Source organism: Melitaea cinxia, chromosome 12, assembly GCF_905220565.1.
Source record: "Melitaea cinxia chromosome 12, ilMelCinx1.1, whole genome shotgun sequence".
NCBI lineage: Eukaryota > Metazoa > Arthropoda > Insecta > Lepidoptera > Nymphalidae > Melitaea > Melitaea cinxia.
In genome coordinates this window covers 16,090,899-16,307,570 of record NC_059405.1, presented here as the reverse complement: position 1 = coordinate 16,307,570, position 216,672 = coordinate 16,090,899, and the positions used below count along the sequence as shown (strand labels likewise).

At 35.5% G+C, this 216,672-nt stretch overlaps 3 protein-coding genes across 4 annotated transcripts; 2 read left to right on the top strand and 1 right to left on the bottom strand.

Moving 5' to 3' along the window:
* Nucleotides 1-1,725: 1,725 nt before the first annotated feature.
* Nucleotides 1,726-191,476, bottom strand: LOC123658761 (liprin-alpha-1). The gene is made up of 26 exons (XM_045594097.1): nt 190,950-191,476; nt 33,638-33,739; nt 31,764-31,928; nt 29,931-30,005; nt 28,885-28,992; nt 26,451-26,519; nt 23,115-23,282; nt 22,292-22,411; nt 21,644-21,769; nt 20,340-20,536; nt 19,485-19,641; nt 17,017-17,142; nt 16,267-16,347; nt 14,759-14,914; nt 13,903-14,061; nt 13,298-13,396; nt 11,608-11,762; nt 10,987-11,031; nt 9,159-9,354; nt 8,598-8,710; nt 7,614-7,816; nt 6,601-6,759; nt 4,731-4,845; nt 3,947-4,103; nt 2,580-2,696; nt 1,726-1,821 (listed from the first exon to the last, which is right to left on the bottom strand). The coding sequence occupies exons 1-26, from the start codon at nt 191,196-191,198 to the stop codon at nt 1,726-1,728; spliced, it is 3,513 nt and encodes a 1,170-aa protein (XP_045450053.1). The 5' UTR covers nt 191,199-191,476.
* Nucleotides 191,477-196,075: 4,599 nt separating this feature from the next.
* LOC123658310 (transmembrane protein 183) lies at nt 196,076-198,158 on the top strand. Its single transcript, XM_045593748.1, has 3 exons — nt 196,076-196,356; nt 196,555-197,240; nt 197,800-198,158. Exons 1-3 carry the CDS (start codon nt 196,317-196,319, stop codon nt 198,112-198,114), a joined length of 1,041 nt encoding a protein of 346 aa, XP_045449704.1. The 5' UTR covers nt 196,076-196,316; the 3' UTR covers nt 198,115-198,158.
* Nucleotides 198,159-204,679: 6,521 nt separating this feature from the next.
* Nucleotides 204,680-211,461, top strand: LOC123658153. Of its 2 annotated transcripts, XM_045593594.1 has the most exons (6): nt 204,680-204,816; nt 207,292-207,351; nt 207,947-208,021; nt 209,476-209,709; nt 211,206-211,337; nt 211,381-211,461. In XM_045593594.1, exons 1-6 carry the CDS (start codon nt 204,778-204,780, stop codon nt 211,399-211,401), a joined length of 561 nt encoding a protein of 186 aa, XP_045449550.1. In that variant the 5' UTR covers nt 204,680-204,777; the 3' UTR covers nt 211,402-211,461. The 2 variants fall into 2 exon arrangements, with proteins under 2 accessions (XP_045449550.1, XP_045449549.1); XM_045593593.1 differs by having other exon boundaries at nt 204,684-204,816; nt 211,206-211,461.
* Nucleotides 211,462-216,672: the final 5,211 nt, after the last annotated feature.

Sequence of the window (216,672 nt, the reverse complement as noted above, 5' to 3'; positions counted from 1 at the left end):
AGTGGGGGATGGCGGTCGGCCTGTCGACTTGGAATACCGTAAAAATTGTTACCACAGGTAAAAAATGAAACATTTGCTATAACTGTCACTTTGACATTGACAGGAGTGTGACGTTTAATGATTATTGTCAGTTTAGAAGTGGTATCGCCGACGAGCCGCCGCCCCACCACTGCGCACTGCAGACTACATCCAACACCACTTGTAAACGCTTAACAAAATATACCATAGCTACGATCCATGTCGCTACAAGGTACTTAATAAAATATAAGATTATAAAACGATGTCGTAACACTGTACACGAGACTAGTATACGTGTGCCGTCTGTAACGCTAGCTCACGCCGTACACGGGTCTACACTAAGCGAACGCTTAACTATACAATGAACACAAAAATACTGTCGCCTCAGAGCGGTGTAATAGAAGTGACATTAATCGTGACACAAAGTCTTACATTAAGAAATACGATACTCCACTATAATAAAATCGGAAGTCATTTATATACTTATGTCACTTCCACGACACCCAGCTCCGACTAACATACAATTTAATATTTTTAAATAAGCATATCAACGGTAATATGAAAACGTTTTAAAGTTTCTCAGTTAAAAGGATGTCTAGTAAGTACATTAGAACGTTATTGAGTAACAGAGAGGCACACGTTATATGTAAAGCTATATGTACACTGACCTCGGCGAGGCACTTGGTAGACTTACTCCGAACTACTGACTCTATGACAGTGCATACCGTTTAAAAATACTCATACACCAACATTATACCAAAGCAATAAGGTTTTAGAAATTACAAAAGAAACGAGAAAATTTGGAATATTTTTGACTTAATCAGATCTTTTTTTTTTCACATGGTAATGTTCGCACGACATACACCGCAGAGCCTTGTCTTGGTTTTATTATCGATAGTAATAAATATAATGTGGAATACGCGTTAAGTACATTGTAAAACTACCCTCGGAGCACTTCCATCAATTAAATATATTGTAATATAAAGCGTTACGCTACAACGATTTTATTAAATAGTTATTATACACAGACGATAGTTTATTGTATTAACAAATTTTTCTCTTAAAAAATCTGGCAACACCTTAGCTTCGAAGAAAATCCTGCTTCGTTTTAATAATTAAAATTTGACTAGATAATGGAAAATGTAAATATGATTACTTTATTGTCCTGCGAGACCGAATTTTTTATAAGATTGTCTATTCGTTGCGTCTAAGTGTGTTGCCATATTACAAAAGGACAACCTGACGACAATATATCAAACTTCATACATTTGGAGACTTAGCATACATTGCAGCACAACTTCCGATCTGGCGATCGTACACAAACCTACATTAAATAAATTATAATTACAATAATAAATAAACCAATATATTTACAATTCACTGGTCACTGGTGAGCTCCCATTATTGTTTATAATTTGTAAAAATATTTAAAAGATAAAATTGTAACAGTAAATCTTAAAGAATTTAAAATCTGATATCCATTTTCTCGAGTCTTCTTTACTGATGCTTGAAGACTATAATAAAATAACAAATCCCACTCTTTATCCGTTCGATCGATCCAAGCGTGTCTTAAATCTGCAAACTGAACCCAGGCCTCGCCCCCCGTCACGAGCCGTCACGAGCCCCGGGGGACGTGGGGGGTGTTGGGGGTGTTGGGGGTGTTGGGGGTGTTGGGGGTGTTGGGGGCGCCTAGTTGATGGTGTGGTGTCAGGAAGGCGGCGCGTGGTCGTGCGGGGGGCGCGCCTTTCTTTCCGTTCCCGTCGCTAGGAGATTGTTGAATTCCACTTCGAGTATTTGCCGCGCCTGGAAAATACATATACATTATATTGTTTTAAATTTCCATGGTTGTTAACATTATTTGAATTCGTTTCTTCGGGATTTACACCATGTACCTGCGTGCATGCAGTTCTTCCGTGACCATGGCGCATGCAACTGCGCCGAAATATCGGAGCCTCAAATATAAAAAGGTACATGGTGTAAATCCCGAAGAAACGAATTCAAATAATACATATACATTTTATAGACCCTTGAAAAGTTTACTGTTCCAGAAGTTAAGAACATATAATGGAAAACCACTAAAAAGATTTTATTTTTACTGTTTCAGTACTTAATAAGACCTGATGGAAAATTACTATTTGGATAGCTTTCTGATGCGCCCTTTACGGGACTGTATCTTTAAAACCGTAATTGGACAAAAATATAATATTTTTTAAAGTGTAGTGTTCTACTTTGGCTGCTTTAACGACAATTTATAATACCCCCCTTATAAAAAAATTTTTTTTTTCAGCTCCTTAAGCTCCATTTTAAAACAAACGCCATTTTTTGTGACATTTAATGTGTTCATTTAGCTTTAATTGCCCTGGTTAAAATTTGCAAGACGTGAGACCCATTTTTTTATGTGTTCCTAAATTATTTTTTTGCCAGAATTTAATAGTTTTGTTATATCAAGTGGTATCACCTCAAATTTACTCTCAAATTTATTATTTAGTGTCCAGGTGTAGGTGTCCAGGTGTAGGTGTTCATGTGTATGTGTAGGTGTGTAGGTGTAAGCGTCTAGTCACCTGTGTGTTCTGCGTGGGGATCTGCAGCGCCAGCGCCATGCTGTTGGCGTCGAAGTTGTCGTCCAGCGCTATGAGGGCCCCGTGCACGCCGCTCTCCGACAGGTTGTTGGCGTACTCCTGGAACGAGCGAGAGAAAATACACATCACAGTAGGTTTAAATTTCGCGCACACGCTCACACGCTCAGACGCGCACACGCTCACACGCGCACACGCGCACACGCTCACACGAGCACACGCTCAGACGCGCATACGCTCACACGCTCACACGCTCAGACGCGCACACGCTCACACGCGCACACGCTCACACGCGCACACGCTCAGACGCGCACACGCTCACACGCGCACACGCTCACACGCGCACACGCTCACACGCTGACACGCGCACACGCTCACACGAGCACACGCTCACACAAGCACACGCTCAGACGCGCACACGCTCACACGCGCACACGCTCACACGCGCACACGCTCACACGCGCACACGCTCACACGCGCACACGCTCACACGCTCACACGCGCACACGCTCACACGCTCACACGCGCACACGCTCACACGCGCACACGCTCACACGAGCACACGCTCAGACGCGCACACGCTCACACGCGCACACGCTCACACGAGCACACGCTCAGACGCGCACACGCTCACACGCTCAGACGCGCACACGCTCACACGCTCACACGCGCACACGCTCACACGCGCACACGCTCAGACGCGCACACGCGCACACGCTCACACGCTGACACGCGCACACGCTCACACGCGCACACGCTCACACGAGCACACGCTCAGACGCGCACACGCTCACACGCGCACACGCTCACACGCGCACACGCTCACACGCTCACACGCTGACACGCGCACACGCTCACACGCGCACACGCTCACACGCGCACACGCTCACACGAGCACACGCTCAGACGCGCACACGCTCACACGCGCACACGCTCACACGCTCAGACGCGCACACGCTCAGACGCGCACACGCTCACACGCTCACACGCGCACACGCTCAGACGCGCACACGCTCACACGCGCACACGCTCACACGCGCACACGCTCACACGCGCACACGCTCACACGCGCACACGCTCACACGCGCAGACGCTCACACGCGCACACGCGCACACGCTCACACGCGCACACGCTCACACGCGCCCACGCGCACACGCTCAGACGCGCACACGCGCACACGCTCACACGCTCACACGCGCACACGCTCACACGCGCACACGCTCATACGCTCACACGCGCACACGCGCACACGCTCACACGCGCACACGCTCACACGCTCACACGCTTACACGCTCACACGCGCACACGCTCAAACGCCAACACGTGCACACACGCACACACACTCGCTCACCTTGAGGTTGATGGCCAGCAGCCAGCGCTGCAGTCGCTCGTTGGTCCACACGAGCACGTCTCGCACGGTGTGTTCGGAGGCGCGGCGTCGTTCTTCCAACGCTCTGACGGAATATCCGACGCGCTTCAGACACGCCACGCCGAAGTGAAGGGACGTTCTGTGTACAGTTATGTTCGTCGATGAGTCTTTGACGTCCAGTCAAGATTATTTTCATTTGGGTTAAGTTAGTCATTAAAAGCGAGTTGGCAAGAAAAAAGTTCAATATAAGTAAAGAAGAAAGCGCAAAGGAGGACTGTATGAGCATTCACAGTTCTGCACCACCAGACGCAATGTATTCTAGCGACTTCTTCGTTTGTCTATCATGATGTGGATCTAAGAATAATGCTCTTCTCGGCGTAAGATCACCATTCTACTATCTTGGAACCCAAACCATTGGTTCTTCGAACAAAGTGCCCAGCAGCGGTAAATAGCAGTAGGAAAACTGTCCCGCTCACACTATTCTTTGTTGTTTCCCTAGTCTGGTGCCATATGCCGTTTTCTTGCAATCACTTGAATCGATTAGGTATACTCGTATATAGCTATCATGATATCAACATAGATAAAAAAAAATTCTTAAAGCCCACAAATGCCAATACAGACAATACATTTCACTCCTCGGTCGTCTGTAAAATTTGCTACTATGAGCGGATGTTGTCTTGAGTTATAAAGCCTTCTTAGGATCGGGATTAAAGGCAAAAACATTTTTTTAGACTATCCCAGCTAAAATTTTTCAAAAGTAACGAACCTGTGAAAACTGTCGACCATCTTTAACTGAGTCCGTAGATCTCTTTTCGTGAGATGCTCCAACATCCGCGCGTCGACCAGACACTCCATAAAAGTAGTTCTGTACTGAGGTAAACCTGAAAATTTATCATTTATTTTAATTTTTAAATATATATTTATACTCACTCATCCTTAAGTTGAATTTTATTGTTTTAGACTTATCCAAATTGGATTACATTTTTTTAAACCCAATTTTTTCCAATTCTTTCAAATGTTGAAATAAACTTATACATTTTCATAAAAAGTTTATTGGAACATCTTATTTTACTTGTCCAATATCTTTCTTATGAACGAATAGTTATTGTCTACATTGAATAGTATTGGATACATTTCAGAACTACCCTACATTATCAACAAAAATAAATATTGGATAAAAAAATTATAGGAAGACATTAATAATGAATGAATGGGATAAAAATTATCAAGGTTAATACTATTTGTGTCAATATACTGATAATGCCATTTGGTAGCTAAAGGCAACACTCGTGGCTTAATAATAATAATAATATTCTTTATTGCATACCATTAAAAGATACAAACAAAAGTAGTATAATTTGAGGAAGATGTACAAAGGCGGTCTTATCGCTAAAAGAGCGATTTCTTCCAGACAACCTTTGGGTATAGGACAGCGCATAGAAAAGCGGCTAGGAAGTGTACAAATAATTGTTATAGAAATTAGAATACATCACAATAGATTATAAAATTATACATACATATATACATACATACATATGCTTACACATCATCATCATCATTACGGCCTATACAGTCCACTGCTGGACATAGGCCTCCACAAGTTTACGCCAAAAATAACGTGAACTCATGTGTTTTGCCCATAGTCACCACGCTGGGCAGGCGGGTTGGTGACCGCAGTACTGGCTTTGTCGCACCGAAGACGCTGCTGCCCGTCTTCGGCCTGTGTATTTCAAAGCCAGCAGTTGGATGGTTATCCCGCCATCGGTCGGCTTCTTAAGTTCCAAGGTGGTTGTGGAATCTTGTTATCCCTTAGTCGCCTCTTACGACACCCACGGGAAGAGAGGGGGTGGCTAAATTCTTTAGTGCCGTAGCCACACAGCACGTGAAAAGCAGCAAGCAAAAATAAATATTGATTAAAAAAATTATAGGAAGCCATTAATCTAATGAATGAATGGGATAAAAATTATCAAGGTTAATACTATTTGTGTCAATATATTGATAATGCAATTTTTGCAGCCAAAGGCAACACTTGTGGCTTAATAATAATAATATTCTTTATTGCACACCATTAAAAGATACAAACAAAAGTAGTATAATTTGAGGAAGATGTACAAAGGCGGTCTCATCGCTAAAAGAGCGATTTCTTCCAGACAACCTTTGGGTATAGGACAGCGTATAGAAAAGCGGCTAGGAAGTGTACAAATAATTGTTATAGAAATTAGAACACATCACAATCTTAATATATATAAATCTCGTGTCACAATGTTTGTCCTCAATGGACTCCTAAACTACTTAAGCGATTTTAATCAAATTTGAACACCGTGTGCAGTTTGATCCAACTTAAAAGATAGGCTATATTTTATTTTGATATATTATGTTATTATTATATTTCAGAAAAGAATAAGGTGATACGAAGTTCGCCAGGTCAGCTAGTAGATTATAAAATTATACATACATATATACATACATACATATGCTTACACACATACATTCACATATACACATATACTTAGGGCTTAATTCAACCTTCTTTAACTGGAAGGGAGACCCCGGCCCAGCAGTAGCAAGCACTCGGAAGCTGTGACCCCTCCCACGAGAAGAGAGCCCCGGGGCCAGTGACCAGTGACCAGACTCACCCAGCGAGGGCAGCCACACGTTGCCGATCCACTCGTGGTTCATGTCCCCGAAGGCCAGCGCCGCGCAGGCGGTGCCCCGGGGCGCGGACGGAGACGTCAGGGACACCATCTCTTGTATGGCCAGCCGGAGCTTCAACCGGTGCAGGGGATTGCTGATGCCTGGAATTGTATACATTTCAATTTACCGTCTTAGTGACTGTTCAATTGAATAAGGTTGATATTTGCTTGCGGCGATTGGTTTTAAGAAAACGACGTGTAGTTTGAATGCAAGTTTATTTGCGACTGATTTGACCATCATTCATCATAGTGGACTGTACAAATGCACGTATAGATAGTTTCTCTATAAACATGTCTATAGGTATACAACACAAAATTTTAATCTGTTTGGACAGTGACTGACTTCTAAAGTTACAAGACGGAAGGTATCCTATGGAATCATGTTTTTGAATTGTGGAATAGAATAGGATATTTTAAGTTATTGTACTTGTGACTGACTTTAAAAGTTATGAGACGAAAGATATCCTAGTGAAATGCATTCTGACACTGAAATTTTGCATTTTACATCTTAATATATATAATACTTCTGTACGTGTGTTTATCACCTAACTTCTCCTAAGCGGCTGCTCAAATTCTGTTAAAATTTCGTGTGTTCGTGGGTTCATGAGTAATTTCATAATACAATTGGGCTCGGTAGATGGCGCTGTCGTTGCTATGTCAGCAATCAAATTCGGTGATAGCTATTCCGGGCAGGACTACGTCTGCCGGCTCTGCTAGTATAAAATAAAATTAAAGTGATGTACAAATGATGTCTTTATCATTCTTAAGTGCAGTGAATATCAGTCATTATGCAGTTACAATGTTTAGATGCGTCACGTATCTGTGGTCCACGTTTCTGAAATCTACTTGGACATGTGTTACATACTCACAAGTCTCTGTGTCAAGTATGCGTGCGTGTGTGCGTGTGTGTGTGTGTGTGTGTGTGTGTATCTGCATATTTATTTTTTTCCACTCACCAATCTCCCGCTGGATCTCCTGGTCGGACAGCGCGGACATGATCGCCCCGGACTTAACGTTGGCCCGGCAGGCGGCCACGTACCAGGCCGGCATGCCCACCCACAGTTCCAGCCACGCCACGACGGTGGGCCCGTTCCACAGCGCGAAGGGCGTGCCGGCGCGCATGGCCTCGCCCAGCAGCTCGTGGCGGTAGTCACGCTCCCTGCCACAGCGTGTTAAATTATAGCCTATTTATATCTTCATTATAACATAGTCTTTAAAAAAAGAGATATTAATTCAAGATTCTCATCTAGACACTAGTCTTGTTTTTAAGTAATTGCAAAAAAGAACTAAGTTTGTTAATTTATCAGTTTTTAGGTACATATTGGTGTTAGCTTTGGTAATTGAAAAGGTTTTTTTTTTTTTCAAAAAAGGCAAGTCGGTTGTTGTCGCTCAAAGATGACCGAAGAGCGCACAATAGGTCTGTAGCGGTAGTCCGCGATAGGTACGGCGATGCACAGTGATGGCCGTCGGTCTGCAGTAGCGTGCAGGCAGTAGTGCGCGCTAGTCCGCCGTGGTGCGCTGTAGTGTGTTAACACTCACTTTTTTTTCGGAACGAGCATGCCGCTGGCCACGGGATGAGTTTGGTTGGGTTTAAGAGGCGGGGTACTGAGATCCAAGTGAGTCATTTAAGAGGACTCGTATAAGTGGAAATTCGTTCTAAGGTCTCCTAGCGAGATCGCACCTCGGCTGCCGTACGGGTTAGATACAAACATACACTTGGTCATGGTGCTCAGTGGTGCGCGGTAGTGTGCGGTAGTGGTGCAAGCTAGTTAGCAGTGGTGCGCGGTGGTGCGCGGTGGTGCGCGGTGGTGCGCCGTGGTGCACCACACTCACTTGGTCTTGGTGTTCAGTGGCGCGCGGTAGTGTACGGTAGTGGTGCTAGCTAGTTAGCAGTGGTGCGCGGTGGTGCGCGTTGGTGCGCCGTGGTGCGCCACACTCACTTGGTCTTGGTGCGCGCGTAGTCCTGGTGCGGCGGCGCGAGCGGCGCGTGCTGCTCGTCGTCCAGCGCCAGCGACGCCGACGACAGCGAGCGCGGGCTCGCGCCCTGCGGCAGCTGGGGCACGACACACTTGTTTAACACTTGGACGACGGCCAACGAACATACGGCCCGCCTGATGGCAGGCGGTTATTGTAGCCTATGGACGTTTGCAACATCAGAAGCATCGCAAGCGCGATGCGTCCAAGCACCAATTCCCCCTCCCCACTCCAGGAGCTCTGGCCACCTTACCTACAACGCTTGAGGTCAGTATTGTCTGTAATTTTGAAGGTCGGTATAAGTCGTCTTTACTAACAGGAGGGAATTTCAATCCAGTAAACATCCCAGGTTAAATTAACTTTCGAATTTATTCAGATTTTTTTTGTCAGCTATACCATATTTAGTTATGAAATATATTAGAAATTTATAGCCAAAACACTACACCTCAAATAAGCAGTAATCTCAACTTGAATATAGCCGTGGACGTCAACTAATCATGAAATCATCAAAAGTCAACCAAACTAACCGGCATGCCCGCCTTTTCCTTTTTGCTGAAGAATCTTCCAAGGGAACTTTTGATACCCCTCTTCTTCTGTTGGTGCATGGAAGCGATGGAGACCGCAGACGCTGCAGCTGCGACCCCCCGAGGTAGTCCAGGAGACGCTCCTCCCCACGCACCACTACTTGACGCCCCAACGGCTCCCAGGGACTCTTGACTTGAGCTGGTGGAAAGCACTACTTGTTACGAAATATACGTATGCGGGGTGAAAGATAAATCGATCTATGGTAGGTTGGAAAAGTCGCATTTTTGATTCTGTATAATAAAACCCGTGTAAAATGACAGTTTCCATAATGGCAACTATCGATCGTAGTTAATTAACGATCAAAGTCGAGCAAGGGGTCATTGAATGTGAAATTGTCATTTTGTGGAACTGGTTACTTCGATCCTGTCGTCACAAATCAGCACGTTTTTTTCAGGAAAACACCTTTTTATAAGCAATTCCACATTTAAGGACATTATATTAAACTTCATAATTTAACATAATTTTTCAGACCTAGTATATATTTAGGTTTTTCTTCTTTATCCAAATAAAACTGCACCACTATTTTAGATTAGCCAATGGATTAATAAAAGTGCTTATGTCATTTATGAAATGAAGTTCTCAGCGGAGTAGTGCAATCCACAAACTTTGATTGCCAATAGCTCCAGTTTTGTTATAACTTAGAAAACAATGAAAACAATATCCCACTCAAACTGGAAAAGCAAGTGATTTTATGATCCTCATCTACTGTAAACCTTTAAATACTTCTATTTAAAAATCTAGCGGTTCTACAAAATACTAATAATAGAAAAATATGGCCAAATACTAGATTTTAGATTTATCAAGAGCTTGAAATATTTAGCGTCGCTTTTCAAAGTAAATGTCATAATGGAATTACTATGGATGTTATAGAAATCAGAGCCACTACGGGGAACACACTGTATAAATAATAGAACGTACCGTTTACGCATTTTTAGTCCAAATAATATCCTTGGAAATATGAAAATACCATCCTTAATAATTCCATTCGTTTATTTTATCAATAACATTTATATCAAAATATACTTATTTACAAAAATATATATCGTTCAAATACATTAAATAACAAAATAACTTGAATTGGTGAATATGATTCAAAAAATATTGATCTATTACATTTATTGTTTTTTAAAAACTTTGTAATTACGTTATAATAATAAATAATTTGCCTATTTTTATTTGTAAAATATTTAAAGCTTGTTTGATAAATTTATACATTAAGGGCCTGCTCCACCAGTTAACGCTATTTGAAGGATGACGGTATCTAACAGATAAAAAAATTTGATATATTATTATTTTTTAACCATCAAATTCCACTATATTCACGAGATATTTCTATTCCTAAAATATGAAGCTGTAGTTTATTATAGGATAAAAGAGGACATACGGGTCGTAATGTCCTGTTAAACTGTTAAAGTCTAATCGTGACTTATTTGCAGGATAAATTTTATCTGGTAAACTGGTGAAACCGGCCCTAAATATTATAAATATTTTTGTAGATGTAAAAAAAACCCTTTTAAAATGTGTTGTAGTCTATAGAACTATACAATTCCTCACATATAACTCGCAGTACCATTCGGATGATGAAATAAATAATTATTAAGTATATTATACAATTTAGATTTCAAACAAAGTTTGTGTGGTGCGTAGTTGAACAAGTTATCAGAACAGTCACACCAGGTGTCTGATAAATAGTCTGACTGACTGCGTCTAGGTTCTGACGTAGGTTCAGATCGAATTAAGCTAGGGCTAAAATTAGGAACTGACGAACACCTGTGTATGGGGATCCTTGCGAGGCTTCCTGACATGATCGACGTCCTGAGCCGCGTGAAAATATTATATAAATAAAAATTATATTATTAATATCGATAAAATTATTATGTATGTGTGCATTTATATATTGTATAATTATGTATTTATATTATATTTTTATTATCTATATGTTTAGATTGTACACGCTAATTTTGCGACTGTTTTATAAGTTTCCTGTAGCAGGACTACTGGAAGAGATTCCATCATGGGGTAAGTAGTGCCTTTGTACCAGCATTGTTTATAAGAGCTATATCCTTTTGCTATCCTAGTTTACATAAATTGTTAAATAAATAAATAAATGAAATGTTTCCTTAGAGTTTTTACCATAAGACATAACACATTACTACAATTGACTAGACCGTTAACGCAGATTACAGAGAACCTGGCTTCTGCTCCTGCGTATGTAGGTTCGATTCCCGCCCTGAGTCTCGTTGTATATATTTATTATATTATGTATTATTTAAAAAATGCAGCTTTCAGTCGGCCGTTGCTTGTAACACATTCATTAAATTTACTATCTTAGGCACAGACGAGCTTAATTTATTAGAATAATTTCTAGAACATAAAATCGACAAAACTTACGAGTCGTAAGGCGTCTGGTAGTGGGTTCGAAGCCGGTCTCGCTCCGCGTGTATGGCGCGGGCGGCGCGCTCAAGCCTGAGGGCTCGCGCGCCGGCCACGCCCACCGGAGACTCCGCCCCCTCGGAAACCACGCCCACATCCTCGCATAGCTGTAGCTGGAAAACCAGCACGGTTACCGTTATGTGTCATAAATGATGCTGACGACCCGAGTGGCCTAACTAGCTCCAGTTTTTAACCCTATTTCTGTTTAACTTCAGTCGAATAAAAAGCTTATAATCTCGTTTGTAGTGTTTGATATTCGTTAACTAAATTGTTCATTGGTGATAAATATATTGGCGAAAATAAGTTTTTCACGTCTATATTCTCGGCTAAAACTGCAGCATGCATTTACGTCTTGTTTTGTACGGTTCTTCCTATTTCATTTACGTCTACTCTTTCACTATACAGATCCGTCATTATATTATTCATGCGATAATGTATTCATGTAGGGAAATCTACGTTTAATTTTCACAATCTACACTTTCAAGAGATAACAGGAAAAATTATATTGTAGTGCATAGAAAGGCCACTCCGATCCTTATAATCTGATAAGTGCGTGTCATATTACAAGCGATCAGCTAAGTACCAAGGTAATACTGATACGGAGCCATTTTTTTAAAGTTAAACGAAATGTGGGTACAAAACAAAAAAAGGGAATCTTCCACAAAGCTCAACGCGAAAGCAAACTGCGTTGCTGAAATATTCAACACTAATTTATATTCTAATGTTACAAAGCAAGTTCTGCGGTACAACGACATACATTACTTGTTTACTGAAAAATCTAAGCTACTCTTGATTTAACTTTCAGCTACAGGTAACTGCAACGACGACGCTAAGAGATATAACTTGGCTTTGCATTAAAGCGAAAGGAATACAATTGCAATATTTTCCGGGATTCGCAAAAAGGTTGAAAAGGCCGCAAAGGAAACAGCGGTATCGAATAAAATGGCAAAATTGAGCAATTGAAGTTTCGAGTGCAAGGGAAGTTGAGTTGCAAGAAGCTCGTATATCAGTGTCAAATGGAATGGGTATGGAAGAAGATTGTAGGGGGAAGTGGGAGTGCGAGTGGGGCAGTAGGAGCGTGGGTGGGATAGTAGGAGTGTGGGTGGGATAGTAGGAGTTGGTGGGATCGTAGAAGTGTGGGTGGGATAGTAGGAGTTGGTGGGTGGGATAATATGAGTGTGGGTGGGAAGTTCCAGGAATATAGAAGAGATATGCTTGGGAGTGAGTGGCAGAAAAATTCAAGAGTGCTCGTGGCAAGTGGCAGTTAAATAAGTGCTGGTACGAGTATATTTTTAGGCGACGACAAATACTTGACGGCTTTTGGTTGGTACATTTGTGGATGGTAATCAGTTGGAGGTACTGATATGGACTGTGAGGTAGTAGGAATGGAGGCAGTTTGTACACGGGACGGAGGGAAAAGAAGTTTCTGGAAGTGGTAGTGGAAGCGACAAGAATAAGTTGAGAAAAAAATTAAAGATTGTATAAAAAGTAGTAGGCAGTAAAAATACGTTTCGTAGGAGTAGGAAGTTGAATGTGGTTGTTGGATAAATGGATTGTCAATTGCCATCACTAGGAGTGGTGGTGGTTGCACTTTTGGTAACAGGGCTTAGCGGGTTGTTGGGTGGCAGGTGGCGGGCGTTCAGTGGGCGGTCAGTGGGGCCGGCGGACCGACCTGGCTGGAGGGCAGGCTCTCGGAGGCGGGCGCGGCGCGGTAGTGCGCATGCGCCGGAGACATGGAGGCCGGCGCCTGCCCCACACAACACTTCGATATATCTTGGAGTTTACGATTCTACGTCAAGTCGTACTCTCTTCGTGAAATGATTTATTACTATATTTCATTTGGGAATACATGAATGACAAATTAAATTTTTGTTTTGATAATAGTTACAAAATTATTTGTTAGATATTTCATCATTTTCGATCACTTTCCACAAAATTCAGATAAATCACGCTACCATCCTTTTATTTCAATTTACCATTTATTCCAAGTTACCATTAAACTTCCGACGATGTATGTGATAGTACTTGCTTGATAATGGCACCTTTTCTTTGGTTTGGTGTGCAAAGTTTGAAATCTTACACCATTCTTACTGCAGAAAACTTCGATTGTGTAGGTTGTGACATGATTACTTATTTTTATATAATGGTTTATTTTGTAGGCTACACATATTCTAAAATAGTTCTGTTTGAAATGACGTCAGAGTCCGGTAGTGGCGTGGTGTGGTAGTGGTGTAGTGTGGTGGTGGGACTCACCGTGTGGTACTTGTGGTGGTTGGGGCGTGACGGTGAAGCGGCGGGCGGCGGTGACTCCGCCCTCCGCGACACCACGTTCATGTGCTCGTAGCTGCCCACCTGCGGCCACATAGGTCTTGTAGGGATAGCATTGATTAGTGTTGAGTAGGAAATATCCTGCTCAAAATTTGGAGCAGCCCGACTGGAGAAGTGCTGTGTGGCTACGGCATTAAAGAATTTAGCCACCGCCTCTCTTCCCGTGGGTATCGTAAGAGGCGACTAAGGGATAACAGGGTTCCACAACCACCTTGGAACTTAAGAAACCGACCGATGGCGGGATAACCATCCAACTGCTGGCTTTGAAATACACAGGCCGAAGACGGGCAGCAGCGTCTTCGGTGCGACAAAGCCAGTATTGCGGTCACCAACCCGCCTGCCCAGCGTGGTGACTATGGGCAAAACACATGAGTTTACGCAATTTTTGGCACGAACTTGTGGAGGCATGTGTCCAGCAGTGGGCTGTATAGGCTGTAATGATAATGACGACTGGGGAAGCTCCTCAACTTTACGGAAGATCACAGCTCAATAGTACTGCTTTTGAACAGTGTTGTGTTCCTGTGGCGAGTAAGGATACCAGAGATCCTGGGAGGATGCTTCTGGTGTCGCTGTATCGCTTACCATCAGGTGAGCCGTACGCTTGTTTTTTGATCTAGTTGTATAAAATACTACAATTTCTTCTGCACAGGATTAAGGAGAGTTATTCAACACCATTAGTAAGAGAGTCCTCAATCACCACGAGGAAGTAAGCTTCGATAACGAACCTCATAAGACGCCGGCCTAGTCAGTGTGTTCCACCCGCAGCTGCAACAGCACTCACCCGCGACTCCAGCTCCTCGGCGCGCGCCTCGGTGCTCTGCTTCTCCTCCTGGATGAGGCGGATCTCCGTGTTGATGGCGTCCAGCTGCTCCTGCAGCATCAGCGCCAGCGCCGCCGCGTCCGTGTGCCCGCCCTCGCCGCCCTCGGGTTCCGAGTTCTGGCGGCCAGAGCGCACTACTCATACTAGGCTCCGGTGGAATCTCTCATTTACTACAACTTCGGGGAATCACGATCATATTACTGATCCATATTAATAAGATCCGGCTAATACGACTGTATATTGATCTACTAGCTGTGCCCCCACGGTTACATTGGCGTTAATTTGAGGAAAACTTGTACAAATATATTATATAACCTATCATATAGCCTTCCTCGGTAAATGGACTATCCAACAAAAAAATATGTTTTTCCATTCGAACCAATAGTTCCTGAGATTAGCACGTTAAAAAAAACAATCTCTTTAGCTCTAAAATATTAGTATAGATTCTGACCAAGCGTTCTCGTGACCATGACCACATTCCTTTACCGGTGAAGCTAAATGCGATTCTTGTCAGATAACTTCAACCACAGTATCATGTTTGTAATCGGCTGTGTGTAACTGTGTGTACACTCCTTATCTTCTTTTATTAAAATAATTTTGAAATTATCCTTTAAGTACTGAATTTTCCAATACTATACAAAAAACAAAAAAAGAAAAAAACTAAAAAATGCTTTTTACACTAAAATTGTGTAATGATTTATATGAGATCAATATAAACTAACAATTACATGTACAGTATGACACACAAAAGCAGAAAATGAATGGAATAATACACTCAACATGACAATCCTAAAGTTACTTTACTGAGCTGCATTTTAAAATTTTATAGTAAACTAACAAAACAAAAAAAAAAAAAAAAAAAAATGTACAATATTTATAAGTTCTTCAAATTGAGAATAAGAATCAATATTTTTTACTTCACTTAAATGTAGACGTTATTATAAATATTGATGTTAAAGTTACAAGAAAACCAATATTTTTGGTACATAGATCTCAGACTGCGGTGATAAAATATTTAGAAAAATAGACATAATAATTTTTCAAGTATCAAAGTGAGTCAGTTCCAACTATAATCATCAGGTAGTACAAATGTCTCGTGTGTCAGGGTATATGTAGTGGCTCTACTAACATTTAACTCAGGTAGTAACTTTTAACTCGTATAACTGAAGTAGGGCAGATCAGAAAACATCCTGCTCAAAATCTAGAGCAGACCGACTGGGGAAGTTGCTCGACCTTACAGAAGATCACAGCTTAAATAATACTGCTCCCAAGCGGTGTAGTGTTCCTGTGGCGAGTGAGGTGAAGAATTGGAGGGTAGGGTCGGCAATGCTTGCGATGCTTCTGGTGTTGCAGGCGTCTATAAGCTATGGTAGTCGCTTACCATCAGGTGAGCCGTACGTACATGATAAATTAATGATATGTCAATGTGTATGTAGTGGCTCTGCCATGTGTCTCTATGTGTCGCATACCTCCGCGTCGCTAGTTACGTCGAAGGGCGGCACGCTGGCCAGCACGTGGGCCTGCTGTAGTTTCTCCCACGACCCGTCCAGCTAGAAGATGTTCAACGCTAATGACTGACTCATGACTTACTATGGCTAGATGTGGATGACAAAAAATCTCAACATGGCTATGCGTGACTATTACAAGCTATTCGAAACGTAAAATGATTCTTATTCACCGAAATAGTTTGGCGATAATCCCGAATAAGATTCGAAAGAGAGAATGAACTCTACTAGAAACCAAATCGAACTCTATGATCGACATATTCAGTTTTATCAATCAACTTACCTTGTATTCGAAACTGATAATAAAATGAAGTAAAAGAATTTCCGTCTACGCATTTCTCACTAATGAGACACGTATATAAAAAGTTATCTCTTCAAATAAGTAGTCAATCAGTGGTCTTGACGGTACCATATCTCCCATTCCATCGAATCTCCCATTCGTATACCCTAAGGGAGTAACGTCTTTACAATCCCCTATCTCCCTCTACATTACCCCCTATCTCCCCCTACATTATCCCCTATCTCCCCCTACATTATCCCCTATCTCCTCCAACATTATCCCCTATCTCCCCCTACATTATCCCTTATCTCCCCCTACATTATCCCTTATCTCCCCCTACATTATCCCCTATCTCCCCCTACATTATCCCCTATCTCCCCCTACATTATCCCCTATCTCCCCCTACATCACCCCCAGGTCCCCCCCGCGCTCACCTTGGGCGGGAAGAGCTGGGCGGGCGCGAGCGGCGGCTGCGGCGCGGCGGGCGACAGCGAGCGCGTGAGCGCGTCCGTCTGCTGAATGTTGAACGCGATCTCCGCCTGCAGCATCTGGCGCTTCAGCTGGAAACGGGGCGGGTATTGCTTACGTGCGAACCGTACGTCGGGACTGTTGTGTTTCTTGTCACAAATAAAACAGCTGATGACTTCGGATACTTTTTATTGTAATAATAATAATAATAATAAATACTCTTTATTGTACACCACAAAGAAACATTACAAAAAAGTGATACATGAAAAGAAAGATGTACAAAGGCGGTCTTATCGCTAAGAGCGATTTCTTCCAGACAACCTTTGGGCATAGGACATAGCGACGAAAAAGAGAAGCGGGAGGGAAGTGTACAAACAGTTGATAAAGAATTGGCGTATAGTTAACAAGCAGTATGATATTAACAGAAGTAAATATACATATACACATACATATACACACAATATACATACACATACATATTATACAAATAAACATATACATATATACTACATAAACAAATACTACATGATATATATATTTATGAAGCTGATAATGATATTTATGAGGTATTTAGTGACAAAAAATGCGTCTTTAGATATTTTTTAAAACAAGCAAGAGATTGAGCTTTTCTTATAGAGAGAGGAAGAGAGTTCCAAAGTTGTACAGCTTTAACAGAAAAGGAGTTTGAATAAAAGGAAGTAGTATGAGAAGGAGTTTTGAGTGTTAAGGTTGAAGATGACCTGAGGGAACGTTCATGAGTGTCACAGAGAAACTCAAAGCGATTTTTTAGATAAAGCGGTGTATCTGGATGGAAAAGTACACAATATAGTAAAGAAAGGATGTGAGTATTCCTGCGAAAGCGGATAGGGAGCCACTTGAGTTGATTGCGAAAATCGGAGACATGGTCATATTTGCGAAGACCAAATATGAACCGTATGCAGAGATTCTGGAGGCGCTCAAGCTTATTTAACTGCTCCTCTTTAAGATCTAGGTAACAAATATCAGCATAGTCAAGAATCGGTAGTAGGAGTGACTGTGCTAACGCAATTTTGGTAGGGATAGGAAGAAAATATTGAAGCCGGCGGAGGGATCCGATAGCTGCGAATAATTTGCGACTTAACTCACTCAGTTGATGTGTCCACGAGAGGTGACTGTCAAAAATTATACCGAGATTTTTTACTTTATCGCTGTAATTAATAGCGGTGTTATTAAAAATGACGGGTGGTATAAGTGACCAGTCAATTCGAGACATTAGTTTTGAACTACCGATGATAATGACTTGACACTTGGAAGGATTGACGTTTAGACCGTATGATTTACTCCAACTATGAATGTTGTCCAAGTCATTATTCAACTCATTTATAGAGGTCGGTAAGTCCACTAATTTTGCATGAGAGTAAATTTGGAGATCGTCTGCATACAGGTGATAGGGAGAAGATATATGAGGACCGAGAGAGTTTATGAAGATCGAAAAAAGAAGAGGAGACAACACGCCACCTTGTGGAACGCCGGCAATTACGTTTAACCAGTCTGAAAATGAATTTTCGACACGCAGACGCTGCCGCCGTCCGCACAAGTAACTATGAAACCAGTCAATTGCCGATGGAGATATGCCAAGAGAACACAAGATAGCCAGTAGGATATCAAAATCGACAGTATTAAACGCATTGCTAAAGTCTAGCAGGGTCAATACCGTGAGATTCTGCCCGTCCATAGCTAATCGAATGTCGTCAGTGATTTTGACCAGAGCCGTAGCCGTACTATGACCTTTACGGAAACCGGACTGATAAGGGTTTAGGAGATTGTTTGAGTGCAGGAACAGTGAAAGCTGCTGATGGACAAGACGCTCTAAGACTTTGGACAAAAAAGGAAGGATTTTTGAATTTTTAGAATTTGTATTGTGGACGCGACATTTATTATTTTAAGTCTGACAGTTAAGTCGGAGAGGGACGCACGACAGTTGACAAGACATAGACTATAAATAATATTTTTATACTATGTAACAAGGACGGTCCTTCGGAATATATATTTAGATAGTTACCACGGCGTTTTGGATCTCAGGTGTAAGATCATTATTGGTATATCGATAAGTTTTTTTGATAATATCTTTGAATATTCGTATTAAAACTATTTTAACTAATCTAATATAATAAAGAGGGAATTATGTTGTATGTTTGTTTGTTTATAGTGGATAAAGTTAAAAACTACGAAATTGATTTTGAATTTTTCCACCAGGAGTTACACTCACGTTACATTAACGTTGTCACTTATTTCAAAGCGAGAAAACGTCAAAGCCAAAATCGTATAATCACAATGGGCGAAGTTACAAGAAAGCCAGTATTTTATACAGTAAAACCTTTGCGATTGTTCTGTATTTTAATGATACTCAAAATATTCTCTCTAAAATCGAAATTTGAGAATAAATTCAACATACCTGTTCAGTCTCCATTCTCCACTTGGCCAATTCCTTCAAGATCTCCGCCTTTTCGGACAGTAGCTCGTCCGCGTATTTTCTTGTTTTCTCCAATTCTTGCGTGAGAGCGTTCTTCTCGTCCAGAGAGTGCATCCTCTCTTTGAGATGAACTTGCAATCTGTAGATTTTAGGATTCTTTTAGAAGCATTTTTCAATTTCATAATTAATAGCTTAATTGGAATAAAAAAAAAAATATGAAAATAAAACTTTTGCCACCTAACTATTTTAGAGGATATATTTTAAACTATTACTATTTTTTTTTAATCTGGACTTACACTGATTCTATTAGTGATCAAAAAGCAAGAAATTTATTGTGAGACAGTGATTTCATTTTAAATATTTTGACATCATTGCAGAGAGACCCTCCGTACATTATTAAATAAAAGAAGTGTCCTAAATTCGAAAAAAAAAAAAAACAATAAAAAGTTGACCATCGTAAATATCTCAAATTATGTTAATACGAGTCAGACCAAAAAATTGAAATAATTTTTTAATAATTAATAGCAAAACAACAACAACAGAGGATTAATATTTTCCTCGGAAACAAATGAATTTTCACGGAAATATACAAAACGTTATAACGTTAAACACTTTGATAAAATCGGTTAGTAGTCCTTTATTACCACATCCACATCATCCACAGTTTAAGCACCATCATCTATTTAAAGTCAAACCACTATACAATGAGAATATTACCTAATAGTTACAAATCATGGTATTTATACCGCTAGAGTTTTTTAAATATGATGCCTGCTATTTAACCTTTGTTACTTGTGTGTATATTAAAGCATATAAATCATTCATTCATTCACTCACCTGTCGTTGGACTCGGACAGTAGTTTGTCGACAGTAGCCGACAGGCGCGTGTTGTGTTCCTCGTTCATCCGTAGCCTCTGGTTGAGACGGAGCAGTTCCGCGTTCTTCTCCTCAACACTGGCCTCGAGGCGCTGGATGCGGTCTTCGGCGGAACCGTGACGCTCTTGCGCCTGGGAACACGAGAAAAGTAGTTCAGACTACCGATCGGGTTGGAAAAAAAGTGGGAAAACACATTTAGAACATCGATCGAGAACAAAAAGTAGATTAGTCGTCCCGTGACCATGGTTGCTGTAAAGTATCCGAAACGTCGGGCATGTAAAAAACCTAATAAACCACGAGAATATCTAAAAAAGTTGTTTCTTTATAGTAAGTCTATTAAGAGTTACGATAGCTACGAATCGTGAGCCAAAAAGGAGTTAAAGTTGAAATACCCTTGAATCGAGTAACAAAAAGTTATTAAAGATACTCGAGACATGGAAAATAATGTATATACTACCCATCAAAAAGCAAAGTGTAATTTTTTAAGTTGTACTGCGGAGAAGAATCAATCGAGAACAAAAAGTTGTTATATTTGCAATAGCTTTGAATAAAATACCAAAAATTTATTAAAATTTCAATATTTTAGATACGGTGGCAAAATGTACCAGCTTACTACATAAAAACAATACAATAATCAAAGTTGACTCTAAAACTACCGTTCGAGAACCAAAAAGTTCTTAAAATACTCAGTTTCTATTATTTAGCACAAAATGCCTCAACCCAATTAAAAATACTACAGTAATTCAAAAAGTACTTAAAAATTATTCAAATTTTAGTTGTGTTAAAGAAATTGATCACAATACGGCATTCCAGCATTTTTGCAAGTGAATGCCACTATTGAGTTATATATAAATGTACACAAAATCCCCAAAACTTCTCAAACATTATATCATCTGATATCTCTACATAAAGTCGTCCGCAAACTACGTCATTTCCCCCGTCTCTACGTGAAGCACATGACAAATGAAAGTGAGTCTAAAATTACTAAGCTGGCGACCAAAACTGCTTTACTACAATTTTTTAGTAACCAATAAGAAAAATTAGAATATTAGATTCGAAAATCAAAGATTAATTTAAAATTTAAAGCCCGAATATTTGTGAAAATGTTAGCATACCAAAACTATTCCCAAATCCCAAAATTTTAGCCAACCCCAAGATTTGTCCAAAGACTAGCACAACATTTCATTCATAAAATTTGAAGCATTGCAGTTTCCCCTAATTTGGTAACCTACTGACCCACCCCCTATATTTCTCATATCGTGTACCTGACTGAGAGCCTCCATCCTCGCCTTGAGCTGCTCCTCCATTTCAGGCAGGGACGACATTTGCGCAAGTTTCTGCGACGATAATTCCAGTTTTTCCTCGATAGCGGCAATTTTCTCTTCTTGGAGCTGAAATGTCCAGAGTGTAATGACGGCGTGATGGTCAAATTATTATCGCGTCAATTCTCATGTACCATTACTTACTTAATGATTTTTTTTTTCTTTACCCGAATTTTCTTCAAAACATCCCATAGTTTCTATCCTCATGGTTTTTAGAAGATAAAATTGGGAAAATGTAAAATTTATCATAACTTTAGTTTAATACGATTTGCGACATAAGAATTGACTACAATGCCGATGGTTTGCGTCTATATACTCTAATTAGATACGAGTTGGACTATGTGACGTGTACTGTTTCATGAAACTGTTAAACAATATGAAATGACTTGTTAGGACCAAGACATCAATTATCAAATTTTTGAGAATTAGTTTCACACAAGTTAGAATTGAACTAGAATTGAGTTATTAGTTGCATTTTTAAGTATATGATTTGGAATTACAAGGGAAACAAAACATCACACGACACTAGAACCAAAATAAATGTGCGAAAGGCTTGATTTCGAGTACTACTGGAATATTCCAGTAACATACCTTCAATTGTGCCTGCTTGTGTTGTAGTTCTTGCTCCAACTTCTCATTGAGGTCGTGAAGAGACGTGGACTCTCGTTGGGCGTTCAGATATCGCTTTTCTAGAGTTGCTATTCTTTCCTCCTGTAAAAAATGGACATTTGATTACACCCCCAGATACTATTTAAAAAAAAAACTAACATATATTTACTTTATGTTGTTTAGGACAAATCATTCAAAAGGTTGCGATGATTTAAAAAGAATTATCCATCAATAAGAAATATCAAGTTGTATAAGGAAATGGTCTTCGGTGCGACAATGCCAGCTCTGCGGTCACAAACCCGTCTACCCAGCGTGATGACTATGGGCAAAACACATGTGTTCACGCCATTTTTGATGCAAACTTGTAGGGTTGTTGTCCAGCAGTGGACTGCGATAGACTAGTGATAAGGAAATGAGAACTTAATTTTTTTTTTTAAATTTTACCAAATAGCAAAGTGACTACAACATTTCCTTAATATGTTTGAAACAAAATAGAAAAATATTGATAAAAGCTCAAATAAAGCATTTAGTATATTTTTATTATAATCGTTACAAAAATAAAAACAAAATGTATATATATTGGTAGTGACTATGGGCAAAGCACATGAGTTCGCACCATTTTTGGTGCGAACTTGTGGAGGCCTATGTCCAGCAGTGGACTGCAATAGGCTGATGTGTGTGTGTGTATATATTACAAATAAAGATGATGTCTAAAGGCGCCCTTATCTCTACAAGAGCGATTTCTCGGACAACCTTTGAGAATAAGACACAGCATAAGTAAAAACCTATAATTATGTATGATCACCTGGTCCTCCTTTTGTGCCACGTTTTCTCTTAAATCTCGCTGTAACTTTGCACATTCTTCCTGCTTCTTCACCAGCTCCTTTTCTCCCTTCGAGAGTCTCTCTTCGAGTTCTGTCACCTTATTATTGAGCTCCGCGACTCGACGTTGCCACGAGCTTAATTCCGCTGACTGAGGATCAAAAGTACTCGTGATAAGACTGTTCAAGGCCAAAGCCAAAACCAAAGCTAAGACCAAGGTTCTGATGTCAAGATTAGGAGGAACGGGTGCGCGTGATGGGTTCTATTATACAGGGTTACAGGAAAAGTCGTGCTAGATCCGTTAAGGGCGTGAAGTACCCATCATTTCTGACTTATTTCACTATGAAATACCCTACCCTAAACTTAACCCTTTTCGAGATATTCGACTTTTAATTTTTTTATTGAAAATTGCCGATTTTTAGGCTACTAAATTTAATTTTGTTTATTTTGTGTGTCTTATTATTATTATTACTGTATTATTATCATGTTGTATGTCCCTGATCAAGTTGAGTAGCAGATCACCCAGCAAATGGCTCAAGTCTCCTCTCAAGAAGTTTTTCTAACTTTCCCCATTTAGATTGTCCGGGAGAAAGTAAGGTCCAATCAAATGATTGGAGATAATGCCCATCCACACATTCACGCTGGACATGTGGTTCCAACATGATGGCTGCCCTGCCCATTTCAGGAGAAGTGTCAGAGACTGTCTGGACACAAATTATCCAAACAAATGTATAGGACAAGGTGGGCCGTTGCCATGGCCAGCAAGAAGTCCGGACCTAACCCCCATGGATTTTCATATCTGGGGGCGCATGAAAAGTCTTGTCTACAGCGAGCCAAATCCAGTTTCGTCTGTGGAAGAATTAAGAGAAAGGATTGTGGATGCAGCAAATAAAATGAGGACAACATTGACCACTCGAGTAGTGAAGACTGGTCTCCGTAGAAGGATGCGACAATGTATTAGAAACAGAGGCGGCCATGTTGGAGATGAACTGTAGAGTAAGAAAAAGTTGTGTGAAAACCTGATTTAATAAATGACATTTCATGCTTACCTACTGTTTTATTTTACTATTTAGGGCTAAGTATTAATTTTCTTCTCCACTGTCGCCTATGAAACTAAGTTTTTTTCAATGCATTTAAATAAAACCCTAGATTGTTATACCTCGTTAGATAGCTGATGAAACGTAGATATTTTAAAACACATCTGCCGAACAACTGCCATAATATTTTTCTTAGATATCCCTTAGAGAAAAATAAACTTTATAATATATTTTTTTAATTTCTTAACTTTCACTTATCTACTACGGCCTTTTCAATTAACTTATGCACTATTTTAATGATTGACGTCGTAAAGCATCTTATTAGAGATGTTAAAATGCAGTAATAATAATAATAAGACACACAAAATAAACAAAATTAAATTTAGTAGCCTAAAAATCGGCAATTTTCAATAAAAAAATTAAAAGTCGAATATCTCGAAAAGGGTTAAGTTTAGGGTAGGGTATTTCATAGTGAAATAAGTCAGAAATGATGGGTACTTCACGCCCTTAACGGATCTAGCACGACTTTTCCTGTAACCCTGTATAAATGATCATCTGCTATTCTTTGTGGATATTTTCAATTCGAAAATCATTTTAAGGGTGTATAATTCAAAATAATTCTAAAGAGATAATATGAGTCATAAGTAGTCCACATATAGGTTATTCTAGGCCAATCCTGGCGTAAGTTTCAGATGATTTTCAAATTATTCTACAAATGATTTGATATGCTTGTTTAATGTCCTCAGACGCGGATAAATTGTCACTCATTTATTTTTGCACATTTGGACGAAAATATTTCTTTTTAAGGAATCTTAATTTTTGGTATCTATGTGTATATAGCTAAACAACAAATCTCACATTTAAATAATAAAAAAAATTGTTATGAAATACACTGTACGAAAGACAAGTATCACGGGAAAAAGGAACACGAATTGCCATTAATAAAATCCCGTATCCGCGCCTGAAATGGCTCGACGGTATAACTATAACTTATGAAAAAACTGTGTTACTATTGTCGATGTCTCCAAACGAAATAATGAGGCAAACGACTGCTAGAACTTGTTTTAAAATATACATTTTCATACGTAAGGGGCCATCCATAAATTACGTCACACGAATTTCACACGATTTTTTGACCCCTCCCCCGTCCTTGTCACAGATGGTCAAATTTCTGAGAGGGGTCCTACCTCGTGAGACGTCAAAATTTTGCAATTTTTAACTATAAATTGATATTTATTAAACTAAAACACAAGTTTCGACGTTACATTTATTTTCATTTAACTAACAATTGATATATTCTATTTTGAAATGTGAAGTCACAAAATTTTGCCCACGCGCTTGTCACGCAATGTCACACTTTGTCGCCCCACGTTCCGTCACATTACGTCACATGGTAGGGTGTGGCATAATTTGTGGATGGCCCGTAAACATGCATTTTCGATGTCTATGAAGCAGGCAACACTGAATTAAAATATCAAACAATAAAAACTATTTGTTAACAATAACATTTAAATGTTATAAGTACATGTCATATTTACGAGATTAGGCATCATGTATGTAGTTTCTACATGAATAAACTTATACATGTGATTGCTTTAGTATGTATTGTATAATTGTGTTTGTTTTGCACTGAAACATGCACATGCTTTCAAATAAATGTAATTTTAAAAATGCGGCAACACAAAAGCGTCTTGTTATATGTATGTATTTTATATTAGTGATATATTTCAACAACTTTCTGCATAATTGTAAACATGTTACCCGACTACTATAGCCAATAACGGTACTACATTTGTAAATTGTACTTCTTCGCACGGGTATTTAACAAAAATTAAAAAAAAAAAACCCGCATTTTTTTGTAAATATAATATAGCCTATGTCATCCGCAGATAGTGTAGCTTCCCAGTAGCGAGAGAATTTTTTAAATCGGTTCAGTAGTTTCGGAGCCTATTTAATGCACAAACAATCAAATCTTTCCTCTTTAAAGTATAGATTCAGAATTCTAAAGTGTTTTAGAATAGTCCTGTTACAATCAACGATTGTGAATATATTAAAATAAAATAAAAAATCACTTTATATCTTGTTTAGCAAAATTTTGATGTAGTCGGGCTTCAAATTGAAAATAAAAAATTAAAATATATTTTTTACTGTAATAATAATAAATAGCCAATAATCTTCCAGTTGACATAAGAAGCAGTTGCAATAATCACTGTTCAAATAAATGTTATTACGAAACGTCACTCGGTTATGGTTTTTTAATCTGTAACCAAGATGGCGCTGACCTGCTTGGCGATCGTGTTTTGGAGCTCAGTCAGTTTCTTGCCGTCCGTTTCGCCGTTAACACTACTTTCCTGCGACGATCATTAAATATATAAATCACTTTACGCCCTTCCGCTATAGGAATAGATACTATGAATATATATTAATTTCATATTTACTTCTTTAACCCTCCGTTGGTCGCGTGGGGTCTTTGAAAGCCCAGATGTTACAGAAATGTAAAATTTTAACATTTAAAACCATCTCAGCGATTCAATATTTTGGGTACCCTCCTAATTTGGATTATACTTGCTGCGTATACCCATTAACTTCAATTCGTGCGTAAGTGCCGTGAGATACAAACGTGTTTTGTGCGTACGGGCTTTGAAAGACCCCACGCGACTAACCGCGTAAGTAAAATTTAATTGATTTTTTTAGATTAGATTTTATTTGTAACATATTTTTATGTATTTTTTTGTTATTTTAAAATTTTATTAACTGGTAAAATGGACGAAGAATAACAACGTCATATATCAAGCTGGTTAGATGATGAAAATAACGATGTTTACGGTGGTAGTAATGATGAAGATGGTGAAGGCAGTATATATCCGGATAAAAGGAGTAAGCATAAAACTGATTCTGAGCAGAAATGTGAAGATGAATCTACAGAATAACATGAGGTATCTCCGGACAAACTGCTTGAGAATTGGGAATCTTTGCGTGAGCATCGTCAGGTTCTGGAATCGTTGGACGAACAGCATGTGTTTTTGTAATCGAATAAACAACACATAGATTTGAAAAGTTCGTATAGAGATGATAATGAAGAGCCATTGATAAATATATCGTCACAAAAGTTTTTCATCGTCAAAAAGAGGGAGAGAAATGGGACCTACGAAATAAGTTGCAAATTGATTGATAAATTGCAGTGACATAAAAAAATTTGAGGAAGACACCTTTGCATTCATCGTCCAAGATCAACAGATCGAAAATTCAAATCTGTTTGCCATTATTGTAAGGGTAACATATGCCTAACACGTATTAAAACGGTATATACCGACTGTGTCCAAAAAGATAATCGGTAAAAAAATGACTGACTTCAATTGGTAAAAGTTTATGTTTTTTTTTGTTGGTGTTTTCCAAATTTTACGTAACTGTCTTTGTTATTTTAGTGTTATTGTATATATATTTATTAAAAGGAGAAATTCTTGCATTTAGTTACATTAAAACATTTTTTTTGTGATTGTGATCTCAAGGAGAGAAATTTAGGTTCCTACTTTTAGATTGTAAGTTGAAGGCAGAAATAAAAGAATATTTTACGTAACTCGTTGTAGTTATATTGTAATTAGGTTAATTACCAATAATTTGCTAAGATAGTTAAGAAAATTTAATTAGATAGTTGTTTTTTAGGCTGTTTATTTTTGGGGTCTTGAGAGACCCCACGCGACCAACCGCGTAAACAAAAAGTGCGCGACCGACCGAGGGTTAAAACAATAAAATTAATTGCCTACTACCTTTTGCTTTGGCAATTCTTTCAAAGACCAAGTTCCAGAAAGGCAAACAATTAAAGGGCTATTTTCAGCCATCTTTCTGTAGATAATTACTGATTAAGTCTAAAAAACATGCATTAAAAGTATTACCAATTTGTAGGAAAAACTTCGCGAATTTCCCTGAACTTAAAACAATACAGTACAAGTACATTTTTAATAGAATATTTCTTAGATGAAAACTTATGGAAAAAGTGCTTGCCCCAAATACTACCTAATAGTCAGATAGTTGTAAGCGTGAAAATATTTTTATATAGCGCCCAAGCGGAAGGACGTTAAAACTTACATGCCAACTAACTTCTCGTTACGCTAGGCAGAATTCATTAGTATATTCGTTTTACCCAATCCTTTACCCCCACTTTCTTGTTACCGAATAACAATCAAAATAAAATATAACTAGGAGTTTTTGGACTGGAATTGAGTAAAACTTTATTAGTTCTAAACATGACAATTCTACACAATCATTCAAAGCTATGTAAAAGTGTTTCTGTATCATTTTGTCCATCTTCTTTTTTTTTGTGTGTGTGTTATATTTAGAAGTTTATTTGTTTATAAATTATCCTTTATACATTGTGTAATTCTAACTGTACCATGAAAACAACAAGAGTAGCCATTGTCGTGTGTTTTACTGCATTAAAGTAACAATATCTTTCATATGTCTGAATACTACATTATAAATATAAATTACAATTTTACAATTAGTCTGACAGGAACTCCAACAATCTCTGCCATATTCTATTTGAATGTGAAAATATTTCAAGTCTTTTTGTAATCGTATGTCGTAACAAACCCCTTGATCAAGTGTTAGGAATATCCAAACTTTGTGGAAAAATTCTATAGAATTGGGCATACGTCCAAAAACATAGTATTTTAAGGTGTAATATATCTCGCAGATGTTTTAAGAAATAATTAATACCTTAATTTGTTGTTGCTCGCCGTTCTGTTCCGGCGATCCACTCGTGGCCGTACCGTTCTCTTTCGGCTTCTCCCCCTCTTGCGTGCCAGACGCCTTGTATTGCTGTAACTGTGATTGAAATTCGTTAACTAGGTTATATGACTGAAATAAATATACTTTTTTTACTAATTAAAACATTATTTTGGTTTTTTTTTTATGTCACTAGGTCGGCAAACAAACTACGTACGGCTCACCTGATGGTAAGCGATTACCGTAGCTTATAGACACCTGCAACACCAGAAGCATCGCAAGCGCGTTGCCGACCCAATCCCCAATCCCCCCCAGGAGCTCTGGTCACCTTACTCACCGACAGGAACACAATACTGCTTGAAAACAGTATTATTTAGCTGTGATCTTCTGTAAGGTCAAGGTACTAACCCCAGTCGGGCTGCTCCCTATTTTGAGCAGGAAATTACTGCTGTGCCCTACCTCAGAGAGATGAGTGGATTTTAGATTTATCCACAATTATCGCATATATTTGAAAAATTTTATGGAATTCGATTAATCTTTGGAAATCAGCTTCTTTCACGTCTTTCAGCTTCTTTAACGTCGCTTGATACATTTTTATCTCAAATGTTTTCAAGAGTAAATTAGCTCTGCTTTCAGGTAACGAATTGATTTTAATTAAGTTTTAATAAATGATAAAAGTAGCTGTGTGGCTACGGCAGTAAAGAATATTAGCCACCCTCTCTCTTCCCGTGGCTGTTGTAAGAAGCGACTAAGGGATAACACAGTTCCGCTACCATATTGGAACTTAAAAAGCCGATCGATGTCAGGATAATCATCAAACTTCTGGCTTGAAATACACAGCAGCGTCTTCGGTGCGACAAAGCTAGCCCTGCGGTTACCAGCCCGCCTGCCCAGCGCGGTGACTGTGGGTAACACACTCGAGTTCACGCCATTTTTCGCGCGAACTTGTGGAGGCCTATGTCTAGCAGTGGACTGCGATAGGTTGAAGTGAAGTGCTAAAAACTATTATAGTATAGTAGTACAACAGTATAACTTACTTCTTCTTTGGTTAACGCTAATTCTTCTTCTAATGCTGTATTTCTTTCTAACGCAACTCGCAGTCTTTCCCGGACCTGAAAACCGGAAAATATATAAATATAGTTTATTGTAAAAATAATTTCGTATCATCGATAAAATAGTGATCGATAAAAAGAGATTCAATGCAAATAAACAGTAAAAACAACTATTTATAAGAAAAATTAAATCTATACGTAGTTTCATAGTAATTAATAATTTTATCAATTATTATCATACAATCACAGAGATACTATATAAATAAAAATATAATTGTTTGCTGGCAAACAAAAAAAAAACCGACTTCAATTACATCGACAAGTAATACAATGTAGGCAGACGAAAAAATAGTCAAGTAAATACGCATTATCAAAGATTACTCCAAAAGTTGTAATCAGATCTCTATAAAATTTAAATGTGACTACATGATAAACATCGGCTTTCGATTAAATTAAAAATCATCAAAATCGGTACACCCATAAAATAGTATATACATAATAGTTACGATTTCTTAGAAAAAATAAATTTATCTTAATGACCCAAATGAAGATCAAGATCTTTTAAAGATAAGAAAGCCTTAAGACTTTCATATGTTTTAGCCTTCAAGCATTCTCAAAAGCGTCTCAAAAACTGTCGACCAAGACTTGTACTTTAGTTTACAAGTATTTAAGATGAACGATTTGTAAGGAATGTCTTACAATGATCGTCTTAGGTTGAGATGAAATTACGGGTCGTCATTGAGGTTCCACTAACATAAAAATTTTTTTTTAATGTCACTAGGTCGGCAAACAAGCGTACGGCTCACCTGATGGTAAGCGATTCCCGTAGCTTATAGACACCTGCAACACCAGAAGCATCGCAAGCGCGTTGCCGACCCAATCCACAATCCCCCCAGGAGCTCTGGTCACCTTACTCACCAACAGGAACACAATACTGCTTGAAAACAGTATTATTTAGCTGTGATCTTCTGTAAGGTCGAGGTACTACCCCAGTCGGGCTGCTCCATTCTGGCACAAACCCTCAGATTAGAATATATACTAGTATGACCTGTATAAATATACATATATTCTTTGAGTGAAGGACCGAACATGCAACACGCGAGTCAGTAACTGACACTACTGCACTAACCTATCGTCGTGAGCACGTTTCAAGAAAGTTGGACAAATATATTCACCAACATGAGAGTAGTATGATAATTTAATGAAACAACTTTTTTCGGATTTTATCGCGGTTTATTATTAACTTTTGATTCCCGACGTTTCGGATACTTTACAGCAACCATGGTCACTGGAGGACGGTGAGTTAAAGTATCCGAAACGTCGGGAATCAAAAGTTAATAATAAACCGCGATAAAATCCGAAAAAAGTTGTTTCATTAAATGAGTAAAATTCGCGTAAACATTAGAAAACAGTAGTATGATAAGTTTTTTTCAATGACTCTTCTCAGGAAAAGAGGCTTAAATCAAAGTCAGGATTTTTTTTATACGACCAGGTCGGCAAACAAGTATACGGCTTGTCTGATCTGGTAAGATATGAACGTAGCCTATAGAGGCCTGTGACACCAGAAGCAGACCCTATCCTTGACTCTCCACAGGAGCTCTGGCTACCTTACTTACCACAGAAATACAAAAATGTCTGAGAGCAGTATTGCTTAGCTGTATGGTTAACGTATTTCCCCAGACGGGCTGCTCCAGATTTATAGCTAGGTATATCCAGCTTTGCCCATATTTTAATGGTAATTCATAACTCTTTCTTACGAAAAGAGGCCTAAGCCAAAGTTAGGAACATGCTCAGGTCGTTACAAAGACATGGACATACTTTCTCGTCGAGCGCCTTGTGGTGTTCGAAGAGACTCTTCAGCGCCTTCAACACCTCCACTTCCGAGGAGACACCAGACTGCGCGGCGGCTTGGCGCTTCACCACAGTCATGCGCAGCGAGCGCTCGTGGCGGGACACGAGACATTCTAGATGCTCTAAGAGTAACTGGAACAATAGTTTAAAACGTGAGGATTCTACAAATTTCTTTTTGCAATAAATGTGCTTTTTTTTTAAACATGATTTTGCTCAGTTATCGATTTAGCACTACTACACCGGACTTGCAGTTCATAAGTTTGACTAGCAAAAATTCTTTTAGCACGAAGTCGGCTTTTTGTACAATGTAATAATGTTTTATTGGACGAAGGCTCCTAAAGACTCGTTGTTTCAGCGAATTATAAAGGTGCATCTCAATAATTTTCGATTTTCTGGGCAATGGTATCAAAACGCCAAAACCGACAACAAATTAATTAAATGGTAATCGAAATGAAATCAAAATCGACCGTAACGATAGTTCAATTAGACGTACGTCCAGTTACAATTTTCCACTAAATCATTCTGGAAGTATATAAAATGATCCAGGCATAAAACGACCTAGTTAGGGAAAATGATAGCGCAATATTAATATCATTATTTCTTTCAGTAAACATGCCGCTTCCTCTGGGAGTCGAGAAGTTGCTCCTAATTCAAGGTATTACTTATATAAAAGAATATAAGAACAGCTCATTTGTCATGTATAGCATAGCAATATGTAATATTAGTAGGATTTTCATTTCATATAACGTATTTTAACTACAGGATTATTTTATAACATCTTTTAGAAAGTTTTATGCAGTAGATGTATGTAAAATACATCGTATATTGAAACAAAATAACACTGAAAATAGTAGTGAATTTGATTTTACACGGATCTTGAATTTTTTGTTATATCTATTTTATTTATATGTACTTAAATATATAATTAAACTATGCCACGCGACCGACTTAACTTTATATTGAGTAAAAATATCGCAAAATAGAGACCCAGTGTTAATCTGGATATCCAGCTGTTTATGTTTCAAGTTATAATGTAACTGTTTCAGTTATTATCGTGTGGAAAGTAACAAATGTCCATTCAATCTTTCGAATTTATAGTCTTAGTAGGATAAAATTAGTTGATATAGTGCAACGTCTACGTACAATGCAACCTATAGCTACACGTTACAAAACAAAACTGCGCTTTTGAAAATCAAAACAGCAACCGAACAAGTATGAAATTACCAACTTTTCAAAAGTGAAGACGCTTTTTGAATTATTAAAACGATTATCTTAAGGCGTAACAAGGAGAGACATCGTCACGTCTCTCTCTGTTGGAGGTGAATTATATACAATTGTCTCAGATGAGCTAGTAGACCCCCGACGGTGCACTCGTGTTAAATTCGACCGTATTTGTTGAGGATGATTAATTGGAGGAAGGAAAGAGGAAATAGGGCGGCATTGATGAAGTGTTTATTCAGATAGACACACATTATGGAGTACGGGTGAAGATAAACACAATAAATAAAGGATTAGTTGATTCGATGAATCTATTATCTTTGGCTCCACTTTATAGTTTAACTTATTAAACGCTAATAATACTTAAATATGTACTATAATCGACTACCGCTTTGATTTTGGTAAAATTACAGAGTTAAATGTATCTTATCTATTAATCCAGCTGAATACCGGAAGTAGGTGAGTTAACCAACACACAACACAGACACATCCATCTATTACCACAAATTTTTGTATTTACAATTTTTAATATGAAGGATGATTGTAACCGTATTTTTTATTATTATTATGAACTAAAACAATTTATTTAACGTAAGTTCTAAAACATTTTCTGGAAGACTCACCCTGGTATTGTTTCTCTCCGCTTTGAGCTCTGAAATCTCTTCTTCCCGTTCTAAGAGCTGTTCGCGTGCTTGGTTTAGCTCCTTCGTGAGTGTCGCGAATTCCTGTCGACAAAAAATGGATTTAAATCAATATATTCAATGTAATCTACCACATCGGATTTTGGTATTTCCGTCAATCCCCAAAATTTTCAACGACGTTCTTAAACGTTTAGTGCTCGAGACCTTTCACCTTAGGACAATAAGTCCTTGACCTGAAACGTTAAAATTGTGCTACAATCGATAAGCAATTCCGAAGAGCCTTTCGTCAGTGTCCAGACTTTCAGATAGCAACGCTTTCAATCGATTTCTTGAACTGAAGAATACTTGTAAATAATAGCGACGCTGAGTTCGCGTCAACACTAAGTTTCGCTATAAATTTTATTTAAGAACGCATTATCGTAACATAAAATATACAACAAGTTTAGACGCGTCACTATTCCATACAAAATATGTCCACAACTTTGAATATTCATACATGTTTAAGGACAATAATGAGCGAATGAAGGCAAGAAAGTGAAAAAAGTTATAGTAATAAAATTCAGACGATACGGTGATATTTGTTGGGGAATATAAAGTGAAGGCTGATATATAGAATATGATCAGCGAAGCGGGTAGAACAATAGACGTCAGGCGTGCAGACATCGCATCACGTTTATTGTTATCGCGCACGCAACTCGGGATAAGTTTGTGACGGAACAATGAACATGGGGTTTAATGGTAACCTACCAAAATTGAGAACGCGTCAAATATTCGCGGCCTTATTTGAAATTATCCTATGTGCTAAGTTATTTACGTATTACATAAATAAAGTAGTCCGAAGAGAATGAAACAAATATGGTCAAAAATCAGAATATTAAGTGTTTCAATTGAAAGGAAGCAATTTAGTCTGAATAGAGGTATAATCCCACTCTTTTTTGAAAGATGATTCAATGAGCTCGGAGTTTGGCACCGATTTTGTTCTCGTAATAAAATATTATAAAACCCACTCCAGTAAATATCAGAAATCAGATTAAATAATCGGGCAAACAAATTCGTTTTCGGGAATGAACGTTATTTTTGCAGAAACTTTTATTTCTTTCGAAAGTTGATACGTGAGTCGAATCGATAATTCGCTCGGCTTTCGGATAATATTCTCAAATAGAGACACGGTTTTTCGTTTTGAGAAGTTCGGTTTCGGACCTTTTTTCTCGGGCAAAAAAAATTAAGGATCCGTCTACACAAGATAGATCCGTCAGAAAAAACCTTTCAAAAATTACACGAGATACGTGAATACTTTACTTTTACTTTTTAGTATATTCCATTCAATTACGGAAAACGAAAATACTTTAACTTCAGCGGTAACATTTGAAATTTAGCAGAAGTGAATTCGTGAATAAAACAAAAGAAACAGAAGAGTGAATTTTACGCCAGTAAATTGTGCAACAAACAATAATTTTACTCTTAAATTATTACCCCCGGGGAGTCTGGGGAGGACGGCGGGCGGCTCCCCGGCGTTCCAAATGAGCTGTATTGACAACGTTACGAGTATCGCGTTGTTTACTGGCCTTATTACGTTCCGATGTTTGTTTATGATACCAGAACTTATGTTCCGTTATGGCGCTGTGGGACTAGATAATATACGATTGTATTTGAATCATAGCCTTTTTCTAGAGTTAGGACCGTCATTTTCTCATATCCTTCGCTTCATGAATTTTGTCGAGCGTGGATAGATTAACTGAAATTTTAAGGACTGACAAATTGAAATTAAAAGCAATATAAACTTATTTAGCTAGTGTGTATAGCTAAATAAGTTTACAAAAAGTACTAGTAAGCTATTGTTGCAAATAAATAACACATAAAATCAAAAAATAACAACTATCAAAAGAACACAACCAATGTGAAAGAATGATTTAAACAGAATCAAGAGATACATAGACAATTTATATCTGAAACTAAAACGCCAAAGCAGTACGCACGCGAGAAATTACCTACATGATTAAAGGCAATGACAAAGTAAGACGAATACGATCTTTTCACATATTATAGAAACAGAGTACAACAGATCCGTTAGATTTTAATGATGATTTGACAAACTATCATTAATAATAAATTTGTCACTTTAGTCCATTTGAAGAAACGAAAAGAATTGGAGCGATAGCTTTTTGCCTCATAGTGATTTTAAATGAAAAAAGTGGTATAAATTATACAAATATTAAAACAGATTCATAATTGAATCTACCCATTGGGGGTGGCACTGTTAGACCAAGTTACATAAATTATTCATTTTTGCCCTTATTTTTTAATAAATGAAAAAAAAAAAATTCGTAAGAAACAATGTTACGTACTTTTCGATGTACTTACTACCTTTTTAATTGGTGTAATTATAATGAGATTAAGTTTATGGTGACCAACTAAAAGATTTAAAGTACATTAAATATTTTCCAGAAAACGATCAGGTAAAAATATGACATTAACGCCAGAATATCTTCTCTCCTCCAGCGACACTAATTAGACGCGAACGATCCTGCATTCTAGCGCCATCTGCCTAAGAGCTCGCCTGTTGCGTCCCCGCATTTAGCGGATAATCATCTCATTCCGAAAGCACAAGTGAAATACCCCTAACATTTTTATAATAGACATTTTACAGGATGAAAACTTCGAAACCCAATAAAGTAACTGGTAATGAGAATAAGCACAAACATTATCCAGCACAAAACCCGCCTCGTTAATTGGACTAACGATTCCAAAACCTGACATTTTTTATATATGACCATTTTATTTCCCGCATCGAAATGGTATAATATCTATATTTGTGAAGTAGATTTATTACAAATAGTTACGATAATTTTCACTTTTTTGACAATGTAATTAGTGGTAATGTAACACTATTGGTTACGAATAGAATCAATTTCCGGATGATGCTTAAAAATTCCGCTATTTCTAACATTAGACATTTTTAGGATTAACGGAATTTTTGCATATCTTCAAGTACTAAATATTTCTTCTTTTTATATAAAATACATCAAGCATAGTTAAAAAACTTATTTTCAGGTTAATGGGCTATAGAAAATGCATATTGTTTGTGAATAACACTTAATATAAACCTGAAATAGCTAAGTATATCTAAAAAAACACAGCAATTACTCGAGCAAAGATTTCTAAAACCGTACTGCGGTTGACCCCGCCTTGACTTTGGTGAGTGGCATTCGAGGCTACCTACCTATTAGAGAAACAGGTGGTGCAAAGAATTCGTTTACTGAGAGCCGGTGTTTGCTCTGCTTTGATGCGAATGCAGCGAGATGTTGACGTGACCCGAGCCTCGGGCGGAGAGACGCCTTGAAATTATTGTTTCGGCTTCTGAATGTGACTAAGATATAGACTCGACAAACCTTCTCTAAATGAAGACGTCATTGATCTCTTTTCAGAGCGTAGAGGTCGAAATTTTCAGCACAGATTCTGACGATATTGAAAAGTATTGAAGCGTCTCTCGTTTTAATAAAAGTATACAAAATACACAACTTTGTAGTCCGAGGTCAGATCGATTTGGTTATTTGGTCTTATGTACGGATCGCTCTTATTGCTTTTGAAATAAATAGAATGTATAAAGGACAAAGGCAGATATATATTTATGTTAATAATATCTACATTATTAAATGCCTCGAACTTGGGTAATATTAAGATTAGTTATTTTTTCTGGCTGACGAGAAGCTTCGTTAGCCCTCAAATATACTTATCTGGTATTAGCGTCGTTAGTAATAAGGGTCGCGTGTGACAGTCTAATTAATTTATTGTGTTCATTGAGCGGGCTACATGTGGGCTATACTCGTATTTATACGACAAAAATTGAGGTTATTGATGTTTCCTCATTTTTTCAGCAAATATATATATTTAATATTATTCCCACTGAACAATTTATTTGTTGACGACATTAGCAATTTCTAACTGCAGTTATTGTATCATATCCCCAAAGGTTATCTGGAAGAAATAGTTCTTTTAGCGATAAAATAGCCTTTGCACATTTTTCTGTCTCTTTTTCTCACATATGTTTGTAATTTGGGATGCACTGTAGAACAAATACATACATACTTATAAATAATATTATAAATATTTTTTTACAATCATGAAAATTGGCAAATATGGTTTTAAATTGGCTTTGGCATTATATTGGCTATAAGATATTTTATACAGTAGTTACGTTAGGCGACTCCTGTAACGTACCTGTAGTAGCGCGGTGTGCACGCGACACGTACAGACGGCACCGTTCTTCCGCGTGCACGGCGCTCCGAGTAAAGCGCACGCGCCGCCGACGCGCTGCATCGCTCGCGAGCATCCCTCGCCGAAACAGCGCACTACCTCCCAACGACTTCTTCTATCCGCTTCATAATAAAAACTTTTTCATTCCAAAACTTAATTTTCATAATGACAAAAAATCAACGTCTGTCACTCTTGCTCCAAGACTCAACTACAAAATTGTAGTTAGTTGGCATCTCACGTCTTCACAATCATAACTATTTCATCCATAACTTATAATTCTCTTGATGGCCAATGTCATACAAGCTCTTGTTTTATCACTCAATTAGTTGAGTATACTCGCGTTCCACTTCACAATCACTGTTTCACTCAAATATTTAAAGGTATTTTTAAGGGCATCATGTTACTTGATCACAACATTTGCTTCTTCAAATTACTTTTCACTATTTATAGTTCTGGCCATATATCCATTTGGAAAGATAATTATGTTTGTGGTTTTTACACTGTCACATTCTTGTAATCAAGCTCGTTCAATATTATCAGATTTTGTAGGCCTTTATTCTAGTTAGTCTTTGTTTTGTCCATCAACACGAACCGTTATTCAAGTTTCTATTTTAAGAATTTAATTACACAAGGAAAGAACTAAAATGTATATGAAACGTGACAAGGTTCTGGCTCCTCGCCTGAATCCGTAACAAGAGTCTCTAATTGCTGTATGGAGTTAAGTTGTCGCTTTCTCTCGAGAAATGTAGAGAAAAAAAAAATTCTGAGATATTCGTAACCGTCGAAAGCGAGGTCCGTATAAACGAATGTTTCTGATATAGGGGCTAATCTTTTCGTCGGAAACGGTAAAAGTTAGTGAAACCTTAAGCATTAGTCGCGATAAGAGGTTAACGTGTCAGGACGGATAGCTCGGGACCGTTCTCAGTTCGGATGCGATCGATAGTCTTATCACTTTCCACGTGGTACTTGACGATGGGCAAAAGAAATTATTTCCTGCGAGCTTGCAATATTACTCATTATTTAATTATTAATTTAGTCTTTATTTTTTTTTTATAATTTTACAAAATAATTTAAAAGTTAGAATATATTCATCGAATATAAGTAATGTATATAAAAATCAGACAAAATACGGGATACTTAAAATTGAGTCATTTTTAAGGCATAGTTTAGTTCTTTTTTTAGTTTTAGTTTAAAAATTGAAATTTATCATACGGAATTCCATTAACATAGTAATTCAAAATCTTTTGCACAGTTACTGAAAGCATCCAAACCAATTTGTCATATGTACACAAGCATTCCATCGAAACACAGAAAAATCAACACATCCTAATCACAAGTCCATCAAGAGGACGGGAAATCGATCTAAGTTCACGAACACGAGGGTGTTCGGAGGTCGTAAACCACGCCAATTACAAGCTACCCTCAGAGGAGAGTGCCATAAGTGGCCTTTTATTACACTATCTCTTGGGTTACCAGCTTAGTACTGCGTTAAAATTCTAAATATAAAATAATATCTATACTAATATTATAAAACTGAAAAGTTTGTTTATTCGTTTAAACGCGCTAATCTTAGGAATTACGAGGTCGAGGTACTTCCCCAGTTGGGCTGCTCCAGATTTTGAGCAGGATATTCCCTGCTGTGCCTTATACCTCAATTAATTTTTTCCATAAATTTTCATTGGAGTAAAATTTAATTTAAGCCTTTGCTAAGCAAACAACCTTAATAACGTTTTTAAGAATCTTTTTTGTATTTTTTTTTTATTCAAAGTATTAGGTCTGTTAAGTAAAAATTTCCATTAAAAAGTTCGTGTATAAAAGTAATTATTAAATTAAAAAAATAAATTTCTCATATCCATAAATGTATCATTATTATTAGAACTAAATTAGGACGAACCCCTACGTTACGAGGCTCATGCCAGTAAAAGTAAAGTAAGTGAAGTTATCAAACCTATATTCTATTTTTTTGGAATAGTCTTAAATAGTAAACAAATATGGCGTACTTCCAAACACAGACAATAGAATAATACAGTAAGTAAAGTAAAGTGACACAAAGAGCAAATGAATGATTAATATTAATAAGCCATAGACGAATATAAAATTCATTTTATGTTCAAATATTTAACGCTAACATATTGCTAAAATTATTTCAAAACCTAATAATACATTGAATATTTTTGCTAAGAATTAGTAGAGGTACAGAATTACGAATAAAAAAAAAAAATAATATTAATCGAGCATCAAGCATAAAAGGCAACAAATTTATATTTCGTTTATGTGAAATGGTCGGTAAAAAAGACGTCAAAAATAAAATTTACAACAAAATAGGGCCGCCTGTGTCTAGAAAAACAATGTCGAGCCTATTAATATTATTGTCACATAATTTGTATTCACTATGAATAAAAAACCTTGCGTGGGCGGCACACTCTCTCAAACATCTAAAAAAAGGACTAATAACATTGTTCTCCGCGAAGCTCTCATTGGGTAATTCTAAGTCTCATCCTAAAGTCTCAAAAAAAAATTCCCGTGAACTACAGTAAACTTTTATGCCATTGCTATCTGGTATACACACTTTAATATTATATGGGATAGCGTTAAAAATGTTCAGGGTGAAATTTATATTCAGAAATATTCATAATATAAAATAAAACCTTTATAATGATCACTTTACCATAAAAGATTAACATTTGCAATAATTTGTAAGCATTTTTTTGCGCTCAACATAAAAAAAAGAAGAAAAAAAAAGAACAAAAAACAAATTGATAACAAATCGCTTTACTTTATAATTCGCAACATGGCCTATTTTATCGCTCATGCTGTTCATTCACTTATACCCATTTCCTCTAAAAATATTATGAACACGTCCCTATTTGCATTTTAAAAAAAGATATTGAAATGTCATATTCAAAAATATTAGTTATCTGTACCCTCAGAAATCGTATTTTAAGAGTTTTTATGTGTTTAAAATTTTTAGTGAGTTTTTAGTAAATGGAGTTTCACAAAAGTCCGTAAGCTAATGTGTTGTGAAAGTGAGTGATAAATGCGAAAAGAACGTGAATTACGATTGACAGGGGTTTGTTTACCAAATAAGACTCTTGCAGAGCAGCCCGACTGGGGTAGTACCTCGATCTTACAGAAGATCACAGCAAAATAATACTGTTTTCAAGCAGTATTTTGTTCCTGTTGGTGAGTAAGGTGACCAGAGCTCTGGGGGGATTGGGTCGGCAACGCGTTTGCGATGCTTTTGGTGTTGCAGGCGTCTATAAGCAACGGTAATCGCTTACCATCAGGTGAGCCGTACGCTTGTTTGCCGACCGAGTGACATAAAAAAAAGAATATACATTTAAAAATATAATATAAAATATTGTATCTCTTACATAGTGTCCAAGATAAAATACAAATTAGTGCAAGAGACTGTAACGTCCCTGCTGGTCATATGCTTCTTACTCCATGTAGAAGTGTTGGAACTAAATCCACCACGCTGTTTCATTGCTAGTTGGCGGATACATTCCCTACTATGAGTAACGATCGCTATCATGCGTCTATGATAACAACAGTGATCGCTCGCTTTACTTTCTTTTCGAGGCACTTTACGTTAATGCTATGTAAAAAGACAGTTTCGATCAAGATGAATGTCCAGAACAATCTATAGACACCTGGGGAAATGATAAAGAACATTAAATCGAATCGACTCGATCTGTTCGGATGCATCCGAGGCGGGGAGAGAGGGAGGGTGGCGAGTGATTCTGATTGAATCTTTTACTTTGTCGCATTCTCTTTGTACCGATTCCGTCACGTAATTGATATGTCATCAGTGGATTCCTTCAAATAGATTCCGATGTCATTCAAAGATAGTCTGGTTAATTTGATTTCTGTCACACTGAATAACTTAAATCTTGTAGTTTCAAATCGTAAACAATTGTGATTGATCCGTATTTCTGAAACTTTAAATTTTTGTAATATTTTGGTGGACTGTAAGGAAATATAGTAATCGGACTTATGAAAAGTTCAAATATCTTGTCTGTACTGTCCCTGAAACATACAGGTGGAACAGTCTTCATGAAACATGTAGTAGTTGTAACCACAAGCCTCAATACATTTTTTACTAGTGGGTGGCAAGTCAAATGAGTTTTTTTTAATGCAACTAGGTCGACAATCATGATACGGCTAACCTGTTGGTAAGCGATTACACCAAAATCATCACAAGCGCATTTACGAAATCATCTTACTCACCACAGGAACACAACACTGGTTAAAAGCAGTGTTATTACTGCTAATAGCTGTGATCTTCTGTAAGGTCAACCAGTCAGTTTTTTTTGCATGTGAATGGTATCATCGCTGTTATAATATTAGAGTTCAGTAACTATCAAAGAAGTTTATTTAACATTGTGTAAATTTATAAATATTTTTTCAGAACTAGGCACGCGCTGTTATTTGAACGTAAATCCGGATTAACCCCGATCATGTTTTCATCCTTTAGCAAACCGTTTGAATCACACTCCTATCGTCCTACTATTGGGAAAGTATTAAAAGCTATATAATTTAGGATTTAGTTTTTCAGGTACTGTGCTAGGTAATACTGTAGACCGTTACTGTGATCATAGAATGTCAGTATCATAGACTGTTACCGACTTTTAGTACGGATATATTTTGTAAAGATAATACTAATGGTAGTAAAATAATGTTTTTTATGTAACAGATTCGGGACAGAAATCGAGCTTACAAACTTAGAGCAGAAAACCAGGACTAGCAAAATCAACCGTCCAAACCACAGTTTAGTCTAACAAGCAAGTTGACACAAAATCTTAATGATAACAAACCTCAACAAAAAGTAATATCATCGCTGGTAACATTGCGTTTTTCTTGACAACATTTCATCTAGAGAGATCTGTTCGCGACAGTGACTGCTCTCAACAATTTTCTTGCTTCGTTACTAACAATGTCGTGCTCTCCGACCAATTTCCAACTGAAATTTTTTGTTTGGTAATTTTTTAGTACAGAAATAGTTAATCTCTTTGTAAAGATTTACGTTTTGCAACTGAGTTTAAAATCTAAGATATAAATATAAGATAAGACTGTAAATCCAAATTTGGATAGCGTTTTACATATGATCTTCTGCATATGGAATAAAAAATGTAGATTTATCCATTTCGCTGATATTCTGCGAGAAATTTCATTTAAGTATAGATCGATGTCTATATCTATTGTTCTTACAACCAGGATCTATGCCTTTATGTACTCTTCGAGGTACGGTGGGTCTACCACGAAGACGATCATTCAGACCTAAAACATTTTGTGCAAATATAACTATCTGCCTTAAACGGGATTCAGATTGTTGTTAAGACGTTTCAGCCTTTCCTATTCACGTCCAAAGCGAAAACGTTCAGTTAATTTAGAGCGATATTTTCACACCGTTCTCATAATTCCTCATCTCAAACAAAAGATGAGACGGAACGAAATTCGAATGGATATTATTCCGCTCATTATTCATTATTCAACGTCCCCATCTGTCCGTCTGACCGGGAAACTAACGGAAGCCTTGCTGATTTGAGAACAGCCGGATATTTGAATAATATCTAGGAGCATAGTTGTGCGTTCATTTTTAAGAATACGAATAGTTTGCTCTAGTTTTATATAAAATATAATAGATTTTGTATTTTGATGTATGTCTATGTTCTATGTTTGTGTATGTTTATGTGAGGATTTCGTCAATGTCATGCAATGAAAAATACAAGAATATCTATGTATTCGATGTTACAGCCTTTGGTTTTTGTCATAAATATTTTGGAAAAATTTCAAAGAACCAAAAGTATATCCAACCCATTTCTTGTTTTAATATGCACGAGACAGACGTTTATGTATCACTTATCCTCGTCGAAACCGGAACTAGATTAAAAAGGTCAAAAACAAACGAAAGAAAATATACCTTTAAAGTTTTCCATCAATCTGAAAAAAATTACGTTTAAAGAGACAATGAAATTAAAAAACTAGCGACCCCTCCCGGCTTCTCACGGGTTTAAACTATCAGTGTTCCTATATTATATTATGCATGTATTATACATATAAACCTTCCTCTTCAATCACTTTATCTATTAAAAAAAAACCGCATCAAAATCCGTTGTGTAGTTTTAAAGATTTAAGCATACATAGGGACAGCGAAAGCGACTTTGTTTTATACTATGTAGTGATTATTAAATTTCGAAAATAAATTTGGAATATTTCGTTATTGAATTATAACGAAATATGTAATATTTAATTAACATTACGAAAAATATAACAAGAATTAACAACGTCAAACTAATTAGAAGTTAAATTAGCGAAGCACCCAAATCACGCTGTATTAAATTTCCGATACAAATTTTCAATATTTTATCTCTATACCCTTAAATGGGACCTTTGTTCACATCACGTTCAAGTTCACGTTGTCACGCGGCATCGGTTTCTGTTTGTTACTAAACAAAAAAGAACACTAACTAAGAAGTCACAATTTAAACAATTAGAATGTATGTATGTATGAATTATTTGTATGATATTTATATATTATTTTAATAATTAGTTATTTGTTAATGTATTATATCAGTATGTAATTATTTTTAATGCATATTATTATGTATATGTGTGTACGTTTATGTATATGTGAATATAGTTTTTGGTGTATTGTATACGCTGTATATAGGAGTCTTATAAATATAATAATTATTGTTGTAAATTGCACCGTGTGCCTGTTATATGTTACAAATGTTTCCCTTATAGACGGGTTGTCTGTAAGAAATCACTATGAGTAATAAGACCGCCTTTGCACTTTATTCAGTGAGTTTTTTGTTCTCTTCTTTTTAATGTTCTTGTAAGTGTGCAGTAAAGTATAAATAAATAAATAAGAAATGTTTACTCTCTTAGATACATAAATTAAAATAAGTGAAATTGATGGTGTAATAAAAGTATGATAAATATATGATAGATCGGGTCATCATAGATATTTTTCTTTGAAAATTCGAATACGTCAAATTGACATACACAACAAAACCATTTCAAAACTCCTGCCCCATTTAAAACCATCAAGAGAAATGGCCGTGTATGCCACACCACTTAGATACGCACTTGACCCTAATTTCCGAAGTTGAGAGCCATCGTTGAAGGTACAGTACAAACATCGAGGTGCCGGCGATCTTTTAGGGATGTATCTAATTACATTTAAAAGCGTCCCACTTGAGGTAACACTCGAGATCACGCGTTTTATATCACGTAACGTACCGAGATGAAGATGAAATATCACGGAGCGTCGTAAAAACTTCAGCGTCTTTTATTTATAATTGGGTTAGTTAATGTACTAAGGGTCGTAACTTTAAGGTCGATGATAAAGTTTGAGGTGAAACAACCGGTGTGGTGTAGTGGGTGCTTGTTACGTGTAAGCTCCTTGACATCGGCGGTTTGCGGGCTCGATTCCGGCTCGGGATGGATATTTGTGTCTTGTACAAATATTTCTTTCCGGTTTGACTGTCTGTTCTTAAGCGTGCCTCGGCGAGCACGTTAAGCTGTCGGTCCTGGTTGTTATCATATATACCTAATAACAATGGAATGGAATATATCCAACCCACAGTGGAGTAACGTGGTGAATTTAGCTGCGATTCTTCTCTTACATAAGAAGGAGGCCTACGCTCACTAGTGGAAAGTTACAGGCTAAATCGTGATAAGGTTCGAGATGTTTATCTGACATATAACGTTATTGATAGATAAAAATTTTATGATTGTTAACAGAGAGAGAGATGAAGAAATACAAGGATATGAGGAAAATGAGTTATATAACAACAAAGCATATAAAACAACGTACTTCCGCATTGCGCCTAGACAAATAACTCGAGGACACCGGTGCAAAGCAGTAGAGGCAAATAGAACTATTTCTGCAAGTAACTTAGTCGCAGCGACGACTAAGTAGCTCCTAAGACTCGACGAGACGCAAATAAATAGTGTTCGGATTTAGAATGGGACTTAATAATGGGGACGAGAAAACGTAGGACTCTTCTATTGACTTAAGGCCGGTACCTACGAGTACGCTTCACCGGTCACAAAATTACCGTGTTTAAACGATTGATGAGCGTGAGAAAACGAGGCGTTTTTTGAATAAAAAATTACGGAATTTAGTAAACAGGGAAATACTGATTACTCGGAATCGCGTTAGTTAATCTTCATAATAGTTACAATTGTAAAAGTAACGAATATTAGTTGAAGCTTTTATATTTTTATCTTATTTAGAAATTTAACAAATATTATTTAATAAAGGAAAACGAAACAAACGATAAATCTGTGCCAACAGTGTTTATTAAAATATTTGCTAAGTCTGAAAGCCCGCAAACGTAATTTATACGACGCTGAGAAAAACACGTCAAAGAGATTTCGAAAGACTTGATTTATTTAATATTTAGGACAAGAAATATTAATCTATATATTAATAAGTGATACAAAAAAATTTTACCTCTTTTTACGACAATTGTGAGGACGGAGGAGTATGAAATTTCGCATACTTATAGTTTATATCGAGAAGGAGCGCAGAATGCTAATATTTTTTAAAAATTATGTATAATAAATAAAAAATTATGTGGTGTCATGGGACACCAGGTAGGAACGAAGTTCCTTCGGATAGTATAGAAGCAACACAATTTGAATTTTATATATATTTTCTAGTTCTTGATTTGTTTTTTAATTTTGTTGACTGGTTTTTAATTAATTACATAAAAGTATTTAGGAAATTTAGTATTTTAGAAAATAACAAATACCGTAAAATAAAATAAATCAAACAAAATAATAATAATAATAATTCAAACTATTACGTGAAATAAAAAAACATGTGTCTTTATTTATTTTTGTCGACATGTGTCTTTATTTGTTTATTTTAGTGTTACAGATGTCATATTATACAGTCATGTGACCGATATTACGTCACTTCTGTTATATATTTTTCTTACGGTTTTAGTATCACATTTTTTTCAGTTCGGTCGCCCAGCCAAATGTCAAGACTGCCGTAAGGAACTTCGTTCCAAAAATATATTAAAGCAATAAAATAAAAATTACACAGACTGCCATATATTTGACATACACACGCATAATATACTCTTTCGTTTAATGTTGAAACTTATAATTGAAATTAATTATGGTCGAATTTCGACCACTGGGCGACCACTAGTTAGTCATAACCACACAACAGCACCATCGCAATACAAACCTTACTTATCAGTCTATTATTTAATAGATTTAGTACCCGGATGACCGAGTTAGATTAGTAGGAGGGTTATGGGGGCTGATTAGTAGGGAATTTATCCGCCAACCCGCATTAGAGCAGCGTGGTGGATTAAGCTCTGATCCTTCTCTTACATGTGGAAAGAGGCCTATGGCTACGAGGCCATGGAGATATTACAGGCTAAAGGGTATGACCGAGTATAGCTTTTGGTTGGTTTTCTTTTTGGTAGATCGTGTATTTTGGAAATTTAATTTTTTTATACGCATTACTTACATACTGATGAAATATGAATAACATTTTTAGATCTTAACGATATAATAATAAAAAAATAAGAACTGGTTATTAATATAAAAAAATCACGAGTGCAATTTAAAAAAAAAAGAGAAAAAAAAACCGATGTGGATTCTAACCGTGTTCTTCTTGTTTTGGGCCCGTTCGATTTCCCACCTGAGCTATTATATAAGCTTATAGAGGTGGCGAAATTTACCTTCGTATTCTAATGATATTGTAGTCATTTTTTCAGTGCCAGAAAATACGGGTAAAACGACATTTAAAAAAAAAAAAATATATATATATATATATAAAATTGCTCGTTTAAAGATATTATACAATAAGAAGTTAAAGTTACGAAACGGAACCGACCTTAACATTACACCAAAATTAATATTTAAATAATCAAAAAACTTTTTCTAAAAGAAAATAATCTCTAAAGAATAAAGGAGTTAATTAATTAGAACCATTAATTTGCTTTTAGTTGTTTTTTTTTAATTCTTTTGTAGTATTTCCTGTTTTAACGTAATTTACTTGAGCGGATACCGTTCGTTTTTTTTTGATGAACCCTTTCGCTTTTATGTTGGTATTAGCGTTTTAAAAATTCAAACGTAGAGTTGCTGTAGGCAGTAAGTACAATTTAATTATTATTTATTGACAGTTAACATCTAAACTTTTTTCCTCTCTGAATCAAAAATATGAAATAGGAGTCAAAAGTCTATGTACTATTCAGTGGCTACTCGTAGACTAGTATCTAGATATAATGGAATATACATTATTTGGTGTAACTCAAATATTAAACTCATCAGATGGCACCCAAATTGAAACGGGATCACACGACAAGTACAAGCTTTTGAATAAAAAAAAAAATCATTCAAATCAGTACTTAGTAAAAGATAAAAAAGGTTAAAAAAAAGATAATGAAGGACCACCATTGATTGGACCACCCATTGATGCTAACTAAAAAAAAATCTAGAGTGTGTGCTTACGACCGCACGGCAGAAGTGAAAATTTCATTGTGAATAGGGACACGATATCGAATCCGATACTTTACTCATATCGCTACCTTTTGATTCGATACTAGTATTCAGAAATTCGATACTTCCTTTCGATACTTAGTACTAATATCAGTACTTAGCATCAAGTATCGATTCCATAAAAAGAAAAAATAAACGAGCAACTAACTCGTAAATACCAATTTAACATTTAAATTTTATCGAGATCTGATAACTACTTTTTGAGTAATCTTTGATAACGCGTAGTTATTTGACTAATTGTTCGTCGATCTACGTTGTATTACTTGTCGATGTAATTGAAGTCGGTTTTTTTCGTTTGTCTGCAAACACAATTAATATGTTTATCTCTTCTCCATAATGTGTTTAGTAGAAATAAAACCTTTTTTGTATCTAAGTTGTTTATTTTTATTTTCATTGTGGTCCATTAATGAATCACAACAGGTCTCATTCATGATCTGCGCGCCTCTGTTGTGGATGTGAATTAATTTAAAGTAATAAGGAAACTCAAAATTTATTCAATACTTACTCATATCGATACTTGAGTTTCGATGCTATTACTAATTTGATACTTTTGTTTCGATACCGATACTATATCGATATCGATACTTATGGTTGCGATATCGTGTCCCTAATTGTGAATTATACTAAACACAGCGACACAACAGCCAAGAGCCGCTGACTGTATCCTTCTCGCTCGGGTGCACTCGGCGGTCCCGAGTTCACCCGATCGGGCCTTTCACCTCAGAGCGTGACGGATCAGTCTAACTTACTACGAAAAAATATGTGTGCGGAGCGCCAAAAGAAGTTTTCACTTCAAAAACTTGAACGAAAGCGTTAAGCACGTTAAGTAAACTAGAATCATTATAAACGTGACTATATTTTTCATTCAATTCACCATTCCGACGCATCAGAGTGCATAGCTTAAAAAAAAAAACCCGGAACATGCACCGAGACCATTCATCGTTTCAATAACACGTAGTTTACGCAAATATTTGCTTAAAAAATTTTCATATAAAAATGATATACTGTTATTTGAGTTATTCGAAAGGATTTTAATATATACACATAACAAATCGACGAACATTTTTGCGATAGAATCTAAATTGGTTTACGATTTAATTTTTCATATTGAAATTAGGGTGTATTTATTTTTAAACGTTTCCGTCATTTAGAATTTAGGTTTAAAATCCACATCAGAAAGGAGGCTATTCAAGAAATTTCAATTGATTTTTTTTTTTTTTTTTTTTTTTTTGTAGTAATGACGTAGTTACGCTCAAGCTATTAATTTAGCAAAGAAAACCCTACGACGTGATTAATCATAACTAAGTGGTAAATTTCTCTAATAATTGGTATATAATTTCTTCCAGAAATACGTTAAAATAGAAATATTGCTAGAGCTTACGTATATGTGTAAAGAATAAAAAAAAAACTTATAGTTAAATGGGTAGATCTGGTAAAATAGGAACTGGAACTGGTGATATATAATCCATACAATTAAGTAAACCCTAAATCAAGTTATTCATAACCATTTTTTTTATGTCACTAGGTCGGAAAACAAGCGTACGGCTCACCTGATGGGTAAGCGATTACCGTAGCTTATAGACACCTGCAACACCAGAAGCATCGCAAGCGCGTTGCCGACCCAATCCCCAATCCCCCCAGGAGCCATTAAGTACCAAGTAGTCAATTTGTACCGCAAGGAATTAAGTTTGTTAGGTAACTAATATCAATATTTTTTTAATTTTTTTAATAATTAAACTGAATAATTTGTTTTGTTACCTTCTCTTATTTTCACGTTTATTTAATTTTTAACGGACGGATGGTCGTAATTGGCCTTTATGATTTTATTTCATTCTTGTTTTTTTTTATAACTTTTTCTATGCTGTGTATCATCCCTAATAAATAAATAAATATATAACAAGGGGTAACAATCTTGAAATCGCTTAGAGTGAGAATGACGTAAGTATCATTACAGCTAATTAAAAAAGGAAAAGTAGCGACCTAAGTTGACACAGAAACATCGGCTTGGATAGGCATTACTATGATTACTTGATTTTTCTAAGAACGTTTCTTTTGAGAGATACATTTTTCAAGAATAACTAAGTATTAGTCAACGCTGCAGGTTCATTATTTTTATTTTTATGTATATGAGTTTGACTTTTTTATTTTGTTATTGTTAACTGTCTGTTTTGCAGTTAGAGCTGTATATTACGAATAATTAAATACCTTATAACACACGGTCGTCTGTTCCTACGATAAGCGACTTAATGCTTGTGTTATAGGTAACAACTGACTGATATAGGTACAATGTTCATACTTATTTTATTTTGATAAATATACATAGAAATATTAAATATATAAATAAAAATATTAAATCCATACTCAGGCGGGAATCGAACCAACAATAACACAAGTCACTTCAAACTGCGCCAACGGGCTATAATAAATATTGCGGCATCGTTGGCATAACAAGCGCCATAGTTACAGATACACTAACTATTCATGAGAAGGACCGTAAGTATGCATCAGATTTCATCAGATTATACCTATATTAAAAATAACGACCCGGTAAGTATTTATATAATTGTGGCTTTATACAAATATATTATTAGCTATAAAGAATAAAAAAAACGAGTTGCTTTACACCACACGACTAAAGTAAAACTTTCTTTCTTCACTAACTTATATCTCCCTCTCAACTTCCGTTCACCTCGCCCGATCACACCTTTCGTAACGCGCTTGTCCCACATTCACCAGCTTACTCCCCAAGTCAAGCGTTTGTAAAGAAGTTTTACTTCGAAAATTCGAATTAATTTAATTTTGTTATGAATTATAACCGAGCAATTACGTTAGTTATGTCAATAGCTACGCGTACCTATGTGATATAGCAATAGGCCCCGGCAGGGAAGTGCAGCCGCGTGATCACTAACGATCCGCTGGCATGGTTAATTGCATGGAAAATTTTTGCACCACAACCCCATCGAGACGTTTCGTCAACGACACGTTTGATGAAAAAAAAATCATCTTCCGTTTCTCGTTACTTCACCTCACGTTCACGCGACGATTTAGCTATGAATGATAATTGTGTTTGCTCGCAAACGAAAAAAAAACCGACTTCAATTACATCGACAAGTAATACAACGTAGATCGACGAAAAAATAGTCAAGCAGCTACGCGTTATCAAAGATTACTCAAAAAGTAGTTATCAGATCTCGATAAAATTTATATGTGACCACATGATAAACATCAGCTTTCGATTAAATTAAAAATTATCAAAATCGGTACACCCAGTAAAAAGTTATTGCGGATTTTCGAGAGTTTCCCTCGATTTCTCTGGTATCCCATCATCAGATCCTGGTTTCCTTATCATGGTACCAAACTAGGGATATCCCCTTTCCAACAAAAAAAGAAATATTAAAATCGGTACACCCAGTAGAAAGTTATGTGGTATAATACAACGTAGGTCGACGAAAAAAGCGTTAAGTAAAAACGCATTATTAGATATAACTCGAAAAGTAGTTGTTAGATCTCAAATAAATTTAAATGGGACCAATTGGCACACACCACCTTTAGATTAAAACAAAATTTGTCGAAATCGGTCTACCCGGTCAAAAGTTCTGATGTAACATACATAAAAAAAAAAAAAAAAAATACAAACGAATTGAGAACCTCCTCCTTTTTTGGAAGTCGGTTAAAAATTATAGCATAATTGCGTTTCTCTATCATTCGTATATTATCGTTTGGAATTTTGTCGGGTGATAACATTTGTTTCTCAAAATCGGCTGAATTATTGTATACTAGCGCTGTGACACGCGGTTTTACTCGTATTTTTTTACCTCATAACTTTTTACAATGAAACAACTTTTTCAGATTTTACTTTACAGCAACCATGGTCACGGGAGGACATAACATTTTAGTGGACGTTCTTTTTTTATTCCGAAGCCCCTTGCTTGTCTCGTGGTCACATTTTGAGGATGTTTTTTTGTTAGTGGTGTGAATCGAAATCATTTTTTTTTGTTTTGAGGACAACAATTATATATTAAAATATTGTCTATGAATTTTGATATAAAATGTAGCCGACGAGTTTTTCTAGACCTACAAGTCGGTCCAAAAGTAATTATGTGGAAAGTAACGACTACTTAAAGCGATCCGTCTTAAAAATAATTGTGTTTGCTCGCAAACGAAAAAAAAACCGACTTCAATTACATCGACAAGTAATACAACGTAGATCGACGAAAAAATAGTCAAGCAACTACGCGTTATCAAAGATTACTCAAAAAGTAGTCATCAGATCTCGATAAAATTTATGTGTGACCACATGATAAACATCAGCTTTCGATTAAATTAAAAATTATCAAAATCGGTACACCCAGTAAAAAGTTATTGCGGATTTTCGAGAGTTTCCCTCGATTTCTCTGGGATCCCATCATCATATCCTGGTTTCCTTATCACGGTAACAAACTAAGAATATCCCCTTTCCAACAAAAGAAGAATTATCAAAATCGGTACATCCAGTAGAAAGTAATGCGGTATAATACAACGGAGGTCGACGAAAAAAGCGTCAAGTAAAAACGCATTATTAGATATAACTCGAAAAGTAGTTTTTAGATCTCAAATAAATTTAAATGGGACCAATTGGCACACACAACCTTTCGATTAAAACAAAATTTGTCGAAATCGGTCTACCCGGTCAAAAGTTCTGATGTAACATACATAAAAAAAAAAAAATACAGTCGAATTGAGAACCTCCTCCTTTTTTGGAAGTCGATTAAAAAATTATAATTTAAGTCGGATATTATTGAAAAAAAAAAAGTCGTGACAAAGGACACTTATGTAAACGGTTAAGATGTTAAGTGACTTCAAGTGTTTGCGGATTGTGGTTTTCTTGAAAGTGACTTTTTTCCAGCCTGTACACTGTTCCACAGTTTAAACCCTGATCCTGTGATGTGAAATACACAATCTACATAAGATAAAACAAGATAGAAAAAATATAGACAGTTAGTATCTTAAAATATATTTAAAAATCCATTTAAATAAGCTTTATAAGTCTTAATCAGTACTTCACGAATAAACTTATCACGGAAACGCTAAAACTAGTTCAACATCGGAACTAAAACGCCTGACACGAGATTTAGATTAGTCAAGTTAGACACAAATAACTGTGGGACAAATTTAAACTTCGTACATCTGAACACTAAAATGGATGGACGATTTGCCCCCGGTGGTGTTCTGGGGGTTATCGGATTTTCCACTGACACCGCTCTAAGCTAATTCGCCTCAGTCGCCGGAGCGTCTAGAGCTCCCGTGACCCGATTATGCTAGGACTCCTTTGACGTCGAAAATATTATTTAATAGCTACACATACTTTTCGGTTAGAATATTACAAAGACGTGTTTTAAATGTCTTCTAAATATATTCCTTGTTTATTGGATGAGGCTAAAGAGGGAACCTGTTTGCCCATTTACATAATGTAACAGAATATATATAAAGAATTTTAAAGTGCAACAGTATGTTCAGTTTTTTTTTCAAATATAATAGAGTATAAAGATTATAATTTTATCATCCTTCGTCTAGTTGTGGGTTGTTTACAAGTCGTTGTACTTCAGTTCCGTTAATTATGTATTAAGCTTCTCACTCTCTTCCCGTGGTTATCGTAAGAGGCGACTAAGGGATAACACAGTTCCACTACCACCTTGGAAATTACAAAGCCGACCGATGACGGGATAACCATCCAACTGGCTTTGAAGTACACAGGCCATAGACGGGCAGCAGCGTCTTCGGTGCGACAAAGCCAGCCCTGTGATCACAAACCCGCCTGTCCAGCGTGGTGACTATGGGCGACGCATACGAGTTCACGCCATTTTTGGCGCAAACTTGCGGGGGCCTATGTCATGTGTACTGTGGATATTTTTTTGCTTGATTTCTTTAGAAAAGCGTGACACGCAAAACTGGATGTCGAGAACCGCTGATTTGCGTAACGTTCGGTAGTTGACTGTCAACAGCGCTTGCGGTGAGCTGATTTGCGGTCACAACTCCAACTTCACGCTGTCAAGTTTCTTGTGATTAATTTTATGTTGAATCCTTTGACGTCGACACAACCAACATGTTATTTGACGAAACTTTGGGAAAGTTTCAACTATAGGTAATCTACTCTTGAGGTGCTTCAACACAAAAAATATAATTATTTATTGTGTTTATATTACATGTGTTGAATTTTTAACAGACACATATAATACAAAGATGCCTGTCAAATTTCGAAAACTTCCTTTTGTTTCAGAAAGCTTGACAATTGATTTCTCAATTATTTTTGTTATAAAGTTGAAATTCACCAAAAGAAAAATTCACATTCATTCAAACTCTAATTTATGTAACGTAAACAGCGTAAAAATTATAAACGCAGGGAAAATCGAGTTGAACACACGATGCTGGAGCTATTAATTATTTTTTCGTCAAGTCTTTTGTTGCTTAAGTTTTAAGAGATTCAATATAATGTTCAAAGTCTTAACACGAATACATATGAACAAAATTTTTAACTACGCTGTAAATTTTTCGGTCAGGGTACTTGTACATAATTGTACATGTACCCTGATTAATAACATACGAGAACCTTTGACGTACGAAATTACTTATTCAATAACTTCCCAAAGCGCCTTTGAGCTCACGAGGCTTTATAAAAAAAAGTATTACAAATATTTTCCTATCATCTTCAACGTAGTAATAAGTTTGAAATTGAAAATTAATTTGTAACAAAATTTTGCAATATTTAAACCGGAAGTGTAAGATCGAAGACCGTTAACAGTTTAAAATGTTATCAAAACGGAAGAGCTAAGTTGAAATTTTGTAAAGAACTGGATCGAAGACAGTGATCGCGAAACGTGGCGGATTGGGATATTCAAAACCTCCCCTTTGTAATAATGTGAATGAGAACTTAGGAAATATAGTACTGAGTCTGACACATACTCAAGAGGAAGACTAAGGCTTAAGCTATTCCGTCTTCCTGAACCGTTGGTGTTTCCTTCATCGTGGGTGGTTATAACGGTTATAGGGTAGTAAGAGGGTTGGTTGTTTAATTAATAATTCTGTAATGTAATCATTTTCTTATTAATTTAGTAGCTACACAATAACAAAATATATTTTCCTTTGGGTTATTTTTAATTCAATGTGTTTTAAGTTATAATACTATATAGCGATCAAAACCCCTGCGGGAGCCTTCAGCTGCTTTAATTGGAGGGTCTCGGATCTGCAGGCAACGGGATCCCTTAAGCGACAGACTGGCCTCGGCAAAAAGGCTAGACTCTCCAGGGGGACTGTCCGGCTCACCTCTGAACAGTCCCGACAACGCCGTGTCTAGCAGGACCAGGTTCCCATCTCGGTCCGACGCATTAAGTAGCGCCTTTTACGCACCCCCGTTCGTCGATGCGGAGGGAGGTCTTATCGGCGTCCTCCTTTCTTATCCGCTCGTCATTCTTCTTCTGGGACATTACTGTCCCGCAGAAGGAGCCCATCGTCTTAATCCACCACGCTGCTCCAATGCGGATTGGCAGATAACACTACTTAAGCTCATACAAATATATAATTAAACATGTAAATTATACATTGAAGCGAAAATTCAAATTTTAATACCACGAGTAAAATGCAGAAAGTACGGAAAAAAATTAACAACAAACTGTAATGTATGTAATCCATTAAGATATTCTCTGCGATAGTAATTATGATGTATTTTTTTTTATGAAATCATAACACGCTATTAATGTAACATCAATTCCTCTCATATTATTAAAATATACAATATCTATACGTACCTCGCAGTTTCACTTGTTTTCAGATGGCTACTGTTCAACTATTTTAAACTATAGTTAGTGTACCTAAGTTATGAGTCAAACGTTATTGTGGAATATATCTTTGTAATGGAAGAGAAATATAATGAGTCCAATAGATTCAAACACCTATCACCAACGACCAACCTACAGACCGCCATATTGATAGTGTAGGTTCAGATGGTTTGGGTAGTTGTCGGCGTATAAGTATTTTGAACGATTTTCTAAAGTACAATTAATTACTTGGTGTTAAGTAAAAGTAAATACTTATTAGTTTTTTAATACTTTGAATAACATTTAAGGAACATTTAGAGGACACCTTTGTAACTCGGGTGTTACCATGTATTATAGGTAATATTGATCTTAAATATCTATCATGTACATGCATTTTAAAGGCGACCTATTGATTTATTGTTGTGTCGTAAGAGGCGACTTAGGAATATCACAGTTCCACTAACAACTTGGAACTGACCGACCGATGGCGGGGTAACCATCCAACTGCTGGCTTTGAAATACACAGGTCGCAGACGGGCAGCAGCGTCTTCGGTGACCAACCCGCCTGCCCAGCGTGATGCCTATGGGTAACACACAGGAGTTTTCGCCATTTTTGGCGCGAACTTGTGGAGGCCTATGGACAGCAGTGGACTGCGATAGGCTGAACTGATTGATTTAATTTTAAAGCACATAATGGAGAAATTTTAGGATAGATTTCAAAGATTTCAGTATAGAGGCTTTAGACTTTATTTGAACGAAAGAAGCTAATTAAGCAGAAAACCCGTTGCGTCATATCTTTAAAATTTTATCAAAACTTACACGTATTTAAGTTTACGTGTTTATGTAACTCTTGCGGTAATTCAAAAAGCTCCGGCGCTTGAAAGCGCTTGTGGCGGAAACTGTGTGACTATCGCGGTATGTTTTGAGCTGTAAAGTGTAGCACTTCTATCTAATACGATTCAGAGGCCACGTGTCACTTTTACGAGCTTTTTTTTTGTGACACATTGATGAAACAGGAGATATTTATGCGGACCGCGCTCGTACAGGTTTTAATGTTACGTTTTTTTTATTAATTTTTTTCGCGGCACGTTTACTTCTAAATAAATAAAAAATTTGAAAATATTGCTCGTGTTTTTTTTTATTTTTTTTTTTATTACAATACAACAATTTTTTTGGCTTCGTTTAAATATTATAAGCCTAACTATAAAAAATAGTTTGTCCAAGACAAAGACATCAATAACATGTTCATTATTTTACAAAACAATGAAACGATAGTTGATAAGAAAGTATATTCGAATATTTCACCAAACTTGACCCTCAACCCCAAACTGTAACTAGATAAAATTGCTACATTGGTGTGAAGAGGGTGGAGAAGGCGGAAGGAACCTTGAACAGTGTATAAGTTGAGGGTTCACTCTTCGTCGAAGTAAAGGGAGCGTTTGATGTAATTTGTGTTACAACACCTTCCTTCTACCTATCTGAGCTACTGGCCGCACTGCCGGTATATTGGAACCGTTTCCTTGAATAGGGAGAGGGTGGCTAATTCGTTCATGCAAATATGTATCTCATTGTTATTGTATTAAAATACATACTCTTTTTTCATCTGTTCGTTTATTTGAACTATCGTATGTTCAACATAATCTAATTAAACAAGACGTTTTTAGAAATATATTTTAACGTTAAGTTCTTTATTTAAAAGTATGCAAATAATGCAAACTATGCTTTCATATAATTGTGTTTGCTCGCAAACAAAAAAAACCGACTTCAATTAAATCGACAAGCAATACAACGTAAGTAGACGAAAAAAATTAACAAACGCACTAGTCATCACTACGATTTTCGAGGGTTTACCTCGATTACTTTGGGATTCCATCATCAGATCAGAGTGATTTAGGGGTTAGTAAAATATATGCTACAACGATTGCGAGGTTATCTAGTATACTTATAATATCCTTAACTTCGTCTTACTTCAGATTATTTCTTTTAATCAGTAATAACTCTAAGAGTCATACGATGATTTAAGTTTTTGGACATGAAACATCAGGTAACAATAATAAAACACATCAAGAATATCACGAAATGTGGATACTAAAAGCCTTCTTTGCCTAAAACAGAATTACAATTTCATTTCGTCATTCCACTTCGGATCCACGGATGTAGCGAAAATATCACACGATCCGTCACGAGGATTTGTAATGAAATACGTTAGTTTCGATAAATTTTAAACGTGACACATATAACATTTTCCTAATAAAAACTCACTTTCATATAAATTTGGTCTGTATGTAGAAATTAGTGGCGACTGTCTATTGGCAACAGTCCCACTGCACTAATAAAAAAACTGATATACGTACATCATCCGGTCGTTACACAAGTATTAGCCTACCTTAAGTACACATGATCCCGCGTATCTCTAACATGTATTTTATTGTAATACATTATATTTTTATTTTATCATCTATGAAATGCATCTCATGCTGAATTTCCACTTATACAGAATTATCAACAAACAATTGCAACTTTTCTCAATTACAAAAAAATATCGATAGAACTTGAATGTACAATATAACACGACCCAAATTAATTAAAACGCTAAATATATTCTGTTATCCGATTTCACGTTTCGCCGGAATTTAATATCATTTCTAAAATTAGAAGCACTGTAAACAGTCCGTAAAAATTTCACAGTCGACTACAGTACTCTACCCGTAGTGAGAAGGAAATTTATCAGTAAATTAATGATAGACTGTGCTCCGCGGATTCATCCGCATTAATTTGAGAAAAAAGAACGTACTAAAACCTTATATAGCCTATTGCCTTCCTTGGTAAATGGACTATCAAAGACAAAGACAATTTTTCAATTTAAACCAATAGTTAATAATATTAACGCGTACAATCAAACAAACAAATCCTTTAGCTTGATAATATTAGTATGTTTAAATTGTATGCTATCCGCTAACCCGCAGTAGAGCAGCGTGGTGGATTAAGCTGCGATCCTTATCCGACATGGAGAAAGAGATCTATGCCCAGCAGTGGGATGTTACCGGCTGAATCGTAATCGTAAAGTGTGATTAGTTTTAAGCAGTATGCAGTATGCAGTAATTTATGGATTTTTAAAACAGTTAGTGAAAAGAAAAGTTTATATAGAAAGCGGTAATGGTACACAGCATTATTGTCACCTGTTTGACCATTTTCTTTCCCATAAAAATATGCACACATTATGGAGCTGCTATCTTCAAATCGATAAAAACCGGCCAAGTGAGAGTTGGACTATCACATTAAGCGTTCCCTACTGTACTGTTTAATTATGTATATTTGTAACGGTATTTATATAAAATAGTCAGGAAAATTCGATATTTGATGGGATATGTAGGGGATAGTAGTAATATTCGTTTCGTGAAAACTTTAGTTATCGACTATTTTCAGAAATATAACTTCCTGACAGACAGATTCTTTAGTATTTATAGATTATCTGCGACCTTTAAACTCGGAGCGAATCGCTAGTCTACACCCCCGCATTACTGGTGTAATTTCGAAGGCTTTGGTTACGTTCAAGAAAGGGTCGAGACGTACATCGTTAGAATTAAACGTGTGAAGTAAATTGCGCCTGTGATTGACTCGGGATCGGAATGCGCTCATTTGGTATTTGATATCCCGTGTAATTAGTTTCTACACGTGGGAAAATTACTGGAATTAATAGCCTACATGTCATAAAGTTTTGCGACTAGGATTCTCTTTTATTTACTTATAGTTTCTGATCGCATATCGGTAATTGGGAGATACACTACTTGTTTTTTTTTTAATAATTACTACTTCAGGTTTCATTATTTGCGAAGAGAAATTTGACAAACATAGCGATAGAAAGAAAAAATGTAAAAGTAACTTTTATTTATTGGATATCGCTACACTTCAGATCTTAATAATATTTGTTAAAAATGGTTATGTTCGAACTTGTTACCATTTTTTTTTTGAAATATCATATCAAAAATCGACCGTTCCAGCGGAGATCGAACCTGCATCTCCGACTGACCGTAAAATTGTACGGATTGTTCCCAAATGTTCTATTGTCACAGTAAATCCACCAAGGCTAAGACAAAGTAAAGGACTTTCTTAATTAAAGAATTTTTTGCAAGATTAACGATCGCCATCAGGTGCTTCTTACAAAATTTTAATCTGAAAGCAAACAAAAGTTAGAACAAAAAGACACACCCGCTTCAAGTGAGAATTAATCACACGACCGTTTTTTTCCAGACAGTTAGCGTTATAAATTATAACTTAATATCTTTGAAAATAAATGATGACTATTCAAGATTTACTGTATCCAAGTAGGTTTTAAGTCGGCTCCGGTTTTCATATACACCCGATAACGATCCTTGCTCAGATTGATATAAACACGCAGAGGAGCAGCGTGGTGGATTAAGCTCCGACTTTTATCCTAGGTAGAGAAAGACGCCTATGCCCAGCAGTGGGATATTACAGGCTGAATCGTGATCGAAGTAGGTTTTAAAATACCTATCGATTGTAATTATATTACCATAATGTATTATATTAATGTTAAGCTATAATCAAATTTAGACTGTGGATTCTACTGAGAAGACTAGGCAAGAGCCTCAATAGTAACCTACCTTCATCTAGAATCCGTCATTTACATAATAATTCTAAATTCAGTCAGATTTTAAATTTATTTATAAGGAACTGTATTATTGTTAATACGTTTAAAATAATTCGAAAGCTTCGTCAGTGATAGCGATTTGTCTACAAAAGAATTCCTTAAAAACGCGACACAAACGTCAGAAAACTGGAACGCAATAAACATTCGAATCAAAGAGATACGCCAAAGTTCTAACTTGTATGAAAATGTAAATCTGATTTGAAATAGTTCACACGTGATAGCGTATAAGTTCTGAAATAATCTCACGGTGGAATAGTTCTTATGACAAATTTAATAAGGTTGATTATGTGATTAATGCAATCTATGCAGGTGTGAATTCAGTGGTTTTCCGTGAACAAGGGACCCACCTGTAGGAGACGCAACATACGTTCGGGTCATTTACTAGACGAGTAGTAACGTTGAATGATGTACTACTAATGCAAGATCATGAACTTTTCATATGATTTTTTATGTTCAATGCTCTTACGTCTTACGGATATAATGAATTCACAATATTTATGCTTTGCATCGCGTTTCTGAATACGAAACTCACGAAAGACAGAGAAAACCATCTTTATTCTTTAAAATATCAGAAAAGTTAATGACAGCTTTGTTAAGCTTATTGTTTTCAAATGTTTACGCGAATTTCTCTCAATATAATGCAATAACTTTTTTTTCGGATTGTATCGCGGTTTATTAAGTTTTTTAGATGCCCGATGTTTCGAATACTTTACAGCAACCATGGTCACGGGATAGCTTAGATTTGTTAAGCATCATCTAATATGTACGATTTTTATTTTTGTGTTACCCACAATTAGGAATTCTAAACATTTTTGAATATCATATCAAAAATTGACCGCTCCAGCGGGATTCGAACCCGCGTCTTCGACATACCGTGTCGACGCTCTAGCCAATTAAGCTATGGAACGATATACTCGCCAGAGCGAAACTTTTGATATGATGATTTTTACTTTCGGTTTAAGCGAACCGTGGCGCCGTCTATAGTGAGTTCTTTACAGAGACTCGTAACTATTCAAAGTTTCATATTACAATGAAAATCTTTGACAGGAGACGACACCATGCTATTTTTAATATGTACGATTTTTATTTTTGTGTTACCCACAATTAGGAATTCTAAACATTTTTGAATATCATATCAAAAATTGACCGCTCCAGCGGGATTCGAACCCGCGTCTTCGACATACCGTGTCGACGCTCTAGCCAATTAAGCTATGGAACGATATACTCGCCAGAGCGAAACTTTTGATATGATGATTTTTACTTTCGGTTTAAGCGAACCGTGGCGCCGTCTATAGTGAGTTCTTTACAGAGACTCGTAACTATTCAAAGTTTCATATTACAATGAAAATCTTTGACAGGAGACGACACCATGCTATTTTTAATATGTACGATTTTTATTTTTGTGTTACCCACAATTAGGAATTCTAAACATTTTTGAATATCATATCAAAAATTGACCGCTCCAGCGGGATTCGAACCCGCGTCTTCGACATACCGTGTCGACGCTCTAGCCAATTAAGCTATGGAACGATATACTCGCCAGAGCGAAACGTTTGATATGATGATTTTTACTTTCGGTTTAAGCGAACCGTGGCGCCGTCTATAGTGAGTTCTTTACAGAGACTCGTAACTATTCAAAGTTTCATATTACAATGAAAATCTTTGACAGGAGACGACACCATGCTATTTTTAATATGTACGATTTTTATTTTTGTGTTACCCACAATTAGGAATTCTAAACATTTTTGAATATCATATCAAAAATTGACCGCTCCAGCGGGATTCGAACCCGCGTCTTCGACATACCGTGTCGACGCTCTAGCCAATTAAGCTATGGAACGATATACTCGCCAGAGCGAAACTTTTGATATGATGATTTTTACTTTCGGTTTAAGCGAACCGTGGCGCCGTCTATAGTGAGTTCTTTACAGAGACTCGTAACTATTCAAAGTTTCATATTACAATGAAAATCTTTGACAGGAGACGACACCATGCTATTTTTAATATGTACGATTTTTATTTTTGTGTTACCCACAATTAGGAATTCTAAACATTTTTGAATATCATATCAAAAATTGATTGATTGGTTCGCTTAAACCGAAAGTAAAAATCATCATATCAAAAGTTTCGCTCTGGCGAGTATATCGTTCCATAGCTTAATTGGCTAGAGCGTCGACACGGTATGTCGAAGACGCGGGTTCGAATCCCGCTGGAGCGGTCAATTTTTGATATGATATTCAAAAATGTTTAGAATTCCTAATTGTGGGTAACACAAAAATAAAAATCGTACATATTAAAAATAGCATGGTGTCGTCTCCTGTCAAAGATTTTCATTGTAATATGAAACTTTGAATAGTTACGAGTCTCTGTAAAGAACTCACTATAGACGGCGCCACGGTTCGCTTAAACCGAAAGTAAAAATCATCATATCAAAAGTTTCGCTCTGGCGAGTATATCGTTCCATCGCTTAATTGGCTAGAGCGTCGACACGGTATGTCGAAGACGCGGGTTCGAATCCCGCTGGAGCGGTCAATTTTTGATATGATATTCAAAAATGTTTAGAATTCCTAATTGTGGGTAACACAAAAATAAAAATCGTACATATTAAAAATAGCATGGTGTCGTCTCCTGTCAAAGATTTTCATTGTAATATGAAACTTTGAATAGTTACGAGTCTCTGTAAAGAACTCACTATAGACGGCGCCACGGTTCGCTTAAACCGAAAGTAAAAATCATCATATCAAAAGTTTCGCTCTGGCGAGTATATCGTTCCATAGCTTAATTGGCTAGAGCGTCGACACGGTATGTCGAAGACGCGGGTTCGAATCCCGCTGGAGCGGTCAATTTTTGATATGATATTCAAAAATGTTTAGAATTCCTAATTGTGGGTAACACAAAAATAAAAATCGTACATATTAAAAATAGCATGGTGTCGTCTCCTGTCAAAGATTTTCATTGTAATATGAAACTTTGAATAGTTACGAGTCTCTGTAAAGAACTCACTATAGACGGCGCCACGGTTCGCTTAAACCGAAAGTAAAAATCATCATATCAAAAGTTTCGCTCTGGCGAGTATATCGTTCCATAGCTTAATTGGCTAGAGCGTCGACACGGTATGTCGAAGACGCGGGTTCGAATCCCGCTGGAGCGGTCAATTTTTGATATGATATTCAAAAATGTTTAGAATTCCTAATTGTGGGTAACACAAAAATAAAAATCGTACATATTAAAAATAGCATGGTGTCGTCTCCTGTCAAAGATTTTCATTGTAATATGAAACTTTGAATAGTTACGAGTCTCTGTAAAGAACTCACTATAGACGGCGCCACGGTTCGCTTAAACCGAAAGTAAAAATCATCATATCAAAAGTTTCGCTCTGGCGAGTATATCGTTCCATAGCTTAATTGGCTAGAGCGTCGACACGGTATGTCGAAGACGCGGGTTCGAATCCCGCTGGAGCGGTCAATTTTTGATATGATATTCAAAAATGTTTAGAATTCCTAATTGTGGGTAACACAAAAATAAAAATCGTACATATTAAAAATAGCATGGTGTCGTCTCCTGTCAAAGATTTTCATTGTAATATGAAACTTTGAATAGTTACGAGTCTCTGTAAAGAACTCACTATAGACGGCGCCACGGTTCGCTTAAACCGAAAGTAAAAATCATCATATCAAAAGTTTCGCTCTGGCGAGTATATCGTTCCATAGCTTAATTGGCTAGAGCGTCGACACGGTATGTCGAAGACGCGGGTTCGAATCCCGCTGGAGCGGTCAATTTTTGATATGATATTCAAAAATGTTTAGAATTCCTAATTGTGGGTAACACAAAAATAAAAATCGTACATATTAAAAATAGCATGGTGTCGTCTCCTGTCAAAGATTTTCATTGTAATATGAAACTTTGAATAGTTACGAGTCTCTGTAAAGAACTCACTATAGACGGCGCCACGGTTCGCTTAAACCGAAAGTAAAAATCATCATATCAAAAGTTTCGCTCTGGCGAGTATATCGTTCCATAGCTTAATTGGCTAGAGCGTCGACACGGTATGTCGAAGACGCGGGTTCGAATCCCGCTGGAGCGGTCAATTTTTGATATGATATTCAAAAATGTTTAGAATTCCTAATTGTGGGTAACACAAAAATAAAAATCGTACATATTAAAAATAGCATGGTGTCGTCTCCTGTCAAAGATTTTCATTGTAATATGAAACTTTGAATAGTTACGAGTCTCTGTAAAGAACTCACTATAGACGGCGCCACGGTTCGCTTAAACCGAAAGTAAAAATCATCATATCAAAAGTTTCGCTCTGGCGAGTATATCGTTCCATAGCTTAATTGGCTAGAGCGTCGACACGGTATGTCGAAGACGCGGGTTCGAATCCCGCTGGAGCGGTCAATTTTTGATATGATATTCAAAAATGTTAAGCATCATCTACACAAAAAGTCAATAGCTTATAAAGAATACAATAATAATAATAGAACAAATCAAATGAATTACAATCGAGTGCAGTAACAGTAACCCAAAATCAGGACGTTGGATGTGATCCAGGAATGGATAATATATTCTGCACTAACGAACGTAGCCCGCGACTTGTGTAGCGACAGAACAATTTCAAAAACAATAGCTCCATTCATATAGAGAAATAAGCTCAAGGGCCGAGCCGAGCCTACATTTTACCGTACCTTTGTATTAAAAATATAAACCTCTTAATAAAAAAGGTTAATCTTTATCATTTAAATATTCTAATTTAATGCGTAATTCAACGGTGACGAAATATTCTGGAAGAATGGAATGGCGCAAGGTTGTGTCGGTCCATGAGGCATTATTTCCCTCGACGAAACCCACTAACACTAAGCAGTCTAATCGATCGTCAGTCATGGGTCACTTTGGAGCCGTCATATGTAAACATTGAAAGTTTTTGCAGTTTTTTTTTGTCTAAATCTTAGGGTAGCAAGCAAAAAGGGTAGTCCGACCGAAAGTCAGCAGTTACCATGGAATATGGATACATGCAACATTACATTTTATACGACTACAACAAAAACGCTTCTTGATATTTCTATACTTTGTCAGTAATGTAAACGTCGTGTCCATCTGTAATTGCGGGGACAGGAACAATTTAAAACATATATGAACGCGAGATAGTTTGCTGTATATCTTGCGTTAATGAGCCTTGAGTACAAGTATATTTATACTTGAACAGTATTATTTGGCTGTGATCTTCTGTAAAGTTGAGGTAATAATAATAATAATACGCTTTATTGTACACCAAAAACAAATAATACATAGCAATTAAAGAGAAAATTTTGACAATATATTCATTAGGTACAAAGAGCGGCCTTATCAGTCAAAAGCGATCTCTTCCAGGCAACCTTAGGGCAAAGGAAATGGTCTAACGTCAGCATAGGTGTACAAGTTACAACAAATTTATAATAAATATTCAAATAATTAAACATATAGGTACATACATACCGACATACATGAATACATACATACATGCTTGCAAATACATCAAAAGATAAAAAATTATATAAAAAGTAATATAAAAATAATTAAAATTATAACATAAAGAAAGCCTCAAGAGCTAGATACAAATGGACGACCAATTTGAATAAAATATATTTACACTTAATATTTTCTTTAGAGCAAGTCTGGGCTGAGATAAATCTGGATGTCACGATTGTGGCGCGGTGGTGGACTCTGCCCAGCACACCCTAGAGGTGTGCCCGAGATGGGTGGCGCTGCGTCGCGATCTGATGACAGTTCTCGGAGGGGACTTGTCACTGCCGAGCGTCATCACCGCGATGCTCGGTGACGACGAGTCCTGGAAGGCGATGGTCTTCTTCTGCGAGACAGTAATGTCACAGAAGGAGAACGACGAGCGGATGAGAGAGGGGGCCGCCGACGAGGCCTCCGTCCGCAGGCGACGAACGGGGGTGCGTAGGAGGCGCTACTTAATGCGCTTCCAGTAACGCCCCTGTGCCCGTGTCGGGCCGGGATGGGAACCCGGTCCTGCTAGACACGACGTCGTCGGGATTGTTCAGAGGTGAGCCGGACAATCCCCATGGAGGAGAAGTCTGGCCTTTTCGCCGAGGCCAGCCTGTCGCTGGAGGGATCCTGTTGCCTGCAGATCCGGGACCCTCCAATTAAAACGGCTGAAGGCTCCCGCAGGGGTTTTGGTCGGTAGTGCACCCCCAAGTGCTAAGCCGACATACGGTCTAGGACTGACTACCCGGGCATCCTGGACCCAACCATATATGTAACCCATAAATGGGTTACCCTGCGATAAAAAAAAAAAAAAAAAAAATGGGCTGAGATAAATGGATGATAAAAGCTGAATGCAACAAGAAGTAAACAAGGCAGCGGATAATCCCGGATACGTAAGCCATGGCTCGACGAAGTTTGAATCAATTAGAAAGGAAGGAAAAAGCAGATGAATAGCTTTAACTAGGGAGACGCTGCGAGCAACACTCTCGAGCTGCCCTCGCCGCAACTTTACTTAACTTATTACACTAAAACTTGTAAAGCAAAAATACCTTAAAACATAGAAAAATTTAAAGTTACAATGTTTACTACTTTGACTTAAAATTAGTATTATTATTTTTAAGTATTTTTATGCATAAATAAATAAATATTTTTTTTATATGACTAAGCCGACAACAAGCGTACGGCTCACTTGATAGCAAGCAGTTACCGTAGCCTACGGACGCCCGCAACAGAAGCATCATAAGCGCGTTGCCGACCTACCCCTGACCCTCTCCGCCCCGCTGGCCACTTTACTCGGCACGGGAACACAACAGCTAGAAAGCAGTATTATAAGTATATGTAACAACATCGCTATAAGTTAGTAAGTCATTAGATAACAATCCCAATCCGAGCCATTAGCGGACGGGCGTTCGATGCTCGTCGAGGTAAAACTACACGTTGAAACTTTGCCAATTTATTCGACGCTGGAAAAAATACTTATACTTCGACGTATTTTAAAAGTATTACTACGAGCTTTTAACCGTATTAATATTCTTTGAACATATCTTACTGAAAAGTTTCATCGCATACTATCGATTAAATGTTGATCGATGAAAAAGAAATGCGGAATTTTTTTGCCTATTCTCCTCAGCAGAATATACATTCCGAATCGGTGATAGTTACGAGCACATCTTTAACTACAGTTAATTTAGTAAAGAAAAAACTTAAATTTAATTTTTAAAAATCCGCTTTTGATTTAAATGGTTAATCAATGAAATTGTAATGTTTCCGTAATGCAATGTTTAATTGTAACATTTAAAAGATAAAAGTTTTATTGATAAACTGTAAAGACGGTTCTTTTTAAAACGCTGTAAAGTATATAAAGATTGTTATTTGCGAGGTGAAAAGGTAGGAACAGTGTCTTCCAGACGGCGGAGACGCTCTCCCCGGGGAGCATTGTTGCGCTCACGACGCCGCATTCAGGTGACACGGCGACTGAGTGTCAGGAAATATATTATTTGCCCTTACTTTAATATCGTTCTAGAATTTTATTTTACAGAATATTTTTTTAAAAAGATAACTATGAAAAATCTTTTGTAAATAAGAATTTATATTGAAGTTTTATTCTTTCTTAGTTTGAAATATGAGAAACTAAAAATTAATTAAGTTCAGTTTAAATTCATTCAAAACGTGTTTATTACTCTGCACAAATCTAAATGATAAAATGGTCTTTGACGCTATCTTGTTTATGAAACTAGAAACGTCACCTAAAGAAAATAAAATCTTTAAATTAAGTTACGGTGCAAATTACAAGCGTAGTACCAGGCTAGCATAAACGCCCGAGAGGTGTTGTGTCTCGACGCTTTCAACCGCTGAAATGCAGTCTGAATAACACCAACAGACCTGTCACGGCGACTCGACTAATTGGTTCCGTCCAGTGTCCGCAACTATGAAGCCGTGTTACGTTCCTAGATGCCGATCCTCATGAATAATCTAATTGCCAATTATGAATTGATTTGATTTCTTTGTCAAGCTATATAATAAGCATCTGTCGATTGAGCTGTCTATCTTATTAATGGGTATGCAGGATGTTCAGTCCATTAAATATCGAAAACACGTTTCAATTTCAGCGACATTGCAAATGGAATTATTAATTTAACCTTCTATTTACATATTATTATGAGAGTTATCAGTGACGACGCGTTGGCGCAACGGTCACAGTACTAGTTTGTGCCTGTTGCGTTGGCGGTGTTCGGTTGCGGGTTCGATTCCCGCACATGACAAACATTTGTTTTGGCCACACAGATGTTTGCCGATGTTTTGGTGTTTGTGCAGTCCTTGTAGGTCACCTCATCGTGCCTCGGAGGGTACGTTAAGCCGTCGGTCCCGGTTGTTATCATGTACACCTGATAGCGATCGTTACTCATAGTAGGGAATATATCCACCAACCCGCATTGGAGCAGCGTCGTAGATTAAGCTCTGATTCTTCTCCTACATGGGGAAAGAGGCCTATGCCCAGCAGTGGGAGATTACAAGCTGAAGCGTAATCGTTACTCATGAGCAGATGGAAAATTAGTTGAAAGTGTCCTATGTTCATCAGTGGACGAAAAAATAATAATCGTGATTGTATAAAAAATAATTACGATGCATTATCACGGATAGATCTAAAACAACTTAATGTATTTCGATGCATTTTTCACCATTTGATAGATTTATAATCCAGAGTAACGGTAGACTATCCCAATATTTTAGAAGAACAATACCTAATACAAGTGTACCAGACTACGTGACAATATTTATATCACTACTAGCTGACCCTGAAAACGTATTGCCACATATGTTATTAACCCCCTTGACCCCCCCCCCCCCCCGCCCTTATAAGTAAGGAGTATGAAAAATAGATGTTGGCCGATTCTCAGACCTACCCTGCTAGCCGTTTCGGAGGTGTATTGTAACTAAAATTGTGACACGAGAATTTTACATATAAGATATGATAGCAACAGAAAAAAAACAGCAGAAGGCCAAATTTGATAATCAACAATAGAATTCAATTCAAATTTAGAATAGCTTTTGCGAAAGCTCAGATTCTCCTTACCTCACAATGGATACTTTTGACGGTTGAATTTTGCCTCCCTAAATACTAAATGGCCGATTTAACAAATTACTTTCTCAACAAGAAAACTCAGACAAACACATTCAGTACAAGGTCACGGTAAAAAGGTCTTGACGGTATTAAGCGATTGCTATGCGAAATATAAATTCTCAAAGAAAGATGTCTCAGCGGTACGAAAGAATAATAAATAAAATCAAGTAAAAACGTTACTATCGGAGTTTCTTTCAGCGTCCGGTCTCGAGGCTAAGGATACTGGCTCGTCGATTTAAAAAAAAACAACAACTCGTAAATTAAAATACCTCTCTCGATGTTTTTGTTTTAATATAAAACAAAAAGACTGAAATGAATTCTTGTCAGTCTTTTGAAAAAGTATCTAGTGGTACTGGCGTAATGACTTGCTGACACTGTACATACTCATTATTGATACAAGATAATTGTGTTTGCAGACAAACGACGAAAAACCGACTTCTCTTATATTGACAAGTAATACAACGTAGGTAGATGAAAAATAGTCAAGTAAATACGCATTATCAAAGATTACTCCAAAAGTTGCAATCAGATCTCGATGAAATTTAAATGTGACCACATGATAAACATTGGCTTTCGATTAAATTAAATATCATTACAATCGGTACACCCAGTAAAAAGTTATGCGGATTTTCAAGAGTTACCCTCGATTTCTCTGGGATCCCATCATTAGATCCTGGTTTCCTTATCATGGTACCAAACTAGGGATATCTCCTTTCCAACAAAAAACAATTATCAAAATCGGTTCATAAACGATGGAGACATCCCCGAACATACATAAAAAAATGTAATCGAATTGAGTAACCTCCTCCTTTTTTTAAAGTCAGTTAAAAATAAGTTACAATGTAAGTTTCGAGTGTTTACATCACTAAACACATGCCTGTGGTGGAGTAATTAGCTATTTAGAAATAAATACCGCCAGCGCAACAGCCATGAGCTAGTGCTGTAAGCGTTGCGCCAACGCGTTGACACTATTATGTAATATTATTCGCCGTATCTTACCTCCGAGCTTGGTTTAGAACAAGGTGTGTACACAACGCGGGCCTCAACGTCTCGTATGTCATAAAGTGCAAGCTTTCAAAAGCATAGACCGATAATATTAATGAGTATAGGCATAAAGTGTAAGTTTTGAGCGACCTCTACAAAAGAACTTCGAATATTTCTTAAATTTTGACACAATCTGCAATGTTTATATTTACAAAAGTTTAATAATATTTTTTTTTTAATTTAAATTTTTAAGGGAATAATATTGCATAGAACACACAGAGACACGCATGCACTCAGGCATGCATGCACACAGATCAACAACGTTCACAAATATATAAATGCCCACAGCACGCAACATACATTTTTTTTTTTCACTTTTGTGATAAAATCAAAAATAACTTTATTCTAATAGGCTTCAAAAGCACTTTCGAATCGTCATTAGTAAAATTAAAATTGTAAAAGTGCGTATATTTTTAAAAGTGAAGCTACCATCGATTCGGAATGTAGATTCTGCAGAGAAGAATTGCGAAGGAACTCCGCGGTTACTCTTTTAAAAACAATGTATAAGCTGTGTGGCAACGGCACTAAAGAATTTAGCCACCCCCTCTCTTCCCGTGGGTGTCGTAAGAGGCGACTAAGGGATAACAAGGTTCCACAACCACCTTGGAACTTAAAAAGGCCGATGGCGGGATAACCATCCAACTACTGGCTTTGAAATACACAGGCCGAAGACGGGCAGCAGCGTCTTCGGTGCGACAAAGCCAGTCCTGCGGTCACCAACCCGCCTGCCCAGCGTGGTGACTATAGGCAACACACATGAGTTCACGCCATTTTGGCGCAAACTTGTAGAGGCCTATGTCCAGCAGTGGACTGTACTTGCCTGAAATGATGATGATGATGATGATGATGATGCTGATGAAAAATGTATATTGATATTGTCGATAGTGTGTTATTTTATCAAATGTGGTCTAATAAACAAAAAATACGGTAAAAATGTCCCTTCGACCATCAACTTCCAATTTGGACTAAACGTTAAAACGTGTCGGAACGTCAAAAATTCGAATATCGTGTACAAATTCAATTACATGCTTCTATTGCATATAATAACCGGCCGCTGAAACTACACTCAACTAATATTAATCATTCCTTTTGAAGCCTGACAACGTTGGAAATGTACTTGTGTTATTTAAATACGTTTTATTCACGTCTAATTTACGTTTATTGATGGCTGTTGTTTTCATAATTTTTGGAATTTTAGACAACGTTGTATGTACTGAAAATATTTTTACTTGAGTTTTTTTTTAAATTGAATAAGACACAGTGGGAAATATCTTACTTGAAATTTGGAGCGGCCCGACTGGGGAAGGACATCAACCTTACAGAAGATCACAGTTAAATGCTTTCAAGTAGTGATGTAGTAGTGTGTGTGCTGTGCAAGTAACTGAGGTAGGGTACATCAGGAAATTTCCTGCTCCAAATCTGGAGCAGCCCGACTGGGGAATTACCTCGTCCTTACAGAAGACCACAGCTAAATAATACTGTTTTTAAGCAGTCTTGTATTTTTGGTGAGTAGGGTGACTAGAGCTCGTGGGGGGAATTGAGGCTAGGGTCGGAAATGCGCTTGTGATGCTTCTGGTATTGCAGACGTCTTATAAGCTACGGGAATCACTTATGTAGGTAAGCGGTACGCTTGTTTGCCGACCTAGTTGTATGTATAAAAAAATCCTGTGATGAGTAAGGTAGCCCGAGTGCCTGAGAAAGATCCAGGATATGGTCGCCAACGCGCTTCCAATGCTGTTGATTGGCTGGCGTCCATAAGTATATCCGCTTACCACCAGACGGAGCATAACCTTGTTTATGCCACCTTAATAATTTAAAAAAAAAACTTACTAAAAATATTTTTATGTAATATTGTCACATTTTCAGCCAGTATACATATTTAAATAAACCATAAGTTATTTGTAAATAGTCTACAAACATTTGTTAATTAACTGGTTACCTAATACAAAAAAAAAATGTTTATTAAAGAATAGTAGATCCTAAGATAGGCTGTTCGAACAATTTCAAACAACTTTATTATACAAAAGCTTCAGTACAAATCAAGTTCACTCAGTTAATATAAAAATTTAATGAAGATTTATATTAGAAGTGACAAACTAAATCTCGAAGGAAATCATTTAAAATAATGCTCCGATCTACACATTGAAATTCAGACACGATTTTCACAATTAATAGCCAAGAATCGAGGATGGCACTTGATGAATGGTCACTGAGTCAATTGTAAATGTTTTTTTCTTTCATGCCGGTTCTTCTTAACATAACCTGCTATCTGACTCTTCGTTCAATAATCGTGGGGTGTTTTTTTGAAGTCATACTTCTTTTGGCGTGTTAGGGAAAAATGATTTGAGTACATTTTACGATGCGGGCGCTCACCGTTACAAATAGCCAACACCCTGAAGTTAGCTAGTCAACGAAGAAGAAGTTGGCAACGTGAAAGTTAGCTTTTTTTGTATCGCAGGGGAACCCATTTCCGGGTGATATCCAGGACGCCCAGGTATGCAGTCCTAGACCGTATCTCGGCCTAAGCACTTGGGGGTGCAATACCTACCAAACCCCTGCGGGATTTAGCTAGCCAATAAAGTATAACTTCTTACGTATGTACATTAGTACACCCACACACACACTTTTTTTAACAAACTTTAGTACGAGAAGAACAAAAGTGAGAAATGGTATGAATGAGTCAGTACGTAATCGCTGTCAGAGGACTAGTATAAAAAAAGTAACGCTATCTTGGTAAAAAGATTTTTAAAATCAATCCAGTAGTGAGTTTATCCTTTACAAACAAACAAAAATAAAATACTTGCTATTCATAATATTAGTATAGGTGTAATAACTACGTATATCGACAGATATTTCGAATATTTTAAACTAAAACATTAAAAAACTTAACTGTAACTTAATATTTCTAACTGCGAAAAGTATAGACGTGAAGAGTATGTACCTTTCTAGGTCAAGGAACGCGCATATATGTATAATATAATTGTGTTTGCTCGCAAACAAAAAAAAAATCAACTGCAATTACATCGACAAGTAATACAACGTAGGTAGACGAAAAAATAGTCAAGTAAATACGAGTTACTAGAGATAACACAAGAAGTAATCGGCAGATATCAATCAAAATTGGAACCCCATGACACCACCTTTCGATTAAAAAATGAATCATCGTAATCGGTCAACCCAGTAAATAGTTATGAGGTAACAAACGTAAAAAAATACAGTCGAATTGAGAACCTCCTCCTTTTTTGAAGTCGGTTAAAAATCCTAGAAACGATTTCACTATTGTTACTAAGTACGTTTAAATTTCATAGTGACGAGTTTGTAATGGGGAAAGCCTATTTCTCGGTACAAGATTATATGTATAAACTAGTGGACACCCAGTGCTCGGAATTAGACCATAATCTATAAATCTATTATCAATTTGACCACACACTTTAACAATAAACAAAAGAATGTATATGCTTGTGTGTGTCATAAACACGGTACTGTAATGCTTTTTTATTCATTTAATGTATTTCGTATGCATGATTTTAAAGAAATATTAGCATTCCGCACTCCTTCTCTATATAAACTATAAGTGTACGAAATTTCACACTCCTCCGCCCTCGCAATTTTCGTAAAAAGGGGTACAAAGTTTTTGCTTTACGTATTAATATATAAATGTGATTCGGGCTTTAGTAATACAGGCTTTCGCGCAGGACACGGGACTTAGTTCATATTTGTGGAGTATTATATTGATTGGTTTTGGGGGATCATTGTTGAATTTCTTGCAAATTACTTAGAAGAATCCGTAGTATCAGGTAATAATTTCACATCAACAAAACTACGGTACGGTGAGTATTCAAACGTAATCTTGTTTCAAAGTCTACATGAATTAAGTAAAATTTATTTGATAAGTCTGATCGTAATTATTGAGGTCTGTTAATAAAATTATGATTATCATTGCTTGGTTTCAAAATTGGTTTTTCCTTGTTTACTCTAATCCGTGCATATTTAAGAACATTCTTTTACTTTTCGTATCACCATATTTAATTCCTTAGAAAACCTTACTTTGATTGCACTAAACACAAGACCAATAACATTTCGAAGAGTATGCCACTCGGTTGCCTGTTGCTAATCCCTTTGCAATCAGAAGCGACGCCAAGAAACTTGACAAATAAATAATGCAAGTCTATAAATATAAATAACACATTCACATTAACACATTGATAAACATAATTAAAACCACGTTAAGACATATTTAACAAGAAAATAAACTATTAAAACCTCTTTGCTTAACCGTCACAAATAATTTCAGCAAGCGTGTCAGTCACTGGCCACGATTTAAAAGACAAAAAAACAAAAATATATTTTGTTGCTTTTCTTAGATATGTATCGCGTTAAAATTTGAAGTAGTGTAGTTTCGCGGCGATCGAGGCGGGCGGCCGGCCACCGCTTCCCGCCGTTCTGACGCCCCCGCCGCGTATCACGGGGATACGGAACGTACGACTTTCTGAATAAACGTATTCAAAATTTAAAACTTTCATCAATCTCAAATAAAAGAAATTAGATTACAAGGACATAATTTAGTAACTTCGAACGATATTTGGAAATGTTTTTACAGAAAATACCAAAACGTAAAACACGAATTTCCTGCATAAAAAAAAATCTAAAAATTTGTCAAAACATTATCAACGTTACGTAATTAATTACAAAACTATAAACATAAATATTTTACATATTATTCTAACATGTTTCGTCTATATAAATAAATAAAACTGGAATGTCTGTTTGTAATATTAAAATAACCGCTTTTTACTAAATGCATATGCGTCTTTTTGTTCCGGCTAATCTCTGAAGCGGCTGGACCGATTTTGACGGAACGTTCTCTGGCAGATACCTGGTAAGGAGTAAAGGCTACTTTTATTTTTGAATTTATTTATTTTATAACTTTGCGAACTGAAATATAGCTTCTTTGTTAAATTCCACGCAGACGAAGTCGCGGGCACTGCTAGTTATTAAATAAAATGTTTTTAATAAAATTTTTGTTAGGTTCTACCACGCAAAATAATAGTAAAATTTGATCCTGGCAACTTAATAGACATGTCAGTAACTTGATTACTTTCATAATGAAAAATTAGATTAGTGGATTGTGCCATAGTTTTTTTTTCCTTTCGCATCCGTATATTGGCTGCAAGGTTTTATCAATGAACCAAGTCCTCCAGCCAATAGTCGTTTGAAAGAAATAATTTGACACTATTATGTGATTGTGCTCTATTTTGAGACCCCGGCACAGTATTCACATCTAAAAGCCGTTGGGTTTGAAGCGTTTAGTTTCCTCAAATGGCTAATTCACTTGGATTCAATGATCACAATGACAACAATGACCACAATGACCACAACGATCACAATGACCAGCCTGTGATGGGCATAGGCTTCTTTCTCCAATCAAGGCGCTCTGAACAAATAATAAACGAGTTTTGATGGCTCTCGTATTCTACGTGACATGGATTCGATCATCCGTACTATTTTGGTACTATTGAACGAATCTGTTTTAAGTTTTTCATATTTTAAAAACACATAAACTTATTTATAACTAGCTGCCCGGACAGACTTCGTTCTGTCAAAAGTGTATAATAAAAATTTAATTTTTAATTTTTTTTTTTTTGTAATAAAATCTTCCGTGAGCCTTAAGGAACATACAAAAAAAATTAGCCGAATTAGTCGAGCCGTTTTCGAATTATGCGCTTAGCAACATTCATTTTTATTTATATAGAATATTAGAATTTAAGTACAGACCTTTTATGAAAGGGTATTTTGACATTACAATAAAATAGTCATTTGATATAAAATTATTTAGGAAGTACGTAAAGCATGCAAACAGATACCAGATTTCAACCCGGGCTGGCAGCAATGAGTTTTCAGGTGCCAAAATCTTTAAAACTGATTGTGTACTTGACGGCGCAGGAACACACAGTTCTCCGGAGGAATAGTCTGCAATGATGACCTTTGATCATTACCTGAAAATGAAGAAAACAAATATAAGTTAAATTTAAAATATATAAATAAAATATCAAAAAATAATTAGTTAAATTATATTCGACAGTTTAAATGCGAACAGAATAATATATCTAAATCTTAAACGAAGCGAAAGGTCGAAGTTAATGAGATCTAGGAATGTGTCCGACCAGCTCCGGTTATTATACGGCTGTGAGGAATTAAAGGCTTCGAACAGGGAAAGGGCGGGGGTGAGAGGGGGTAGCCTTTATACCTTAACTCCTCCTCAGACTTGGTATTTACGGCTTTATAAGCTAGCTGTTTGGGATTCTACGCTGGATAAGAAAGGTTACTGATTTTTAAGATAAAGCGATTGCTATCTTTACATTCTATCTACTTAGAGACAGACATCACAGACCCTAAAGATGCCGTTTTGATTTTCTTTTTGAAATGAACACTTCTTTTCGCCCACCGCCAGGTATTTTTTCGTAGGCAGTAAGTTAGACTGATCCGTCACGCTCTGAGGTGAAAGGCTAGATCGGGTCAACTCGGGCCCGCGGAGTGTATCCAAGCGAGAAAGATATAGTCGGCTGCTCTTCAAAAATAATAAATAAAAAAATTACGGCATAAATTTTATTTAATAAAAATCGAAAAATATAATTAAAAGCTTTTATATTATCAATATATATTTTACATTTATACACGTATATTAATACTATTTTGATTATTTATGTATGGATATTTGTACTTATATGTGTATTTGTATGAATTAATAAATCTATCATACACTATTTTTATTCATCCTTAAGAATGTACACTTCCTATCCGTCACTACTATATCATGTCCTGTGCCCAAAGGTTATCTGGAAGAAATCGCTCTTCAGCGATAAGATCGCCTTTGTACATCTTTTTTTTTTTTTGTAATTACTACTGTTTGTTTATATTTTGGTGTACAATAAAGAATATATTATTATTATTATTATTAAGCTCATTTTATTTTCTTTTTATCTGTTGTTATTATAACCATAGAAATAGATCTAGGATAAAACTCGAGGCTCTACCTGCCCTTTTCAAAGACTTTAATTGGCGATCAAGGGTTCAACATCCTTTCAGAATTGAAATTTGTATTTGTACAAATATTTCTTCTCTATATTCTTTCTCCCCATATCGCCTCGGAGAGCACGTTAAACAGTTGGTCCCGGTTATTATCATGAGCGTCTGATATATATCGATTATCAATAAATAGTAACAACTCATAGTAAGGAAGGAGCAAAGGAGCAGCGTGATGGATTAAGCACCAACCCTTCTCCTACGCGGAGAAAGAGTTCTAGGTCCAGCAGTGCGATGTTACAGGCTGAATTAAAACTTCGAACAACTTTACCTTATCAGTAGTAGGGATATAAACTAAAGAGCAAGGATATGTGTATCTAAATAGAAGTTGATAAGCAAACAGATGGAACGACGAGAGCCATTTACCTATACAAACCTCGTTTGTGACAGAGCTTTCAAACATAAATACAGGAAAATAGAATATTTATCTATCCAGAAATTCATAAAAAAAAATGTTTTTTTTTTATATAGCCTATATATTTAATTTCTATTTTGACTTCATAGTAAAATGTTAAAAAAAACCATATGTTACATTCCATTAAAGTCATTAAAGCCTTACATACTTTTATATTAAAAGCTTAATCCGCCTTGCAGCTCTACATCGAGGAGGAGCCAAACATACTTACACAGCATATAATTTTATAAAGCACATATGACTAACCCCGTTGGCGCAGTTTGTAGTGGCCCCGCTATCTGTTCCGCGGGTTGCGGGTTCGATTGCCGCCTTGAGTCTGGGTGTAATATTTGTATTTATATATGTATTGTTTCTCTATATATTTGTAATATATACGTTATAAGATATTTATTTATAATCTCTGCTGTGAGATGAAGGCTTTACGATGTTTTTGTTCACCGAATACGTGATCAATCTTAAATAAACTCAAGACTTGAAAATTCGATCGATCACGGATTAGAATTTTATCGTAGTCTGTAGTAACTAGCAGCTATATAGAGCTACTGTTGGTATCAAATAGAATAAAAAATATTTCAATATAAAATATTACATAGCCATTTCTTATTATAAACCCTTCCACGTCAAATTAACTATCCAACACAGAAAGAATATCTCAATTCGACCCAGTAGTTCCTGAAGATGGCGCGTTGAAATAAATTCTTCAGCTTTATAATATTTAATTTTTAAATAGCAATGAAACTAAACAAGACTATGACTTTTAATATAGACTTTTTTGTTAAAGGCCATTGTATAATCATTTGTAGTATGCATATTGTATATTACAAATAAGTATCTTAAACTGAGGTATTCTTAACTGAGGTATTCTTAACTGAGGTAGGGCACAGCAGGAATTTCCTGCTCAAAATATGGAGCAACCCGACTGGGGTAGTACCTCGACCTTACAGAAGACCACAGCTAAATAATACTGTTTTCAAGCAGTATTGTGTTCCTGTTGGTGAGTAAGGTGACCAGAGCTCCTGGGGGGGGGGGGATTGGAGATTGGGTCGGCAACGCGCTTGCGATGCTTCTGGTGTTGCAGGTGTCTATAAGCTACGGCAATCGCTTACCATCAGGTGAGCCGTACGCTTGTTTGCCGACCTAGTGACATAAAAAAAAAAAAATAACAGACACACACGGTCGTCTGTTGTTGTGGTAAGCAACTTAATGCTAGTGTTATAGGTAACAACCAATTGATATAGCTGCATATTTTTTTGATAACTAGACAGAAGTGTCGCGGTGTTTGTAATTAAACTCCTCCGAAACGGCTTGACCGATTCTCATGAAATTTTGTGTGCATATCGGGTAGGTCTGAGAACCGAACAACATCTATTTTTCATACCCCCTAAGTTATAAAGGGGGAGGGGGGGGGGATTAAGGGGGTTAATAAGATATATGGCGAAACAACGTTGGGGTCAGCTAGTGAATAAATAAATAAATACAAATATTACACCCAGAGTCCGGGGGAGGGGAGCTGTCTTTATAATGAGGATTGGCTGTTTAATGAGGGCAATGTAGAGTAAGATAGCCACGTAGTGGGTGCCTGTGCCCGTCACAAGTGTCAAATGTCATCCTAAGAGAAGGTTAATATACTATATTAAGCTTCCAAATACGTAAATTTATTACTATTTAAAAAATAATAGTAAATAAAATATAAAAATAATTCAAGAATTAGTTACGTAATAAACGTTAAGCTGCAGCTGAGCTAAATAGAATATTAATAGAATCAATGAACAATCTAATGAATGCCGGCGGGACGGCGAGAGCAAACGAAGGCGTCCCTACGTGCTGTTTAGTTAGCCTGCTGCTTGTTAGTTGCTATCTATAGACTATTTCTAATCTTATTCTATGGAGACGAAACTTGGTTCCAATCTTGCTCTATGGAGCCACAACTTGGTCTCTCGCAGACTGCAGGATCGCCGTAAGATCAACGCATTAGAGATGTGGTGCTGGAGACGCCTCCTAAAGATCTTGTGGACGACATTTCTCACCAACGTATCCAACCTCATAAAGCTTCGTATTAAAGACAGACACTATCATCAACTGTGCAACTACTAATACTAGAGTTCTTTGGACACATCTCTAGAACTGGAGAAACTCGTAGTTCAGGGCCAGGTGGCTGCTTCAAGGCCAGAGAGTACGCGATCAATCGCTAACCCGCTGGATAGACTTCATCACAAAGGCTACTGAGTCCACCATGGTCCAGTGTACGCGCAACGCCTCTAACCGACAAAAATGGAAGCTCACCGCGAGAAGAGCTATCTCGGAAATGTTATCGACCCACAGAACACCCCACCGTGTATCTCGTCAGCGCAACCACGACCACTCTGAGAAGAGTGTCCGACTAAGAAGAAGATCGACTATCGCCATGGTCCTACTTGTCGAACTACAGCAAGAATAGGATGTTTATATTATTATTATTTTTAATGTAAAGGTAAATGCGCGTTGCCGACTGTATATTCTATTTGAGAACCTTATTATTATGCTGTCATCTTCTGGAAAATTGAGTTATGAGTAAAGTCAAGCTACTTCAAATTTTGAGCATGATATTTCCTGGCATGTACATGTTGCATCAGGACGTTCTGCCAACGTTTTCTTAATAATTATTAAATGTTATTAATGGTTAGATAACGGATTTCACCAGCAATCACAATTACTTCCGTGCTCTCAATAGCAATGGGTTACCCCACAAACAACCAAAAAATTGATTTAATAATCTATACTAATATTAAAAAGCTGAAAAGTTTGTTTGTTAGTTTAAACACGCTAATGCAATCTACCGAGAAAGGCTATTTAGGTTATATTTTATCTCAAATAAACGCGTGTAAAACCGCGTGGCACAGCACAATTAAATAGTAAAGTTAAGAGATTACACAGAGTAATTGTTTTAAGCTTAATACCATACTAAAGTAATTAGAATATCCAATTTGCATTCGGGGCCAGTTCGTGGTTTTTCAATTACAACGTAATGAACTGAGAGGTACGCTCTATTATTAATAATCGGAAAGCGAATACAAAAACTTTGTATAGAAGAATAACGAAACTTAACTACCGGGTAATAAAATTAGGCGCCGAACAATTAATATTTCCAAATTTTCTTATCATTATAGTTTGGATTTTTATCTCAAATTTAATTATTGGCAGTTATTATAGTAAATCTTAGTTTTTTTTATATAAACTTGCATTGTTGTTTGCGCACTCTTCGCGTCACATTATTTCTAAACTACTTTTATCAAAGGTTATCATTATAGTTTGGATTTTTATCTCAAATTTAATTATTAGTAGTTTTTTTATAATAAATATTAGTTTTTTTTTAATATAAACTTGCATTGTTGTTTGCGCACTCTTCGCGTCACATTATTTCTAAACTACTTTTATCAAAGGTTATCATTATAGTTTGGATTTTTATCTCAAATTTAATTATTAGTACTTTTTTTATAATAAATATTAGTTTTTTTTTATATAAACTTGCATTGTTGTTTGCGCACTCTTCGCGTCACATTATTTCTAAACTACTTTTATCAAAGGTTGCCCGGAAGAGATCGCTATAAGCGATAAGGCCGCTTTTGCATACATGTTTGTTTTGTAGGTATCTAATATTTCTAAATTGTTTTTTCCTTTTGGTGTGCAATAATTTTTTAATAATAAATAAATAAATAATCGTTTTTGTTCTTAACCGACTTTAATTTTGTACAGACTAGAATAGCCAATGAAATACCAACGCATTATCGTAAAGAACGCAAAAACCACTCGTTAGATCTCGCTTAAATTTAAATGAGACCGCATGAGCATCAACAAGCACGATGAACTATCAAAATCGGTACACCAAGTAAAAACTTATAAGGCAAAATGAAAAGGAATCTAAAGCTTCTTCTTCTTCTTTTTTAAAGTCGGTTAAAATTAAAGCATTGACATTGTATTACGTTGTTGTTTTAAAATTTATCCCTAATAGGGAAAGGCAAAGGGCTATAATCCATATAGCCTAGTTTGAATTTGTAAGTTTCGTTCTGATATGTATATCAAAAGGCCGAAGCCAAGTCTGAAGTAACTTTATTTTTTTTCTGATTCGATGACTGGTAAAGAAGGCCGAAGCTAAGTCTGTAATTTCCATTTTATTACGCTTTCAAAATTATGTATACAGCCATACTTAAGAATTTACATCAATCAATTCTTTCGTCGACCAAAAAGGTTCTAACGCAATAACTTTCTGAAACATCGAATGAAATAAACAAATTGTTCAGAATTGCAATATTACCATAGACTTTACAGTGAATAGTCTACCTCGTAGATCAAGATCGGCCAAATCGTCGGCGCTGCAAATGGAAATCTACAATTGATGACAAATCGCTCGTGATCGATACAATCACAGAGGAGTGCACGTTTCAAGAGAAGCCGACAGCTTTACCATTCAATATAAGCCGGTTAAATTTTGTTACGAAATAGAGTAATGTTAAAAAATTGATTTAGCACTATTTTTGTTTATTCATAAGTCTGTACAGGAATTACAATTTTGGTAACAGAAAATAAACATAGGATAACAATTACTAGTAACAATAAATAGATAAGACTAAATATCTAAAGTATGTATACTTGGTTTGTAGTGGACTCGACTTGGGTAGTAATTTCAACACACAGAAAAAGTCGCGTGAAGCTACTTCATCTATTTTTTTTATTATTTACGCCTTTTTCTCTTTCTATCTTGGTGTCTATTAATGCAATAAAACTATTTTCTTATTAGTTTTACAGACTACAACACATTTAACTTAAAAGATTTCCTAAATATGAAATCCTTTTTTTTTATAATTTATAATTTAGACAACCGGCAACACTCATAGGAGAAAGTCTATATTTAAAGCAAGTATTTTTTTTTAAGTTATTTTGACTATGATAATGGTTCTTAATTTTTGTTTTTGATTATTTAGGTTATGTTGATAACGTGTCACTTTTTTAATATTGCAAATATACTAAAACAACTCATTATTAATGTATATTTAAAGTTGATTGCATCAAGTGACATGCATATTAGATATATTATTATTATATACTATTTAATTTTAAATTGTATATAAGTATATTATATGTGTGCTTTTAAAATAAATAAATGAAACCATTAGAAACACCTAGCTCAGCATAATACAATAACGAGGAAATACTAACATAATTTTATCACAATTATAACAGATAATTGTTGACATTATTTAACGATCGATCTCGGAACATGTGATTACACACACACGACTGCAATTACGAAGCAATAAAATATTAACAGCATACCCTTGTACAATTGCCGCAATAAAAAGATAAGCTGACATGATTCACTCAAACAAATTATATTAAAATGTATAAAATTAACCGGTTAAGTAAAAATCTCGTGCGAACATAGATCTTTCAAACTTCTAAAACACAATTTTTAATTTCACCTGGTAGCGTTTAAGACTATTTCCCAAGCTAATAAGTGTGGTTACTGATCTCCTATAAGTGGTGGTGCAATTTAATACAGCCTATAAACTGCCTCAATATATGGACTTTATAATTCAAATATATTTGTTTTAAGATTACCGCTTTTAAGTACATCAAGAAATTCTTTATCTTTATAGTTGTAGCTTTAAACATTTCATTAATTAATTTAGCCTTTAGCATCGCAATGGAGGTTGGAGCTTAATCCACCGCGCTGCTCCGAATCAAATGAATTTAATATAACCAAAACTACCTACGATATTAATTCTACCAAGCGCACAATCCAAGTCAAATCGTATAATTAAAGATGGCGGCACCGATAGCCGGGGCTTCGGAAGCGCGCGAAGTGTCCGCAAATTGACGGAATATTGGTTCTGACCAATCGAGTTACGAGTTCGGTTTCAGGGAACTTCAAGGTTTCTTACACATATTGGTAGATATTCGGCTGTTTGTACCTACTCAATATTCCTTTACTTTACTGTCACTGAAAATAAGTTTAAGAGTTTAGCAAACACTAAGTTCTGGTCAAGCTTTTAGTCCTAGCATACAGGAAAACTACTGGGAGGACTAAGGGATAACAAGGTTCCACTACCACCTTGGAACTTAAGAAGCCGACCGATGACGGGATAACCATCTTACCGCTGGCTTTGAAACACACAGGCCGAAGACGGGCAGCAGCGTCTTAGGTGCGACAAAGCCAGCACTGCGGTCACCAACCCGCCTGCCCAGCGTGATGACTATGGGCAACACACATGAGTTCACGCATTTTTGGCGCGAACTTGTGGAGGCCTATGTCCAGCAGTGGATTGAAATAGGCTGGAATAATGATGATGATACAGGAAAAAGTCTTTGAAGTCTACTGCGAACAGCATGTCGTTAACTAGTACGAAATGCATGACGTATAAAAAGGGCATGACCAACTAATCGCCAATGTTACATAATAATAGTAACAATGAGTTTAGCCATATGGATACAAGTTGTGTTCCAAGGCAATATTATAAAAAAAAAAAACAACTTTCCCTCGTAAATATCTAATTTCAACTACTTCTCGGTTCATTATTTTATTTTAAACATTTGTAGCCAACGACTTTAAAAATACTATTTTACGGTTTCGGCGTTTATAAAACTAACTGATGAAATTTAAATAACTAAAATGGTTAAAATTACCAAAATCACATATGACTGGTCAATGTCAATGACGTAAACCGGTAACAATACACGGAGATGTGAGGCGACACGCTTGATCGAAGACAATTAGTCAGCATCAAAAGCATCATCTATTACTATAACTACGTCGTCGCTGGAAATATTTCAATTTGATTAACGACTATTGTTTACAAATATCTTTAGGGCTTGTTATAGCGGCTTTTGATAAAGTTTGTATCGAGTGTAAGCTTCTAATAAGCGTTATCAGCAGGTCCTTAGGGGTAGTTTCATCTGAAGTGATAAACTACAACTACTGTAGGTACGGGTTTCGATAACAACCATCTGACATAGTGGACTTTTGGATACCGTTATCCACCAAATATACTTATCAGACCCAGTAAGTACAAGATTGTTATTTTCAAATTAAGGATATTTTGTAAGACAACAACAATCGCGAATCAAATTCAAACCTTAGTCTGCAAGAGATACCCGTTGTCGTAGGTGAGAACCAAATACGACGTCGGCTAGATGCGATAAATAAAAAAAATCGCAATTCGTTTATCCGTTGCTTTACAAAAACGTAAAATACGACTCGATGCGAAAATGTCAAAGTTTTTCGTCTTTAGTACGTTTTCAAATCAATTAACGTGTATTCGATGCACCATTCGTATTGTGTCAAATATATATATATATATATATATATATATATACTACTTATAAAGCTACTTATATTTTTTATTTGTTACAAATGTGGGAAACAAGTGCCCGGCCTGCATGATGGTAAGTGTATATATACCGTAGCTCTTGAGTACCAGCGCGTTGGCGACCCTATCCCTGCCCCTCCCTAGGAGCTCTGTCTACCTTACTCACCACAGAGACAACACATAAAAGCAGTATTATTTAGCTGTGAGCTGTAAGCTTGAGGTGCTTACCCAGTCAGGCTATTCAAGGATTTTAAACAAGACATTTCCTGCCGTGATCTAAATTCAATGATTGAGTATTCATTTGTATATGTATTTTAGTTTTAGTATATCCTTAGTCTCGCGTGCAAATCAAACGGTATCGTGCTCTGGTGTGTTATAACCATCGATCGACATGTCGTGCTGTGACAATAGCATCATGTTTATGTTACCATTACGTCCTCGTAAACCGTTCACACTGTGTTCGGCGATGGGCTACATCGATGAAATGCGATCATATTCTGTAAATAGTTTCTGGGGAACGATATCTAAAATATTTCGTTGAAATTGTAGACTTTATGAGTATTGTTAGTAGTGAATTATGTTATATGAATATAACATTGATGATTTTAGCCTGCATGAAATTTATTAAAAAAAAAAAACTTCAAATGGGTTCATTTGTTTATTATTTTTGACTTTTTCCGTGAACTCATTTTTATCAGACTATCTAAATAGTAGTCTCATATAAAGTACTGCATATTAAACATAAGTTTATATATACATATATGAATGTGTGACAGCGTATTTGCACACATGATTATCTACTGGCTAAACTTATTGATTTTTAAATAAAGTTTTTTGTTTTGTTTCGTAATGGTCACCCAGTGGTTGAAATTCGATCATAATTAATTTAAATTATAAGTTTAAACATAATTATATAATATATTAGTTATTAATAGTTTCAGTAAGGACAATATTATTAATCTATAGTCTATAATCTATTCTCAATTTGATTGACGCGTGTGTGTCAAATATATGGTAGTGTGTGTCATGTTTTTTATTTTATTTTATTGATTTTTATGCATAATTTACAAAAAAAATTGCATACTGCACTTCTTGTTTATATATATATATATATAATATATATATATATATATATATATATACATATATGTAGATATAAGTGTGCGAAATTCCATACTCCTCAGTTCGCGCAATTTTCTTAAAAAGGGCTACAAAGCTTTTCCTTCACGTATTAATATAGAGCTTTTCGTATTGTACTCAATTGATACCAATTTCGCTCTGTTCAATTTTACCGATAGTGTATCACACTTTGATAAACATATATGTATATTTTCATACATATTTCATAACATTAAGGATATTTTTTTTTCAAAAGAGAATTAATTAAAATAAAAACAAAAGGACCCAAGTTGTTTAGAAGCGTAAAATTAAAAAAGAACGCACCACGCTCACTAATAAGGCAGCCCTTAGAAAAGATTACGCATAAATCTATGGAAACGAAGTGGCTCCTGTTATCTACTGGTTTAATGCTTGAGTAATTTACTTTTACTTTTACCTTTAACGCGTAAATTATTTTCCATCTTTTTTTTTCTTAAATGGGTGTAGGCTTAAGTTGCTCCATATAATTGCAGCTATATGTTTTTATCACAGCTTTGTATGACGCACTTAGAGTCAAACGTTTCGCACATAAGCTGGAATAAATACCTACGCAAACAGACAATCACAATTAAATAAATACATAGCTATGCAACTTTAATAGTTGCCATCATATACACCGTATATGGTTACTTATGGCAGGCAATTATCCGCCAACCCGCAGTGGAGTAACGTGGTGGGCTACGTTTCAAAACTTCTCCGATACGAAGAAACCTGTACCCAATAGAAGGAAATTTGCAAACTCATTGATTTATATGTTGTTTGACGCTATAAATCCATACCCTACTTAAATTTTACTAAACAAAGAAACTCAAATAATGAATTTAACTCAGGTAGGGCATAGCAGGAAATTATTTGCTCAAAATATGGAGCAGCGCGACTGGTAGTACCTCGACCTTACTGAAGATAACAGCGGTGTTGTGTTGCTGTTGATGAGTAAGGTGACCAGAGCTCCCGGGGGGAATAGAGGATAGGGTCGGCAACGCACTTGCTATGTTTCTAGTATAGCAGACGTCTATAAGCTACGGTAATCGCTTACGATCAGGCGAATCGTACGCTTGTTTGCCGACCTAGTTATATAAAAAAAAAAAACCAGCCAAGTGCGAGTTGGACTCGCGCACGAAGGGTTCCGAACCATTAACTAGGCGAAATGATAAGTCAAATTTTTTTTGTTTATATATTTTTAAAAAGGGCAAAAAATTGCGTTTGTTGTATGGGGGTTGTAACCCCCCTTAAATATTAATTTCATTTTGTTTTGAGTATTTGTTGTTATTATTTGTTTATTCGAATCGATGTGTTGCTTTGAAGAGAATTTTTCACGAGTAAAATAAAATAACGTAAAACATTAAATAATAAAATGAACGAATATATAATAAAATTAGTTAAAAAGAGGAAGTGTTTAAATATGACGGCATTTATATTCGGCGGGATCATCGGAAGCGGACCCGTGGCGCTGACGTGACAGGTTCGTGAAATAATTGCAAAAGTACTTCGGAAAGTCAATTTGAATAAATTAACATTTCTATTGAAATTTCTTTTTTACGGTCGATAATTTCGTTTCTGCTGTTTAGGCAGCTGGTGGATGTCCGCCGCGTAGCGATTAAGGGTCCACTACACCCGTTTCTGATAAAGTTTCAGAGAGTTTCCTGACTTCTTTCTGACTGATATAATACTGTTTAAGAAGTGACATTTTCTGATATACCTATTTATTGATTCCACTTCAGCCTAATACAGTCCACTGCTGGACATAGGCCTCCAAAAGTCCGCGCCAAAAATGGCGTGAACTCATGTGTTTTGTCCATAGTCACCACGCTGCGCAGGCAGGCGGGTTTGGTGACCGCAGGGCTGGCTTTGTCGCACCGAAGACGCTGATTCATTTATTGATTAATGATTTATAAAATCATAAGTTGTGTTTTATCTTGTAAATAAATAACATAGAAATGGTAAGCTACCTTTTAATCACCACTCAGCAGGCAGTAAAACAAGCCAGCGTACACATACATGCACGCAAACAATCACGCGGAAACGCATACCACGAAACACAACTGTTTAGACCTTACAAATAACAAAAAACTAACTAATGCAAATCAGACCCTAGCCGAGATAACTCAAAAAAGAAAAGTTATTTAAGAAGGCTAGGAAAGCCCATTGAATCGATATTTAATAAATCATAATTACACTTGCTCTAATTATTGAACTGTAGTCAAAAGTTAAGCTGACACTGAACCGGAATGTCGATTCTGCAGAAAAAATTAGTAAGAAACTCCACAGATATTCCTTAAAAAAAAAAGTGCACCAACTCGTCAAATACACACCGTCACAAACATAAAGTGACATCGTGCCTCGGAGAGCACGTTAAGCCGTCGGTCCCGGTTGTTATCATGTACACCTGATAACGTAGTAGGGAATATATCCGCTAACCCGCATTGGAGCAGCGTGGTGGATTAAGCTCTGATCCTCCTCCTACATGGGGAAAGAGGCCTATGCCCCGTAGTGGGATATTACAGGCTGAAGCGTACAAACATAAAGACGAATTTCAAAACATACAAAGGCATTGTTTCGTCAATACTGATAAATTTGACGTGTGAACATATGCCCCAACTCCGTTCTCAATGGGCAGTAATTAATAGCAGGCGCGCCGCCAGCATGTGTGCGACCAATCTCCTTGCACTAATGGGGGGGGGGGGGAGCTATTAATTTCACGGGCCAAGACGGGCCGTGTCGCTCGTATTGTGATAACGTATTGATCTGCACTGTGAACTAAGCAGCGTTTTGCTGCTGTTTGATAGCACTATAGTCTATTGATTACGGTATATTGAAGGAGAAATGATAATTTTTAAACGACTTCCATAAATGGGGGAGGTTCTACATTCGATTGTATTTTTTTTAAATAATACAGTCAATAAGTTAGTTTGATGGTAGCACGGAGCGAACACTGTAATTTATTTGTAGAACGAGATAGTTTACCTAGTCTACCATTGTTGTTCTATTCCAGCATTGTTACAAGCGCTACAAACATTTTTTCAATAATTTATTAATTAAGAAAAACCTTATCTACGAATATTTAAAACTAAACCAAAATCAAAATTTCCTCGGTACATTTTAAATACCATTTCTTACAGACCATCAACGTGTCTCTATCATTTGATTCAGAACAAACAAAACACTAAACAATCATCTCTTAAATCGTATTAAAATATTTGATACACTTTTAAATTTAATTCGCTCGATTCATCGATGATTATTATTATCGGATCAGTCAACAAACACATTAACTACACACACACATATACACACAGTGTGATCCTCACTAACGAGGCGCTCCTCTGACCGCTCACAGTAGTTCTCAGTATTACACACAGGCTCTCATTCAACGCTGTTATGCTTTGTGATCGCTCCAGTTACCACATACAGACACTCCTATCTCTCCTTTCTCCAGACTCCAGTATATATTCATTATTGTTACTTAGGAACCAGAACCTATTTTAAGACAGCTTTCATGTAATTTAAGTGTAAAAATATTTATTGCAATGTAATTTCAACCGCTGTGGTGCAGTGGTAAAACACCTAAGGTTTGCGGTTTCAATTCCCGCTCGCGATGGATATTCCTACAAATATTTTTTCCGGTTTGGATGTCTGTCCTTATGGATCCTCAGAGAGAGCACGTTAAGCTAAGTCGGCCCAGTTATTATCATAAATAACATATAGCTATCTTTACACATAGTAGGACATATATTTGCCAACCCGCAGTGGAATAGCATGGTAAATTAAGCTACAATCCCTCTCCTATATAAAGAAAGAGGCTGTGCCCAGCAGTGGGATGCTACAGGTTGAATCGTGAAGTAATTTCAGTCATAACAAGAAGTTACAGTCATAAACATTATATCGTCTTTATAAAAATATTAGCATTACATTTTTAAAATATTTCTATAAGACCACCTAAATATTATACACGTTCAAACAACCTTAAGATACATATAAAAAGTAGTTTGTAGAATAGTCTTAAGTTTTCTCGATTTTCATTATTTCTTCACAATATATACACCTCCCTATATCTTCAGAATATACCTGGGACCGCTGGAGCGAACACCTTTAAAAGTAATAACTTCTTCACAAATGACGACACCGGTAAATATATATAAAAAAAACTGACAAACACATAATCTCTACCTTTTTCGTACCTACTCAGTTGAAAATACGGCGCAGTTAGACTCAGGGCCACATAAAAGCTTGTAAATAAATACACGACTCCTCTTTTTTTAGGGTTCCGTACCTAAAGGGTAAAAACGGGAACCTATTACTAAGACTTCCCTGTCTGTTTGATCGTTCGTTCGTTCGTTCGTTCGTTCGTTCGTTCGTTCGTTCGTTCGTCCATCCGTCCGTCCGTCTGTTTGTCATAAGGCTGTATCTCAAGAATTGCTATAGATAGTTGAAATTTTCACAAATTATGTATTTCTGTTGCCGCTATATCAACAAATACGAAAAACAAAATGAAATAAATATTTAAGGGTGGCTCCCATAAAAAAAACGCCATTTTTTTGCTCTTTTTAAAAATAAATAAACAAAAAATCAATTGTCTAAATACTTTACCTAGTCAATGATACGGAACCCTCCGTGCGCGAGTCCAACTCGCACTTGGCCGGTTTTTTAAATAACTAAATCGACAAACAAGCGTACGGCTCACCTGATGGTAAGCGATTACCCTAGCTTATAGACGGCTGTAACACTAGAAAGATCGCAAGCGCATCACCTATTCTCCCCTAGGAGCTCTGATTACTTTACTCACCAATAGGATAACAACACTGCTTTAAAACAGTATTATTTAGCTGTGATTTTAGTAAAGTCGAGATACTACCCCGCTCGGGCTGTTCCATATTTTGAGCAGGAAATTTCCTGCTGTGCCTTGCTTCAGTTAATTTAATGGGATTCAGAGATCTTCACGTAAATATACAAACGAGCAAATGACATTTTTACGTAAATACATTCTAGTTAGACAGAGAGGGGCGCCGTCTCGAAGTCGATATATCCATTATATACATCGCAATCAAGATGAGAGCTGTACTTAAGAAGCGCAAGCTGAACCTGTGGGGCTTACGACATAATTCTATCAAAAGAAAATCCGAGACAGGTGACTCTCCGAAATGTATCGACGCGCATAACTTGTAAAGGACTACATCTCATTGAATAATTCTTTTTTTTTTTTGATGTTTGTTGTTGTTGCAGCTAAACTGGCTCCACACGTATCGACTCGTCGTTCCTGTGGGCCTAGCCAGTGAGGTCGAGAGGGTGGCGCAGAAGTAAGGCAAATTAGAACACTATCTAAATCGTCTGCAATAGACGGACTAAGGCCAATGACTTGTTGTTGTTAAGATGAGTGTGCTTTAGACCACACTGACTGAAGTAAAACTTACGAAACGTAACTCTCTCTCTCTCTTTCTATCTTCACTAACTTATATCTCCCTCTCAACTTCCGTTCGACTCGCCCGATCGCACTTTTCGTAACGATCTCGTCACAAGCGGGCGTAAAGAAATTGCTCTTTAAAATTTAAAAGAAATCGATATGTTAACGAAAAAAAAGTGGATATTTAAAAAATCAATTAGATCTGTCTATTTAGCGTTAAAATCTAGTTTATCTAGAGCGATAACCCATCGCAAAACTTGACAGAGAATCAGAGTTATTAAAAATTCGAAATATTTTCGTCTTATTTTAAGTACAACGATTATTCTAGGGTAGTGGTATCAAGTTCGATTCAAGCTCGGAATCGACACTTCCTTTTTAACAAATATTAATTTCTAGTCTGGTCTTGTCACTTTACCTACGATTATTCGATGTGCACGTAAAGCTGTTGCTCCTAACTATGACTATCCCTTTTGAGAAATTAACCTGCATGCCACAGTGGAACTCGTCGTATCTCGAACACTTCTCAAAGCCAGAAAAGCGTCAGTAGAACCAAATAATAGTACACTTAGAGGCAGTTTCAGTCCAAACAATTATAATCTTCAGTTCAGTGATTGCAGTACTAAGCAGCTTTTTAACCGACTTAAAAAAGGAGGAGGTTATCAAGTCGATTGTATTTTATATGTGTTACATCAGAACTTTTACTGGGTGGACCGATGGGTGATGATTCTCTTTTTGGACGAAAGCTGGTGCTTGTCATGTGGTCCCATTTAAATGTGATCGATATATCATAAGTACTTTTTGTGTTATCTTTAATAACGCGTATTTACCTAAGTTGGTGACCGCAGGGCTGGCTTTGTCGCACCGAAGACGCTGCTGCCCGTCTTCGGCCTGTGTATTTCAAAGCCAGCAGTTGGATGGCTATCCCGCCATCGATCGGCTTTATAAGTTCCAAAGTAGTAGTGGAACTGTGCTATCCCTTAGTCGCCTCTTACGACACCCACGGGAAGAGAGGGGGTGGCTACATTCTTTAATACCGTAGCTACACAGTACAGTAGTGGTGACTATGGGCAAAACACCTGAGTTCACGTTATTTTTGGCGTAAACTTGTGGAGGACTATGTCCAGCAGTGGACTTTATAGGCTGTAATGTAATGATTTACTTGAGTATTTTTTCGTCTACCTACGTTGTATTAGTAAGTCGACGTAATTGAAGTCGTTTTTATTCATATACACATTCAATTCTACATTATGTGATTCGTTCTAAAAATAGAAAATAGAACTTATACATAAATCTCGTGTCACAATGTTTGTCCTCAATGGACTCCTAAACTACTTAACCGATTTTAATCAAATTTGAACACCGTGTGCAGTTTGATCCAACTTAAAAGATAGGCTATATTTTATTTTGATATATTATGTTATTATTCAGAAAAGAATAAGGTGATACGAAGTTCGCCAGGTCAGCTAGTAGAACTTATAAAAATATAATCGAATACTCCATAAAAACAATCGAGTACTAAATATTTGTAGAAACGTAAGTACTACATAAAAATTTCAGCGTTGACAAAATAACGGATGAAATTCTTACGAAACTTCACAGAAAACGTAGGTGTGTGTGCCTTGAATAGTTTACGAGGCTGTAATACTGTCAAATAAAAAAACTGCCGGTAGAACGACGCGTGTTGAGGCAGAGGGAACGGGGAGGCTAAGGTGTAACCCGAGTTTAATTGAAGGATAAACTTGGGTACTGAAGTTACAAAGCAATCCATGACGTCTTACGTTGATACCTAATTGTCTACTCTTAGAAGATACAAATTTACATTCGTGTTGTGATGAAGCCGTTTATTGAAAAGGTTCTTATTTGTGTCATACGCAAAACATCATCATTCGTCGGCTTTTTTAGTTCCAACGCCCAAATTTGTCAACCATTATTCTATAACAAATAAAAAAAATTATCCAAGAATAGGTACTGCCCTTAACTCTAGCTACACTTGGACCTTAGTAAATTAAAATTTACATTAATTTCTTCTCTCACTTCGTCTTCACAGCGATTTAGTATTTTAATTGCAAGACAGACAAACAGAAAAGCATAACTAATGAAGTTTCACATACAAGCCTACCGTAAACCGTGAAATTTAGCGAGACCATTCTTCGAGTCCGAAATCATTAACTTTCGACCTTCCTCGTAATTCGCCGCAGGATTTAGCAAGTCGGGGATATTAACTCATTAATTTTATTCTGGTCTGTGTTTTTATACTCAATATAATTTTATTTCATATTTCATTTAAGTTAATTTCGGTAGTAATGAAATGTTTTACGACTCAAGAAGATACAGTATGTGTAATTCTTAATAATGCAGCTGCAGAATTTTACTAAAATTATGTTCCATTTATGAATTTATCACAAGAACATCAAACAAAATACGCACAGTTTCGTACATATTTCGTTATGAGAACTCTAGATTATGAGATGGTAATGAAAACGTTTATACATATTTCACAATTTCGAGCGACGTTAAAGAGTTCATTCATTACGAACGGTGCGGTGAGCTGCGCTGCGGTCCATTCACTCGCTAATGTGCTTTTAAGAACAATGCCCCGTATAATGTATATTTTGGCGACTTGAATAATTTTTAAGTTAATAGGACTTCGGCCTGAAAGTGTAAAGCCGTGTTTGGAGTGAGCGCAGGCGCTATACACATATACACGTTTAAAACATTACGTATCCATCCCAAGCAAATCTTATGAAAAAATAAGGTGAAATCAATTTTGTTATTTGTAACTACTCACTAAACTAACAAATTGTAATATAATTTGACATAATCGTTCATTATTTGTATTGATGTCGATTATTTTAAAAAACATTTCTTTATGAGACCTTTTATAACTTGCATCTTGAACGGGGTTGGGGAACAGAGAGGGCGTTGTGTACTGACGCTTGTCCACAATTTCTAAAAGATGGCGTTAGAGTGGATATTAATGGTAAAAAAAATGATAAGGAACAATAATCACATTATAATTCAATTAATAAAACTCTCAGAAAGAATATTGACGATTTTTGAAGTTATACATCTTTTGGCGCGGTGTATGTATGAGGGTAAATTATTACATTTAATTATTTGGGGATTTTGTATCTATGATTTATTAAGTCATTATGGTAAATATCCGAAATTTGTTAACATGTAAGACTGCAGACAACAGCCGGTACATTTTAAGACTCGTTGAAAATTGTATTGCCTTAGACACGAAAAAACCACGGCGTAGATTCACCTGTGTATGTCCAAACGTAAAAGGAACATTAAACAATTCCGGTCATACACTAAGAAAATCATTAAATCTTAAGATTTACTGACAATGTTGAATTATACAAGACCTATTAGATCTTTTCGGGCTTTAGTAAATTAGAAGACATTTACAGTTTTATAAATTTGCATTTATATAATCGCTAAACGCGTATAGAAAAAACGCTTCGTCCGTACACGGCCTAACGCCTCAAACGTGAATGGGTCACAAAAGCCGAGCGAAACAAAAGGGTAGGCGATGTAGTCATTCCGCGAGGACTTCACCCCTGCACCTTTTAGGCCGTTTAGACGGTCTTTAGTGTTAAGATACGTTGCGGGTTGACGAACTTTCTCGAATAGTCGGAATCTCGCCTTATTAATTCGTTCTTAGAGATAAACAGTGCATGGAAATTTTGCGAGATTGATTTCTAATTCATTGGTGTTTCCAGTTGAAACGTTAGAAAAACTGTTATCAGTACAAAGTTTAGACTTTTTACTGTTATAGTCAGACATAATGTTACACGTAAAAATGTATTTGTACGTTTTTTTGTTAATTTTTACTTTTGTTTTATTTGTTCCAGCTTCTACCCGCGGTTTTGTTAGCATTGAATTTTTGTACTAAATAGTATCCTATGTTACTTCTAATATCTTCAAGAATATGAATACAAAGTTTCATGATGATCGGTTAAGTAGTTTTCGCGTGAAAGCGTAATAAACATAATTACATTCACATATATATTAGGGTAGTTAATAGATTTTTTATCGACGATTTCAATCATCTACATCACATAGCGATGACATCCTTCGATACAAAAGTGATGTCAATTCTTGTGAAGATAGCGTAAAAATAGATAAATAATCCTATTAAATGTTCGTCAAACAATTTTAACATATTGACGACCGATCGGTTCTTAGTTCACAAATAGCAACCAAAAATATAATAATAAAACGATAGCTTTAACATCACAACGCTAAACTATTTATTTTTGTTGACAGACAAAATTCTTCCGACACAAGTAGAAACATGCATATTTGGCCATCGCTTCTACCTGAGTTGAAAGCATGCGGTAAGAAACTTTTAGCTTTTATAAAATTACGATGGTCTGGCCATCGCGGGCTCTTGGGCTATAAGAGAAATCTTTTCTGAGCATAAGTATATTTATTTCAATGATTCGTGTCTGTATTATTTAATTACGTATATATCAAGTGATTTCAAAGCTTTCAGTAAAATAAACCGGACTTTTAAATAAAGGTGACATTTTCTGATTATTCTATAGATTTGTCGCCACACGTCGAATTCAACAAATCCGCTCATCTGCTAAACCTTTTCGTCTAGTCAACCGATTGACCCGGCGGGTCCCAATAAAATCACTTTACCCAAATCTCCGAATAGCTCTTACCCCGCAGACCCAAATACGAAAGATTGGCCCGAGTCCTCAATTTTGTCTTGGTTGGAATTTTATTGTTTGAGTCTTCGCAGATTTTCACGTTTCACACGAATCTCGTACTATTGACCACGCTAGAGAATTTACTTATTTAATACTTGACGTAACTAGCTATGAGTCATTTATGAGTAAAACATATATTTTCACAAATAAAAATATTCTTAGTATATTCAAAATGCAATCTTATCACTAAACAGCGATCAAAACGTAAATACAATAAAACATGTGTACATGAAGGTTGGAATGCACTCTATTATCGATAAAGATAATAAGACTAATTATATTTGCTTAAATTTTGTACAATAAGCGAGTTTGTGCATGGTAAATATAGTAAAATTCGAAACATGCATTTTTTACATACATAAATGTGTTGGCAAACAAGCTTACGGCTGACCGGACCTGGTAGCGATTACCGTAGCTTATAGGCGCAACACCAGACCCTCCTTAGAAACTCCGGCCACCTTACCACAGGAACACAACACTGCTTGAAAGCAGTTATTTTGCTGTGATCTTTGTTAATGTCGAGGTATTTCCCCAGTCGGGCTACTCTAGATTTTGAGCAGGCTTTTTCCCATTATGCCCTACCTCCGTAGAGAATATTATTATAGGTACGTATATAGCTATTATGTGGCATATAAGTAAGTAGGACCTGGGTGACCGAGCTTAGCTCGGTATTTTTAGTAAATCGTGTTTTTTGAAAATCATATTTAAATACGAATTACATATTGATAAAATATGAATAATATTTTTCGATTTTATTTTTTTTAGAAAAAAAAAAAGAAAAAAAACGATAATCGATCTGGATTACGTGAGGATTCGAACCATGATCTTTTCGGCCAAGCGCGATCGGCCGATTTCCCCTGAGCTATTACAACTTTATTGACAGATGCGAAATTTACCTTCTTATTCTAACGATATTGTAGCCATTTTTTCATTGCCTAAAAACAGGGATAAAACGACATTTTCTAAAAATGAATCCTAGCTAGATTTATTTATCTCCCCCGTAATCCCCTGTATACTAAATTTCATGAAAATCGTTGGAGCCGTTTCCGAGATTCAGATTATATATATATATATATATATATATATATATATATATATATATATATATATATACAAGAATTGCTCGTTTAATAGTATAAGATATACATGCAGTGATATTACGACAAGTAATATTTAGGCCGGGAACAAGCGAGAAGCCTAACTAATATTTCGTATAATGCTTAGAAATGTTATACATTATATGTGGTTTAATTTAATCCTGCACAAAATTGTTTGCACATTTGTATATGTATCATAAATGTATGTATTAAGTTCGTTTAATCCACTAAAACTTAAACCGCTAGTGTGAGCATGTTTTAAGGGATATTTACAAATCCACTTCCATTAGACTAGGATGTACATATGCAAATTTCACGATATAAGACGTTTCTGATATTTTACCTAGTTTGCTTTATAAACAAACAAAAACTATTCAACACTATTTATTTATTTCCATAAATATACTACCATTATAGGCTTATTACCTAATGCGATAGTACATATAATACTAAAATATTATAACCAAAAACAACCACTAACCATAACATATAATAAATAAAGCAGCTCTTGTGAATTTATTCAGAGTACAACAGATAGGTTCACCCGATCTGACAACTGATTCAGAAGGCGTGTGGCGCGAGTGAGCGGCGACTCCCGCGGCAAGTTAGTGCGCGTGCGGGGCTCCGCTAGCAGCTGCGGCCGCCGCCTCCTCTCCATGTAGCGGTCCGGCACATTGAAGGATATCCTTCCGAGCAACTCTGGCTTATTTAGCTTGCCCCTAATAAGATTTAACATCTAAACAGCTAGGGCCAATTGTCTTCTAACCCTGAGTTCGTTACATCCTTATATAACAATTATTAGTTTATTAAACAATATTTAATCTGATATTATTGCACGTGAACAACGTATGCATCGTTATCAAAGTGAAGAGTGCGTGAAAGAGTCGATCAAACACATCAGTAGCGTTTGAAACTTAAGGGTCATAGCTGTTTTTCTCTGAAATAATAACTATAAAGCTTAAATTTATAGCATAATAATAAAGTCACAAGCCATCGGGTAGTTATACGAGTTCTCGGTACGGCAAGTTGATGGATACGGAACACGAGACGACGCGCTCGCTAAAACAAACCGCCGAACGCGTCTCGATTACACGATCAATCACAGCATCCAAACATCAACTCATCTCAACTTTAACATTAATCGTTTATCATTTACCCTTAACATTGTTAACGTTTTTTTATACAACAAGCTCGGCAAACAAGCATACGGCTCACCTGATGGTAAGCGATTACCGTAGCTTATAGACGCCTGCAACACCAGAAGCATCGCAAGCGCGCTGCCGACCCAATCCCCAATCCCCCCAGGAGCTCTGGTCACCTTACTCACCAACAGGAACACAATACTGCTTGAAAACAGTATTATTTAGCTGTGATCTTCTGTAAGGTCGAGGTACTACCCCAGTCGGGCTGCTCCATATTTTTGAGCTGGAAATTCCTGCTGTGCCCTACCTCAGTTACCAAATTCGAAAATATTGAATTCTCAATGGAATTCCACATGCGGTTTCTTAAAATATTGCATGTTTCCTCGTCAATTAAAAATTAAAAGTCGGTCACAATATAAAACTACTAATAAAACAGAAGTAGGTACTGTTGTTTCTCAAATTACATTCTAATGGACCTGTTAACAAAAGGTCAACATCGAATCATTGCAATAATTCTATGTGACTGTGACCACTCAGGTATAATACGTATTTGGTGGTTAGCTGAGGGTTGTGGACAACCATGATATTTGTCACGAACTTGGATAGACGTATGTCTAGCAATGGATTGCGATAGTTGAGAAATGAAAATATAAAAAAGTAGAACAAACACCAGTCAAAAACCTCAAATCCAATTTTTGCTAAGTTTCAATTCAAGATAACGGAGATCCCATTACCGTACTCAAAGATACAAAAAATATGAGGATCGTATGGATGAGTGTAATAGATAATTATTAATTTTCCTACATATTTTCTTTATATAATATTATTTTTATAACGTTGTTTAATTTAATTATACTTAGTTTTTCTGGTGGCAACTCTTCTCTTGATTTATAATCTTTAAAACAGTGAAATGTAGATGATTTGACATTACGGCTTGGGCTATGTTATAAATATCGTATGTCGGTAGGCAAAGCTCTCTTTTCCCTGACGAGCCGCCGACCAGAACTAAGATAAGTACAATAAGGTATTTTATTACATTTCCAGTATGTAATTAGTTCTTCTGCTTATATTTATTTACCCTTGTAACCTATGCTATGTATTTCTTAATTCTTATAATGTTGAAATTCAAGTTATTAAGTTATATTCATATTATAACTATTTTTGTGAGTTTGTAACTGTGTAATAATGATGATATGACAATAATAATATAATTTAATGGTTACCATTTCCTTTGTCTTATTTACCTTATTCTTAAAAATATATTATACATAAAGTAATAATTAAGTATCATAAATGTGCTTCTTCTGACATTTAAGTAATGGAGGGTAATTGGACGCTATTTGATATATGATAATAATTATTTCAAATACAGTTCTTTTAATAAGTAATGATCATCAAAGACATAGTTCTTTTAATATTAAATTAATAGAGGGTAATTTGAAGCTTTGCAATATATAAAGTAATAATTGTTATAAACATAGTTCTTTTAATATTAAAGTAAACGACGGGTAGTAATAGCTTTTGCAAAACTTTCTCTTTTCCTTACTAATTATCTTTATAATCAGTAAAATTCTATCAAGTGCATATAGTATCTTTTCTCCTGTTCTAAAGTCGATTAAATTCAAATATATATATATATATATATATATATATATATATATATATATATATATATATATATATATATATATACAAAACACACACATTAAGAACAAGAATAATACATCTATCGTTCCTAATACGTACATATAACGCAGCTATCACAAAATAATGCGTCATTCTAAAGTAATCCATTAAGCACAGTTTCAGCTCAGCATCCTAGAATCTAGATCATGTAAACTGATAAAAGAGCTAGGAACTAGGCAGGACAAGGGGTCCTGCCGTCCCTGTTCATCTCACACGCCATCTTATTTTACGTTTCTTTCTAGGAAAAATCCTTGAATTATGCAAGTTTTTTTTTTTTTATTATTTAACGCGACCCATTTTTCATGTACGCGATAAAATGTAACGCGAGTGAACTTTTTAAACATATTTCATTTCCTCGTGTGAATTTATACTTTTTACTTTAAACAAATTATAATTATTCTATGCGCAGTTTGCAGTAAGCCTGCTTTTTAATCTAAGTGTTATGGGTTTGATTACCAGCCCGGTCCTGGATGTGATATTTATATGTATCTATATTTTTTGACAAAAAAAATTGTCAGCTATATCAGTCGCCTGTATGTAACAGCAGTTACATATAAAACAAATATTAAGTACCTTCTTCTATCCTAAGAACAGACGACCGTGTGTGTATGTTAGAAATATTTGTTTTATATTATATGAATAAAAGGCTAATATTTTTATCAATAAAATGAGTAAAATCTGACGATTAATCTGCCAATTCCTATATACACACTCTAGGTCACAAACTAATCTGAATGTAATCCAGTGATGACCGCGCTTATGCAAAACACAGAGTCGATTACAGGTCCTCCGACTGAATTAATTACCCGACAGCGCCGATAATACCTAATTATCATAACAGCGCTAACGATAACTTGATTGGATTTTAATTATAAATTATATTGATGATATTATAACGAAACAATTAGGATTATAACATCGAACGTAGCGACGGGGAAAAATTTATCTTATAACGATATGCGGTATTTTCTATTATTGTGTGTTATTTATATATATAAAAATGAATGTTGCTAAGCGCTAAAGTTTTTTTTTATGTTCCTGGCTCTCGGACGGTTTTTATAATTAAAAAAAAAAAAAAAAAAAAAAATATATATATATAAATTAACGTCAACACCTGGAAAACGTTACATTTATTCCGGTTTAGTCCGGGCAGCTAGTATTAAAATATAAAATAGTTGTTGAAAAGTCAATTCTATATATTAAATTTGTTTTTTAAACAACCCACTCACACTCAGAACATTCTGTCCATATTGATTAGTCCGTTGGCGCAGTTTGTAGCGGCCCTACTTTCTGATCCGCGGGTTGCGGGTTCGATTTCCGCCTGAATCTCGGTGTAATATTTGTATTTATATTATCTATAATATGTATCAAAAATAAAAATTAGCTATAACAGTCAGCTGTTACCCTATAAGACAAGCATTAAGTTTCTTACTATAGAAACAGACAACCGTGTGTGTATGTTATAAGATATTTATTCTAAAGTAGTATTGTGTTCTTGTGGCGATTAAGGTAGCCTACGATTCGCTGTCTAGGTGGCCTCCCGTTCATGGAGGGGTTTGTTAGTCGGCAACACTCGGATACTTTTGATGTTACAGGCGTTCATATGTATCCGCTTATAAACAGACGAACCGTACGCTTCTATGCCGCTGTGATGATTCGAAGAGTGAACACTTACAAAGGCAGAAGAATATTTTAAACATAATTAAATAGTTTCATCTCACGTTTCGACTCAAATCGTACTTATCACCTTTCAATGACTACCGAATTCCGCCCACGTACAGATTCAACAGTGACGATAGAGGGAGACCACTTAAAATTTAATAGCGTTCGAGACTGGCGTTTATTTTAAATGCTAATTAAAATGAATGTATAAGTAATTTATTTTATGTGAAGATTGTCAGTATGATAGACGAGAAAGGTGTGATTGGATGATATACAATTTCCTATACATATAACACAACTAATTTTAACCGTAACTTTGTAGTCTTATCAGACAAATTAAACCTGACAAAGCAAACAAACTATTAAGGCTTATAGTCCTATACATATTATATTCAGCGATATAAGGTCGGTCCAGAATTAGTCGAACACACACACGAAGGTGTTCTGTATGATGATTATCCCTATGATGCTAATCATACACACTAACTTAATCACCATCGCCATAAAAATATCATCACCACATTCATAATTACCATACTGTTAACTGTTGGACAACGGTCTCTCCAATTGTTCGCCCCTGAGTGCGATCTTCAATTTTTCAATAACCATACAACATATTTTTTTATTAATAGTGTTTGCTCGCAAACGAACTTCCGAACAAAAACTGACTTCAATTACAATATAGACGAAAAAATAGACAAGTAAACACGCACTATTAGAGAAAACGATGAAAAAGTGCTTGTTAAAGTTAAAAAGTTTAAAAGTGCTTTTCGGTCCACACAGTCGAATTAAAAACCACCTTCTTTTTTCAGTCAGTTAAAATTAAACGCCAAAAAAAAACGCGTTTTTATGCATAGAAACTTCACTTATTATAAACATTTTTATTATTATTTATCACTGCAGATACCACAGTGATAAAATATACTGTATAATTGTTACTAGGATTAAATCGATATTTAACTGAGGTAGGGCACAGAAAGATATATTCTCATTTTATATGCCCTGTCCTATACCCTAAGGTTGTCTGGAAGAAATCGCTCTTAGCGATAAGACCGCCTTTGTACATCTTACTTCGTATGTATCCCTTTTGTAACATTTCTTTGTAGTGTACAATAAAGAGTATTTATTATTATTATTATTATTATTATTATTATCCTGCTCTAAATCTGGAGCAGACTGACTGTGGGTATCTCGACATTAAAGAATATCATAGCTAAATAATGCTCTTTTCAAGCAGTGTTGTATTCCTGAGGTAAGTAAAGTGGCCAGAGCTCCTGCAGGGGATAGGGATGGGATTAGGTCGGCAACGCGCTTGCGATGTTTCTGGTGTTGTAGGCGTCTGTTAGCTACGGTAAGCCTTAGCCAGCTGAGCCATACGCTTGTTTACCGATCTAGTTGTATAAAAATATATATAATACGATCAAGCAAGCCCTTAAAAGATTTCTAAAACATCACTCTTTTCTATTCACGACGCAAAGCCACTGTAAAACGAAAAAAAGTCTTAATATTTTACATTAAAAGCTTTAGAGCGGCGGAACTCTAAAGTACAAAATCGAATTTAAACTGCAAATGCGGCGCCGCGAGTGTACACAAAAGCGACACTTCAAAAATGACCCGTGCTTGTTACTGTTTATAATTTTTCATAGATCGGTTAAATTATAAAATAACAATAGTTTTTATTGAGTTAAAAATCATTCTGCTACATGGAAGAAGAGGGCTGTGCCCAGCAGTGGGATGGTAAAGGCTGAATCGTGATTATTGTGTTAAATATGAAATATTTTTTGTCTAATTTTTTTTAATAGTTTTTAATAGTTTCTTGAAAAATATTATTTCTACTTTTACTTAGTGTGTCTTTTTCTTTAGTACAATTTAACTTTATTTATAAAATATAAAAGTTAAAATAATTGAGTAATTGAAAAAAAAAAAACATTACAAATGTACTAAGAGAAATTAAAGCTATAACCCATATTCTGGCAAAATAAATAAATAATAATTATTAATTATTATTATTATTATACTTTAACAGTATCTTCCTATTGGGCATTAAAGAAGTAAAACTACTTTGTCACAAAAAACAATAAAACTGCCGTAAGTAGATGCACACTACAATGGTTAACCAATTGTGTTCAATAATCTTGCCGTGTCTTAAATCACGTAAAACACAGTTATATTATTGATAAAAGAGTAACTGCGGAGTTTCTTGCCGATTCTTCTCTGCAGAATCAACAGTCCGGAATCGGTGGTAACTTCATTTTAAAAAATAATTATCATTTTAAAAATTTGACGCCGCGTTGGCGCAACGGTTAAAGCCATGGATTGTACCTGTTGCGCTGGCGGCTGCGGGTTCGATCCCCACAAATGACAAACATTTGTATTGGCCATACAGGTGTTTGCCGTGGTCTGGGTGTTTGTGCAGTCCTTGTGGGTCTCCCCACCGTGCCTCGGAGAGCACGTTAAGCCGTCGGTGCCGGTTGTTATCATGTACACCTGATAGCGATCGTTACTCATAGTAGGGATTATATCCGCCAACCCGCATTGGAGCAGCGTGGTGGATTAAGCTCTGATCTTTCTCCTACATGGGGAAAGAGGCCTATGCCTAGTAGTGAGATATTACAGGCTGAAGCGTTAAAAATTTTAATTTGTACAATGACGATTCCAAAGTGCTTTTGAAGCCTATTTGAAAAAAGTTACTTTTCATTCTGAATACAACGTCAACCTATTATCACATCCCATTACTTTCATCGCAGAATAATTTGAAAAGTAAACGATTCGAACAAAAAAATATATCCTTAAACTAACCGCTAAAATCCCACTAAGTCTAAAACGACTTCACCATTAACGAAACGAAATGAGGAAACCGCGCGTGCGTCACGAGAGATTTACTCTCGCGAATAAATTCCCTTCAAGCCCTCAAGGAACGCTGACCGAAGGACCGCCGGCCTGTAATAACTCAATATATCACCGAGACTTATGAATACCGCTTCTAAGAGACATGTTTATAACGCGTTAAACGATAATGGATGAAACTTATACCGTAATGATGGTGGAATCATTTTAGCCAACTTCAAAAAAAAAAGGAGGAGGACATAATCTTTTACTGGGTGTACCGATTTTGATGGCGCAATCTCTTTGTTTTTTCGATTATCTAAGTTGATAATATTCTCGTTTTATTACTTGTCAATGTAATTGTCAATTGAAGTCTGTTTTTTTTTGAAGTACACCCTACGCACGCACACCGTCACGCAAAAACCAACACCCTGAATTTAACAAGAAACAAGTCAACGAAGAAGAAGTTAGCAACATGAAGTTAGCTAGCCAATGAAGTATAACTTCTTACGTGCGTACTTAAGTACACAAACACACACATTTTACATACCAACACAATTATTTTGTTTACATACCAACACAATTATTAAGAGCCTTTTATGATAACTTCTTTGACTGTTGGTAATCAATCGTGAATGCTAGTAAATTCATTTTCAATAATGCATTTGTATTATTATTTTGTAAATATGCATTGTATGTCTACTGTATTGTGATAAATAAATTATATTAATTGTTATATATATAAAGAAATCGACTTCGTCTTATGAGTGAATCTACAACAGCATACGAAATTAATATAATTATATAAACATCAAATGTTTACCTAATTTCTAAAGACATGTATGTGGTTAAATTAATTCCATACAGTCTAATTCTGTATCGACTAGTTGTGCTATCTGTGGCTTAAGTAGAAATAAATTATCGTGGCAAGTAAGTGAGCTTAGAAGTTCTTAAGCTGATAGGGTTCAAAATCTAACTTAAGCTTGTAATTGTTTAAATTTGCGATTAAGTATTAACCTTTTCACATAATTTCACATATGCATGTAATATTTATACAAGAAATACATATTAAATATGTTCAAAATAAAAATGTAAAACAACAATTGACCCAGACAAAACCTCTTTCAAATTTAACCTTTTTTACCTTTTAAAAAAATAAAGAAAAAGAAGTTACATCAAAAACATTATCCACAGACGTATATAAACGCGAGCGTTAAAACAGAGTGCTTAAAATACTTACCGAGAATAACAGAACAAGACACGAATACAGTTAAGTCGAAATGTTTACCTGTAACAAAAATAATAAATAATTATACTTTAATGAAGTACCGACTAAATTAAAATACATAAAATTGAGTTATACAAATAAAAATGAAAAAAAAAACCAGTGTGCTTTAGACCACACGACTGAAGTAAAACTTCTTTATTTGCTCTTACAGTAATATACGAAACGTAATTCTCCTTCTCTATCTTCACTAACTTATCTAAGACACAGTGCAGGCCTATTGTGCAGAAGTTTTACTTCGTGTGGTCTCAAGCTCACTCGTTTTTTTTTCAGTTTTTTTTTTATATCACTAGGTCGGCAAACAAGCGTACGGCTCACCTGATGGTAAGCGATTACCGTAGCTTATAGACACCTGCAACACCTGAAGCATCGCAAGCGCGCTGCCGACCCAATCCCCAGTCCCCCCCAGGAGCTCTGGTCACCTTACTCACCAACAGGAACACAATACTGCTTGAAAACAATATTATTTAGCTGTGATCTTCTGTAAGGTCGAGGTACTACCCCAGTCGGGCTGCTCCATAATTTGAGCAGGAAATTCCTGCTGTGCCCTACCTCAGTATTATTAATTTGGCTTGTAAAATTTTCAGCTATACAAATAAAATTTTATTTAAAGTTTAAAACACAGCGAATTATATTTAATTTACGAGCTGAAATAAGTCAGAACATTAGTGTAGGGACGTGTGATGAAAATTTTATGTCACTGCAGTTGATTAACGTTGCTTGACCGGGCTTTAATGAGCGCCTAATTAAAACCAGAACGTGGTGGCACGGCACCTCAAAGGAGAACTTTTGAAGTGAAATTTATATTTTTAATTTTTTTTTATTGGTGTCATGGTGAAGTATCATCGGAAAGTCAACTTTCGAGTCATTTGGAAGGAATCAGGAGGAACTTTCAAGTCATTTTGGGTATTCTGTATGTTAAATTTATGGGTGGTTTTCAATATTAGCCAATACTATTAGTGCTGTAAACTTGACTTACGCTTCAGGGTTGTAATTACCATTCCAGTCCCGATTCTGCGTGTAACATTATAGCCTACCTTAGGAACAAACTATGTGCAATGAAAAAAAATTCAGTTTTTCCCTTTTTCTCTCGATATTACAAAACATATTAGTCCCATCAACGAAATATGTCACTAAACATTTCTCTAATATTGAACCTACCCCCTCGTACGTCACGCAGCGTCGATTTTTTTTGAACCTGCGAACGATTAATTAAAATGTCACAAAAGCTTGACCCTCCTCTATAAATCAAGTTAAAAGGTGTTTCTGTGAACTGTATAAATAAAATTTCGAACTTTTTTACGTTAGTGAAGTATGCCTTATGGCGAAATAAATGTTTGTACTAGTGACCATAAAGTTAAACAAATAACCAAAGGGTTTTAGTCGTTATAAACAATATGAGTATTTTATAGATAAATGCTACAACTAGTATAAAAAAGTTGTCTCCAAAACAGAAGAAAGAAGAAATTCCCAACACACAATATACAAACAACTTCCACTATAGTCCTTATTGCATAATAACAATTCAGATCCCAGATGCAGTGTATCGGTCCAAAATCGAAAAGTCCCGTAAAAGAATCCAAATTTAATTCTAACAAAATTTAGGCCGGGCTGTTGCGAATGGCCAGCTTACCGGAATACCCAAACATGTGGTGTTTATAAGCGAACTACGTATCAAATTGAGCTGGAGGAAGATCTGGTATTTTTTTTCAAATCTTCGCGTACACTGACTGCGTAAATTAGGCAACTTGATTCCTGTGTTTACTGTGACAATCGACAGCTATAGACATACTCGTTTGTATTTTTTACAAATACATAGTAAATATTAGATAAAGCAGCCGAACTTTGGGCGAGAATCGAAACCACAATCCTGGAATCAAAAGCAGAAAATTTTGACAGCTGCAAAAAAGGGCTAGCCAAAAAAAAAAAATATAAGAATATTTTTCTAGAATTCCGAGGATCAGCGTTTTGGTTAACTACGTATCGTCATTAGTAAGGGTGCCGCGAAAAAAGGGCGTGTTTTGTCGAAAAGTTAAGATTCTCTAAGACGAGATAAGAGATGAGTGCTCCCCACGCCTACCCTTAGGCGAGATAGATAATTTCTGAAAAAATAAATATATCCCTCATTTAGGGTTTTTTGATCGTTGATGTAAATTTGAACGTTTACGAATTTTCCTTGTGTTGTTTTTAATCAAAATTAAATTTTTTTTTTAAATGATAGGCTTGCGTTTGACCACAATTTCACATGATTATGATAAGTGAAAAGGCGATCTAGGGTGGAGCACGCTTACCTAGAAGTTACCTATTCACTCGCGACTTAAAGATCCCCAGGTTATAGTTTTTCGGATACACAGACACTGGTAGAGAATTCCATTTTTTGGACGTAGGCATTATGATGTACTAGCGAATCGCTGAGTACATAGCTCTACTTTCAGTTTTTGGCCATTTTATCATTCTGTAGTTACGTTTTGGCAAACACAATTACGTCTGTCGTTTTAAACAAATATAAATAATATTAACATTTTCTATTTGAAATATTTGCTCAATAGTAATTACTATTTTGTTAATAATTGGAAATTTTTGTGAAATTCCTATTTTTGACACAAACGAATCACGTATCATATTTTAATAAATTATTAAATGAGACTGACCTCGCAGAATAGTTATTGTAGTTACTAAATTTTATTTTCAATTGTTGAAATTTAAAACTTCACTATTTTATGATACAAAAAACTGCAATAAAAAGTCTCTAAAAAGTGTAATCTTTTGAGAATATGAAGTCAATTTCACATCGGTTAAATTAAAAATCAAGATCAAAGTCTTATTTGAAGTGCACTGCGACCCTTTGTCTCGAGATGAAAGTTAAAAAGTTAAAGTGATAAATATAAGAGTTTCGCCTAATTAAAAGTCTCATTATAAAAGGGTTAATGATTAAACTAAGATGATAACAAAAAAATTGTATCTTTAATTTTTTTATCGATAAAATTATTCTAGCAGAACAGTAGGCAAAACTGCAAATATTATGTCGACGCGACCAGAGCTGAGGTAGGGCACAGCAGGCATTTCTTCAAAATATGGAGCAGCCCGACTGGGGTAGTACCTCGACCTTACAGAAGATCACAGCTAAATAATACTGTTTTCAAGCAGTATTGTGTTCCTGTTGGTGAGTAAGGTGACCAGAGCTCCTGGGGGGATTGGGGATTGGGTCGGCAACGCGCTTGCGATGCTTCTGGTGTTGCAGGTGTCTATAAGCTACGGTAATCGCTTACCATTAGGTGAGCCGTACGCTTGTTTGCCGACCTAGTGACATAAAAAAAAGAGCACTGGCCTTTGGCTGTTCGGGTGCGATACCTCGCACACTTTACGGTGAACTTTGTGATTGTGTAGTGTGTGCGTTACTGGATCCTGAGAAAGGAGTAAATCCTACTGGAGGCCGTCGAGTATTAAGCGTTTATTTATTTATTTGTGAAGCCGCATGTGATAACTAATAGGCTAAAACAAAATCAAACGTTTTTTTCTCCTCCAAAGGAGACCAGTTTAAACTTTTAAAAATATATTTCCAGCTCGCTTGTTACATTGAGATTTGGCAGACAATCGATCATATCTCGTAATTTCTGCAATCTTAAATAAAAAAATTTGACTGATGTTATTACATTAACAAATTCTCATATACATATTACAAAATTTAAAGCGCTTTGACTTGCAAATGAATCTCAATAATTCATACAGACCGCAAGTGACAGCGAGCAACATGTACAACGTAACACGACATACAAGCGAACACCGAAAATAGGAGACAGCTGTGAAAATGCATCTCCGCTGTAACCGCCGCAGATGCAACGAAGTAGATTGGACCGACATACTTGTACAGTTAACCCGGCTAGCGCACAGTTGGGTCGATTTTGAAGAAGTGTTATTTAGCTGTGTTAGTCTTCTGTAAGGTCAAGATAAAACCCCAATCGGGCTGTTCCATATTTTGGGCAGGAAATTTCCTTAGGTAAATGTAAACGTACTTAGTAAAATTGCTCTGCGAGGTTGCCATACTTCTCAATGATTAAGCTAACAGTCCCTGCTCCTCGTTCCTTGTTATATTTTCTTAGATTTGTCATAAAAAAAATAATAACTAACTGTGTGTTTTTAAATGTTTTTTAACGATTATTCTGGTGTATGTTCGGTGATGGTTCGAGTAATCGCCTAAAACACCGACGGTGACCGGGATGGATATTTGTATTTGTACAAATATTTTTTTCCGGTTTGGATGTCTATTCTTGTGGGTTTCCCCGTCATGCCTCGGAGAGCACGTTAAACCGTCGGTTCCGGTTGTTATCATACATTTCTGATAGCGATAATTTCTTATAATATATTTATTTAATATTGAAATTAAGATGACTTCCAATTCCAATTTCTTTTTCTTTCTTTTCTTCCAATTTAACTGAGGTGGGGCACAGCAGGAATTTCCTGCTCAAAATATGGAGCAGCCCGACTGGGGTAGTACCTCGACCTTACAGAAGATCACAGCAAAATAATACTGTTTTCAAGCAGTATTGTGTTCCTGTTGGTGAGTAAGGTGACCAGAGCTCCTGGGGGGATTGGGGATTGGGTCGGTAACGCGCTTGCGATGCTTCTGGTGTTGCAGGTGTCTATAAGCTACGGTAATCGCTTACCATCAGGTGAGCCGTACGCTTGTTTGCCGACCTAGTGACATAAAAAAAAAAAAAAAAAAATATTCTCCTAGACCCAACCCTACTATTATTAGTGCTAGTTTTTTTACCGTACTGATACCCGGTTAAAAAAACATACGATAAACATATTCACTATTTAAAAAACTTCACGTCTTAATATTAACTACTTAAGACGTAAAAATCTTGAGATTCAGTCAAGATTGAAAGTATTGAGAAAAAAACCAAAGGAGCGAGAATGGCTTCTGTTGCAACAACAGAAGTCAAAAACATTATATTATAGTTGAAGTAACAGTAGTACGGAAACGAGGGAACCAAAATTAGTAACAAGAATACATTAAGTACACAACCAATACCTATGTATATAAAAACATTTAAGTACTCGATGAACTCATATTTGAACGATGTTTGTCTAGACTGTATTAGAACTGAGTCGGTTATAAGCCGTGTAATGAAATAAGTGGTGCTCTTTGAAGGCCCGCCCTGTCGCGTCGATTCTTCGAATATTTATTCTTTAAGTTTAAGTTTTAACATAATTAAAATCCATAAAGTCAATAATATTTTCTATCTAGTACTTGTATTAAATACTAGCTATTTCTTGCGGTTTCGCCTGCGTTAATTTGAGGGAAAAATAGCTTCCTTCGGTAAATGAGCTATCCGATACAAAAATAATTTTTCGATTCGAAACTATAGTGCCTGAGATTAGCGCGTTAAAACCAACCGATATACACTCTTAAGCTTTTATTATTGAAGTAAACATTCTTTACGCACGCTTGACTTGGAAAGTAAGATGGTGAATGCGTGATGGGAACGTTACGAAAATTGTGATTCAGCGAGACGAATGGAAGTTGAGAGAAGAATATAAGTTAGATAGAACTAAAGAAGTTTTATTTCATTCGTGTGGTCTAGAGCACACTCGTTTTTTTATCAGTATGGATACCAAAATATATCGCGCCTTGTCTGTATACGTCTCTGATATGTGTCCAAGTCTTGGTAATTTTCATCAGCTTTGCCGAAATCGAAAATCGATTTTACTATTTTCGTGCTTCAAAAATGCTATGTGATTACAGCAGTAAAGAATATAGCCACCCCCTTTCTTCCCATTGGTGTCGTAAGATGCGACTAAGGGATAACACAGTTCCACTACCACCTTGGAACTTAAAAAGGCCGATGGCGGGATAACCATCCAACTACTGGATGGATTTAAAATACACAGGCCGAAGACGGGCAGCAGCGTCATCGGTGCAGCAAAGCCAGCTCTGCGGTCACCAACCCGCGGTGCACCACAGCGTGGTGACTATGGGCAAAACACATGAGTTCACGCCACTTTTGGCGCGAACTTGTGGAGGCCTATGTTCATCAGTGGACGGCGATAGGCTGAAGTAAGTGCTCCAAAAATTTACTCCACGAAATTAACATCTGATCTACTACTGGAGTAATCTACCACTCTACCTTCGATCCTCAAACTCTACTTTAATTTACTTTATTTATAAAAGAGGCTTTGGTCGCTTAACGACTATGTCAACTCTATTGTTTTACATAACAAAATCACTCTCCTCTTGACCTAATCAATTTTGAAAACATACAATAAATACATTTTTATTAGTACTTTTGACGTAGGATTAGAAAGAATCGAAATGTAAATTCCCACTCAGTTAAAATTAACACCAATTTGTACTTCCAAATCTCTGCGTTTTGTTCCGACCCGACCCTCACATTACTTGGGACCAATATTATTTTGCTGTGACATTGTCAGGTCGAAGTTTGGAGTTCACGTTGTACCTTGTTCAAAAATCACATCAAAGAGTACACCGCGGATCGACTTCGTCCTTTTTTTCACACGTCGGTCGAATAAAAGGGTTCAGAACTATTAGACCCTTTACGTTCCAAAGTGCTAGGACGTAAAAAAATGTCAGACTAGTGGATTTTTTTTCTTTTACATTTTCAAAAGAGTTCAAAAGTTCTTTTTACCGTCAAAATTCGCGGGAGATAATTTATTTTTGTTGTCTACTAGGAACGATCATTTTTTTTTCTTGTAATAAACATGTATTGGTTCAGATTAAGCTATTTTTGTTGTTGTCTATTTAACTTTATTAAATGTACTGTGAAATTAAACCGATTTTATGTAATCATTTTTACTAGAAATAGGTAGGTACGTAACTCCAACCAAAAATATATTTTTTTTTCTATATTTTTAGATACGCAGATTATAATCGTTACGTAATGTTAATAATATTATTACTTATAAATATCCAATTCACCTAAATGTTAGTATGTATATATCTGAAATATTCTTATCTAGTGGACTAATACTTTTGTTTCAACTACACAATCTTATCGTTTCTTACGCTTCAGCCTGTAATACCCACTTTTGGGTAAAGGCGTCTTCCCCCATGTAGGAGAAGTATCAGAGCTTAATTCCCCACGTTGCTCCAATGCGGGTTGGCGGATATATTCCTTACTATGAGTAACGATCGCTATCAGGTGTACATGATAACAACCGGGACTGACGGCTTAACGTGCTCTCCTAGGCACGGTGGAGACCCACAAGAACTGCACAAACACCCAGTTCATGGCAAACATCTATGTATGTATGGCCAATACAAAGGTTTGTCATGTACGAAACCGCAACCGCCGTATCGTTTCTTACAAGAATGTATTTTTATAAAATATCTTTATAAAAAGGCATCAAAAGTTTTAAGTATGCGCAATAACAACTCGTAAGTAAGTTTAAATTCTCAGTGCAGTCGCTAGAAGTTACCTGCAGCGAGCTTAAAGATAAATAGCCCCGGTAATACATTCTTGAAATAACATTTGCATAGCATTTAATTTTAATATCATAATCTCAGCTACGTTACAGATGCGAGAAATTTTTATATATTTTTTACTATATCTTACAATATTTATGACTGGTTCTGTTTATATTTATGATAACTTTAAGATAATGTAATTTTTAATTATAGTTATTGAAATCGTCTGAGTTCAGAGTAATAGAGGATGGTAAAAAATGGTAATCATTTTTACGTTGTTAGTCAGTTTCCGTAATAAACTTATAAGGTTATCCTCCTACATATTATGTGTGCGTATATAAATATAAATATACTTTTATGATACATTTCTGCATTATTTTTATTGAGGTGAGGCACAGTGGGAAATTTCTTTTTCAAAATTTCGATCAGCCCGACCCAGGAAGCACTTTACAGAATATCAGAGCTAAATAGTTACCACTGCTGTTCTAATGCATCGGTTTACGAGAACGTAATGGTATCAGACATAACATAAACATTATGGAATTGTCACAGCACGACATGTCGATCGATGGTAATAACACGTCAGATCACAACACCGTTTCATTTGCACGCGAGAATAAGGATATCCTAAAATACGTTAACTGAAGTAGGGCATAGCAGGATATATCCTGCTCAAAATCTGGTGCAGCCGGACTGGAGAAGTACCGCGACCTTACAGAAGATCACAGCTAAATAACACTGCTCTTTAGTAGTTTTGTTGCTGTGGTGAGGAAGGTAGCCAGAGCTCCTGGTGAAGGTCGATGATAGGTAAGCAAGGATTAGCATTGCTTGTGTTGCTGGCATTTACAATCTACGATATCTACCTATTATAATGATAAAAGTAACCTAAACGATACATATACAGGCGATGCCAGAAGTGTATCTACACAGTATACGAAAATCTTCAGACAACTTTTAACTGAGGTAGGGCACAGCAGGAATTTCCTGCTCAAAATATGGAGCAGCCCGACTGGGGTAGTACCTCGACCTTACAGAAGATCACAGCTAAATAATACTGCTTTCAAGCAGTATTGTGTTTTTGTTGGTGAGTAAGGTGACCAGAGCTTCTTCTGGGGGGGATTGGGGATTGGGTCGGCAACGCGCTTGCGATGCTTCTGGTGTTGCATGCGTCTATAGGCTACGGTAATCTCTTACCATCAGGTGAGCCGTATGCTTGTTTGCCGACCTAGTACTATAATAATAAAAAGAAAAAAACAACTCAATATAGAACAAGCGATGTTATCGCTTCAGAGCGAATTTCTTCACACAACCAGTGATAAGGAGATTGCCAGCGGTAAAATGCAGTGGTGTGAAATTACTTAATACAAATACGCTTTATGTTGATAATAATAATAATAATAAATATTATGTTTATTGACAAATGATTTTAAAAAGTTAATTAATACGAGTACGTCTGTGTAGATGATCAAAAACTGGACGTAAGAAGAAAAAAATCTGTTATATAGATTTAGGGAGATGGAAAAATTAAATATTAATGAATATTAATCAATAATACGCGACGCCGCGTTGGCGCAACGGTTACAGCCATGGATTGTACCTGTTGCGCTGGCGGTTGCGGGTTCGATCCCCGCACATGACAAACTTTTGTATTGGCCATACAGGTGTTTGCCGTGGTCTGGGTGTTTGTGCAGTCCTTGTGGGTCTCCCCACCGTGCCTCGGTACAGGTTGAAGCGTAATCGTCTATGGAGATTAATTTTTCTACGGAGGAAAAGGCTGGCTTTATTTGACATGATAGTCCACACTGGGTTCGTTTCCAGTTCGTCACCAGTAAAGTTTATTTTACAATAAATTTCTATCCGACACTTGACGTACCTATAAAAAAAAAAGAAAAGTCAGAAAGTCAATGCGTGACAATGCACTATAATCTTGTTTAGATTTACGTTCTTACTGTGTTGTTGGTCCCACTGTATTCAAGTTTTGCTTGAGATTTTAAAATATCTCAGAAATAAGATGTAACAATGATTCTTATCTTAACGAAATATGTTTTTACTCTACGTGTCAGCTGGTGTTTCATCTCGCGTACGAGGCTTGAAGCTATCATTTTATAATGTTAATCGCACACAAAGGTTTTTTCGTAACAATAACTTCATAACGTAATGACGAGATTTTAAATGTATAGAACTAACACAAGTACGTGACTATTACCAAAAAAGGTTTTAAAAGTAAGCCCTTAACAATTGTTAACAATTTGTGAAATATCTTTAAAAAATATTGTTCTTTAATTATTTAGCTTTAATATAATAAAAGTTGCGTCTAGTTACACCCAAAATATAACTTTTTAATTATAATAACACAGTAAAAAAGTTTCAAATTCAAACAGAAAAAAAAGTAACTCAAATGTCAGCCAATCTGGCTATCTGCCTTCCCTATGATCATCATACAAATATATGTGGCCAACTGTGACTACTGGGTATTATCAATTGTAATGGATATGTCCAATCACGCTTACCTGCATGAACTGCCGCACACAGTCAGCGCCATGCTCCCGTAGGAACGTTTGAAGAGTTGCCACTCCACGGGCCGACAGGCGGTATCCGTTGCCATTCGAACTGGCAGCGAAGAAAACTCCTGGCGACGTTCCTTCCCCCATTTTTATACGTCAGTTAGAAATAATTTCGTTACACTTTAATAAAGTTCACAGAGCATTTAATATCGCGTGAAATGATATTGCTACATAAGAATTTTTCATTTAATTAGAATGTCTATTAGCATAGGTCTGAGCGTTAAAAATTGTAAGCGAGAAGTCGTGCGTACAACGTGACGTCTCGATTAACGCCATAATCTTATAATTAAGACCTTAATGTAGCTCTACCGTTAACCATAAGTATTAATTATTGAGCAAAAAACAAAGTACTTATTTCCATAATTTGTAAGAAAAAATTCACAGTAAATTATTTGTAAATCACAACACGGCACTCGTTTATCTTTATATAACAGACACAACCACCCAATTTTCTTTAATTGTTATGATTTATATCTATATCTATATTATATAAGGCAATAATTATTTATGAAAACTTGAAACTTTCAAAATAATAACATCGCTTAGACACACAAACAAATAAAACAAAACTTTCACCAACAATTTATTTATTTAATAAAGTCTGTTTATGGACGTTTTAATACTTTTTTTTAAATATTATAATTACAAAAGATTGACATCAGTCGAAATAACCCAATTATAACCTAAATAGTACACATAACTTATCGCGTAGCGGCCCCGTAGCGCTTCGTAGCGCTCAGCCGGCACTGACGGCGCGCGTGTAAACACTAGTAGCTACGGCGTAGAGTCGTTGTGCATGGCATCGGTGTTCGGTAGTTCGGATGTGACGTCATCGAAAGGATGTTTAAAATTTCAGTTCACATGAAAATTAACGAGGTTTCAATTCTGTTACATGTAGTTTAAACTGCTACGAATCTGTATTCTTGAAAAGTCAAATATATAAATTGAAGCTATCAACAGCTATTTTGAGACTTAGCTTAAGGGAACTTCCTGAATAATATATACATCAAATGAAAAAAGTAGACGAACGATTAAAAACACTTCTAACCTGATCCTACATGAATAAAAAAAAAAAACAGCTAAGTGAGCTGGACAGCGAGTCGGACTCGCGTACCGAGGGTTCCATACAAACAAAATTATTAAAAATATTTTTATTATATGATGTAACTCAAACTTTAGGCTTTTCGAGTGTCGAAAATTTGCAACATAAACGGCTGTATCTTTTGATTACGTATGCTTAGAAGTTCGATTTTTTCACAGGTTTAAGGGACAGTATTTGATATGAATTTCATGGCGATACCTCCACGCGTTCCAGAGAAAAAGGGTCTTGACAGACAGACGGACAACAAAGTGATCGTATAAGGGTTTCGGTACCGGAGTCCGTACCTCCGGTACCGGAGTACTTATCGAATTACATTTTGATATCACAAAATTTCTTATCCTTGTGTCACATACGACCTATTTTGTAATGGACACTAACGTCAATCCGAACATTAGTTCTAAAGTCAACAACAAACAACAACTTGACTTGTATTTAGTGCTCTTACAAGATAAACTCTTAAGTTAAAGATATCACTGGCAGAGCAGTCGTAAACAGCAACTATTTGAAGCGATAAAACAATGCAGACACTAAGCAATGCGCAGTGGAGAAAAATCTGCTTCAAATGTTATTTATTTAACTGCGTTCTAACCCAGTTTTGCTTGAGTATATTTTACTAATGAAAAAAAGTCACTTCGATTCAGCCTGCAACATCCCACAGCTGGGCATTTTTCTCGAAGTAGAAGGGTCGAAGCATAATCCAACGCGCTGCTCCACTGCGGGACGGCGGATAAAGCGCCACAGGTAAACTTAACTATGTAGATTCATAACGACCGTGTGACGCTATGATTATGAAAAAACACAAATATATGACACACTGTACAAGACTGTAGTACTTAGCGACCACGCTAGTTCACCCTGAGAACGTTCAGCTCCCTCTGGCGTCTCAATAAAACTACCAGTGTTTTGATGTGAGGAATTAAACTTTAATGAATGATTACCAATATTCCACTAACATAAACAATAATATTATAACTAACTAGGGAGGCCTATATCCAGCAGTGTTATGTATTAACAAGTTTGTAGATATTTATTAAATAAGGTTAAATGGTTAAAAACAAAAAATCCTTCGGCCTATTTATTTTTTATTTTAAACCTTATATTTTGTTATCTTAACACGACGATCTCTCCAGTACACTTCCAATTTTCATGACAAAAGAAAATTAGTACTTTTTGTGTAGAACAGACTAAATTTCTAGTGGCTAATTAGAAGCGATAACAAATTGAAAAATAATTTATTTATTAACTACAGTCCTGTTAATAAACCGAGTGAAAAATAAATTCAAAAGCTATACACTAGTATTATGAATTTGATATGAATGACGAGCGTTTATTGAAGTTATAATGATTTTCTAATGACCGGTATTCAGAAGTTCGAAGCAGTAATTAATCCCGAATTTTGTGTAAAATTAAAGAACCGTATCCGCCAGACGGCAATAGACAATATCGTAGATTAGGCGCTAAGCTTTATAGGAGATTTCATCGCAAGTTTAATACAGTTCCGACGACAAGCTTGATTTCAATCGTGTTTACGTTAATGACTTATGTCCCGCGTCAGTAAGTCATAGAGTAATGTTTAATTGCCTGTTATAATGTATAGCACATAAGGTCAGTTACACGTGTTATGGATAAAGTTTCTCCTGATACGTTTAGGAGGTTTTGACGAATAAACTATGAACAGAAGGTCGTAGAATAGGCCATTATCGCCTGTTTCAAATTCGATGGTTAAAAAAAATCTATACTAATATTATGAAGAATTTGTTTGTTTGTTTGTTTGCTTGAATGCGCTAATCTCAGAAAGTACTGGTCCGATTTGAAAAATTCTTTCAGCGTTAGATAGCCCATTTATCGACGAAGGCTATTCTTATTTTAAATACTCTCTTTTCTTAAATGAACGTGGGTGAAACTTATCTGATGAATCATTCACGTCATCCCATCAAATAGCGTTATAGTGGAACACGCCCATAGATTTGTAACTATTGTATAAACTTAAAACAGAACTATCGCATTTGACGATATTTTAAACATGCAGTAGCACTGTAAAATAAAATAAAAATAAAAACTTACGTCCTATCAAAAATATTTAATATGTTTTCGTGAACATTATTGTAGCTGTGTAAAACGGTTTAGCTTTTCAACAATATAACAAAAAATGAAAACCAAAAAAACTAAATCGAAAATTCCCACCATCCTCAAAACTCTATACAAAAAACAATAAACAAAGAGCGACAAATGAATTAAAAAACAAACAAAAAATACCTGATAAAAAATAAGATTGTTTTCATTGAGTTTCTTTTACGGGAGCGCGGTTCAATCGTTGCGTATCCCGAAAGGCCTTTCGAGATGAACCGAGATTAGGGCCGCCACCCCTGTCTTCTCACTTGTCCTACTCGGAAGGGCGCGCTAGAGCAGACCGCTAAGAAAAGGGACCCGAACGAAGTCCGGATTATCTTAACGTCAGGAAAAATCCCATGTGATATATGGATATACAATAAATTAAAACGAATCCTAGGCAAATTTTTTTTGGAATCTTCCAAGTAGGTAATATTGTAAAAAATTTAAATTTCACCTAAACGATTTTAGAAGTTTAGTCCGGCTTATGATGATGGCAGCCCTAGCCGAGACGTAAATGGGCCACTGGGAGACGGTCCTAATTACATTCGTGTCCCCCTATTGTTCAGACGAGAAAAACAAATAGCTATCGCGGACAAACGAAACCGGCTTTACAATGCAGAATCTTGTCAAGATCAGATCCGCGCGGTACAAAGAAAACGAGAGTTAGATTAAAAGAATCTTTCGCCGATTCTTTTCATGTCCAAAATTACGGGGTTCGTTAAAAACGAGGACATATAATTTCGTTCATTCTACAAAAAAAGTTGTTTGAAGACGACCTTTTAATACTTTTCTGATTATTTAGAGACTTGCTTTCATCTCCGACTTTAATATGCTTTGGATATAGCACTACCTCGTACTAATACTGATAATTAATTTTTCTTAGGACGACGCGTTATCTATCGTGGTAGCGGTTGCGGGTTCGATTCCCACACATGTCATACATTTGTTTAAGCCACATTTAACGTGATCTGGACTTTTGTGCTTGTGTATTGTTTTTATCTGGACTCCAACACCGGAATTAACTCTATAAGTATATAGTAGGGCCGTTGAGTGTGAGGCTGTTATTAATAATTGTTATTATTACTTTTATCAACTATTTCAAGTTCATCACACACATCTGACGAAATAAGAGTGAAAAAGAACAATTCTGAAAATTTCCCTACATTACTATAAAATACGAGTTCGTTCCTGATCGCATCAGATAACGCTGTAGACGTACTTGTATATATATATATTTGCGAAAATCTCAATCAAAGCAAACTAATGGCCGACTATAAAATTCATCCCTATTACCCATCAAATGTCTAGGGTCTCATTAATCTTAAGTGCTTAGGGCCCCGAGCAGATAAAAGATAGCCTTACAAGTATCGAATTATAAGCAAGTAACGCAACCGTTTCGGTCAATACTCAACGTTGATGATACAGGCTTGTTATAAGAAACAATATTAGCAACTAGAACATCGGTTACCTATTCCTTTTTCAATCTAGATTATTTTCAAAAACTATAAAGCTAGCAAACGTACGGTTCGTTTAATGCCCTCTGATATCGTAGCCTATGGACGACTGCAACACCAGGGGTATTACAAGCGTGTTGCCATAACTTTCTACGACCCTGCCCGGAAGCTCTGGTTACCGTATTCACTACTGCATAACACTTCAAGTAAGCTCTGTAATTTAGCTGTGATCTTCTGTACGATTGAGTTCTGTCCCCATATAATCATCATCATTTCAGCCTATAAGATTCGTCTGCTGGACATAGACCTCCACAAGTTCGAGCCAAAAATGGCGTGAACTCATGTGTTTTGCCCGTAGTCACCACGCTGGGCAGGCGGGTTGGTGACGCACCGAAGACGCTGCTGCCCGTCTTCGGCCTGTGTATTTCAAAGCCAGCAGTTGGATTGTTATCCCGCGATCGGTCGGCTTTTTAAGTTCAAAGGTGGTAGTGGAACTGTGTTATCCCTTAGTCGCCTCTTACGACACCCACGATGGCTACTACAAATTTGAATCAAGGTCAAATCATTAAATAAGATATTTACTGATGTTCCCTGCCTCAAAATATGTGACACAGATTTGTTGATATTTTAAACAAACAACATAGAAGTTACGTAAATGTGTCCTACTCCAAACAATATTTGTTGTAGATTTCGTTAAATCTTCCTCAACTTTACGCCAAGTGACCGTATAAAATCAACGTTGGCCCACTTGAAATATCAAATGTTCCCACTTAGAGACTATAAAGTTAGGTGAAATCAGGACAGGTTGGCAGCGCGGCGATTTGGCAAAGACTACACTTCGCTTTAAAATTCTCATTCAATTGCATTAAAATAGAGGAAATTTTTAAGCCTTTGCTATATATAACAATTATGTTTAAATATGAGCAGATTAACTTAAACCCTACTTAAAATGCTGGATTCCTTCTTGCTAAAAATACGTATTATAAATCTCAATAGGTGGTTAATTTTAATAAACTAATCTTAAAAAGACGAAAAAAAATATAATTTTATTATTTTACTAGCTTCGCCCGCGGACGATGTCGCGTATTAACAAAAAAACTTATTGTTCAGTTTGCAAAGTTATAAAAGAAATAAATTTCTAAAGTAAAAGTAGCCTAAGTTACTCCTTATTACATCAGCTATTTACCAGTGAAATTTCCGTCAAAATCGGTCCAGCCGTTTTAGAGATTAGTCGGAACAAACAGACAGATGGACAAAAATAGTAAAAAATGTTGTTTCGGTATATGTATCCATATGCATGTAGTAAAAAGCGGTTATTTTAATATTCGAAACAGACACTCCAATTTTATTTATTTGTATAGATATAGATATTGTTACTTTATAAATTAAAAAAATTGACATGACGTAATAAAATTGTTACGAATGTACATTTGAAGAAAACGATCGCCTCAAGACTAATTGACGAGATGAAACACAAGAAGACAGGTAACGAGAAAAAGCATATTTCGTTGAAATGTAAATCTGGTCTAAGATATTTCTTAAATCTTCAGATATTTATTTATTTTATGACTCTACAAACTGAAGAACTTTTTATTAAATTCTACGCGAACGAAGTCGCAGGCACAGTAGTAATCAATAAGTTTGTTACAATAATACACGGCCGTCTGGTCCTAAGGTTTGTAGGTTAGTGCATATGGGTTATGCATAAAATAAAATAAAAAATATTTAAACTTAAATTAAGAATTAATACATTATTATTATAAAATGTATGTAGGTATAGTTAAAGTCACAGCGTGACATTTCACACCCAATAAGGACACCAACATAAACAAAAAACAGTACCCTCTACTCACACACAAAAAAAAAAATCGAGCACGATGGCCAACAATAATAATTCAAATGCGAGAAAAAAAACTCACCGCAAAAATCGCTAAAGCACTAAAACATCTGGACGTAACTGCGCGGCCCAATTTACGAAACACTTCGCCGTTTATGTATGAATTTGTATCAATAACACGTAACTCGGCCCTCCGCGCCCGTAAAGCGGGCGAACGTCTCTTGTTTTCGTTATTTTTTCATATCGGGGAATTTATTTTTTTACCTTTTTATATTTTAAGTATTCGTACATTTTTAGTTGGTCGTGTTCAGTTCTACCTTTTCAAGGTTTGTGCAGATTATTCATATTTAAAATCTGACGTGTTCGACGTGTATGAAGTTGTGCGCGTGCCGGTTTTGCACCTAGTTAACTGGAGTCGCTAGTTCGGTTCCCGTTCGAAGTGGATATTTGCACTTTTTTAAATAATTATTTCCGGTCTGGGTTCTTGTGAGCTTCGTCTTGTCTTTATGGATGTTGCAAGGCGGAATCAAATGCTTGCACCAGCCTGTTAATGTCCCGATAGAGGCAAAAGCTTTTTCTTTGAAAACTAACCGAGCTTCTAGTACGACTAACTGCGGAGTTTCTTGTCGATTCTTCTTTGCAGAGTCATAATAAAATAAATTAAGAAAAAAAGTTGTTCATTGAATAATATTTCTGTAAGCAGTTTAAATCACGACCAAAGATTTTTCAATTTGAAAAATCAATAATACATAGAAAAAACCATATAATTTACACACAAAATCAAGTTTCTCGAAAAAGAAATTCTCTATGATTGGATCTTAGCCGAGGCCCGGCCCCCGTCAGCGGCGTTTGATGGAGCGCTTTATCCTTGAACGATATCCACGGAAATGATTGCGTAACCCGTATTCAACTTTTCGATTTTTTTTTTTGGTAATCGAATGAATTTATTGCAATTGGTGTAAAAGTTTTAACAGAAACCTGCCAATTGCGAGAGAGTTGAAAACAAAAGAAGATATTTGCAAATGTATACTTTCATTTTTTTTTTACTAAAACTGTCAAACATGTGTTGGCGATTGAAGGCTTTGCAAATAATACTCACGTATAAATCACCACTTTTTGTATTCTCTTTATTTATTCTCTAGATTGTCACATACGTCATATACATGATTAAATTAAAACAATATTTTTTTCTCAGCAGAAATAATCTTTCACTGCTTATTTCCTAAATTAAGCATCTTAATGCCTATTGCATGAAATAGCCGGACGAAAAACGAAGTTTACTTTGAGGTTGACAGCAGTGTAAAGCAATTCGGTCACGTTGACAAGACGTCGACGTGTCATACTACTGAGAAGAAGTTAGTGAAATTAGTGATAAACATTAAAATGAAGATTATGGCATTGCGATGTTAGTATCTTTGCTTGACTATTCCTTGTTCGCACTTTTATTTTATTTTGATAATAAAGTTCATTAACAAATGTTTCATTCACAATTCATAAATGAACACTTGATTACAAATGAACACAGCAAGCATTAGAACATCGACGTAGTTTGTATTTATGTATCCAGGTGCAGTAATATTAAAGTCTGCGACGAATACTTTGTTATAAACGTAAAATAGTGTCTGATTGACTTATCTTTATGTAAATTTTTCTGATTTTATTCTCATTTGATGTTTTCATAAATCCGTCTTGCACTTCGAGATAAAGCGAGTCGCGTTCGTTCACGAGAAGAAAACAAAGAAGTCGAATTTTACAAGCACAACGTTGCGATATCGTGTACTTCGTATGTTTCATTCAAAAAGTTATCGCTTTATTACAACAACAAACAAAAAAAACCATACGAATAGATGTACGTTTCATGATTACATGAAAAAAAAATTGGTTGCCTGCAAAGTTGTTTTACGGACGTTAGTTTAACGTGACAACGTCATAACAAAACATCTCGGACGCATAAGCCAATCGAGTGGAAGGGAGATAGTTGCGGCGCAAGCGTGCACATAACGGGACAATGAGTCATCCTTTTTCGTGCATGCAAACGGCGTTCATCGATTTATTGGACTTTATCATCATATTTAGCCATTTTTGCTGTCTGCATATACACGGTGCTCACTGAAAATCAGTGTTGGGGCAACGATCTCTCAACAATACTGAGTGAAGCGTCCGATTGGCGACGTCACAAATTCATTTATTTTATTTTATTTGGATATATTACAGCTTATTATAACGATAACTAATACAGAATATGAATAAAAAAAAGCTAATAACAAGCTACCACATATAGTATTTATGTTAATTTATGTTTTTGTGTAAAGTTTTTTGTAGTTTAGTATTAGGATTGAATTTTGTAAAATTTTATCTTACGTAAGCAGTGTTTTGTTACCAATAAAAAAAATATTTTTCTTTTTTTTTTTTATATATTGGCTATCTCATTTTAAGCGAACTTATATCTTATGAGAAATAAAATATTTAATTGGTTGTACCGAACGTATTTTTATTTATTACTTGCTGACTCTACATACGTGTCACGTCTTATGGGCTATTTAGTAGACTTAGAAAAAGAACGATGACATCAGTAGTCGTTCGAGTTGTGGTGTGACCAAGGGAAATTGTAATTCATTTTATACATATAAAAATCGGCTGCGTAAGTAGATATGTCTTAAAAGTGTTTACAATTATAATGATAAGGTAATTTATTTACTAAAGTTATTTTTGACATACTTACAATGTTGATAATATTTTTATTGTTGAGTGAATTTTTTTTTTTTTTATGTCACTAAGTCGGCAAACAAGCTTACGGCTCACCTGATGGTAAGCGATTACCGTAGCTTATAGACACCTGCAACACCAGAAGCATCGCAAACGCGTTGCCGACCCAATCCCCAATCCCCCCCAGGAGCTCTGGTCACCTTACTCACCAACAGGAACACAATACTGCTTGAAAACAGTATTATTTAGCTGTGATCTTCTGTAAGGTCGAGGTACTACCCCAGTCGGGCTGCTCCGTATTTTGAACAGGAAATTCCTGCTGTGCCCTACCTCAGTTAAAAGAATATGATGAATACCTGTAAACAAACAAATACATATTAGTTCTCGATTCATTAAATACTAGCTGTGCCCGCGACTTCTTCCGCGTGAAATTAAATATAATATTGTTCAGTTCGCAGAGTTACAAGATAAATCAATTTCTAAAATAAAAGTAACCTAAGTTAATTCTTATTAAATCAGCTATGTGCCGGTTAAAATCCCGTCAAAATCTGTATACTGTTTCAGAGATTAGCCGGAACAAACAGACAGAGAAAGATAGACAGCCAAAAAATGTAATTAATGTTATTTTGTTATATGTACCGTGTATACATTCATATGCATTAAGTAAAAAGCGGTTGTTTTAATATTACAAACAGACACTCCAATTTTATTTATTTATATAAATATCTAATTATTACAACACGTATTGAAGTAGACATTCCACGCGGATCAACTTGCTTTGACTATTATCAATGCTTGACAGATGCTTGTTATTACTATGTTCACAAATGTCATATCGTGATGTATTATTACAGCCTTTATGAATACATAAACTAGCTAATAACTATCACGTAACCACCCAAATCTGTTCATTTTGCCTGTTTGTTTTCACAACACTAGCGTAGCTAAAATAACAGTGAATATTTGACAAGTCCGTTGGCGCGGTTTGGAGTGGCTCCGCTTTCTGTTGTTATGGGTTAGATTCCCGCTTGAGTCTGGGTGTATTCTTTATATTTATTTATATTATGTATTATTTTGTGTGTAAAATTATGGAAAAAATAACTATATCAGTCGGCTTCTTACCTATAACACAAGCATTAACTTGCTTATCATAGGAACAGACGACCGTGTGTGTGAAAAAAAATTTGAATAGTATTTTTTCATTAATGTTCTTCACTGGTGCTATGATAGAACTGATTATTTCAGCAATGTCACATAGTTGAAGAATGGAGGAGGCACGAATGAGAGAGTTTGGTGCGGTCCAGATTACAACCTCAATAGAATTTTCAAGACGGTGAAAATAGTAGGAATGTTTTTACCTATATATATAATAATCGTAAGTATATATATAGTAGGTAGGGATTTTTTTTAACCCAGATATTATTCAGGTACTCTTTCTGTCACGTTGATTCAATAAAAGCAATATAAAGTTCAGAATGAAATGCATGTTGGGATTTTGTAAGTTTAAAACATGCACAACTATCGGTAAATATAAAATTGGTGCAAAAATCTTCTCATTCTAAATCTTTTTTTTTTACTTATCTCCTTTTTCTCAAACACCACAGATATATTATTGCACAAAAATGTGATTGAATTGTAAAATATGTTTTGAGCTTTTTAATCTTTCTGCATTTCCTTTTTAAATATCAGCTAATGTGTATGTGTATATTCTTACTTTACTTCTTGTATGTAATGTATGATATTATAAATATAATTTAATTAGCTTTTTATTGTCAAGAATCTGTATATTATCTACATTACTGCACTTTCTTAAATTGCTATATAACATTAGTTCTGACAGTCACATGTTTTTTTAAATCTTATTTTTTATAGAGGTTTTGTTCACAGGTTGAACATGTCACCCTCATTTTTACACACTAAATCAACGTCACAGGTTGGCTGGAAGAGATCTTTTCGAGAGATAAGTCCACCGTCGCTTACTAATAATAATAATTATTATTATTGCTAACTAAATTTGGCTACAAATAACTGTATAACAATTTTAAGAGCAGTAAAAAATATATACTACATCGATTAAATATAATTTAGTTAACTGAGGTGGGGCACAGCGGGAAATTCCCTGCTCAAAATGCCTCGACCTTACAGAAGATCTCAGCTAAATAATACTGTTTTCAAGCAGTGTTGTGTTTCTGTTGGTGAGTAAGGTGACCAGAGCTCCTGGGGGAATTGGGGATAGGGTGGACAACGCGCTTGCGATGCGTCTGGTGTTGCAGACGTCTATAAGCTACAGTAACCGATTACCATCAGGTGAGCCGTACGCTTGTTTACCGATCCTGTTGTATAAAAAATAGTTCATTATATTCATGTAAAAAAATATCACGTACGTGTAGCTATTTGTCTAACAATACCTTAAAAATCTTATGAAAAAAAATCTATTTTAACATGAAATAACTTAAGGATATCATTTACTCGTAACAAACAAAAGGGACAAATCATTTCGTCGTCTCTCCTCAGATCTAGAATTTCGCTGAAACATCAAGTAATTGTGTGAGCCGTCAGCTTACAAATCTCGTCTTTTAGTAGATATTTCACTGTCATCAAAAGAAATTAATCTTTTCAATTTGAGTATAATCTCTTTGACCTTTTTTGTTATATAAAGCTGGAGATCTTGTTTTTGTACGTAAGAAATTAACCATTTTTATCAAGAACTACAGATCTATATTTCTTAGATTGTATACGTAAATAACCAAAGATGATTGGTGTGTAATATGACTGCCCTGTGACTTGTCAATAAAATTTTAGAGACTGTCCTTATCACAGATGGACATATTTACGAAACTCGTGATATCACATAAATTACAATTTTATATTTTTAAATTCTTATTTATTAAATTAAAACATAAGTTTCGACATTACTTTTATTTCCATTTAATGAACCATTAGATGTATTATTTTTTTAAATGTGATGTCACAAAAATTGCGAACCCTGCCCACCCCTTGTCAAACCATGCCCACACTTCGTCGATATTCCTTTAAAAAATTGTTCTATTTCCGAACTTATATGGTATCGTAATTGACGGCAACTTTCTTGCTATTGACACTTATTTGGACTACAGCAAGACTATCGAAATAATGGTCACTTACTCGATACCCTGTCAAGGGACATCACTAGCCGCAATTATAATTGAATAGCGCGCGGGTGGCAGTTTATTTGATTGGTTACGAAATCGAGCGCGACCCTCGCACTTATTTAACAAAATCTAGTTCACTGTGATGTGTAGTCGAAACATTGAGAGTTAGGGTTCAATGACCTTGTGCTATTTATCAAATTGTATGACAGATGTCATCCTATATATTATTTGTTATTATGATGACCTGACTGACATATTTTATCGCGGTTTATTAGGTTTTTTACAGCTCCCGTGACCATGATTTCTGTAAAGTATCCAAACGTCGAGCATGTACAAACCCAATAAACCACGATAAAATCCGAAAAAAGTTGTTTCATTATAATGAGTGAATTTCGCGTAAACATTGAAATTTTATAGTTACATATTTTGTACAAACCAAGCAAACCAATGAAGCCATTTTAATTTCCCAAGTGGGTACTAAAAATCTATTCACTTGTAAAATTGATTAAAAAATCCACACTACATTTCTCACTAACGAATTATCGCTGTCCATCCAGTTACAAACACATCTCATAAGGCGTTAAGGTTATGATTTACTCATTCCGAGCAAAATTACGTCGATACGCAACAATACTCGCTCCTAATTGATTTATTGCAAGCGCTGCAGCGGCGATCGCGACACGTTGCAATGAAAACGGCAGATTTATCGCGTCGAATGCTACATGCGTTTATAATAAGGTTACTTTGTTGTTTTACAGCGCTTTTTATTAACAGCCTGTTACACTAATCTATCTTTGATTTAGAATTCTAGCGATGGATTTCAAAAAAAATTCATATGTATGTTATGTTAAATTATTTTGGTAGATCAGAGCCAAATAGAATATTGGAACAGGTCGACACTTTCAAAAGTCATTAAATTTCAATTAAATTCAGGAGACTGTGAATTTTCATTAATAGATTTCAGATAGTGAATTTCATAATTTCATTCAAATATTTTTTTTACTGTAGTATTTTTATATGTTGTAATTAATGAAAGGCTACATCGGGTTCTGAATTTAGATTATCCTGGGCCTTTGTATTTTAAAGCCTCATCGTCATTCATATTTATATATTCGTACTAGCTGACTCGGCAAACGTTGTCTTGCCGCTAAACGCTATTTAAAAATAGGGGTTGGTGGCAGAAGGGTGAAAATTTAGGGTTGTATGTATTTTTCAACGCAAAATCATAATAAAATAAAAAATAAATAATTTATCTAAAAATTAAAAAAATAGGTGGTAAAAATTAAACAAATATAGGTGGTAAAAATTAAACAAACATAGGTGGACTAACCTTAACCTTAAGGGGGATGAAAAATAGATGTTCGATTCTCAGACCTACCCGACATACACACAAAATTTTAATGAGAATCGGTCAAGCCGTTTCGGAGGAATTTAACTACAAACACCGCGACACGAGAATTTTATATATTAGATTTATGACATAATATCAGTTTATATAACAAATAGGTATAGTCCCTATTAATAGTCATTTGAAATGTCGCAACACTGTAACAACATCATAGCAATAACGATACTAATAGCGGTAGTGGGCAAATTTGTCGCTAAGCCGTACCAGTAGTGCGCGCCGCCCACTGATACGGATGTTGTAGGTTACGACCTTAATGCGATGCCGGTGATGAAATTGATCGTCCAGTTACGCTTTTAGCTATCTGTGCTTTCAAATTATATTCAACTCTAATTTAAGGAAGATATATTAATTGATGAAAGAAGTTGGAGTATTTATAAATCATAACTGTTGTAGATATTTCACTACAGGATATCACAACGGAACAAACTGTTTGTTACGCTAGCGGACAGATTTTCGTGAAGGTCGTAAGAATGTTTATCTTGGTGTGAGACTTTTTTTTTGCCTTTTGTACTTCGGACGCCGAAATAAGGTTTCACTTGTCTTTTAGCCATACTACTTGCTTGATGGACTTATTTTATTTATTACTAGCGACCGCTTCGGCTTCAAAAACTATCAGTGTTCCTCTACTATATTATGCATGTACTATACATATAAACCTTCCTCTGAAAACCTTTGCCTCTCGAAAACCACGTGTCACCTAAATCATAATAAAGGCTGGTTTAATAAAGCGAATGTCCGTAAAGTCCATAATTATGTTTAAAACAAATAACCGACCGACGTTCGAGCGAGCTGGTCGACGCTTTCGTATTGAATTTTCGCTCGAACGGTAATTGGTTTAAACACTTTATAGCGGCCATTATCGTAAATTCGGTCTAGGAACACTAAGATAGACCCGAAACCGCCACGCTCCGGATTGAACTGGATTTAAAGAGCAATTTAATGGTATGGTGAGCGTTTATCAAAGCGAGGAAGAGTAAGTGGATGTGGACAGTGAAACTTATGTGAATTAAACATGTACATTGTCTAGTTTTGTGTAATTGGGTACAATATAGAAGGAAGCAGTACTAAACTCACTGAAAATCAGCGCTAGCTAAGCCAGCAACACATTTGTGACTCATCTAGTGCTGCATATGCTTAATAAGATAAGAGATGTTTCGAGGTGATCATGTCAGACTAGAGGAATTCTGTACTCTTTAAAATTTTAGTAATTTTTATAAATTATGAAACAATTGTAGTGAACGAATACTTGTGTGTGTAAATATTTGTTACTTAGAGTATTCGTCCTTATGTATCACCACGTGTCTTGGCAAAATCCTGTTTAAGAAAAAGAAATACAAGATAAAATTGACTTTATATTGAAATAATATGACATCAACAATACTAATAATATATGACAATACAGTAGTTAATGTACGTCCGCGCCCGCCCACGTCCCACGCTCGAATGAACAGATGCTACTGAATTCTAAATTTAAACGAAATCGAAAATGAATGAACTCTAAATGCGTGTGCGCGAGTAAAAATAGTATCGTGACCGCCAGGCGTTCTGCCAGATAATAAAGGATGATTATGATATTTTTATACCTTTTACGAGTATTAATTCATTTTTAAATATTTTATTATTATAACTTAAAGTCTTATTTCATAGTTCTTGGGATGGAAATGAGCACCTTTATTTCTACTTTCTCTTCACAGTGACAAATGTAATCTTTTAAATCGAATGTGTAGTGTGTCTATTTGTGTTTACATACATATATCTACGCACGTAAACAGCGCACTAGAAACGAACTTTTCACTTCACTACCCACGTTGAGTCTAGATCACTAATTTTAACATCTTATGCAGTTGACTATGTTACTACTTCTTCTTTTATTTATCCCCCTTTTCGAGTATAATTTAATGTGGTAAAAAATCTTTTTGCAAGATTGTTTGGGCAAGATATTTCGTGCTTTACCATATTTCAGTTAGCAAGTAGTAGAGTTATCAGTCATGACATGTCCTGCTGTACTCTACCTCAGTAGTGGTGAAAATTCTATTAACGCCAGGCTGGGGGTTCGATTCTTGCATGTTGTTGACGTTTTTCGTATATTTATTTATTTTTAATTTTAAACTTATGTTACGGATAAAATATTAATAATTATATATTGAAAAACATTAAGGTATATTTTTATCCCTACTTTTTTTTGTAAATTTTTCTTAGACAGAATTTAGCTAGTCTGGAAAGTATTCCAAGTCAGTGATGTAATTGTAAACACAGGTTTATAGTAGTTACGTTAGCGATTGGAACGCGATGACGTAAAGCATATTTAGCTTTCTTATTATCTCAACGAATAATCTACTTTCATTATATTTCTACTATCTATGCATCTAATACTTATTTTATTAGTAATCTGCAATATATATGACGAAAACTATCGCTATCGCAAGTTTTCAAACTATGTTAAATAATAGCAGCTGAAACTGATATATTTTTTCTCCTGAACAATTTTTATCAATATTTAGATTTTTTTACGCAATGTTTTTATGGTCATTTTTAATATCATGAATTCCAAGTGATTATTTATTTTAAAGATGAAGAAACTCGCAAATATAATACTAAAGTAGACGTGGTGTTAGTAACAAACCTTTATCATCAACAATAAGTAAAATTATTAGACAAAAAAAAAACTATTAACAATATCGTAAACATAACGTCAATATTTTGAAGAAGATTCCCAACATTTTTTGGTGGAATGTGTTCGAAACGGAGAAAGGAAGTAACAAGAAAATTTAATTTACATTTTGTATGAATTGTTCAAAACATATTGGCGATTGCAATGTCGGAAGCAGGCAAGATATTTATCTTGCCTAATTTATAGTTTTAAATTAAAATAGAAATTAAGAATAGAATATATTGTTGAATTGTCGTTTATGATTAGCATATTACCGGACTTTCAGCCTTACTGTAAGAAGTCCCAAAAATAAGAAACATCATTATTTCAGTTTCATTCATCAACGTGGCTAAATTCAGTATAACAAAAGGCATGTCCTGTAAAAGAGACAATGCTACGTACGTCTCCGATTTTCAAACAAGTAGCGCCATCTGTGAGAGGGTGGTGGAATCTCTTAGTGAAATTATTTACGACTCTATCGCTACAGTTTCCCCTAAGTGTTTCCTGACCTTTCCGCTAGAGGCGACTCAATCATTTTTTTTTTATATTTAAATGTAATAAATAGTGTACCTAAATTAAATATCTCAATGAAAATTTATCTCAATATAAACCTATATTTAACTAAGTATAGACTGTTTTAGATATTAATATTTTTGCGAGTTTTATAATAAATAAATAACGTTTAATGGTTTATTTAATTAATAAATAATAATATTATAATTATAATAGCTAACATTTAAGTGTCATTAGAATAAAAGCTACGGACACAATTACAGAATAATATTTTTCCGTTTAAATTATTTCAACTCGGTGAATCGTAGCAGTTTTGTAGATGACAGATGGCAGCACTTTCGCCATTCTATTGAAAACGTTTTTAAGGGATGTATCAAAATTAAATAAATATTAAATTTGTTAAGATGTTTGCATCTCTTTTTAGAAAAAACCTCACAATTACTCCACATAAATTGTATACCCATCATTTTATAGACTGATAATAGCTTGCTCTATCGGCATCCACAACTAAAAATTATTATTGCTTTTCTTTGTAAATTGGCGGTCGGTAAATTTTTACTTGTTTTTTGCGAATTATTCGCATGAGTATTGTGGTTTATACTAATCTGATGATGAAGGCTGTGTGGCTACGGTATTAAAGAATATAGCCAACCCCTCTCTTTCCGTGGTTGTCATAAGAGGCGACTAAGGCATAACACAGGTCCACTACCACCTTGGAACTTAAAAAGCCGACCGATGGCGGGATAACCATCCAACTACTGGCTTTGAAATACACAGGCCGAAGACGGGCAGCAGCGTCTTAGGTGCGACAAAGCCAGCCCAGCGGTCACCAACCCGCCTCACCAGCGTGGTGACAATAAGCAACACACATGAGTTCGTGCCATTTTTTTTCGGCGCAAACATGTGGATGCCTATGTCCAGCAGTGGACTGCAAGATGGAGAAATTAATTTGCAGAAGAGTAACAGTAGTAATAAAACCTAGTCGAAATTAAGAAGCCTTCCTAAGTTAGTTAAAAATAAATCAAGTGTTTTATTAAAGGTAGGCTGCCGGTAAGCTCGAATAATTTCCCGAATTTACGATCTGTGCCGGTAGCCTCGACGTCAATAAATACCGACTAAGGCTCAAATTGGTCTCAAATACAAATTGCTTCGTACCATCAAAAACTACTTCATGCAATTTTTTTTTAATATCAAACAAAAAACCAAGTAAAATAACATTAATTTTTATAATTAATTTTCTAATAGCCATGTTATGTGAAGTTAATCGATGACTAAATATCCACTATCAGTAGATTACATTCTTACAGACACTAAAGAATTAGTATAAAAAAAAACACAGTTATTTACTAAATGGTACAGCTGTTTTCCTCTTCCTAGCAAACAATTTAATTAATTTGATTCCAAAGTTAATAAAAAAAAAATACTTTTTATCCTCGAAGGATAACCATTTTTTGTTCAAATTTTTGACGATGATTTGTCGCAGTGGTTACAAAATCTGGCTGTAGCGTTAGCGGTCGCGGATTCGATCATCTCACGATGACATCATGACCAAAATGTCATGTAACCAATTTACAGGTATTTGGCGTGCTCTGTAAGCGTAAGAGATTTAATTTTTTTAAACTTTACGAGTATTAAGATTTAGATCGCTAGGACTTTGCGTGTAAATTCCGTCGATACTCGATCTTGATCTAAGTCGAGACTACCTTCACAAGATACCTTTTATGATAATGAACCGTAATATCGAAACGGAGTACTTTATGTTAATACCTCATCTGAATTTAGGATTTACTTTGTTCTTCGTGAGATACTTTTCAAAATATATTTCTAGCAAGCGCTTTTATTTCCTTGCAATGGTATGGTGGTTGTATGTATACCTAGTGGTTACCATATCTGATGGTAGTTTAGGTTAGATTAGATAACCTATGGAACCTGTAATACCAGGAGAAACTTTTATAATCAGACCAGTAATTCTGGAAAGAATAACAAGTTAAGCAAACACGCAGACATAGGTACGTGAAAATAAACGAAATTATCACTTTAAACCGAAATAATAACTTAGGTTTATGAAAAATAGATGATGGCCGATTCTCAAACCTACCCGATATGCACACAAAATTTCATAAAAATCGGTTCAGCCATTTCGCAGGAGTAGCACTCTGACAGGAACTAACATTCTGACACGAGAATTTTATATATTAGAAGATTTAGTGAATTTCGACCGATTCAATTTTAAAATATAATTCAATCAGATTAAATTACAACTCCGTTCCGTTCAACCCTCTGATCCTTTAACGTCTGATCTTTTCTAGAAAAAATCAATTAAAATAATAAAAAAACAGGCTAAGTAAGAAAAATTCAAAGAAGAAAATGTAATTTACTTTCGTTAGTTTAAAAATATAAGGCGAAAATATAAAAGCGTAAAATAATTAAATAACGTAATAATTGTGTTTGCTCGCAAACGAAAAAAAATCGACTTCAATTACATCGACAAGTAATACAACGTAGATCGACGAAAAAATATTCAAGCAACTACGCGTTATCAAAGATTACTCAAAAAGTAGTTATCAGATCTCGATAAAATTTAAATGTGACCACATGACAAACATCAGCTTTCGATTAAATTAAAAATTATCAAAATCGGTACACCCAGTAAAAAGTTATTACGGATTTTCGAGAGTTTCCATCGATTTCTCTGGGATTCCATCATCAGATCCTGGTTTCCTTATCACGGTACCAAACTAGAGATATCCCCTTTCCAACAAAAAAAAGAATTATCAAAATCGGTACATCCAGTAGAAAGTTATGCGGTATAATACAACGTAGGTTGACGAAAAAAGCGTCAAGTAAAAACGCATTATTAGATATAACTCGAAAAGTTGTTGTTAGATCTCAAATAAATTTAAATGGGACCAATTGGCACACACCACCTTTCGATTAAAACAAAATTTGTCGAAATCGGTCTACCCGGTCAAAAGTTCTGATGTAAAACATACATAAAAAAAAAATAAAAAATACTGTCGAATTGAGAACCTCCTCCTTTTTTGGAAGTCGGTTAAAAACGTAAACGAAAGTAACGGGGTCAACTTCCTTGAGAAATTAAGCATTTCGCGACAAACACCGAGCACTAGACGCTTGAGTCGTTTCTCAAATAAAAAACTAACTTTAATTTATTCCAAACACAAAATTTTAATTTAGAACTATGACGTAGTAGCTGAGATTCTATATACGAGTATATATTTATGAAACTATACGAAAAACTTCAACAACAAGCAGATATCGAACCCTCGGCTGCTGGCGTTATTGAAATTATCATCACCAATACACCAGAACATTAAAACATCGCTGAGGTAGGGCACGGTAGGACATCCGGGGCGAGGTAGTGTATGCTAGCCCGACCCCATCTCGCCCCACTCATGCGGAAGTCTGCTCATACGTGGTGGTTTTTAGTCAGTAAGAGTCTGACACACTACTTCGGTGACCCGATCCCGCGCCGCAGGGTGTCTATGAGGATTTTCCTCACGTTAAAAAAAAGGTAACGGCTGGACATCCTTATCAAAATCTAGAGCAGCCCGATTGAGGAAGTAACTCAACCTTACAGAAGATCAGGGCTAAATAGCATTGCTTTCAAGCCTGCGATACTTCTGGTGTTGTTTGTGTCTATAAACTACGGTAACCGCTTACCATCAGGTGAGCCGTACACTTGTTTGCGGAGCTATTGTATAATAAAAAACCATGTAAAATAGTTTCGTACGTACATAATTCTGTTTTATTTAATTCTTACCAAACATGAATGTCTTGTAAATCTTGTAATAGAATATAAATTCAAGTCACACCAGTCTTAAATTAAAACTTAGAATAAAATGTAAGCTTTAATTTTATGCAAAACTAAAGATTCACGAGCTTTAAAGTAATATCTTCATCTTAAGTTATAGTAGTAATATACAATAAAATTAGGATTTTATTTTTCATATACTGCACAGATAATAAAAACAATTTAATCAACAATAAGAAACATTTTCGAAATGTTGTGTTAGAAACATTCTACAAAAATTGTTCTTTCTCTGTTCTTCATAAATGACAAATTTCTAAGGCATCAAATATTTAAGAAAGAACTAGTAAATTCACAACTCCCTCTCTTCAAAGTCAACTAAAAATCACAAAACACTCGACTATTTCACTTTCGCTACACACTAATTCGTACACCTTAAGCTATTAAAGCGCTAAATTCAAACACTAGTAACATGTCACCGGTAGCTGTCCAGCGCTTGATCGCGTCGAACGAGTCTTTACTTGTTTGCCTTGACAAGGTCAGACCGGACCGGTTCCCGCCACACTCGAAGTCCATTCATTGAATTCCTTCGTTTGTATTTGTGACAGCATTGAATTAATGTTTTAGTGTCGCGACCTGGATTTATTTTGATCGTATTTAACAGATTTGTCGTACAATAGATATCCTATCTATCGATTATTCCATAAATATTATATGTAACGGAGTTTCTTTTCATAATAATTTTGGGACATAAAAATAGCTACACTTGAAAGTTACTAATTCCGTCAGATGTCTGTCATAATGATATAACTTTAGAACGGTAATAAATGCCAAAAATGTTCATTTAAAATATATTATAACCGCTATAGCACCTAGCAAATAAATAAAAAACTCGACGGCTCAAGGTAGGATTTTCTCCTGTATCTGGGGAGCGGAAACACAATACAACGAACACAAACGCCCAGACCACGAAAAACATCGACACGGTCAATATAAATGTTTGTAATGAGCGGGGACGGAATCTAAGAATGCAAGCACAACAACCGTAACTGTGACCGCTGCGAAAACGCGCAGTTAAAAAAAGTATAAAAATAAACAAATATATATATCGAATGAATATGTCATTTAACACCATCAAGAAACGGCACCGCTGATAAACCAGGAACAAAGACTCGTGTTAAACAAAACAGAGAAGTTATTATAAGTCATAAACTTAAAATAAATTCCAACAACGGTCGTCGTAACTACCGTTTTAAAGAACAAACGACAAACTTTCGAAATGAAATCACAAGTCCTAACTACGATTCATAATTTAAAAACTCGACGTTTATTTTAAAACCAGCTGTTCACAGTTTCACCAGCAATAGATACACATTTATCAAATCATTTATTTATTTACTACCTGCCCGGACAGACTTTTTTCTGTCAAAAGTCGATAGTAAAAATTATTTTTTATTTTTTTTAGTATTAAAACCTTCCGTGGGCTTTAAAGAACATACAAAAAAAATTAATTAGCCGAATCGGTCGAGCCATTCTTGAGTTATGCGCTTAGCAACATTCATTTTTATTTATATAGATTAAAGATTAATAAACTACACGACGGACTCCAACTACAGATGGTATATCAAAACAAAATCTACATTAGATTTTTAATTATATCTCAAGAATCTCAACTGTGACTACCACATTCAATTTAGTGTAGAAGACATTGCGTGTCAGAATTAATATACATATCAACAAACACCAAAATTCTAAAAGCAATTGTTTTAGCTTTTATTACCCTCATAAATATCTTTTATGAATCATTTCTCCTACACTGTACAGTCTTCGAAAGGGTTATTAGTCGAATCGATTCAGCCTATAACATCCCACTGCTGGGCAAAGGCTTCCATGTAGGAGACGGCGAATCCAACACCATATGACCAATGGGCATAGGTAATTAAAAGATTCCTTCCCAAAGAGATTGCGATTAACAAAAACAAGACTAATCGCTTTACGAATTGCTGGCGTCTGGTTTAATCCCCCTAACAGAATTCATATCCGTCGCCTATTAAAATACGGAACCATTGAATCGGTACTTTTCGTTGGCGCAATTTGTAATCCTTAACGTGAAGTAAACATTTAAAACATCGTTAATAAGTTAACTTATCATGTTTGGCCATGTATCATTTTTTTTATACTGTGATGGTAAACCAGCGTATGCCGGTAAGCAGATACCGTGCCAGCAATAATAGGAGCATTGCAAACGCATTGCCAACTTTAACCCCTTACCATCCCCTGGTGCTCACAAGTGGAACACAACACTACTTGAGAATATTATTATCTAGCGTTAGAGTTGTATTTTTTAAATCTAAACCATAACTGAGGTAGAGCACAGCAGGACATTTCCTCCTTAAAATCAGGAGCAGCCCGACTGGGGTAATACTTCGAGCTTACAGAAGATCACAGCTAAATAATACTGCTTTCAAGCAGTGCTGTGTTGCTATGGTGAGTAAGATGACCAGAGCTTCTGGGAGGATTGGGTCGGCATCGCGCTTGCGATGCTTCCGGTGTTGCAAGCGTCTAATATTTGCCGACCTAGTTGTTGAAATTTGCCGAAATATCGTAAGTTTTAAAGTGACAATCACTGTACTTTCATTATACACTTCAAACACATTATACACACTAAAATTGAGTATCCAAACACGTGTCAAGATCCCGAGACTTATTGCGACAAAGCACTCAGTGTCGCATAGTTTTTTCAGTCAACGTGAACAGTCCAAAAATTATTGTCTGACATTTATTTTGCAACTTTTGTAGAACTCTTAAAGTGTTTATATTTCATAATATCTAACAACAATTTTAAACAAAAAAATATAGCTGAAAATATTTCTACAAGTTGAGGTCATTTGAAATGTCACTTTACAGTAACACTGTTGGGTGTGTTTATTTTGCTTATGTACAGAGCGTTTTAGAGAATGCTAGCCCTATGTGGTCACCTGAATACCGCATTTATCAGAACCGCCTAGAACATTAACAAAAAAAAAAAAACATTAAACATTTAAACTTTCGGTGTCGTTAAATTTGTGAGAATTATAAAGATGGTTGCGCGCAACATGAAATGCTTTCGTTAGAGCAGAGACGTATTCTTTTGGATATGGGTCTGCTCTACGACATAATAAATAGTAAGCTTGATTGCCCACACCTAGTATCTAAAATAGGTTTTTGAACTCCTAAATATTATACCCGTAACACATCTATGTTAGAAGTTCCTCAACATTATTCGAATTATTTGAAAAACTCGCTGTTACTGAGACTCCCTTATACGTGTATAACACATTATTTAAAAACGTCGACATCGTCACAAAGTCTAAAAGGATATTCAAAACCAATATAATAAAAATACTACGAGTATCTGAGTGATGAATCTGTATAATTATGTATGTGTTATGTGGTTATTTATATATGCCTCTTTTACTATGTTACTTATTGCATAGTGTTTGTTAACTGTGTCTTAACATCAAAATTCTCTTATAAGCATTTTTTGTGTATCGGAATGTACTGATTGTGACTGTTGTTTTCTTTTTCTTTTTTGTCAACGATATCTCCATACTATGAATTTTTTAAACATTTATGTTTTGTTGTTTGTTTGGAAAACCTGTTATTGGCTTTATTAATAATTGTATGCTTCATGATAACAATATTATGTATAAGCTGTTGGTTTTCTGAATAAATAAATAAATAAATAAAGACTTTTCACTTTTAAAAGCTAAGGGATAGTGGATAATACGCCACGCTCTTTCATTATTACATGGCGAATCGCAGTACAGTCTAAAATAAAATTCCCTAATGTTACGAGTAGTTATTCAAAATCATCAATAGGTCTGAACTGGAAATGGAACACGTGTAACAAGTCAAGAGGTCCGAGTTCTATTCAAGGAGAAGGTTTATAGATTTATTCCAACTTAATATTTAGGAATCTTATCGCGCTCTGCGGAAGTAAACAAATATTGAAAGGATCATTATTTCTTGAATTTTATTTGTTTATACAAAAAAAAACAATGATTAACTGAGATGGAAGTCCTTGGCATTAAGTTCGCCTTTTGTCCCAACTGTTTTACTTTAAACTTATCGTCAATCAAGTTTTTCGATAACTTGACATTTTAGGATACTAAAAAATATTAAATTTTAATTACCAACAAATTAAAATAAATATGAAGGAAACTGCGGAACATTAGGTACCCAAAAGAGCTGGCGTCAGTTGAATTTTACTCCTGCTATATTATTGAAGTAAAACTTCTTTTGAATCGTTGTGATTTGAAACTTGACGAAACGAAAATGCGTCAATGCGGAAGAAATATGAAGGAGAAAGTGAGATAGAATATACATTAGAGATCAAAGCGCGTAAGCGACGCTTACAACCTATTTCACGAGACCGTGGTCATCGTCGATAGAACAAATGACGGCCTACCTTCTTACCAGTTTTCAGAAGTTTCACTTCTGCCGTTTGTGAACCATCCATACACAGATACTTTTAATTTTTTATTCAGTAAATATGTAGGTAAATCGTTTCTTTTTAGATTTAATTTCAGACAATGATATAAATACACGTTAAAGGTAAACACGTGATGACCGAATTACCCACGTTTTTGTATATTATTATGATTACGACAATAATTGATATTAGTGAATAAATAATTTATCATCCATACGTATACAACATCACGACTTAAATCCACTTAAAATATATTTTTAGGAAACCGCCAATTCGACCAAATCACTACATTTATCTCACAAATTACTAACTGCTATACTACATCCTAATAGACTCCACTTCTGCTCCTCAAGAGTTTATTTTTAAATATAAAATTGACTGATGGCGTAGGCGTTCTGTTTTCAATCAGACTGTATCAATAAAATATATTTAGTATAGTTAAGTCTCTTTAATACAACTGAAGTTCTAATATTAGGAAACTGTAGTATTTTTCGTTCATATAGAAATGGCTGAAAACGGTTAATACGCAACTCTCATTTTGACGACGTAGTTGTTTTACAAATACAATCAGCATTCCTTTGAAATGTTGTTACTTACGTCGTTTTGACGTCTCACATCATTCACATCACGTCGCTATGAGTTTTATTATTGGAATTAACACGTGGTTCAATAAGTCCCGAGACTAAGTACTAAAAAAAGGTCTTTTTTATAAAATTAATTTTTATTCATCAACATAGTCTCCTCCAAGAGCGATACAGTTCTTCCAACGCTTTTCTATCTTTTCTATCCCATGTGTGTAGAACGATTTGTCTTTGGCTTCAAAATAAGCCTCCGTTGCTGCGATAACTTCACTACTTGAGTCAAATTTCTTACCCTGAAGCATTTTTTTGAGGTCTGCAAACAGCCAGTAATTGCTGGGGGCCAAGTCTGGCGAATAAGGGGGATGAGGAAGCAATTCGAAGCCCAATTCGTTAATTTTGGCCATCGTTCTCACGGACTTGTGACAAGGCGCGTTGTCCTGGTGAAACACCACTTTCTTTTTGTTCATGTGAGGCCGTTTATCCGCAATTTCGTACTTCAATCGCTCCAATAAGCACATGTAACAGTCACTATTTATATTTTGCCCCTTTTCAAGGTAGTCGATGAAAAGTATTCCATGCGCATCCCAAAATATAGACGCCATAACCTTACCGGCCGATTTCTGAGTCTTTGGACGCTTCGGGCGGCTTTCACCAGCCGCTCTCCACTCCGCTGCCTGCCGATTGGATTCCGGAGTGAAATGGTATATCCAGGTTTCATCCATTGTTACATACCGACGTAAAAAATCCTTTTTATTATGATTCATCAGCGCCAAACATCGCTCTGAATCATTGATACGTTGTTCCTTTTGATTAGTTGTAAGCAAACGCGGCACCCACTTAGAAAAAAGCTTTTTCATGGCCAAATTTTTATGTAAAATAGTGAACACTACCAGCTGAAATCTTCACTATCTCGGCTATCTCTCGCACTTTTACCTTCCGATCTTCTAATACGATTTTGAGGACTTGGTTAATATTTTGTTGAGTCACTGCTTCATTTGGACGACCTGAGCGTTCCCCATCATTGGTGTCCATGCGACCGCGTTTGAAGTCGGCATACCACCGACAAATGGTTGCTTTAGAGGGAGCTGATCCTGCATAACATTTTATAAGCCATTGCTGTGCTTCAACGGTATTTTTTTCCATTAAAAAACAATGTTTTATCAACACGCGAAACTCGTTTTTTTCCATTGTATCGAAATTACAACCGTAGCGTCACTTAAATGTTTCAAAATCAATAATTTTATTGTTCCATTTTTAAAAATTTGACACATTTTCTTGTATTGATAGCCAGTACTTTTTAAAAATCAAAAGAGTTTTTAATATATGCGCCATTTCCAGGTTAGTCTCGGGACTTATTGAACGATCTAGTAGATGCCATGGACACAGGGACTAATTAATTGATATAATCAATGTTTAAAATATACTTGTACTGAACCAAATCAGCCTTTAAAGCCTCCCACTTCTAGGGAAATAGTGTTTTTTATTCTTCCCTATTACGAATAATGATCGCTCTTGGGTATCTATGATAACCACTAACGATGACTTGACGTGCTGTCTAAGGAACAGGGAGACAAGGCTAGAAGAAGAATTTAACATAGAAATATAACCAGACTAATCCACTAATAACTAACCGCCGACCCGCAGTGTAGCAGCGTGGTGGTTTAAGCCCGATCATTCTCCTACATGGAAAAAGAGACCTATGCCCAGAAGCGGGATATCACAGGCATCGTTATAACATGGCTACAAGAAATATTTTTATACGCCACGCCACGGTTCGCTTAGACCGAATATAAAAATCATCATATCAAAAATTTCGATCTAGCGGGTACATCGTTCCATAGCTAATTGGCTAGAGCGCCGACATGGTCAGTCGGAGACGCGAGTTCGAACCCCGCTGGAGCGGTCAATTTTTGATATGATATTCAAAAATGTTTAGAATTCCTAATGTGTGGGTAGCACAAAAATAAAATCGTAGATATTAAAAAAATATTTGTTAAAGTAAACATAGCTAACCCGAGCTGGATTCGTACCCGAGAATGTCAGCGTTAAGGCAATTACTTTCACCGATACACCGAAACGGTTGACGTGACTTATCGTACAACAAATCAATTCGTCTCGACAACTCGTCGAACAGTCAATATTTACAGTCGGTTGAAAATTTATGAGTTTTCGACGAAACTAATTTATTTGCGCTAAACGATTAGTATCGAGCAAAGTCAAAATAAACATTCCTTACCTTATTCGAAACGTTTTAACGTACAAGTCACAGGAGAGCCACGTGTCACGGACCACAAAGGGTCAGCCCTGTGAATCTCTCATTAAAAACAAAACTCTCCTCCAGTTTTAATTAACTCCGCGAACAGCGCAATCGTCCGGAAAACGATTCTGTAACACTCGTCCACACTCGCTCGCTTCACTTATTTGTAAATAACTGACCGGCCGACTTTGTACGCCCACATTTTTTTTGGGAATTCATCGATTATATTACACAGTGTTGTCCTAACAATCAAACAAACAATAATTATGATTGTTCTTAAAATATTTCAATTACAATAAGGATAATTCAAGAACTACTTACTCGTCAGATGTCGCTAAAATTTAAATGTGACCTCATGACAAGCATAAGCATTCGATTATTATAATGATACGACTTTTTCGGATTTTTTACAGCAACCATGGTCGCTGTAAAGTATCCAAAACGTCGGGCATGTAAAAAACTTAATAAACCGTGATAAAATCCAAAAAAAGTTGTTAAATTATAATGAGTGAAATTCGCGTAAACATTCATCACTTCAGCCTATCGCAGTCCACTGCTGGACATAAGCATTCGAGTAAAAATAATCCTCAAAATTGTTACACCGAGTAAAAAGTTACGCGGTAACACACACGCACGCACGCACGCACGCACGCACGCACGCACGCACGCACGCACAAACACACACGCACATACACACGCACACACGCACACACGCACACACGCACACACTTGACACACGCACACACACACTCACACACGCACACACGCACACACACACGCACACACACACGCGCACACACACACACACACGCACACGCACACACGCACAAACACACGCACAAACACACGCACAAACACACGCACAAACACACGCACACACACACACACACACACACACACACACACACACACACAAAAATACAGTCGAATTGAGAACCTCCTTAGTTTTTGGAAGTCGTTTAAAAGTTATGTTTTTGATTCAATTTTATATACAGTGGTTTTGAAGTAACGCGCGTATATACATTTCGGCAGTTTATTTTTATTTATATAGATTCAACCCTTTTCTAAATAACGGAGTATTCGACAAACGTAAGGTTAAGGTTTATATTATGAACGTTTGGCCACTGTTGACGGGTTCTCCTAATATTTATTCAGCTTCTAGTCCCGCCCTAGTGTATTATTTTTAGTTTGAAGACATCAGAATGTTAATTATTTGAATGTTTATTTTTGATTTCCAGATGTACTACACTAAATATTGTATTTGTATTATGAAAATAAACTGTAAGCATAATCACTGTTTTTTAACTGAATTCCAATAAACGAGGAGGTTCTAACAAGTACTTTCCGAGTTATATCTAATAATGCGTATTTACTTGACTATTTTTTCGTCTACTTACGTTGTACTACTTGTCGATGTAATAATTGAAGGCAGCATTTTTTTCGTTTGCGAGCAAATACAATTATTAAAAAAATACTTTTTTTTTGTGGCAAGAATGTTTTTATAGGCTATAAAATAACTATACAATCATTAACGCAGATGAGACTGAGTAAGTCGTTTTTTATAATTAAAGAATAATTATATCAGCGGCTTACTTAAAACGGTATAGGTACGTTACTTATAAAACATACATTTCGAGATCATATTTTTCATAATACTAGCTGACCCAGCAAACGTTGTTTTGCCATATATGTTATTAACCCCCTTAATCCCCCTACCCTTGTAACTTAGGAGTATGAAAAATATATTATGTGGTGTCATGGGACACCAGGTAGGAACGGATAGTATAGAAGCAACACAATTTGAAAAAAAAAATGTTGAATTTTATATATATTTTCTAGTTCTTGATTTTCTTATTAATTTTGTTGATTGGTTTTTAATTAAGTACATAAAAGTATTTAGGAAATTTAGTATTTTAGAAAATAACAAATACCGTAAAATAAAATAAATCATACAAAATAATAATAATAATAATAATAATAATAATTCTTAATAATAATTAATAATAATTAAAACTATTTAGTGAAATAAAAAAACATGTCTTTATTTAAACATTTTTGAATATCATATCAAAAATTGACCGCTCCAGCGGGATTCGAACCCGCGTCTCCGACTGACCGTGTCGGCGCTCTAGCCAATTAAGCTATGGAACGATGTACCCGCTAGAGCGAAATTTTTGATATGATGATTTTTATTTTCGGTTTAAGCGAACCGTGGCGCCGTCTATAGTGAGTTCTTTACAGAGACCCGTAACTATTCAAAGTTTCATATTACAATGAAAATCTTTGACAGGAGACGACACCATGCTATTATTAATACCTACGATTTTTATTTTTGTGTTACCCCCACATTAGAAATTCTAAACATTTTTGAATATCATATCAAAAATTGACCGCTCCAGCGGGATTCGAACCCGCGTCTCCGACTGACCGTGTCGGCGCTCTAGCCAATTAAGCTATGGAACGATGTACCCGCTAGAGCGAAATTTTTGATATGATGATTTTTATTTTCGGTTGAATCCCGCTGGAGCGGTCAATTTTTGATATGATATTCAAAAATGTTTAGAATTCCTAATGTGGGGGTAACACAAAAATAAAATCGTAGGTATGTCTTTATTTATTTTTGTCGACAGTATAAAATTACATAAAAAATTAAAAAAAGTTTACTAGTAATATTTTAGTTTTATTACATATTTAGTTATATTACAAACGTCATATTATACAGTCGTGTGACTGATATTACGTCACTTCCGTTATATATTTTTCTTACGGTTTTAGTATCACATTTTTTTCAGTTCGCTCGCCCAGCCAAATGTCAAGCCTGCCGTAAGGAACTTCGTTCCAAAAATAGATGTTGGCCGATTCTCAGACCCACCCGATATGCACACAAAATTCCATAAAAAATCGGTCCAGCCGTTTCGAAGGAGTTTGGCAACTAACACCGCGGCACGACAATTTTATACATCAGATTTTAAGTGTATTTTAAAATATGTTTTCCTAAATCAATTTATACAGCATGAGAAAACTTTAGACAAAGCGGTAACCTCATTGCTTATTATCACTGTCTCATCTTAAACTAAAGCGACAAGATCTCAAACTTGGCCCAACTTCAAATTTGTGTAACGATCTTATATTAAGCTAGCTGATAACTGCGACTCTGTCTGCGTTGCTTTTTATTTTAGTTCTGTATTCAATGTGCAGAGAAAGAAAATCTCAGTTAGGAATCAAGCAGGCAATTTTTTTTAATTGATTGCACTGAATTGTTATGTACGTTAAGGTTGGCGACACTTTTTTTCTCTCAGTACATTTTCTTGTACCAATGTAACTAACAGTTGCTTAGTTACGTCGACATTATTTTCCACGCAATTAACAGTTTTTAATTATAAATCTACATTAACTATCAACAATCCCAAGAATATCTGAAACAAAAATCTATATTCAAAATGTCTTTTTGAAGTTTTGAATCGTCGTTTACTGATTAGGAGTGAATATTTTGAGAAGAAATGACATTTTTAAGCACATAATCTTTATTAATTTAGTTTAACTGATGTAGGGCACAGCAGGAATTTCCTGCTCAAAATATGGAGCAGTCCGACTGGGGCAGTACCTCGACCTTACAGAAGATCACAGCTAAATAATACTGTTTTCAAGCAGTATTGTGTTCCTGTTGGTGAGTAAGGTGACCAGAGCTCCTGGGGGGATTGGGGATTGGGTCGGCAACGCGCTTGCGATGCTTCTGGTGTTGTAGGTGTCTATAGGCTGCGGTAGTCGCTTACCATCAGGTGAGCCGTACGCTTGTTTGCCGACCTAGTGACATAAAAAAATGTCCTGTAAAGTAATTTGTGGCCATCCATAAACTACGTCACACGTAAAGGGAGGGTAGGAAATCAACGCAGTGTAACATTGTGTGACAAGAAATGGAGAGGGGTTGAAATATTTGTGACATCACATTTCAAAATGTATCTAATTGGAGTAATGGAAATAAAAGTAATGTCGAAACTTATGATTTCATTTTATAAATAGGGATTTAAAGATTCAATATCACACTAAATAGAGGGGTTTTATAAATGTGTCCATCTGTGACAAGGACGGGAGAGGGATCAAATAAATCGCGAAATTCGTGTGACTTAATTTACGTATGGCCCCTTACCCTTTCATATTAATAGAAAAATACACTAGATTCAGCAACTGTCGTTTACGGAATAATGAAATCTGTCTCTCAATAAAATCTACTTTTTCTCGGTTTGTAGTAAACGTAACATTGAGGTCAAGTTACAATTACAAGGCTGGGCCAACTGAGTGCTATACGCAATTGTAAAATCGTACTCCCATTTCATAGTCCCTTTGTCAATTGTCCAACAAAATGTAATGTTCTGTAATTAAGACCGAGTACATGTATAAAGGACAAAGTTTTGAGCATATTTCAATTCTGTGTCAATAGATGTCGCTAATGTTGTAAATACGGAGAGGTTTGGTACTTGGTTAACTTAATATAATTATATAGCTTTTATATGCTATGATATGTTTATCAACTCGAGATAAATAAATAAATGCTTCAGACGGAATAACTGGTAAGAGGATGAGAATCTGTATCAGGAACTACGGACATTAAATAAATACGCTCAGACTACGACAAATATCTCTATGACCTAAGTATACAAGTACTTGTCACGACCGGGTATACAACCGTCGTCGATCAAATCATCAAATAGCTGATATATAAATACAATAATAACTTTCTTTTTAACCCGCATTATTTTGAAATGTGTTTAAATTGTATTAAATAAAAGTGTGAACATATTATAAATATTTAATACATAAATGTTACGAAGTATGAAGCTCTCAGAAACTTTATCATCATGCTTTTAGCAGTTGATATTTATGTATAGGTAAACTTGGTGGTAAATATTTTTTTAACTACATGTTTATAAATCTCGCGCTTTTTTTATCGAATTTTTAGTCCGCTCTGAGAATTAAACCGAGTAAACTTCTCGAGAAATAAAACAAATTCTTTAATTTCACATAAAATAGCCCAATCTAAATAGAATTTGTTCTCGATTTTTCCTCAAAGCAACAGATTAACGATTACCTTTTATTTATATAGATACATAACACTTTAAAACTTATCTCAGGTAAAACTTTGAAAAAATTAAATTAATTCTCAATTAAGTACATCGAAAAAAAAAAAACCATCAAACGAACATAGCTTACAGCGTTCCATCCACCGTCTTCCGGCTCGTGTAAAAATAGCTCGCACAGACGACGGAACAACACACTTTCGTATAAGACACCGTGTCCTGGAAGTTGTTTCATTAGCGGCGGGGACTTGTTTGTACATGTTAATGTAGTTCTGTAATACAAATGTTCATTACGTTATATGTAATTATGCAAAACCTTTCGACGTATGCGAATTACCGACGTTTGATCTTACGGTTGACGTAATTTAACTTACGTAACAAAAGACGAGTGTATTAATATTATTGATGGGTTTTTTTCTTACGTAACCTAAAATTTTGTAATTGTGAACCGTTAAACCGTTCATAGTTATTTCTTCTAATTATTTAAAACCTCCGCAAGTTAGAAAATTATATAGTTGCAAGTATATAATGATCTAGCTGTACCTATAGGTGGTCACGTTTATTCTAGACTCCAGGCGAAAGATATATAATCTGTTTAAACAGGATATTCACAGCTGTTACCAGTTCCTGAAGCACACGAAGGGATTGTAATCGAGACCAAAATGTTTTACGAAAAGTATTGTAAACACTCAGCACCAGCCCAATCGGCGACAATCTAACGTAGTCCAAAATCCGAGTAACAACGAAGAAAACCAATGTACAAAAATATAAAAAAGATGAGGGTCGGCAGGCACAGCAAGAGTATCTAGCCCAAAACCTTGAACAGTCCGACTGGGTGGGTATTACTAGTCTCGTGTAGTTTTACGAGTATGTTCCTCCAGGTGAAAAGGTAGCTAAGAGTTCCTGGGAATGTTGTTTATGATTCTGGTATTGCATGTGTCTACGATAGGCTACGATAGCCAATTACCATTAAGCGAATCGTTCGCTTGTTTGCTACACCCAATGACATTAAAAAATATGGTATCTTACATCGAAGTAATTTTATGATAAAAGTACAACATTCGAACACAAAATTCGAGCCAACCACGATGAAACCCATTAAACAAACAAGCAAAACAATTAGAATAAAGATCAACGTCGTGTCAAGCGATATTACTAAACTTTTCCAAACAATTCCTCGCCTCGAGTGGGGCAACCCTGCGCCGTATCAACGCATCGATCGGTCTAAATATACCCGGCGCGGGCGGCTGGCTGTGCATCGAGCCCTATTGTTTTGACAACCGGGTATACTTTCTATAAAACTCTAGCTTTATACCGCGGTTAGACGTGCGTAAATCCCAAAGAAATTATAATTGTTTGTTCTCAAAAACATCGATATGTAATAAAATGAAAATAATCAACGTAGTTGAATCGAAATAAATACACAATTGACACTTTTAGGGATAACTCAAAAACTGCTCATCGGATTTCGCTCAAATTTAAATGGCACTACATGACAGGCACTATATTTTGTTTGAAAGGAGGATGATCAAAATCGCTACACCCAATCGAAAGTTATGAGGTAACTAAGAATATAATTGAATTGAGAACCTTCTCCTTTTATTAAAGTCGGTTTAAAATTACACATATAAATATTGATTTGACAAATTCTCCCTTAATATTCATAGGAACAGGATGTGAAATCTCAAGTAACATCTTATAAACGGGATGCGCGATATACATCGTTATAAAAGTAAAATTATAAGAGGCTCCGTGAAGTCTCCGATTGAGATTTACGTCAGGTGTGTGAGATAATTTTGTTTTCTGACTCTTAAGTATTCATATGAATGAATTTATGTTTAAGAATTATAGTTCTTTATGAAATGAAATGAATATATTTATTTCGTCATAGTGCACCTTTAAAGAACGTAAAAAAATATTTAAAAAAAAGTAATAATAAATAAACAAACAATCAACAATCACTTTTAAAATGGTTACATTTTAAAATGTACTCTGGATTATGGTAAGCCCAGTGTTATCGAGGAACCTTAACTTAAGACTATTTAAAGAGTATTGTAGTGGTTAAAGAAAAGAGAAGCGTGTATTATGATGAATCATGAAAAAGAATATTTGTAAAATGACGATCTTAAAGTGAATTCGAAATGTACTTGAATAGGGGAATGTTTGACAGATGACATGGATTTAGCTATACAATATACATGGATGCATGCACGGCCATAATTTTAAGCTGTCGTTTAATAAAGTCAAACAAAATCACAGTCGGCTATTAATCTGGCAACGCGTTTTGACATTTAGGAAAATAATTACGCTTTCATATAATAATGTAATGTCGATTTTTTTTTAATATCATATCAAAAAACGACCGTTCCAGGGCGGTGATCGTACCTGCATCTCCGACTGACCGTGTCGGTGCTTCAGCCAATTAAGCTATGGAACGATGTACTCGCTAGATCGAAATTTTTGATATGATGATTTTATATTCGGTTCTAAGCGACTGTGGATGACCGTGAAGATGCAGCAGGTTCGATCCCCGCAGGTATAAAGAAATGTTTAGAATTCCCTAATGTGTGAGTAACACAAAAATAAAATCGTACGAATAAAATTTGTTCTGTAATATCAAAACGTAAAAAAATCTTTCTTCAAAATAATACAATCACAGATTAAAAAGGCAGCTTGGAAAATGTACATTACATACATACAATTCTCGACTATGCAGATGTGTGCTATTTAGATGTGACACAGGAGCTACTTGGTAAATTGGAGCGTTTACAAAATCTTGCCATACGCTTTATTTTTGGTTTACGCAAATATGATCGTATCTCCCACTTTCGTACTAAACTTAAGTGGCTCCCTATCCACCTTCGCCGTGATATGCACATCCTTTCTTTCCTTTATAACATACTCCATGATCAAAAATCTCCTCCTTACCTTCGTTCCCGTTTCAAATTGCTTCCTACCCCCACACGCTCTAGACGTTCTTGCATAACAACAATGCTTGAAGTTCCTAGGCATAACACCAACTTCCGATTAAATTCATTTTCCGTATACGCCGCTAAACTTTGGAATAATCTCCCAAAATTCATCCAAGAAAGCTCATCGCTGTCCACTTTTAAAAACAATCTTAAGAACTATCTGCTTTCCAAAATCACTACAGATGTATGAGATGTATATATGTATTATATTTATGTTTTATGTATATATGTATGTAGATGTATGTATGTATATATGTATGTATGTATGTATGTATGTATGTATGTATGTATGCATGTATGTATGTATGTATGTATGTATGTATGAATTTAGATGTATCTGTGTATGTTTATATATGTTTATGTATGTGTGGTGTATGCATTTTATATGTTTTATTATTATTATTATTACTCTATTCCTGCACTACTTTGCCCCGCGTTTCACTTATAACTCACTGCCATGGGTTGACTGGAAGAGATCTCTTTTAGAGATAAGTTCGCCCTTGCCAACTTCCTTTATTATTATGACTATTGTAAAATTTACTTAGTGCAATAAAGAATATATACATTCCAAGGCAAAGCAAGGCAAGCACTTTGCGAGACACAAATAGATAACCAAAAGAGCCAGGCTCTCGCAAACACTAAGTTAGTTCTTACACGAACAATAAAGACGGAAAAGCAAAGGACCGTATAATTTTTCATCAGCTGCACAATAGAGTCCCGAGCAGCATCCCGGACGCGAGTATCGACCGCTCTGAATATACTCGACATCACATTAGAGTCGAGCATATCGTTCTGTAATATCACCGATATCCCATTATCTTTAAATGAGTTATATTTCAAATGTTTAAACACATTCGTATGCCTCAAACTACCCTCGATAAATATTATAATTGCCAAATTGGGTTGTTATCATAAATATCTGATAGCGATCGTTACTCATAGTAGGGAACATATCCGCCAATCCGCAGTGGAGTAGCGTGGTGGATTAAGTTCCAATCCTTCTCCCACACAAAAGAGGCATAGGCCCAGTAGTGGAATGTTACAGGCTGAATGATGTTATTTGTTTGTTGCCAAATTCGAAGCAAAACAACGAAAGGATCAAGAAGTCTAGAATAACCGCTAATTCATAGTAGAATAACGAAGATAGAGAGTTGTCTTATTCCTCATTATTAGATAAAAGTTTGTTGCCATTGAAGGATTTTACATTACAACGCTAAAAAACTCGAATTTCGTTTGTTTTGTTTCGACGCCAATCTAGAAATCTGGAAATGGTAAAACTAACCCAAAAGATCAACCTAACTGATAATAAATTAGTATCAACGGATAAAATTACGTGAAATTCGCGTGTATTTCGATTCACAATAGCGTAACGAAACTAAAACAGTTTTAAAATGTATTTAAACAGAAGTATTTAATTACAAGAATTAACCTATTTACCTAACATACATTAACATTATAAAGTAGAAGACATTTTAGCTTCTGTACCATCAAGTTATATATAATAGAAACGTAAAGACCACCATCCCGAGTAGAAATTTTTTCGTGTTCCTCAGAAGGACCGGAACGGGCATGCCTGATCTGGACCGGATAAGGTGTGTAACGCCGAAGATTTGTCTGGACCCGATCAGGAAATCTCATCTCATCCTGATCAGCCGGTTCGGTCCGGTCCTTTTAAAAAACACGAATATACATATTCTTGAATGTTGTTTAACACTTCCGTTTATTTTTTCCAATGTATTATTATTCATTTATGTTTTTACTTTAAATATTAATTATTTTTATTTATTTTTATGTTATTAACTATTATTATTAAAAAATAAATTTTATTCTTCATTCTAAATTTTATTTATTAACTTCTAATAATTAACTACTTCCTACTACTTACGACTGCTCCACTGTGTAGAATGGACTCCCTGCTAGACTGTCCTGATAAATGTATATATACTAAGTGCGCTTAAAAACATTGATAGCGATATAAACGCAGTAAATATAGTAGTGACCATACGTCTCATAGTCATCAACGTTAAACACAAATAATATCGTAAACTCTTCACTCAATTTTTAATCAAACAATTCATACATCATTAATACTGATCTTATTATAGTTAAGGCAATATTTTCAATGTAGGTATTTGTTTATTTTCCCCATAACGATTACGTATTAATATTAACTTCACTTGGAAAGAAAAGCCGCTTAAAGGCTAAAATGATTAGAAACGATTTGATAAGCATTTACATACCCATGCGTGACCTTAAGCCGCCTAATCATCATTAGCATGGACGTTATCGAACCTAGAAAACAGTTTACGCGTAGTCTGACTAAGTCGTCTCGTGCATACACCATCTATTGTATTAATAAAACTTTAATACTACGGAAATACATGTTATACCTTTAAAAGCGACTATACGTTGGCGCAGCGATCAGTAATGAGTAATCTGAATATACTAATGTAAAAAATGAAAATGAAAATCTTCTCAAAATAGTCAATGGGTTTGACCAGTGCAGAGATGAGTATGAGGAAACCCTCAAATTCAACAGTGAATTGAAACATCAGCTGCATGAGGCAAATAAACAAGTTATTCAGCTTAAAAATATAAACCATAGTCTAACAGCCTCTCAAACCCAGTGTCTATACAATGAATTGGTTGAAAACGCACCAAACTTAGTGTCTTCTGTCTCAAACTTGAAAAATAATATTAGTGTAATAGATTTAACCAGTGATGACTCGAACACTACCATCCCTATGCCAAGTAAAAATAAATTAAAAAAATATATCAAAATTAATAAACTCATCAAAAAATGTCACAAATTCTTAAAAACAAAAAATATTTATAAAAAGTATAATAATATTTGTAAAGAGAAAATAGAAATTAAAACAAAAATGATATCATACTGTCAAGAAATTAATATATTAAAAAAAGACTATGAGGCGGATGTTAGCTCACTGCAGTCTGAGATTGGAAATTTAAAGCATAGTTTAGAAATATTAACATCTAAATACAGTACTGCTCAGAAAGAAATTGCTGAACACATATCTGCCATGGATGACCTGGTGAAACTTGGCAACAATAACCTCGAGCGTTTTGACTCTTTTATTAATTATCATAATTGCGAATGCCACATTTCAGCCTCCGGTCCAACAGGGCAGATAGATACTAGCTTAACTAGTGAATCCCTTACTCGGCCTGCGGGGACTCACACCGACCCCAAATATTATAATGTACAACTACCTGTACATTCCATATCTATTCCTGAGGAAAAAAATAAAATAAAAATTTACAGTGATGAGTTAGGAAAAGGTATGGGAGTATTATTGAGTGATTTTTGTGTGGGCCAGCGAGTAATCAATCATTGCATGCCCGGAGCCACTTATAATCAAATAGTAAATAGCATTTTGAGTGAGGCTCACTGTCCCAACACAACTATTATTTTATTAATTGGGAGAAGGGGTAATGTAAACAAACACCTAATGGAAAACATTTTAAATAGATTGAATCAGTTAAATATAAATAAAATTTTATTGTTTACACTACCTTATTTAGCTAAATTGCCACAGGAAAATAGGTTAAGATATGACATTAATAATCTAATGCACACAATAACTACTTGTAAGTATTTAAATGTAAATATTAAAAAAAGTAACAAAATTGATGTTATTGACATAAATAATTTATGGAACAATAATAATTATATGTTGACATATAGTAGGCTGAGCCTACCATTTTTCTTTAAACGACAGATAGCATCTGTGCTATCATATTATATACAAACAGACATAGCCAATAATCTGGTTACTTTGATATCTGCTCATATTGAGCAAAACTGTAATATGACATTTTCTGACGTGGAATCCGTTCCAAATAATAATTTAAATTAATTATTAAGACAACAGAGGAAACCTCTAGCATATTAATAATCCATGACATTAAATCAGATAAATGTCATAATAATTTGGTAAGGAAAGCCCACAGTTGTAAAAATTTATATACTGTAAACCTGGTGCACCAAAATATACAGGGCATGCTAGGTAAAGATCTTGAACTGGAGTTATTTATGAATGGTGAAAATATCAATATTTTATGTTTAACAGAACACTGGCTCTCTATTTCCCAGTCCATATTTAACTTCAGCGGTCACCAGGTAGCTAGTATGTTCAACAGAGAAAAAGCTATACGCGGTGGCTCTTTAATAATTGTAAGTAAACTTTTTAAATATAAAGAACGTAAAGACATTGTGAGCCTCTCTGTTGAGCAAACTATTGAATTAGCCTGCGTAGAGCTTGAGCACTTCATTGTTGTATGCGTATACAGACCTCCTAGTGGGTTATATGAGTACTTTGAGAAAGTATTGGAAGAAGTTTTGTTAAAATCAAATAATTCTAATAAGGCTATTGTTGTATGTGGGGATTTTAATATTGATTTATTAGATAATTCTAATATAAGTCTGAGATTTAAGTCTATGCTTCTATCATATAACCTACATAACTTATTTACTGAACCCACTAGAATCACTGCTACTAGTGCTACATGTATTGACAACATATTTACAAACTGTAAACCTTATTCTAAAGCTATTATTAATAAGTTAAGCTCAGACCATTGTGGCCAGTTAGCTTCCTTTTCTTATTCTTTAAATGTCAACAAAAATATTTTAAAAAAGACCTTTGTACCTATAAGTGCTACACGTGTGGAGAAGTTTAGAGGTAGTATTGTGGCAAAACTTCCTTATTTATCATACATTAATGACCCTAACTACTTATATAACTCTTTATTTAAATTAGTAAAAACTGAATTTTCTACAATATTCACTTCAAAAACAGTCAATTCAGGGGGTCTCTTGACATTTGGTGAATGGGCAACTACTGGCATATACAAGAGCAGGCAAAGGCTTTATGAATTGTACAGTGAAAAAGCCTATAATCATAGTGTATCGTTTGCTTCTTTTGTAAGTGCCTACTCAAAAATGTTTAGAAGAGTATGTTCCATGGCAAAATCCTTGTATATTAAAGACAAAATAAGAAATGCGCATAATAAAATTAAAATGACATGGAACATAATTGCTTGTGAAAGTGGAAGAGTCACAGATCGCAGCTTCGATTTTAAGTTAAATGTCAATGATAAATTTGTTACCTCAGACCGAGAAGTTGCATCTGAGTTTGAAAAATTTTTCACTGACATTCCGCTTTCTACAACGCAATCACTTAATTCGTCTCCAGGCATTGCCGAATTTTTGCTAAAGAAAAACGTTAAAGAATGTAATGTAATATTTACATTTAAACCTGTAAACCCCAAAGATATAATAATAGCCTTCAGAAGCCTGGACGTCAAGAAAACAGCTGATCTATGGGGTTTATCTGTAAAAGTCGTTAGTTCGATAATTGATGTTGTCGCACCTCATCTAGCTACTATATTTAATGGCTGTATAGAACATGGTGTGTTTCCTGATCTAATGAAACACAGTAAAGTAATTCCTATTTTTAAATCAGGCAGTACCCTAGATCCTAATAATTTCAGACCAATTTCAGTACTCCCAACATTTAGTAAAATTTTTGAAAAAATCATCCTCGGGCAAATGTTATCGCATTTTAATGCACACAATCTACTACACAAGAAACAGTTTGGTTTTACAAAAGGTCGCTCCACAACAGATGCTAGTGTTGAGCTAATTAAAAATATTTTTGAGGCATGGGAGAGGTCGCAGGATGCTCTTGGGATATTCTGTGACTTATCCAAGGCCTTTGATTGTGTGCACCATGAGACGTTGATCAGGAAACTGCATCATTATGGGATTAGAGATAAGGCACTCGACCTCCTGAATTCCTATTTGAATAATAGAATACAGAGGGTTGATATAAATGGTAAGAGATCTCCTGGGGCTCCTCTGGATATGGGGGTTCCACAGGGCTCTATCCTTGGCCCATTTCTCTTCCTTATTTACATAAATGATTTGCCATTTTTTGTACAGGACAAGCATGAGATAGTATTGTTCGCTGATGACACTTCACTTATTTTTAAGGTGAAACGTAATTTACTTATATACGACGATGTAAACGATGCTCTCTCAAAGGTTGTCTACTGGTTTGATTCAAATAATTTATTATTAAATAAAAAAAAAACAAAATTAATAAAATTCACGACACCTAATGTTAAACTTGTTGATAATGGTGTAGAATTGGGAGGAGAGATGTTAAAACCGGTGGAGTCCACTAAATTCCTAGGCATCACTATAGATTCGAAATTGCGGTGGGATCTTCATATTGAGGGGATAGCGAATAGGCTCAGCTCTGCAGCGTTCGCGGTTAAAAAAATTAGACTTATTACTGACGTAGATACAGCTCGCGTAGTATATTTTAGTTATTTCCATAGCATTATGTCATATGGAATCTTATTATGGGGAAATGCAGCTACTGTCAATACTATTTTTGTCCTGCAGAAAAGAGCTATTCGTGCAATTTATAGTTTAGGCCCTAGAGTATCATTAAGAGATAAGTTTAAAGAAATAAAAATATTGACTGTTGCTTCTCAATATGTGTACGAAAATGTTATGTATGTTCATAAAAATATACACGAATTTCCCAGGAATTGCGACATGCATAGCATTAATACTAGGAACAAACATAAACTTGCAGTGCCTGTAACTCGCTTACGCCGAGTCAGTAATTCCTTTTATGGACAATGTATACGCTTATACAACAGGCTCCCAGAAAACGTTCAAAAAGCTTCTATTGCTAAATTTAAAAAAATTGTGAAAAAACGATTGTGTAGTAAAGGATATTATTCGATTAATGATTTTCTAGAAGACAGTACGCCTTGGGAATGATGTGATCGCTTCCAGGCTATTTCAACTTATAAAATTATTGTTCAATTCGATTTGCTTTGGGAAAAAAAAAAAAAACATTACTGTAAAAAAAAAAAAAATATGATATTAGTCCCGCTGAGTTTCTTCCGCCAGTTCTTCTCAGGTCAGAGGCTTCTTCTTTCCGAACTGGTAGTAGACTCATGACGTTCAGTAAGAAATTGTAATAATTTTATGCTGAATAAAATATTTTGAATTTGAATTTGAATTTGAGCACTGGCTGTTGCAATGAGACTATGTTTAAACTTCCGCTCGTGACAAGCATTTTTATAGGCGTTTGTTATGGTCTGAGTATTTGTTTTTGTATTATGTATTTGCAGACATCCTAGACAGAAAAAGATATACATTAACCTACTTAGTTACTACCCCTTTACTTTTATCAATATTCACTTTTATGTAACCTTACATCAAAACTTTTGTAAGATACGATTCTAAGTGCCTTTGTCAGTAACTTTCTAAACAATACTCAAGTCAATCAGTCATAAGTTACATACATAGTCGGATGTAACAGAAATATAAAAAAGAACGAGTGCGCTGTGTGCTGAAGTCAAACTTCTCTAGTCGCCCCTACAGTAATATACGAAACGTAACTCTCTCTCTCTTTCTATCTTCACTAACTAATATTTCCTTCTCAACTTTCGTTCGCCTCACTAATCACACTTTTCGTAACGCTCTCGTCACGCGTTCACCAGCTAACTCCCCACATCAATCTTGCGTAAATAAGTTTTACTTAAATAAAAAACGCAGTATGCTACGTACCTACTAAAACGCAGTGCGCGTTCACCGCCGCCGAGCACCGACATAATGTCGGATCAATCAACGTTAAATCCCGATTATCCAGATCGAAATCAACATCAAGTTAGCGAACGGAATACTTTTATATCATTACTTAGTGGCGCGGTAAATGACTTCGCTTAAAACGATCCGTTTTGAAATTACATTTATTTTTAAAAGGTAAGATACCAACAGGTCGATGGGTACATATTTTGTACTAATATTGTAAATCTGAAGAGTAAATATATACGCTGAATCTATACAAATAAATAAAATTGGAGTGTCCGTTTTTAATATTAAAATATGTTCTTTTTACTAAATGCACATGGATATATACACGGTACATATTCCAAAATAACGTTTATTACAATTTTTGTCTGTCTATTTGTTCCGGCTAATCTCTGAAACGGCTGGACCGTTTTGACGAGACTTTCACTGGCAGATAGCTGGTGTAGCAAGGAGTATCTTAGGCTACTTTTATTTTAGAAATGTATTTATTTTAAAACTCTACGAACTGAACGATAACTTTTTGTTAAATTCCACGCGGACGAAGTCGCGGGCACAGCTAGTAATAAATATAATTAATACACAAGTAAACGCGCTAATTTTATAAACTACGAATTTGAATTGAAAAAAATTTTTTGTTGAGTCTTCCATTTACCGATACAGGCTAGGCTATATAATATTTAAGTACGGGTTTTCTTCAAACAAACGCGACTGAAAACGCGGGGCACAGCCAGTAAGAATATAAAGCAAATGCGTAAACATGGTAATGGTATAAAAGTCACAAGTATAGGTTTAAAAGTCACGATCGAAAATACACATATTAACCTCCTGCCGGCCGATTACGGCCACAGTGATTACATTCAATTCCGGTTTTGTCTTTGGTTACGTCCTCCAGTATAACATTTACATGCTCATTCAGTACAATATGGTACACATACTATGGTACACATACAATATCAAATATAACCACTAAATAACAGTACTAACGAAATAATGAATGCACTCGCATTGGAATAATCCAAAAATAATTTAAATAAAAAAAAATGCGTAGCGTACCATACCAAGCATAATATACCAAAATTACAGTTTGCCCCATTTTAAGTCGGTCAATAATAGTATTTATGACAATATTATACTCGTGAACATAGTAAGAGTGGGCGCTTAGCGGCATTTTTAATATTTCAGCGACTACCGGCCCCGCGATAAAGGGATTTAGGTGAAGAGCGGCGCGGGAACGATCCCGTTATCACATCCCTTTAGACCTCATAAGGTTAACAATTACGTTAACATGCTAATTTTGAAAATTTAAATACCAAAGTTGCTGTCAATGATGAAATACAGTTTTTGAAGTATAACTTCTTTACGCACGCTTGACTTGAGGAGTAAGCTGGTGAGTGCGTGATGAGAGCATTACGAAAAGTGGGATCGGGCGAGGCGAACGGAGCAAGAGAGAAGTACGAGCTCACATTTTCTTTTTCTCTTTTTTCTCATAGCCAGTTAGGTTTCGTATCTTAGACACAGTGCGGGCCTGTTGTGAAGACTTAAGAAGTTTTACTTCAGAAGTGTGGTCTAAAGCGCACTCGTTTTCTTAGAGTCACATCCATTACTTACGGCGGTAGCTTCACTCTTAGTATTATTTAAAACTAATATAATGTTAATTTGTAAAATGATGATTGAGAGTGATTTTGAAGTCAACTTGAATGAAGAATTCTTTGATTGTTTCATTGATTAGTTACCATTGCATTCTGGAGCAAGGTTGTGCAACACTTTCCGTTAAAATGTATATAAGTACCTAAATAAAAAGTAATGTGTCATATTTCTGTCAGTTAAGTTATTTACCTTTGTGTAAAATAACAATAATAATAAAGAATTTATTTATATATCTAACTAGCTGACCCGGCGAACTTCGTATCGCCAACACAAAATTTATCGTATGGTATTAAAGTTCAAATTGACTTTTAAGTATTATCACAAATCTTTTGTATGGGAGTATAGAAAAGTGTTGTTTTTAGACTTTTTCAGGAAATTTTTTTTTTTTTTTTTTTAGAATTTTTCCCACCGTAAGAACCATCCTCGTACTTCAAGGAACATTTTAAAAAAAGAATTAGCGAAATCGGTCCAACCGTTCTCGAGTTTTGCGCTTAGCAACACATTTTGCGATTCATTTTTATATATAAGAAGACTAGCTGCCCGGACAGACTTCGTTCTGTCAAAAATTAATAGTAAAAATTAAGTGTTTTTTTTTTTTTTTAAAGTTTAAAACCCTTCCGTGAGCCTTAAGGAACACACAAAAAAAAAATAGTCGAATTGGTCGAGCCATACTCGAGTTATGCGCTTAGCAACATTCATTTTTATTTATATAGACAAGAAATACTGTCTCTAGGCGTCTGAAAATACACACAACACAAAAAAATACGAACTGACCACAAAAAACATTTCTATGGCCTTTTGTTTAGGGATCGAGGGTTAAGGAAGCGGACCAGAAAACCTGCCCAAGTGACTGGCAGCTACGGTAACTTAAGACATTCGTTATACACATTTGTGTATAGATTATGCTGGTAATCCCCAAGGCTGAGGAGCGGAACCCTTATTTGTTTTCATCATAAATATAAATTAACAACAAACAATGAACAAATTATTGAAAACATTTAACGAATTAAAATTTGCGGTAGAGCTTAATGTAAATACGTTCGACTGAGAGGCGTGAACTCATTTAGTCGTCATTAATTAATATATTTCGAGAGCAAAATATATTTAACCAACGTTGATTAACGAATTTTGATCTATATTAATTATAGGTAAAAGTTTGTCGGTTTGACAAAGCTTATCAAGCTATAAAACTTGTTATAGGACCGAGTAAAACTGGTTGAAATTTGTAAATATATAAAAGTGAATAGCTAAAAGGCTTTTGTTAGTTCATAGAGGTTCTTAGCTACTACTTACTAACTGTAGGCTTTATCTACGATTTTGGTCTTAAGTTACCTTTCAAATTCGGCTAATAGTTCCCATAAAAGGCGTATCCAAAGACATCAGCCTAAGAACATTTCAATTAACGTATTGTAAAGTTGATGAAGGGCCTCTAATAGAAATGAGGGTAGTTTAGATTTTTCTATATTAAATAGATACATGTCTTGTGAAGATTGAGTACTAATAGAGCCTTAGTATTATAATAGCTTCTTGCCAACGTCTTGCTAATTAGCAAAGACCATTACGAAGAGTAAGGGTGGAAATATATCTTACTACGCTACTCTAATGCGGTTTGACAGATTTAACTAATATAAGTCTCAGAATATTTCCTAAATTATTAAAGTTTCCAACCGCGACCGCCTATTACCTAAGTAAGGTCTACTAATGCTAAGGCAATGTAAAAATTCAATAGTCACTTGTTCACTTCAAACAATAATATCTTACGACGATACTACTACGATTCTAAAGACCTTCTTACTTTTAACTTAGTTTTTAAAGTATGACTAGCCCGTTGGCACAGTTTGTGCTTTCTGTTCCGCGGGTTGCGGGTTCGAGTCCCGCCTGAGTCTGGACGTAATATTTGTATTTATATATTTATATATGTATTATTTCTATGTATATTTAAAAAAAATAGTTATAACAGTCGGCTGTTACCTGTAACACAAGCATTAAGTTGCTTAACATAGAAACAGACGACCGTGTGTACCTATGTTATATGATATTTATTTATTTTATTTTAAAAAAGCTATTGCATAAACTTCCTTACTTTGTTGTTCAAATTTTCTAAAGGAAAAATCTGATAACGTGGGGCTAGTGTTACGGTAATTGCTTATCTTCCATTAATTCATAATCATTCTCAATAAATACTCTATCAAAAGCACGGGCGCGAGGAGGCGCGTCAAGTTTAAAATGGAAGAAAAATCGTCCGACAGTTAAATTAATGATAACGCCTCGTTAATCGCCCTTTCGTGGAACACTTGATTGATTAATCCGTTGTTCGTTTTAATTACAGCGAGATTCATCTTAAGCTCCCGGCGATGACCCCGAAATATTTAATTTACGAATGTTTACAATTAGAGAAGAAAGAATCGAGATGCCTCATAGCACTTTCATAATAAATTTGCTCTAAATTTGCGAGAAATAGTTTGCTTCAATTTTTTTCTTGTGGTTTATTTGTCCATTGCTGAATAGAAAAGGTTTTATACATGTATTTCTCCGATGTTTTCGTTCTTCTAACGGTATAAAGCTGAGAAGCTTAAGTTCACTTGTCCCCCTGCTGAAGGGACCGTCAAAACAGACTATGAGTTTATTACTAAAATTTATTATCTACATAACCTACATACGCTTTTACCAAGGTTCTTTCGTTGTAGTTGGTAGTAATAACGTGATGATTACCTGTAAATATAAAAAAAAACATATTAGACTTTGATTATATTGCTTATAAATATCTCTCGTCGAAAACAAGTAAAGTTCAAACGTTTCGAACTGAGAGGTTTCTTAAAAGGCCATGAGATGATTGTTAAACATTAAGTGATCAACTGTATAACATTTTGCAAAATCTCTATCATTATATATTTTGAAGTGGCTCGCTTTGAAATCGATATCATCTTTCATTTCAATTTCATTCAATTGATAATCTAAGGTAATGCCAACGAGTCATACAGACCGATAAAAGCTTTTGACGAAATAATTCGAGTATTTATATAAACGAGATAATTGTGTTTGCAGACAAACGAAGAAAAACCGACTTCAATTATATCGACAAGTAATACAACGTAGGTAGACGAAAAAATAGTCAAATAAATACGGTCAAGTAGTCGGTTAAAAATGAGCTGTTAGTTGAGATATTACGAGAAAAAGAAACAGATTTCGAGCCTATTAGCCTTCGGTCATATCATAGTATTTTTTAGTCTTGTTTTTTTTTTAATTTTCCATGTCAGGTCGATTATTATCAAAACTGAGCTAAGGCACAGAAGGAAATATCCTGCTCAAAACTTGGAGCAGCCACAGCTAAGATCAGAGCTCCAGAGGATTTGGGGTATGGTCGGCACTGCGCTTGCGATGCTTCAGGTGTTGCAGGCGTCTATAGGCTACGGTAATCGCTTACTATCTGGGTATCAGCAAGTATGCTTGTTTGCCGACCTAGTAAAAAAACAATCTGATTAAATGTAGGTATTACCAGATATTACCAAACTGAGATATTTTTAAGACCCAACTAATACTACGAGCTAAGGAGAATATTGTACTTGTTTTAAGGACTTTTTCATTACAATATAAATCTAAATTTTTCTGCAATCTTTATAAAGTCATAGACGCTTCCAGACAAATTTTGATAAAGAACTCATAGTAGGCTAGCTGCGGAACGGCCAACGCCGCTGATTCCTAATAATACCAATTAAACTATAGGAGATCATTTTCATTTAAATCAATAATTATACCATAACCAATTAATCAAACAAATTGAGAAAGCATCATAAATTACAAATGAATTCAGTTTATACGAATCACAAATATGGATAGATTTATAATAATCGACATCAATAAAAAACATCGACGTTAGGTGTATACTAAAAATATTCATAAATCTATTTCGTACATAAACAAATCGAGTTTAACGAGGCCCTCAATTCTATCGAGATTATGTTTATTTTACAACGCATTCGTTACTCAAACACAATATTTGCACGACATATAACGCGGGTTTGCGCGAGCAAAACATTTGCTCATGCAAATATTCACGCAATTGTATTAGAAAATCCACTCCGCAAGTTTGCCACATTTAGCTGAATGGATTATAACGATCGCATCAACTTTCCGACGCATATTTAAATGGATTTGTTGATTTACTGCTCGCCGTCAGTTGTAATTTTTATTTGAACAATTTAATGCCATTACAATGTACGAGTAATTTACTCGAATATTACCACCACATACGAACTTAAATTTTGCGATAGCTCAGGTATTTAAAATTAAGAAGAAAAGAAATGTTTTTAGAAGAATAATATGAAAATAGGCGTCATCGTTATTTTATGTAAATATTGCCCATACCCATTACCACTTCAATTTTTTATAAAGTGTGGTTTATATTATCCTTAAATCTGATCTTTCGTGGTCCTACCCACTAGAAGACAATAATAAAAAGTGCCACCTATTGGCATAATCTAGTAACAACAACGGAAATCCAACTTATGGCCATCACTGTTAAATGTGTCAAAATTCAAAATGGACGTTTCAATTGGATATCCTAACTATGAATTAGAAAGACTATACTTACACGAACAAAAACAAAATTAAATATACATAGATATTGTTTCATTTGGTCAAAATGTCCATGATAACAAAAACAAAACCAAAACCCCCACAGTTTTGATGAATGACATTTCAGTTTGATTTCATTTACTATGAACGATTCCGATTCCGAAGGAAGAAATTTTAGTTATGCTTTAAAACTCTTAAAACTCTGTCATTGCTAAAAGACATATTTCGGTGTCCTGGATACTTCCTGGAACGGAACTAATACCATAAAGCTAAAAAGTTTGATAGTTTAAAGGCGCTAATCTCAGAAGATACTGGTTCGAATTGAAAAGTAAAATTATTTTCGGATAGCCCATTTACCGGGGAAAGTTATAGGTTATTTTCCCTCAAATTAAATCGTTTGAAACTGCGGGGTGCAGCTAGTGATTAATAAATCGTCATCATCATATCAGTTATTGTATGTGCTCTAATGAGGGTATCAACCATAGACCATACAGCAACCATTACAAAGGAGCATTTAACTAATAACGTTTCGTACAAAGTATTAATGGCTAAAAAGTTCTCAATCAAATCGATTCTGTTATTAAAACAATATGTGGCCAATTTTAACTACAACTGGATGAAACCAACATTGAAAAGTTAGGAAACCAATAATGCGCATGTGCGAAGTTTAATGGAGCAGGATAAGCGTGATGGCTAAAACTAGCTCCGCACCTTTGCGATCATGTGAAACAACGACGATTCCTCACAACTCGTGCTGTTGCCACGGGGCATAAATTTGGACAGTTTTGTACGAGATAAAATACGTATTTAGGCCATTGCTTATATAATATAAACTATTTTTATCACTACCACTTCAGCCTATCGCAGTCCACCGCTGGGCATATGCGTCCCCAAGTTTGCGCTAAACCCCCAAGTTCCCGGTTTTCCGCAATCCTCACCCAGCTTCCACCGGCAATCTTACGTAGATTGTTGGCCACTTCAACTTGCTAATTCTGTGGCCTGTGTCGGTTACTGTCGCTCTCTCGCAGATAGTCTTATTTCTAATCCAATCTTCAAGAGAGACCCCTATTTTTAACTATTTATGAGCGAATTCAAAAAACGAAGAGGTTCTCAAATCGACTGTATTTTTCTTTTATGTGTGTACCTAATAACTTTTTTATTGGATTAAAAAGAAAACTATTCTATCTTATTTCAGCGATGTTTACACATTTGAAGACACGTCGCTTTAAAATACTATACTTCTTCGAATACCAATTGTTAATAGCTAATATTAGAATGTTTAGTGAAAAAAATAATTAAAGCTAAGGTTTTTTACGAAATAAATGAAATAAAATTTAATCTATTATTCTCAAAGTCATAGTCTGCAAATATACAATTTATAGTGTTTGCCTTATCTACCACACGCAGCTGCTAAATTGCCTTTGTCTTCGAACCGTTTTTGAACATAATAGGTTTACTAGATTTATGTCCTGAAATAGATCGTAATATATATTTGTTAGTGGCTTACGACGTGGCTGAAATCCACAGTTAATTACCTACCAAGTTGTCATGAAACTATTCGTATCTGCATATTTATATCTATCTATATAAATAAAAATGAATGTTGCTAAGCGCATAACTCGATAATGACTTTTTTTGTATGTTCCTTAAGGTCCATAATAATAATTTTTACTATTAACTTTTGACAGAACGAAGTCTGTCCGGGCAGCTAGTTTAAAAATAATTGTTTATGATTTATGGAGGTATATTTTTCAGTGAATGCTAATTGTCAACTTATTCTACATTAAATGATAGGTTCTATTTTACAATCAAGATATACTTCGATTTATTTTTACGTTTTCGCTAATTATGCAGCTTCGCTTAGCTTGTTAGTTAGTCAGTTCAGCCTATTACAATTCAGTGCTGGACATAGGCCTCCCCAAGTTCGCGCCAGACATCCCGGTTTTCCGCCATCCTTATCCAGCCTACACCGGCAATCTTACGTAGATCGTCGGTCCAGCGGGCCGGAGGGCGTCGCTTATTCGCTTGTATTTTGTTAATTTGTGATTAATCAACATAAAAGCTAGATCTATTTTATGAAGGAGTGCATCAAGTCCGTCTTGGGGTGGGCAAATTGTTAAGGAAAAGTATTTTAAGTTCTTCTATATGATACACAGTTAATCTTACAGAAGAATTAAGGAAACAGACAACAACGAATAACTAAGATGACTTCGGAACTGAATCAAATAAAAAAAAATTAATATCAAAATAATGACAAATAAATTACTAAACATGTTCAGAGGCGTCGGTGCCGCTAAGTGGCGTCATTAAAATTTCTCAAATACTTAGCAAACCAAACTTCAACCTAGACTCGCGGTTATGAGTTTCGCTTTAGGGTTCTTTTTATTTCAATTTTTTTTTTAAATATTACAAAATCTCATTTAGTATTTGAGTAACAGCTTTATTTTAAGTATTCAACCTTTTCGTTTATTTTTTTTAATTATATGAAACCAAGCTATTTTAATTTGTAAATTTATGGGCATATAAGAATTATGTATGTATGAGTATGAAGACGATTTACACTAGTATATATGATTAAACAACTTAATAAAAAAGCAAAATTAAATAATAAATATCGCAGTTATGTCTTGTCGCTTGTCGCTTGTCTGCATCAAAACGATTACAAAAACCGGCCAAGTGCGAGTCGGACTCGCGCCCGTAGGGTTCCCGTACCACTTGACTAGATAAAATATTTAGACATATTTTTTTTGTCTACGCATTTTTTATTTTAATTTTATTATTTATTATTAAAGTAAAGATACAGTTAAGTATTTTGTGAATATTTCAAGTGCCTACCTGTTACCATTTATTGATATCGAGCAAAAATAGACAAGAAATGTGTGGGTTAATAAAATGTAATTTGTATGGGAGGCCCCCCTTAAATATTTATTTTATTTTGTTTTTAGTGTTTGTTGTTATAGCGTCACCAGAAATACACAATTTCTGAAATTTTCAACCGTCTAGCTAGCGCGGTTTTTGAGATACAGCCTGGTGACAGACAGACGGATGGACGGACAGACAGGAAAGTCTTAGTAATAGGGTCCCATTTTTACCCTTTGGGTGCGGAACTCTAAAAAGTAAGGCAAAAATACGACACATCACATATTTAAAAAAAAATCATATTGCCAAGGCGACAGAGGTGACAAACAAACTAAAGGAGACACACTCAAATGGTCTTACATAAACACGTACACATATGAAAAATTACCGTAAACGAGCGATGATTTTTTTTAAATAATTATAGTTTCATATCAAGAATATAAAGCAATCACGTTTAAATTTCAAGAACATTCAATATTTCGTGGAATCCAAGAGTATTAACTTAAACTAGAAAAAAACTAAGCAATTCCGATCACAGGAGACGTTACGTGGTCTGACCGAGGTAGAAATGTTAAAAGCAATTTTGTTTTGAAATTAATTCAACCAGCATATTTTGTGTAACACAAACAATCCTGATATTATTTCGTAATTGTTGCTCCGAGCGTATACGTAACGGTAATTAAGTAAATAGACTTATTTATTATGATACATGAAAGAATATAAATAACAATTATCTCTAACGAGTTTATGTGATATATATATATATATATATATTATATATATATATATATATATATATATATATATATATATATATATATATATATATATATATATATATATATATATATATATAACTGTACATAGATGTTAATTACATTTTCGATAGCACTATTTATATTCTTGCATATTCTTTAAATTTATTGTTCGGATACTATTTTTACCAGGAGCTTTGTTAATTAAAGCCTTTATACTCGTTTTTACAGTTACAAGTCGTATTGTTACATTAACTGGCATTGTATTAGTAGGATTACTTAATACTGGTAAGGACAGTTAGGCATTTTGCCCTGTACACTCTTAACAAAACTATGGGCAAACTAATTGCGATATAAATATTTTTTTATATATTTATATATGTATTATTTATAAGTATGTTTATCGAAAAAAAAAAAATGTAGCTATACCAGTCGGCTGTTACCTATAACACAAGCATTACGTTGCTTACTTAAGGAACAGACGACCGTGTGTGTTTTGTGTAAATATTTATTTATATATTATTATATTTATTGATATTTTTGTTCGTATTTCCATTTTTTCCAAAACCAGATAAAATAATTTCATCATAGAATATCCAAATTAATACTCATACCACTTTTTCATAGATTATTAGAATAGGAACGTGAATAAGAATAAGGAAGACAGCAAATAGATATTATAAATTCATTCTCATAATTTGATAAGACTGTCATGTTTATTAAACATTCAAGAAATTTATGCAACCTGCAGGTGCAAGAAAGCCGCTGAAACTTTAATAGTGAAGAGTAATTTATAAATTATGCACGGGATTTCAGTTTACCTAAATAAACGAACCTGCAGTTCCGCTATCGTAGCAGTTAAGTTGGAGATTTTATAACGGAATCTTGATGTTAAGCTTATCTCGCTTCAGCCTGTAATATCCCACTGAAGGGGCATAGGCCTCTTTCCCCATGTAGTAAAAGGAACAGAGTTTAATCCACCACGTTGCTCCAATGCGGGTTGACGGATATATTCTCTACTATGAGTAACGAAATTTAAATACGGTAAAAATCCTCTATTAGGTTTAGAAATGAGATTTTCTTTTATTATTTACAATTTTACATCATATTTTTTTCATGTATACCTATATCGATTTATTTAAAAAAAAAATTACACATACAAATACAAAAAAAAAAGTAACAACACATTTTTTTAAAAGTAACTATGGCTTTTCTTGTCTGCTAAATCTACATTCCGAATCGGTGTTAGCTTAACTTTATAAACTTTAATTTGTAAAATGACGATTTTAGAGCTTTTGAAACCTACATGCATAAAATATTTTTTTATAGATTAATAATATATGTATTTTATTTATATATTTACATAGATTAGTGGTTCCCAGATTCATCATTCAATCCTAGATATTCTAAATCTTCCAATTCACCAAATATCCTGAACTCAAGTCTCAGAAGCTTCAGTTATTTCTCGCAGCTTTGAACCGGCCTCGCTCCATTTCGAGCGGTGGTAAAATTCTTACCAATCGCTCCGATATGGCTGAAACATTGATTTATCGCGGGCCCCCGTGTAATTCATATTTAATGGTTTTTAATATGGTGTGTTGTTACATTCTGTTGTGATGGGTTTGAGGTATTTCGGCGATTCGATTTAAAATGTAACTGTTGTAGGATAGGTATAATATTTTTAAGTTTCTGGTTCGAGTGGAAAAATTGTTTTTGTGTTAACTATTTAATTTTCCGAGGAAGACTATAGGATATATGGCATTTTAGTATCTTTATTTTCAAAATAACGCGGGAACCGTGGGGCACAGCCATTTCAACAATAAAAAAATCTATTGTAACGTATTTTTTTACTGTCCATACCATCATATCAGTCCGAAAGAACAACTCTATAAATATTAATAAGGTAATTTACGACATATGGACTGCTTGAACCTAGCAGAGTAAAATTACACTATTTTCATCGGTTTAATCCGGTCGCTGATCATGTACAGCGCGAACACAAAGTGTACGCGCCTTTACAAGCCGTCGCGCACTAATTACTGAATGTAGCCCGTATGAAACGTCGTTCAAAAGAAAAATATGTCATTATACTCTTGACCTTATAATTTATAAAATTGACTGAAAAATACATAAAACGCTTTTAGAGCTTTAAAGCTCGAGTTATTCTGGTGTTTGCTTAAAGTGGAAATTTAAAATGGGGCCGTTAGCGTAGTTCATCTACGCAACTCAAGTTGTACTTTTATGAAGAGATTACAGAAAGATATGTTTATTATATAGTGTTAATGCTAGTGATAAATAATTATTTTCGCCAGAAAACGAAAAAAACCGAGTTCAATTACATCGACAAGTAATACAATGTAAGTAGACGAAAAAAATTCACAAACGCACTAGTCGTCACGATTTTCGAGGGATCCCCTCGATTTCTCTGAGATTCCATCATCAGATCCTGGTTTCCTTATCATGGGGGTACCCTTGGGATATCTCCTTCCCAACAAAAAAAGAATTATCAAAATCGGTTCATAAACGACGAAGTTATCCCCGAAAATACATTATATGTATATACACGGTCAAATTAACCTCCTCCCTTTTCGAAGTCGGTTAAAAATATTAATATATTTTCAAATCGCTCAATTTATAAACTAAAACATTTACAATAATTCACATTTGCGAACAGAAATATCTCAAAAATATAGCGAAACTCGATGGTAAAAAAGAATAATATACCGTAAGCTTTTATCTGTTAGTTACCATCATCCGTCAAATAGCGTAATCCACAACCGCTGGAACAGGCCCTACGATATGTGACAAACACCTAAATAAGTATTTAATTGGCAATGAATAATCACTCGGTTTATAATCACGACAACTAACGGGAGTGTCCACCGACAACGAAATCTTCTCACGCTCGATCGTAATCGTTATTGACTATTACTTCATTCGTACTGCTAACTGGGACAAGCGCAATTACGTCCACCGCACCTCGATGCTTACTTTTTTTATTTCAAGACCATGATATTGCTTTTTTTATACAAGTAGGTTGGCAAACAAGCGTACTACTTACCTAATGGTAAGCGATTAGTATTTATTAGTAGCTTATAGACGTATGCAACACCATAAGCATCGCAAGCGCATTGCCGACCCTATCCCTAACTCCCCCCAGGAGCTCTGGTCACCTTACTTACCAACAGGAACACAACACTGCCTGAAAACACCTCGGGCCCCCCAGTCAGGCTCATCCACATTTGAGCAGGAAATTTCCTGCTTTGCCCTAACTCAAAAAATAAATTTCGTTTTATAAAATGTTATTACTTAACTCGCTGATCCAACAGACGTTGTCCTATGTTGCGAGCTGTAAAACACTCATTTTCCGAATTTCTGCAATTCTTCGCGCCTTTTTCTTAAATTTTCATTCCGTAAGAATCTTTCACAAAGTATTAGAAAAATTAAATATTATCTGTCTAGATAGATAAATTACTTTACGAGTATTGCTAACTGGGACGAATGCGATTACGTCTTCCGGGGTGAACATATTTTTTTATGCAAGGTCTGTCATGTACGGAATGGATCATGCGCCGCGAGCGCATCAACGAGTTGCTGTGACCGTGTTGTATCGTCACAACATATACAAGCATGAATTTGCAAGTAGGTACTATTAAGATGTTACCAGACTTACCATACCACATTTGTAAATCAAGAAATTAAAATTGCCAGCCGATATTTCGCTAACTTCACACCCAATGGAAATAACTTTCTATTCTATGTTTACATTTCAGCACCAATTTTAATATGTAACAAATCATATCACGATTCAGCTCGTAATATCCCACTGCTGATCATAGGCATCTTTCTTCATGTTGGACTAGGATTGGAGCTTAATCCACCACGCTGCCCTACTGCGGGTTGGCTAATATATTCACTACGAGTAACGATCGAGAAATACAAATTGGTAAATATTGTGTTATTTGTATTCTATTTTGTAATTAGAAATCAATTTACAATTGCAAATAATTAATATACTTCAACACGCTACCTTTTGCAACGCTTACTTACTTCGCAATAATGTATGTTTTGTATTGACTGAATATTCTGCTGTGTGGTTTCGGCAGTAAGGAATATAGCCACCCCCTCTCTTCCCGTGGGTGTCGTAAGACTGGGTGACTAAGGGATAACATAGTTCCAGTGCCACCTTGGAACTTAAAGGCCGACCGATGGCGGAATAACCATCCTTAGCTGGCTTTGAAATACACAGATCGAAGACGGGCAGCAGCGTCTTCGGTGCGACAAAGCCAGCCCTGCGGTCATCAGCCCGCCTGTCAAGCGTGGTGACTATGGGCGAAACACATGAGTTCACGTCATTTTTGGTGCGAACTTGGGGAGGCTTATGTCCAGCAGTGGACTGCGACAGGCTGAAGTGAAGTGATTAACTGAATATTACCTGAAATACTTGTATAATAAGTTCAGAAACACGAAAAGAAGATTAAATTGCAAAAATCTACAGTCGAGAAATATTATCATGACTACCTACATCTATATACATATATTATATGTTTGATTACTAATTTGTCGTCAATTGTAATCATAGTATGGAAGATCGTGAGTATAGTATGGAAGGTCGTTTTACATAATTATTAATAACACATTTCTCGCAAATACCTACTGTATAGTATAATTGATTTCTCAAAACTTTATTTCTAACGCATACTTATTTTCTAGTAACATTTTTATTCTGTGTCTACTGCCAGTGTCGTAGTTAGAATATACTTTACACCAAGAACAACAAGAACTACAACAGTTTAAGATACTTTCTGTTTTTAATGGAAAAACACACATAAATGTCTTTATATTATTTTACTGTTACTTTTATTTTTACTTTACTTATCAAACCTGTTTATTTTATTAAAATTACTTTAGTAATTATCTTTTTTTTTTTTCGTAAGCTTCTCTGAAAAACAAATCAATTTGGCGTAGTATTTCTTGGAGGCGACGATAAGTTAACAGTACCTGCAGGCTTACTCTTGAAACTCAATCCTATTTGAAATTTAGGATTGGGATCGAGAACTTGTCAATCGGTACTCTTGAACACTACACTAGCGCACGATTTGACTCAATTACAGTGGAATTTTATGTAACTAATAGAAATTGGGATTTCTCGATCTTAAGCATTTTTTGCACTCTTGACAATATTTTGACGTTGACTATCGACTTGGAAATCGTGTTTGGGATCGAATTTACTCGTTTCAATAAAGTTAACTTTTTAGTGTTCGATTGTGTATCTTAAAGTTTTTATTTATTAAGATAATGGCGCGACTGGCGCTTATTTATGTATATTTTTATATTATCAACAATATCACAATCACAGTATTTTGTTAAAATAGAACTAAATACTTAACAATTAGCTTTTTATCCTCTTTTAACCTAAGGTAGCAATTTTTAAATATAAATCACAGTATTTATGTTTCTAATATTTAAATAAAAATCACAGTATTTAAGTCTCCAATATCTTTTGTTTTAACAATATTAATAAACTTTTGTATTCACTAAGTTAAGCTTTACACTGGTAAAATTGCAGAAATTATTACAGAAGTAAATAAAGAAAGAAGATAAGTTAATTATAAATATAAATTAAGAAAATACGTAATCGAGATAATTTGGAATTTAGAAGTCTCAAAATGGCGCCAGTCGTGAGCTTTTTTTTAACAACAACACACATTATGCCAGAATGTATAACATATCTTGCGTTTTTATGCTTAAAAAAATCAGTTTTAGGTTTAATTTAACGAATTACAATATAATAGATAATAATTTATTATTGGAGACAAATTATAATTTAAAAACATAAAATTTTATGAGTTAAATTTTATTTTCTTATTATTTTTTATTATAATGGCTACATCGGAAACCGATCGTCAATTCGATTCCAATTTCAATTTAATTGAAAGCTCGATTTGGTCAAGAGTACCAAAATATTACAGATTGGAACTGGAACTGTATTGAATTCGTGTTTTTGTGAGATTGGGATTGAAGTCAAGAGTAAGCCTACTGACCGTTATGGCTTAAATGTCAAGCTAATGTTTCCTACCTGGAAGACAATAGTGTTTGTAAAGCGCGAAGACTGCGCAATGTAAATATCTCTTTTTTGGGTCATGGTATTCGCATGTATAATAAAATTCTACAAACCATATTGAAATTGTCTGAGAATAAATTTATATTATGTATTAATTTAAGTCAAAATTAATTTATTTTGACTCGTTGGCATAGTTTGTAGTAGCCATGCTTTCTGTTCGACGTGTTGCGGGTTTCAATTACCACCTTAGTCTGGGTGTAATATTTGTATATATATACTTATATAATTATAATTATAATATACATAAATATAATATATGTATATATATTATAAATATAATATAAATTAACAAAAAATTAAAGGCAATTCTTATAGATACAATACTAAAAAAAATATTATAAACAATATATACGATTTTTAAAATTTTTATCAACGTGATCCCATTGAGTAGATAATATAAAAAGCACTAAAAAACTAAATCCAGATAAAACAAAAACCAAAGACAGACGTCTGAATAGTTTATGTACTAGACCATATAAAAATTAACCTACATAAATAATTATACGATCGTAATTAAACGTTTTTAATTACTTTTCTTAAATCGATCTAGTTATTGAGGTCGTTTCCTTGTTCAATAAATGGGAATGTAATTCTCCGTTCCGGATTTGAATCGTAACCGGGTTTATAGCAGGAAGATACAGCAATGACCGACTCGATGTGGCGCGACTCGTAGACAGTAATACGTAATGAAATAAAATCAATCTGAGCTTAAAATGTCAGACTTCATGGCTAGAGCAAAATTTTTATACATGTAATCACATTTCTAAATTCTATAGTTGTATTAAAACTCTCCGACCAGGCGATCTTTCATTTTTTTTTTATTTCATACCTAGAAGGTATGTAGGTATTACCTACATAGGTATGTACAAATATGTTTAATTGTCTAATGTCTAATTTGAATTGCTTATGCTTCGACCATTCTCCTGTACGGAGAAAGTGATCTATGCCCAGCAATGGGATGTTAAAGACTGAATTGTGGTCGAAACAATTTATAAAGGCTATCGTATTCATAAAATTACATTCTACTGATGACCCTCAAAAGAAAAAAAAAACAATTAATCTTTTTACTTAAAGTACCAATCTCAGTCACTGTATCATATCCCGATTAAAAACTTACCTCAAAACATTAGCTACCGTATATCAAACATGAACACAAATATATTATTATACAACATTATTGTACATATTAGTACATACGATACTAATTAATATCCGTTATTAATATCTCCGATTTATTCATAACAGGGGCTTTCATCGTGAATACAGATTACGTGGCTCATCTAACAGTATCGATTGTCAGACCACAATAGCGATGCAATCTGATGTGCGGAGAGAAACGACAGGTAACAAACGATATTTGAAATATTTAGTGCCATTGATATAAAATATCATAATTTTAGGAATAGCGACCCGTTTACTAGTAGCTGATGAAGTTTATCTAATCTACAAGATACTGGTAGGATTTATCAGACGGAGCTAAAATACCCCAACTAATAAGTTAAAGATAAAAAAGAAATATGTGTCAACGTTTATCTAGTGGATAACTTTACTACTACAATTACCAAAAATATATTTAACAATTAAAAGTAAAGGAGACGAAAAACTCCAGCAGAACCATTAATTTCATTTCCAAAAATTTAAAAACATTTGACGATCAAACATTCGTAAGTTTGTAACAATTTTGTTGCCATCGATCCAGGCAAAATTTTTCTTATTTATCTTATTTAGTGCAACAGTCATGTGATGTATATATACATCATATTTCAAAGAAAAACCCAGCCAACATCACCGAACAACCAACTAAACCAGTCACGTGACTTATTTACATCAAGAAAACTATTATTATTTTAAAACGTAAAAACGACTTTTCCGTTGTCATTTCGATTTATTAACGTGACTTAATTCCCGTAAGATCGTGACCGTCAACAAATCTTCCCACGGCGACTTGGCGACGCGCCAACGAGAGCGTACTCCGATACTGTCGAACTAATGTGTAGAGGTATTACCGCATCCACGAAACGAGAAACGCTTGGACACACTGTGAACCAGTGTAACACCGGAGCTGAGCGTTTGTTGAGTACAAATCTCTCGATTCAGAAACTGACATTTCCTTTAAGTTTCGACTGTTTTATTGAAATATTGAAAATATCCTCTCGATCGGTAAATCATGTGCTGGCAGACGAGTACGACATTAGCAACAAAATGCTTAAGCTTTCAAGGTCAACTTTCGGACGCTCATGGTCATGGACGACACGTGACACCGACAACGTAATTCTATTCGAGATAATAACTCTTGAATCCAGATCAGAGAAAACTATAAAGATCACGGGAAAATTGGAAAGTAAATAAAACACAAGGGTTTCCCTTCAAGGTTATCGAGTCTGATCAATTTTTTTTGCTTTCAAATGGTTTCACTGTGTCTCCTTTGAATCTTGCTTGATTTGATACAAAATAGTTGATGGAGTCCACATGCATGAGAAATAGATCCGAATCATTAATGCCATAATCTTTAAAAGTAGACGCTTACTCATGTAATTATGAGACAAGTAACACGGATGCTGGAATTACAACTAAACGGTTAGAAAATAAACATTTTAATTGCTCTTAAAATTAAAAGGAAAGATGATTTCTAAATAAATGCTTGCGTAAGTGTCGTTTCGGATAACAGCCAAGGAGAGGAAGTGGAAAAATTAAGTACAAAGGCTGAAAACGAGCGACAATTTAGTGCGTTATCTACGACATTGGGTATAACTATACGTTTAATGAATCCTTAAGTAGACCACATCATAACCTATTCTCTTTGTTGAAGATCACGAGATAGTACGTTCTTGTATTAGCAGATCAGAGGGTACGAATGTCATAATTACTTTGATTGCATGTTATCAATTAACAAATGTTATTATTTAATTTTGCAATGCGAGTTTCTGTAAAATTGATAGTTTTACACTTACGTATCATTGTTAAGACGCAAAGAGTTGATTTAAATTCTAATTATGTGCCTTGTTTATATATAATCTCAATCGTGTAAGGGTTACAAACGAATAACTCAGGGCATGTTAAAACAGTAGTTGTAATAAAACAATAGTTACAATTTCCCTTTAGCAGGCAAGTAATATTATTAATGGATAACAAAAAATATCGTTCATCATCATCATTGGCTTTAGTCCGTCTATTGCAGACGATTTAGACAGTGTCAGACACACTTTGTTGCCTAGGTCACTCTTCAGGAAAACGCAGAGTTGCCTAAGCTCTGCGCCACCCTCTCGACCTCACTGGCTAGGCCCACAGAAACGACGAGTCGATACGTGTGGAGCCAGTTTGGCTGCAGGAGTCTTTCGCATTTTAGAGCTATGCCACGAATGCTTGACGGAGACCCCATTCCGGGTTTCAAATGAAGTTTTCCTTCTCCAGGACCCTTATGATTTTGAGCCAGGTTTATCCCTCGATCGCCTTTTACGACCCCTACGGGAAGAAAGGGGGTGGTGCTATTCTACTCGGCCGACACCACACGGCTTAAATTAACATATAAAAATTATAAATAAAAAAAATTATATATTTTATTTACAAACAAATTGTTTCATTTACATTTACATTTATTTCAGGATATATTCAAATACAAAAAACCTTTTTGAGTTGAAAAGCCTGTTTAATAACAAAAGTTTTAGGCTCAATAGTATCAAGGTGTGACTCACGAAAATAAACCATAAACGTCGACAAAGTTAAAACCAAAAAGTCTTCGTAAGTGCCTTCGTAATAAATTTAGTTATATTCGCCATACAATCACAAAAATCTTTAAAAACTAAAATGTAAGTACGAATCGATCTGCACAACTGTAGACATTCGGTGGATGTTCAGCCTAACCATCATTTCTTGATCACGCTTTGACATGCGCCGTGGCAGACGTAAACACTAATTCCATCAGCTCTTAGTTAATCCAGAAATGGTAACCAATTTAATTTGCTTTTATTTTAAAGATACGTCAATTCTATAACTTGGAATTTATATCGTACACTTAAATAGTTTATATAGACAACGAAGGCATGAATGCTAATATAATTTTTAAATTATGCATAAAAAATACATTAAATGAATAAAAAAAAAAAAAAACAAGTTACACACTACCATGTATTTGACATTTACACGCATATATACCTCCTCTTTTGTTTATTATTATATAAGTGACAACAGAACGTTAATAATGTTCAAACTTATAATTTAAATCAATTATGGTCGAATTTCGACTACTGTAATAGTAGGATTGAATTTACCAACAACATGTATGAGTATAGACAGACAAGAACGATTTGGTTGTCTCCACTGCTGAATAAGCAACTGAAGATACTCGACAGAAGTATAAACATCAAGAAAGATCACAGGTCCCAACAATAGTCTTCATTCCAATAAACGGTATAAGATTATAACTACACAAACTACTTCGGAGTTCGTAGCCACCATTAATTTACTATTCTAACGCAAATTACGAATGCTAGCAAAGCAATCTTGATTGGGGATATCTTCAGACCTTATCTTTAGGATCGATCGTGCAAAGAAAATCGTCGCATGTATTATTTTATTTTGATAAACGATTGGTACTCTCAACGAAGTACAAAAATGAATGAAAGAATGAATAGGTGGAAAGTGGATGCATTTACAAAAATATGAACAAATCTAAGCGTGGTGACTATGGGCAAAACACATGAGTTAACTAACTTGTGGAGGCATATGTCCAGCAGTGGATTGTATTAGGTTGAAGTGATGATGATGATGATATCACGGACAGTGTTGTGATGCTGCATAGTTTATTAGCAATGCGGAAAGTGCTTCGTTATTAGAAATTTGGACTTCAATGAAAAATTTAACGTGATCTAGGTACTAAATGATGTATGGAAAACTCAGGATAAAGTAGAAAGCTCTGTTACGTAAAGATATATTATGTTTTAAGTGTAGAAACAGTTACAGAGCAATGTTTTGAAAATAAATTTATACGTATTATACATTAAATTTGACAAACGTACGAACACCAAAGATCGTGGAGATTTTAATGAATAAATTAAAAAAAAAAAACAAAGATGCTATTTCTAGATCACTTGCACTTATCGCCACAGTACATTAGAAATATTCTTCAATGTTTTTCTTACACAACACGCGACATAACTGACAATTTAATTTATATAGAGGAAGACGATTACTGAGTTTGGGTTTTAAAAGGATAGCATTAAGCATGATTAACAAAAACATTCATCATAAAACAGACGGCACTATAGAAGATATTCCGAACATATTCCCATTGAGGCAGCCCACGAGTACTTTTACCAACAACAATGCTTTGTACTGCGTTTCGGTTTAAGCACTGAATAAGTCAGTACAAACAGACATGAAGTGAGAATAGGTATTCTGTTTCAGATCCACACAGGGAATCTATCAGGGAGGTTCTTATCAGTAAGCAGATTTTTTACCGAGAAGCACATTCACATTTTTTATCACATTAGCGTCGTATAACAACTACGTTTAGTGTACTATACGTAGTTATAATATGAGAGATTGATTCATTGATTAATTCAGCTTATAACATCCCATTGCATAGATTTTTTAGAACGATCAATGCTTAATACACCAAGCTTGTCCACTGCGGTGCATGCAAAATATATATAAGAGAGCTATATGCTAACTTCTTTTTCCTATCCTTAGCAGCCGACTACACTCCCATATCATAAACATCTGATAAGTTTTTTCTCTGTCACTAAGTTTTTACAAGCACTGACTTCACTTCCCATTCCACTTAAATTTCGTTAACTAACATCACAGCCTAAAAGACATCTATTACTAGTTTAGGAACTAGGGTTATATTATACTACATTTCCATTGCGCTTCGTGTGGATTACACCCATTTCGGCTGTTCCGTTTTCATCAGTTATAAAATAGTCTAATTCATTCAACAATAACGCAGCCTTCTCAGAATTTTTGAAATTGGTGTTTTTAAATAGCTCTTTATGACATTGGTCAAGAAGTATTTTTTTATTGTTTTCTTTCTTTCAAACCAGCGCATCATCTTTACCGATTAACGAGGCAACACACGTTACATCTCTTAAGTTGTATTAATACCAAACTTATTAGTTTTAAAATTGAGCTGTAGTGCATGGTGCTGTGACCGTTATAGGACATAAATACCTTGAACTAAAGACATTCCAACTCAAAGGATTTTTTTTTTAAATAGTAATAACAAGTCCAAAGATCGAATCCAAATCAACTGATCCTAGTATAGGTTACTTGTTTACGAGTATTTCACGAAGATAACACTGCAAGCATAACCTACACTTGCGAAATCTAATCTTATCTAGCTGATAGACATCAGACAAGTTATATACGGGAACTCCTCGTGACGATAGCGGATTAGTTACATTTTGATTTAATTTTTTTTAAGATGACTTTTTGTAGATACGTTAACACACAATACGTCGAGTACTACACGAGAATTTCAAAAGAATAACTGCGAAGTTTCTTGCCGATTCTTATCTGCAGAATCTACATTCCGAATCGGTGGTAGCTTCACTTTTACAAAAATAATAATTTGTTTTTAAAGTTTTAATTTGTAAAATGACGATTCGAAAGTGCTCTTGGAGCCTATTTGAATAAAGCTATTTTTGATTTTGATTTTGATTTTGAGACGTGGCTAAGGCACACACCGGCGACTATGGGTTCGACTTCCGCTCGGGATGGATATTTATATTTTTCGAAAATATTTGTTTTCGTTTGGATGTCTGTCCTCGTGAGTCACGCCACCGCGCCTCGGCGAACACGTTATGCTGTCCCAATTTTTATCATAAACACCCGATAACGATTGTTAATCATAGTAGGAAATATATCCCTCGCCTCGCAGAGGAGCAGCGTGGTGGATTATGGCCCCAATCCTTCTCCTACATGGAGAGAAACCTATGTTCAGCAACGAGATGTTACAGGCTGAATCCTAATCGTGATAAACATAGATCCAATGATAAATCAAAGTATCAAAGTAAATACTTAATGAGTTCATAATTTCTTTATTATTTTATATAAATGACAAATATGTGTGCGTTTGGTAATACAAGCATTCATGCAGGACATGATTGAATATTAATAATGTTTGAGTAACGGATTGGATATATTCCTACTATGAGTAACGCGATCGCTATCAGATGTACTTGATAAAAACCGGGACCGACAGCTTAGCGTGCTCTCAGAGGCACGGTGGGGACACCGTGGACTGCTTATTGCACCAAGGACAAGAACAGCACAACACCCAAAACACGACAAACATCTGCATGGCCAATACAAATGTTTGTCATTTGCGGGGATCGAACCCGCAACCGCTAGCGCGACAGTCACAAACCAGTGCTGTGAACGTTGCGCCAACGCGTCATATATTATTACATACATATTTAATAACATACATATTTAATAACATACATATATAATAATAAATATTACATATAACTTAAAAAAATGTTCATAGCCTTGAATAAACACATCATTAAACTATACAAGGAGAGGCAGGAGATAAGAGATGTCAACCAAGGCATGTATAAATATCTTTAAGTATCAAAAAAATCATTTAAGTATTATGTAATGTTGTTACATGAATTAACATTTAACTTATATGGAAGCAAAGACGACGTAGATAAAAATAATTGTGTTTATTACGTCTATTACATCGACCAATAATAAAACGTTGGAAGACGAAAAAATAGTCAAGTAAAGACGCGTTATCAAAGTTTACTCAAAAAATTCATCCGATCTCGATCAAATTTAAATGGGACTATACAAGACAAGCATCAGCTTTCGATTAGAAGAATCATCAAAATCGGTATACCCAATGAAAAGTCATGCGGTATATATAATACAACGTTGGTCGACGAAAAACCACATAATACGTAACACGTTTTGATTTTAAAAAAATCATCAAAATCGGTCCGCCCAGTAAAAAGTTCTGAGGTAACATAAAATAAAAGAACATTCAAATTGAGAACCTCGTCCTTTTTTGGAAGTCGGTCAAAAATAAGGTAAACAAACGACTTAAATGTATTAGTTGAAAAGAATTGAATGATACAAATTAGCTGAACAACTTCAACTCATTATTATATGGTAGAATCACAATGAAGAAACAAGGCAGTCAAGTTCTGAGCACAATAACTTTTGCTATATTATAAACTCATCTCAATATTCCTTCAATTCTCACTTAAAGTATAAAAAGACATCTTTAAGCCAATGTCTTAATTCTATAGTGATTGTGCAGTCTTCATTTTTATTAGCGTACATGATTCAAATTTTTAGGCAAACACAGTTCACATGTACCGGCAAAAACTTACATTAATTTAAACTTTAATACAGGACTTAATAAGACTAGAATACTTAGGATTTTTAGATTCAGATTTATATTAAGGTCTAGGTAAGTCACTGGATGAGCTCCGATCCATTGGTAGACGAAACAATATTTCTTATATTAATTCAAGAGAATAGTTCCAATGACTGCACAGTTAGTTCAGCTGCCTTGACCTACTCTCTAACATTAATATTTCTGCAATACTGTTAAAAATATTTGCCACTGTTTGTTTGTATGAAAGAAACAGACAAGTCTATTGTACTTAAGCAATTACTTATATATTATTACATACATACATACATATAATCACGCCTCTTTCCCGTAGGGGTAGGCAGAGACCACTTCTTTCCACTTGCTACGATCCTTACATACTTGTTTCGCTTCATCTACTTTCATTATTCCCTTCATACATGCTCGTCGGTTTAGGGTACTCTTGACCTGGCCTTTTTTCAAGACGTCCCCTTGAAATGTCCGCCTAGGTCTACCCCTTCCAACACTTCCACTCACACTCGCCTTATACACTTTTTTCGTCAGTCGTTCTTCATTCATTCTCTCGACATGACCAAACCATCTCAGCATACCTTTCTCAATTTTTGTCACTACATCTTCTTTCAGACCACACCGTTTCTTTATCTCACTATTTCTCATCCTGTCACTCAGTTTAACTCCTATCATACTTCTTAACGCTCTCATCTCAACTGCATTTATTCTGCTTTCATGTCTCTTCTGCCATACCCAACTTTCACTTCCGTACATGAGTGTCGGAAGCCACACCCCCTCATGCACAGCCAAACGAGCCTTTTTAGACACCTTCCGACTGCTCATAAAGGAGTTCAAAGCTCCGTTCACCATGTTTCCTGCATTCACTCTTCTTTCAATATCACTCTCACACTTTCCATCTCTTGTAAACTTCGAACCCAGATACACAAACTCATTCACCTGTTCAATTTGTTCATCTCCAATCACGATATTACAGTCTGTCACTACCTCATCTCTTTCAAACACCATCACTTTCGTCTTCTTTACATTCATCTTCATTCCCTTTCTAACAAAAGCTCCACTCATAGCAGTTACCATCTCCTGCAACTCCTCGGCCGAGGACGCAAGTAATACTTGGTCATCAGCATAGAGAAGACATTTGACGAGTAACTCACCCATTCTCAACCCACTTTCATTCTCTTTTAACTCTGTCAAGCAATTGTCCATGAACAAGTTAAACAGCCACGGTGACGCTACACATCCCTGTCTAACACCTTTTTCGATATTAAACCATTCAGTGTATGCCCCGTTTATCCTCACACAAGCACTAGAATCCCTATAAAGAGATTGTAGTGCTCGCATGAGTGCGCCGCTCACACCGTACACGGACAATGCTGACCACAATTCATTCCTCACCACTCTATCATAGGCCTTTTCCAGATCCACGAACGCGCAATAGACCTTTTTGTTTTTTGCTAAAAACTTTTCGGCTATGCACCGCAAGGAAAAGACCTGATCCGTACATCCCATTCCCTTTCTAAATCCCGCTTGTGCATCCCATACTTTTTCATCTGTTTCATTCACAACTCTTTCAATCAACACTTTCGCATACAATTTACCGACGACGCTGAGAAGGCTTATACCGCGGTAATTTATGCAGTCCTGCCGTGACCCTTTTCCCTTATACAACGGCACGATTACGGCTTTGCACCAGTCTTCCGGTACTTGCCCATTTCGCCAGCACAAATTGAAAAGGCAGTACAGCTGGCTAGCCACTATACCCTGTCCAGCCCTCAGCATCTCGACGGTGATCCTGTCATACCCTGCAGCCTTACCTAATCTCATACTTTTCAGCGCTTTCACTATTTCATCCATGCTTATCTCACTTTCATCGACATTTATACTACTCTCAATGGAGGGTGCCGGATGTTGTACCTGCACTTCCTCTCTTTCAAACACACTTTCAAAATACTCTTTCCATCTCTTTAACACACATTCTTCTCCATTTATAACGCTCCCATCTTGACTCCTGATTGTGCTCAGCTCCGAGGGAGAAATTTTTCCTCTGGCTGTTTTGATGGATTTCCAGAAAAACTTAATGTTTGACTGGAAATCTTCAGTGAGCCTCCTATCAAAATCATCCTTTCGTTCTTCTTTCTTTCTAGACACAACTTCTTTCGCTACTGATTTCAATCTTTTATACTTCGTTCTTGCTTCCTTTACCTCGTCATCCGTTGCCTTTTGAACCTTTTGGTTAGCTTTTGTTGCTAACCAATCCAACCACGCTTTCTTCTTTTCTTGCACAGCCTTTTGTACATCTTTATCCATCCACACATTATAGTTCTTTCTTCCTTTCCTTCTTTTAGCTACCCCGCACACCTCAATAGCACTATTCACGACCCCTTTCTTAAAAGTCTCCCACAAATTCTCAATCACACCTATCTCTTCTATGCCTTTAAAACTTTCTTTCAGTTTCTCTACATACTCATCTTTCTTTTCTTTTCCTTGTAGATTTTCCACTTTTATTCTGGCTAAAACACTCGTAGGCTCGGCCCCTCGGTGGCGCCATCGTTTAAAGAGGCCACGTATTCGGGCTATGACCAGGAAGTGGTCTGTGTCGAGACCAACACCGCGGTATGCCCGAGTGTCAAGCACTTTCTTTCTCAGTCTTTCATCCACAATTACAAAATCAATCATACTTCTAGACTCACCCTCATCTCTTGTATACAAATGGATCTTTTTGTGTTCAAACATTGTGTTGACCACGCAAAGATTCCATTCCAAGCATACTTCAAGCAGACTTCTCCCATTGTCATTCACTCTTTCGTCCCCAAACGTACCCAGAACTCTTTCATACCCATCACGCTTTACTCCAACCCACCCATTAAAGTCCCCTAACATTACGATCCGTTCATTTTCTCCGCATTTATTCAAGACCTCTCTCATGCTATCCCAAAATTCCTCTCTCTCTTGTTGGTCTTTTAATGACCCACCTCCGCGCAGATCCGTCGGTGCATAGACCCCAAGGATAAACAAGCGAGTGAGTCCGACTTTCAACCTAATCCAGAGGAGTCTTGGGCTTACACATTCATGCTCCATCACACATTCAACCATTCGAGAGGAAAGGATCACACCAACTCCCTGACAGGCTCGGCTGGTTTGGGGGACTCCCGACCAGTATGCCGTGTAGGGTCCATGTACCGTGGTGTCACACCCTTTCCTCTTGGTTTCATTCACGCACAAAATATCTATGAATCTTTCATCCATCATCTGACATACTTCATCTACCTTACCATCCATTCCTCCTCTTACATTCAACGTAGCGAAGCGGCTCTCCATGGGCCGCTTTTCGCCCCCGCGAGAAACGAGACGTGATGGGTGGCGAACCACACCGCCGCCATTTTTGTGAATAAAATTTTTTCATAAAAAAATATATTATTATATCAAATAAAATTCAATGAAAACAATAACAAAAACAAAATGAAACAAACTTCGATTACATTGATAAGTTATATGAAGTAGCTAGTCAATAGAAGAGTCAAATGTGCATTATACAGATAACTCAAAAAAATCCGGGCAGATCTCGATCAAATTAAAATGGGATCACATGACAAAAACCAGCTTTCGATATAAAAAAAGATCAAATAGAGATAATCTTAATCAGTACACCCGGTGAAAAGTTATGATGTAATTATACATAAAAAAATATACATTACACAGAACCTCTCAATCGGACTGTATTTTTTTTTTTGACGTCGTTTAAAAAGAACTTGATGATTCATTTTATACTTCATGCTTCTATAAATTTGCAGAGATAGTAAAAGAATGATGTCATCATTACAGAACAAAGTCAAAAAATCAAGGTAACGTAATTAAAAATTATAATTAAAATTGCATTATTATCACTCTAACGAATATTTAAATAAAAACACGTTTTGATGTTTAAATCTCTGAATCAACCAAAGGATTATCTATATCTGATACTTTTGTTATTAATACATATGTTCTCAAAAAATAAATACAATTTTATTAGTTTATATAATTTTTTTGTACATTCAATATATAAGAAAATTATAAATATAATTTATAATAAAATATACAACTTCGTGAATTCGAAACAAAAAAAAAAACAGACAGTAAAAACCCTACAACCTCAACGTCTGTCTGTAAATATGCATCAGAAAGCCTTATTTTCTAAAATTTATAAAATTATATCTGTATGTAAATATAGGGTACACTACCTAGTGGGTAGGGGGTTTAAACATTGTTAATGGATGACCCTACCCGACCCTACGTATTGCTTAACTTGTTAGTAGCGAATTTATTTAAATGTTCAATAGTTTATTACAAGATAGATTATAAGCAATAAACATCCAACTGTTAAATTATACGAACTAACTAGCTACATATATAACTGTTTAATTATATAGACATGTCATCAATCTTAACATATGTCCTTTTATTATGTAATCAAAATAATAATTACATGATAATAACCAATCGTTGTTTAAAGTTAGCTGTTGTTACTATATAATTGCAATGGTGATTAAAACTAAAATGTCTATTGAAAAGTGTGTATAATAAATATATTTAAATATTCACCATCAACAAACAAAATATGTAGCGAGAAAATAATTTCTATAACATTTTAACTTATAATAATAATAAAAAAATTAAATTAAATTCTTATCAATATTAGTTTATTTATGATAAATTTGTTTTTAACATTTCAGGTCAGGACGTTGCTTATATATTGTGTGTTTCCGAATCCCTGACACAATGGTAAATTCTAGCGGGGCCGTTGATTGTAGTACATTTTATTTATTTTAAAAGTATGAGTGATTACATTCATTGAAGGATTAAAAGAAAAGGTCGAACAAGTACTAGATTTATACAATACCCAATATAATTACAAATGACCTTATTTCCTTATTTACATTATAAATTATTACTATATTTATAATAGATAATGTAAGATTTATCAACAGCTTTCATTAACATAAAATATAAGCCACTATGTCAAGGGAAGTAAACATAACTCATATGTTACTTATGTTATATAATAATATATAAATAGAAAAGATAATGCTTTCTATTTATTAATATTATATAATTATTGCAATATTAATTACATATATATTCAATCATATATTAAATTCTCGTGTCGCGGTGTTTGTTACCAAACTCTTTGGAAATGGCTGGACCGATTTTTATAAAATTTTGCGTGCATATCGGGTAGGTTTAAAAATCGGCCAACATCTATTTTTCGTACCCCTTAATGATAAAGGTGAACCCCTAAATATTATTTTTTTATATTTTTGACAAAATTCTTATTTCTTTTTTATTGATTTGGCATTTAAAAATAGATACAACACTAAATTTTCACCCTTCTACCACCAACCCCTATTTTTAATAGCGGCAAGACAACGTTTGGCGGGTCAGCTAGTATTCTTATATCAATTTAGATGCATATTACATAATAAATTAATAAAAGTAATTGTAAACTATGATTATAAGTATTATTAAATCGAAACCAGGCCTTAGTTTGTATATATTTTAAATAATATTGAAATGTCTATGATAAGGTATAGAGTTGTTTAAAAGTAAATTTCATTTAAAAGGAAAACTTTAGCTAAAGTAAAAATATTCAAAAACATCGACATCCTATAAGATCTGCCCATTAGAATGATAGTTCAATTTTTTCCATTTGTAGGGTCTAATATGATTTCTAAATTAAACATTTTTTTTGGTTATAAATACTGGTTTAAAAGTCCTTAATTAGTTTTGAAGCAGTTTATTGCCGATTTCTTTTTAAATCTTTAACAATTGAAACTATGTAACATTGTAAAAAGCTCAATGTTTATAGTAAAACTTCTACAGAGCACCAGGCTCACGGTCAAACTTCATATCACATTTTTTTCAAACTCTCACTATCACAATCTGTAAATTTACATTGATAAATGTTATCATTGTGGACTACTATGTATCTCGAACTCCGAGTTTGTTATATTCGACATCATAAGCCTTAATGATATAACTCGTATGTGTCGAGTTGTCTGCTATAATAAGATTTTAAATAGACAGGCAAATGTCACTGACCTGAGGTAAGTTAGCTGCGATCTGTCGGTGCAACGAGTCCCGCTCTTTCTCCACGTCCTTGAGTCGCAGCTCGGTGTCCCCGAGGCGCTCCTGCGTCTCCCGGAGGCTCTCCACGAGCTTATCTCTCTCATCCAACATAGACACCATGAGCTGCTCGAAATTCGCATCCTCGCCAGAGAACTGCGAACTACGCTGGCTAATATTGTCTTCAGATATCGTAGGCATCACGTCGCACATCATATTCCACATTTTAATTTAACATCAAACCAGAATACTTATCGTACACGATAAACCGAATAACACAATGATTTCGATCACCGTTTTACATATGTTTCGGCACAAACGTTACCTAAATCTAGCGCACACTACGCGAGAACGTTGCTTTACATTGTCGATATATTCGTAAAAGACTTTATTCAAAATTTCGGGAGACATTATAGTTCGATATTTAGAAAGACACACCTAAAACTTATACTCCTACGAGTCCATACTATCATGGTATAAGCGGCATGTCTGCCATCTTGGAATGGAACGTCAGTCTTACTTTCAAAGATTAAAGCATATGAAGTTCAACGACAAAACAGATATGCAACAAATGCTCGGTAAATTTCATTTTTACTACGATTTGTGTATGTGGTTTTAGGTACATGATGGTGTATATTACACAGTATTGTAAGAAATAGTTACATATAATGTTTTGCAGATATGTATAGATGTGTGAAAAATCTACTGTATCTAATCTACTATATACTTACTTAATGCTAATAAATAGCATGAATATAAAAAAATTGTAACCGAAAAACTAATTGTACCAGTAATCAAAATGAATTTTTATGCTAACAAGTTTTCTTTAAAATCATTTGTCACCAACAAAAATGTAAACTTATAGCTAAGTTCAAGTTTTACGGTATTTAATATATCTTATAGATTGCTATTCACTTAATTTACAAAATGTGCAGCTCTCTCTACAATTACTCATATATTTACGCAACAAATTAACGCCATTGGTTACGTTTACATATCAGTAATATTTGTTTCTTGACCTTTGACCTTGAGACTTGATATTTATAAATTTTAACTAGCTGCTCCCGTGGCTTCGCCCGCGTTGAAATCAGTTTGTCACAAAGTTTTCCCGGCAAACTTCCAGTGAAATTCTCATCAAAATCAGCTTAGCCGTTCCGTAAACCTTCCTCTTGAAGCCCTCTCTCCATTGGTGAAAGTGGTTGTGTAAATACGGACTACGTCCGCGTGGTTATAAAGATATGCATTACTATTAAGCTGCTTGACGCAAATTATTTTTTTTATTTCAGTCACTTGAAATGCTTATCACTCTGAGTAACTTTTTCAAACGCACAATTTAGTATAATTTAATAGTTATTTTTATAAAACCTCTTTATACACCACATTTTTAGTTTTATTTTCAGGCTGCAGTATAAATAGCCTTTCAGGCGAATTTATAGCAGCTGTATATGTTTCATACAAACTATCAACCCCAATTAAACCTTCTTAGCGGTGGAATATTGCAAAATCCGTTCTTAGCGGACGTCTACTAACTACCTCCCTCCAATCTACCTCCCCGCCAAATTTCATCTTTGTCCATCTTGGATGGATGGACCATCCAGCGGATTTTGAGTTCTCGTGATGAGTGAGTCACCACCTTTCTCTTTTATATATAGAGATCTCGATGTATTATTTGGTCACATCCTCACCATCTATAGAGCATACATTTTGAATTTCAAGTCTCTTACCTTAATAACATAGGACTTTCATACAAACTTCTAAACCCCGTTTTATCCCTTTAAGGGTCGAGTTTCGTAAAATCCGTTTTCAGCGGAAGTTTACGCTCTATAAGGAACCTATCTGCAAAATTTCAAGTTTGTAGCTGTTATAGTTTCGGAGGTTTCGTGATGAGTGAGTCAACCTACCATACCCCGTTTTAACCGCAAAAGGGAGTTGATTTCCAAAGATACATTATTTGAACACTTTCTCACTATCTATAGAGCATACATTTTAAATTTCAAGTCTGTTACTACAAAAACATACGACTTTCATACAAACTTCCAATTTCCAACAAAACAAAATTTCCGCACAGATTTAAATATGTTGAAAGAACCCATAGTTAAAGCAAGAGTTTCAAACGCTATAAACGAATGGGCTAATGAGCACTTGACCTGCCCATTAACATCTTTGACAGCGTGGTCAACACTCAAGGATGCGGTCAGCAATATTTGTCGGACTTATCTACAGCCTGAACATCTGGTCAAGAAACAGCAATGGATGACTGAGGAGATCCTGAAGTTGATGGATGAACGCCGAACATATAAAACCGCAGACCCAAAGAGGTACGACGAATTGGATAGGCTCATTGCTAGAAAAATTCGATCTGCTCGAGATAAGTTCTATGAGACCAAATGCGAACGTATCGAAGGCCTTTTAAAGTTACATGACGGATTTAACCTTCACAAGGAGATCAAAACACTTGCGGGGCTTAATAGGAATCACAATTTGAATATACTATGTGATGATCGGGGCAATGTTCTTCATGACCTGGAAAGCAAGAAAAAGTTATGGAGTGACTACATAGTCAAAATGTTTGAGGATGCTTCTAGGAGCTCCGCGAATGTTTTCGTCACGGATGACACTGGACCACCAATTTTAACAACAGAGGTGAAACAAGTACTTAGATCTGCTAAAACTGGTAAAGCTTTGGGCCCTGACGGTATACCAGTAGAAATTCTCAAACTGTTGGAAGAAGAACACTTAAACGCCCTAACCAACTTTTTCAACCAGGTGTATAACTCGGGCTCTTTACCCGATGATTGGCTAAAATCCACATTTATAACTATACCAAAAAAGGCAAAAGCAAAGAAATGTGAAGAATACCGCACAATAAGCTTAATGAGCCACGTACTTAAAATATTCCTGGCGATCATCCAAAACAGGATAAGACCTCGATGCGATGAACAACTTGGGGAGTGTCAATTTGGTTTCAGACCCGGCATGGGAACTAGAGAGGCGCTCTTTGCCTTGAATGTTCTAGTACAAAAATGCAAAGACATGCAGACCAATGTTATCTTGTGCTTCATTGATTATGAGAAGGCGTTCGATCGCGTAAGACATGATATACTCATGGAACGTTTGAGGGATATAGGTCTGGATGGCAAGGACTTACGGGTTATTAAGAACTTGTATTGGAACCAAAGAGCGGCTGTGAGAGTTGAGCATTCGGAGACCGATCAGGTTGAAATTTGCCGTGGTGTCCGTCAAGGGTGTATATTGTCTCCCCTGCTTTTTAACATATACTCGGAAGCTGTAATGTCTGAAGCTCTGGAAAGGTTGGAAGTGGGCGTCAAGATTAACGGTCAAGTCGTGAATAACCTACGATACGCCGATGATACCGTGCTTATCGCCTCTTCAGAAAACGACTTACAGACATTGGTGAACAGAGTTAACGAGTGCAGTGTGAAGGCGGGGTTGAGCATGAATATTAGGAAGACCAAGTTTCTGGTGGTGTCGGGCGATAAGGGTTTAGAGCCGAAAATTCAAGTAGAAGGTAAATACCTAGAGCGGGTGCGTATGTACAAATACCTTGGTGCTTGGGTAAATGAAGAATGGGACTGTGGGCAAGAAATTCAGACCCGGATTGAAATTGCCCGAGCAAGCCTTAAAAGGATGGAGAAGGTTTTGTGCAGCCGCAAACTATCCATAAAGCTCAGACTAAGAATACTCCACTGCTATGTCTGGCCAGTAGTGTTATACGGTTGCGAGGCATGGACCTTGCGAGCTGACACCCAGAAGCGCCTAGAAGCTTTTGAGATGTGGTGTTACCGCAGGATGCTCCGTATTGGCTGGACACAGAAAGTTTCGAATGTGAGAGTACTCCAGCGCGTCGCCACTAGCCGGATGTTACTGCAAACCGTCAAGAAGAGAAAAGCCGAGTATTTGGGCCACGTCTTGAGACACGAGCGATACCAGCTGCTCCAAATTATAATGATGGGCAAAGTAGAGGGCAAGCGACGCGTTGGAAGAAGAAAAAAGTCCTGGTTGCGCAACATCCGCGAATGGATGAAGATCGCCAGCGTGGAAGAGCTGTTTCGCTTGGCACGAGACCGCGAAAAATTCGCTGAGCTGACGGCCAACCTCCAGTAGTGGAGAGGCACAAGAAGAAGAAGAAGACAAACTTCCAAACTCCGTTTGACCCTCTTAGGGGTTGAGTTTCGTAAAATCCGTTCTTAGTGGATGCCTACGTCTTATAAGGAGCCTACTTGCCAAATTTCAAGTTTGTAGGTGTTATAGTTTCGGAGATTTCGTGATGAGTGACCTTTCGATTTTATATATGTATAGATGTATAGATTAAGTATTATGTGGTTATAAAATTTAATCAATGTAAATCTATATTTTGACAAAAATGATGAAATATAAAAATATAGTAAGACATGGAAAATTATCTGTATGTTGTTTTCTAATCATTATGCGAATTCTCTCATTATAACGAAACCACTTTTTCGGAATTTATCGTAGTTTTTTTAGGTTTTATACACGAGGACTGTCCTCCAGTGACCATGATTGCTGTAAATGCAAAAAAAAAAAAAAAAACAAATATACCTCGATAAAACCCAAAAAGTTGTTTTATCTGTGTGTTTCATACTGTCGTTTTGTATTCACAAATTCGGCACATATGACGAAATTTTCGAAGTAAATCATACTTTAATAGATTGCCTAGTCTACCAGCGAGTATTTCAAATAATCTTTGATACTATTTCTACGAAGCTACGCTAGAGGTCATTAGTAATAATTATGAATGAAATTCTTAGGCATTGTTTTTTTCTAAATTCTAACTATTACACATTAAAGCCACTTTCAAAAGTAAAGCAGTGGAAATTGATACAATGTAATGAAAAAATATTTTATTTTGAACGGTTATTTTATTTTTATAAATAATTTGTATACCTAAAATAACTTTATTGTTTCCATTACATTATCTTATAAGAATCATTTCTAACTAGTTATAATTATTCAATAGTAGATATGGCCTTTGAGAAAGATGTATTACTTTAATTATTATTTTATGTTCTTTCTTATTTATCAGTCTACAAAAACATTTATATAATCTGTGAAACAGTTGCTTTGCCGTTTGCTCTTCACTTAAGTCATTTCATCTGTGTTCAATATCAATAACCTATTTTCATATTTTTCAATTTTATAAACACAAACTCTAATTGTATAATATACATAATTAGAGACTAAATTCTATAAAAGAAACAAATATGATATGATAGAGATGAACAAGTGGTAACATAAATTTTTAATTTTAATGCGGATACTTGCTCAAAGTTTTGTTTTGTTTGCTATAAGCAAAATTGTTAGATGCCGAAGAAAAAAGGTAAAAAAAAGGCGGTTAATGCAGGTGAGATCCATGTTTTATAACTAAAACCTGAACGAAATTTCAACTCAGTATAAAAAAAATATTATAGTCTTCTCACATCACAAATAAAACTATTTAAATTTTTATGTGATTGAACCTTATAAGAAATACTTATTTCTTGTAAGAATGTTATTGCTTTTGTTCTTTTCTTTTAATAATACAATTATCACCAATTTTCAGATTTTACCATAAATGATTCTGCAAACGCACCGAAACCAGTAGGCAGAGTTAAAAAGTCAGTGGAAACTGAGGCTGTTCCTGCGAAAACTTGGGAGGATCTTCAGGATGACGATTTCGATATAATCGAGAAATTGAATGCAGATGGAACAAAGAATTTCGTGTATAAAAAAAAGAGAAATCTCTCTAAGACCGAGACGGACAACAATGACACCGCTATAGAGTACCCAGAGATAGTCTGGTACCTAATATCTCCTTACATTAAACCAGAGGAGGTCGGTAACTTTGCTAGAATTAACAAAGCAACGTATGCAATAACGAAACGCGAATCATTTTGGCGTGCATTATATAAGAGATATTGTCAAAATAATCCAAAGCTTCCAGAAAAGTTACGTATTGAAAACAGTTATAAACTGTACGGACTACGACAAAGAGTTATAAGAGCATTGTATCACACATATGACGTGTTTGTAAAAAAGATATTACAGCAAGCGACCCAGGAGAGTCAGCCTCATCAGTTGGTTCGAAGACGGTGCGTCAATGTTTGGTATTGTAAGGCACAATCATACTGGTTTGTTTATTTCAAACTCAAGAAATCCAATGCCGATACAAGAGCCAAATCGTTAGACTTCATGGAAGAACTCGGTCGAATCGATGCAAATCCAGAAGTGGATTCACAAGTTTTGCAGGTAGCTACAATAATGTTAATTTAAAATTGTAATAAAAAATATATTTTTCATATAACTAGGTCGGCAACTGAGCGATACTCTCCTGATACTGAGCAATTATCGTAGCTTACGAGAGATTTTTTTTAAATATATAACTATATTACTAGGTCGGCAAACAAGCATACGGCCCACCTGATGGTAAGCAATTAACATAGTCTATAGATGTCTGCAACACCAGAAGCATCGCAAGCGTGTTGCAGACTCTATCCCAGGAAATTTCCTGCTCAAAATCTAAAGCAACCGTACTGTGGAAGTACCTCGACCTTACAAGAAGATCACAGCTAAATAATACTGCTTTGAAGCAGTGTTGTGTTCTTGTTTTTGAGTAAGGTGACAAGAGCTGCTGGTGGAAATTAGGAATAGGATTGGCAACGCGTTTGCGATGCTTCTGGTGTTGCAGACGGCTATAGGCTACGTTAATTGCTTACCACCAGGTGGGCCGTATGCTTGTTTGCCGACGTAGCAATATAGTTATATATTTAAAAAAAATCTGGTTTCTATAATTACTTTTTTTTTCTAGGTAACATGCCAACAGTTCTACGAAGTACCGCCATTAATGGGTATGACGTTGTCATCCGTGAGTGTGGTGCTATCACAAGGGTTCAGACACCATCGTCTACATCTCGGCTTTAACACTGGCCACTACAACGTTTCAAAGAATGTGATTCCAGAATGTACCGTAGTCATTGACACAGTTGTCAATATATTGGTGTATGATTGGTGGCATCCGAAGTACCCTAACTTTGAAAATAGGTTGCCATTAATTGACGAAGAATCGTTGCCAGTACTGAAAAAGGATTTTTTTACGTCTTGTAACAAAGATCTAGGATTGTAAATGTGATAATTACATATAGATAATAAATGATTTCGTTATGATTATTTAGCTTTTTTTATTATTACTGTCTTCACCTTTTAATACATATAAATACAAAAATACTTTATGGAACTGTCGTAGACATTTATATACACAGATAAAATATAGAGGGAAAAATTTACAAAAGGCGGTCTTTTCGCTAAAAGGGAGATCTCTTCTCTCTTGTATAGTACCTACTCGTATAATGTCGACAATCTCTAGCTAAGAACAAGAATATAGCGGATCGACGCGTAAATACAAAAAAAAAAAAAATCTATCGCTTGTGGGTTCGATTCCCGCTCGGGAAGGATATTTGTATTGAATTAGTCTGTCCTCGTATTGTCTATTAATAGATCACATTAAAACATATTATGTGTATTTATCTTGTCTTAATTAGTATTTTATGTTGTTACGAGTAATAGTAAACATTTTTTAAACTTTGATAGGTGATTGTTAGCCTCATAAAGTGTATGTAACAGTGATTTAAATGTTTAAATTATGTTGTTATACATCTATTGTGCTATTGTTTCGTTAAATAAAATAATTGTGTTTGCAGGCAAACGAAGAAAAACCGACTTCATTATAATTCGACGGGTCCTACGCATAAGGTCGTAATACATAAAAACATTTTTTACAGGAGAGCCATTTTCATTACCGTCACTGCTAAAGTTCGTTTGAGATACATCTTTGATCAGTGTTTCTAGTTTATATGATCAATAATTCGCTTAAAAATATAATGCCAAACTGTAAATGAAATAAAAATTAATATTTACACAAAAATAACTCGTTTTAGTTACTTACGACTTTATACTTATTGCAGAAACGTCGTATCTTGTTGTTACGACCTTATGCTTTCGATCAGCAGGGCTATTCTGTAAATAACCATTTCGATATCGAGCTTCACCTGAGTGACAGCGCTCACTTCGAAAGCGAACCCACTTCACCTTGGTTTGGAATTCTGTAAACATTCCGTACGCACAAGCGATGTGAAGTGAGTGTCGAATCGAAGAGCGGCAATTTAGAGCTGTGTTTATTTTATCGATATTCTTTTCTTATGACTTTATTTTAGAATATGTGCATGAAGTCAAGTGTTGAATCGAGTCTCGAATTGTGATGTGTGAAGCGGTAAATCCCCTTACAGAATACCGAATTCATACTATTAAATGTCAACGTTCTCACGCAACAGGGTTCGACTCGTCGCCGCACTCACAAGTGTGGCGCTACGGGACTGTCGAGTTTTAATGAATACCAATTTGATATCTCACCGCGGATTCCGCTGTCGAGACACGAAAATGTTCTTACAGAATAGCACTACAGGTTGTTATTAACTTTGTGAATAAAGTCGTATGTTTGAGTTACGACGTTATGCTCCGTGTAATCTCTTATAATATCTCTAAGAAATGGGTCGTAAGAAGCTACGTGGTGAACAAAAATCACAAATTTCAGCTAAAATCAACTTTTTAAAATAATTATTATCAGATTTTCTTAGTTCCCCACAGTTTTTTTATATAAGAAATAAACAAAATTAAAACTGATCCATAAAAATATGAAGGATAATCATTAATTTGATAATTAAATATAATTTATTGTTAATAAATTTTTAAACTAGAATCAGTCTTTAGCTGCACTAACAATAAATAAAATAAATAAATAAATAAATATTTACACAATACACACACGGTCGTCTGTTCGTAAAGTAAGCAACTTAATGCTTGTTATAGGTAACAGCCGACTGGTATATAGCTGCATATTTTTTTTCGATATACATACTTATAAATAATACATACATAAATATATAAATAAATATTTATTTTACACCCAGACTCGGGGTGGGAATCGAACTCACAACCCTCGGAGCAGAAAGCAGGGTCACTAAAACTGCGCCATCGGGCTAGTCAATAAAAATAAAAGTGAATCAAATAAATCTATATTTTGTTATGATAATCCGAAATATCATTTTATTATACAACAGTTAATAGTTATATTTGGAGTGGCGACTGGCGAGCATTAAAGGAGACCTACGTCCAGCAGTTGACTTGTAAGGGCTGATGGATGGATGGAATGCTTATAATCAACTTAAAGAAACCTCAAATAACGAAATAAGCAATAACCTCTGTCTGTTTAACATAAATATAAGTAGTAAAAACATCTTACAATCAAATATATTTATTTATTTATAAGTAAACGAAAACTAATCAGATGAATGGCTACTGTTCTGTTCGGCACCAATGCTACTGTGTGATAACTGTTGATAAAAACTATGAAATTCTTGAAGTATTGTACGTCCTAGATAAAGACTTAATAAATCATTAAATTTTGCAGATATAATTGGATATAATTGATCAGTGTAACATGGAACTAAAACTTCTGTATTTAAAATATTTTCATTTTTTCTTCTCGATGATTCTCATCTTATTTTCATCTTTAAAGTGATAACGATAGTTCAAATATAGGGTTTACTCGACACTATCTGAACTTCTCTAGTTTTACTCCAAGCTATTTTTTGGTTTATTGTATTTGTAGCCGAATTTCTACACATCATTTCAATTACATTATAACGGGGAGGGTTAACTTCCGGCCATCTTACTAAAGCTTTTAAGTTCAAGTTTTTAAGACTTGTGCTGGAGCTAGCCATACATAAATCCAAGTACTTTAGTCAGTGTTTTACTGTTCAGGCTATTAAGTTATGGAATAGTCTGTCCTTAGCCATAAGGGAGGCTAAATCGCTATTGACTTTTAAAAAACACGTTAAAAATCTTATTATTAACGAATTGCTTACATACTTTATAAGTTTATGATAGAATATAATTATATTATATTTTTATTCATTCATTCATTTATTTGTGTATTTTCTATAAGTATTAGAATGTAGAAATTTGTATGTAAGTTTATTATACATCTACACAACCTACCCAATTTTGATAATAAGTTTCCTTTTTAAGTCTGGGTTGTCTGGAAGAAATGGCTAATTAGCCACAAGTCCGCCTATTGTACTTCACTATCTGCTTTGTTTGTAATATATTTGTGGTGTACAATAAAGTATAAAATAAATAAATCAATCAATCAAACCATTGCGCAGGGATATATATAAGCTTATTTTTGACATTTCTCTCAATTAAATCGTAAACGGAATTCGCTTCTATTTGTATATACTCACCCTCTAAAAACGTATGAAATATTGTTATTACCATTTACCATACTTTCTTGCTGCATAAGTATATAAAGCAAACACAATATAATTTCTGTTTTGACGGACACAACTGTTGGACTAAAACCTGAATTCCTTGGCACCATCATTAACTTTAGTTTCAATAAACTTAGATAAACAGCTTGCTACTTCACATGTCCCGTGTTTGTCATTAATCTCAGGCCACATGTAACTATAACCTGCACAACGAGCAAGATCAAAAACAGTAATATTATAAATTAACAAATTTCTTCTATGATGAAATAAACATACATTGCGATGGGGACAGACATAAAATCTTTTGATAATCAAAACACGCGATAACTATTCTTTCTTCACTCTCTATAGCTTCTTTTTTATCATTCTCCTTCATTTCTCCAGTCTGAGTCTGGTTTCTCGTGTAATTTTCTTGTTTTTTTTTTATCTTCTTCAGTCATTATATTTTTATTTGTGTAGTATATATGGCATTCGTTAAAGATATACTTTTTCAGTTTATGAAATGAGGTATTAATAAAGTTTTGTTTTATTATATTACGATACTTTCTTAGCTTTGTCGCTTTCTTCGTTATATTTTCAGTAGCACACCACTCATTGTATAAAGAAAACATTTTTGTGAATGTAAGGTCGCTGTCTAGGTAAATTTAGTAGAATCTTTGCGCAAATAATGGGATTCAATGGGCTAAAACGTTTTGACATACTTTAAAACTTCCTGTGTCATTTCATCATCAATGACAATAGTTTTGGTACCACCACGCCGATTAGGAGAAATAGACCCACCACCCAAGCACCATTTGGACTGTTCTCTCCCCTATGGAGAGTGTATTAAGAAACATTGTCATGCAGATCAACACCTTATTAGGAACGTCAGAGTTGGGCTCAATACTTAATCGTTTTTTTTTTCGTCTAGACACAGCATTTGAAGTAGAAGGATACTTAGTGTATCCTAGTTCGGTATGATTGAATCGTCAATCGTAATTAAAAGATTAACCGAACATCGTCTTGTACAAATCCCACTGGTGTTCAGCTTCAAGTGGCGTCGGTGATTTTGAAATCAAAAATCTTATTTTATACAAGCACAATCGCTATATTAATCATCCAATTGTAATTGAACTAAAATGTCATTAAAAATGGATTTATAAGCTTTATTGAAAAAGCAAAAAATCGTATCTTTATTTCTAAACAAAGCATAAAGTCGTATGACTGTGATACGACTTTGTGCGCTTAATTATCCTTAAATTATAACCAAGCATATGGTCGTAACTATAAGTTACAACTTCTAGAATAAAACTGTAGCGCAGTTTAAAGTCGTAACTGGCACATTGCTAGTGGTGGTCTACGGCGCAAACAGTCGTAACATGGCCGAACCGATGTTATGCGCCGGACCGTATTATTTTTCGTCAAGCCCCATTAAACACTATCTATAACGAGTATAGTTTATTCGTTTGATAATTTTATATAGCTAATTAACTACATTTATTAATAATAAAAGTAATATTCGATAAAACTTACCATTTCCAAGATTGTCACCAGTCGTTACTATTTTACTGCTTAGGTTGTGCTTATTTAAGTCTAATTTTAAAATCTTTGACGAACGTACATTACTCATTACAATGGTTTATAATCGCATAAGTGTTAGTAATTAAAATTAATCAAAAACTACAAAGAAATTTGACTTACAGTAATATTATTTTGAACATTAAAAATGGAGAGTCCGATCATGTCATACGACGTCGGTACTATGCTCTTAATGATCCGGACACCGTCCAATAGATCGGAGCATATCGTCGCAACTAGCAGCGCGACCTTATGCGCGGAAACGTTTTAATGTTAAGACTATTAGCAATTCAAAAACTTATAATTTATAGAAGATATTAATATTCTGATTTCAGGAATCTTAAATACGGTTTATTATTGTTCTAATGACACAAAAATACAATTTTGCTCAAAAAACATGTTACGACCTTATGCGTAGGACCCGTCGATATCGACGAGTAATACAACGTAGGTAGACGAAAAAATGGTCAAGTAAATACGCATTATCAAAGATTACTCCAAAAGTTGTAATCAGATCTCGACGAAAATTAAATGTGAGTACATGATAAACATCGGCTTTCGATTAAATTAAAAATCATCAAAATCGGTACACCCAACAAAAACTTATGCGGATTTTCGAGAGTTTCCCTCGATTTCTCTGGGATTCCATCATCAGATACTGGTTTCCTTATCATGGTACCAAACTAGGGATATCTCGTTTCCATCATCATTATTACAGCCTGTACAGTTCACTGCTGGACATAGACCTCCACAAGCTTACGCCAAAAATAACGCGAACTCATGTGCTTTGCCCATAGTCACCACGCTGGGCAGGGGTTGGTGACCAACTTTCCAACAAAAAAAGAATTATCAAAATCGGTTCATAAACGACGGAGTTATCCCCGAACATACAAAAAATATATATACATACGGTCGAATTGAGTAACCTCCTCCTTATTTTGACGTCGGTTAAAAAGGAATGCCGATAAAGTAAATATGCGCAAGACGACTTTATTCGTCGTTCCTGTAGTAGGTATAATGAAAAATTTTATGATGTTGATATATTTTCGTGTTCACTTTCGAATTTCAAAAGTAACATCAATCAATAATTGATTATTGTTAAATCAATGAATTGAATTTGTTTAACTCAGATACTCATTCCCAAGCTTTTTTTATTTAGGTATATTGTTAATTTTTAAGCATTTAATTGCACAAGTTTTAATTTTGTATTTGATTGTTTTAAATTATTATGTAAATTCATATCTCATTTTTTACTTTCTGCTTCCTGTTTGTATTGGTTATTAGTGTAAACTTTACTGGTTTGTGCGTTATCTTCCTGTTACCTCTTACTTTTTGGTGTTATATTGTACTGTTTGTTTCCCAAAAACGAATAAATAAATAAAAAAGTGTGTGTGTTAGCTCCGATGCACTACTGGAGTTTACACCTTCAGATCGACATGGGCACAAAAAAGGCTTACTCAAATGGTAAATAAACGAATCAAATAACGCCATCTATCTATTTAAGATGGCGTTATTAGAAAACGTTACGCCATCAACCCTGTTGGGTTCCGATAGTTGACGTTACGAGATACGTAACGAGGTCATTCGTTCAGTAGATTTTACACCTCATATTTTTTTCATACCAACCACCTTATATGAAAATCGATTCTTAAGGAGTACCTAAACTACAAAAAAGTATAATCTGAAAACTTCGCTCCTCAATAACGAACTGCTGACATGATAGTAGTAAACAGGTCACGTATAATCTAGAAATACAATTTAATCATTATTGGCAGGGTTACTAAATGGTGACCTCATCTTTTATCTTGGTCTTAAATTCGATTATATCAATTGCTGTTGACTGTTAGCGAACCATATACACTATATTATTTACTCTCTTTCTGAATAGTCGCGTTGTTTTCGACATGTTAAAATTTACAGTTTTTATTTTTGCAAGCATTGCGGTAAGTGTTTTAGTTTTAATTGTAGCCTATAAAGTATTAAAATATTTTTTTAACCATTATATTACGAGTGAAACGAAAAATAAAAGTTTTAAAGTGATTTTTATTTATTTATCGTAAGTATTTAGTATTTAACAATAATAAATAAATTAAACAATTATTGTAATCGTCCGTTACGTCCTTATCGAAAACAGACTGTTCATGTAACAAGGCATTATCTTTTTTCATAATTGTGTTTGTTCAGAAACGATACAATGTAGGGTCGATGAAAAAATAGTCAAGTAAATACACATTATTAGATATAACTCGAAAAGTACTTGACCGATCTTGGTTAAAAAATGAAACTACATTACAAGAACCACCTTTCGATTAAAAAAAAAATAATCTCAGTAAAAAGTTCTGTGGTAACACACATAAAAAAAAAAACTAATTGAGAGGCCTTCTTTTCTGGTCTGTTGAAAAGAAGGCGTTAGCTTAATTTGCTATTGCAGAACAACAGTCGAATTTTAAATCTAATTTTAGCCCGTAAATATTATTTGATTTTACCAATTACACATTTAAAGTGATTATTTATTTCCTGGCCTAAATTCTGTTTACTCTTTCGCTAGCTCTATATAGTAGGTATAATTTTGTTTGTAAGCTTCGATGCCTAGCTAGATATGCAAATGTCCTGTAGATTTCCACTGCGTATCATACGCGTAGGTTAAATACATAAACTTAGCAGTGATATGAACGCACTTTTACTCTGAACCCAACTTTGTTTGTAAGTACGTATTCGTTTATGGTTCTTTTTAACTGACTTTAAAAAAAGAGGTTTTAAATCGAGTGCTTTTTTTTGAAGTTAAACTTCTTTACGCACGCTTGACTTGGGGAGTAAGCTGGTGAATGCGTGATGAGAGCGTTACGAAAAGTGTGATCGGGCGAGGCAAACGGAATTTGAGAGGGCGATATAAGTTAGTGAAGATGGAAAGGAAGAGAGCTACGTTTCATATATTACTGTAGGGACGACTAAAGAAATTTTTCTTCACTCGTGTGATCGTATAGTAAACTCGTTTTTTAATTACCTCATAACTTTTTACTGGGTGTAGGTACCGATTTTGACTATAATATTAATTTGTATTCGAGAACTGACGTTTATCGTGTGGTCCCATTTAAACATTTATTATTATATTTTTTTTTATTCCCATTTAATAGAGATCTGACGAATGCTTTTTAAGTATTTTTTGAGTGTCTACGATTGTTTTTCTCGTTTTATTACTTGTCGATGTAAATTGATGTCTATTTTTTTCGTTTGCGAGCAAACACAATTAATTATGTTTTATGCAGTATGCTCGCTGTGTGGCTACGGCAGTAAAGAATATAGCGACCCCCTCTCTTCCCGTGGGTGTCATAAGAAGCGACTAAGGGATAACACAGTTCCACTACTACCTGCACACAACTGCTGGCTTTGAAATACACAGGCCGAAGACGGGCAGCAGCGTCTTCGGTGCAACAAAGCCAGCCCTGCGGTCTCTAACCTGCCTGGCCAGCGTGGTGACTATAGACAAAACACAGGAGCTCATGTCATTTTTGGCGTGAACTTGTGGAGGCCTATGTCCAGCAGTGGACTGCGATAGGCTGAAATGATGATGATGATGATATGCAGCATGCAACGTTCTGTCATCAGCACGTGCTGAAAATAAGACACGTATACTTTTAACGTACTAGTGGTCGCCCAGTGGTTGAAATTTGATCATAATTAATTTAAATTATAAGTTTGAACATTATTTATGTTCTGTTGTCAAAGATGACTGTGTGTGTCAAATACATGGTAGTGTGTGTAATGTTGTCTTATTGATTTAATGTATGGATTGACGTTGGTTCCCTGGGAAAGGGGACGGGCGCTTTTGTGGGACGCAACTTGCGTTGACACACTTGCTCCGTCTCATGTCAGGGAAACAGCCTTAAAAGCGGGAGCCGCAGCGGAAAAAGCTGAAACGACTAAACGGCACAAATATTCGTCACTAATGCCAAATCACATCTTTGTGCTGTTTGCAGTCGAAACACTTGGACCTTGGAGTAGCAGTGCTCAAAAAATTTTTAAAATGAGATAACACCTCGCCTTATTGCCTCCACTGGTGATAAGAGGGCTGGTGCATTTTTTGCCCAGATAATCGGCATAGCGATTCAACGGGGAAATGCTGCCAACATTCTTGGCACAATTCCACGCGGACATGATTTATACCAAAACTATCTGTAAATATTTAGTTCTTAAGTTGTGAACTGTAAATATGTATAATATTTTGTATAAATAAATAAAAAAATTAATGTATTTTTTATGCCTAATATATAAAAAAAATTGTATTCTGTACTCCTTCTCTATATAAACTATAAGTGTGCGAAATTTCATACTCCTCCGTCCGCGCAATTTTCGTTCGAAGGGGTACAAAGTTTTTGCTTCACGTATTAATTTTAACTTTTTATATACACCATTTTCAGGTATGTCAAATCATTAGCACTGAAGGAACGCCTGTATTATGTGGTCCTACGCCTAACGAGGTAAGATCGTCGTGATAATTTGTAGCCTATATGTTGACCCGACTTCTTAGTAATATTCGTGCCAAATTTGAAGTAAATCCATGCAGTACTTTTTGAGTTTATCTCGGACATACATACAGATAAACAGACAAACATACAAAAATTCTAAAAACTATATTTTTGACTTCGGTATCGATTGTAGATCACACCCCAAGTATTCTTTAAAAAAAATATTCAATGTACAGTTTTGACTTTCCTACTATTTTATTATATGTATAGATATTTAATATAATTTTAGTCTGTCTGTCTGTAAATCTGTCTCTGAAACAGCTTGAATAAGTTAAAGAAGGTCACATATCAACAAATACCTTTTACCCTATTATTTCCACGGGATCAGGATCATTCCGTAAAAAATTTAATGCATATCCAGATGGAATCCCTCACGCGAACGAAGTGGCGAGTCCAGCTAGTTAATAATACAAATAGGTATTAAGTTTATAGGGAATGACAGTCAATAAGACAAGTTTTCTCAACTAATAAAACAAGTTGCTGAGAACAACCCTTTGAATCATTTCTTTCATTATAAAAAGAAAAAAATAATTATTTTGTTTTCAAGGTGTATTCGTGCCTTGGCGCACCTAAGATAGTGAGTCCTGATGTAGCTAGCCAGTGTAACAGCAGTTTACCTGAGGTATGTACTATTTAGTTAATATTTATTTAATGCTCTACTTCTGCTGCTTCATTCTATTTCTCTAGATAGGATAATTAGCATACTATATACCTTAACAATCGATATTCATATAAGGCCCCCGGTATGAAAAAAATATGAAGAGTAGAATCTTCTATACGAATTACCTCATTACGTTTCTCGTTGCCCTATTGCAGGCGTTCCCAGACTTTCTAATATATAAAATTCTCGTGTCATGGTGTTAAACATTGAACTCCTCCGAAACGGCTCGACCGATTTTAATAAAATTTTGTGGGCATATCGGGTAGGTCTGAGAATCGGCCAACATCTATTTTTCATAACCCTAAGTTATGGGGGGGGGGGGTTAAGAGGGTTAATAAAATATTATGAAATTTTGTGTGCATATCGGGTAGGTCTGAGATTGGGCCAACATCTATTTTTCATTCCCCTAAGTTATAGGGGGGGGGGGGGTTGAAAAGGTTGATAAAATATATGGCAAAACAACGTTTGTGGGGTCAGCTAGTATTTTTATAACTTCGTCGTTTATGAACCGATTTTGATCATTCTTTTTTTGTTGGTAAGGAGATCTGATGAAGGAACCCGCCTGCCCAGCGTGGTGACTATGGGCAACACACATGAGTTCACGCCATTTTTGGCGCAAACTCGTGAAGGCCTATGTCCAGCAGTGGACCGCAATAGGCTCTAGTGATATGATGATGACGATTGGATTCTCGGCACGATTTAGACACCACTCGTTAGACATCTTGACCAAGATTATTTAGCTAGTTAGAACTGAGCATCGTTGTTTAAACATTTGTGTTATTTTTTTATTTTGCAGTAACTTATAAATACTACTACTACATAATACAATCCTTGTTATATCACATCCTACACTTAAATGTAAAAAAGGCTATGATTTCTAAAGTAATTTAAAACATAAGCCCACTCCATTACTTCAGCTATTAATTTTTCATTCTCAGTGTTGTTCACAACTGCTCTGGTGTAGTCGTGCGAGTAAAATAACTACTTTTTGTGGGTTCGATTCCCGCTCGGGATGGATATTTGTATTTGTACAAATATTCTTTTCCGGTTTGGATTTCGATCCTTGTGGATCTCCCCACCGTGCCTCGGAGAGCACGTTAAGCCGTCGGTCCCCGTTGTTATCATAAACACTTGATAGCGATCGTTACTCATAGTAGGGAACATATCCGCCAACCCACATGGAGCAGCGTGGTGGATTATTCCGATCTTTCTCCTACATGGGGTAAGAGGCCTATGCGCGTGCTGAGTTAAGCTCCGATCTTACTCCTACATGGGGAAAGAGGCCTATGCTCAACAGTGGGATGTCACAGGCTTAATGCCTTTATGCGTTACTCAATGTCAGTATTTATTTATTAGTTGTAAAAAAACTTCAATTGGGATATCAAAGCAGCACATTAACACGATGGTAATTTCAGTGTGAAAGGATGACGTGCATATTTAGAAAATCTGGTTGGATGGACGGTGAAAAAGTGGACAAGGTGAAGCTGTCCGCCCACTTCGACCAGTTAGCCAAGAACAATCCTGAATGGGCAGCAGGGGTGGAGAACGCAAAGATTACCTGCCTGACAACTGATCTGCCGGCACAAGGCATTCATCTAAACTGTCCAGCTTATGACTCAACTGTCTGCACATTCGCAAGTTTCATTAAGGTACGTAATTATATTTTTAAATACGTTCTTCACTTTTCACCGTTGATTGCAGGGAAATCATTATTTTTTCAAATTTTCTAGTATTGTAACACATTTGTATACAATTTTCTTGATCAGTTTCATAACCACGATTAACTATTCCTAACTTTAGTTCATTTAAATTTTCTTAAATATTTTTTATTATTATTAATTTAAATTATTAAGAATTTAAAATGAGTACTTTCATTATAAATCTTTTTTACATTTTTATAATAACCTTATGATCACCGTTTCATCTCGCCATTTGACAAAAAATAAATACTGTAACAAAACATCTCCGTTTCCAGTTCAATGAACTTTGTAATATCGTTTAAGACCCTTGAACCCATATCAAAACTACACTAAATCGCAAAGAAAAAGTTTCGGTTAGAAAATCTTCAATATCTTCAAAAGTACCTGATCTAGCTTTATTATATAAATACTAAATTAAAGAATATATATATATTGATTGTTTGTCTGTATGTCCTTTATTGAATCGTAAACTATGCATTTGATCATGTCATGATCTTCAGCAAAGTGTTGTGCATGAGCCCACAGAGGTTTCTGAGTTGGTACGACCAAAAAAAAAGCGAAGCAACGCATGCAGGGTACGGCTTGTTTTTAATAAAAAAAAAGCGTAATTTTTCCAGTATTTTTGTGAATGTATCGCTTCTAAATTGTAATTAAAAATGTAAATATGATATTTTTTTAGTTGTTTGTTTAATTTTAACTCGTATAGGTGGGTAGTTCCTAATTATACGAGGAGGTTTTATAGGCATAGGTGCTGTTTTTTATGCCTTCATATTTGCAGAAAATTTTCTTACAAGAGTTATCACAATAATTGATAAGCCCAAAATATCAACAGTTTAACAAATAACAAAGAAAAAATGAATATTATCAGTATTATTTAAAATAAATAATAATCTTTTACGTTGAACTTGTTTCTTAGAGGTTTTATCACTCCATTACTTCATTTATTCAAGTACTATCATATATTAAAACCTTCACCATTATAAGTATTATTTCGATCAGTTCAGTAGTTTTCGCAGTATACACACACTTGACACTTCTAAATCATTTATATTATTATTATTATTAGAAATAAAAAACAATTACTACAACACTCATTCAATAAAAATATAAGGAAAACATAAATCAATTAAGTTTCCACATAAAATTAACAGCCATTTGATAACTTGAAACAGAAATAAAAATAAAAAAATAAACACCGTATAACATACACACACGGTCGTCCGTTCCTATGGTAAGCAACTTAATGCTTGTGTTACAGGTAACAGCCGACTGATATAGCTAAATATTTCTTAATATTACACCCGAAATCAGACGGTAATCGAACTATCAACCCGGCAACAGAAAGCAGGGCTGCTATTAACTATCAATTTAAACGTCGTCAAATAAAAACTGAATGTTAAAAAACCCAGTAAAACAGTTGAAAAAGTTTAAATATGTGTTTTCAGAACACCCAGCCGTCTCAGTGGAAGTCGAATCCGAAGTGCAGTAGGGCGCGTCAGTTCGCGGCCTCCTGTCCCATCTGTCCTAACGATTGCTTCGCGCCCCTCGTGCCAGTCGGATCTTGCAACGCTTGTCTAAGTCTGCCTAGATCGCCTTGATTTGTTTAAACTATTTGATCTTAGTCTACCTAGGTCACCTTAAAAGTGTATAAACTTTGTGCATGACCTTTTAAAACGATAAGTAAAGATTTTTGAAACTTAATTTGTGTTTTATTGGATGAACATTATACTGAAATTTATTATCAGCTTACTGTTGTACAAAAAACTACCTCTGTATCCAATTTCAGGTATGTTACAACAACATAACATACATTACATAAAAAATGAAGGACTTTCGTACATACTTAGGCACTTAGGTCCCTTTAATCCGGCCCTATCGAAAATCCGTTCTTAATGGATGTCTTCTAACTACAAATTATCTCTTTGCCAAATTTCATCTTTTACGTCCAGCGGGTTTAGATATTTCGTAATGACTCAATGGCCTTATGATTAAAAAACTAAACATTAAATATTTAAACTTAATATTTATAAAAATATTTTATAAATTAAAATATTCTCGAAAAAAATATGGGGGTACGAAGTTGGCCAGGATAGCTAGTACAACATTTTTTTTGTACAACTACATCGGCAAGCAAGCGTATGGCTCACCTGATGGTAAGCAATTACCGTAGCCTATAGACGCCTGCAACACCAGAAGCATCGCAAGCGCGTTGTTGACCAAAATGCATTGATGCATTACTACAGACTGCGCCAATACGCTTTAAGTTTTCGGCCGTAATTGGGAAGATTGCCACTGAAAGGTGAATGACCAGCAGGGTGCATTATTATAAGCTTTGAAAATACTAAAACTACAAAGAAAACATATTTTATTTTCTGTTTGTAATGGATGAACGCAGAAACTGGACTGGTTTTTGGAATACTTTCGCCAGGAGAATGCTACGTTATCCTTATCACAGAGTGATATAGGCTTTATTTTAACAAGAGGAAAGGAAAAAACCAAAATTGTGTAACCGTGTCGTCATTGTCATATAGTATTTAATATTTCTTTTTATTTACTCGACTGGGTTTTATTTAAGAAACCAATCCCTGGCAGGGTCGGATGTAGAGGTCTGGAGGCCTCGGGGTAGCAAAGGAGTGTAGGCTCCTTGGCCCTAATTTGTTTTCCAAATGAAATGGACAATGTTTTTAAAACGTAAAACGTGAAAAAAATATGAAAGGAAAAATTATTTACTATTCTGAATTTGATTTTTTTCCGAAGTTTACATTGTAGACCCGGGATATGATAGGGATCCCTTATGTGGAGGCCCTGGGGCTATAGCCACGGTTACCCTCCCCTAAATCCGGCCCTGATCCCTGGGGAAATATCCATGCCACTTTTTTTTTTTTTTTTTTTGATATCGCAGGGTAACCCATTTACGGGTGATATCCAGGATGCCCGGGTAGGCATTCCTAGACCGTATGTCGGCTTAGCACTTGGGGGTGCACTACCGACCAAAACCCCTGCGGGAGCCTTCAGCCGCTTTAATTGGAGGGTCCCGGAACTGCAGGCAACAGGATCCCTCCAGCGACAGGCTGGCCTCGGCGAAAAGACCAGACTTCTCCTCCATGGGACTGTCCGGCTCACCTCTGAACAATCCCGACGACGCCATGTCTAGCAGGACCGGGTTCCCATCCCGGCCCGACATGGGCACAGGGGCGTTACTGGAGACGCATTAAGTAGCGCCTCCTATGCACCCCCGTTCGTCGCCTGCGGACGGAGGCCTCGTCGGCGGCCCCCTCTCTCATCCGCTCGTCGTTCTCCTTCTGGGACATTACTGTCTCGCAGAAGGAGACCATCGCCTTCCAGGACTCGTCGTCACCGAGCATCGCGGTGATAACGCTCGGCAGTGACAAGTCCCCTCCGAGGACTGTCGTCAGATCGCGACGTAGCGCCGCCCATCTCGGGCACACCTCGAGGGTGTGCTGGGCAGAGTCCACCGCCGCGCCACAATCGTGACATTCAGTCGTCGGCTCCCTTTGGGCCGTCCGACACAAGTATTCACCAAAGCAGCCGTGCCCGGTGAGAACCTGCGTCAGACGGAAAGTGAGGGGTTTGCGCTTACGGCGCATCCACCGCTCAAGGACCGGGCGCAAGGCAGCCGTTACGCGTGTGCCATACGGCTGCTCCACCAGGTCCTTCCCCCACCTCCGCATTAATGCTTCTTGCCCCATCCGGCGCACCCGTAGGATCCCGTCCAACGTGAGGTTCTCACCGAGAGCCCTCCTACCCGAGACGTATGAGTAGGTCTCGGCAAGGACCTCCGCCACGAGCTCCCACGGGGGGTCGCCAGCTAGAGCAGTAGCTGCAGCCCACGATACCGTACGATACCCCCGAATCACCCTCACCGCGATGATCTTCTGCGCCGACCGCAGTGCGGCCTTATTCTTCGCAGTGAGGCGATCCGCCCAAACCGGGGCACCGTACGTCGCCATACTCCGGCAGACTCCGGAATATAGCTGCCTGCAGGCGGCGCTGGGTCCTCCGAGGTTCGGGAGGAGTCTGCCCAGTGCACTCGCCACCTTAAATATCCATGCCACTCTATTAATCGTTGTTATCGCAACAGTAAGATGTACTTACTCCTATATAATCCTAAGAAACATTTAGTTTCTTTATAGATGTACAGTATTCGTATTTACCTATTACCTATATAATTATATCGATTAAATTCGTAGGCAATAATACTACATTTCTGTATAATACATGATTTCTACAATAATTTAAGCAAATAACGTCAGTTTTACGGCAAACAAAAGTTGTACAATATAAAAATCACCTACTTCTAAACATATGAATAGAATTCCATAATAAGTACAAGAGAGGAAAGAAATTATAAACAGGGCTGTGTACGTAATTGAAAAAGTAATAAGCGTTTTATGTATATGTAGGTATTTCAATAACGTTATCGAGCGAAGTTTGAGTTGATGGGTTATTTCGTGTGTTGTACTATTTTCCGGGAGGAATGCGCATGCCCGACGGAGACGGCCATGCGCCGACATGACACATGTCAAAAACAGCCAGTTCGTTCAGAGTCCTTTGACGTCACTGGGAAAAAACTTGTCGTCAGACGTTTTCGCCGGAAGATTATCATGTAATAACACAGGTAATTAACATTTTACTTATTTAATTTGTTATTATTTGATTTTGATTTTTATATAGACTATGGTAGATATATTTATTTGTGTAAATAAAAAAGCGCAGTGTTTGTATCCGATTATTTCCATATTGTCATTCTTCTAAGGAGGTTTTAATGATTTAGATTTGTTTTTTTCTCGTTGACGTCATACTAATCAATACTTGATATTCCGAAGGTTGTCCTAATCTTTAGGTACCTTGATCTTGAGTCTATTTATAGCCCGTCCTTTGTGATGGAAACATCAATTATTATCTAACATTGCGCCTGCCTCGTAACCTTTCTTCTTAATTGACTGATTTTATCTTTTAATTTCACGCCTACACGCACTTTAATATATATATCATTCGATCACGGTTTAATCTCTTGACATTATTATTATATGAGTTTTATCTTCTTTTAAAAACGCGTTATAGTTGTTCGTATTACTTTTTAAAGAGAAGAATCAACACTAGTAAAGATTTTAACGGCTGTCTCATCACTCGTAACTATACGTAACTTGTTGAATAAAAAACTAAATTTAATATTACTAGCTGACTCGGCAAACGTTGCCTTGCCGCTAAACGCTATTTAAAAATAGGGGTTGGTGGTAGAAGGGTGGAAAGTTAGGGTTACATGTATTTTTCAACGCCAAATCATACTAAAATAAAAAATTTATAATTTATCAAAAAATTAAAAAAAAAAAAAATATTTTTTTTATTTTATTTTTTTTATAAATAAATAAATAAATATCTATACAATACACACACGGTCGTCTGTTCCTAAAGTAAGCAACTTAATGCTTGTGTTATAGGTAACAGCCGACTGGTATATAGCTACATATATTTTTTTTTTTCGATAAACATACTTATAAATAATACATATATAAATATATAAATAAATATTTATATTACACCCAGACTCGGGGTGGGAATCGAACCCACAACCCTCGGAGCAGAAAGCAGGGTCACTACAAACTGCGCCAACGGGCTAGTCAAAAATATATAAATTAAGGATGGACTACCCTTAACATTTAGAGGGATGAAAAATAGATGTTGTTTGATTCTCAGACCTACCTAAAATGTACACAAAATTTCATTAGAATCGGTCAAGCCGTTTCGGAGAAGTTTAACTACAAACACCGCGACACGAGAATTTTATACATTAGATTTTAAATGCATACACAGTCATCTGTCCGTAAGCTCTAAAACTTAGTTGTGTTTTAGGTAATAGCCATTTGTAATAAATACAAAATACGTATTTAAATAATCAAAATCGGGGCAACTATGGAGTGGAAACCGGGTTGCTGTTAACTGTGCCTATAGGAAAAAATTATCAATCCGTACCTATGTTATCTATATGTTGTGTACGAAAAAAAAAGATTAAAAACTACGTTTTATTTTCTTGAAGTGAAAACTTCTTTTGGCACACCGCACACACGTTTTTTCGTAGGCAGTAAGTTAGGCTGATCCGTCACGCTCTGAGGTGAAAGGCTCGATCGGGTGAACTCGGGACCGCCAAGTGTACCCGATATACTAATCTTCATCATTGGCCTTAGTCCATCTATTGCAGACGATTTAGACAGTGTCAGACAGACACTGTGTCGCCTAGGACACTCTTCAGGAAAAGGCAGAGTTGCCTAAGCTCAGCGCTACCTTCTCAACCACACTGACTAGGCTCACAGGAACGACGAATCGATACGTGTGGAGCCAGTTCCGCTGCAGGAGTCTTTCGCATTTTAGAGCTATACCACGAATGTGGTCATCTGTGAGATTCGTGTATTTATCCTCAGACGTGCTGTTCCAGATTTTGAGTAGGTAGGATCCTGCTGTGTCCTTACCTGAATAAAACTGTAAACGGAACTGTAAGGAGGAACACATTTTGTCACACCAAGTGTGACCGAAGGAAATACCGGTTTAATTAATCGAACATGTCTTCCAGTATATCTATCTAAACATATAATAAAATGGTTGGAAAGTCAAAACTGTATATTAAATATTTTTTTAAAAGAACACTTGGGGTGTGATCTACAATCAATACCGAAGCCAAAAATATAATTTTTTGAATTTTTGTCTGTTTGTCTGTTTGTTTATATGTATGTCCGGGATAAACTCAAAGAGTACCGCATGGATTTACTTCAAATTTGGCACGAATATTATTAAGAAGTCGGGTCAACATATAGGCTACAAATTATCACGCTATCATCTACGGGAAACGAGCAGTGAACCTTTATTTCTTCAACGCATTCTGTAACAACGTGTAAT

Bases quoted from the DNA above. Each gene is read 5' to 3' on its own strand.
- LOC123658761 (XM_045594097.1), bottom strand. From the start codon at position 191,198: ATGTGGAATATGATGTGCGACGTGATGCCTACGATATCTGAAGACAAT. The intron at 14,915-16,266 runs GTATGCGACACA...TCTGGCCGCCAG, and splicing joins ACGTAACTAGCGACGCGGAG to AACTCGGAACCCGAGGGCGG. The intron at 14,062-14,758 runs GTGAGTGCTGTT...CCAAATTTTGAG, and splicing joins CCGAGGAGCTGGAGTCGCGG to CAGGATATTTCCTACTCAAC.
- LOC123658310 (XM_045593748.1), top strand. From the start codon at position 196,317: ATGCCGAAGAAAAAAGGTAAAAAAAAGGCGGTTAATGCAG. The intron at 196,357-196,554 runs GTGAGATCCATG...ACCAATTTTCAG, and splicing joins AAAAAAGGCGGTTAATGCAG to ATTTTACCATAAATGATTCT. The intron at 197,241-197,799 runs GTAGCTACAATA...TTTTTTTTCTAG, and splicing joins TGGATTCACAAGTTTTGCAG to GTAACATGCCAACAGTTCTA.
- LOC123658153 (XM_045593594.1), top strand. From the start codon at position 204,778: ATGTTAAAATTTACAGTTTTTATTTTTGCAAGCATTGCG. The intron at 204,817-207,291 runs GTAAGTGTTTTA...CACCATTTTCAG, and splicing joins TTATTTTTGCAAGCATTGCG to GTATGTCAAATCATTAGCAC. The intron at 209,710-211,205 runs GTACGTAATTAT...ATGTGTTTTCAG, and splicing joins CATTCGCAAGTTTCATTAAG to AACACCCAGCCGTCTCAGTG.